The sequence below is a fragment of the Notechis scutatus genome, chromosome 4 (assembly GCF_049901735.1).
Source record: "Notechis scutatus isolate UNSWTSFEM ecotype Mainland chromosome 4, rNotScu1.2, whole genome shotgun sequence".
Classification (NCBI taxonomy): domain Eukaryota; kingdom Metazoa; phylum Chordata; class Lepidosauria; order Squamata; family Elapidae; genus Notechis; species Notechis scutatus.
The window spans coordinates 97,245,785-97,534,142 of NC_142012.1; the positions used below are offsets into that span (position 1 = coordinate 97,245,785).

The following is a 288,358-nucleotide window of genomic DNA, read 5'->3' on the forward strand; positions in this document are numbered from 1 at the left end:
TCCATCCATTGATTCATCCATTGACAAATGTTATGATATGGAGTTTCAATCCTTATTTTAAGGTATTGGGTGTATTTTTATGTACAAAGGTTGTACATTGGCTTTTTTTTTTTTTTTTTTTTTTTTTTTTTTTGTTTTTTTTGAATTAAAGTTTTGGTTTTCAGGAGGGGCGTTTTTGAGGTTTTGCTTTTTCCTATGGAGTTTCTTGTCGTGGAGGGGGGGGAATGGAAGGTTTATTTCTTGTAGTACGGTCATTTATTCTTTTAAAGTCTTAAGGCCTGGGTTTTTTGGTCTCTGTCACGGCAATGGTGAGCCTTCTGTTACAAAGGAACATAGATACAGTTGGGGGGGGATTCCCCAACCATCCTTGTCATGGTGATGTTAGTAAGGTGATATCACGTACAAGTCTGGGACTTTCCAACCCAGGACAGGGAGTGAGATCATGCAAAGAGGCCTCTGTATCAGACACAGCATGCGCCATCTACAGGATCTTTTTTGTTACTACAATTAAGGCCACTTGGAGTTTATCTGTGTCATCAGGATCACAGTGCAAATGGATGTGGAGCCTTCTTGGCTTTAGGATGTTTTCTGCCCTGTGACCCTTCACTGGTGAAGACAGGCACAGGCTTTTGGGGATGAGTCTGGGTTGCCTGCATCTCAAATTGAAGCACAAATGATTACTATAGTCTGCAATTTTTCTGGAAATCCGTTCATACTCCTGCACCATGCGAAGGGTGTTTCATCTCAAAGTACATGGCTAAATGTCTACGAAGCTTCTTGGATAAGAAGCAAAACGTCTTCAAAGAAAAACAAGTAAATCCAGTTGCCTCCTAAAAAAAGCACCTTTGGGACCACCATGATCTGAATGACTGAGAATTTCTAAAAACATTTTAAAAATTGACAGTTGCAACAGCACCATTCAAGTTCCCATCCCTCTTATGTTATATGCATCACATACATGATACCTGTAAAAAATAATAATAACACAGGACTTCAGTCATGGTCATGACCATCCTCTCATCTTTTTAGGATACTCCAGACACATTTGATGCAGAGTATGTTTATTTCTACCATGGATCTCAGTACTTATTGCCATCCATCTTTGAAAAGGATGGTTCAATCGACCTATATTATGTTGAAATTATATTGATTGAATTAGAGAGCTCATAAAAACAATGTCAATTTACTTATTTAATATAAACTGTCTATTATATTTTACAGTTTTGATGAAATGGCCAGATATGACCTCCCAGCCATGATTTCTTTTATTGTGAAAAAAACGAGAAATTCCAAGATACATTTAGTGGGCTACTCTCAAGGTGCCACTCAAGGTATATTATAGAAACCACTACTACACAAACTACACGTAGCTGTATAGTATGTATCCATGGCTTCCATACGGCAAAAGACAGAGATGGCAGAGATAGAGATTTTATAAAATTAGAATGACATTAATATATGTTTATTTCACACATGCTTTTAGATATATTGCCACAGAAAAACCAGGGTAGAAAAAGTTAATTTCTTTAAAACAGGATAAAGGCTTAACCAAGACTTCTGATTTGGATTTTTAAATAATCTGCTTATTAGTCTTCAGGAAGTCTCTTAAAAATGCTTAATGTTCTTTCAATGCAACTTTCAGAAATTAAGTAATATCATGCTACTAAAAACTAAATAAAGTTTAGTGAAATAAAGAAGTTGGTTATTGCAGAATAGTTCAGTGGATAGCAATATATTGCCCAGGTGAGCTACAACTTCCTCAAGTAGCATTAGCAGAACTCTATAACCAAATCATTTCAAAGTGGCCCAAATCTCATGAGATCACTCAGCTCAGCTCAGCCCTGAAGCCAGCTGTCTCTCCACCTGAGCATGAGTCGATAGATGGGCCCTGCTCTGCGTCTGGCTCTGAGACCTCCTGCTCCTCAAAGCCTTCCGCCGGCCCCGATGGTAACCCAGTCACTCCCTCCATCTCCTCTGACTCATCTGACTCAACTGCCATCTCCACTGGTAGTTGACGAACCACAACACTTAAGTATTTTTAATTTGAAAATCCTGCATATGAATATTAGTTTGGATAAGAATCTATTCCCCGCTCCCCAAATAAATCTGTCCTGGTTCTTTTACTTCTATTGATTGTGCTTAGAGTTTCACCAAAAATTTGGACTTTAGAAAAATATGGTTTTTTTAGGCTAATATTTTGGGCCTGTATTCTCAGGTTTGATTGCACTTTCATCTGTGCCATATGTGGCTGAAAAGATAAAAATGTTCCATGCCTTGTCTCCAGCAACCATAGTAAAGAATTCTCAAACTCCAATAATCAAATTACTAATCCTGCCAGATGCTGTATTAAAGGTATTTGACATATAATGTGATGGTAGTAGCAAAGATGAGGAGTTCAATTATTTAATTTTGTTCCCCTATAACACATAGATTCAACTTTGGGCACGTAACGTTTTGATTTTTGCTTTAATATCTGTTGCATGAGGAATCCCTGCTACATAAAATGGTTCCTATGATATGGGACCATTTATGATCCAATCTTTCTTCTAGATATAGTAAGCTTACTAGCCAAAAACTAAAATGTGAAGATGCATTTTAATTCACTCTGCTGTGCTTCTGCTGATCTGAACTTTCTTGAAATACAATATTGACATAGATGAGCCAGTATTAAGAGTTACAAACATCAAGAGTTAGCTACTAACATTAGAATGGCGACATATTTTTTAAGTTTACACCTGAATACACTTTTCTCTAATTTTGCATTTTCTGACTAATAGAAGAAAGAAAATTTACTTGTCATTCAGAATGACCACAGCTCCAGATTTTGCACTATAGCAAATTCACCATAAAAAAAAATATATTGGAGAAAGAGCTATAAAATGCTTTATGTGAGGGAACCTTACCTGCAAAAATGCCAGAGGCTTAAAATGCTTCTCTTTCAAGATGCACCTAAAGTCTCAAGGCTGAGGGACCAAATTTAGCAGATGTATAGAAATGAGAAACTGACAAAAACCAACACAATAATAACCCACAAACAAACCATAGATGCAAATAACTTTTGGCAGCCTATGCTCATATTGAAAGTGGATAGCTTTTTGTTATCCATGTTGCAAGTAGCTCTTACTCAAATAGGCTGGAAATCTGATTTGTTTATTTGGCCTAGATGGTGTTCTTCCTCCTCCTCTGAATTATCTGGTATTATGTGGTAGATCAGGTTGGCAGAATTATTCTGCTAATAAGATCATTACAACATCAGCCTTCCTGGAAGAGGAAGCTGGCAGCTCTTGTCTCTCAAACTGTGAATAAGTCCTCTCACTTGTCCTGTGGATGAGAAAAACAAGGCCAATGAGCAGTGAATAGCTGTTATGAAGAATGGGCAGTCCTTAAGTGGCCCAGAAAAGCCTTTGGCAGCAGCAGGTCAGCCTTATAAGATTGTCCAGACAGGAAATGCAACCAGATGGACTAACTCTACTTTATTTTAAGGTTAAATTAACAGAATCTTACAAGTTTGAAAGTACATTTCTCTCCCATCATCTTTACAAAAAAATAGATAAATTTAACTTCCGAGATGCTTGCCATGCCCACATTCCTTTTGTGAGACCTCTTATCTGCTCCCCTGGATGTGGCTCTTCCCTCATCTCCCATGGTCCTTCCCAGGTATCACTGCACAGAATGTCGACAGCCACTTCAGTCTGGGGCTGACTGTGTTGAACATATGTCCATCTGAAACAGCTCCCTTTCAGGAAAATGAAAGGAAAATGCACTTTTGGAAGATGCATTTCAAGTTCTCCAGGTGAAATCCTGAGCGATTAAGGTGCATTCACTTTATTTCTAAATAAGTAATTACAGTTATTTGCATGGTTAGAGTGAAACCAGGCATTCTCACACCCAGCTATTCCAAGCTATTTGCTTTGAAACAAAATCATCATGCTCCCATCCTAGGAGAAGCCAAACGCTAGAACACTGATAGATCCATTGATCCATATTTATGTAATTACATATAATATTAATATATTTACAGGGTTTAGTGGGCAGAAGGGATTTCTTCCTGAGAAATGAGATTTTGAGAGAAATTGTCATCCACACATGCAGCTCCATAATTTACAACAAACTCTGCTCCCGAATTATTTCATTTATTGGAGGTTATAATGAGAAGAATCTAAATTTGGTATGTATCAAGAAAAATGTATTTTAGCTGTCTGAAATTTCTTCTGAACACCTCACAGAGATTAAAAAACTGTTTCCATGAACTTCCATGTCTTAAATAATGGGAACTGCTTAATTAACAGGCAGCATAAACTTCATCACAGCTTTAGCAATTGTGCATATTTATAATGAATATATGGCTCCTTCTAGTTTGCTCCCTGCACAATTCATATAGGAGGAAGGAAGGAGGCTTTGCCATAAAATAAACTGATCTGAACTAAACCAGACTAAATAAAGGAAGCTGCAGCTCAGGAGGATTATTAGCAAAACTATCCCATGGTAGGCGCAGTGGTTAGAATGCAATACTGTAGAATTAACTCATTGCTCACTGCAGGAGTTCGATTCTGAGAGGCTCAAGGTTGCCTTAGCCTTCCATTCTTCTGAGGTCAGTAAAATGAGGACCCAGATTGTTGGGGGCAATAGGCTTACTCTGTAAAGCAATTAGAGAGGGCTGTAAAGCACTGTGAAGTGGTCTATAAGTCTAAGCGCTATTGCTAAGTGCTATTAAGAAAATTGGAAAGTTACTTCAATGATCAAAATATCTGTTGCAGAGCCGCATGGATGTTTACATGTCATACTTTCCAGATTCAACATCCGTTCAAAATATACTTCACTGGGGACAGGTAAAGTATCTGAAAATCCAATATTGTTTTTCAGGATTTCATATGATTATAAAAAGGAGCCGCAATGGCACAGTGGTTAGAATACTGTACTGCGGGCTACTTCTGCTGACTACCGACTGCCTTCAATTTGGCACTTCGAATCTCACCAGGCTCAAGGTTGACTCAGCCTTCCATCCTTCTGAGGATGGTAAAATGAGGACCCACATCATTGGGGGACAATATGACTCTGTAAACATTTAGAGAGGGCTATAAAGCACTGGGAAGCAGCATAAAAGTCTAAGAGTTATTGCTATTAAACTTTACAGGAACAGTACAGGCCTGAATTGAGGGAAGGAGAAACCAGTTTGTTTTGTGAGGTGCCAGGAGGTACCTAGGGTGTATACTGAGTGTTCTTCAGGTCCCAAGAACCAAGAATGACCCATGGAGTTACTGAATGACACATGGAGTTACTGAAGAGTAGTTTCCTTTATTGTTCTTCACCTACAGCAGGGGTGTCAAACTGTCACCACTGCATCACGTGATGAATCGGGACTTTTCCCCCCTTCACTAAACCAGGTGTGGGTGTGGCTAGCATGTGATGCATCTGATCCATGGGCTGGGAGTTCGACAGCCCTGACCTACAGGCAGAATCTTGCCAGACTAAAGCAACTATTTGCATAACTACATATATACTCTGGAAACAGCTAGAGAAAAGCCATTTTAATCCTCTTACTGCTGACCAAACTTTCCAAGATTTGCTGTCTCTTCACCTCTGGAAAGGAGCTCTCCCAACTGGGAGTCCAGACTACATACCACCATAGTTTTACAATGATAGAGAGAAGATGGTACAGTGCACAATATGCCTTGATTCCTTGATGGGCTGGGATTATTGTTGTGCATTGCATTACGACCATTACCATTCATTATTGGTGTCACTTGTAACAGAAAGTTCTACTGATCTTGGGTCTGCCTAAAGTCTTTGCTCAGTGTTTAAAGCTATACTTTCAGTCTTTAGTATAATAAAATACCAGAATTTGGAATAATTTAGAAATCACTTCTCCCTCTTTCCCTCCTTCCCTCCTTCCTTCCTTCCCTCCTTCCTTTTCTTTCTATCTATCTATCTATCTATCTATCTATCTATCTATCTATCTATCTATCTATCTATCTATCTATCTATCTATCTATCTATCTATCTATCTATCATCTCCCTCTCTTTTTCTCTCTCTCTCTCCCTCTCCCTCTAACCCTTCTTCCCTCCCCTCCCCTCTCTAAAATCTAGATCTACAAAACAGGACAATTTAGAGCTTTTGATTATGGGGATGGAAATAAGGAGAGATACAATCAGGTAAGATTTATGCACTACTTAAAGTTCACTTCTCTTCAGCAAGTACACAAGGTGCCCATAAATGACTGTATTGTTCTTGACTAGCTGCAACTGCTTTTGTGCATATTACCAAGGGAAAAAAATGAGGGAAACTCATGTACAATATAATATACAGGGTTCAATGCATAACTATTAAAACCCAACAATCATTGGGGAGCCAAGCATTCACAACCAAATGATAAATTTGTTTCCCTTTTTTGCTTAAAAACGTCTCAAGCTGCTTTCAACCTAATGAACTTCAGGCAAGTGTGTTATCTGCGCAAGTGAAAGTCTTGCTCTTCTATAACACATTTATATGATACCCCTTAACATTTATTTATATATGAATTTTATTCATCTGATTTGGTTGCCACCCAACTCCAATCGATTCTAGCAGCTCACACAGCATAATAACAAAATAACAAAAATGAAGTCAGAATGGAACACAAGCCAATAAACAGAATGGTGTTTCCAGTCAATAATACCAAGCATATCATACATCCAACAAGGGACACTAATCATCTTAGCCCAATGTTTGGAAGAAGGGCAGGTCTTTAAGGCCCTCTGGAAGATCACTAAAATGACTATTGTTTCATACCGATTTTATCAGGACACCTCACTCGCTGTGCAAGGATTTCTATCACTGAAAATATTTGTTCTAACTAAATTACCATGATCAAATATTAAAATATTCACCTCATCTTTTACCTCCTTTAAAAATTCATTCTAATTTTTCAATAGGCAGTTTGTATTTAGTATGCCATTTCGTGTGGGGAAAAACTTCCTCAGTTGGTTTATTTTTGTCTTTTTAGGATGAGCCGCCATCTTACAATGTAGAATGCATTACAGTACCAATAAGTATATGGTATGGAGAGAATGACCTGTTAGTGACACCTGATGTTGTCAAAGCATTAATTAACCAGCTCCGTAGTGTTGTCTACAAAAATAGCTTATCTGATTGGAATCACGTTGATTTGTTTGGGGCCTTGATGCTTCTAAGAGAGTTTACAGTCCTCTTATTAAATTGATATCCTTACATACGTAATGTTGTAAATCTGCATAAATTAAAAAACTACTTTTCCTTTAGGTTTGTAAGAAATTAGTGATATATAAATATAAATGTTATTGCTGCTAGTAATCACAAAAGGGATTTTGAAAATCATGGGAGATTGCTTACTTAATGTTGCTTTCAATAATATTTTGTTATGAGTCTGTGCTTATATCCCAAGCTGGCCAAATACTCATGCTCTAAAAGAATCAAAGTCTGAAAAACATCTGTACAATACATGGGAACCTTGGGGTTACAGTAGTTAACTGTACTGCTTTTAATCATAATGCAAAGATATTTTGCTACTTGATGGTCTCCTCATAAAGAAGCTAAGAAGAATTAATTTTTGGATCTTATTTCATTACTCTGTGTGACACAGTCCTATTTGAATGTAGTAGACTAGTCTAGAGAAAGCAGAGTTCTGTCATCCAACAATTTCTTGCCATTTCTCACCCTATTGCAGGGAGGTCAAACTCAAGGCCTGGGAGCCGGAGCAGGCCCTCGGGGTACTTGGGTCTAGCCTACGGGCTAGACAGCAAAGGATCAGCCCGCGGTGCTTCTGCTAGTAAGAATGGCCTCCCAAATTCCATTTTTGGCTGCCACAGTCTCCTGCAACCCTCTGCCAGTGAAAACGGAGCTTGGGAGGGCCATGTGCAGCCCTCCCAAGCTCCATCTTCACTGGCAGGGTCTTGCAGGAGGCTGTGGCAGTTGAAAACGGAGCTCGAGAGCCCGTTTTTGCTGGCAAAGTGCTCAGGCCACCACAGGCACAGCCGACACAAGTGATGTCAAGCTGGCCACGCCCACCCTGGTCAAACCCACCGCACCCCCCCACAAAGTCAAACACAACCTTGATGTGGCCCTCAATGAAATCGAATTTGACACCCCTGCCCTATTGCCTATTGATGGGACTACTTTCTTCAACAGGAGGATTGTTACTAGATAAAAGAAAGTTACCGTATTTGCCGGCGTATAAGACGACCCGGCGTATAAGACGACCCCCCACCACCACTGGAAACGCCCTCCAGAAATCCCCGGGGCTGCAGCGGCAGGGCAGAGTGCCAGGGGCCGTGGGAAGAGCAGTAAGGCTGCAGCCTCGGGCGGAGCGGGCGGCGGGATGAAGCGGAAGCGGCGCAGGGGATCCAGGAAGCCAGAGGCGCCTTCGCTGCGTCCAACAAGCCTCCAAAGCGGCAGTGGATATGCCGGCGTATAAGGCGACCCCCCACTTGGAGGCATGTTTTTCGGGGCAAAAAAGTCGTCTTATACGCCGGCAAATACGGTATTCTGATTTTTGAACTCCAGTTTTATTGTGAATTGGCTAAAGGATAGCAGAGAGTAGGCAGTTGGCTTTAATAAAATAGCTGTCCTTTTGCTTTTGAAGTATGTTTTTCATCTGAACCTTTGTATGGTAGAAACCACATTGGTGTAAATTTAGTACGTCACTTAAGCACTTAATAACATGACCTGTATCACGTTTTGCAATTACAGTAGGATGTGATAAATATCTCAGTCCTCTCTGTGTATCAGCATTTGCGTGCTATCACATGAAGGACATCAGAATTCATGTGCTATTACTTCTGATGCAGAGAAAAGTATTATTCCTCTTCATGCAGAGGCAAAACAATATTTTTTTAAAGAAAGGCATGGCAATAATAGCAAAAGAACCAAGAGACACATTGTGGAATTAGGATATTCTTTTCAAGATGTATGGCTCAATGATAAGGATTATGAAAAGTCTATTATAGAATCTGAAGTACCTCTGACGTTCTTGCTCTTCAGAGAAAAGAAGGGAATTTTTTTATCCCATCCTTTTAAGTGCAGTCTGATTAATAAACCAAGGAAACACTTGGAGTGTTTCAAAAATTCTTTCTCTTTCACCAAGGTAATCCCATTCCAAGCTTCAATAAAGGGCTTGTTCTATGCTTTTTTTATCTTTAGAAAATCGAAGAATTGGTCTCTGGGCTTTGAGGAAAGCATGTAATAGAGAAATTAATGTCAAGTAATGTTCTCTTCCTGTGTCACAAAGTTATCTTCCTATTGAGTCTCAAAAAGAAATTACCTTTTTGCTTATCTATGGGTCATGCGGACAAAGCCATAATTTTTGCAGAATCCACCCTGTGCTTGAATAGCAAAGTGTTATCTATGTTCAGAACTCTGTGTCCATATAAAGTCTTCACTCATGCTAAACTCCTGATAGACTGTTGGTAGCAGTATGGAAGCAGTTTCTTTCTTTCTTCCAGGATGATTTTAACCCTATCAATCTAGCCTATAGTTCTATAACTTCTGTTCATCCCCATCAAGTGACAATCAGATCTGATAGTTTTTAACTTTTCTGGAATTGAAGTCAGACAAGGGTTGTCACTTGCCAAAGTTCTTGAATTTAGACATGCTTATATTAGTCAGCAATACAATGGATATGAAGATAAGGATATGTTTATTTATTTATCTGTCTAGATATACACACAGAGCTTGTGAATATATATCTTGTACATTAAGGGGCAAGCAGGAAAAAGAATGAAAAGAGAAAGAGTTCACACAGAATCTTGGCCAAAGGTGAGAGCAATTTATTGTATAAACAATAACTGCTAAATACCTCAACAACTATGTGGACCAAAATGCAAAGAATTAAATAATTATGGTGAGAGGAAGAAATGGAAAATAATAGAAGAAAATTATCTCTACCATACTGTGTTTTAAATAGGGCAGAACTATTAAATTGAGAGATGAAACTGATCAGAAGAGACATTCTAAATTAGACAGCCCAAGTTCAACATCATAATAGAATCCCAAAATCTTTCTTTCTTGCCCCGCAAAGAGTGAAAGAAAAATGTATTGACTAGTGTGTTAAAAATATAACACATAGTTTAAAATTATGTACTGTGGAAAACTTTCTGTGAGAAAACAATGTATTTTGCCTGTGAATGTTGTTTACATACACAGGTGGCTAAACAAGCGGCTGCTGAATTCCTGTGATCCTGTGATAGATATGATGTCACTAACTAAATAAAAACAAAGAGAATACTTGTCTTCTGAGTAAAGATATTCTATTTGATGTTCTCTGCATGAATGTAGAATGAACCTATGATTTAAAAATCTATTGTTAAGCGCATGTCTCATACAATATATCACATGTCAATATGTAGGAATCACTAAGGACCTGTGGCCTAAAATTAAGGATTAATTTAAAGAGTTAATTATACCTAGGCACAACAAAAAAGCAAATTACTTTTAATGTAATTTAGCCACAAATTAGCTTCCATACTCTTAATTCTACTTTTTATAAACAATCATTAAATACAAAATCATTGATTTTTCCTTGGAAATGTAAAAAGAAGCAATGGAAAAATGGTTTTAAGACTGAGAAAAAAAGAGAAAAACTTCAGCATTACTATGACTAATATAAATAATCCATTATTTCAGAACAATTATGATAAGATATAGAATGAATGTCAACGTTTCATTTAACAAACTCCAACCCAATAATCACCGAGATAGGTTTTTTCCTCAAAGTTCAATTTTATTAGAGTTGTCTTACTGGCACATCTGGGAGAACCCAAATCTCAGAGTTCTGGGTTTTCTTTGCATAATTAAAAATCAAAACTCATCCCCTGCACCCACCAGTCCATCACATGGTCCAATCATCCATCGTCCCAACCAGAGACAGACCTCCAACCACTCTTTTCTAGGTGCAGGGTAATGTGTCCTTGACTTTATAAGAAGAATGTTGTTATGTCTAAACTTCTACATCTCTATGAAATCCCCCCTCCCAAATTCCCAGAACGTGGCAACGTGGAAGCTTCTAAGTAAAATATGGCTTCCAAAGTTGACAGGTTCCCCCCCCCCCACCTCAGGAAAAATCACATACCGGAAAGAAAATACAAAGTAAAAGAACAGGAGGTTAATCTATTATCTATCATACAAATTAACCACCTCTCCCACCTCCCAGGAGGACCTTTTGGCTTGTCAGGGAATTTATCATGAAATTAACCAGCCCTTTACCCAGGTAGTGCCAGCTTTAAAATTCAGCTGCCACATTTTTGTTAAGAGAGTTGGAGGAGTTGAAAAGTTCAAGGTTATTCTGTATGTCGTATTAAGAAATTCCAGTGGCAGTTAATTGGTTCTTGTGATTTTTGAAGTGTAGAAGTGGGAGGAAAGAAGGTGGATTCTGTGTAACGAGTGAAAAAAAATTCACTTGGGGAAATGCCTTTGACATGCCAGATCTGTTTCTAAATAAATCAATTGGAGAAAAATGTCTCGGAGTGATTGATATCATGGATACTTTCTGGATGCCTTACAAGTAGCTTCAGACAAAGAGTATCCCTTCCAGTGTACTAAATCCTCTATGCAGTCTAGAATCAAGGATTTTCTTAACTTCATAATGGGTTTCACCTTGCACTGCAACTGGTTTGGGGGGAGCAGATGCTTGAGGTCTCAATTGTGAACTGATAGCCAGTTTTAAGACAGGTTGTATTTTACCTAGTATTTGAGGAGGGAGGCTAAGTTGAACAGCTTACCGAGTTTATCACTTTTGCTATGGGGAAAGGTCCTAGAAATTTTGGTCCCAACTTTTTACTGGGCAGCCTTAACCTAAGGTAAGCTCAATCTCCCACCTGGAAAGGAGGCTGGAGATCGTTATGCTAAGGTGGGAGAAAACACAGTTGTCATTTTGGGGGAGAATTTCCATGATAAAAATGAATGTGTTGCCTCAAAAGATGTTTATGTTTCAAACAAATATTTATTCTGATGAGTCTTGTTCCATTTAAGTAGTAAAGAATGATATAATTAGGTTTGTATGACAAAGGAAAAAAACAAGGATTACATTTAAGTTCCCTTAAAATGCAAAGGAATGAAGAGGATTGGGTGTTTTTCATCCTGCTACCTGGTTTTGATGAAGGGATAATTCCTGCTGATGAGAAATAAAAGAATCTTAGAACTAGAAGAGCAAGACCTGAATTCTGGATGGCATGTCTTTCTTTTTTTTTAAATTTAATAAAGTTTTATTCAGTTTTAACAAAACAAATAAAACATCTTATTTGAGTACACCATTCTTCTGGGTTATCACATTTCCATACAGACACAATTTCATATGCATATTCATCTTATATATTCAACTTCATATCTTATTACTCTTTTTCCAACTTATCACTATTTCTCCCTTTACTTCTCTTAATTTTCTTTTATGATTATCTCATTTTCTTCTTATTTAATTGTATTTATTTCACCTAAATTTCTATATCTTTTTATTCATTATACTTATACTTTCATCTGTCTTGTTTACAATTTCATTATGTTATCTTCCAGCATTCTTAAAAAGCAAAATTCCTTCTATGATTGCCAATCGGAGTGCAACACCTTTAAGTCTTATTGTTATTATCATATGAAATTTCATTAAACATTAAATTTGTGCATTCTAAAATTATAACATTCAAATTTCTAATATCTATTTTATATCATGTAAATCTCAGACTGCTTTGTACTTCCCCTTAAAAATGTAAAAAGAAAAATTCTAAAAACATAGCAAAAACAATTTATATATAAATAATTTATATATATGGTATTCAGCTTTGTTCGGGTATTTTCCCACATCATTATAGTTGTGCTTTTAAAGTTGTAGCAATGTTTCAGCAGAATCTCATCTGCCATCATCAGGCTTCTGTATTGTGTTCGTCTGTGAGTCAGACTTTCACAGCTGTTTCAGTTTTAAATTTGGGGCTAGCTTACTGCTGTGCCAGAATGGTTTTTTTTTCTTCACCCTGATTGGTTGGGAGTCTTGGTCTGTGTTTATTGGTCTTGGAGTTTGCTGGTCTTGGAGTTTCTAATATCTTCTGTCTGTTTTGTGGCTTTTTTTGTCTTGATTGGCTGGCAACATTGTGTTCCTGTATTGGAGGTTTTTTGTGCAGCTTGGCTCCAAGTAAATGGATGGCTATCATCTATTAGGAAGCTAGGTTTCATCTGGGCCTGGTTGGGGTGTGTTTGAGCTGGAGGTATCAGGGGGGATCTGTTTGTGCCCAGGTGTTTGCCTGGCTTGTGGTATGAAGATTTTTTTTGTTTGAGAGTGCAGGCTTCTAGATAATTGACAGTCTGGTGGAATCATCTCTTCTATTCATGCTTTCAGGTCTTTTTTCAATCTCTATGGCTTCTCTGATAATTCTGATAAAATTCTGATAATTCTGATAAAAGAATTATCAGAGAAGCCATCGAGATTGAAAGTTTGATCTAAAACTTTTAACTCTTTTCCCCCTTTTCCCCCTTATTACCACACTTTGCATTATTTGATCATTGAAAATGGCTTCTTCTTTGTCCCGCTGTTCTTCTTGCTCTTGAAGCTTTTGCTTTTCATAGTTCAGGATCTCCATTTCAAAAAATTCAAATATGAAGCCAAAGGATCTTCCTCCCCTTTCTGAATCTTCTTTCTGTTTTTTAAGACTCATCTTCAATTCCTCCAGGAGTGATGCCATTTTAAACACTTTTGAACAACCACCTGATTGACTTTAAGTAAAAACAGAAAAAGAAAGAAAAAACCAATGCCAAAACCTTTTTTTATGTCACCAAATGATCCCAGACTGTTCCTTCTTGTTTCTTTCCTTTCCTTTTCCTTTCCATGGGTTACTGTATCTTTTAATAAGGTTTCACTTACAATGTATCCTCAGGAGTCTTTTCAAAGTTTTGCCGTTAATCCTCTTTATTTTTCCAGGTGGCACTCCATTTTTTCATTATTCCATGTTCCAACCTTTTGCCTCCTCTCTTCTCCTTTTTAGGGCTTTAAAATGACCAAAGAAAAAATCTTTATTCTCCTTTTGACACTTAAATTTTAGCTTAAAGTTGCCTATTAGTGTCAAAGTAGATTAATATATATTTCTTTCCATACCATTTGTAATTGTCAATATAAGGGTAAAAAAAGGGTTTTTAACCTCCTTTTCTCTCTCCTTCACTGCTTAAAAGTCTTCTTTCAGAAGTAACCCTCTAAGTACTTTTAGATTCAGGGTACCTTGCTTAGATGTTCTCTGTTGTTTAGCCCAGTCTATCCTGCTTTCCTCTTTGTCTTCCTCCTGCACAATCTTATCCAGTCGGGTTCTTCTTTGAGGTGGCCATTTCTGACCACTGCTGCAACCGCCTTCGGGAAAGGGAGTTTAGACCAGCCAAGGAGGAGAGATGCGGCTCCCCTCCACTCAGCTAGCAATCTCCCCCCTCTTCACCACCTCTACGGGGTGGCTTTAGCCCCAAATCCAAAGGATCGGAGCGCTCCAGTAGAGAGCACAGATCGAAACCGCGCACGATCGCGGATTTCGGTCTGTCACTGAAGAAACCCAAACCGGAAGCCGATGGCATGTCTTTCTATGGTACAGTAAAGTTAAGGCTAATGTGGCTTTTAAAAGTCACTATATTAAAAGTGCCATATTGAGAATATGGATATAAACCCAGAATTTAGCAACTTTCAGTTCAGTTGTTCAAGTCTGCTAAGGAAAAGAACCCAACTTCCATTTCAGGCCAATCTTCTTTTAATAAAAAAGTAAATATTTGTCAAATGTGTCAAGTGTGATAAAAAGAGCCACACATCAAGATGTGCAAAACTGTGTTGATGGCCTTGCCTGACAATAGAAACAATCATTCCAAATGTAGGATGTTGCTGGATCCCCACTCCAATATTCCTGAAGAAAAAACTTTAAACTTCACTTATGTAAATGTTGTTCTATGTAAGAGGGGGGAAAGTTAGAAAAACTAATTAGAAATAGTGAAAAGTCTATAATAAAAGCCTCCATAATAACAATCAGAAACTTTGCACCTGTTATTCTCCAGATCTAAGTCGGTTTGACCTTTGACATAGCTTTCTCTGAAGCTTTAATAGGGATTTGATTGAAATCAAATACTGAAAGGCCACAATAAAACAATTTGAGAAGGCTACATTACTTACCAAAAATGAAAGATCAATGAGATTGATTGAGGCAGGAATTCTCCCCAGAAAATTTGCTTCAAGCAAGGTTACTAATGATAAATTCTCATGAGGGCTTCTATGTAAACACAACTCAGTTCTATCTGAAGACAAACCCTTAAGCTCTTATATATTTTTGATTGGATTATTTCCATAACCATTACATCTGTGTAGGCACAAATTTGTGGCCTGTGTGGCCAGAGGAGCAGCACCCTCATGAGTCAATCACAAAAATTAAATCATGTTGACTTAAAGCATGAGATTCTCAATGTATAACAAGATGTACATCAAAACAGGATAAAAATTGTTCACTTTCCCCTGCCACAGAGTGTGTTCTTTGTGAATTATGAGATACAATATGAGAACTTCACAATATTATTTTTAGGTGCATCACCACAATCCATTTCTCTTCTTCCTGATTGAACCCAATATTTACTGGGTGTTACCAATGAAGCTCTTCATAAGAGTAGCATCTTTACCACCCACATCTAAAGAAACCACCCACAGTATTCCTTTGTAATACCGTGGTTTTAAATGTTTCACAGTGCGATGAAATGTGGCACAAGATACCTCTAGCAAAAAACTAAACGAGTATCAACTAAGAAGGTATTTGTTTGCAGTTGTTATTCTAAGGAGGTTCCAACTATTTATTTCATTTTTTTTCTCCTTCATAATGTGGCAGTACAATTTTGGATGGTAATATATTTATCTCTTCCGCATCTGGTTTGACTTTCCTGGTGAGGTTCATTTTGTTGGAGTGGATAGGCTTTATGAGAAAACCAGCTAGCCATTAGTTATTTCTCAGTGAAACTTTCTGTAATTGTAACAGCTAAGTAAATATTGTGAGGGAAATGTTTAAGCTTGCTAGGTGTTTCAGAATGCTGATGTTAAATGGAAAGATAGTAATTGGGTCAGGTCATAGCTTTTATGGCTGCCCTAATAGAGAGGTTCATAACCATCCATCCATAATCTTCAGTATCTTCAAAATTAGAGTCAGGATTTAAATGAATGCATGTATTTTGTCAACTGTACTGGTTGTTGTTGTTTTTTTTTTGGTTGTTTTTTTTTGAGATTCGTTTCTTCTGTTTCTCTTATCCTCTGGGGAAAAAAAGAAAAGAAAATGTGGAGTTTTATTGTATTAGCATATCTAATACGAGGATTAACTGGCTATGAAGAACTTTTTGGACATGTGAATCCTGAAGTTTATATGAATATTGTAAGTTATATGATTTATATTTTATAAATGATGAAGTTGAAGGCAGTCTGAAACATGCTCCTATATGTGACCACTTGTTTTCTCCCTTATAGCAAAATCAGCATCATTCTTTTCCAACCTCCAAATATATTGATACCAATTGATTGATTGCGTGCCATCAAATCAGTGTTGATATTTAGCAACCATATTTTCTCCATGATGATCTCTCCCTAACTGGTTCTTCAGGTCTTCCAATGATGCCACCCACTGCTATTGTAATTGAGTCCATCTACCCTATTGTTGTTGATCATCTCTTCTTTCCTTCCAGCTTTCCCACTATTTGAGTCTTCTCCAACTAAGTCTTTATATAATGTTGGTATCACACTGGTCAGAATTCCTAGTTAACACTGCAATCAAGGTTACTGATACAGGAAAACTTACATCACCATTAACACTACATCTACACACATATTTACATACTTATGGGTTAAGGGTCACTATTTCAGCATTCCTAATTTTAACAGAAAACAGCAGTAAGCCTTCCATAGTGAATACAAATCCAGATCTATTCTTGGTAGAGTCTGGACTTTTCCATCTCTTCGTCAGTGTGTGTGTGTGTGTGTGTAGAGAGAGAGAGAGAGAGAGACAGACAGACAGAGAGGGAGGGAGGGAGGGAGAGGTGATTTCTAAACAATTCCAAATTCTGGTATTTTATTATACTAAACACTGAATATATAGTTTGGGGGGGGGGGCTGGTAGAGGGAGCTTGTGTTGTACATGTTCCACTAGCTGATGCTTGGTTTTAGCTTTAGAAAAAAAATATTCAATCTTATGTGAGAGTTGTTATTTTTTTCTCTCAGAGTCAGATGATTTCCCACCATGGCTACCCAAGTGAAGAATATGAAGTTTTGACAGAGGATGGTTATTATCTGACAATAAACAGAATTCCCTGGGGAAGAAAAAACATTGCAGTCATAGGTATCCATTTTTAAAAAAAGTCAAAGTCAATGTTGGATCTATTAAGCTGATATCAAGCATTCGATAGCCATGCCAAAGCAGAAGGACAAATGTACATTTTCAATATTTAACATGCTAAAATGGAGTCAACTTCAGAAACCTCTAGGTCCCAAAACATATTATTATATGTGCCTCATGGGTAATATTAGAAAATAAGCCTCTCTTTCAATCAATGGCCAGACCCATGCATATTTGGTTCCATAATGTAGTCTAGAATTCAATAATATGTAAGCAAAACTTAATGAAGTTATTAATTATAAAAATACTACAATATTATGAATGTTTAAGAAGAATGGAAGATTTGTTTAAAATGTTTTGTTGCCATGGCTTGAACATTCTATTTGGAAACATTTTATTTTAAAAAAATATAATCCGCAGATCCTACAGAGCCAAAGCTTGTTGTCTTTTTGCAACATGGCATATTTGGAGAAGCCAGTCACTGGGTGGAGAACATGGCCAACAACAGCCTTGGTTTTATACTTGCGGACACAGGTTATGATGTTTGGCTGGGAAACAGCAGAGGAACAAGCATGTCTCAAAGGCACCAGACTTTCTCAGTGGATCAAGCGGAATTTTGGAATTTCAGGTCGTTTGAGTCACAGTTTGAAACTGTAATTCCCATATTGAGCTATATTAATAATATGCTAGCATCTTAGTTAATAACATGTCCTAATTTCTCCTGTGAGGTAAGTTGGGCCAGAGTTCCCAAACTTTTCAGCTTTGTGGACTGGGGGGGAGGGGGAGAGGGAATGGTCCTGTGCTCATTTGAACAAGCGCATATGCACAAGAAGCTCCATTTACATGAGTGGCAGGCATGCGCACCTGCCATCTTGCACAAATGGAGCATGCATGTCTGCTCGCCTGTCACTTCTGCGGCCTGGTTCTGAAAGACTCTAGGCTCGGTAATGATGGTTAGGGACCCCTGAGTTGGGCTAAGAGAGAGTGACTGGATCAAAGTCACTCAGCCACCTTTTATGCCTAAGGCAGGAATAAAATCCGCAGTCTTCTTGTTTCTAGCCTGGTACCTTAACCATTAGCTCAAACTGTCTCCCCAACTCAAAGATTATCCAATTCCACGTAACTGATGGAGCCAAAGGGCTTCCCGAGGAAGCTTAGAGTTTTTCTGGAGGGTCTGATGAGCTATTGCTGAATCCATGGTTGCAGCTTCTAATGGACACGTTACTGGGGCTTTAGCTCTGATTGTCTCTATGTGGTCTTTCTCCTTGTGCTGATCCAGTGGTGGGATTCAGCCAGTTCGTATCACTTTGGGAGAACTGGTTGTTATCTTTCTGAGCAGTTTGGTGAACTGGTTGTTGGAAGAAATCATTAGGGCAGAGAACCGGTTGTTAAATTATTTGAATCCCACCACTGTGCTGATCCTTTGCTTTTCTGAGGAACCCCTGAAAATTAAGTATGTGAAAAGATTCCTGAAGTGCTATTGGAAAAAAAAAAAAAGAGTGAATCCAACTGAGCACAAGTAATAATTCATATTAGGGACTGCATCATGGCAATAAGGCCAGTGAAATGCTCTTCTTTCTTGCCCTTTTTTGCATCTGCTGGTAGCTGCCTAATGATCCTATTTAGGGTGACCTGGTCTTTGCTAGGGCTGAAGGATAGGCAAAGCGTTGCATGATTGTCTGAAGTAAGTTTGATCCTGTAACTCACTAACAGGAGTCTGTTAGCTTGGCCACATGCCAGTTCGATCCAACTTCTTCCTGGATGGTGAAAGCTACCTGAGAGGTGACGTATGGTTGGGTCCATATGATGGTGTCAGCCTCTTTCAGTGAAGAAGTCAGAGGTGTTATTCAGCAGGTTCTGACCAGTTCTGAAGAACCGATAGCAGAAATTTTGAGTAGTTTGGGGAACCGGCAAATATACCACTTCTGACTTGAGATTTTACAGTATCCTTCCCCTGCCAGCCCACTAAGCCATGCCCACAGAACCAGTAGTAAAAAAATTTGAATCCCAATCCTGGAAAGGATGATTCAATTAGCCCTAAAAGAAGTGATGATGGACTTACGTCTCAAGAAGAGATCTCTGGATCCAGTGGTTGCCAGTTTTCCATTTTATGCAAGGTGGTGAAAACAATGATTGGTCTTCAGCATCAGAGGGCCCTGAAGAAAGCAAATTGTTTGGGGCCATTTTAATTGAATTTTAGGTTTAGTTTAAGTATGGGGATGGCATTTGTCATGCTTGTTGATAACCTGAGGCAGAGTTGGATCAGGATTATGCTCCTTAATCTCTCAGTGGCTTTTGACACTATCAATTATGGTATTCTTCTGGACTGGCTTGGAGAGTTGAAATATTTGAAATGATGTAAGTGAAATTTGCTTACTTATTTATTAACAATTACAGATTTTAATATTTCATTTCAGTTTCCATGAAATGGCCATGTATGATCTTCCTGCAACAATAAATTTTATTTTGAAGAAAACTAAGCAGAAACAATTATACTACATTGGTTATTCTCAAGGCGCTACTATTGGTATGATAACATGGAAAAGCTTTTCTCTTTCTCTCTTTTATTCCTCTGTTTCTCCTTCTCTCTTTCCCCCTCTTTCTCTCCCCCACCTCTCCCTCTCCATCTTGGTGCTAATGTAAAAGTTCTTTCATATTATCACAAGAAGCATAGGCTACACCTATGGTTTTGTTTTTTTCTGGTAATGTTTAAAAATAGCTTGGGGGAAAAATCCAGTTTCTGTCTCACTTTTGAAGCTACTTAGGACAAGGAAGGCAGTCAGGAGTTGAAGGAACCTGTAGACTGCATTACAATTCCACAGGGACCTTCCAAAACCTATTTATGAGGTATTCATTCAGATAGTTGACCAGGGTGATCTGTTGTTTTCCCGACAGGCTGTTAAATTAGGTTGTCAAGAAAGGATTAAAATAGAAACATTACAAAAGGGTTAACTGAAAGAGAATGCCAGCGTTATTGTGTGCTTCAGTCCCAATCACCATTACCACCATTGCAATCCCTCAACGGATTGTTTTGAAAGAAAACACAGCCCCTAATTTTTTTATAAGAGCTGCATTTCTATAGGAATAACATGTTCTGAATGACAATACTGGCTTTCCTCCCTCCTTCCCTTGCTCTCTTCCCCATTTTCTTTCTACCAGTATTCCTTTCCCTTTTATTTTTCTTCATACTAGACCATGTGGTTCTAGAGCAGGGCTGTCAAATTCCCAGACCGCAGACCGGATGTGTCATGCACCAGATTGTTGGGGGCAATATGCTGACTCTGTAAAACACTTAGAGAGGGCTGTACAGCACTGTGAAGCGGTATATAAGTCTAAGTGCTATTGCTAAGTGCTATACTATCTTGAAATCAGAGGTGGTATTCAGCAGGTTTGGACTAGTTCTGGAGAACTGGTAGCGGAAATTTTGAGTAGTTTGGAGAACCGGCAAATACGATCTGTGACTGGCCCCACCCCCATTTATTCTCTGCCTCCGAGTCCCCACTGATTGGCTGGTCTTCTTTTGTTGCCCTCCACAGGAGAACGGAGCTGGAAAGCAGGTTAGTGGGTGGGGAGGGAATAGGGATTTTGCAGTATCCTTCTCCTGGAGTGGGGTGGGGATGGAGATTTTACAATATCTTTGCCCTGCAATGCCCACCAAGCCACGCCCACCAAGCCATGCCCACAGAACCGGTAGTACAAAATTTTGAATCCCACCACTGCTTGGAATCAGACCCTTTTTCACAAGAGGATTGCAACCTGCAACTTCCAGAGACCTTTCAGAATAGGTCTGAGTACAACATGAAATTAGGTCAGTGGCTTACTAATAGATTCTACTTAATTCTAAATGGCTACTTTTTTTCTTAATTTTTTTTCCTCTTAGGCTTCATAGCATTTTCAGCCATGCCAGAACTGTCTAAAAAAATCAGAATGTTCCTTGCCTTAGCTCCTGTGATCTATGCTACATATGTCCCAAATAATCTATTGAAATCGTTGTCCTCATTTCCTCAATATTCATTCAAGGTATTATTAATTCATTGATCATTCTTTTATGACTCATGGAACTGAAAAAGGTAAGATGACAGAAAAACAATTAGGATGCCCAAATTTCTGTCACCACAATTCCAACAGTCACATACCAGTAAGAATTAGAGTAGGGACCTATCATTTTTATTATATTATTTTGCACAAAACACAAAGATGAATACAGCATTAACCCATGCTAGATGTAGGCTGATATTTTGTGAGCTCTGTATTTGTGTTCATTCAATTGATAGTACAACAAATAATTAGTCAAATAAAATGCTCCACAATCTAGACAACTGACACACTGTTTGTTTATTTATTCTGCACTGAGTAAAGATACATTTGAAATAGGAAGGGTGCCTTAAATTATCAGGGAAGTAGACAAGATGCTTGTTTGTTTGGTCTAAACTTCCTGTCTATGGAGTTTTATTCATATGCTAGATATAGGCTCAATTATTCAAGGTAAGAATAATTCTGAGCAATGCAAAAAAGCCAAATGGAAACCAGCCCACCTGCTCAAAAGCTGGAATTGTGTAGTCCTTTCTAAAAGATAGGAAGAAAAAGGAAAAGCAACAAAGTTGGAATCTTGTCTTTCTATAAATCATACTGATATCTGAAAAAGTGCAGTTGCTCAAATTTTTCTGGTTAGAGTTTTCTAACTTCTTCAATAAACATGACAGCTTCTAGGGTATTAGACATTTTAAAAAATGTTTAAAAATGGGATTATTAAAATGGGTTTGCAGTAACAGAGGAATAGGATCACATCAGAGGTGTTATTCAGCAGGTTCTGACCAGTTCTGGAGAACCAGTAGCGGAAATTTTGAGTAGTTTGGAGAATCGGCAAATACCACCTCTGACTGGAGATTTTACAGTATCCTTCCCCGTCACGCCTACCAAGCCACGCCCACGGAACCGGTAGTAAAAAAATTTGAATCCCACACACTGGATCACATGTAGTATTAGTACCACTTTATAAAGCTTTAGTAAGAATACACTTGGAAGACTGTATCCAGTTTTGGTCACCACAGTGTAAAAAAGGTGTTGAGACTCTGGAAAGAGTTCAGAAAAGTGCAACAAAAATTATTAGGGAGCTGGAGGCTACAATTTATGAAGAACAGTTGCAGGAATTGGGTTTGTCTAGTCTAGTGAAAAGGACTAGGGCTGACATTGATAGCAATGATCCAATATTTGAGGTGCTGCTACAAAAAAGAGGTCAAACTATTCTCCAAAGCACCAGAATGTAAGACAAGAAGGAAGGAAGGAAGGAAGGAAGGAAGGAAGGAAGGAAGGAAGGAAGGAAGGAAGGAAGGAAGGAAGGAAGGGAGGGAGGGAGGGAGGGAGGGAGGGAGGGAGGGAGGGAGGGTTGGAAATCTTCTTTCTTCCAGGATGTTTTCAACTTTTTATTCTATGGCTGAGAAAAAGCTGGCCTTCATGCTTCACAAAGGGCTAAAATTCAAGTCTGCTGTTTCCAGTCGAGGACCTTTAACTGCTACACTGACCTGGTTCTTGTTTGCAATTACATGTTGCAATAGTAGAATTGTTGCAATATATAATCAATGTAATTTTTGTGTAAGTCAAATGTTGCTGGCTCAAAATTCAGTAGGAGCCAGATAAGTTGAGCATACCTTAAATATCATTAACATCATCATAATCGACTGTTAATTTATTTCTTATTTTTACAGCAAATATTCGGTGACAAAAATACTATGAACCCTATAAAATACTTCGTGAAGAAATTATGCACAATTGCATTTATGCACAAATTATGTGCAAAGTTCGTTTTCTTTCCTGATACTTACAACACAACAAATCTAAACATGGTAAGTAAGTCTTCCTGTGAAATATATTTCTCTGAATATTGCATTGGTTGTGTTTCTCTAAATTTTACAAAGGTTTCATTATCAAGGTAAAAAGTTAGCTTCCAAAAGATGGAAGCATTAATTTGAAAAAAAGAGATTTTTTTTGAGAAAGAAAATATTTTAGGAAAAAAGCAATAGAAATAATTTCTGTAGTTTACTTTATTGTCATTGCACCTCGTACAACAAAATTAAATGCCATCTTCAGTGTACATTAGAACTTTAAAAATAAAACACAAACACACATCCTTTGCATTCTATGCAATTAAATTGACAACCCCTGATATTGTATTAATACTGCACTATGCAGTAGAATTCAATATAGTTACTGCTCCAGGATAGAAGCTGTTTTTCAGCCTATTTGTCCTTTTTTATTATCCTGTACCATCTCCCAGATGGTAATAGTTCAAAAAAAAAAAGGGTGCCCAGGATGAGATGGATCTTTAAGAATGTTTTGAACTTTCTTAAGGTAGCGGGAGCTATAAAGCTCTTCCAAAGAGGGGAGAGGGCAACCAATAATCTTCTGGGCAATGATGTTAACCCTCTGGAGTGCTTTCCTATCTGCCACTGTACAACTGGCAAACTATACAGAGGTGCAGTAAGTTAAAATACTCTCAATAGCGCAGAAGTAGAAGGTCACCAGCAGTTTTTCATTCAGTTGTTTCCTGAGAAGTAGGTAGTAGGCCCCACAGAAGTGCTCATCCATCCATGGATGTTTATTCACATTAATCAGATGGCTCATAGATTTCATATCAATAAAGCTGCCCCATAGAATATAATCCCCAAAGTAACATTACTATTTCAGTAGTTTGTCTACAATGTACAATTTGGGTACAATGAAAAGAGAGATGGGAATAGCCCATTCTTAAACTTCTCAATCTGGCTCAGTCCTTCATTCCTTAAAGGCTACTTAATTTCCTGTAAGACTAACTTTCCCAGTTTTTGACATTACTATAATATGGTGCTATTTTAGTTAACTAGCCCAGCTTTTGAACAGTTAGCTGAAATGGCTGAGAAGTGAGGTGTGTCACTTAAAAACCACCACAGTTTATAACAGCCAGGATATAACATTGTACTAGGTGCTCAAATCTTTGGAAAATAATAGTGAATAACTATTGTTCTTCTGTTGTTTTTTTTCTAATTTCATTGGAGAAGGAATCATGGAGACATTATAGATCAAGGATATGATAACAATTTAAATCCTCCCACCCTCTCCCGCAGTTATATGTTCTTGATAGTGATCTAACCAGGGATGGGCTGCTACCGGTTGTCCACGGTTTGGGTGAACTGGTAGCTAATGTTATCATTTTTAATGACCGGTTCGGTGAACTGGCAAATCTGACTCCTGGCTGGCCCTTCCCACCCCACCCCTCCCAGGAATCCCCACATGACCCATTTTGGATGCCACGTAAGTATAGGACCCACATGGAGGTTTGGGGAGGGTGAAAAACAGGCCTCCCATTTCTGGCCTCCAGAGGGCCTCAGGAGCCTGGGAAGCCTCCGGAGCCCGGGAAGGGCAAAAAATGGGCCTCCCGGAAGTTCTAGAAGGCTGGAAATGGGCCCATTTCTAGTGTCCAGAGGGCATTCGGAGCCCGGGGAGGCTGTTTTTGCCCTCTCAGAGGCTCAAGGAAAGCCTCTGGAGCCTGGGTAGGGTGAAGCCATGATGCAGGAGGCTGACTAGGCCACGCCTACCATGGCCACTCCCATCTAGCAACCGGGCAGAGAACCAGTTGCTAAAATTTTTGAAGCCCGCCCCTGGATCTAACCCCATAATAACAATACATAATAATGAAGTTCTTTGTGAATGATAAGCCAAATGAAGATACTGTACATTGGACTGGAAACATGATATTGGATTGCACTGTGCATTTTATAAATATTTCCCTACTTATGCGTTCAGCCAAGAAACGGTCATTTTATGAAGCAATCATGAAGCAAAGTGTCTCACAAAATCTTTTAGCAGAGTTGTAAATGAAATCTTTCTCATAAATGAAAATAGCAGCTGAAATTTTAGAATGTTGTATTCTTTATTTATTTATGTGCAACAAAATTTAGATATTTCTGGCCCTTGGAAAGCCACAAATAAATGTGATTAATTTCAAAGCTGAAACTATTTCAACCCAGGATCTTAGCATTATAGGTATGGTGGATCATAACCTGGAACCTTACCTAGCTTATGGGGGATTGACACACTTTCTTTGGACACCAAAACTGGTGGGTAATCTGGAGAAGTTTCATTGCAGGATGTGAGACAAAGATGATCTTTGACTGAGATTTACCCAATTCTAAAGTGAGCTGTATTTCTGTGGCACAATTGTATAATATCACTTTTAGTAACAGAGTTCTCAGTACAAATCGCCATCATAACACAAGGATTACCTAAGGCGCAGGTGTCAAACTCACCGTGTCATGTTGCCATCACATGACATTTTGTGATATTTTTCCCATTTGTGGAGCGAGGGTAGGCATGTGACCTACGCGTGAATGCATCTGGCCCACGGACTGCCAGTTTGACACCCCTGACCTAAAATGATTTCTCAGGTGATGAGAAAACCTATTTGCTCTGGTAGGATGCTACATCTTCTTTCAAAAATGAGCAATGCAAGTAAATGTTTCCTTTTACCATATTTTTTTTAAAAAATCTACTGACTTTTCAAATCTCTACAGAGCCGAATTGATGTATATGCAGCTCACTTTCCAGATATAACATCGGTTAAAACCATCTTACACTGGAAACAGGTATAATGTCTTTAATAACTTTGGTTAAATTATATGCTGCTTTAACCATCAAGGTCTCCCGAGACGTGATATTTGCTCTCATGCTGATAGCAATAATTTCCACGATTCTCTAGGTTGCCTGTCCCAACCTCTTATTTTCTGGATGTGCTAACCTACAAATATTATTCAGAGATTTATGAGATTTATGGTCCAATGTCCCGGAACAGCACCAGACTTTGAAAGTTTATCATATTAAAGAATATTAAGTCTGCATTATTCATTTAAATGTTATATTTGCCCTACAAGTGTTCTTCAACTAGAAGTATTTAAAATGTAGTTCTATTTATCAAGCCCAAAATGAGAATTCTTTTTCAAAAGAAGAAATATTTTTTTCTTACAACTGCTCAACAGCTTCTCTTGATGTATTGTTTTATATGAAGCGCATTTCCCTTTTCCTCTAAAGTTTCTCAGATCACAAATGAGAAATAAGAGTTATCTTGATTCTAATCCCAATATTAAAATATATATTATCGTATTTTTCTATTTCTTCCTTTTACCTGTTTTGTTCTTGTTCTTTGGACTTGCTGTGATTATAATCACAGAAATGGGGATATACTATATGTATATAGTATCTAATGCTTTATCTGATGCTTTTGATAGATGCTGGATACAGGATTGTTCCGCTATTTTGATTATGAGGACAAAAATCAGATGATATATAAACAGGTAACAGGGAAAGCTTTTGGAAAATAAATATGATGGTTTGAAATAATTAGAATATTATATCAAGAACCTGTGTTATAATAGACTTTGGGTTAAAAAAAACAACCAAATATATTAATTAAAAGCCCATATACCAACACCAAGGGTAAAAAATTTTTAACTTTGACATGGCTGTTCTGTCTTTTAATTGCTGGCTGAATATAAAGACAGACAGACATACTTTATAAAGGCTTCCATACAAAGTTTCTTTATTGGGTCACAAGGCATCCTCAAATATAACTCACGGTTATGTCGAGATCCATCTAATGTCCAATTCTTTGCATAGCTGACTTCATAGTGAAAAATTATAGTGATCTTCATCCCATAATGCTGGAGCAAAGGGTGAGACACCAGCATGGTGCTGGGGTCCAAGCAAGAGTAAAGGAAAATCCCCCAACCCAACCAAGGGTTAATTCAGTGACCAATCAGGATTACAGATGTGACCACATGACATGAACTACATTTCCCATGGTGCATTAAGTACATTTACCATGAGGCATTCCCTTAAGGGGACAGCTCCCAATTCTAACTTAACTATCCCAATTCCCAATTAACTATATACTGTCTGGACAGCACAATGACTATACACATTTTTTTTAAAAAAAAGATTATTTGATTATGTAAAGGTACTTTGTTTATATACAGGTGCTTTGTTTAGGTAAAGGCATTTTGATTATGACTTTGACTTACATTTTCCTTCTTGGGAAATATTTCCACTGTGTCCATTCCAATTATTGCTATTCCTCTATTAAAAAAGAATGCACACATACAGCTATGCATGCATATAACCAGCGGTGATAACTGTCATAGTTTTTTTTAAGAAGGAGATACTATGAACTCCTCCATTGGGCATGAAAGATAGCAATGACAAACAATGAAAATAACAGTGAAAGAGTAAATGAAAATAACCTTTTCAGTCTCATCTTCTTTCTCTCCTCTCCTCTCATTCCCATCCTGCCATTTAAATGACAATTAACATCCGATCCGTAGGAAAAACGTGACTATTTCCTGAAGCCTGCGATTGCAACTCGGTGTCAACACTGTATTATAATGATCGATATTATTATTCCCTTGTTTTACTTTCTAGAGCTCTCCTCCTTCGTATCAAATAAAAGATCTCTCGGTGCCAACAGCAGTGTGGTCTGGGGGACAAGACACAGTTGCAGACCCAAAAGATATAGAGCTCTTACTTTCTGGTATTGTTAACCTGGTTTACCATTGCTCATGGGCAGACTGGACCCACTGGGATTTAATCTGGGGACTCAATGCTCCCCAACGAATGTTCTTCAAAATAATTCAGTTGATGGAGAAGTCTGTGTAAATCAATACTTTGCTGTATATTTGCTGTATATTTGCGTATGCATCTGCAATACAGATTAATACAGAATAAAAAAGGTGCATTCTCTGGCACAGCAATTGCCTTTTTCCCTCACTCCCCTTCCCCAGATTTATTCAACCTCCAAAATGAGTGGGCTTAAAAGAATCTTGCACACTTGGCTTGTCTTTCTTTTGGTCAGAATCAGAGGTGGTATTCAGCAGGTTCTGATCAGTTCTGGAAAAACAGTAATGGAAATTTTAAGTAGTTCGGAGAAATGGCAAATGCCACCTCTGACTGGCCCCGCCCCCATTTATTCTCTGCCTCCCGAATCCCAGCTGATTGGCTGGGTCTTCTTTTGTTGCCCCGCACAGGAGAACGGAGCTGGAAAGCAGGTTGGTGGGGTGGATTGGGATTTCACAGTAACTGGGATGACCCAGGGTGTGGCACAAAAGCAACAAAGTCACAAAAATAGGTAAAGTCCCTTTAATTCCTCCAATTTGGCCTCCAATGGAGGAAAAACTCTCCCAAGAACAGTTTTTAAAGGGAAGAAATTCCATCCAAACTCAAAGTACATACATATAAATTATAAATAAAAACCAACACAAACCACACTGCAGCAATTAATGAGACAGGGCAGGATAAGGTATTGAACACATCAAAAGATAACAAAATACACACACGTGGGAGGATCCCAGAACTCAGATAAGACTTGACAAACCAGAATAATTTCACGCTTTGCTTCCAGCAATTTTGCCATGCGCAGTTTGCCCTTTTAAACAGTCTTCCCAGCTGCAGCCCATGAAAGAGATCAGGGCCTTTTCCTCCCCCCTAAACCATGCAACTCATGTTGCTCCTTTATCCGTTCCTCCCTGCATGCCCTAGGATGAAAAGAGGGTGGGCCTGGGTCTTCCTCTGACTGCCCAGCTGGCCTGTGCCCTTCCCCAGTTTCCTCCACAGCCACTGGAGCCACACTCCCACACCCTGTCAGCTGTTCCACCTCTCCCTCGGAATCAGATTCCAGCAGGAGCATGACAGTAACCTTCCCCCAGGAGTGGGGTGGGAATGGAGGTTTTAGAGCATCCTTCCCCTCCCACACCCACCAAGCCACACCCACAGAACCGGTAGTAAAAAAAAATTGAATCCCACCACTGATCAGAATGTTTATTCCTTCTGGATATCTGAGGTTTCCTGTTTGTATTCCCATCTCTATTTTACCAGTACAGGTAGTCCTCAACTTATGATCACAATTGACCCCTAAATTTCTGTTGCTGAACAAAACAGCTGCTAAATGAATTCTGCCCCATCTTGCTTGCTGTCATTGTTAAGTGAATAACTGGCATTGTTAAGTTGATAATACGCTTGTTAAGTGGAATCTGGCTTCGCCGTTGACTTTGCTGGTCAGAAGGTCACAAAAGATGATCATTTGACCCTGGGACACTGCAACCATCAAAAACATAAACCAATTGCCAAACATCTAAATTTTGATCATGTGACCATGGGGATGCTGCAACAATCGTGTGAAAAATAGTCATAAGTTACTTTTTCAGTGCCATTGTAATTTTGCTCCATAAACAAATGATTGTAAGTCAAGGACTACCTGTATTTTTAACTATACACCACCTAGAATATATATAATTTAATAGTGGTGACTGTGAGAGTGATCTTGGAGTCCTAGTGGCCAATCACTTAAATATGAGTGTGCTGCAACTGCCAAAAAAGCCAACACAGTTGTAGGCTGAATAAACAGAGGGATAGAATCAAGATTACGTGATGTGTTAATACCACTTTATAATGCCTAGGTTGCTGGAATTTGATATGTCTAATTTAATTAAAAGAAGGACTGGGGGCGATAGCAGTGTTCCAGTATCTCAGGGGCTGCCACAAAGAAGAGGGAGTCAATCTATTCTCCAAAGCACCTGAGGGCAGGACAAGAAGCAATGGGTGGAAACTAATCAAGAAGAGAACAAACCAAGAACTAAAGAAAAATTTCTTGACAGTTAGAAAATGTGCACCATCTAAAAAGCCAAGTTATGAAAAAAAAATTGTAAGGAGAAATTTCCTGACAGTTAAAACAACTAATCAGTAGAACAACGTACCTCCAGAATTTGTAAATGCTTCAATACTGGAAGTTTTAAAGAAGAGATTGGATAACTATTTGTCTGAAATGGTATAAGGCTTCCTGACTAAGCAGGGGGTTGGACTAGAAGACCTCCAAGGTTCCTTCCAATTCTGTTATTATATTGTTATGTTATGTTATGTTATGTTATGTTATGTTATGTTATGTTATGTTATGTTATGTTATGTTATGTTATGTTATGTTATGTTATGTTATGTTATGTTATGTTATGTTATGTTATTGTTCTGTTCTGTTCTATTCTAGAATTGTCTCCGAGTGGACAACTGTCAGAGTATATTCATGAACTGGAATAGAGCAGGGTAACAAGGTCAGCCAATGAATAGGTATGGCAACTAAATCAGCCAATGAGGACTGTTTTGGAAACTGAAACCAGAATTAGCCTAGGCTGGAAACTGAAACTAAAAGTAGCCTAGGTGTGGCTCTATATTAAGCTCTGCAACTCTGTAGCTATGTTAAGCTCTGAAGCTATGTTGAGCTCTGAGTCTGTCTATTGAAGATGAAACTTAGCTTGCTTGCTTGCTGAAGACTGGAGCTCTGCTCTGAACTTGCAATATGTTTCTGTTTGAGTTTGCTCCATGTTGGAGAAATCTACAGCTGGCTTGTAAAATTTACTTACGTTTATAAAGATGTTAAATGAAGCGTCAGCCATCTGTGTTTATTTTTCTGGCACTGGATAATCGCTGCAAAACTCTCAATAACAAGCTTATTACATTTAATGAATTAATTCAAATATATGACTACAGAGATCCCATGAAGACTCATTCGTTCTGCAAAGAGAGTAAAGCAAGCCTTTGTCTTCCACCCAATTTAGCATTCGATAAAGAAATGGTTGGATGTTCTGCTGAGTGGCAAACATTGCTGGGAGGCCCAGTCATGAACGAAAGCAGTATGACTTTTCAAAACCAGAAGTACAAGCGCTTCTTGTGATGATAAACAACAATTAGGGAATTGAACTGTCAGAAAGGTAGAAATACGGGGATACCTGTAGTGATTTAAAACAGAGGCCCTTAACCCCTGGCTCACAGTCCACTACTGGGCCTTGAGCTGTTCAGAACCAGGCCGCAGAAGCCTCAGGCAAGCACCCAGGTATGCATTTCCCCCTTGCATGGCAGTGGGCAAGCAGGTGTGCTCATACTCCATTTGTGTCCGCAAAGCTGGAAAAGTTTAAAATATTATTAAAATATTTAATAATATTTAAAATACTAAGCAAGTTATTTAAAAAAACAGTGCTATTATTAAACAATAGGAAGCAGGGTTACACGTGAAAGCACGTGCCTTGGTTATGAGTCAAATCTATTTCTAGCATACTGCCATGAGCTTTTATCATGTAGAAAGTAGGACTCCTACATTTCTTCTTCCTGTTTTTAAAATTGTTCCATAACATCTTTAGATATTTGTCATATTCCATCTTCCCACACTTCCTCTCTTATCACCCAAATAATTATGGGAAAATAACCTTTTCCTCAAGTGGTAATTTTTCTGTTATAATTGCAAAGTGTGTTCTGAGACAAAGAATCCATGAGATTAAATTGAGCCTATCTTATCACAATCTTCTGGTAGAATTCAACCATCACTTTAAAGTAACTGTTCTCAAGACTGGTTGCCTAGTATTATTCTGTATCGTGTATACAAATATATACAGTCTATAAAATGAATATATCATTATTGAAATTAACTGATTATCTTCCTACATGATATTGTCATGGTACTTTTATTGCTATTTTATTCTTAGCTATAGTCTGAAAAGGTAAAATTGAGTTGTTGAAAGGTTTCATTAATATATTTGAATTATTATATTTTTATTTCTTGAGGCACAGGGATCAGATACATATATACCTTAAATATATAAGATCATTTGGCAGATAGTTTATAAAGTGGTCATTATTATGCCCTTAATTAACAAATTCCCCTTTGTGTTGGAGGGTTCAACCTAGAGATTGCTGAAGTTTGAAATGTGAAGAGGCACTGTACTCTTGTTTCATTTATAAAGCAAACATTAGAAGTTATAATACAGTTGAGTAAGCCAGAAAAAGATGCATTGATTGGGCAAAGAGGAATTGTTTGGTTAAAATTTTTAAGGAAAGATGTCCTTGAGTTGATGCTCTAAAATGTATTTGGCGTTAGTTTCTTGGTTTGGCTTTAGGGAAAGACCTTCACATATTGGCAAACGTTATTTCAGTCCATGTTAATTCTCATTCATTATTTAGATATATTTCTTGGTTTGACTTAAGGGGGAAACTGTTTTTGTAGTGGCATTTCAGTTCTGTTGGAGTTATTTCTTTAGATTCTGAGAGTTGGTATGTGCACAAAGGGAGTAGAGTAAAAAATATATGTATGTAGGCCTTTTTAAATATCCTATTGCATTTTATCAGGAATGTTTAGAAATCAGATTTATATTTTTAGTGGAAAATGTGTGTTTTGGTTTACTTATGTATACTGAAAAGTCTATGTACACTGTTGCCTTAACATCACTGGAAGAATTCATATTTTAATAGAAGAACCCCAGAATTGCAATTTAAGATTATGATCATAACATGAAGAAATAATGACCTTGTCAACTGCGCTTAAGCTTTCTTAAATTGGGAAATAATTTTAAAAATTATTTTAAAAACCAAGAAACCCCACACCCACCCATTCTGACATTTTAGTTCAAATGGCTAACAGCCATGCCATTTTCTTAAGAAATAGGAATGTTTGCAGTTAACAGTGGTAAATTTTGTTTGCACTTACACAACCGTTGTCCCAATGTTCTGTGCTATGTTTAGCAAATGATATTGCCACACTTTCTGTGAGTGGTTTGACAGTGTCACTTTCACTGATGGACACTTTAATAGAGATCAGCCTTACATGTGTAATATCAAAAGCAACAGTCTCCAAATGTCCCACAGGATGCAGACTAGCTCAAATGTGTGATGTGCCCCCATGCTTTGAAGTCTTCAGTCTTCCCCCTCTCTAAATTAATTGTACCCTCAACATGAAAGGTTTATCTATGTTTGCACTAGCTAATTAACAATGGCAACTCTATTTGCTACTTTCTCTGTCACTGGCTAGGACAGTGGTGGCTAACCTTTTTGGGCTCCTGTGCCAAAAATTGTGCATGCCAGCACTCAGAAAGCAATGTGGGTGCCCCCTGCGCATGTGCTTGCAATCCCCCCACTGCCCCTTTACCTGCACTGCACTTCCCAGCTGATTTTTGCCTCGTTTGAGGCCTTTTTGGGCCTCCCAAATGCTTGAACGCTTCTGCAGGCTTTGCAGGCCGAAAAACGGGCCCGTTTCATCACTTCCGGTATTTCCAGAAATATAGGAAGTGATGAAACGGACCTATTTTTCGGCCTGCAAAGGCTTTCCTCAAGCCTCTAGGAGGCCGAAAATCAGCTGTGAGGCATGCGCAAGTGCACTGAGGTAAGTTTGCCTGCAGCTTGCAGGCCAGTGGAAATGGCTCTGCGTGCCACCTGTGGCATGCGTGCCATAGGTTTGCCATCATGGGGCTAGGAGAAGGGATTTTGCTCTGTGGGCATAGCCTCCCAATAGGCCTGGTTATGTCCCTTTAGCCAGAGGTGGTATTCAACCAGTTCTGACAGGTTCTGGAGAACTGGTAGCGGAAATTTTGAGTAGTTTGGAGAAGCGGTAAATACCACCTCTGGTTGGCCCCGCCCCGTCTATTCACTGCCTCCTGATTCCCAGCTGATCAGCTGGGTCTTCTTTTGTTGCCCTGCATAGGAGAACGGAGCTAGAAAGCAGGTTAGTGGGGTGGGGAGGGAATGGGGATTTTACAGTATCATTCCCCTGGGGTGGAAATGGAGATTTTGCAGTATATCCTTCCCCTGGAGTGGGGTGGAAATGGAGATTTTACAGTATCCTTCCGCTGTCACACCCACCAAGCCACACCACGCCCATAGAACCGGTAGTAAAAAAAATTGAATACCGACACTGCTTTTAGCTCCTAGAAAATTATACCTCAGGATCATCCATTGTGGGCCAATGCTCAACATCTCTCAATTAGAAATATCGATGGCCAGAGATCTTCCTCTCTTTTGAAGGAACTGAGTATTCTGTCCCAAACCAGCAACACACAAATAGTTGAAGGGCTTGCAAACACCTGCACTTACAGTATAGAGAGAAGTTTTCCCCAAAAGCTCAGGGTATTTGGCTTACAAGAGTTTGTGAGAAGTTTTACATCAACATATATTTTACTCCCTATACACTGTTTCCATCTTCTCTTAAAATATTAACAGAATCCACAATGCTCTGAGAATCAGTGTCTCTGCTAAATAATCGATGGTCAAGCTGGAACTAAATTAATCAAATAAAAGTAGCAAACAGGGAAAAATCTCTTCCTCAAACCCCCAAATAAGTTACCTAGACCTAATCCACATATGGAAGAATAAAGTCTGTAAACACAGTCAATTAAATTAGATCTTCCAGAGGAACTGTATGTTCAGAAGAATAAATGTATCTACACACACACACACACACACACACACACACACACATGCCTGTCAAGTGTCACCTTAGAATAAGCACCTAGACTGACACCTGTTCAAGCTCCCTCTATAAAAATCCGCTGCTGTACCCAATTTCTCTGCAGCCTGCCCCTAAATGCAAACTGTTTTGCTTTTAGCAATAAATATACCTTAGTTGCACTCAGAAGAACAAATTGTCTCGATCAAGTCCTCCCACACCTAACAAATAAATCAAAAGATCATCCCATCATCTCATCTCATCTCACTTCATTCATAACCTGCACAGTTCTGTGCTCAAGGGATTCCAGTTGTTGGAAAAGAGCCTGTTTCGTGGTTGTGTTGGGGGTCGTAGTGGCTCACGTTGGGCTTGCGCACTGTTAAGGTTTGCAGTTCGATGGTTTGATTCCCATGAGCAAATAAACTGCGCAGGAACAAGAAAGGAGCCTTCCCCGAATGCCTACCAGCATTCAGGCACACACACACACACACACACACACACACACACACACACACACACACATGGTATTCAGCTTTGTTCGGGTATTTTCCCATGTCATTATAGTTGTGCTTTTAAAGTTGTAGCAACGTTTCGGCAGAATCTCATCTGCGCATCATCAGGCTTCTGTATTGTGTTCGTCTGTGAGTCAGACTTTCACAGCCATTTCTGTTTTAAATTTGGTGCTAGCCTACTGCTGTACCAGAATGCTTTTTTCTTCATCCTGATTGGTTGGGAGTCTTGGTCTGTGTTTATTGGTCTTGGAGTTTGCTGTGTTCTGCTTGATTGGTGTTTCTAATATCTTCTGTCTGTTTTATAGCTTTTTTGGGGGGGGGTCTTGATTGGCTGGCAACATTGTGTTTCCTGTATTGGAGGCTTTTAGTGTGGCTTGGCTCCAAGTAAACACCTGAGCACAAACAGACACCCCCCCGATACCTCCAGCTCAAACACACCCCAACCAGGCACCCAGATGAAACCTAGCTTCCTAATAAATGATAGCCGCCCGTTTATTCGGAGCCAAGCCATATATTCATGCAGCATGAATAAACGAGATGACACCTCCCGCCTACCAGCCATTTGGAAACCCGCCCTCATGAACAGACAAGTACCTAACATGAAGACTGACACAAGACCCACACCCATGAGGGCCACACAAGATGCCACCGCCACACTTCCACGTAGAAAGCAGACTCACACCCACACAGAAGATGAGACACGACCACGGACCAGAAGCCGCACTGCAGCTGCATCACTACCCACTTCAAACCCTCCCCCAGCAACTAAGACTAACCTGAGCACAACCAAGCCCCCACCTGAACAGAACACACCCCCACCCAATCAGAACACAGCCAAGCCCCCACCCAATCAAGTCACACCCCCACTAGCAGTTAAAAGGAAGAAGCAGCTGCAAGCTCACATCACTCTGAGAAGCACAGAGCCGAAGACACAAGCCTGAAGATGATGAATGAGACTTCATCGAAACGTTGCCTAGATACTTCCAATCTTACGCGGGAGAAAACCCGAACAACCAAAGATCCACATACAAATACCCGCGAGAACCTCAGAAAATTATATATATATATATATATATATATATATATATATATATATATATATATATATATATATATATATAAAAATCTTTTTTTAAATTTTGTAAGCCTTCTAGGGTGTTGTATTTGAGATTGGTGGCCATATTTTGCAAGTATAAAAATATTCAAAAAGTGAATAATTCCATTTACAATTAACCATTTCATATTTTCTGAATCTTCATGGGATTTGGAATGTAACCCCATTCTATTTTTTTTCCTTTTCTAAATTTTATGGTTCAGATTGCATCTTCAAACATCTGCACAGTAGGAATTATTTGTATAAGTTGGAAGAAAATAGAAACATATTCATTACAATAAAAAATAATAATTTGCAAAAGAGGAACATTAGGAAAAGTGTTTAATAAAACTACATTTAGTAAGATAAATTAACATGAAATTTACATGGGAACAAAGAGATACAGTAAAAAAGCTGACTTGAAAAAAAATGGAAAATTCTACAGTTAACATTGATAGATACGCCTATCTTGGTCCATAAATGCATCAAATTTAAGAGAAAATAATTCAAAGGTTACCAATAGATAGTAACTTACAGGTAAAGGCAAAGGTTTCCCTCGCACATACGGTGCATATCGTTTCCAGCTCTAGGGGACAGTGCTCATCTCCGTTACAAAGCTGAAGAGCCAGCGCTGTCTGAAGACATCTCCATGGTCATGTGGCCGGCATGACTAAATGCCGAAGGTGCACAGAACGCACCATCTTTCAGGTCCTAGCATGCGCGTTCATGCTCCACCTCCCCAACAGGGTGGGTGAGACGGGATCCCACCTCAGCCGGTCTGCCCCACCCCTCACCTTCATTACACCACGGGGCTTTTGTCTTCAGCCTCTGACTCACTCCTTGGTCCGTGTTTCAAGACAGGTCGGGGGGAGGGGCAATGTCCCCGTGGACCCCATGCGCCTGGCACGCCCGATTCCACCCAGTGTTACTTATACAATAACTTATACAGTAACTTATACAATAACTTATACAACAACAACTTATACAACATATAAAATTATAAATGCGGACAGAGAATAGTAAAGATGACCAAAAGGGCCGAGACTTCAGGGCAAGGGATACATAACAGTGGTCACACAAATTATCTCTTTTCCTGTCAGACCTGGGACAATGTGATACAAAATTTAGGGAGGTCTTTGTGTCTCCCTGGTCATAATCAGATCATGTGTGTGGTACAACAGGATTCAGTGCATTATCCCATTCACCATCTACATGAAGCCACTGGGAGAGCTCATTTGTTGCCATGGAGTAAGGTATCAATCCTGATTTTTATTATTTTTTACATTTCTGAACTGCCCATCTCTCTCAAAGACAGATAGTTATACATCTCTGCCCCTGGCAAATTAAACCATGCTGTCGGTGTCTAGAAACTGTGAGGGCATTAAAGACCTAGTTATGCTATCAAGCCTGGAGTTTCCAGGGAGTGTGAGATTTCCTTAGATGACTCCATTGTTGAGGTGGCCATTCTTATCCTGTCTTCACCTAGGGGCTTGTACAATATATTTGTTTTTTTATACTATTTATTTCTCAAGGTAGATTTCTGTATTTTTTAATACCTATTGTTTTTATATTTGTGGTTTTTATCTAATTGTTGTCCAGAGTCGTTTTTGGTGAGACGGACAGCTATACAAATTTGATAAATGAATAAATAAAAATAGGGAACAACAGGCTTCAGCTAAACCCTGGCATGATTGCCTGGGTTTGGGTTTATGGCTACCAGTTCTGGGACTATGCCATTCTTGGTGGTGGATGGAGTTGCACAGCTGTAAACAGATGTTTGCAACTTGGAGATCTAATCTAATCTATTATAGATCAGTAAGTCTAACTGTAGTCCATTAAGATGTGGAGGGCATCAGATCATTATGGATTCAGCTGTTCAGTTGGTCCCACACAAATTGTCAACGACTCATAGGAATGTCCTTCCCTTTTTCTTCCCACAGTTGGCCTGAATGGAAGGGTCACACTATGAACTGAATCATGACTTTCTCTTCTTGAATTAAGAGTCAGATATAGTTCACTTCTCTCTTAGTCCAAATAAGTCAAGTTGGGAGAAGTAACAATGCTTCTTCTTCCTTCTTCCTTCCTTCAATTGTGGTAAGTATGAACCTATTCAACCAAAGGTCATTGTTGGAGAAGTGGTAGCAAGATCTCCCTTCCAACATTACTGGCTTTCTATCTGTCTCTGATTGTAAGATAGAGATCATTCCATCCTCTTCATCTTTTAAGGAACATATGCTGTATCTTGGAAAAGTAAAATGACCAAAAGTAATCGGGGGGGGGGGGGAGAGACGGACGAATAACCTAGAAGAACAGAAGAAGAGCTGCAACCAAAATAACAAGTCAGATAAAAGAAATCTGAGTTTGTGTCAGAATTGTAATTTGAAAAAAGGTTCCAGACTATGTCTTCATTTTTTATTTATTGATATTTATTTTCATGTTTTACCACAATAACCAGCCTGTGAAGTGAATTGGGATGAAAGAGAGTGACTGGCCCGAGGTCACTCAGCTGTCTTTCATGGCTAAGGTGGCACTAGAACCCAACAGCTCCCACTTTCTAGTTTGGTGCCTTAGCCACTAGACCAAACTGGTTGCAGTTCACCAGCAGATAAAGAGAAGATGACAAAAGCAAAGTTGCAAGATGATTACTGTAACCTTATAATAAAAGTAGTATTAGCAATCATGATTTTGGCTTTCTGGTTGAGTCTAGATCCATACATCAATATCATATATTCATTTAATTAAAATATCCCATATCAAATAAACTAACACTCTGATAAAAGTGCTGTTCAAACAAATGAATAGCATCGAACTGAATCAAATCAGGATAGGATGAGTTTTGATGCTTTGAGCTTTGGTGCTGGAGAACACGATTGAGAATTCTGTGGATGGTCAAGAAAACATACAGATGGATCACAAAACAAATCAAACCACAGTTCTTAGTCAAAGCACAAATGATCAGCCTCAAATTATCCTACTTTGGATATATAATGCAAAAACCCAGCTCTCTAGAGAAGGTGTTAATGAAAGCTGAAAGGAAAAAGAGGAGGACAATAAGCAGTTAAGTGGCAAAGAGTGCACCATAGGGAGACGTAAGACAACAGGTTAGAGAACAATTGTAATGGAGAAATCTTTCTATGTGATTACTAGCACTCAAAAATGATGTGAAGGCATATAATGAATCAGAATAGAGTGATAAGAGATTTTTCAGACTTGAAGGAAAGCAGATAGTACATACAGAAGTGATATACTGTATACTTTATCTGACAAAAATACAATCTGAGGCAACCAACCAGTTCAGACATTCACAACATATTATTACAATGTATTAAATCGATTGGAAGTATTCCAAAAGAAATTTTGTTAGGGTCATAAGAGAAAAATAGAAGAAGAAGAAATGTGATATCTATTAGATTGATTTTTCAAATAAAAAGAAAAGCAGCATAGGCCATAAAGAAATGCTGACCTGGATAACCTGGAAGGATATATCTAAACCATGGCCATCTTTCAGAAAATGTTTTCAAGATAGGGGAAATAAAACTTGTTTGGGTTTCCATCCATGTAGAAAAAACAAATATAATTCCAGGGATTCCACAGCTGTTTCCCAGCAGAGGGCGCTGTTGGTCAAAGCAATGATGCAGCAAAATTTAGGAAAGGCTGACAATAATATTAATTCTAGTTAGGGAGAAAAATACAACCTACAAAGCTAGGAGCCAGATGTAAACTGATTTAAAAATCAATGTCTCAAATACCATGCAGTATCCTTTATTTAACAATGTTCAGAAGTATCAGAAAAAATATAAAAGGTTGAACGTCATATATTGTAAATCATGACTAACTTTAGTTCATTTATTTATGGACGTAATTTACAAATTATTAAGTGAGACTCAAAGCTGTAAATCTATTACTAGTCAAATCTCATTATGCACACAATGGCTGCAATGTAGTTTGAACCCTTTGCTCTAAAGAATGATATTTTATTTATATCCCTCCTTCATTATTTTTATAATAACTCAAGTTGGTGAACACACACAGTAGTCCTTTCTGCTCTATTACAGATACAGATACAGATACAGATAATCAGAGTTGGAAGGGACCTTGTAGGTCATCTAGTCCAACCCCCCGCCCAAGCGGAAGACCCTACACCATTTCTGACAAATGGCAGTCCAATCTCTTCTTGAAAGTCTCAAGTGATGGCGCTCCCACAACTTCCGAGAGCAAGCTGTTCCATTGGTTGATTGTTCTCACTGTCAGAAAGTTTCTCCTTGTTTCCAGGTTAAATCTCTCCTTGTTCAGTTCCCATCTATTATTCCTTGTCTGGCCTACAGGCACTTTAGAAAATAGCTTGACCCCTTCCTCTCTGTGGCAGTCCCTCAAATATTGGAAGACTGCTATCATGTCTCCCCTGGTCCTTCTCTTTACTAGACTAGCCAAGCCCAGTTCCTGCAACTGTTCATTGTTTGTTTTAGCCTCCAGTCCCCTAATCATCCTGGTTGCTCTTATCTGCACTTTTTCTAGAGTCTCCACATCTTTTTTATAATGTGGTGACCAAAACTGGATGCAGTACTCTAGGTGTGGTCTTACTAAGGCTTTACAGAGTGGTATAAGTACTCCCCTTGACTGTATCCCTCTGTTAATACAATTTAGGATTGCATTAGCTTTTTTGGCTGCTGCTGCACACTGCTGGCTCATATTTAGCTGGTTGTCCACTAAGACTCCAAGATCCCTCTCACAGTTACTGCTATTGAGCCTGGTTTCACCCAGTCTATATGTGTACTTTTGGTTTTTCATGTCTAAGTGTAGGACTTTACTTTTCTCTATATTTAATTTCATTTTATTAGATATGGCCCAGTGTTCTAGTCTGTCAAGATCCATCTGGATCTTGAGCCTATCTTCCTGGGTGTTAGCTATACCTGCCAGCTTAGTATCATCTGCAAATTTGGTAAGTTCCCCTTCTATTCCCTCATCTAAGTCATTAAATGAAGATATTGAAGAGTACTGGGCCTAAGACGGAACCTTGTGGCACCCCACTGCTTCCTTCCTTCCTTCCATGTAGACTTAGACCCATTAAGGACTACTCGTTGAGTACAGTTTGCCAGCCAGTTGCGAGTCCATCTAGTGGTGGTGCTATCTATTCCACCTTTTTCTAGCTTACTAAGAAGTAGGTTGTGGTCTACTCTACTTTATCGAATGCCTTGCTGAAATCTAAATCTAAATCCTGTCATGCCTGTGTCATGCATACTATGAAACAGTATTCTTTTGTGTGTGTGATTTATAAAATGTACGTAAATGTAAAAGTGAAGGAAAAATGCAGTGGAAAATTTGTGGAGGGTATGTAATGAAAAAATACAGCATGGGACTTTTCTGAAACTACGAAGTCTTTATTTGCTTGGTGTATTTCTATGCATCTTTTAATGATGCATTCATTTAATGACAATGGCATATATCAGTCCTGGATAGATAACAAATCTAAATGGAGGTCATGGCCTCTGTAAGTCTTAATGCTCAGTGCTACAAGGCATTTCAGAGGGAAGAAGTATTTTTCCTTGGAAGAACCCGTGCAATTGTACTCCTGCAAATACTGAGGGATAAGATTGTTTATTCATGAAAACCAGATTTCGATACTTGGATGCATTTTTAAACAGATTCAGGGCAATGTGCTTAGATCCTTGCCACTTTGGGTCTGCACCTAAGAGATGGACCCGTTTAATTATAGGATAGAATCCAAATGTTTAAATTATAACATTTAAATAATTAAATTTAAATAAATAAATAAATAAATTATGTTTGACTTCAGAAACAGAGGATAATATGTTTTCCAAACCTGCCAGTAATAGAACAAACACACTGGCTCTATGTGATTAGATGTCAAGATATCAAGCAATAGCAAAGTGAATCATTGAGAGAGCCAGTTTGGCCTACTGGTTAAGGCTTCATCTCTCTCTCTCTCTCTCTCTTTCTCTCTCTCTCTCCCTGATGTCAGGCTGGGGCAACAAGCTGATCAGTCAATTCCTGTTGTGACCAATAGATCAACACTTGGTTGATCTGAAAAAAAAAAGTGGTCCTTGTGCTTGTGGGAAAATGCTTAGCCAAGGCGGGGAAGCAAAGTGGGGAAGGAAGCACAGTGAATCCCCAAAGTTTTATGGATAATATATTCTTTGAAATGCTCACAGAGAGTATGTATTGGAAAAACTGTAGAAACAAGCATATTTTTCTGATTAGAAGTCCATGGAATGATGCAAAATGTTTGCATTTGAAATCCCTTCCCTTCAATGTTCCAATTCTCTCGGAAGTCACTTGAACATCTCTACAGCTGTCTTAAAAATGTAAGGAGTGCCTAAGCAAGATCTGGTCTTCAGTGAATGCCTTTCAATATGACTTAACTGAAATAGCAGCTAAAGGGATAAGGGGAAGTGATGGAAAGTGATGTCACCACTAAATGTTTTCAAAGAAAGGGTTAAATGTTGTAACTTCTCTATCTTACATTTCTGGTATAAATATTGTGCCAGGAGTCACCATCTCAACATCTGAAACGTTTGGAGGAACAAGTGAATATTAAAACCAGTAAGTATAACAATAATCTCTTGTACTACAGAAAAAGGAATGTTGGTAGAGAAGCATAATCTAACTAATTTATTTCTCTCTCTCGCCCAATGAAGTTATCTGTGTCTTCATTAGAATTTTAAAGATAAAAGGACTACCACCATGTAAAGGGAATTACATGATTTTTCTGATGTTTTTTTAGTTATTTTTCAGATGATGAGAGAAAAGAATAAGGAGAGGAATTAGCAGAACACACACTGTAGATACATCTTTTAACATTTTTCCAGTTATTCAGAATAAATTGAGCATACAAGTTTAAGAAATGTATTGTTAGAGCAATATGACTGTTGAATATATATATGAAATTGTTCTGATGTTTCAGTATGTTTTTTGATCTGCAAAAGGCTTCTTCTTTTCTTCTTCTTCCTCCTCCTCCTCCTTTCTTCTCCTTTCTCCTTTCTTCTTGTTCTTCTTCCTTTATTCTTCTTCCTTTATTCTTACTTCTTTAAATAGAAGTTCATCCTGTAGGTTCATTCATATGAATGAACTAAATAGATATACATTATAATTTGTAATTGTTTCTAAAAAAAAAGATAAAGTATTTTCCAAACAGAAGTGGAGGGGGGTTAGTTCAGATTTTATTGTTCCATGTTTTTCCTTTGGATAGCAGAAATATTTTTTGTTCTATCTACAATTCTTCTTCTTATAAAACTAAACTGAAACAAAAATACTGGTGTCTTCTATAGATATCTAGGCTCAGACCTGCTGCAAAGAACTTTTTTTACATAAAATGCTTGTGGTCATATAGCTTTTTAACAAGAAGAATAATGTCATATGTTATATGTAGCACAGCCATTAAGAAATATATGTCTTTTGTTAAACAGGCACAGGATGCGGGCATTAATTATTACATTATGCCTGATTCACGGATTTGCTTACTCAAAGCTAATAAGAACAAAGAGAGCTACGAATTCAGAAGCCTTTATGAATGTTGTAAGTTTCCTTTCACTATTAATGGAAAATTAATATGATGCTTGACTTTAAATGTGCTACTCATGTTTTTAAAGTTAGACTCATTATCTCCTGGGTTTTTCAAATTAAATTATCTATCATCCATTTATCAACTTACATGATTGATTTTCTTTCCCTATTTTTAAAAGATGTACTGTATTTAATAAATGTTGCAATCTATCGAAGTGTGTTCTATTGTGATTGATTCATTCAGTGTACATTTCATACATCAGAACATCCAGAGGCTTAAGGAAAACTAGCAGAGTTATTCTATTTAGTTATCCAAAAGGTAAGGTAAGAGAGATGTGGTATTCATTTCCATCCTCTGTTGAAACCATGTTTAAAGGTCTTGGAAGTATATCAAATGCACATATCTTCAAGATCCTCATGCCCTTTTCTCCCACTTTATGAATATAAATCAAGGCAACCTTACACTAAACTAATCTAAAGCCAACTGAGCATTTCGCATGTGATGAAAGCTGAATAAATGATATCAAATTTTTACAAACATTCTTATGTTTGTAAAACATCACACTATATTTATCTGTTTATTCAAATGATCTTCTATGGATAATAGAGATTCAAGCCATTCTCATGTTTACTTTGATTTTCACCTAAGGCCAATTACTGCAGATTCAAGAAGTGTTTACGCTGTGGGACAAAATATGTCCCCATCAACTGGTCATCCATCTTCCCTCAGATCTTTCTGGTTAATATTTATTTTTAAAAAGATGCATAATATGGTGTTGTTTCAATCATTAGTTTTATGGCTCCTAGGGGGAAAAACACTACCTAGAAAATGAGGAGTAAACTAAAAGACACTATTATGACAGCAGCTTTAAAGAGAGTGAGACAACAGGAGAACTGTGTGACAAAAAAATTTATCCTTGCAACTTGCTATCAGTTACTTAAAATTCTATTTCTCTAATCATCCAGTGCTCAGCTGCAGATACATCAATTCCAGAAGATGAGATTAGGTAGTGCCACAAATTCTTAAAATATCTGTTGATTTGTTGGTTTGGTTTTATTATGTTGCAGAATGAACTTATCATCCACAAAGGCTACCTGAGTGAGGAGTACAAAGTGATAACAGCAGATGGCTATATTCTTAGCTTGAACAGAATTCCATCAGGCAGAAACTATCAAATGGATTTTGGTGAGATAAATTGTTATAACATAGGGTTAAGGTAGAAACATATAAGGAAAAAATGAAGCACATATCTAGGATTTATCTTTATAAGTGAATGGATAAAAATTGTCCAGATAAATTGAATCCTAGTCCAATCTAATAGATCCTACATAGATAAATCACATTTTTTCCCACAATTTAATCTTTTGACACATTTATTCCTAGTAAAACAAAATAATTTTAATATTAAGTAGAATATTTTTTCTTTCTTCAGATATGAAACCTGTAGTATTTCTCCAACATGGTTTGCTAGGAGATGCAAGTAACTGGGTTACCAACTTTGCCCACAACAGTTTGGGTTTCATCCTCGCAGATGCTGGATTTGATGTTTGGATGGGAAACAGCAGGGGAAATACTTGGTCCAGAAGTCACCAAAAGCTGTCTGTGAGTGAAGATGAATTTTGGGCTTTCAGGTATATTTAATTATTGCAATCTTGGTATTTTGCAGCAGGGAAGTGGAATGAAATGAGAAAATAATTTCGATATCATGCTATAAATTATTTAAGATCCAAAATAATTCAATGAGAGCTGGTATTTGCTTCTAGAGATGAATGCATATTTTGTAATCCATATTGTATATTCCATATTCTAACATTTGTACATGTCTACAAACTGTTTCTTCAGAATTGTGGAATATGTTTCCATATGAAGCTAATATGGAATAGGCATTTTTGATACACCATCTAGAGGATAACTATTGTATATACCATTCCCATTTTATTTCACTTACTGTTTTGCTTTCCTTCAGAATCCCAAATTTAAATTCATTCCTAAATTCAATTCTTTTGTCTTGTATCTTTCCCTAGCTTTGATGAAATGGCAAAGTATGATCTTCCAGCTGTCATCAATTTCATTCTAAAGAAAACTGGCCAACAACAGTTGTACTATGTTGGCTACTCACAGGGTGCTACAATAGGTATGTCAAAGAAGAAAAGCTGATATGTAGTGTGGCATAACCATTTGTGTTACAGCAGTCTAGCTATGGAGGAATTTCATACTATGAGGAAAGAGAAAAGAGGAGGAAGAAGATTAATAATAAAATAGTGTTACACTGGATTTGTGCCTTGTTCGAAAGTTTTGAGAGTTCTCATTTCATTCAGGTGAGGAACACGATTGCAAGCCCCACCAGTAGCATTCCTTTGAAGCTTTCATGAAAAGAACTGAAGCAGGGTACCCATACTTTTTTCCTCATTGTGATATTATCTTCATTTTGTGACTGTATTGCTCCATTACCCCTGCCTCCCTTGTCAAAGTTGGCCTGGGCTAGAGTTTCAAAGGCCTGTTGGGAAGAATACTGGCTGCTACTATTGATGCTAAAAACAAAAAAGGGCCAAGAAGCTGACGCCTCTAATCCTCAAGATAATTTGCATTCCCCTCCCTCCAAAAACATTGCTATCCCTTTCTCCAGTTCTGTCACTTTTATATCACCGAATAGCAAAACTACTGATAATGATGGCACCAAAAAAAGATTCTAGAAATTGCTAGAAGGGGGGGGAAAGGGTTATATAAACTATGAGGAAGCTAGGATAATATCTCTGAGATATTATCCACCAAAAGATAAGGTAATGAGGTAAATTTAGCTAGCCAATCAGAATTGCTGATGTAATGTATGAACTGTATTAATAATACCTCTTGGGAGGTGAAGTAGTGCGTTTGCTTTGATATGTTAGTCCCGAGTGCAAATTCTTTATCTCTGCTCATAAATAAAGTTTTTAAAATATTCCTACTATTGGCTAACTCACAACAAATGAAGCAAACTGAGCAACAGTAATTTTTACACTAAGAAAATTAGGCTTCTATGAACCCCCCAGATATAAAAGCTTTAAGGTATGATAAAACTGAGTCAAAAATGCTTTAGGTACAGAGAACCATTTTAAAGACTATTAATTTGAAAACGTTGCAATAAAGATAGTGTTTTGGTTTACTTTTTTTAGTATAAAACAGTCCATTATCAAAAGTGAATTCAAATGTTTCCTTTCACAGTATTGAATGAATGTGCACATGAATTACTCTTGTCCACCATTCAGTGCTATAAATGGTCATTACCTTTCCTGCTATTTGTCCATGTACAGATATATGTGGGAACAGCTCCTCCATATAAAAAGGGATCTAATCAGATCTCTTTTTATACGGATGAGGATAACTTGCCATTCACACCATGGCTGAGGGTAACTTACCTTAATAAATCTCAAATGCATATTTCTTAGGGCAACATGGGGCTGGTGTGATATAGTATAGTATGGAAGAACATGGATTGGTATCTAAAATGTATTGATCTAAAAAGGCAGGATGATGGTTACAGTCAGACAGTGGCACTCACCATCTTAATTTATTTTAATACTCACCTGTGGATGTCCTTAGCATTTGTTCAGCCTTGTGTTGAGTATTCTACAAGAGAATTTGTACATAGGATGTTTCAAAAGTTGTTTGAAAGTTAAAAGAAAATTTGTGTAGGAGATGAGCAGCCTGAGCTGAAAGGTCAGTTTGCAATTGTCCTAAAGGTGCTTTTTCAAGAGGCTACTGGATTTTCTGGTTTTTCTTTGAAGACATTTCCGTTCCCCACCTTCCAGTCAGAGCTGAAAAACTTCTTGGATGAGAAGCGAAACGTTTTCAGAGAAAAACTGGATAGTCCGGTTGCCTTCTTGAAAAAGCACCTTTGGGAAAAACCATGACCTGGATGTCTGAGAATCTCCATAGACAGTCAATTTGCAATCATTTGTAGCCACAAGAGACCCAAGTCTAGCTCCCTGTGAATTCGGTCGAACTTTATCTAGCACCCATTTAGTTTTGACCAGATTTAGTTGGCCAGATTCTTGCCTTATAAGAATAAAAAAACCTCTTCCCTGCTTTGAAAGTGTATGCTCCTTGTTCTTTGCACCTGACAGTTTGTATTGTATGTTAAGTTTGAGGCATGGGTTTAATGAATGGAGACCAGACTGTAAACCGTGAACTTCAGCTCTTTATTCACAAGCATAACAGAGACAAAAAAAACCCGGCTAGCAGTCACTCTTTTATAGAGTAAGCTGCTATCCGGATAACCAATGGATAGCGTTATAGCGTTTGAATCTTGGTGCGGCCCGCCAATAGCCAATCAGATTGCTCGGAATGAACCAATCATAACTTGCCATTATATGGGCCAATAGGAAGTGCAGGATTACGATCCTGCTATGCAAATGAATCTTTATTAAATACATTTCTTTAGTTCACAACATTGTATATAGAGTTTCTTTGTTCTGTCTCTCTCTCCATGTATATCTTTATTTCTGTGAGTGGGGCTGGGAACACCAGCACCCACCACTCATGTGGCCCGGTTGCAAATAGACCACAGCCTGGTGGTCAGAAAAATATAGTCATACAAAAGCGCATCCATAAAATCCTACTGTATTAAGATAGATATGCCCAATATATTGAAATGTTACTGTATAAACTAAATAGGGTGGGAAGGAAAGCTCCTGCTGAGTTTTATTCCTTTTAAAAAGAAAAATCTTTTTTTTTGTCTCTTCCTTAATTTTTCTCAGGATTTGTAGCATTTTCAGCCATGCCAGAATTGGCTCAGAAGATCAAGATGTTTTTTGCCTTAGGCCCTGTGGCTAGAATTAAGTATGCCAAAAGCCCTATAATAAAACTTCTTAATCTCCCAGAGACGTTCCTTTCGGTAAGTTCATATTTTATTCCAATTCCTGTTCATCCAAAAAGTCATTAAAGCACATGTCCTTAATTGGAAAATTTCACTAGGTTTTAGTAGTCTTATCTCTGTATGTGGAGGCATCACAGATGATGGTCAGCAAATTGAAAATAACAGTCACAATTTCACAATCAAAAGGATATCCTTTTATATGTGACACACAAACACTATCTTTGTCATCATTGCCACCTTTATTTTTCTCTATCAGAAGAGATGCCCCTGTCTTTGTGATATGTAACCACAGTGCCAGGTCTGGCTAAGAGGGCCTTTGCCAAATTTTAATTGGAGTGTCAATTCCACCAGTTCCTCCTCATAGTTATACAAGTGAGAGGTGGTATTCAGCAGGTTCTGACCAGTTCTGGGGAACTGGTAGCGGAAATTCAGAGAACTGGCAAATACCACCTCTGACTGGAGATTTTACAGTATCCTTCCCCTGCCACACCCACCAAGCCACTCCCACAGAATCAGTAGTAAAAAAAATTAAATTCCACCACTGATACAAGTCCTTATTCACCTCTGTGATGGATTGCTGCAATGAGCTGCACATGGACCTGATCTTGAACACCATCTGGATGCTACAGTTGCTCTAACATACAATGACATGCTTATGTAACACCACTACCTGGTGAACTCTGGCTTCCAGTAGGCTTCCTGGTACCATTCAAGAAACTGGTTATCACCTGTAAAGGTCTACATGACACAAGAATAGACTATTTATTAAAGATGTTCATCTCAAGCTTGATTTAGACTTGTGTGTAAATGTCAATGTATGCCTATGCTATGTTGTAAAGGGGTTGATGGATAAGCATAGATTGCAAATGGTTGGAGACAGGCTGACATGCACACTTCCCAAATCTCAATGACAGGTTGTGCGGAGATGCGCATCCTGCATGTTGATTGGTTGATCTGATTTCCTGTTGTTGTTTGAGTGCCCCCTAGCCAGAACATTAACGAGCCATGGTGGCGCAATGGTTAGAATGCAGTACTACTTCAGCTGACTGTTGGCTGCCAGCAGTTTGGCAGTTCGATTCCCACTGGCTCAAGGTTGACTGTCATGCCCCTGTTGGAATCTGATTCCAAGGGGGAGGTCGAAAAGCTGACAGGGAGTGGGAGTGTGGCTCTGGTGGCTGTGGAGGAAACTGGAGAAGGGCACAGTCCAGCTGGGCATTCAGAGGAAGACCCAGGCCCACCCCCCTCTTCATCCTAGGGCACGTAATGAGGAACGGATAAGGGAGCAACGTGGGTTATGAGGGAGAAAAGGGCCCCGATTCCCTTCATTAGCTGCAGCTGGGAAAACAGGATTTTAAAAGGGCATTTGTGCATAGCACCTTGCTGGAAGCAAAGCATGCATTATCTTTGTTTGTCACATCTTATCTGGGTTCTGGTGTCCTCCCAACTGTGTGTGTTTCGTTATCTTTTGGAAGTCTGCAATTCCTTATCCTGCCCTGTCTCGTTAATTGCTGCAGTGTGGTTTGTGTTGGTTTTATTTATAATTTAGATGTACTTTGGATTCAGACTGAATTTCTTCCCTTTAAAAACTGTTTTTGGGAGAGTTTTTTTTCCAGCCGATGATAACTGGACATTGGGGGCCAAGTTGGAGGAATTAAAGGGACTTTACCTACTTTTGTGACTTTGTTGCTTTTGTGCCACACCCCGGGTCATCACACTGACTCAGCTTTCCATCCTTCAGTGGTTGGTAAAATGAGGACCTCATATTCTTGATTAATCTAAATGCTCAAAATCACATATCCTGTGTATTATTTTCCTATGCCATTCCACATAGAGAGAAGCCTCCCTTTTCATCTAATGCCATTAAAGCTACTGTCTATTTACAGGTTCTACCCTTCGGTCTATATAATTCCTCTAATGTAACCATGTACTAATAACAGAAGTCATGAAGAACATTCAGACATGAGAAGAACTACATGATTACTTCAGCCTGGCAGATTTTTTTTTTAATTTATGTGTTTTGGTATTTTGTAGACTTTGTTTGGCAAAAGAGAATTCCTTCCCCAGAAGTGGCTAGTTAGAAAGGCTCTTGCTACTTTCTGCAGCCAGCGTCCTTTTGTTAATGTTTGTGGAAACGTCTTTTTTCATCTCAGTGGCTATAACATGAAAAATATAAATATGGTGAGTATTGACTGCTTACAGCCTTTGATCACAAAATACAATAGATGTGCATTTATTTAACCAAAACCACGTTAAAACAAACCTAAATATAAATAGAACCAGCTGCACTTCAACTTTGTTTTTTTATGGGTCACTATTAGCTGTATCCACCAGATGTAATGTAGACATAAACAAGATGAAGAAAGAATAATAAGTTATGCAAGGATAATAGAACTAAGTATATTTTGAATCATTTTAAAGGCTATTATATGCATTGGGTGGGGCCTAATCAGGTACTGGTTTTTATACTTCTAAAATATTTAATGTGGTTTTCAGCTAAAATTGAAAAACATTTATTTAGAAATGTGTTTTCAGTCAATGTTCATTTTGAGGAGACTAACATTTCCTTCCTTCTTTCCTCCCTTTAGAGCCGAATAAACACATATGTGGGCCAAACACCAGCTGGAACATCTGTACAAAATATATTGCACTGGAGCCAGGTATCTTTGCTTATTGTAATATTATTGCTTGTTAAGAAGTGATACTTTAGAACAGGGGTCCCCAACCTGTGGGCTGTGGCCCACTACCGGACATGGTCTATTTGCAACCATGCCACAAGAGTGGTGGGTACTGGCGCTCGCAGCCCCACTTACCCAAATAAAGCTGTACAGACCTGTTCCTCACACAAAACCATTTCCTCATCCCCCAACCGCACTGGGCCACCAACCCGGAAAGGTTGGGGAACGCTGTTTTACAATGGCATTATTCATTTGTGCAATTACGGCATCATCTATGGCAGGGATGTCAAACTCATGGCGTCATCATGTGATGTATTATGACTTTTTTCCCCTTTGCTAAACTGAGCATGGACGGGGCCAGCGCATGATGCATCTGGTCCATGGGCCACAAGTTTGGCAGTCCTATGGCAGTATTTTTTTAAATATAGCAACCTTAAAATGTGCAACTTTAAGATCCCAGAATTCCCCAGGCTAGCAGGGAGTTGAAGTCCACACATTTTGAAAGTTCTCAAGTTTGAAAAAACAGATCTATAGTAACGACAACAAAAGTACATAGACAAATATGATTTTTTATTTTAAATATGCTATCATTTATTTATTTATTTTTGAGTCTGGTTCTGGGTGGGGCTTAAACTTTAAAAGTAAGAAAAGTAAAATTATTTCAAGAGGGAAATCATTGCTTTTCCCTTTCACACAACCTATGAGCCAAGGCATCATATGCCTTCCTACGGAAATTCTCAGTCATCCAAGTCTTGGTTGTCCCAAAGATAGCTTTTCAAGAGGCAACTGGACTTTCTGGTTTTTCTTTGAAGAAATTTTTATACTGCAATAATATGTGTGTCTCCTCAAAAATAATAGAATGGTAGAATGAGATTACTAGGTAAATGTGAGTAGAGTTGTATTTCTCATGAACATAAAGTTTCTGTCAAGGGTTTAGAGGCATTACAACTTGAACATTCAATAGACAAAGGTACAGTACCTGTATGATTGTAATTAATCATTACTAATTCACTAATAGTGCATTTCATTTAATCCCTGCCTTATTACTAGAATTTTCGTTGTGGATTATTCAAGGGTTTTGACTGGGGTGATGAGAGGAAGAATAAAATAAAGCACAAACAGGTATGGCAATATTTGTTTATTTACAGGCAAAATTTTTGGAAAAAAAAATAAAGCAAAGAAAATGTATGTGGTGAGAAATAATTTATAGACACCATGTAATTTTGACTATCTCATCCAATCTGATTCAACCCATCCGAGGTGTCTTTCCCTGAGAAACTATTAGTAGAACCCCAATTCCAGGAAGGGAGAGGGAAGTGTTATTTCTCTCTGATGGCCATCGTCTTCTGAAATAGCTTCCTCATGAAGGCAAGACATTCTCCATTATTAATAGTCTTCAGATTGCTAGTTGAAGCCAATTTATTCCAGAGAACTTGGGGATAAATCATAACCACATCAGGAATGTTGTTTTTAATTGAGTTTTAATTTTCCATGAACACTTGTTAAATGTCTATTCATTGTTGTGAATCTAACTTTCTAGGTATAATCAGATAGTACTATCTGTAAGGGTAAGGTGGAAATGGAATCCTGATGGTCCCAGCAGCAATAAGAAACTCTTAGTGAAGCTCTGCTTCAAAATCAAAAATGGGCATGGGATTGACTTGACAGCTGAATTTCCTTACAGAGATACATCAAGCAGAATTTCTCCCTGCTCTTTTTCCCCCATCAATATGCCACCAAAATGTCCACATCAAGCTGGGCAGTCTAAGAGGCAATTATATTTCCTCTCTGACCCAATAATGTCCAAGATATACTTGCAGTTGAAAATATCAAGTACTCAGAACCAGAACTTTGTGAATAGCTCTGTTCTACTTCTTGAATTAGAACAATACCCACACAAATCTACAACCAGATTTACACAAAGAGTTCAAGAATATCCTTTACACACCAGTAATTATTCAACTTTGTAGGAATGAATTCCATTCATCCATAACTTCATACTCTGTTTGGCAAATGCAATTTCTTTCCCTCCCTCTCTTTTGCTCTGCCATCAACAAAAAAAAAGCCAAACATATTTTAAAGCCCAAAGATATCCACAGAATTCAATAACGTTACTTGAGTAGCCCAACTGAGTTGTTTATTCTCATTTTTAGGGTATTATTGATTTCTCCTATACTTCATCTGGGATGGCCACAATCCAAATTCACACTCTTGTGCATCCTTTCTAATCACAGTTTCTTCTCTCAGCTGTCAAACAGAGAATGCTCTTCTTACTAAGCATAATCCTCACTCGCTTGCTGTCAGTCTTCTCTCCAGCTAATACATGGGTGGTTTTCCTCCAAGGGTGGATTCACCTCTCTTGAACCCAAGCTGCAAGCAGGCATGCCCAAAAATTGGGGAAAGCTTTGTGCATTCTCTCTTTGACTCCAACATACAAACAAGTCAGCAATTTTTATTTATTTTTATTTTATTTTGTCAAATGCTTACAATATAAAATAAAAATAAATATAAGTTTAAATATAAGAAATAGGAACTAATAATTGGGGACAATAGGACAGGGACAATTGTGCGCTTATGAATGCCTTGTGTTTTGCCTTGTGTTCTGATAGAAAGCTTGTTTAGCTGCTCTTTATCATCTTTGTCTTCCTCTTACTTGAAAATTTCACCTTTTTTCTCCTCATCTCAAGTTATGTTCTTGTCTGACTTTAAATCTTTTACTTTTGTTGTTATTGTTTCCTCCCATTGCTACATTAGCCCAGCCACTTCCTCTTCTTCATCTAGGCCAGGGGTGTCAAATTCATGTTGTCATGGCGGTGTCACGTGACGTATCAGGACTTTCCCCCCCCCCCTTCGCTAAACCAGGCAGGGGCAAAGCCAGCACATGACACATCCGGCCCATGGGCCATGAGTTTGACACCCCTGGTCTAGACCATGCCTTCCAAATGTGTTTCCTCTCTGGGTCAAACTTCTCTACTGAGTGGAGTCCTCCAAAAATTCTCCAGCCAGCATCTAGCTGAGGAATTCTTGGAGCTGAAGTCCACATATCTTAAAACTGCCAAGTTTGAGAAACAGATAACAAATAATCAGAGTTGGAAGGGACCTTGTAGGTCATCTAGTCCAACCCCCCACCCAAGCGGGAGACCCTACACCATTTCTGACAAATGGCAGTCCAATCTCTTCTTGAAGGTCTCAAGTGATGAAGCTCCCACAACTTCCGAGGGCAAGCTGTTCCATTGGTTGATTGTTCTCACTGTCAGAAAGTTTCTCCTTATTTCCAGGTTAAATCTCTCCTTGTTCAGTTTCCATCCATTATTCCTTGTCTGGCCTACAGGCACTTTAGAAAATAGCTTGACCCCTTCCTCCCTGTGGCAGCCCTCAAATATTGGAAGACTGCTATCATGTCTCCCCTGGTCCTTCTCTTTACTAGACTAGCCAGGCCTAGTTCCTGTAACCATTCTTCATGTTTTTTAGTCTCCAGTCCCCTAATCATCCTGGTTGCTCTTCTCTGCACTTTTTCTAGAGTCTCCACATCTTTTTTATAATGTGGTAACCAAAACTGGATGCAGTACTCTGGGTGTGGTCTTGCTAAGGCTTTATAGAGTGGTATTACTACCTCACTTGATCTCGATTGTATCCCTCTGTTAATGCAATTTAGGATTGCATTAGCTTTTTTAGCTACTGCTGCACACTGCTGGCTCATATTTAGCTGGTTGTCCACTAAGACTCCAAGATTCCTCTCACAGTTACTGCTATTGAGCCTGGTTTCACCCAGTCTATATGTGTACTTTTTGTTTTTCTTGCCTAAGTGTAGGACTTTACTTTTCTCTACATTGAATTTCATTTTGTTAGATACGGCCCAGTGTTCTAGTCTGTCAAGATCCATCAGGATCTTGAGCGTATCTTCTTGGGTGTTAGCTATACCTGCCAGCTTAGTATCATCTGCAAATTTGGTAAGTTCCCCTTCTATTCCCTCATCTAAGTCGTTAATGAAAATATTGAAGAGTACTGGGCCTAAGATGGAACCTTGTGGTACCCCACTGCTTACTTCCCTCCTTGTAGACTTAGACCCATTAAGGACTACTCGTTGAGTGCGGTTTGCCAGCCAGTTGTGAGTCCATCTAGTGGTGGTGCTATCTATTCCACTTTTTTCTAGCTTGCTAAGAAGTAGGTTGTGGTCTACTTTGTCGAATGCCTTGCTGAAATCTAAATATATTACGTCCACAGTATTTTGCTGGTCTACTAATTTAGTCACTATGTTGAAGAATGAAATAAGATTGGTTTGGCATGATCTGTTCTTAACACTGCTCCAGAGGAGCCATTTTTCTTTCCTCAGGAGCCGTTTTTCTGTCCTGAGGAGCCCAATTCTATCCTTGCAGAATGCGTCTGTGTATGCTAAGAAACTCCTTATCTCAACTTTATTTCACTACATTATTTCACTATTGTTTACCTTTACATCTTCTTTACCATATCCTGCTAATTACAAAACCTGGCAGCCAGATTCCTATTCCTTGCATGCACAATATGCCATGATAAAATTATAATCAGGACACTTAGTTATGACATGACAACATGATTCCTCAGCACCTTGCTTGCAGTTGATTATTTTTGTTATTCTCAGATGACAATCAGAATGCCATATATGCTGAATAGAGAAAACAAACACATTCTATCAAGATTTTTTTATTGTATTCTGACCAAATCTGTAATTCTTGGAATGTACAAGAATGGAATTAGGATGGGCCTTCATGTGAGAACAGCCCATTTTGAGATCAGGACACTTTACATGCACTCCCTGTTACAAGCCATGCATGACTTAACACTCCCAATATTTAGTAAAGAATTAGTAAAAACTGAAAGTCTTATGAGGGGAAGGAGCAATGTAAGAGCCATGGTGGCACAGTGGTTAGAATGCAGTACTGCAGGCTACTTCTGCTGCCTGCCAGCTGCCTGCAATTTGGCAGATCAAATCTCACCAGCCTCAAGGTTGACTCAGCCTTCCATCCTTCCGAGGTCGATAAAATGAGGACCCAGATTGTTGGGGGCAATATGCTGACTTTGGAAACCACTTAGAGAGAGCTGTAAAGCACTGTGAAGTGGTATATAAGTCTAAGTGCTATTGCTATTGCTAAAAGGGAAAGCAGTAATAATAACAAATCCAAAAGGGCTTAAGCCCTTACTATCTGAATGAACAACTGTCCCACTGTGAATCTGATAACTGACTTAGATCAGCAAGGGAGGTTTTTGGATAATTCCTCTTGCTGCTTGGCTGTGATGGTTGCCCCTCCCTCTTTCCAATATTTAAGAAAATGGCATCTACCCCATCAAGCATTTAATTATTACTTACTTTAACAATGTTCCTTAAAATCATTTTAATGATTTTGATTTTAATTGCATTAATTTTATTGTTGTTTATGTGTTCTCATCATATGCTAAATAATAATAAAAATGTTTTATTTCTTAATGTTTGTAAGCCTTCCAAGAACTATAAAGAATTCATTTAAATACACTAACTCTTCTTCCATTTATATGTTTTTTTTTTTTTTTTTTTTTTAAAAAGCCACTGCTTTAACTATTTTTTGTATTGTTTTATTTATCTATATATTTTCTAGCCTACTCCTCCATTATATAAAGTGAACGATATGACAATTCCAACTGCGGTATGGACCGGAGGAAAAGATTTACTTTCTGACCCAAAAGATATTGCTATTTTATTGCCTCAAATCAAATACCTTGTTTCCCATAAATACATTCCAGACTGGGCACACCTCGATTTCATCTGGGGTCTGGACGCACCCCGACGCATGTATAATGAAATAATCGCTCTGATGAAGAAGCATGCATAATCTCTTCCAAAACAAAATGGACAACTTGAGCACCAGTGTAATGACCTTCACTGTAATTCTCCCTTATATTTGTCACCTATCACATCATCCTTTGATTTAATGTGCTACTTCCCCTCCCCCTTCTGGCCTTTATTCTATCATTTTCCTAGTCTTTGGGAAACTAAACATATCAATTTGAAGTGAAAAGGTCACAGAATTTGATTTAATGTGGAGGATTTTCAGAAGTGAGTTCAAGTGAAACAACATGGTTATTTCATTTAACTGTTCTAAATAATTTTATATGTGTGGTTAGCCAAATTTCATGCCCAAGTTATTAAATCCCACAAACAACATGTTGCAGATTTATATCTGCAGTAATAAAGAATAAAGGTAAAGAAAAAGGTTAAGGGTGAGTTATGTCACATGCTATGTCGTTAGAATTTTACATATGGTTTGAAATGCACTAAAGGCAAATCAAGATAGCAATTAGTGCCAATGTAATCACCAGGAATCCAGATGAACTTGGTAGCACCAAACTAAGTAATGCTTGGCAGACAGTTTTTTTAAACCTGTCTCTTCATATCTTCCTGCTGTTTGGGATTATTAAATTTGTAATGACTCATAAGAGTACCAAATTGCTCACAATCTTCAGATGAACTCAATTTCCTGAGCCGCCAACTATTTTATGAAGCACATCTACTTCATCAAGGCACGTGCAACTCATCTGAAATAAATCCCTGTATTTATTCTGCCAAGACTTTACTTCTAAAAGATCTACCCGTCAAATTAATGTGTTATTATACTTATTTATGCTATGCTATAATCCTGTTTTGATCTACCCAGTTGTTAGACATAATTGGAAACAATCCAATTTAATATGTAGGAGTTTCCATGAAATGTCAGCAAATTGGACTTGGTTTTCCTATAAACAGCTTCTTGGATGACAAATGAATGTGTCAGTTCTGCCTTCTTTGTCTTGGTGCTTTGCCAAGTATCCTGACATCAAAAGCTAAGATGGAGGGGACAAGACGGGACAAATGGGCAATAAACTTGTAGGAGGTTGTGATGGGAAATAGGGAGGGGGGATGACAGCTTGTTGAAGACCAGGGCAGCACAGAACCATTTTGTGCCAGCACTCAAGACCACGCACCCTGAGAACGAAATGTGGATCACCTTAAACATTTCAGCGATTCTAAAAACACCTAGATGACTTTCCTGAAGATGAACTAGTCAAAGGAAGGAGGGCTGGGACAAGGAGAAAAATGTGTAACCTTTTGCTTGGGAATCTTTCATTGGGCCCTGACTTTACTGCAACCAGCAATCTTTAGTAAAAGAGCCTATCACTTCACCCAAATGGAGTCAAGGGTCTTTCTTTCCTAAAGGATCTGACTCGGTCAGGTCTGACATTAGGCCAGAATTGCAATAACAGCTAACCCAGAGAGAAACCTCTACCATGGGAGCTGGGCAAAATATGTCAATCCACGAAAGTGATCAGGAGGAAGTTGAAGCCTGGGGTAAGTGGTATCCTTGAGAACCTATGGGAGAGCAGTCCTTTCTGAATGACTAGGTGAGGTGGAAAGAAAACCAGTGGGAGAACCTGATGGTCAACAGGATTGGAAGGAAGGAAGATTGGGAAGAAAAGCTCTCTGAGGTAACATTCACATGTGGGAGCCAGGGAAGCTGCCAGAGAGAGCTGTAAGAACTTGAGGAGGAGGTAAGCCAGGGCAAGACCATCCAGGAGGATGAGATGCTGGAGTGCATGATTGAGTACCCATGGGGGGCATTTGGCAACCTCAAAACATGTCAAGCCCTAGTGCAGATGACTCAGCTGGCAGCTCAACCAGTGCAAGCACTGCAAGAGATGGCGCAGCTGCAGCCACTGCTGCAGCTGCAGTGGTACCTGCCTCAGCAACTCAGGCAAGGCTCTGGCTCCACAACTAGTTGCCACCATAGCAGCTCAGCCAACAGCTCCAGCCTGGGCTGCGCAACTGAGAAGGAGAAGCCGCAAACCACCAGCCCTTGGAGTGAAGTACAATGGAGACCCTAAGCAGCTGGGGTTCTTCCTGGCTCAAGTCTGGACCTCTATGCAAGAGTATGGTCCAGACATAGCCAGTGAAGTGGCAAAGTTATGGTGTGTGACCATGGTGCTGAAGGACACTGCAGTGTGTGAATGGGCACCTTCCACAACAATGATGCCCCAGAGCTTTGACTGGTTCATAGAGGCACTCCAAAAATGCTGGCCTGGCTGACCACAAGGCCAGAACCAGGATCAAGACCGTAAACCAGAGTTGCTGTCCTGTAGCTGCCTACACCCAAGAATTCTGAGATCTGGCATGCTGACTGACCGACATTGCAAGGCATGCTGATTGAATGCTTCCAGGATGGGCTGAATGATGATGTCTACAATAGCTGCATCTCTAGGGGAGGACCTCCCCAGTGGCGGGATTTAAATATTTTAGCAACTGGTTTGCCCAAGGTCCGGTTGGTTGTAGTGGGAGGCATGGTCCATCCCCATGTCCCAGTTCTGCCACACATGTCGGTCGAGCCTCCTGCGATGGCCAACCCAATCCTACATGAACCGGTTGTTAAATTACACTTTCCATCAAAGTGGATCCTGAGCTGCAATGGAGAAACAGGAAACAGAATGGCTGACATGAGGGAAGGAGGAGGAGCAGGGAGAAATAAATCAATGAACGAGTAGTTACACCGGTCAGATCCCTCCCCTAGATTCACTCTTTTTAAAATGGCCATGGGGCAGGACTTTATATCTATCCCCTAACAGCCCCAGGCTACCTCCACCAACTTCCACCTTAAAAGAATGGATTTTGCAATTATAAAACATTTGACCAGTAGTTAGAAAAGCTTTGGAGGAGGCAAGGGAAGCATATAAAAAATAAACCAACAAAAGGCGTTCAAAGTCTAAGTACCTTAAAGTTTGGGACAAAGTCTATCTATCCACCAAATACCTGATGTCTAGAAAACCCTCCCAAAAACTGGGTCTAAAGTACGTTGGCCCTTTCCCCATAAAAGGGGGTATTAATCCTGGGCCTGTTGAACTTAGCAAAAACACTGCAGCCTCCTAAAACCAGAAATCACTTCATCCCTACCCCTAGAAACAAAACTTCCTCCCAGTCCCATCATGATCAAAGGAGAGCAACATTGTGAGGTCAAGGATATATTGGACTGTCCCATGCACTGAGGTATATCCTTCCCTTTGAAACTGAGTGCATGGATTCCAAACATATTAAAGCATCCAAGCTACTTAAGAAGTTCCACGAATAATACCCAGGTAAACCTCAGTGACTGTCAAATTAATTATGCCTTTGCATCTGTCTCTTCCCCTTCTCTTTGGTTTCCTCTACAGATTAACATCTCTGAGAAGGGGGACAGAATGTCAGTCTTGCCATCTTTGGCTTGGCACCTGGCCAGGATCCTGACATCAAGAGCTAGAGAGACAAATGGGCAATAAACATGTATGGGGATGAGATGGGAAATAGGGAGGGGAAAATGACAGCTTGACAAAAACCAGGGCAGCACAGAACCAATTTGTGCCGGCACTCAAGGCCAGGCACCCTGAGAATGGAATATGGATTGCTCCAAATGCCTCAATGATTCTCAAAACACCTAGATGACTTTCCATTGACTGAAGATGAACTTGTCAAAGGGGAAGAGGAGGGGGGGAAAAAATTATCTCCTTTTGCATGGGAAACTTCAGTTATGGCCTGACTTTACTGCAACGAGCAACCTTCAGTAAAAGAACCTATCACTTCACATAAATGCAGTTGAGGGTCTTTCTTTCCTAAGAGGTCTGACTGGGGCAGGTCTGACAAAAAGTCTTCAAGGAAAACCAAGTCCAGTTGCCTTTTGAAAAAGCTTCATAAGCAATTGTATTTTTGCTTCATTTCTATCAGCCCTCATTATCTGAACTGAATTTTAAGGGAAGCACTGTTGTACAAGCAATTCCTCCCTTGTTGATGCTGCTCAAAAGGATAAACCACTGAGAACATTCTCGCAGGCAATTCTATGTCTATGGACAGAGAAGTGGCTGTAAAGAAAACCTCATGAGCAAAGTTTTCTCCCTACAAATATAAACACCCAACTCATGGATATTCAGAGAGGGTGACCAATGTTGACTCTTCCTACATGTTCAGGATTTGAAAGAAATTCTTTCACCTTGAAAGTTGATTGAGTCTTCTAGAGAGATGATAGAAGAAGGGATTAAGAGAAACAACTGGATCGGTGACTGAAAGAATATTTTTAGGATCAGTGAGTACAAAATCTATGAAAATATTTTTTTTTAATCTCACAACCCTTATGTTTATTCCAAATTGCTTCTAGAATATATTACTGACTATGTAATGCCAAACAGGTGGTAGGAGGAGGATAGTTGAATAGACTGGGAAACTTTGGGCTAGGAAATTAATAAATCACTTACTAGTTAAATTCATTTATATGAATCAGCACACTGAATTTGTTTTCATATTTAAAAAGTACTGGTGCCTTCTTTCAATAAAATAGAGAATGAATACAGGAGCTTCAGTCACCTAGTTAAATTGCTACTCACCTCTCCCTGTATTAGCTCTGCTTTAAAACAATGCTTTTTAAGCCCTTCTTTCTGATCTAGGGATAGTTCTAATTCTGATCAACTATCACATGTCATGTCCTCTCCTTTGAACACCTGGTTGCTGCTTCGTGCAGCCATTTTTACCTGGGTTGATGGACTCATATGGTCTCCAGAAGATTGGAAGTTAAATTTCTGGTTTTTATCTGACAGTTATCTCAATGAACTATCCTTGCCCTGGGTTTTCCCACCCCTTCTAAAAATTTATAGTTCTGCTCAGTCCCTATATTTTCCAGTGGGCACTCTTTCAATTACTACCCAGGCTGGATGAAAATATTGGTCTCCTCACCCCCTCTCACAGTATTGCATAGGCTTCAGTACCTCTTTTTTCTATAATTTACAGTCTGCTTTTATGTTTAGATGGCGGGAGGTTGCTTAAAGACTTTGGATTTTGTGTGTCTCACTCCCTCTTTCTGAGCCGTGATGGAGCAGTGATTAAAGTGCAGGATTGCAGGCAACTTCTATAGCCTGCAGTTCGATCTTGCCAGGGCTTGAGACTGGGTCAACCTTCCATCCATCTAAGGTTGATAAAATGGGGACCCAGATTATTGGGGCAATATGCAAATAATGCTTCTACATTATAAACCACTCAGAGAATCCTGTAAAGGATGGGGAAGTAAATAAGCCTAAAGACTAATCCTATTGCAGTTTTTTCTTGAGGTTAAAAAGGAGGAAATATATTTTTCATAATACAGTTGCTTGAATACAGTTGCATAATACTTGACTATTCCAGATATGAAGAGACACCTTACCTCTCATCAATATTAACCTTCTTAGATTACCAGCCTTCCAGTGTAACCAGCACAACAAATAAAACAGCCTTACAAATTAAGAATAAGAAGAGCTGGCACAATCTAATTAATGACAGTGTTACAGATATTCACATCATATTTCTACCAACTAAACTCCATCTAAATTGCAACAAGGGTGATGGGACAGCCTCAATTTCAATAACATGTTTTTCCATAAATATGGAGTCAGCCAATAAAACCACACACTCCTCATCACCATTACCACTGCAATAGGGCTATCAAGCATGGATGCAATTGCCGGGCCATGGTTCTGATCTGTAAGGGGAAGGCAACTCCATCCAAAAAAGGTATATCTCTAATGGGAGGAATCTCCGTATGGAAACAGGGCATGGCAGCTACTTCAGAAACAAATATGCATAAAGATTTTAGCTGGTTTTACCAATCTGGTGTATCTTAGATGTGCTGTCTCACATAGCCAGTCGTAAACATACTGCTTGTGCAGTTCTTTGACTCCTGGCCACTTGATTTTTCAAGAAATAACTGTAGCTCTACTTGGTCTAGGTTTTTAATTTATTTATTTGCAACACACTTGGCTTTTACACAAAAAAAATCTTCCAGTTGGAACTGATCTAAGAGAATCCAACGTAATAGAATAGACAATTTCTTTTGCTGTTTGTGTCAAGATGAAAGAGTACTATCCTCCCATAAGACTTCCCATACCCAGGTTCAATGAGTAGAGAAGAGATCAAAGCGGCTTCTTGCCAAACAAGTAAATCCCCTGGTTAGGGATAGCTGACTGTAGCCTTATTTAAGAAACAGTTCTGATACATGCTGTCTTTCCTGGGTCTGGGATTTGACTGATTTCTACCTCTTATATGATACTTGTGTGTGGCTTCTATTTGTGTAAGAAACCTTGAATCTCTAATCTTTGGACTGGATGACAAACCTGACTTTATTCTTGGACCAGAGATTGGATTGGGTTCGCTGTTTATCTCTCACATCTTGAAGTGAAGTGTTAAATTCCATTGCAACTGTGTTTGTGTGTGATTAGAACCTGCAACAGGACAAATAGTATATACTAATAGCCTGGCTAAGAATTTTAAGTAAAATGTAATGGTATAGTGTCTTACAAATACTTTGAAACCCAGTGGTACTTGGTAACGAACTGCTTTAAAATCCATTTAATTTGGTACTCAATGCATATTGTCATAAACATTTTGACCTGATACTTATCATGTATTTGGTACTCAATGCACAAGTTAGAATTTGTCAATTTTGGCTGCCTTGAGACTCACTGTTAGATCGGGGTGGATCGGTTCCCAGAGAGACACGAGACCATAGTAACTTTCAGCTCTTTATTTTAGTTCAGCTCAGTACAAGGAAACTGGAGCCGCAGCAACCCTTCATATAGGGATTGCTCCCAGCTCGGCGGCCAATGGCAGCACTTTGAATCTCCCGCGATCAGCTCGGCCAATCGCAGTAGATTCCTAACGCTCCAATCACAGCCACTGAGTCAACCAATCCGGTTGCGGTCTGTGCGGACCAATCAGGTGTCAGGTTTTGGAGTATGCTAATATAGCACACCCCTCCCCTCTTGGTTTCGTCTGGCGGTGCGTAGTGATGTAGTCGCGTAGGTAGGCGGGGTTTCGTACCCACCTAGTTGACCTGCGCGGTTCAGTTCCAGCGAGGTCCTCGACCGGTTCAGACGGACTCCTTGTCACTCCAGTTCCCTGGGATGGAACCGCCTGGAAGGGTGAGCCGGGCCTTATTTGGTGGCTCCCTCCCGGTCTACTCGGGCTGGTTGAACTGGCTAGGCTGCTCCTTCCAGGTGAAGTCTCCTGAAGTTCCTGATCGGCTGGTCCAGCGTCTACTGTTGAGTAAGGTTGGTTTAATTTGGGTTGGTTTATTCTGGGTGGGGGGTGTTCTGTTTGCGTTTTAGCATTCTCTTCGCCTCTTTCTTTATTGTTTGATGTTCCCCCCTCTTGGTCGGGTGTTTGGTTGCTGTTAGCGGCTATTCTTGACCTTAGCTGGTCGATGTGCCGCTTCCAGCTTCTTCCGTCGGTGGTTTGCAGTCGGTAAGACCGGGGGCCCGTTATTTGGGTGATTGTTGCCGGTACCCAGATTGTGTCCCCTGTAAAGTTTTTAGCATAGACGGTATCTCCAATGTTAAATGTCCTGTATTTGCTGGAGGAGTCCGGGGGTTTTTCCGGGTTGTATGTGGGGTGCATTCTGTCTAATGTGGATCTTAGCTTTCTGCCCATCAATAATTCTGCTGGGCTTTTGTTTGTGGTTGAGCTGGGTGTGATGTGCTGGATAAGAAGCATTTTATTAATTTTGTCTTGTATGTTGCCGGTTTCGATTTTTTGAATTGTATTTTTTGTGTATTGAACCATGCGTTCCGCCCGCCCGTTCACCGCCGGATGAGTGGGCACGGTTAGTGCATGGCGTATGCCCTGACCTGCCAGGAATTGTTCGAATGCTAGTGCAGTAAACTGTGGCCCATTATCCGACACTAGCACATCTGGCAGGCCATGCGTGGCAAAGAGTTTGCTTAGTTTCTTGATGACGGCCTCTGTTGTCATTGATTCCATGGTGCTTACCTCCAACCAGTTGGAGTAAGCATCGACAGTGATGAGGTACATATGTCCCTTGGTTGGCCCCGCGAAGTCTATGTGGATTCTAGACCAGGGGCCTCTTGGAGTTTCCCACTCTCGGATCGGGGCGGTGGGGGGGCTTGGTCTAGTCTCCTGGCACCTTTTGCATGTGGCTACCCAGTTTTCAATTTGTTTGTCCATTCCTGGCCACCAGGCGTAACTCCTGGCCAGGCTTTTCATCTTAACCATCCCTGGGTGCCCCTCATGCAGCATTCCCAACACCCTTTCCTGCAAAGTCTCTGGAATAACAACTCTGTCCCCCCAAAGTATGCAGCCCTTTTGGGTAAAGAGTTCAGTTTGTCAGTTTCTGAAGGGTTTGAATTGTTCGTCTCTGTCCCCTTCAGGCCATCCTTTTCCCACCCAGCTCAAGACCCGCGTCAGCCGCTTGTCTTTATTGGTTTCTCTGGCAATGTCTGGCGCGGTCAGGAGTGGGTTGGGTAATGTTTCTATTTGCGGGGTTGTCGTTGTGGGTGCTGGGTCGTCTTCCAGGTCTGGTAGTGGGGAATGGCTCAATGCGTCCACGTGTGAGATGTCCTTGCCGGGTCGGTGTGTCAGCTGGTAATTGTAGGCGGCAAGGAATTCGGACCACCTTGTCATCCTCGGTGATAGGATGTTCGGGGTGGCCTTATTCCCTGCCAGGATCCCTAGCAGCGGCTTGTGGTCGATGACGATGGTAAAAGTCCTACCATAAAGGTACTCATGGAATCTTTTGATGCCGGCGACGACTGCTAGGGCTTCCTTGTCCAGCTGACTGTAATTCCTTTCCGGCTTGGACAGCGTCCTTGAAAAGAAAGCGATGGGTGCTTCCTTACCATCCGGCAGCGTGTGGCTGAGGATGGCTCCGACTCCGAATGATGAGGCATCGCATGTCACTGTCAACGGCAGGGTCTCGCTATATTGGATGAGGACCGCATTGGAGGTTAGTAGGTTTTTTGTGTTAGCAAAAGCGTTTTCCTCCCGCTTCCCCCAGGTCCAAATGGCTGTTTTATCCAACAGCCTGTGCAACGGTTCCACCACGGTTGCCTTCTGGGGCAGGAAAACATTGTAAAAGTTAATGAGCCCCAGGAAGGCTTGCAGTTCGGTTTTGTTTCTTGGTCTTGGGGCTTCCTTGATGGCTCTAAGTTTTTTTTCTGTGGGGTGGATCCCGTGTCTGTCTAGGAGGTACCCCAGAAATTCGACCCTTTCTGCCCTCAGTTGGCATTTCTCTTTCTTAACTTTAAGTCCCGAGTCTCTGAATTTCTTCAGTACCTCCCTTAGCCGGGCTTCCAATTGTTTCTCGTTTGTCGCGGCCACTAGTACATCATCAAAATAGGGCACCACCCCCTTTATGCCTTGAAGAAGCCTCTCCATTAGGCTCTGGAAGACCCCTGGCGCCACGCTGACTCCGAATTGGAGTCGGTTACAACGGAAGGCCCCTCGGTGGGTCACAATCGTCTGGGCTTCGGCAGTTGTGGCATCGACCGGCAGTTGTTGGTAGGCTTGTGCCAGGTCAAGTTTCGCGAAGACCCGGCCTCCCCCCAGTGAGTGCAGAAGGTGCTGTACTACTGGCACAGGGTATGCGCTCTGTTGGAGCGCATGGTTGAGGGTGGCCTTATAGTCCCCGCAGATTCTCACGGACCCATCTGGTTTGATGGGGGTGACTATGGGGGTCTCCCACCGGGCGTGATCGATTGGCTCCAGCACCCCTTGAACGATGAGCTTGTCTAGTTGCTCATCTATCTTGGGTTTGAGTGCAAATGGCACTCGTCGCAGCTTAAGGCGGATTGGGGCGATGCTTGGGTCTAGATTAAATGCAATTGGGGACCCCCGGTACTTGCCTAAGCTGTCGTCGAAGACTTCCTGGAAATCCCTCACAAGAGCCTCTTCCCAGTCCGCCTCGTCAATGTGGTGTATCCCGGTCACTTCGATGCCCAGGGATGCGAACCACTGCAGTCCCAGGAGGCTTGGGCAGTCTCGGTCGTCGATTGTCAGGGGCAACACTTCTGTACGCCCCTTGAATGAAATTTTAAAGTGTCCTATTCCAACTACAGGGATGCGGTTTCCCTGGTAGTCCTTGAGGGTTAGTTTCTGGTCTTCCAACTCGCGGTGGCGGATGGTGGGTGCCAGGCGCTTGATTGTGCACCAGGAAACCATGGAGAGGTAGGACCCGGAGTCCACCTCCATCTCGCATGGTTGGTCCTCGATACCCACTGTCACGTGTACCTTTCTGGCGTCGATGGTGGAGGAATGGCCGATGACGACCGTCTGGTGGGTCTCCTCCCTCTGCCTCGCCTCGCTAAGTCGCTTGCTCCGGCCCTCTCGGCTCCAGCGGCTTTCCGTGTGGCGGTCTCTGGGCTTGGTGGGGGTGCCATCTTGCCGTCGGGGGCTGTCATCTCGTCGTCGGGGGCTGTAGTTCCTTTTGTTCTGGCACACTCTGGTGATGTGCCCCCGCTTTTCGTAATGCCAGCAAATGGCCTCAAGGAAACGGCATTCCGAGCGGGGGTGATCGCCTCCGCAGCCGGCACATTAGAACCTCGACTTACGTCCCCTCGGTTCTCGCCGATCCCGTGCTGTCTGGAGCCGGTGGATCTCCTCCTCCTCGTCCGCAGTTTCCGAGAAGGAGTCAATGTTGCCGTGGTGGGTGGTGATGGTTTCTCGCTGGCTGGTCTCAACATGCTTCTCCGGTGTTGGGGTCGTCTGGATAGCCACCAGTCGGTCTGCTGTGCTCGTTTGCCGCATCCGGGCTGCCGATTTGGGGGTCGCCTTGGTGGCAGCGGCCTCAACAAGGGCATTGGCGAGGGAAATGTCGCCTTTTGCCATGAGCCGGCTTTGTAGGATGGGGTCCCTGAGTCCTAGGACGACGCGGTCTCGCAGGGCTTCGTCCAGGTCAGTGAAGTCACACAGGCCTCCAAGATCCCTCAGCGCCACCACAAAGTCACTGAGCCCCTCGCCCTCGCACTGGTCCTGCCGGTAGAATTCGTGCCACCGGATGAGGATGGGCACGGTGGGGGGCATAGTGATTTCATAGTTTGGGCTCGAGATCAGCCCAGTCCATCTCCTTGACGTCGGCTGGTTTGGCCAGGGCTTTGGCCATCTTGAACACTGCGGGCCCACAGTGTGTTAGGAATACAGCCCTTTTCTTTTGGCCGTTGGCATTCTTGAGGTTGCTGCATTCAAGGAACATTTGGAATCTATCGGTGTAAGATTCCCAATCCTCAGCAGCGGGGTTGAAGGGTGCGGGTGGCGAGGTACTGCCGGCCATGCTGTCTGTCACGCTGTGCCGCTTCGCCACGTGCTCAGTTGGTCTCTTGTCTCACGATCCCACCTTCGTCGCCAGTGTTAGATCGGGGTGGATCGGTTCCCAGAGAGACACGAGACCATAGTAACTTTCAGCTCTTTATTTTAGTTCAGCTCAGTACAAGGAAACTGGAGCCGCAGCAACCCTTCATATAGGGATTGCTCCCGGCTCGGCAGCCAATGGCAGCGCTTTGAATCTCCCACGATCGGCTCGGCCAATCACAGTAGATTCCTAATGCTCCAATCACAGCCGCTGAGTCAACCAATCCGGTTGCGGTCCGTGCGGACCAATCAGGTGTCAGGTTTTGGAGTATGCTAATATAGCACACTCACTATGTTATTCCTTATGAGAAAAATGTGTCTGGTATTCATTGTTTTTGGTACTCCGTGAGCCTCCTGGAACCAATTAACAATGAGTACGCCGGCACTACTATACAAAACCTATAGCAACATTCAGCATAACCTCTGGTTAAGATTATGGAATGCAGCTATCTTTGGCAAAAACTGAGCAGATGGCTTCAGCTATTTTTGATTGGTTGGAAAGTTTATCCTAGAGTCCTTTTTCCTATCATTTAATTCACATAGGAGGTAAATAGGTGAAAGAGGTAATGTGGAAACATGAGAGAAAGATATGTATGAAACCTAGCCAGTAGGTTTCTCTGTTGCTTAAACTTGATGTGGATCCTTGTTTGACATTTGTTTAGTCCACTGTTGAAGTGAGCTTAATGACTTTTCAGCACTCATTCAGATTGAAGCCATTTTCTAATTGGTATGGATTTGTGCCCGTTCTCTTTAGAAGTAAAATTCTGCTCAGGGGACTGTTTCTGGTTAAGGCAACAGATAGCAGAAGATATTTCAGGGCAACAGATGCTTTGCATCTTCAGGAAACGCATGTTTCTAAAAAGTTAATCAATAACTGAATTGCTTCGTATAGGATGAAGATGAGGAGTTTCATCATAATGGCTTATCTATGCCATGGAATGCTCAGCTTGGAAGGCCTGGAAACTTCAGAAAGACTTGACACTAACTATAAACTGGACCCGGAGTGTTTTATGAATATTGTATGTTAAATTCATTTTGACTGTTATATTTTGAAACCAGATACATAAAGGAAATGCCAAAGAGGCATCACTGCCAAATCTATAGCCCTCAAAGGGTTATTTAGTGCATTTACTCCAGTGTGATATAGAAATCTTTAATGCTAAATGCTATTTTATACAATATAAAAATCACCAAATAATGAAAGAAAAGTAAAGTCAAGAACATTTTTTAATTTTTTATTTAGTTTTTTATATCCAACCTATATATTTATAAATAACTCAAGGTGACAAATATACCTAGTATATATCCAACTGGCTTTCATCACGCTAAAGTACAGGTGTCAAGTACAGGTGAAACTCAAAAAATTAGAATATCATGCAAAAGTTCATTTATTTCAGTAATGCAACTTAATATATGAGATAGACTCATTACATGCAAAGCAAGTTAGTTCAAGCCATGATTTGTCATAATTGAGATGATTATGGCTTACAGCTCATGAAAACCCCGAATCCACAATCTCAGAAAATTAGAATATTATGAAAAGGTTCAATATTCTAGGCTCAAGTGTCCCACTCTAATCAGTGGATCCTCAACAAATAAATCTGATCTTGCTTATGGTCCATCTTTTGAAGGTCTATAATTTTGGCAACTTTCTTGATGTTGGAGGTCATGGAAGAGGAATATGCCTGAGGTTTCTACAGTATTCATCATCTTGTTTGCCCATTTATGTTCAGAAAATATAAATTCACACAAGTTTGCTCTGTTATCTTTTTTTCCTATGGACAGAGTGAAATTATCCATTTCCATAACTATCCAAGTGAGGAATATCATGTTGAAACAGAAGATGGATATATACTTCTCATTAACAGAATACCACATGGAAGGCATAATGGTGCATGTAAAGGTAAGACCATGGCCAAGTCAAATGGCATTCAATTGCAGTCTGGTTTAAGAAATGGCAAATGGACTTGCACTCCATACCTGGAAAGCACCTTTTTCTCTTCAGATCTGAAGGGCAGGACCATTCTACTCTTGACAAACCTATATGACCTCGTGCAAGAATTTTACAGAACATGGCTGAGAATACTTTTCAATAACTGAGGTGGAATGATCTATCTCATCAAAATGAAATGTGATGATTTCAGAATGAACATCGATATTTGTATTGGGTGTTACCAGGAATTGTACTGTAACCTTCTCCTTTCAATATCATAGAAAAGGAGATAGTCTTTTTCTAGCATATGAATATAGAGTTAAATAAGTTAAGAAGGGGATTGTTATATAATGTATGTAGTATGTAGAGTAGTTTAAAGTAAAATGTAGTCATTAACGTTACAGTAAAAAACTTGTATTAATTATAATTGTTATTGTACAAGATATTTGTACCCAGACAACACACTGTTTAAATGGAAGATGGACTGGTTGTAAAAATAAAATAAAAAAATTATATTAAAATAAAGAAAAAGAAAAGGATATAGTACAGAAAATAGAATAACACAGTTGGAAGGGATCAATCCAATCCTCTGCAAAAGTAGGAGAATCTATTTCCAATATTAGCCTATATATAGGATTGAACTCACAGCCTCCTGATTGTGAGAAAAGAACTCTACCTCTAGGCCACTAGAGCTGCTTAGTCAATGTTCCTTGAAGGACCTATAAATTTAAGTGACCAACTGACTGATTAATTGAGATTTTGAGAATCTTACACAACTCTTTTCAATTAAAACAAGTTTTAAAAACAAGAATGGCATTATAAAATGGCTATTGTGACAAGTACTGGCAACAGATGTCGCAAAAAAGAAACCACCAAGAACAAAAGCGCCCAATATACAAACTAGATTTAAAAAAAAAAAATACATTGAAAGGTGACTCCTGTTTTAGAAGAACTGGTAAAAAGTTTTAGCTATTAAATCTGCTTAGTAGTCCAATGCATAATTTAAATAGGTTGAGTCTTGAAAGATTAAGAGAAATATATACTCAATTTGAGCGTATACTGAGGCATCCGGAGGTATTTTAATTATAATACTTGTCAGCTCTGAGATTCAGCTGCCAAGATTGTTATAAGCAATGCAAAGGGGGTTGGAGGAGTTGGAAAGTTCAAGGTATGTCACATTTAAAAAGTCCAACTGTAGTTAATTGGTTCTCGTCATTAATGAAATATAAGAAGTGGGAGGAGAGAAGGTGGATTTTGTGAAACCCGCTGACAATAACTTTCAGTTTGGAAATTGAATAGAAGTACCAGAGCTGTTCCTAATAAATCAGTTGGAGGTTATACTTGTTTCGGAGTGATTGATTACCATGGACAATTCTGGATGCCTAACAATACTATTTCTAAGACAATTGGTAATCCAATAGGCAATTTCTTTTTTTTTAAAAAAGAAAAGTTCTACATCCTTTGCATATAAGGGTCTAGATTTGGATCAGTGGTGGGATTCAATTTTTTTTACTACCGGTTCTGTGGGCGTGGCTTGGTGGGCATGGTGTGGCTTGGTGGGCGTGGTGTGGCTTGGTGGGCGTGGCTTGGTGGGCATGGCAGGGGAAGGATACTGTAAATCTCCATTCCCAGCCCACTCCAGAGGAAGGATACTGTAAAATTCCTATTCTGTCCCCACCCCACCAACCTGCTTTCCAGCTCCATTCTCCTGTACAGTGTCCACAGGAGTAAGAAGATCCAGCTGATTAGCTGGGACTCGGGAGGTAGAGAATAGATTGGGGCGGGACTAGTCAGAGTGGTATTCCAAACTACTCAAAATTTCCACTACTGGTTCTCCAGAACTGGTCAGAACCTGCTGAATACCACCTCTGATTTGGATATTATATCATGATACTATTGAGAATATATTGTAATGTTAGAGACAAAGGAATGGAATTGGATATGCTTAGAGTAGATCCATTGAATCAGTAAAACCTCAGTTCCTAAACTCTATAGCTTTAGCCACATAATGATCATGCTTTCATTCCAGCCAGTGTAACATACACTATTTCTAATAATAGACTGTGACAATGCACCAGAAATGGTGATTCTTTGGAAGTTTTATTTGAAACCAATACATTTTTTTTTTTTTGCAGTCTTCAATGATCTGGCTCATTTAAAAAAGCATCTCTTTTTATTTTACAGTTGCACGGCCGGTTGTGTTTTTGCTACATAGTGTCCTTGGAGATGGTTCCCACTGGATTTCTAACCAGCCCCACAACAGTTTTGGTTTCATATTAGCAGATAATGGTTATGATGTTTGGCTTGGAAATAGCAGAGGAAACATCTGGTCTTCAAATCATAAGACACTGAAGCCGTGGCAGAAGGAATTCTGGAGCTTTAGGTAAGAATATTTAAAAGGGATAGCAGATAATTAATTATTATTGTTCTGCATTGCACATTAACATTCTTGTAAAACCCCATCCTGATTGGCCGAGATGTACAGCGCTCGGATTGGCTGAGCGAGCCGCACTGATTGGCCCGTTGCAAATCTCCCGCGATTGGAGGAAACCGATCACGGGGAATTCGAAACGGTGTCATTGGCTGCGGCTGGCCAGGCAAGTTCAATATAAGCCGCCACCGATCTGAAGAAGCCGAGCCGATCTCAGAGCGAAATAAAAGTCACTGAGTCTCGCGTCTCCTTTACGATCGGCGAGCATGACACTGGCGACAAGGGTGGGATCGCGGAACTGATAACCCCCAAGCACATGGCACCAAGACAATAGCAGCCGACAAGATGGCCAGCAACATCACGCCACCCGCACCCTTTAACCAGGCTACTGAGGACTGGGAATCATACATTGATCGATTCCTGAAAGTAGCAACCTCAAGGACGCGAATGGACAGAAAAAAAGGGCCGTATTCCTGACACACTGCGGGCCCGCAGTGTTCAAGATGGCGAAAGCCCTCGCGAAACCCGAAGATGTAAAGGCGATGGACTGGGCCAATCTCGAACCCTTGTTGCGAAGCCACTATGCCCCCGCTGTGCCCACCCTCATCAGATGGCACGACTTCTACCGAAGGGACCAGAAGGAGGGTGAGAGCATTAGTGATTTCGTGGCTGATCTACGAGATCCGGGAGGCATGTGCGGCTTCACAGACATAGATGAGGCCCTGCGAGACTGCGTCGTCCTGGGCCTCAAGGACCCTGTTCTAAAGAGCCGGTTGATGGCGAGGGGCGACATCTCCCTCACGGAAACCCTCGCCGAGGCAACCGCAGCCGAGGCAACCCAGAAGTCAGCGGCGTGAATGCGACGGATGGACACAGCAGAGCGGCCCGCAACCTCCGAAACAACACCGATGCCCAAAACACATTCGGAAATGAGCCGCCAAGTGACCACCACCACCCATCATGGTGACTTCGACTCCTTCTCCGACACTGCAGATGAAGAGGAGGACATCCACCGACTCCAAGCGGAATGAGACCGGCACGAGCGGTGGAGCCGTAAGTCAGGGCTTCAATGCGCCGGGTGCGGGGGCGACCATCCTCGGTCAGAATGCCGGTTTTTTGACGCGATCTGCCGACAATGCGACAAGAGGGGCCACATCGCCAGAATCTGCCGATTCAAGTGGACCTACAGCCCCCGGTGACAAAACAGCAGCAGCAGGAGATGGGACGGCACCCCCCCCCAAGGCAAGGGACCGACAAGCCGAGAGCCGGTGGAGCTGAGACGGACGGAGCCGATGCAACGGCAAGAACCGACAAAGGGAAGAGACCCATCAGACGGTCATCATCGGCCATTCATCAAGCTGGGATGCCCGCAAGGTACACGTGGAGGTGGGCATTGAGGGCCAGCCATGCAAAATGGAGGTGGACTCCGGATCCTACCTCTCCATGGTTGCATGGCGGGAAATCAAGCGCCTGGTGCCTACCATCCACAAGCGATGGGGATTCGAAACGGTGTCATTGGCCGCGGCTGGCCAGGCAAGTTCAATATAAGCCGCCACCGATCCGAAGAAGCCGAGCCGATCTCAGAGCGAAATAAAAGAGCTTAAAAAGTCACTGAGTCTCGCGTCTCCTTTACGATCGGCGAACATGACAATTATCTTAAAAAGATAGAAGCAGGGGATAGTTTGCTGTAGTGGTCAAGGCATACCTGATGGTGAAAGGAAAGTTCGATGCTGTAAAAATCTATACTCCATAGGAACCTGGATTGTAAGATCCATGAGTCAAGGCAAGCTGGATGTGGTCAAACAAGAGGTGATAAGACTGAACATCAACATCTTAGGGATCAGAGAACTAAAATGGACAGGAATGGATAAATTTAATTCAGATGACCATCAGGTATACTACTGCAGGCAAGAATCCCTCAGAAGAAATGGAGTAGCCCTCATAGTCAATAAAAGAGTAGGAAAAGTAGTACTGGGATACAATCCCCAAAATGACAGAATGATCTCAGTTTGAATCCAAAGCAAACCATTCAACATCAGAGTTGTCCAACCACTAACCACTGGTGCTGAAGAGGATGAAGTTGACCAGTACTATGAAGCCCTACAACACCTTCTAGAATTAACACCAAAAAATGATGTCCTTATCATCATGGGGGATTCGAATGCTAAAGCAGGAAGCCCAAAGATAACCAGAATAACAGGCAAGTTTGGCCTTGGAGTACAAAATGAAGCGGGGCCCAGGCTGGTAAAATTTTGTCAAAAGAATAACATTCTTTTCCAACAACCCAAGAGACGACTCTGCACATGGACATCACCAGGCAGTCAACACAGAAATCAGATTGACTATGTGCTCTGCAGCCAAAGATAGAGAAGCTCTATACAGTCAGTAAAACAAGACCAGAAGCTGACTGTGGCTCAGATCATGAGCTGCAAAATTTGCAAAATTTAGACTTAAATTGAAGAAAGTAGGGAAAAGCACTAGGCCACTAAGATATGAACTAAATTAAATCCCTGATGAATATACAGTAGAGGTGACATTTAAGGAATTAGATCTGATAGAGTGTCTGAAGAACTATGGACGGAAGTTCACAACATTGTACAAGAGGTAGCAACTAAAACCATCCCAAAGAAAAAGAAATAGAAGAAAGCAAAATGACTGTCTGACGAAGCTTTCAAATAGCTCAGGAAAAAAGGGAAGCGAAAAACAAAGGAGAAAGAGAAAGAAACACCCAATTGAATGCAGAATTCCAGAAAATAGCTAGAAGAGATAAGAATGCCTTCTTAAATGAACAGTGCAAAGAAATAGAAGAAAACAATAGAATAGGGAGTGTTAGGTATAACATTGATACCAAATATGGTTTGGGTGAATAAATATATAAAACTTAGATATCATGGTTTAAGTGCTTATCACTTTAAGCACAAAGCTGCAGGCAATTAGCCGATTAAGGGTGCGGTTAGAAGTTACAATATAAGGAAGCATTAGAAGCTGGAAAGCTTACTGTCTCTTACTGTGACTGTGACTGTGACTGTGACTGTGATTAACTGTGAGTACTGATTGTACTGTGCCTGTGACTGAGATGATCCTGTCTGCTACTGTTTGCTGATTTACTGCGGAATTCAACTGTTCTACTGTTTGAGCGTCTTGCTGAATATCCAGCGATTGTTCCTCTGGAGAGAGGCACCGGAGGAGGAGAAGATATCTTTATCGGCTGATAAAGATATTGTAAGGACTCTTAACTTGGACTGTAATAGTGAGTCTTACTGGATGGAAATATAGTGAATGACTAATGGACTGAATGACAATGCTTTAAACTCTAAATGGATTAAAAACTATTTAAACTACAAACAGTGTTTGTGTTCAGTGTGTGTATACTCTGGGGCCCTTCCACTCTCGTTTGGCTGCCTGGCTTGACTACTGCTGCAATACTCTGCTAGGGGTTAATCCCAATCACTAACATTGGTTATGGGCCCAGCAGCATAGTCTAACTAACCAGGATATAGCAGAGAGAGTTGGTGTGAGTTGCACATTACTGTAAAAACAAACTGTTTTAATTAGTTTAAAATAGTCAAAATATCTGAAGAGTAATGGCACAAGTAAATTTGTCACAACTGTCCATGATATCCAGGCTGGACGGAACAAACTATGTTTCATGGTCAATGAAATGTAGTTTACTTCTACGTAAAGAAGGTTTGTGGGACATTATAGCAAACCCACCAGATGTGAGTAGCTGGGATCCTGCTGATGATGATGATAACGAAAAGTTACAAGACTTTAAACTGAAGAATGAGCAGGCTTTATGCATCATAGGACTGACTCTCTGTGATCAGCAGCTTGTCCATATTCGTGGAGAAGAAAATGCTGCAAACTGCTGGGAGAACCTCAGGAAGATTTATGTTCGGGACAGTGTAGGAGCACATATAAATCTTACACGAAGCTTTTTCAACGCATCTTCAGAGGAATGGAGATATGTTAGTTCATTTAAACTGTATGAAGAGCATTTTTCAAGAATTGCAAGAAAAAGAGCTTATATTTAATGAACTGCAACAAGTCTACATAATATTATCTTCATTAGATCAAAGCTATGATGACTATGTGACTTCGTTGGAAGTATTGCCTAAGGATAGCCTCTCATTAACCGAGATTACAGGCAGGCTACTAGAAGAAGCCAGAAGAAGGCGTGAGCGTGACGAGCTGAGAGAAGATAAGAAAGAAGAGAAATTATCTTCAAAGCTTGAAAGAAACCAGCTTAGCAAAGTAAAGCACCCGGAAGAAGAGAATTTATCTTCGACGGCATACACAATTAAAAAGTGTTTTAATTGTGGAGGCAGAGGACATTTGGCAAGATTCTGCAAAAAGAGAAAAAGCCAGAATATAAAAAAGCCAAAGAAAGCGTTTGAACTAGCCACGTTTAGCAACTCTGATGTGAAGAATGATATATGGGTGGTTGACAGTGGCGCATCCCACTGCATCACAAGAGATAAGACAAAATTTATAAAAATGTCTAAAAGCTCTCAACATATATCTCTTGCTAACGGCTGGAATCTTAAAGCGAAAGGAGAAGGTCTTGCACATTGTCCGTGCATAAACCAGGATATAAAAATGTTGTATGTACCGCAACTAAAGTTTAATTTGCTTTCAGTAAGGGTATTAGATAAATTAGGTTATGTAATTACTTTTAAAGATAATAATTGCATAATTGAAAAAAGATAACAAAAGGGTAACTGCACCTTTAAATGGAACATTATATGTCTTAGATAATAGTAAGAAAGGGGAGGCACAGACTGTATTTAATAATATAAAGCCTCATAATGAATGTATCCATTTATTGCATAGGCGTTTGGGGCATGTAAATTTTAAAATGTTAAAACGTACAGTTGAGTTATCTGAAGGAATAAGGTTAAAACCTTGTGATAAATATTTGCGTTGTAATGTTTGCTGTGAAGATAAGAGCAAAGTATTGCCTGCAAATAGGCTAAATGGTTTCAAAACAAAAGAACCTTTAGAAGTGGTATTTGCAGACATCATAGGTCCAAAGAAACCCAGTATGGGGGTGCTAGATATATACTGAGCATTATGGACCATTATTCTAGATATGGGTTTGCTATTTAATGAAAAGCAAAACTGAAACATATCAACAATTTTTCAATTGGCTAAAGTTTGCTGAAAGAAAGTCTAAACGACATCTGATAACCCTGGTGACAGATAACGGTACGGAATTTATTAATAACAAATTCCAGAACAGACTTAAGGTAGCTGGAATAGAGCATAAGAAGTCTGCTCCATACAGGCCAGAACATAACGCTTTTATTGAAAGAAGAGGCCAAACACTACAGGCAATGGTTAGAACAATGTTAAATGATTCTGGGTTACCTGATACTTTGTGGGGGAGGCTACAATGTGTGCTAATAACATATTGAACAACGTTGTTAATACAACAACAGGTGAAATACCATTCACCAGGTGGCATGGCAGGAAACCTGACCTAAGTTACCTGCACACATTTGGTGCACCAGCATGGGTGCATATTCCTGCACAACTCAGAAAAAAAGGGCAACACAGAGCTAAAAGATTTTTCTTCGTTGGTTATCAGGCAAACCATAGGGCATATAGATTTTGGGAGAAAGGCACATCTAAAGTGTTATGTAGTGCTAGTGCCCAATTTCTAGAACATGAAGGATGGGAGAAATTAGAACAGGATGCCAATAAAGATGTAATTATTGAATCCTATAGAAATCCCATTAGTTATCCCTGTAACTTTAAAAATAAAGTAAAGAGACAAATACAGGATGAAATAGTGCCCATAAAGGAAGAAACAGATTCAATAGCTGAACAGGATGAGGAAGATGAACAGGTAGTAGTTCAACAAAGTCCTCCTGTAAGCCCTGTAATTCCCAGAAGAACTACACGTGTATCTAGACCGCCTGATAGGTACCAGGCTAACACAGTGTGCCAGATTAATCAAGTTCCTAATTCTGTTGAAGAAATTAAAAAGTATCCTACTAAGGAAAAAGAAAGTTGGTATGCAGCAATGAATAAGGAACTGAATTCATTAAGAGATATGAAAGTGTATGAGAATGCCAAATTACCTGTAGGTAAGAAATCCATTGGCTGCAAATGGATTTTTAAGGTAAAAACAGATAAAAATGGTAATTTAATCCATAAGGCAAGGTTAGTAGCCCAAGGTTTTAGGCAGAATGCCAATGACTACGATGAGGTGTTTGCACCTAGTCTTAAGGCAGCAACCTTGAGGGCAGCTTTAGTATGGGCAGCTAGTAAAAACTATATAGTTAACCATCTAGATGTGGAAACTGCTTACTTGCACGCCCATTAAAACATACTATTTATATGAAAAAACCTGTTGGTATTAAAAGTGAAAATAAGGATAAGAATGATTGTTGGTTGTTAAAGAAAAAGCCTCTATGGTCTTAAACAATCAGGCTATGAATGGAACCAGTATATTGTAAAGGAACTAGACAATATAGGATTTAAAGCTGGTTTAGCCGATCCATGTCTGTTTAAGAGGGAGACAAATGGCAAAGTATCATTATTATTATTGTTCACAGATGACATTGCATTGATAACTGAAACTAATGATGAAGCAAATAAAATAATAGCATCATTAGGAAAGAGAATAAAGATCAAGCAATTAGGGAGATAAAGAAGTATCTCGGTTTGAATATAAAGAAAACACGGAAAGGTTTTAAGATATCTCAGGAAGATAAGATAAGCAAATTGCTAAAAGATTACAAGATGGAGCTTTGTAAGCCGGCTAAGACTCCAATGAGTCAGGAGTTTAGCAACACTGATGAACAAAGCCCGGAGTTTGATAAGGTGATTTATCAATCTTTAATTGGTAGTTTGTCTTATATTAGCAATTGGTCTAGACCAGATATTTCGTACTGTGTGAATCAGTTGGCTAGATTCAATTCTGCACCATGTGAAAGACACTGGATTGCAGCTAAGAGGATATTAAGATATCTTAAAAAGACAATGAATTATTCATTGTATTTAGAACCAAAGGGTGATTTAATTCTGAGTGCTTATGCAGATGCTAGCTTTGCATCAGAAAGAGACACTAGAAAGTCGACTTCAGGAACAGCCATAATGCTGGGTAAGACATTAATAGGCTGGAAGTCAATAAGACAACAGCATATAAGTTTGTCTACTATGGAGGCAGAATTCTCCTGTTTATCTCTGTTATGTACAGAATTAATAATGTATAAACAAATGTTAATTGATATAGGTATAACTGTGGATTATCCTATAATTATACATGAAGATAATCAGGCAGCAATTCAAATGGCCACAAATATTGCAGTAAAAACAAGGAGCAAGCATACAGATCTAAGATACCTAAACGTGAGACAATCTGTAAGAAGTAAGATGATTCAGCTAGAGTACTGTATGTCGGAGGACAATTTAGCCGATAATTTTACTAAAGCCCAAGGTGCCAGTAAGCACCAGGAGAGTTGTGAAAAATATGGAGTTAGATTGTAAAGGTATTATATATTTATTTCACCCAAAAGGGGAGTATGTTAGGTATAACATTGATACCAAATATGGTTTGGGTGAATAAATATATAAAACTTAGATATCATGGTTTAAGTGCTTATCACTTTAAGCACAATGCTGCAGGCAATTAGCCGATTAAGGGTGCGGTTAGAAGTTACAATATAAGGAAGCATTAGAAGCTGGAAAGCTTACTGTCTCTTACTGTGACTGTGACTGTGACTGTGACTGTGATTAACTGTGAGTACTGATTGTACTGTGCCTGTGACTGAGATGATCCTGTCTGCTACTGTTTGCTGATTTACTGCGGAATTCAACTGTTCTACTGTTTGAGCGTCTTGCTGAATATCCAGCGATTGTTCCTCTGGAGAGAGGCACCGAGGAGGAGAAGATATCTTTATCGGCTGATAAAGATATTGTAAGGACTCTTAACTTGGACTGTAATAGTGAGTCTTACTGGATGGAAATATAGTGAATGACTAATGGACTGAATGACAATGCTTTAAACTCTAAATGGATTAAAAACTATTTAAACTACAAACAGTGTTTGTGTTCAGTGTGTGTATACTCTGGGGCCCTTCCGCTCTCGTTTGGCTGCCTGGCTTGACTACTGCTGCAATACTCTGCTAGGGGTTAATCCCCAAACACTAACAGGGAGGACCAGAGATCTCTCCAAGAAAATTGGAGATATGAAGAAAATGTTTCATGCAAAGATGATAAAGGACCAAAATGGCAGGGACCTACTGTAACAGAGGCAAAAGAGATTAAGAAGAGGTAGCAAAAGAACTATACAAGAATGAGCTTAACATCCCTGATAACCACAATGGGATGGTCACTGACCTCAAGCCAGACTTCCTGGAATATGAAGTCAAATGAGCCTTAGGAAGTCTGAGCAACAACAAAGCTACTGGAGGTGACAGTATTCCAGCTATTCAAACTCTTAAAAGATAATGCAGTAAAAGTGCTCCACTCAATTTGCCAGCAATAGTGGTCACAGGATTGGAAAAGGTCAGTTTACGTTCCAATTCCAAAGAAGGGCAATGCCAAAGAATGTTCAAACTACTGCACCATTGCACTCATTTCACATGCTAACAAAGTTATGCTCAAAACGCAACAAACTAGGCTCCAGCAGTATGTGGACCGAGAACTATCAGAAGTACAGGCAGGATTTTGAAGAGGCAGAGGAACTAGAGATCAAATTGCCAACGTATGCTGGATCATGGAGAAAGCTAGGGAATTCCAGAAAAACATCTACTTTTGCTCACATTGACTAAGCCTTTGATTGTGTGGATCACAACAAATTGTGGCAAGTTCTTAAAGAGATAGGAGTACCAGACCATCTTATTTGTCTCTTGAGAAACCTATATGCGGGTCAAGAAGCAACAGTGAGAACTGGACACAGAACCACTGATTGGTTCAGAAGTGAGAATGGAGTTCAGCAAGGCTGTATACTGTCACCCTGCCTATTTAACTTATATGCAGAGCACATCAGGGGTGGGATTCTATCAGTTCGCCCCGGTTTGGTTGAAAGGTATTTCCCTTTTCCCCCCACTGATCAGCTGTTTTTGTGCAATTTAGATTAGCTAGAAAGCAGGAAATAGTCGGATTTCTTGCTTTCTAGCTAATCTAAATCGTGCAGCACAGCTGATTTCCCCCCCCCCCCTTTGATGTTGTACTGCTTCGCCCAGGAGGCACAGCACCCCCAACCCCATTTTTGCTCCCAGGAGGCTTCCCTGAGGAAGCCCAGTAGGCAAAAAAAGACCCCCAGGCCCCCCAGTCACATGACCACCTAGCCACATCCACCTAGCCAAACCAGTAGATAAAAAAAATTGCATCCCACCCCTGGAGAACATCATGAGAAAGATGGGGCTAGATGAATCACAAGTTGGAATTAAGATTGCCAGGAGAAATTTTAACAACCTCAGATATGATACCACTAATGGCAGAAAGTGAAGAGGAACTAAAGAGCTTGATGCAAGTGAAGGAGGAGAGTGCAAATGTTGACTTGAAACTCAACATTAAAAACGTATCCAGCCCTCTCAATTTTTGGCAAATAGATGGGGAAGAAATGGAGGTAGTGACAGATTTTATTTACCTGGGCTCCAAGATCACCATAGATGGGGACTACAGCCAAGAAGTTAAAAAATGCTTGCTCCTGGGGAGGAAAGCTATGGCAAATCTAGACAGCAGAAACATCACTCTGCCAGCAAAAGTGCGTATAGTCAAGGCTATGGTTTTCCCACTTGCAATGTATGGCTGTGAAATTTGGACCATAAGGAAGGCTGAGTGCCAAAGAACTGAGGCCTTTACACTATAGTATTGGAGAAGACTCCTGCGAGTCCCTTGGACTGCAAGGTGATCAAACCGGTCAATCCTAGAGGAGATCAACCCTGACTGCTCTTTAGAAGACCAGATCCTGAAAATGAAACTCAAATAGTTTGGTCACCTAATGAGAAGAAATATATCATGCCCTTGGTGGAGACTGACTCTGAGGGACAGGAGGAACAGCCAACAGAGAGTGGAAGTGTGGCTCCAGAGGTTGTGTTGGAGGCTGGGGAAGGGCAGGGCTGAAGGGAAGGGCTGGCTGAGCAGTCAGGAGGACCCAGGCCCATCCCCTATCCATCCTAGGGCACGCAGGGAGGAGAGGATAAGGGAGAGACATGGTCTCCTCGGGAGGAGAGGGCCTTGATCCTCTTCACGGGCTGCAGCTGTGACAACTGAATAAAAGTATGGACCTGCGTACTGGCGAACGCTGGAAACAAAGTGTGTAAATATCTCTAGTTTATAGTTCCTCTCTGAGTTTGGCGTCCTTCCCAGTGTGTGCTATCTGTGGACATCCTCCATCCCTTATCTTGCCTGGTTTGTGTTGCTTTTTTGCCTTCTTCATGTAACTGTTTGTGTGGGAGCTTTTTGTTTTCCATCAAAGATATTTGGAACATGGAAGCAAAGTGAAGGAATAAGAGAGGCTTCACCTGTTTCCTGTGACTGTGTTTGTTTTTTATCCCACCCTGGGTCATCACAGAAGGACTTACTTGAGAAGAGCCTAATGCTGGGAATGATTGAGGGCAAAAGAAGAAGGGGATGACAGAGAATGAGGTGGCTGGATGGAGTCACTGAAGCAGTCAGTGTCAGCTTAAATGGACTCCAGATGAAGGTAGAGGACAGGAAGGCCTGGAGGAATGTTGTCCATGGGCTCACAATGGGTCAGACACAACTTCACAACTAACAACAATAAATGATTTATAATTCTATCTTTGGCATGAACCCAACCTGGTGAACTCAACCAGTCTCTTTTAGTCCTAGAATATAGGCAACAGCAAACTACTTCTAAAATCTTTCCAAGTAAACTTCAGGGACTTGTCTAGACAGTTGCTTGGAATTACTTGAAGGGACCAAAAAATAAAATAATGAGATAATTAAAATTAAAATTAAAAATATAGAACTAAGGGTGAAAGGGTTTAATTCTACTAAGGTTATTCCAATTCACTCCTTGAAATAATATATAATATATTTACAGCCCTCTCTAAGTGGTTTACAGCTGTAAATATTGAATTTTTTATTTAAAAAAAGAGCAACTTTTACCCAAAATCAGGCAAAGCAGGCAGATTGAATTGCTCACAGAATCATTCAGTGATCTATCTATCTGCCATCAACTAGCTCAGTCTCTCAAATTTACTTGCCATGAGTCTGCACTGAATTTGCTTGCAAGCAAACCTTCAGTCCTAAGGGAGGTTTGGCTGTACTTAAAAGTAGAGCCAAAGATCTAAAGACTAGCTAGAAAGCAAGAAATCAAACCATTTCCTGCTTCCTAGCTAATCTAAATTTCCCAGCACAGCAGAACAGCTGATGGTCGGAAAAAGGAAAAATAGCAACTTAACAGGCAAGTTTGCCAGGTAAGGAGTGAGGAGGGCGAGGAGAGTTCCCGTGGGCCATGTGGGTGGTGCAGCGTTGTGTTTCTGCACAGCCTGGATTTATTGCTTTGGGGGGGATGCTCTGGGGGTGAGATTTATTGCTTTGGGGGGGATGCTCTGGGGGTGAGATTTCTCTGCGGCCCACCAAAATTTTCTCGCGGCCCACCAGTTGGCGACCACTGGTTTACAGAGTCAGCCTATTGCCCCCAACAATCTGGGTCCTCATTTTTTTTTTTGAAACAAATTTTATTGATTTTAAAGACAAACAAACCATCGTTAATCTTTAAATACATAAAACCTCCATTATTAACTTTACAAGTCAAATAAAATATTATTTTATACAACATCATTCTGTTTTTCACCATTTCAATATCATCTTCATTCCTCTCTGTCTTGTTTAACATTATTCTCATCCAACATTCCTCTGAGGTTTTATTAATTCTCAAAGAAAACATAGACATACAAAACACAAAAACATAAAAACTTCTTTTAAGAAAGTAGTTTGGCCCCAGATTACCTCTCTTTGTATGGACTTCAGTTAAATTCGTGCTCATCTTATATACCATTACCTATCTTATTTACCATTCTATATCTTCTATATAACTTCTCCCTGCTTTTCACTCTTCTTATTTCTATTTTATTTAATTCATTTTAATTTAAATCATTATATTTATATTTTTTGTCCATTCTCCAAATTATCCATTTATCTCATTCCCTAGAGCAAATTAAAAAAAAAAAAAGAATTTCTCCTGAAATCGCTGATCAAGGTATGATGCCTTTCTATCCTCCCCCTAAAAATATTTAAAATTCCCAATCTGATTCTGCTTAGTACATTCAACCTACTAACCTCTAAAGAAAGAAAATAATAAATCCATAATAATTAATATAATTAAATAATAAATCTAAATTTTAAATCTTATAACATTCCAATTGTCTATTTCAAGAAACAAGTGCTACAATAATGAGTTTATAATAAGATCAAAACAACAGTAAATTAAACTTTTTAATTAAACTCAATATTTTAAACATTCCTTTTAATCTTTTATTAAATTTTAAAATCTATCATTACTAAACATTTCAATATTTTAATCTTTTGTTAATTCTTATAACATTCTAGTTTTCTATTTCTGATACAACTACTACAATACCATCTTATGTACCTTGCAGAATCTTCTTTTTTAAAGAAATTATACATTACCCTTTATCCCTAAACAAAATTCCTTTTTTCCCATCTTGTTTTATACCTTTGTGGCTTTTCCCTCCCTTTTCCCTTCCTTTCTTATCCCACCTAACCTTTTTTCCTCCCCCTTTAGCTTCCCCTCTCTGTTGTATTCCTTTCTCCTTTTGCTCAATAACATTAACATTGAGTTGGTTTTGCATCTTATTTTTTCCTTTCTTAAGTATTTTTTTTAAGTCTTAAGTCCTTCATTTTCCTTCCTTTCTTTCTCCTTTCTCTCTTAACTAAATTTTTAGATTCATTGAAGATGGCGTCTTCTTCTTCTCCTTCCATTTCTTCCATCTGTTGTTGTATTTGATAATTAACAAGCGCCATTTCTAAAAAGAGAAAGGCTTCTTTCACAGCGTCCTTTCTTTCTTCATATTCTCTAAGTTCATCAACAGATAAAGCCATTCTTTATTCTTCTTCTTAAAGCAACCAAAATGTTTCAAAAATTAGAGCAATTCCCCAAAGTTCCAGAGAGAGTCAATCAGTCCAAACAATACACAAAGTTCTCACTTTCTCTTCCTGGGGAGGTATCAAAGGGAAAGGAAAAAACCTCCAATCTATACTTTAAAGCCTTATTGCAATTAATTTCTGGTCTCAAAATCTTCAAGGCATCCCCTCCAACAAAATCTTAATTATATATATATATATATATATATATATATATATATATTTGTCCTCTTCCTTCCCACTTAAAACAAGAAGCCAAGTTTTTACCTTTTATAAAAAAATAACAGGTTTCTCAATGGCCATTTGTTCATTCCATAAGGAAGGAGAGTGAACTTTCCCTTTCAGCACTCAATTTTGCCGCTTATAATCCTCCTCTGGAAACAAAGTGTTGTTCAAAAAACCATAGTTCTCAGGATTAAATGCCTCTTAAAATCCTGGGTCAGCCAAAAAAACTTTCTCTTGACAACTTTCTCCTCTCTTCTTCCTGCTCAATCTTGCCCAGCTGCCGGCTTCTTTGAGGCGGCCATTACAGACCGCCGCTCGACCGTCTTGGGAAAAGGGGGTTTTGCCGGCTGGGAAGGGGGTCTGCAACACCCCCAAACCCCTCACCAGCTCCTCCTTATCTTCGGCTGCCTCTTCGTGGCAGCCCCAGCCTCCAGATCCGCGGATCGGAGACACCAAAGCGGCTAGCGCGGCAGGGATCGCGCAGGATCGCAAATCCCTGCCGCTAGCAAAGCCGACAAACCGGAAGCTCCAATCTGGGTCCTCATTTTATCCACCTCGGAAGGATGGAAGGCTGAGTCAACCTTGAGCCTGGTGAGATTCAAACTGCCAAATTGCAGGCAGCCACTAGTCAGCAGAAGTAGCTGGCAGTACTGCACTCTAACCACTGTGCCACTGCAGCTCTTTTTATCATTTTAACTTTTTACTATTTAACCTTATCTGGGAGAGATATAATGATGGAAGCCACTTTCAAAGGAACCAATGCTATTCATTTTCCAGTAGGCAGGAAGAACATTTGTCTTATGTTTGCTTTTCCTGGCTTTAAAAAGGAGTCTGAAATAATTGCCTTACTAAACTTGCTCTGGCTGCAAGGTCAGCCACGTGTGATTCTTAGAAGTTTTCAATCTTCTTAGCAAACATTTTAATTACATTCAATCTAGTGATATTCAGTGAACTAGCTATTTCCAATATTAATCTAAACCAGGACCTGGGCTGAGGGCATTAATCTGGTAATACTAGTTCAACAAGGTCTGTAGTCTTGCAGCCTATTATTTTCTCCTAAGATTTCCAACCAATTTATCTTGATTTCCCTCTTTTAAAATCTTTCTTACACTTGCACGAATATCTTTATGGCTTATTACCCTGTGATCCTTTCCATGTGATCAGCTGAGCTACTTTCTGAGCAAGATGACGTGGGCTGGCATTTATAAAGTAATGTGGTTGCTTTGTTTCTTCCTAGTTTCCATGAGATGGGATACTATGACATTCCAGCAGTCATAAACTTTATCCTGAACAAAACCAAACAGCAGCAGCTTTATTATGTGGGCCATTCAGAAGGCACAACTGCTGGTAAGTTGGCAAATCTATGAGCAGGGATGAATGGGGGAAATTACTACAGTCCATGGATTGCAATTGTGCATCTTGGAATATACAATTAGACGATGCATCTCTCCTGGCAAATAGTTTATGGAGGAGGCCAAGTCAGGAAGAATTGAACAAATCAACTTCTGAATTCCTATTTATCATGAGCCACTTTTAAATGCTTGGCTCATCTAACCCAGCCCTTCCTCTTAAGAATTTTCAGCAATTAGCCTTTCCAAAATCTACACAAAGATAAACTAGGACCAGGAGTGGGATATGACAGGGTTAAGTACCAGTTTGGGATTTATGAGCTTCCCTGCCTGCTGTGAGCCCAGCACCTGTTCATCGTAATTAGCACGCTGCTGTGCCAAGAAGCAGCCTTTGAAACATCTCTTTTTTCTTGTTTTTTTAACTGCAGTGTGCCTCATTTGGCAGCTGAAGTTGAAAAATCAGGAAATAAAGATCAGGTAAGAGCCTGGGTGGGCGGGTGGGCAAAAACATCAGAAGACATAGAACTGCTGCTCTTCAGAGCTACCGATTCTGCAGAGGTGGACAGAACCAGTAGAAACACACCCCTGCCTATGACTTTTGCATGTAAACAATGTGTTCTAGCATGAAGGGATATTCTTTTTTTTTTTTTTTTGGTAAATTTTATTGGTTTTTAAAAACAAACACAAACAAAACATAAAAACATCAAACTATCTTCCATAGATATACAAACAGTGTGCCGGTTGGTTTTACAAATTGTTTTGTGCATCCATTTCGTAGTCTTCAATTACAGTTACATTACATAAAAGCTCACACTATCAATCAAAAACTAAATACCCTAGTATCTTTATTAATCGGTCATTTGACCATAGTTTTATTCATTTGTATTTTACGAGATAACCATAATTTACTTAGTTTATTTTATAACAATTCATATTATCCTCCCAAATCTATCCTAAAAACATTTTGTAGATATAATAAAAAGGAAGTACATCTTTATATATTTATTATTTTCTAAAAATCTACATATTTCATTACTGTATTTTATTATCTAACCATTGATAGAAAAGGTCCCAAATTTTATAAAATTGTTTATCCTCTTGTTCTCTAATTTCAAATGTCAATCTACTCATTTCAGCACATTCCAATATTTTCTTAATGATTTCCTCCTGCGATGGTATTTTCTCATTTCTCCAGTTTTTAGCAAATACAATCCTAGCCACTGTTAATACATTTACAATCAGGTACCTCAAATCTTTGCTATATGTTTCAGGTAAAATTCCCAATAAAAATATCTCTGGTTTCAAATCTATATGTTTTTTTGTCATTTTTTCCAACCACATGTGGATTTTAGTCCAGTATTTTTTAGCATCCGCACAAGTCCACCACATATGGTAATATGAGCCAGATGTCTGATGACATTTCCAACATTTTTCGGATTTATTCTTGAACATTCTTGCTATTCTTGTCAGGGGAAATGCCACCTGTAAAACATCTTATACAAATTTTCTTTATAAGCTGTTGACATTGTCATCTTATAATTTTAGCATGAAGTGATATTCTTGTGTTTCCGCAATTTTCTTCTGGTTGATCAATGAAGGCACCTGAATCATGTAATGCATCTTCCCATTGTGAACATGAGAAGAGGAAACAGATATTTCTCACTCTTCTGCATCTCACTCTCATCACGCAGTCCAGCTGTTTGATGGCAAACCAAAGATGCAATCTCTTCCATGCATTGTGTATGGAATGCACAATTACTATATACCCTGCAGATATACAGGAGGAAGAAGAAAAACAATACAGTAGCTGTTTAACGTAAAACTTTACTTTCTTCAGGTTTCATCTCATTCTCTTCTTGGCCAGAACTGGCTGAAAAAATCAAAGTTTTTTTTGGAATGGGACCTATAGCCACACTAACATATGCTACAACTCCAGTATTAAAAATCTGGGTGTATCCTCCACTGTTTCGGGTAAGTACCTATGTTGATGTATAATCCAGTCAAGTGCCATATTCCAAAGAAAGGTACACTAAGTAATGAAAGCTATCAGTAGATGTAGCTTAAAAAGGAGGGCTCTTCTGATATTGATTTTTAAGAAAAGAAGGCATAAATAGCACCCCCTGCCAAAACCTGGCTGGGAGGGCTTTGCACAGATTTGTCTGATGCACCAATTGCAGCCTTTCCTGGTTCAGGAGGCATTGCTCATGGTCATCCTGGAGCCTAAGACATACGATGAGGAATGGTTGCAGGAATTGGGCATGGCCAATTACTACCAGTTCTGTGGGCATTGCTTGATGGGTGTGGCATGGCTTGTTGGGCGTGGCTTGTTGGGCATGGCAGGGGAAGGATACTGCAAAATCCCCATTCCTTCCCCACTCCTGAGGGAAAGTTACTGTAAAATCTCCCTTCCCTTCCCATCCCATCCCACTAACCTGCTTTCCAGCTCTGTTCTCCTGTACAGGGCAACAAAAGAAGACCCAGCCGATCAGCTGGGAGGCAGAGAATAGATGGAGAATAGTCAGAGGTGGCATTTGTCCGTTCTCCGAACTACTCAAAATTTCTGCTACCGGTTCTCCAGAACTGGTCAGAACCTGCTGAATACCACCTCTGTTATGCCATACATTTATGAAGTGGTTGTTTCATTCCACTTCATAACCACTTCATAAACCTACCTTCTGCCAGGTCACTTAGACTCCCTTCCTTTAAACACTATTAGAGGGGAGCTAGGAAGTGGGCAGTACCTGTCCTAGGAAATGCTTCACTGCCTAAAGTTCAAGGGTCACCCTTTTAGCCTTCCATAAGGCTGTAAAGTCCTGCCTCCACACCCCCACCCACCCCCGAGCTTTGAGAGAAGATTAGATAATGGGGCATTAACCTGAGTTGCACCAGTTTTTATATTTTCACTGGTTGTGTTTTATAGGTTTTAACAAGATTTTTTTTTAACCACTGGGAGCCACCAGAGTTGGCTGAAAGTTATAAAAATAAAATAAAAATAAGAAAATAAAATAATCATATAAAATAAAATCAGAAAATAAAGTAATAAAAACTTCATAACTGACCCCAGTTTGTTTTAAGGGGAAAAAAATCATTAAATTTATTATATGGTATGTGAAGATTATTAAATTAACTATATTTCATGGATATAGTTTTAATCAAAAATAGCCTAAATTAAACCAACTTTTGTGTTTTTTTTCTTATCCGCCTTTTGGAATTTCAACTCTCATGTACCGTGCAAAGAACCACTTTGTGTATTCCTGAACTAAGCAGTTTCTGTTTAAATTTATGGTAGGAGGGAAGGCTAGGGTTGACAGCAGAGGTGGGATTGGGGTGATATTTGATCAGTACCAGTTAATTAATGAATAAATTAATTAATATATTTCAGACCCTGTATTGCTGCAGAAGAATTTTGAACTCTCCTACTTTCATCAGAAAACTAACCGCTCTGTTTTGTCATTTCCAACCTAAATTCTGCGAACTAGTTATGTCTTTTATAGCTGGTTCTAATACTCCCAATTTCAACATGGTATGTATAAAAGAAAACTGGGTCAGGCTTGGTTTCTATTAAATATGTAATGCCAGTTGCAAAATGTTATATTCGGCGTTGCTAACGTCTTGGCACTTCTGGCACGTGGTTACCCAGGCTGCAATCTGCTTATCGATGCTCGGCCACCATACGTAGCTTCGTGCGAGCGCCTTCATGCGCACGATGCCCGGATGTCCCTCGTGTAATACTTTTAAAACAGTCTGTTGTAGCCTCTCTGGGACGACTACTCTATCCCCCCAGAGAACGCAACCTCTCTGGGAGAAAAGCTCTGTCTGCCAATTCTTGAATGGTGCGAAATCGTCGTGGATTTGGTCGGCTGGCCATCCGCGTTTGACCCAGCTGAGGACTCGTGCCAGGACAGGATCCCGTTTTGTCTCGATCGCGTTGTCTCTCGCTGTTAGTGGCAGCAAGTGCAGCGTTTCGATTTGGAGCGTCGTGAGGGTTGGAGCTGGGTCGTCGATGGCTTCCGGAAGTGGAGAACGACTCAACGCATCAGCATGGGGAATGGCTTTCCCTGGGCGATGTTGCAACACGTAATTGTAGGCAGCTAGGAACTCAGACCATCGAGTCATTCTTGGTGATAATATATAGGGGGTTGGCTTGTCTCCCGCTATAATACCAAGCAATGGTTTGTGATCTGTAACTATCGTAAATGCTCGTCCATACACATACTCGTGAAAACGCTTCACAGCGGACACAACAGCAAGGGCCTCCTTATCGAGTTGGCTATAGTTCCTTTTGGCCTTTGATAATGTTCGTGAGAAAAACGCAATAGGTGTTTCGTTTCCGTTTGGAAGTACATGGCTTAAGATTGCTCCCACTCCAAACGGTGAAGCGTCGCAAGTAATAGTTAAAGGTAAAGTCTCGTTGTACTGCATCAAAACAGCATCGGAGGTTAGCAAGTCTTTCACTTGTTGGAAGGCGCATTCCTCTCGAAGTCCCCAGACCCAGGTAGCTCTTTTATCAAGAAGTCTGTGTAAGGGCTCCGCTACAGTCGCCTTCTGGGGCAAGAAAATGTTGTAGAAGTTAATGAGCCCCAGAAAGGCTTGGAGGTCTGTTCTATTCTTGGGCGTTGGGGCGTTTTTAATCGCTTTTAGCTTGTTATCAGTGGGGTGGATTCCTTGACTATCGAGAAGGTATCCCAGGAACTCCACCCTCTCAGCACACAGTTGACATTTATTTTTTTTAACCTTCAGGCCGGCGTCTTTAAATTTCTTTAGAACCATTCTGAGATGCTTTTCTAAGATGTCTCTATTAGGGGCGGCGATTAAAACATCATCAAAATATGGTACGACCCCTTTTATGCCTTGTAAGAGTCTCTCCATTAAACTTTGAAAAATTCCCGGAGCTACGCTCACTCCGAATTGGAGTCTATTGCACTTAAAAGCGCCTCTATGCGTAACGATAGTTTGTGCTTCCGCAGTTTCCGCATCAACGGGCAACTGTTGGTACGCTTGTGCCAAATCCAATTTAGCGAATATCTTCCCATCACCCAGGGAGTGGAGAAGGTGTTGAACCACCGGCACCGGGTAAGCACTCTGCTGGAGTGCGTGGTTCAAAGTGGCCCGATAATCCCCACAAATTCTTAACGATCCATCTGGTTTAATGGGTGTTACAATTGGGGTTTCCCAACGGGCGTGGTCGGTTGGTTCTAAAACGCCCTGGGCTATTAATTTATCTAGTTGCTCGTCGATCTTTGGTTTTAGTGCAAAAGGCACCCGACGAGGCTTAAGGCGGATGGGAGCTACTTCAGGGTTGAGGTTAAACGATATTGGGGTCCCCTTGTACTTGCCTAGTCCGTCTGAAAAAACGTCCTGGAATTCTTGGACGAGAGACTCCTCCCAGTCGTTGCTCTCAGCTCGGTGGACGCTGGCTACCTCGATCCCGAGCGGGGCGAACCATTGTAGGCCTAATAAGCTAGGCCGGTCACGATCGACGACAGTCAGCGGTAGTGATGCGATTCGATTCTTGAAAGAGACTTGGACTTGGCTGGAACCGACGACCGGGATTCTGTTGCCCTGGTAATCCTTGAGTATGATCCTTTGGGGGCTGAGGTCCTGAGGACGGATGGCCGGGATTAGTTGCTTGAAGGTTTTCCAGGAAACCATTGAGAGGGACGACCCCGAGTCGACTTCCATCACGCAAGGTTGGTTCTCGATGGCGACCTTCACTCGGATCTTTCTTGCATCTAAGGATGTAGCGTGGCCGATGGTAATTGTTTGGTGTGCCTCTTCCCGTCTCGTTGAAGAGGCAGGTGCTTTATTTCTGTAGGAGTGGTTGTTCCATTGGTGGTTCGGGTGGTTCCGATTCGCGGGTGCGAATCCCGAAGACTGGCTGCAGTTATTCTCCCTGCGCTTGGGACTGGACCCTCGCTTGCTTCTGCAGACCTTTGCAATGTGGCCTCTTTTTCCACAGGAATGGCAGAGTGCGTCGAGGAATTTGCAATCGGATCATGGGTGGTTTGCCCCACAACCCGCGCATTGTTGCGGGAATCATTGGTTTTGTTGGTCTCGTTCAGACGGGAGTCAGTTGACCTCTTCCTCATTACTTTCTGATGGGGATTCCAGGTCTTCATGATGCGCCGTTGTTGAGTGCCTCTCGGGGCGAGGCGAGGTGTCATTCGCGAGTTGATGGAGCGGTGCGTTGGTGCGGCGCATTCGAGCGGCCGACTTCCTGGTTGCTTCTGCTGCAGTAGCGTCTGCGATGGCATCGGCAAGATCGATGTCCCCTTTGGCCATGAACTTGCTTTGCACCGTCTGGTCATCTAATCACAGAACTATGCGGTCTCGCAAAGCTTCTTCGAGTTTGGAAAACCCAGAGAGGCCTCCCAAATTCCGGAGGTCAGCGATGTAGTCTGCGAGACTTTCGCTTTTCCGTTGGTCCCTCTGGTAAAATTCATGTCTTCGGACCAGTGTGGGCACTGCGGGTGCACAGTGGGCCTTTAGGAGGGGAGCGAGGGCGTCCCAGTCCATTGATTTCACTTCAGCCGGTTTTGCAAGTGATTTTGCCATTTTAAATACGGCCGGCCCGCAATGGGTCAGGAATATTGCTCGTTTCTTGCCGGTTGTCGCGTCCTTTAAGTTATTGGTCTCCAAAAACATCTGGAACCGATCCATATATGAGTCCCAGTCTTCGTTTGCCGGGTCAAATGGAGCGGGTGGTATAGCACCGCTGGCCATGTTGCCGTTGTTGGTGCGTGTTCAGCCACGTGCTCTGTTTGGTGCTCTTTAGTGTTCAGTCAGCTCTATTGTCTCTTGCATCCCATCCTCGTCGCCAGTGTTATATTCTGGGCATGGGTGCAAGTAACTGAGACGAGTCAGTGACTTAGTGAACTTCAACTCTTTATTAAGGATCAGAACAGAGAGCCGAAAACCTTGGGCAGCAGTAGCCCTTTTATAGAGCTAGCTACTGACCTGTTAACCAATGACCTGTGTCCACATGCTTAACTTTTGCCCAATGAAAGATGTTAAACTAATAGCCAATCAGGTTGCTCCGTGAGGACCAATCCCAGTTCGCTATCCAAGGGCCAATCCAAAGTGCAGGATTTCAAGCCTGCTTAACATGAGGTTAATAAGTTTTATTAAATGGTTTTTGTTAGTTCATAACACAAAATAACACTTAAGGCAAAATATGGCCCACAAGCCAAACCTCACCTGCTTTTATATGGCTTTTGAGCTAACCATGGATGAGCGGGTGGGCAGCAGATCAGAAAGCCCAAGACTCAGGTGAGCTTCGAGAGTTTGGAGCAAAGCCAAGGGATATAAGAGTAGGAAATTCTGGGCAGCAGTGGCCTATCTGTTCAGCCCTTGCCAGGCCAACATTGTCCAATGCCTGATGTAACCTGCTAGCCACTAACATGGAGGCAAAGGGAAGGGGATAGAATCTGGCCATTTATAAAAAAAGGTTTGCTAACCTTTAGATTAAAGCCTTTTTAAAAAAAATTTTTAAAGAAGACAAAGTTGAGCTTTACTATTAACCTTTGCATTTCAAGATTTCCTAGAAGAAAGAACCAACTTTGTGCAAAAGTTTTAGGACACAAGGTGTAACTGTATTCATTATACTGGAACTGAGAACTTTCCAAGTTGCTTTTAGCAAATGCCATGCCAATAAAACTGAAGAATCAAGCACCATGATTGTTCCAAAAACTAATGGCTTCTACAAAAACTCAGCAAACTAAAATGACAATTGTTTGAAAACTAAAAATACAAAGCGCATAAATTGCATTCTGAGCTGGTCCTTTATCTTTCCGGTTAGTTGTAGGATAACAAATGGCTCTAGTCATGCAAAAAAAAATGATGTATGTGCACTCAACTTCAAAATGTACAAAGTAACTATATAGCAAAGGAATAAGTTAACTCCAGATGAATTATGAAAATTAAATCTACTGCACTGCACATTACTAGAAAGTATCCTGGATTGGGGATGTTCATCAATTGTGTTAGGTCTATTTGTGAATGTAAATAAACACACACATTTACAATCAGCCTTTACTGAATTTTTGTTACATGGTAGATGAAATTAATTTGGAAATTATAATGAATAATTGTTTTATTTCAGTCTCGTATGGACATGTATGCAGCACATTCTCCTGCTGGGACATCGGCACAAAATATTCTTCATTGGAAACAGGTAGGTTTTGTACCATAGATTCAGTTCAGTTCTAACCATACATAGAAGAGATCTGTTAATCATTATAGTATATATGGGTTTCTTCTTACTAATTCTGGATGCAGTAGAGCGATGTGTGAATTTATTAAACATTTCAAGCGCCAGTGACTATCGTAAAAATTCTGGCTAAGAAGAAGAGCACTAGAACAGAGAAGGCAACCTAGAATTGTAAGGTTTGTGACATTGCCCAAAACTGCCTCTTTGTGGGGTAAAAATCTGAGGCTTGTAATATCTAGAACTACATTGAGCTCATTCAGCATATGATGTTAGCATACAACTTTTCTGTTTATGCTGCAATCTTTATCATTTATATCAAAAGTCTCCAGGTTAAGACTGTCCTGGTTTAAAGAGGAACTGTAGTTAAGAACGGGGCTTGCTATATTGGTTGCTTACAATGGTTCAATTTCATTACACAATATTATTTATATAGTATTATAAAAGAAACCTGTTCTGGCTTACGTACAAATGAGAGCTAATGACATATATAGAAGTATGTCACTCACCCAGAACTTCAGTCTTAGACACCAAACCAAATTTTAAAGGTCTTGCAAAAGATCACCATGGATGGGACCAATCCAGCCCACAGCTCATGGTATCCAGAGCACAGTGGTGGGATTCAATTTTTTTTACTACCGGTTCTGTGGGTGTGGCTTGGTGGGTGTGGCTTGGTGGCAGTGGTGGGATTCAAATAATTTAACAACCGGTTCTCTGCCCTAATGATTTCTTTCAACAGCCAGTTCACCAAACTGCTCAGAAAGTTAACAATCGGTTCTCCCGAAGTGGTGCGAACTGGCTGAATCCCATCACTGCTTGGTGGGTGTGGCAGGGGAAGGATACTGTAAAATCTCCATTCCCACCCCATTCCTGGGGGAAGGATACTGCAAAATCCCCATTCTCTCCCCACCCCACTAACCTGCTTTCCAGCTCCGTTCTCCTGTGCAGGGCAACAAAAGAAAACCCAGCTAATCACCTGGGACTCGGGAGGCAGAGAATAGATGAGAGTGGGGCCAGTCAGAGGTGGTATTTGCCAGTTCTGTGAACTACTCAAAATTTCTGCTACCGGTTCTCCAGAACCGGTCAGAACCTGCTGAAGACCACTACTGCCAGAGCAGCCCTCCTGCTATATGGGATGAATAGAGACCACTGGGGAGAGAAGGTCCCATAAATAACTCAGTCCCAAGCCATGAAGAATTTTAAAGGAGACAACCAGCATCTTGAGTTGCATCCGGAAGCCAATGTACCTTGTATAGCAGTGGTGTCATGTTATCAAAATGACTGGTAATTCTTTTATTCAGTTCTGTAATTACTATTCATTTTAGCTCCATAATGAAAAGGTGTTTCAAGCATATGACTATGGCACTAAGAAAAAGAATATGGAGAAATATAACCAGGTATGAAAATAAAACAGTTTTCCTGTGAAATACTCATTTGCTGTTCCTCATTTGTAGCTTTTAGATCAGGATGCTTTCCCTCTTGGATGTGTTGTAGCGGGGTAGAATTTTGTTGTGTACCTTGTTTCAAATTTTTCAGGCTGAGGTTGAGCAAAGTAAGAAAAGTGTCATCAAAGTGATTGTAAGTGTAGAAAAATATTTCTTGCCCTTCCTGATCTGAAGACAGTCCACACCTAAATTTAACACTGTCTAGCCAAGCCATTTAGCAATGGAAATAGAAATAGCTGTCAGCTTTGGAAGCCATACTGAGATTTGATGCTTCCACGCCGCTACAAGCCTGAGAAAGTGGGAGGGGGGTAGATTCAATTGAGTAGCTCTAAGTAGACAAAATAAAATTCTTGTGTTAGCTCAAGATCATTGAATATGGCGCAGGATGAAATAAGGATCTTACTTTTGGACAGATCATGATTGGGCCATGTGATGTGATGACGGCCAAGGGGGGATGGATTTGTAGTTTGGGAAATTGTAGGAAGCCTGGAAACTTTCAGATTTGGGATTCCACAGATGTGCCAGTTACTATCCTAATAAAGGTATTTTTGAGATATGGTTGTCTCAGAGTTATTGAATAGAATGGAGGTTTGCTGGAACACTGACAATAGCATTTATTTATTTAATTTATATTGCCATCTATTTGCCCATGGCGACACGAGGCAGCTTACAGAATGTAAAACCATATTTAAATTAAAAAAAAAAACAATAAAACTAACAAAAAGAATCAAATAAATTAATAAAGTACAATAGAACAAAATCTGAAAATAAATTAAAAAAAAAATCATCCCCCAACTCAGCCCCAATGACAGCAGATCACACAAGCTGTTTAATGGGCTCCATCCCACTCTGGGTTCCCCAGGCCCGCTAGCAGAACCAGGTCTTCAGTGCCTTCTGGAAGAGAGGGGGCCGTTTTAATCTCTGGGGGAATGATATTCCAGAGAGAGGGAGCCACCATGGAGAAGGCCCTTTTTCTGGGTCCCACCAGGTGTATCTCCCTCAGGGGTGGGACCTGCAACATTCCCTGCTTCCTCACTCTAATGGGTTGGGGAGATGTAACCAGCAAGAGACGGTCCCTCAGATAACTTGGTCCCAAGTCATGAAGGGCTTTAAAGGTGACAACCAGCACCTTGAATTGCACCCAGAAGCAAATTGGCAACCAATGCAGCTCCCGCAGGAGAGGTGAAACATGTGCACACCAGGGTCTGCACAAAACCATGCAAGCCACTGCATTTTGCACCAAGTGAATCTACCGGATGTTCTTCAAAGGCAGCCCCATGGAGAGCACATTGCAATAATCAAGATGGGAAGTGACTAGGGCATGAGTAACTGTGAGTAGGGACCATTGGTCCAGGAAAGGTGCACAACCTGATGCACAACTTGCAGTTGCACAAAGGCCCTTCTGGCCATGACAATTTAGATTTATATACCACTCTAAAGGGCTTTACAGACTCTCTGGGTGGTTGAAAACATGGAAGCATTATTTGCACATTGCCCACAACAATCTGGGTCTTTGTTTTACCAACTTCAGAAAGATGGAAATCTGAGTCATCCTTGAGCCCCATCAGGTTCAAACTTCAGGCTGTGGGCAGAGTTTGCCTGCAATTCTGCACTTTAACCACTGTACCATCAAAGTTCCTTTGCATCTGCAATTGCATCAAATGACTAATTTAAGCTAGTATGTGTTGAGGTAATTCCCCGTTAGGAGAATGAGCGCATACAGGGAGACGTATTTGAGAGAAGTGTTTGAATAATACACACACAGTACACAGATACACTGTACAGTAAATGTAGGTTTTTACTTCCAGAAAGTTTAAGCAAAGTCCAAAATAGGCAGTCCAAAGTCATTCACAGGTAAAATCAGTCAGTTTTCAATCCAGGGATAATCCAAATATCAAATTCCAGTGTCAAAAACACTTCAGTATCAGACTTACATTAATATCAGTCAATTAGTAATATCAGTCAATTAGAAGAAATGGAGCAACGGCAATACTTTCCAACAGAAGGAAACAGAGATACACTTACACTCTCTTCTGAGACTCAGACTAAACAAACCAGGTTTCTGGCTCCATCTTATAGCCGTTTGAGAAACCACACCCAATTGCATTTTTTGCAATCTCTTAAAGACATAGTACTAAAATGTTTATCCTGGTTTATATATTTCTAACCCAAATACCTGTTAGGTGACTTATATTCCTAACATTCTCCTCTTTTGGGTAAGATAATATATACAACCTTACATTCTAAGTCCATAATCTTCACAGCTAGCCTTATGCTTTATAGAGCCTTGGGCCTTTGTAAAATGATCTGCTATATTGTTTTCTGACATACAGTATTCTAGCTTAATCATCTTACTTTGCACACATTGTCTCACATTTAAATATCTTAAATCTGTGTGTTTCGTTCTTGTTTTAACAGCAATATTTGAAGCCATCTGTATTGCTGATTGGTTATCTTCGTAAACAATAGAATCTGTTACATTAATTCCCATATCAATTAATAATTGTTTATACAAAACTAAATCTTTACATAATAAAGACAAACATGAGAATTCAGCCTCCATTGTTGACAAACTTAGATGTTTCTGTCTAATAGATCTCCATCCAATCAATGCTTTTCCCAATAATACAGCAGTACCCGATGTAGATTTTCCTGTATTTATGTCTGTAGCAAAACTTGCATCAGCATATGCAGTCAAATTCAGTTCATCTTTTGGCTCCAAATACAATGCATAATGCATTGTTTGTTTTAGATATCTTAACACACGTTTAGCAGCTTGCCAGTGCCTTTCAGTTGGCTCAGCATTAAATCTCGCTAATTGATTAACACAGTATGCAATATCTGGCCTTGACCAATTACTGAGATAAGATAAACTACCAATTAAAGACTGATAAATGTTCTTATCAAAAATAGGACTTTGTACATCAGTATGGCTAAACTCCTGGCTCATCGGTGTTTTAGCCGGCTTACAAAGTTCCATTTTAAAACTTTTTAGTAATTGGTTAATTTTATCTGCCTGTGAGATCTTGTATCCTCCCCTAATTCTATCTATCTTTAAACCAAGATATTGTTTGATTTCTCCTAATTGTTTTATCTTAAATTTCTTTTCCAATAGTGAAATTATCTCAGTAGCTTCTTGTTCAGTTTTGGTGATTAATGCTATGTCATCAGTAAACAATAGCAATAATGACATTACACCATTACTTTCTCTTTTAAACAAACATGGATCAGCCATGCCAGCTACAAAACCTATTTTAGTTAATTCTTTGACTATACATTGGTTCCACTCATATCCTGATTGCTTCAAACCATAAAGACTCTTTTTGAATTTCCAGCAATCATTATTATCAGTATTATCATTTTTGAGACCTAAAGGTTTCTTTAAATATATAGTGTGTTGCAATGGTGCATGCAGATATGCTGTCTCTACATCCAAAAGATTTACAATGTATTTCTCTTTAGCTGCCCACACTAATGCTGCCCTTAATGTAATAGCCTTCAGCCTGCAAACACCTCATCATAGTCATTTGCTGTCTGATTGAACCCTTGTGCTACTAACCTGGCTTTATGGGTAACAGTCCCATCTACACCTGTCTTTAGCTTATATATCCATTTACATCCTATAGCATGTTTACCTGGTGGTAACTTAACGTTTTCACATACCTCCAGTCTTTTTAATGATTCCAGTTCCTTATCCATTGCTTTCTGCCAAGCAGCCTGATCCTTAGCAGGATACATTTTGAGTTCACTATAATTACTTGGAACTGTATTCACTTGGCATACAACACTAGCCTGATATCTATCAGGTGGTCGTGTTACTCGGGTTGAACATCTTGGTAATACAGGGCTTACTGGTGGACTTTCCTGTGCCACCTGCTCCTGTTCTTCTACCTCCTCCTGTGCCTGTTCTCCTACTTCTTCCTGTTCTTCCTCTTTAATGGCTATTTGTTGTTTACTGATATCATCTTTAGGGACTATTTGGGTGTCAATAATAATATCATTGCTGGATTCCTGTTCCAGTTTATCCCACCCAACGTGCTTGAGAAATTTTGCACTAGCACTACAATAAACATGAGCTGTGCCTTGATCCCAGAATCTAAATGATCTATGGTTGGCCTCATAACCCACAAAAAATAACTTCTTAGCTCTATGTTGCCCTTTCAGTCTTACTTGTGAGGGAATATGCACCCATGCTGGAGCTCCAAATGTGTGTAGGTAACTTAAATTTGGTTTTCTGCCATGCCAACGAGTGAATGGCAATTCACCAGTTGTTGTATTAACTACATTGTTTAAAACATGGTTACTACACATTATGGCTTCACCCCACAGTGTTTCAGGTAAACCTGAATCAGATAACATAGTGCGAGCCATGGCTTGTAATGTTTGCCCTCTTCGTTCTATAAACAAGTTATGTTGTAGTCTGTAAGGTGCAGAACGTTTATGCTCAACACCAGCCAATTTCAGCATAGTTTGGAATCTTTTGTTAACAAACTCAGTCCCATTATCAGTAACTAAAGTAATTACTTTACTTTTCATTTTTCTCTCAGCAAACCTTAGCCAATTAAAGAAATGTTGGAATGTTTCTGTTTTGTTTTTCATAAGATAGCAGAAACCATATCGTGAGTAATGGTCCATTATACTCAAAATATAACAGGCACCTCCTAAACTTGGTTTTTTAGGACCAATTATGTCAGCAAACACAACCTCTAAAGGTTCTTTGGTCTTAAACCCATTAAGTCTGTTTGCTGGAGTAACCTTACTTTTTTCTTGACTACAAGCATTACAGTGTAAATACTTGCTACAGGGTTTCAATTTTATTCCCTCTGACAATTCAACAGTTTGTTTGAGCATTTTGAAATTAATGTGCCCTAGACGTCTATGCAGTAAATGTATACATTCATCATGTGGCTTAACATTGTTATAAACTGAGTTAGCCATCTTCAACTGGTCATCATGTATTACATATAAATCATTCTTTAAAGTAGCAGTGACACTTTTACCCTCTTTCTCTATTATACAGTTATCTCCCCTAAAGGTTACTACATAACCAAGATTAATTAAATCCCTTACTGATAGCAAATTAAATTTCAGTTTAGGTACATATAACATAGTTAAATGTTTGTTTATACAAGAACAATATGCAGTATCTTCACCTGATGCTTTAATCTTCCATCCATTTGCCAATGATACATGTTGTTTACTCGTGGACATCTTTATAAACCTTTTTCTATCTTTAGTAATGCACTGTGATGCTCCACTATCAACAACCCACAAATCATGGTTTACAGTTGAATTGCTAGACATAGCTAAACTAACATTCTTCTTAGCCTTCTGGTGTTTACTAGTATTCTGTTGTTTTCCTTTCTTACAGAATTTAGCTATATGTCCCCTAGCCCCACAAGAAAAACATTTCCTAACAGTATAGGCAGTTGAAGATAAATCCTCTTCTTGTGGTTGTTCCTTCCTCAGTCGGTCCCTATCCAGCCGTCTTCTTGCTTCTTCTAACAACCTTCCAGTTATGTCAGTCAATGTCAGTTTATCTCTGGGCAGTACTTCCAGTGAAGATACATAATCATCATAACTTTCATCCAATGAGGAAAGAATGATGTAAACTTGATGCAGCTCTGAAAATATCAGTTCTTTTTCATGTAGCTCTTGAAAAGTTCTTTTCATGAAGTTTAAATGAGCTAACATATCTCCACCTTTTAGAAGACGTGTTCTAAACAGTTTACGTGTAAGATGTATGTGTGCACCTACACTGTCACGAACATAAATCCTCTTCAGATTCTCCCAACACCTAGCAGCAGACTCTTCTCCACGAATATGGACTAGCTGCTGGTCACTCAGTGTTAGTCCAATTATACAAAGAGCTTGTTCGTTGTTCTGTTTAAAGTCAGCAAGCTTCTTGGCATCGTCCTCATTTTCTGGATCCCAAGCATTTACATCTGGTGGGTCTTGAACTATATTACATAAACCTTCTTTACGCAGAAGTAGACTGCATTTCATAGACCAGGAAACATAGTTTGTTCCATCCAACTGGGTTATCAGTGATAGACATATTGAAGTGACTTGTGCCATCTTTACCAGGATAGTAAACCACAATTAAACAGTAAACAGCTGTCTGTATACAGTACTGTGCATTCACACTAACTCTCAGTTATCTGAGCCTGGTATGGTCTGGGCCCATAACCAGTGTTGAGGTAATTCCCTGTTAGGAGAATGAGCGCATACAGGGAGACGTATTTGAGAGAAGTGTTTGAATAATACACACACAGTACACAGATGTAGGTTACACTGTACAGTAAATGTAGGTTTTTACTTCCAGAAAGTTTAAGCAAAGTCCAAAATAGGCAGTCCAAAGTCATTCATAGGTAAAATCAGTCAGTTTTCAATCCAGGGATAATCCAAATATCAAATTCCAGTGTCAAAAACAGTTCAGTATCAGACTTACATTAAATCCAGTAATATCAGTCAATTAGAAGAAATGGAGCAATATTTCCAACAGAAGGAAACACTCTCTTCTGAGACTCAGACTAAACAAACCAGGTTTCTGGCTCCATCTTATGGCCGTTTGAGAAACCACACCCAATTGCATTTTTTGCAATCTCTTAAAGACATAGTACTAAAATGTTTATCCTGGTTTATATAATTCTAACCCAAATACCTGTTAGGTGACTTATATTCCTAACAGTATGTTCTCTTTTGGACCAATGGCAGAATGTTCTTCCTTTCTGGGCCGCTGAACTAATCAGCTATGTATTGAAGAGAAACATCAGAATTAAAAAAAAACATATAAACCACACACACCCATACCCTTCAGTTTCATCACAGGTTTAGTGTTTGCACTGAATTCCTATTAGTCTGCTTGCTCACCAACTTTTTTTAAAGTGGTAATTTGCAATGTCTTCCTTCAGTTTTTGACTAATTATTCAGATTTGTTGCTTTTCTTCCCAGATGACTCCTCCTGTATACAAGATAGAAGATATAAAAATACCTGTTGCACTCTGGTCTGGTGGAAATGACTTATTTGTGAACATAAAAGATGTCAAGGCATTAATAGCACGGCTTAGTAACGTCATATATCACCAACATGTTCCTGAATGGCAACATCTAGATTACATTTGGGGACTTGATGCAACTGAGGTTATGTACATGCGTATCATTGAGATAATGAAAAGATATCCATGATTCCTCAGCAGTGATGTACATAGAAAGCATGTTGTATGATGACAATTTAAAAACACACCTTGAAGTCTTAATGCAGCTGAATTGATTAATTAGTTGAATAAATATTTGCAACTTGACTTAACACTATTTCTCCAAATAGTATTTACATTAACAAATCAGTTCTTCAAACTGTTCCCATCTCCTCTGAATTCTTTATCTTATTACTCTACAATTGAGAAACAAATTAAATTCTCATACACAATCAGTATAGATACTATACTATTGAGTAGTGAAGCTTTCTATAGAAATTGTGTCTATTATTACATGCCTTGCTTGGTTGTATATAAAATATTGCACTCTTAATATTTAAAGATTAGTATGTCTAATGCAAAGACTATGCTAAACCCAGATTGCATTTTTAATTAGATTTTTTTGGGATGTTGTTCGGATTTAACAACTTCAATGATTCACTTAACAACTGTGGCAAGAAAGTTCATAAAATGGAGCAAACTTCGCTTAACAAATAACTCACTTAACAACAGAAATTTTGGGCTCAATTGCAGTTGTAAGTCAAGGACACTAAACACTATTGTACAAAGTGGTAATGTAACTATTACAATATATACCTTGGACAGTTCAGTTAATTCAAGATGCAGCAGCGAGATTGGTTGTTGATCTGTTAAAGGAGACTGTGTTATGTTTGTTCTTAAGTATACCAGCTTAAGAACTTATCATAGTTGGCTGATATGCTTCTGGGTAAAATATAAAATACTGAGGTGATTTTTTTTCCTGTTCATTAAAAGAATCAGAAGAGTTCCCAGACATCTGTCAACAACCTCTAATGAGCCTTCTAATTTTGTTACCCTAAATTCAGGAAGGGATTTCTTGTAGCTTTCATTGATTGACTGGTGAGAATTAGAAGACCCTGATTCCAAAATTACTCTGGGCAAGCTATATTAGAAAGAGAAACCACCAGAAAATCAAAGTCTAGCCTCTTAGAGGTCTTTGAAAGAATTATAAAGGCTCATGTTGTTAGACTGGCTTTTAGTCATTGTATTTATTAGTTTTGGGTGGTTTTAATTCTGAGTTTTACTATGGTTTTCACAGTTTTGTTTAATACTTAAAGGATTTCCATTTTTAATGCATACCACCCTGTACAGAAATGAAGACAGAGATGGAGCTGCAGATGGAGATAGTGATACATCGGCAAAAAAAATGTTGCGGTGCAACCTCACTGCCTAACACAAATACTTTTTGGATCTCTCCCTGTCTTAATAGAATGTGTCCATTTCTTTATTAATGTCCACAACCAGAAAGTCGTAGAAAAGCAGTCTGTAAAATGAGAAGAATAAAAAACTAACAACGAGGAAATGAAATAGGAGATAAATTGGCAATAAAGAGTAGAACTAAGACAAGCAGGAAAATCTCAACAAGGTTTATTTGAATGCCTTTGAGTATTCTTCAACATTTAAATCAGGGGTGTCCAACCTTGGCAACTTTAAGACTTGTGGACTTCAACTCCCAGAATTCCTCAGCCAGCAAAGCTGGCTGAGGAATTCTGGGAGTTGAAGTCCACAAGTCTTAAAGTTGCCAAGGTTGGACACCCCTGATTTAAAGAGATTGTGTCATTCTGCTCAAAAAATAAATAACAAAGGTAAAAGGAATTAGTGGGGTGTGGCTGTTCTGTCTCCATTCCCATGTGAAGTTGGCAACTCCCAGGAGTGAAAGCGCATTGTCTCCTTGTTCTATTACTATTCTATATATTCAAAACAAAATAGACACATACCTTCTGGCAGACCAAAAGTCAATTTACAACAGATCTTTATTGCTAAATCTGTTTTGGATTACAACACATATAAATAGCACAATGTAATACCAATGAAATCAATAATATGACCTAATAATATGTCTCAATGATTTTCAAATTCATAACCACTGTGCAGATTTCAACTAGCTGGGGAATTCTGGGAATTGAAGTCCACACATCTTAAAGTTGGCAGGTTTGAAAAAACACTGACTTATACTCTTGCAAACTTTGCACTTTAGCAAGAAAATGATCATGAAAATAAAAATAATATTTGGATGCTTACAAAATTAACCGCTATCATTTTGAATTCATCACCCATGATACCCATGGTTTTCTTTTGCATAAGCTTATTGGCTGCTTGATGTCACTTGAAATTGTAAAAGGAGTTACATTTATCACAATGAATTGGCCCCATGGGTTGAAGCTTTTCTGACAATGTCTGATGCAGCGATCTAGGAATCCTTCTTTAATATATGTTCTATGTTGAGGAACTTTAATCTTCTTGCCATGTCCAATGGAGTCTCTCCATCCTGAAATAAAGAGATAAAATCAACAAAAGTGAAAATAGTAAATGAAGAAAGCATCAATATATATAAAATCTAACTTGGCCAATCCAAAGGTGCTTTCTCAAGAAGCAACCGGATTTTCTTGTTTTTCTTTGGAGAAGTTTCTCTTCTCATCCAAGAAGCTTCCTCAGCTCTGACTGGATTCCATTCCCCACCATCCAGCCAGAGCTGAAGAAGCTTCTTAGATGAAAAGCAAACATCCTCAAAGAAAAAAAAGAAAGTCCAGTTGCCAAAGCACCTTTGGGACAACCATGACTGAGAATCTCCATAGATAGTTAACTTGACCAACTTTAGATATTTGCAAGAGTACTATTGCCAAGAAGACAGTTATTTCATTGTAACTTATGCAGAATAGTTTCATTTTTGATAGAATCCAATAATGACTCTTGAAGCAAATATTACAAGTTCTGGGAGGCAGTAATAATCTTTCTTTTTTTTCTTTCTCTTTCTTTGGCCACCTTTCTAACCACAAGGTAATTCTGGGTGGCTCATAATCATGAATGATAAATATAAATATAACAAAACATAAATAAGTTAAAACAAGCCAAATACTACAATCCAATTAAAGATGGGGAGGACAGGGGCAGGTTGAGGGGGAAGGAAGTGGGATCTGATGTTAATCGAATGACCACCTCCATTGTGGTTACATAATTGTGTTAATCTACTATTAGAACTTTCCTCTATTTGCTTCAAAATTTTGATGAATCTTTTCAGTGCAAATTTTAGAAGCTTGTGGAAAGCTTTATTTGAGAAATGTTGGAAATTGTCCAGATAGTCTGAAACCAGTAGCTAATGGTAATACAGGTAAGATTATCACTTGAAGCCAATCTCTTCAATGTTAGGTCAAACTAAAAGAATTTTGATCAAAAGGTAAGTGATGCTTCCTACCTATATGACAAAAAGTGACTTGCGCCTTATCAGTGAGAAATAAAACTCCTTGTATAGTGATTGACTTTCACACAGAGGAAACATTTGAATAGTATTTTATGATATTATTTTATTAGGGTGGGGGCATACAGGTACACGTCTAAAATATCACTTACTTCTGCTAAGCTATTGCTAAACAATATTATTTTCAAATCATGGCCATAAAATGCCTCTTCTGCTACCACAAGACATGACTAGCTACGGGTCACCAGGTTGATCCAAATATCGCATTCAGAGTTTATTGCATTATAGGAACTCTCATTTTCTGTGGTTCACTGAAGCGGTTGCCATCAATTGAGTGAAGCCTCTCTTGAATATGCAGAAACAACCGTATGTTAATCTGTGCCTTCTGTGGGCGTAAGGTTTCATCACTAATCGGTGTTCACACATGTTATACATGTAATTGAATGCTTTCGCTGGACTTTATGTTCCATGTTAATTTTTAACTGTGTTATTGGAAGTTTGGTATGGATGAGTCAATATGAAGTGCTTGCATCTACCGCTGTTCATTTTTTAACTGCCTTATTAAAATTGTTAAAGGGGTCTAACTGCTTTAAATATTATTCTCCCTATGGGAAACTTAAAATTATCTACGACCAGCATAGGTAGCTAGGATTGCTAATTTTAATCTTCATAGCAAATGATTCTGAATGTTCTCATCAAAAAGCTACAAGGGGAGTGCTGGTTTGCTTACACATGATCGATAGTAAGTGGATTAATTTTTAAAATATTGATGAATGTTGCATAACTAGTTTTAATTCCTTTTTATCATTTCTTTCCCCCTTTTTGCTATTTTTTCTTGCTACTTTTCTTGCTTGTTGGCATTTTCCATGTGGTTTTGAACATCAGCCATTTCTGGCCAACATAACCTGGATCAAAATCTCCAAATGTAATTGCTTGTAATACATTAATTCGTAATACAAATATTCACATTTTCCTCAATTAGCAAACTAGAAGAGGAAAATCTTGGAAAATGGTAGAAAAGAAGGTTTAAAGGTTCTCCTGTTCAGTTGTGACTGACTCAAGGTGTCAATGCTCATCTCCAATTCTCAGCTAGGGATCCTGCATTGTCTGAGAGATGCTTCTGCCATCATGTGGCCCGTGTGGAAGTACAGAACACAGAAACCTTTCCCATCAAAGTGGTACCTATTTATCTACTTGCATTTGCATGGTTAAGAACTGCTAAGTTGGCAGGAGCTGAGGTGATGATAATGAAAGCTCACCCTGTCACACAGCATTTGGGTCTTCTACCCTGGCTGTCAACTTTCCAGCTGAGAAGCCCAGCATCTTAACCACTGGGTCACTGTACTGCCCCTGGTAGAAAAGAGACCCACTTATTTTTTTTCTTTTCTAAAATAGCAACAGTAATAGTGCTTAGACTTATATACCACTTTACAGTGCTTTACAGCCCTCTCTAAGTGGTTTACAGAGTCAGCATATTGCTCCCAACAAACTGAGTCCTCATTTTACCCACCTTGGAAGGATGGAAGGATAAGTCAACCTTGAGCCTGGTGAGATTCAATCTGCAAATTGTAGGCAACTGGCAGTCAGTAGAAGTAGCCTGCAGTACTGCACTCTAACCACTGCATCACCATGGTTCATAAATAGATTCCTCTTTCTTAGTAGAGGAATAGTCCAAATCACAGAGGATGAGCTAGAGATCAAAATCATAATAAGACTAGTTTACCATACCTTGTCCTTTATGGAAAGGTCAGCACCTGCTTCAACTAATAATGGAATGATGGATTGATTCTTCATTTCACAAGCATAGTGGAGGGCAGTCCGTCCTGACTAGAGGGGGAAAAACATAATACATATTGTTCAGGAATAAGTTGTACCTTTACCCTAAAATACTTCTCAGTAAGTATAAAATTAAAAAAGGAATTATTTCTTGCAAGCTCTTGAATTATCATATATTTATACTTTTGCTCTATTGTTTCATTCATTTATACATTGGCCATTGATGTATGACTCTACTGCAAAATGGCTCCATAAATAAAATAAGTTAACTTAAAAAATTAAAACTAAATTAAATTAAAAATATCAAAACAAAACCATCATAATTCATAAACTCAGTCTACATTGGGTTGCAACAGTAAAAATAAAATTTAGCAACTTCTTCAAATGTTGCTTTAAATTGCAACCAAGGATGAATTTACATAGCCTATTAATTGTTTTTGAATTAGTTCAAGAATTAGGATTTTTTTTCTGTAAGTATTCACCTGTATTCTTTAATTGCATTAAAATGATTTGAAAAACCATATTATTCCATCATAATCCTGAAGCTGAGTACAATATTGTACCAGGACAGATTCAAAAGTCTAGTCCTATATTATTCCCAACAAACAAACTGAAATAAAAATAAGGTTTTACCCCTACTATGCAATATTGTGTGGTTTTTAATTAGAGAGTTGGAGCAGGTGAAACCACAACGTTCTAACAGAAGTAAACCATAATTGCTCAGGAGACACAATTCTTTTATAAAGGTCTTCGTGGACTCTTCTGTTTGAAGTCTTCGTGGACTCTTCTGTTTGTTTTGCTTTGGGGTTTTAACGAAAAAGAAGCTATTTCACCTTCTTTTTTTAAGAACAGTACCTGCAACCTAACTACATGGCTAGGTAGTAGACCTCTGCAGTATTTGGAAGGCGTCCTCATTCTGTATAATAACCCTTGAGAAAACATGTTAAATTATCCTATTGCATGTAAAACTGTTAAAATATAAATCTAATAGCACTTTCACACAACTACAAGCCTCACACTTCAAACCCTCTGTGGTAATTTTGTCATGCGGCACAAGCATCCTGATTGATGTACTTCTCCAACACTGAACCACTCAGTTGATAAGTGGAAAGGCACAACTAGCAGCCAGCCAACTGCATCTAATAGGATCCTATTTTCCCTGGTTGCTTTGCTGCTTTTTTTTTTGTGAAGAAAAACAACCCCCCCCAAAAAAAAAAACAGCTGAACAATTTGCCTAGGAAATGGCAAAGTTGGAGACAGTCTGAAAGGGTAGTAAGGTGTAATATTTTAGTCTACTTGACCCTGATTGATCTCATCTAAGCTGGCTGACTTTGGTTCCAAACAAAAAGAAGGAAGCAATTCCTTCCATTTTTTTCTCCATATAGGGCATGTGAGGTATCACAACGTTGTTGTTTTTTGGTTTTGTGGAGCCGGGGTGGGCCTGGTCTACACGTGATGCATCCACCACCACCCAGGCCTCCGGTTTGACAGGCCTGATCTAGGGGAAATCATAAGTGGGGAAAATGATTTTGCCTCATCCTTAGGAAAATGAAAAGATTTTTATGGGTCACATCCAGCTACCACCCAAACTGTCATCTAGATTACATGAATAGATGCACTTACATCATCTTGAGCATTGACATATGCACCAGCTCTAAGTAGCATCTTGATGAGGTGTTCATTCTGCTTACTTTTAGAAATCTGTTTAGTAGATTTTAGGGGAGAGAAAGGAAAAAAAATGGAACATTATTGGAACTCAGCAAGGCATTTTGGGCTCTAGGGGGACCATCATTCTCTTTCCTGATTCAAAGAGGTAACTCTGATTCATCTTGATGAAGCACTTTGTATCGTTTCAATGTGAAAATTAGTTCTTGCACAATACAGAGCCAACCACAGAACCACAGAAAAGGGAGTTCCTATGAAGCAATGTTTGTGGGATCACGGGGTGAATAATGGAATCGCTCACCCTGACTATGAATTGGGAAATTGCAATTAGGGGCATAGGATTAGATGCATCCTGTGATCCCGCAAACATTATGAAAAGATCTGAACAGACTTTGCATAATCCATAGTTTCTTAGGGCAGAACTTGGCAGCTAATCAGATTTCCTAATTATTTTTTGAGAACGTTTAATATGGGGAAGTTTAAAAGAACATAGATGTTCTCAGCCAATAAATGTATAAGAGAAGGTCTTTTATTAGCTAACTCTTTCCTTCTCTTATACATTTATCAGGATGCATCTAATCCTATGCCCCTAATTGCAATTTCCCAATTCATAGTCAGGGTGAGCGATTCCATTATTCACCCTGTGATCCCACAAACATTAGCTTCACCGAACTCCCTTTTCTGTGGTTCTGTGGTTGGCTCTGTATTGTGCAAGAACTAATTTTCACATTGAAACAATACGAAGTGGTTCATCAAGATGAATCAGAGTTACCTCTTTGAATCAGGAAAGAGAATGATGGTCCCCTAGAGCCCAAAACGCCTTGCTGAGTTGAATCTAAACTTAAGGTTCTCCTGTTCAGTTGTGACTGACTCAAGGTGTCAATGCTCATCTCCAATTCTCAGCTAGGGATCCTGCATTGTCTGAGAGATGCTTCTGCCATCATGTGGCCCATGTGGAAGTACAGAACACAGAAACCTTTCCCATCAAAGTGGTACCTATTTATCTACTTGCATTTGCATGGTTAAGCACTGCTAAGTTGGCAGGAGCTGAGGTGATGATAATGAAAGCTCACCCTGTCACACAGCATTTGGGTCTTCTACCCTGGCTGTCAACTTTCCAGCTGAGAAGCCCAGCATCTTAGTCACTGTACTGCCCCTGGTAGAAAAGAGCCCCACTTATTTTTTTTCTTTTCTAAGATAGCAACAGTAATAGTGCTTAGACTTATATACCACTTTACAGTGCTTTACAGCCCTCTCTAAGTGGTTTACAGAGTCAGCATATTGCTCCCAACAAACTGAGTCCTCATTTTACCCACCTTGGAAGGATGGAAGGATAAGTCAACCTTGAGCCTGGTGAGATTCAATCTGCAAATTGTAGGCAACTGGCAGTCAGTAGAAGTAGCCTGCAGTACTGCACTCTAACCACTGCATCACCATGGTTCATAAATAGATTCCTCTTTCTTAGTAGAGGAATAGTCCAAATCACAGAGGATGAGCTAGAGATCAAAATCATAATAAGACTAGTTTACCATACCTTGTCCTTTATGGAAAGGTCAGCACCTGCTTCAACTAATAATGGAATGATGGATTGATTCTTCATTTCACAAGCATAGTGGAGGGCAGTCCGTCCTGACTAGAGGGGGAAAAACATAATACATATTGTTCAGGAATAAGTTGTACCTTTACCTAAAATACTTCTCAGTAAGTATAAAATTAAAAAAGGAATTATTTCTTGCAAGCTCTTGAATTATCATATATTTATACTTTTGCTCTGTTGTTTCATTCATTTATACATTGGCCATTGATGTATGACTCTACTGCAAAATGGCTCCATAAATAAAATAAGTTAACTTAAAAAATTAAAAATAAATTAAATTAAAAATATCAAAACAAAACCATCATAATTCATAAACTCAGTCTACATTGGGTTGCAACAGTAAAAATAAAATTTAGCAACTTCTTCAAATGTTGCATTAAATTGCAACCAAGGATGAATTTACATAGCCTATTAATTGTTTTTGAATTAGTTCAAGAATTAGGATTTTTTTCTGTAAGTATTCACCTGTATTCTTTAATTGCATTAAAATGATTTGAAAAACCATATTATTCCATCATAATCCTGAAGCTGAGTACAATATTGTACCAGGACAGATTCAAAAGTCTAGTCCTATATTATTCCCAACATACAAACTGAAATAAAAATAAGGTTTTACCCCACTATGCAATATTGTGTGGTTTTAATTAGAGAGTTGGAGCAGGTGAAACCACAACGTTCTAACAGAAGTAAACCATAATTGTTCAGGAGACACAATTCTTTTATAAAGGTCTTTGTGGACTCTTCTGTTTGAAGTCTTCGTGGACTCTTCTGTTTGTTTTGCTTTGGGGTTTTAACGAAAAAGAAGCTATTTCACCTTCTTTTTTTAAGAACAGTACCTGCAACCTAACTACATGGCTAGGTAGTAGACCTCTGCAGTATTTGGAAGGCATCCTCATTCTGTATAATAACCCTTGAGAAAACATGTTAAATTATCCTATTGCATGTAAAACTGTTACAATATAAATCTAATAGCACTTTCACACAACTACAAGCCTCACACTTCAAACCCTCTGTGGTAATTTTGTCATGCGGCACAAGCATCCTGATTGATGTACTTCTCCAACACTGAACCACTCAGTTGATAAGTGGAAAGGCACAACTGGCAGCCAGCCAACTGCATCTAATAGGATCCTATTTTCCCTGGTTGCTTTGCTGCTTTTTTTTTTGTGAAGAAAAACACCACCCCCCCCCCAAAAAAAAACAACAACAGCTGAACAATTTGCCTAGGAAATGGCAAAGTTGGAGACAGTCTGAAAGGGTGGTAAGGTGTAATATTTTAGTCTACTTGACCCTGATTGATCTCATCTAAGCTGGCTGACTTTGGTTCCAAACAAAAAGAAGGAAGCAATTCCTTCCATTTTTTTTCTCCATATAGGGCATGTGAGGTATCACAACGTGTTTTTTTTTTGGCTTTGTGGAGCCGGGGTGGGCCTGGTCTACACGTGATGCATCCATCACCACCCAGGCCTCCGGTTTGACAGGCCTGATCTAGGGGAAATCATAAGTGGGGAAAATGATTCTGCCTCATCCTTAGGAAAATGAAAAGATTTTTATGGGTCACATCCAGCTACCACCCAAACTGTCATCTAGATTACATGAATAGATGCACTTACATCATCTTGAGCATTGACACATGCACCAGCTCTAAGTAGCATCTTGATGAGGTGTTCATTCTGCTTACTTTTAGAAATCTGTTTAGTAGATTTTAGGGGAGAGAAAGGAAAAAAAATGGAACATTATTGGAACTCAGCAAGGCATTTTGGGCTCTAGGGGGACCATCATTCTCTTTCCTGATTCAAAGAGGTAACTCTGATTCATCTCGATGAAGCACTTTGTATCGTTTCAATGTGAAAATTAGTTCTTGCACAATACAGAGCCAACCACAGAACCACAGAAAAGAGAGTCCCGATGAAGCAATGTTTGTGGGATCACAGGGTGAATAATGGAATCGCTCACCCTGACTATGAATTGGGAAATTGCAATTAGGGGCATAGGATTAGATGCATCCTGTGATCCCGCAAACATTATGAAAAGATCTGAACAGACTTAGCATAATCCATAGTTTCTTAGGACAGAACTTGGCAGCTAATCAGATTTCCTAATTATTTTTTGAGAACGTTTAATATGGGGAAGTTTAAGAGAACATAGATGTTCTCAGCCAATAAATGTATAAGAGAAGGTCTTTTATTAGCTGACTCTCTCCTTCTCTTATACATTTATCAGGATGCATCTAATCCTATGCCCCCCTAATTGCAATTTCCCAATTCGTAGTCAGGGTGAGCGATTCCATTATTCACCCTGTGATCCCACAAACATTGCTTCACCGGAACTCCCTTTTCTGTGGTTCTGTGGTTGGCTCTGTATTGTGCAAGAACTAATTTTCACATTGAAACAATACGAAGTGGTTCATCAAGATGAATCAGAGTTACCTCTTTGAATCAGGAAAGAGAATGATGGTCCCCCTAGAGCCCAAAACGCCTTGCTGAGTTGAATCTAAACTTAAAACATGTAACTACGACAAACATAATTAGATGGTAGAAAGAACAGAGCATATTTTTCTTTTTTTTTCTTTTTTTGTGTGTTTTTCCCAAATTTTGTTCTGTTGTACTTTATTAATTTATTTGATTCTTTTTGTTAGTTTTTATTGCTTTTTTATTTTTATTTTTTTAAATATGGTTTTACATTGTGTAAGCCGCCTCGAGTCGCCATGGGCAAATAGGCGGCAATATAAATTAAATAAATAGATAGATAGATAAATCGATAAATCGATAGATAGATAGATAGATAGATAGATAGATAGATAGATAGATAGATAGATAGATAGATAAATAAATAAATAAATAAATAAATAAATAAATAAATAAATAAATAAATAAATATGGATATAACTGTAGGCATCATTTGATACTTGTCTGATCTGGAACTTACCATTAGAAGATATCCTAATAGCATAACGGGCATTAAAAGTATGATGAGCAAATAATCAAGGAAACCAAATCGTTTTTTGACAGCGTAGTGCAAACAGGTTCTTTCTTTCTAGAGAGAAAGGAAAAAGTTTTAAGGCAGTTTCTCATTCCACCTCCCCCAAATTATTTGCAATTTGTTTGGTGTCAGTTTGGAAAGGTTTTTGGTGCTTTCCCACAGCGGAAATTACCCTGGGGATATTCTCGGTTTCAGGAAAGTTACCCTCAGTTAAAAGGAAAAAAAGAAGCACCTGGTTGAGACAATAATAACAAGGAGTAAGGAAAGACTAGAAGCTACCTGAATTGTTATCAGCTTGCAGTGGGAATGGGACAACTTGCCACAGCCAATTTGTTACGGCCAACTCACCATGGCCAACTTGTTGTGGGACAATTCGCCATGGCCAACTTGCTGCAGCCAACTAATCATGGCCAACTCATCATGGCCAACTCATTGTGGGTCAACTTGCCACAGCCAACTCGCTGCAGCCAACTCATTATGGCCAACTCACTGCGGGACAACTCGTCATGGCCAACTCGCCATGGGCCAACTGGCTGCAGGACAATTTAACAATTCTATTTAATTATTTAAAATAAATAAAATTTAATTTAATTTTTGCAATTTACATTTTGGAGTATCCTTTCCCTGCCATGCCCACCAAGCCACACCATGCCCACCAAGCCACGTCCACAGAACCAATAGTAAAAAAAAATTGAATCCCACCACTGAGTAATACATTGACAGATAACATCCAAGTTTTATTTCTCTACTATGTTCTACATAGGGCTGCCCTTACATGTTTTTGGAATTTCAGCTGGTACACAGTGTTGCAGCAGATTGGTCTCCATAGAAACCATGTTGCAGCCATTTTGATTTCTTTATCTATAAAGCCTCAAACGATTTGAATCAAGGACTGCTGAAAAAAAATGCCTTCTCCTTGCTGATTAGCACCAGCCACTCAGATCCTACAAAGCTTAGCTCCAACATGTCAGCAGAGCCAAGATTTCCCCATGGTTACTCCACAACCATGGAATTTACTTCTCAACATACAAATATTACCTCAACTTTTATGGGGGCTTTATAAATGCATCTCTTTCACATTTTTAATCATTTCCTATCTTTGTGATCTATCTTAATGTACAACTCCTTAAATAATTCTTAAAAGCAAAAGCCCCCTGCCAATTCTTGGAATTTTACTAAAACATTTTGATTCCATAACCAAAGGGAGTTCTGAAGGCTACAAATTTATTTATAAACCTATCTTACCATTGGGTAACTCTGGCTGGGTTACAATCAAAGTATATATATTTAATGTGTACATTATATGTGATCATATTAAGAGCAACTGCATTCTTTTCGCTGTAAAGCTATTCAACACCACAGACAATACTGCTACCCTTCAAAAAGACCTCGACTATGTGTCAGAATGGCAACTTCAAATCTCAACAAATAAATGCTCTGTCTTACATATTGGCAAAAAAAATCAGAAATTAAAATACAAGCTGAATAGTCAAGATCTTGTTGATGACACAGACTTTGTCAAGGACCTTGGAGTACTCATCTCAAATGATCTAAGTGCTAGAGCCCACTGTAACTACATAGGCAAAAAGGCATTAAGAGTTGTAAACCTAATCCTGCGTAATTCTCCGGTAATATCACACTACTAACTAGAGCATACAAAACATTTCCTAGACCAATACTTGAATACAGCTCATCAGTCTGGAACCTGCATTACATATCTGATATTAATACAATTGAGAAAGTCCAGAAATATTTTACGAGAAGAGTCCTCCACTCCTCTACTCGTAGCAGAATACCTTATGCCACCAGACTTGAAAATTTAGACCTATACAACCTAGAACTACGCCGCCTTCGGTTCGGTCTAAGTATGGCACATCAAATTATATATTGCAATGTCCTACCTGTCAATGAATACTTCAGCTTCAACCAAAACAATACAAGAGCACACAATAGATACAAACTAAAGATAAACTGCACCAAACTTGATTGCAGGAAATACGACTTCAGCAACAGAGTAGTCAATGTCTGGAATACTCTACCTGACTCTGTGGTTTCTTCCCCAAACCCCAAAAACTTTAACCTTAGATTGTCTACTGTTGACCTCACCCCTTTCCTAAGAGGTTTGTAGGGGGCGTGCATAAGCGCACCAACGTGCCTACTGCCCCTGTCCTATTGTTTCTTTTTTCTTGTTTGTATCCATTTCATGTGTTTATTATCATGTTTATACTTATACCTGTTGTCTAATAATTGTTTGACTAGACACACACACACATTAAAACATAAGTAAATTAAAATCAAACATTAAAATATAACGACATGTGGGAAGAGCAGGAGTAGATTGAGGGGAGGTGGGATCTATTGTTATTCAAACACTATGCTGTTCTCCATTGGGGTCTCAAGCCACCTGGCAGAGTCATGTCCTTAGGTCCTTACAAAAGAATAGGGGGGGTCGGGGCCAACATCACATCGGGGACGGGGCAAGATATTCTAGAGGGCAGGAGAAGGCCCTCCTCCTGGACCCATCAGCTGAACCTATCAGGCTGATGGGACCCACAGAATGCCTCCTCTGCCAGCAGGAGTGAGATGGGCCAATTCCAGTGAGATTAGATGGTTCCTCAAGTAACCTGGCCCAATGCCATGAAGACATTTGAAGACATTCACCACCACCTTGAATTGCACCCGGAAGCAGACTGGCAACAAATGCAGCCCATGGAGGAGTGGTATTACAGGGGCCATTCTTGAGGTCCCAAAAATTGCCTCCGCTGCCACACTCTGCACACTTTTCGCTGGCAGAGGGTTGCAGGAAGCCATCACAGCCAAAAATGGAGCTCAGGAAGCCGTTTCACTGGCAGAGCGCTCCGGCTGCCACAGGCACCCGACATGAGTGATGTTGAGCTGGCCACACCCACCCTGGCCACGCCTCTCCTGAGGTCAAACACAACCCTGATGTGGAATGAAATGAAATCGAGTTTGACACCCCAGCAATAGTCCAACAAATAAGGTGCTATGGATTCTATCTGGAGCACAAAGTCATTAATATCCAAAAGACAGGTAATGTAAGAAATGAAATAAATAAAACAAAAATAAATAGTTTCAGGTGCCGCTTCCAGACAAGACATCAAAATAACCTGCATGGAAGTGCAACATTTACTAGCACTGGTTATGATATTTTATCCCCAAATTCAAACATACAAGCACCTTCCACAAAACATCCAAGACTTCACAACTTTGTTCTAAGAAGGACAAAATCTGGTTAGTTAATGTTGTGGTACTTGGAGAGAGAGAAGAGAAAGAACTGGGAAAAATCACAAAATACAAAGATTTGCAAATAGAAATAAAATGACTGTAGCAAACAAAGCAAAAATAGTCCAAATAGTCACCTGAGGCACAATTCTAAAACATCTGGAGCACCTCTGCTTGAGCAACATCTTGAACACTGCTGACATTGACAAAATCACCATCAGTCAATACCAAAAGTCAGCTATAATTGGAACAGTTCATAATCCTGCGATAATATCTTTCACATCATCAAACAATATCACCCTATCCTAGATCCCTAGGAAGAACCCAATATGTTATAAAAATGCCATATCCAGTCTGAACACCTAGCTAACTGTGCAACCATCATCACCACCATCAACAACAACAATAATAATAATACCGTTTCCCTAAAAATACGGCCTACCCTGAAAGTAAGTCCTAGCTTGATTTTTACACATGCGCCCAATATAAGCCCTACCCCCAAAATAAGCCCTGATTAAGATCCCACCCACTCCAGAGTGCACAGGTAAAAATTAAGCTAGGGTGGGGATGGCGGGATGGAGCTGCCCTACTACTTACCTTTGGACAGTTGTAGCCAGGCCTCGCACACCCTGACACCTGCCTTGCTGGCCCATTTCTTCTGCAGCCAGCAAGGCTGGCAAGGCTTTCCTGAAGGCCTCTGTAGCTAGATCCAGAGCTCTGTTATTGGCTGCAGAGACCTTCAGGAAAGACTTGCTGGCTGCAGAAGAAGTTCATGAAGGCCCCTGACAGCGAAAAGGAGGCCGGGGGGCGGTGCACACAAGTGAGGTTAGTCAGTGAATGACATCCTCCCAAAATAAGACCTGGTGCCTTTTTTGGTAGCAAAAATATATAAGACAGGGTCTTATTTTTTGGGAATAATAATAATAATAATAATAATAATAATAATAATAATAATAATAATAATACCGTGTTTCTCACAAAATAAGACCGATTCTTTTTCTTTTTTTTTTTGGCCCCGAAAAAAACGGCTAGTCCGTCTTTTCGGGGGTGGCTTAATTGCCCCCCTTGCATCCTCGGGCAGGTGGGCGGCGACAGCTTGGTTGTTGACCTCGGTGTTGGTGGGGCACTCCGTATCTGCCACCATTGCTTTCCCTTCTCCCCGTGCTGCCGCAGCATTTAGAGCAACGCTGCAGGGCTCCTCCCTGCAACCGGAGGCCAGCAGAGACACTCGGCTTCAGGCGCTCCTATCGCCACCTTCCCTTCACCTTCGAAGGCAAAGCCAATTCTTTTAAAAATGATGCCCTACTACCAGTACGAGAAAGCCTCCCCTGCCCAAGAGGGTAGCCCAACCCCATGTGGGGAGGCGAATCTCCCGGGGTTGCAGCGCAAGATCAGCCCACCCCAGGAGAAGCGCCCAGCCGCCATCCCTGCCTGGTGCCGGGCACAGCATGAAGAGCTTCGCCTGGGGTGCCTAGCACAGCTGACAGGCAGGCCCTCCTGCCCAGTGGTGGAGCTCTCGCCAAGGCAGCAAGTGCCTCCCCGCCGGGCCCTCCACTCATCCCACCAGGGCCGCACCAGAGCTGGGCAGGCTGGGCAGAGCCGGGAAAGCGAGCCGCAGGTGTGCACCCACCTGCCAAGCGAAAGAGCTGGGCCGACCCGAGCTTGGCTTCCTTTCCAAGTCCCTCCAGCCCGAACCCGAAAGGGCCACCGGGAGAGGCTGCCTGAGGCAGTGATAGCACCCACCCATCCGTGGACAGGGAGGCAAGGCGATGGCCTGTGCCACGTCGTCCTCCCAGCTGAGCCCCACCAAATGAGTGCCTCTGCCCGATGCCCATGCCGCTGCAGTGTTTGGAGCTGCCGGTGCATTTGGAGATGCGTGGGGATGGGCTGGGCGAGGGGTGGAAAGGACGGGCGGCTTCAGGCTCTCTCTGCTGGAGAGAGAATTGGCTTTGCTTTCAAAGGTGAAGGGAAGGCGGCGACAGGAGCACCTGAAGCAGAGTGTCTCCGCCGGGCTCCGGTTGCAGTGAGGAGCCCTGGCTGGCCGCACGTGGCTGCGCCAAACACATTGCTCTAAACACCGCGGCAGCACGGAGAGAAGGGAAAGCAACGGTGGCGGAAGGTCTCCCGATACGAAGTGCCCCACCAACGCCAAAGTCAATGCAGGCAGCACCATATCGGGGTATGCAACAAAAGTACTTCCTAACGGCAAGCCCCCCCCATTCCCCCCCATTTTGCATGTTTAATATAGGCCTTAATTTGGGGGGAGGGGCTTAATTTGATTTTATGCCTATAAAACATGCTGGTACTTCCTATTGGGTGAGGCCGTATTGTTGGAGAAACATGGTGGTAGTAGTAGTAGTAGTAGTAGTAGTAGTAGTAGTAGAAGAAGAAGAAGAAGAAGAATATAAGAAAGAAAAAGAAAAGAAATGACTTTCTCCTTCCTCACAACATGTAAAGAATTTTAGCAGCCTTCTCTTAAAATACAACAAATGATATCTTCTTCTCATATCTTATCTATAAACAAAGATATAGGTTACAAAAACATTAGTTACATCTCCTCAATTTGCTTCTATGTCTGGATTTCCTGCCTCACCCTTCAGAACTCAGAAAGTAAACCTACATGCCCCCACAACTTTTCAAGCAGTGTTTTTCAAACCTGCCAATTATAAGAGGTGTGAACTTCAACTTCCAGAATTCCTCAGCTGGCACATCTTTCCTCTATTCTCTTTCTTCATGAGTCCTGGTTTTAGCAACCTAAGAAGAGGCCCTATTGCCATCGCTGCTCTCACCTTATTTTTTATGTTCACATCAGCATTCATTTTCAGAAGGTAACTGACGATTCTGTTGTGCCCTTTTTTGCATGCACAGATTAACGGCGTGTCTCCACCAAAATAGTCCTGGATATTCAGATTATTTCTATCTTCTTCCAAGAGGAGCTGAAGTTCATTGAAATCATTATTATAAGCTGCCTGGCAAATGGGCTGAGGGGGAGAAAGAGAGAAGTAGGTCGTTTCAACAGATTTTAAGACAAAATGATAAGCGTATTGTGGGCTGTTACTTCATCACATTCATCCACCTTTTGGGATTATAGCGCACACACTTTTTTCAACATACAGGTAGTTCTCGACTTCCAACCATTTGTTTAGTGACTGCTCAAAGAGCAGTGGGATCCTACCTGTTCTATTACCGGTTTGGTGATCACATGCGTGCACCTAATGAGTACGCAGCTTTCCACGCACCAGCTGAGGCCTGCAGCACCAAACAGCTGAGAGGATAAAGAAAAGCACAGGGGTGCGTGGGAGGGCCGATCCTGTGCTTTCCTCTCTCCACCTATCAAGAGGACCTTTTCTCTTCCTCTCAGCTGATCATCAGAGGCATTTTTTACTACCAGTTCAGCTGAACCGGGCCGAACTGGTAGCATATCACCACAAGCTCAAAGTTACAACAGCGCTTAGGGCAGAGGTGGGCAACTATGGCCCCTTTATGACTTGTGGACTTCAACTCCCAAAATTCCTGAGCTAGCATGGCTTGCTCAGGAATTCTGGGAGTTGAAGTCCATAATTCATAAAAGGGCCATAGTTGCCCATCCCTGGCTTAGGGCCATTTTTCACACTACAGTTGCTGCATTCCTGTGACCACTTGATCAGAATTCAAATTCTTGGCAACTGGCATGTATGTACAATGGTTGCAATGCCCAGGTCATGTGATCCCTTTTTCTGATAAGCAAAGTCAAATGGGGATTCACTTAACAACTCTTTTATTAACAACTGTAGTGGTTCATTTAACAACGGTGGCAAAAAAAAATCCCTAAATGTCTTGCAGAAAGTCAAAATAGGGAACTTGCTGTCTAATCCTGCATCAGTTCACAGTGGTGTATTGCAAGGCATCATCTTAGGTCCCACGTTTTTCTTGCTCTATATCAGGGGTCCCCAAACCTGGCAACTTGAAGACTTGTGGACTTCAACTCCCAGAATTCTTCAGCCAGCGAAGCTGGAGTCCACAAGTCTTAAAGTTGCCAAGTTTGGAGACCTCTGCTCAATTTGTGTGATCAACTTAAAAGCAATTGTGTCCTTTCTGCCGATGACATAAGATTATCCAATGCTACAGACAATTCTGTTGTTTTGCAAAGTGATCTCGACTATGTGTCTGAATGGTCATCTATTTGGCAACTTCAAATTTCGATCAATAAATGCTCTGCCTTACATATTGGCAAATGTAATCAGAATGTCAAGTATAATAAGCTGGGTGGCATTGAACTAGCTGATGACCCTCCCTTTGCCAAGGACCTAGGTGTGCTTATCTCTGATGATTTATGCTCCAAAGTTCACTGTAACAGCATTGCTAAAAAAGCATTAAGAGTTGTAAATCTGATTTTGCAGAGTTTTTTTTCCCCTGGAAACATTGTATTGCTAATTAGAGCTTATAAAACTTATGCTAGACCAATCTTAGAGTATTGTTCAACTGTTTGGAATCCGTACCATATATTTGACATCAGTACAATTGAGCAGGTTCAGAAGTATTTCACGAGAAAAGTCTTGCACATTTCTGTACACCGTAGAATTCCCTAGGCTACTAAGCTCGAAATTCTCCGTTTGGATAACTTAGAACTGCATCAGTTGTGGTCAGACTTAGGTATTGCATACAAAATTATACGTAGTAATGTTTTACCTGTAAATGACTTTTTTTCTTTCAATTGCAATAATACACGTGCTGACAACTGTTTCAAACTCAGCGTAAATCATTCTAAACTTGACTGTAAAAATATGATTTCTGGAATAGAGCTGTCAAAGTCTGCAATGATCTGCCTGATTCAGTTGTTTCAGCAACAAATTTTCACAGTTTCAGTCACAAATTGACTTCTGACATCACAAACTGACATCGTACTTAAGTGGTTAGTAGAGGGGGCGTGCATAAGTGCACTACCGTGTCTATCGTTCCTGTCATTGTATTTTTATTCTTTTTATTTTATTCTAATAAATAAATAAATGGGACAAAGCTCCCTTAACAACTGTCTTGTTTAACAACAGAAATTTTGGGCTCAACCATGGTCGTAAGTTGAGGATTACCTGTAATTCTAATGCAGGCTAGGTAAATTTACTTTCACCAACAGATGACTATTGTAAGTTGAAAGCAGCCTGAGATCTCTTCTATGAAGAACAAATTGGTGTCTCTGGTTCTATACATTAATACCCATGGGTCTTATTGTGCATATATAACTTGTTCTTCAGAAAGTTTTTTACTTTCAAAGCCCCGATACCAACATTTCCCTCTAAAATGCCTCTTTCTTAGGGCTGAGAGAAAGTGATTGGCCACCCAGCTAACTTTGCACCTAAGGCAGGACTAGAAATCACAGTGTCCCAAATTTTTAGCCTCATGCCTTAACAATTACCGCCAAACTGACTTTTCACCGAGTAGGATCATCCTAGTTTTGGAGGTAGATAAAGAAACCAAGGAGAGGAGAAAAGGGATTGCGGCTTTCCCCAAATTCTTTGTGAAACCAAGAAAATAATTAAAAAAAAACCCTGCCAACATCCCTGATTTTTATTTCCAAAGAATGGCTCTGGGGTCCATATCATCGTTTTGTTTTATTTTTAAATCAAATTAAATCAGGTGGAGCACAGCACTTGATGAGCACTCTTAGTGATCCTCCTGTGATTAAGGCATCACACTGGATACAAATGTGTAATGAATCAAATTCATATAGATGTTAAAATAAAGTAAAATGGTTTTTAAAAGTTTGGGATAACTTGAATAAGTGTTGCATTAAGACTGCAGTTCCAGATTAAATCCACAAAGTGGTGCTAATAGATCACAATTATGTTAATCTAAAACTACTGGTGTGACAGCTTCAAAGACTGCTGAGTTAGGAATCCCTGTGTCGTCCCCCCCCCAATCTTTTTCCCCAGCTGTATGCAGAATACAACGAGATCTCCATGCTTTAACATCCATTCTCCAAATAAGAATTCTTGAGTCATTTGGGGAATAATTGCTATTGCAAACTGTAAAATTGATCATAATATGAAGTCCATCACAGTTCACTAGTGCAAATGGCAGCACCTAAGATGAGTTTGAAAAGAAAAGATACCTAAGCAGGGTTAGAGGTGGTTAGTATTTGGAGGAGAGACCATCAAGAAATAATCAAGAATGTACCCTTGATTGGGAGGGGATAGATACATCCTGGGAAAAGCAATGGCAAATGGTTCTTTGAAAGTATGCAGCAAGTTTGGCATGGCTGCCATTCCCACAAGGCATAATCTGACCAATGCATGACATAAAAGATATTGTAGTCTCCAATTCATACACACAGACTGGGTTGCTTCAAAAACCTCTAAGTCTAATCGGCTGTGTAATACAAAGAGCACTGACTTCTATTGTTAAAGAATGCAAACTGGCATCCCTCTGTCTAAGGAATGTAAACTGTCTAACAAAAGGCTAATGAAAAAGGCTGTAGGTTAGGTGAGAACTGTTGTTATTTTATCATAACCAATCAAAAGGTAAAAGTCCATAACTCCTTCCCCTCTCCAAGCCTATAATACTTAGGTTTCAAAAATTACATAATTTCAGTCCGAAATGGACTATCCATCTGCGTGAAAAAAAGAAAAGAGGAAACTACATAAAAGGCAACTATAGAGACCAGAATTCATTGATTCTATGAGTTATTTCAACCCAATTTAATTGTCGTAATAACTTTCAGTGCAGCCATAGTGTGGGCAATTATAGGATCTCATCAAGTGTTAAGAATCTGTGCCTCAGTTTTCCCATTTTCCTTCTCCATCCTCTCAGGGTAGGGTTACCCCATTTTGAACTGTACAGATAGCCCTTGACTTACAACAGTTCATTTAGTGATGGTTCAAAGTTATAACAGCACTGAAAACAGTGACTTATGACCATTTTTTACACTTGCAACCATTGCAAGGATCATCATGGTCACATGATCAAATTTAGACTCTTGGTAACTGATTCATATTTATGACGGTTGCAGTGTCCTGGGGGTCATGTGATCATCTTTTGCAAACTTTAGACAAGCAAAGTCAATGGGGAAGCCAGATTCCCTTAACAACCGTGTTACTAACTTAACAACTGCCATGATTTACTTAACAATTGTGCTAAGAAAGGCCATAAAATGGGGCAAGTTTAACTTAATGTCTCGCTTAGCAATAGACATTTTGGGCTCAGTTGTAGTTTTAAGTCGAGGGCCACCTGAAAATCTAAAGGGAGCTAACTTTTCCGAAGGATCAGCTGTAAATATTCTAAATGAATTGATGACACTGCTTAGGGGCAGCATTTTTTGATAGTGTGTTCTTACAGAAAGCAAAATAAAAGTAACATTTATCCTGGCTATTTTTTATATACCATGATATAAAGATATATTGGTGGCACAGGAATCGGGAGAATGGGAGAGAAGGGCAAAGCCCCAAAGGAATGGAATGGAATGGAATGGAATAGAATAGAATAGAATAGAATAGAATAGAATAGAATAGAATAGAATAGAATAGAATGGAATGGAATGGAATGGAATGGAATGGAATGGAATGGAATGGAATGGAATGGAATGGAATAGAATAGAATAGTTGGAAGGGACCTTGGAGGTCTTCTAGTCCAACCTCCTGCTCAAGAAGGAAAACCCTATAACATTTCAGACAAAAGGTTGTTCAATCTCTTCTTTAAAACTTCCACTGTTGGGATATCCTAATGATGCAAAATAAACTCCATTCTTTATGTATTAATGTGCCTTGTCATGACGCTAATATGAAATGGTGGAGCTTGCATTATGATGACACAAGCCATGTGTGGGTCCCTCTAATTTAGAGGGCACGTATATCATCCTGATTTTCTCTTTTGCCTGGGAATGTGTGATATAAAGGAGTTTCAGAAGCATGTTTTGTGCTTCGGTATCACCGCACGTCTTCATTTTGCATTTCAAGACAGTGGATGAGCAAAAGCCACAATAACCCAGGTGAAGAATTCAGAAATCCAAATTATTTCAGAAATGGAATGCAGTTCAACTGGATGTGCTTATACTACAAACCCCTGTATTTATAGATAGGTGGGTTTGGAATCCAAATTGCATTTTCTCTATTTACTTTTAACGAAGAGTTATCTTCTCCCCTAGATACAGAGTTTTGATAAGAAGTTTTAAAATGTAATATTCATTTTTCTTGAACAATGACGGAAAGTTGTATCCATTAGCCTTGTGAGGTAATCCAGGTAAGAAGCACAGCCAGGAATTTTAACTTAAACTTTAATGTAAAATTGCATTAGCAGAATCTTGCTAATCTGAAAGTACTTCTTCCATCCTTCATTTTTACTTTCCTAAATACCACAGATGGTTCCTTCTGATATTATTTTACCATCCCTCCTCTTTTAGACTAAAATTTAATTTATCAGGCAGGGGGTCTCCCTCTTATCTCCCAAGATCATTGCCATACACTGTACCATTACAAAATCCCAAACTACACGTACTGATTTACTCTTCTGTAAGCAAGTTCGATGTAATCAGAAAAGGCTCTGTGGAAGTGAAAGTTGGATTTTGAAGAGGAAGGATACTTTTGAACTGTATTATTGCAGAAGACTCCTGGGAATATCAGGGATAGCCAAATATAGCTATAGCAAGTATATCATGGATAATCAGAGTCCTCACCTAAAGCACAAATGACCAGGCACAAATTATACAAATATATATTAATATACAACATATTGTGCAAAGACGTAGCTCCGGACAAGTCTATAATTCTGGGAAAGGTAGAAAGAAAGTAGAGGACAACAAGGAGATAAGAAAAGACTCAATTAAAGCAATAATGTTTGCACCATTGAAAGACTTGAAGGATCAGGAAGAAAATAAATCATTGTGGTTGATAAGAGTGAACACATACTTGATGGCACATAATCAAGTTTGGAATTAAATGTAGACACAGGAATTTAGAAGAGGTTTTGGCAATATACTTATAATCACTGAAGAAAGTTTCTGTTTTAGATACTGCTCATACTTTCTAATGTAAACGGAACCTTTTAGTTAGGGTGATGAAGCAAGATATTTCATTATGGTGTTTACACATTTTTCTTTGCTAACTCAAATTCAACATGCCGTTCCTGGTAGAGTGCTTTGAACATGTTCTGTCTTTATTGGACTGTTTTTAGGGACTGGCATATGTTTTAAATATCTAGCTCTATTTTAATTCCCTTTCTTATACTTAAAAAAAACTAGATTTGTTGCTAGAACATTCACCAATTTATACAGATACTGAAGAGGTAAATCTGTTTTTTTTTTCCTTAGTGGTAACAAGCAAGCACTTGATAGAACATTCATTGCTGTATCTCCAACCACCAACTTTAACCAACAGCTCCAAACTTGATCAAGGGATTAAGAGGTCACACTTTTTCTGATTTCCATAAGCCACACAACCCTGTTTCAAATATTTCCCTTATCACTTCAATTCAACAGTTTAATGGAAAACTGTTGATTATTTCATTAGCAACTGATTCCCCATAAAGATGCGATTTCTCAGACTTGATAGAATTGCTTGAATTTGATAAAAGCAAAACCAACCCCTCTGAATACATATCAAACTGGCTGTGGTGCATAATAGCTACCGTTGAAGCCCATTTAAATAGTGGTAAGTGGCTACAGGGTACTTACCTGTGAATATAGTATCCCCATGTTTTTCCTTTTGCTGCCACTTGAAATCCTTTCATTAAATGTCTTTAAAATGTGATCCACAAAGCCTTTTTTTAGCTGAATATGGTGAAGAGCAAACTATCCCAAAGACTGTACATTTTCTTTAAGTTCCCTATGTTCTTCCCACGCTTGCTTTCTTAATCAGACACAGAATGAGAGGCTCCACCCAGTGAAGTAGAGGGGTGTGTTCACTTCCTGCAAGCTCTCACAACTCTGTACAAGTTACAACAGAGAAGGTATTGGCACACTCTGTCAGTGAAGCAGTAAAAAAAAGTGGTTGGCTTAAGGAGGTTTGCAAACAACCACAAAGATAAAACTAACAACCATACAGTTTAACTATATTGCTAAGGAGAGTGGAATGAAACTTCAGATATGCTGAAAGACAAAAACATGCAGGTAGGGAACTTTAAAAAGCTTTCACTTCCTATATAATAACGCCATAATCATTCTCTATATGAGTCCCATGTTTAATCTGCCTAGTTTTATGGAGAGATGAAATGAAGTTCGTACATGTTAACAGCAGGTCAAAGGCCTGATGGCAGTTGGAACACTAGTTCAATATGGAAGAGAAAGAGAGGAGGGAGGGAAGGAGGGAGAGAGGGAGAGAGAGAGAGAGAGAGAGAGAGAGAGAGAGAGAGAGAGAGAGAACAAATACATTATTCAAATGTTCCATCTTTAAGGTATCCCAATGACATATCTTAAAGGTAAGTCCACCTAAAGCATTATTTTTACCAAGTTACCTTGGTCAAAATAGTTGGGATTACAGCTCTCCACCCACCTATGCCATCTATATTCAATTATATTTTTTAGATAGGTTTTAGACTAGGTTTTTAATTATTATTTTAATTATTTTAATTTTTAAATATTCTGTAGTGTGATTGTGATGTGGTGTTTGGTACACTGTGCTGGAGTAGCTTTCAAATTTCATTGTATTTGTAGAATGCAATGACAATAAAGGTATTCTATTCTATTCTCTAGTTGTCTGCATTTCAGTGTGGGAGAAAATTTTTTTAAAAAAACTTGTTTAGTGCACCTAATCAACTTTGGCTGATCTCAAAAGGCCTAGCTGGGAATTTGAAAAAAAAAAAAAAACCATACAGGAGAAAAGAAATATCTATATTGTTGTTGTTGTTTTAGGAAAAGAAAAAGAAATAATAATCAGGAGTTGACCCTAACTCAAAATCTTACTTCCTGATGCTAATTAACTGCACATCGGAGCTTTTGGGACCAATTGGAGAATGTATTTAAGCAATGTCTGGGGAACAAGCATAGACTCTCCACTCCAGATATGTCAAACTTGATTTCATTGAGGGTGTATCAGGGTTGTGTTTGACCTTAGGGGGCCCGGGTGGGCATGGCCTGGGTGGACATGGCCAGCTCGATGTCATTTGTGTCAGGGGTACCAGTGGCAGCCCGAGCCCTCTGCCAATGAAAACAGGCTCCCAAGCTCCATTTTAAGATGCAATGACCTCCTGCAACCCTCTGCTAGCGAAAACGGAGCTCAGAAGGGCCATATGTGACCCTCCTGAGCTCCATTTTCACTGGCAGGGCCAGTCCTTCTCTGTTTCCGCAGGCCAAATCTAAGCACCCCATGGGCCGCATCTGATCCCCAGGCCTTGAGTTTGACACCCCTGATCCACTCCTACCCCAAGCACTACTGAGTAATAGTGTATAGCCAGATAAGTATTGAATGTAGAAGTAAATAAGCAAGTACAGGCACAGTTTGCTTTAAGAATACATTAGGAATAGCTAGTCATAAATCAAAAATAGACACAATGCTACTTATGAGTCAAGTTGCCTACTCTCATAACTGGATGTTCCAGATTAAATACCTAACATACTTGGAGTTGTTACTTTGGTCGAAGAATTAACTATTTCCAATAGTTCCATCTAATGCAGTTTCAATAATCACATTTATTATAGCAGAAGCTGAGTTGTTGTTTTTTTTTTACAGGATTGTACCACACACATATAGGAAAAATAACTTTGTTTTGGTTCCTTGAGCTCTAAGTTAAATACTGAAAATGGAAAATTATTAAATCAAGTTGCAAACAAGTTTCTATAAGGTGGTGAGAAAAATCATGATTTTGTTTTTGTTGTTTTTTAAAAGCATGCTATTATGGGAATTCATCTGTCTTATTGGCTTCTTTAGTTAATTAACATAATTAAATGTCATCATGCTTTCATTGCACTGACCACAAATTATTCCACACACCTAACTAAGTGGACTTTCATTTAAGTTCTGAACAGTTATATTTGATTAATTTTCTTTCTAAATATGCACTTAAGTTGCTCTGATTGCATCAGTCTACTTTAAAATTGTTTATGATTTGGAGGTACGCTTTTCAATGGAAAGGGGCTCAGTGACATGCTTAATAAATACAGCTAACTCTCTCTCTCTCCCCCCCCCCAAGTTAGTTAATTTAATTAAAATTTCAATAATTTAGAAATTCCATTATTTAATTTGGGGAATTTAACATGGAAGAATGTAATTGTCTAACTGTTGATAGACGAATTCTGCCAAGGATGATCCTTTAGGAAAAGTTCTGGCTTCTTTTGCTAACAACATTCATTTTAAGTGGGAGTTAGAAATGATTTTATTGTTGGCCTTTGGCAATAATGTTTTTTTTTTTTTTAATTTCAAAAGGCACAAAAAGATTTGCTATCCTTGACTGAACATTAACCACTAAGAGGAAGAAAGAGAAGATGGCTCATATGTGATTGCCAAAAAGCTTTATGACTATCCAAAACAAAAAACAAAAATAATAATAATAAAAAAAGGACACAGGTAGCAGGTGGAGGGAGACTACTAGATCTTCAAGGAAGAATGTAAAGAGCAGAGATTCAGCAGATTCTGACCAGTTCTGGATAACTGGTAGCGGAAAATTTGAGTAGTTCAAAGAACTAGCAAATACCACCTCTGCAGTAGTGGGGTTTAATTTTTTTTTTACTGCCAATTCTGTGGGTGTGGCTTGGTGGGCGTGGCAGGGGAAGGATACTATAAAATCTCCAGTCACAGGTGGTATTTTCCAGTTCTCCGAACTACTCAAAATTTCCGCTACCGGTTCTCCAGAACTGGTCAGAACCTGCTGAATACCAGCTCTGCACCTCTGACTGGTCCCGCCCCCATCTATTCTCTGCCTCCCGAGTCCCAGCTGATTGGCTGGGTCTTCTTTTGTTGCCCTGCACAGGAGAACGGAGCTGAAAAGGGGTGGGGAGGGAATGGGATTTTGCAAAAAACTTCCCCTGGAGTGGGAAGGGAATGGGAATTTTACAGTATCCTTCTCCTGTCATGCTCACCAAGCCATGCCATACCCGCCAAGCCACACCCACCAAAACTGGTAGTAAAAAAAAATTGAACCCCACCACTGGTAAAGAGGTAATCTAGAACTTATAGAGTGATTCCCAGGAAAGCTCAAATTGAGCTGAGATTGGCAAGGATGTTAAGAATAACAAAGAAGTCTTCATTAGATATATAGGAAGAAGGTCAATATAACATCTGCTTGGGTAACAGTGCTAACAAGTGACAGAGGAAAAAACCAGAATCACTCATCTTCTCTTTTGCCTCAGTGTTCTCTACAAGAAAGTAAATATTTATCCAGGGAACTGGGAATAGAAGACTGAAGGGTCAGCAATGAAGCAGGACATTGATAGGAATATGATCAGGGAGTATCTTCTTACTTTGAATGAATTTAAATTCCAGGTCCAAATGAATGGATAAGCAGCTAGACACTATATCTTAAGAAAATAGTTTGAAGGAACTGGGAATGTTTAGGCTTGAAAGCTTAAACTTCATCTTATTATGTCATTCTTCAAATAACTATAAGAATGCCACATAGAAGGTCAAGTCCAAAATGTCTACTCCTCCAGTGTGCAGGATAAAAAAATAATGGATTTAAGTTACAGGAGGAAAGTTTCTAATTCACTGTTAGAGGAAAGAAAAGCCTTTCTGACTGGCAGTACCACTTGGCAGTGGAACCAATTATTTGGGGAAACAATAACTTATTCTTAAGTTGTGTGTATTCAACTTACTGGATGTATTCAGACGAAAACATCATCTATCAGAAATGCTTTAATTTAGATTCCTGCCCAGAGCAAGAAGGTAAACTCAGCATTTCTTTCCCTTTCCATTTCTCTGATTTTGATGAACTTTCTTTAATTGCTATTAATCAATTAGAACCCTTTTTTTTTTTTACAGAATTGGATAAAAATTTCAGGCCCAGAAACTCCTTCTGAGGGAATGAAATATGACACACTTCAGACCAGTAAGCGTGTCATAGTAAGGGCAACTTCTACTCAAGTGACTTTTATTATTCAATTTTTCTGTGAATGGACTAATGTGTTTTTTTACAACTTGTCAGAAGAATTGGATGTTAACATAGTAGTTGTTTTTCATAAATCTGCTTAGGAGGAAAAACTCTTTAAAAGGAAATGTTAGGATTCTATGTATAGAGAGAGATTAAAAAGGATTTGCTTTCTTCCATTACTGTACATATTTCTATGTATATAGCATGGACTGACCCCACATACCATTTAAAAAGAGTAATTGCAGGAAACAAGGATTGTTTTGGATCAAGAATTCTCAGCCTAACTTAACTGACAGTATAAAATAAGAGGCAACTGGACTTTGTTTTTCTTTGAAGACATTTCACTTCTCATCCAAGAAACTTCTTCTATCAGAACTGAAGAAGCTTCTTGGATGAGAAGCAAAATGTCTTCAAGGAAAAACGAAGAAGTCCAGTTGCCTCTTGAAAAAACACCGTTGGGACACCTTTGACCTGGATAACTAAGAATCTCCATAGACATAAAGTAAGATCATATGCACTGTTATGTACTTGAAGGTACCGATTATTAAAATAATAAAATATTTTGTTTCTCTGACTTTCTCCTTATTCCTTCTCAAAACATCTATGGGAAATAATCTCTGAGGAAACAGGGAAGAAGAAAAATATCTAAGAATCTATACACTTGAGTTTCTCCTTTCTTACCTCTAGGGTCAATCCTATCCATCCAACTGAACTCAGTTCAGAAACAACCTTTGTTAAAAACTTTTGAAGTCTGGAATTTTCATTGTTTGATGTATTGTTTGGCAATATCAGAAATAATTCAACATGCACAAGTGAAATAGCAATAGCAATAGCCCTTAGACTTATATACCGCTTTATAGTGCTTTACAGCCCTCTCTAAACTGTTTACAAAGTCAACATATTGCCCCCAACAATCTAGGTCCTCATTTTACCAACTTTGGAAGGATAGGCTGAATCAACCTTGAGCCAGTCAGTATCAAACTTTTGACAGTGGGCAGAGTCAATCTGCAATACTGCATTCTAAACACTGCCACCACAACTCTTATCTGTGCCACTACATAGCCACTCATCTTGTTTTCAAAATTAAAAAAACCACATCTAATGATATTTACAGTTTATAAAACACAGAATCTGTGATATATGCATCAAACTATCTCAGGACTTGTTTCGATGCAACTATAATATAGCATTAGCATAACAGAACATGATTTAGTTACATTGTATAACAGGAGTACCACTGCAAACTTGCATATAATAATAATATACATTGTCACGACTCAACTGATAGTAGTTCCACTTACTACAAATGTGTGGAATAACTAGTCTAAAATACAGTGGAGTTACTCTTCTTTGGAGATATAGGTGCGAAGTGCATCCTTTTTTATATTGGTACATCAAATTGTGTGTGTGTGTGTGTACATATACATACATACATATATATATGTGTGTGTGTGTTTGTGTGTGTATGTATATATGGATGTGTGTGTATACATACAAACACATATATGCAGTACACACACATGCATGTATGGTGACATGAAAATGTAGATGGAAGGAGATGAGAAGGTACAAAAAAAATAAGCTGTCAGAAACCCACAAATGAATGGGATTGGTGTTTGGTGAGTATTAATTTGAACGCAAAAGTGAATAGTCTGCCCCCCAAAAAAAAAATCCTCATTGAAGTGGGATTATTTAGAGTGCAGAAAAGTTAAACATCACCACCTGGTGCGAAGCTATGAAATAACAAGCTATCATTTGAGAATCATTTGTATCAATCATTGAATAACAGAAGGTCTATGGATTTAAATAAAGTCAATATTTGAACTCAAATAGAGGAGGAGAACTGAATTACAAAACAAGGATTTGAAGCAAGAGTAACTGGTTTGAGTAAGAAGAGAGGAAGGGTGAGAAACCTGTGGTTGGATGGAGCTGATAAGTTCTTCAAAAAGAGGTGAGAAGCTTGAAGAAAAGGGGCAATGCATGGAGTTGGGAGAAACAGCAATGGATTGCAAAGGCGGAAAAGGTTGGAGAGATGCAATGAATGGTGTTGGTAAATTCACCCAAGTTTCCTTAATTTATCTGCTCTTTCCTTTTCTGCACTTTGCCACTATTTATTTCAAAAAGGGTATTAAAAAATCTGTTGGGCGTTTCTGTATGATAACTAGTCAAGCTCAACTTTGGCAAGTCTTTATTTTTCTAGTAGCATTGCAAAACTGCAATGATCTGATTGCACATCACAAAAGTAGAATTATTATACTATGCTTTTTGCTAAATCTATGTACTGGTAGCACCCAGTATATGCTTTACCATCCCTAAGTTAACTAATTGATTATAGACCCTAGAAATGTATGTAAGGTTACTTTTAAAAATACCATTATATTCTAAAGAAGTTTGGAAGAAAAAAAATGGATCAAACTGGGTTGGACTTTGACTGTAAAAATAATAATTCAAAATTGGTAACATTTACCAAACGTTCTTGGTCATGCTGGGCTTTGTTCTGTGACAAAAAATGTCAAATTCTCCTCCTTCTCCTCTTCCTCCTCTTTTGTAGAGTGCAAAATCCAGCCTTACCTAGGGGTAAGGGATAAGACCTTTGCTCTTTGCAAAGGGGCTTTTTTGGCCCCTTTGGGGTATTTTTTTGCTTTTAGTAGGCAGTATCTTAGCTGTATGGGTGTGAATGGTGTGTGTGCATGATTGAGAATTCAGCAAAGATCTAACAATTGGAACAGCAAATAAGTACTTTCTTACATCGGCTGTCTTCCAGCAGAAAAACTGCACTGCAGATAACAAGGGGGAAAAACCCCATATATTCTGCCCTTCTTCCCCACTCCCTGCCCTGCCCAAGATGATGAATGGTTTCCTCCAATGTGAAAAAGAAAAGAAGTGGGTGGAGAAAGTGCATTTATTACAGAGTCAGGGAGGAAACCTCAGCAGCAGATAGCATTTAATGTCTTTCCGAGTACAAACTCTTATGGGCAGGGAAACAGGTATTGCAAGAAAAGGGTATAAGGAGAAATGAAATTCTTTGCAAAAAATAGCAGGTAGGAATGCTACCTAATCTAAAATGTGCAAGTGACAAGTAAAAAAATCTTCTCTCACTGCGATGACTTCTGGTTTGAAGGGCTTCGGCGACAGGCAGGAATCCGTGATCATGCACGGTTTCTGTCTGGGCTCGCCGCTGGAGCACCCCGAGCCGGCTGGTTTCGGGGCTAAGCCACCCCGTAGAGGTGGTGAAGAGGGGGGAGACCACCAGCAGGGTCGAGGAGAGCCGCATCTCTCCTCCTCAGCTGGCCATTACTCTCTTTCCCGAAGGCGGTTGTAGCGGTGGTCAGAAATGGCCACCACAAAGAAGAACTCGACCGGAAAAGAATGTGCAGGAGGAAGATAAGAAGTGAAAGTTTTGGCTGACCGGGTTAAATTGTAAAAGCAACAACCAAGGTACCCTGGAATTTAAACTTATAAAAAATAACATCGCTCCCAAAGAAGAGTCGGAAGCAGCGAAGGAAAGTGAAAAGGGAAAGGTTTGGCGCTTTTTTTCCCTTCTCTCTCCTTCCCTATACTGACAATTAAGAGACTTAAGTAAGAAATCAGAAAAATCTGCTTTGACATCAATAGGCAATTAAGCTGAAAATAAAACAAAATGTCAAAGGGATAATAAAGATTTCTGGACATTAAAAACTTTCTTTTTCATAAGCAGGAAGGGAGAGAAAAAGAATAAGGGCAGGATCTGGAAGAGGGAGGAGACTGCCTGGAATTAAAAAGAATCTACAGTAAAACTTCAACAAGACTTCTAAAAGATACATTTTAACTGAAACTTTGCAACTAAATAGTAACCCCAGGAAGAGAAAGTGGGAAAAAAAAGAGCAAAAAAGAAACAGCTTGCGTGTATTTGGATTATTTGGTGATCTTTGGATTTTTGGTTATTATATTTGAATGACTAAAATCAATCGGGTGGTTGTTTAAAAATTTATACAATGGCACCACTTCTGGATGAATTGAAAATGGAATTTAAAAAGTACAAAGAAGATGCACAAGAAGGGAAGGGTTCTTTTGGCTTTTGATTTTGAAATGGGTGCTGCCAGTGGCAAACAAGCCATTCTTCCATAACCACTAAGCGATACCATTCATGGCAAATCTGACCACTTGAACTAATCTGAACTAAGGCTAAAAGTTGGAAAAGATGCCTAGTTGGTCATAGGAGGGATATAGGTGTGGCACCGTGCATTCGCTTTTTCGTAAATAACTGTTTTTCTCTAGTTCCTGTATGATCCAGAACAGTGTGGCGAACCTTTTCGGCACCAAGTGCCGAAATGGGAGCGTGTGCACACAGGGGAACACTGGAAACCGGAAGAGCAGTTTCCTGTCATGCGAATGTGTGGGAGCACTGGAAACTGGAAGAGCAGTTTCCCAGCCTGCATGCATGTACTAGGAAGCTGAGCTTCCAGTTTCCGGCATGCACATGCATGATATCCACCTGGTCTTGCAGTTTCTGGTGTGCATGCACACACAAAGACTAGCTGGCTGATGCGTGCCAGAACCCAGAAGAGCAACAGGCAATGGCTGGCATGCCCGGAGAGATGGCTCTGCATGCTACTTCCTGCACGCGTGCCATAAGTTTGCCATCACAGATCTAGAAGGAAGTTAAATAGCTCCCAAGTATGCCTTCAGCTACTTTGCACCAAGCTTTCCACATATGAATTATACCCATATCATGTTAAGTGTTTTGTTGCTTTTAATCTCCATGTCATTTGTGTTCTCAACTCTCATATTTTAATACTGATTTTAATATAAGGAAATTAGGGTGCATACACAAATTTATAGAGGAAAGTCAAGATAAGCATGTGTGTGTGTGTGAGGAGAGAGACAGACAGACAGACATATAACAGCATAGATTCACAGGAATATTTCTTGGCCTGGAAAAGTTAATGAGATGAGCCCATGTAATGGAGCATGAGAATAACCTTGGGAGCTTTAGCCAGGGCAAGATAACAGACATCTCAGCCCACAGAAGGAACAGGAACATGGAAAGCATCTCAGCATTCTCTGGAAAGTAAAGGCAAGGGACAGAAACGTGCTTTCAGGCTTACAAGACATTTATTTTTATTTATTTTATTTCTATTATCAGATTTAGAGGCTACCCACATCTCACCCACATATTAACTCTGAGCAGTGTACAATTAAAACGTACATAAAATAAAAACGTACATAAAAACTATGCAAATATTTTGTTAAAACAGGGTCGGAATAATTAAAGTTAAAAAAAAAAGGTGGGAAGGGCCTTCGAGGTGATAACATCCTCAAAGTTGGCTAAGCCCAAGCAAGTTAAGCAAGAGACAGGTCTTCGACTCTCCATTCCCTTCCAAAGGTGCTTTTGCAAGAGGAAACTGGACTTTCTGGTTTTTCTTTGAAGACATTTCGCTTCTCATCCAAGAAGCTTCTTCAGCTCTGACAGGACAGTGGGGAATGGAAGGATTTATATTCCTTGCTGGTAATTTGCATCGTTTTAGTTTGCAATTTTTCTTCTGGAAATGCATTCCCTTTAAAAAAAAAAAAAAAAAAAAAAGGAAGTCCAGTTGCCTCCTGAAAAAGCACCTTTGGGACAACCATGACCTGGATGTCTGAGAATCTCCACAGACATCTCCATTTCCTTCCAATAAAGGTTTCCATGTTTTTGGTGCCTTCTTTGGTGTACACTGAAGAGCTGACCTCACCCTGCCTCTGGTCCCCTCCTTTGGCACCGCTGCTTCTCCTCTCGTCCACCTGATCGCCGTATTTTTTGGGGGGGGTGATTTGAGCGGTTACCCCAAAGTTTCGCTCCCACCAATTACAATAACCCCAACACCAGCCTGGGTCCCCTGTGGCTTGAGAGGGGAATGAAAACAAAACCAAAAAAAACCCCAACGCAGAAGCGGACATGCGACTGTCTCCGCTGCCGAGTCCGCCGTTGGATCCCTTTCCTCAGTCTGAGGTGTCCGCCTTTTGCCCCACCCCGTCCCCGTTAGCTCGGTGTAACTATAAGCCCGCGCGCGGCGCCACCCCTTCGCCCCGCCAGGGGAAGAAATGGGAGCCTCTTCTTCCTCAGCGAGACCCTGCCGGGACGGGAGGCCTCTCGCGTGAGAGGAATCGGCGCCCGCTGTCCCCGGCGGCTTGGCACCGCCGCTCACAGGGGAGGAAGCGAGGCCAGGGTGCAGCTGCTGGGCCGGCCTCGGGCTTCTCATTGTTGAGAGATTGTGGCGGGGCGGCAGCCGCGAAAGGAGGCGAGCGCCAGGCGGCCAACCTCCCCGCTTCGAGGAGAATCTAGCCACCCTGCGCAACGACGGTGGCGTCAGGGTAAGCGAGCCTCAAGGGCGCCGCCCGCCTCCTTTGTGTATCTTTCTTGAGCGCGTGGGAAGGGGTGGCCGCGTAAGGAAGACTGGGCTGGCTTCGAAGGCAAGGGAAGGAGAGCGGGAACGGCGGGGGAAACGCCGGCGTGTGGCGTGTTTTTAGCAGCGGCAGCGGCGGTGGTCTCCATGGCTCGTCGCCTCGCTCGGAGCTTGCGGTGGCTTTGGGTTGGCTGCTTTTCGCCTCACCTAGCAGAGAGGACCGACCGGCTTCTCGTGTTTTGTAGCACTGCGCTGCCAGGACTTATGAGTGTGGCCTTTATGGAGGGTTGGGTGGGTGGGGGAGATAGTGGGCTTCTACGGCAGAACTGCTATTCCCCCCTCTTCCTCAACTGCGGAAAATTGGTGCAGCGACTAGGGCATGGAGAGAGACCAGTTGTGGTGTTGCCTTAACATCTCTCCCCTCCTTCTACCCGTCAGCCCACAACGGGACTGACGCTGGCTTTAGTTGTTGTCCCGCGGGGCATATCCAAGCCCTCCTGGGAATAGCAATTATGGTTTTTTTTGTTTGCTTGTTTGTTCTAGCAAGCAGGTGCTGCAACTCAAGTGTTAACGCATCTCTTCTTTCGAGCTCGTTCTACGCTTCCAGGACTGCGGCTTTCTCTTTGCTTACCCTCAGCAGTTTAGCGTGTATTGATCGCGAGGAGTGTGTGTGTGTATATATGTGTATGTTTTAACCATGCTCTGCAATCGGATACCTGTCGGACCAAAAGCATATCGGGGGTAATGTGTAAAGCAACGTTGAGAAGATCCAGGACCAATAATTGATTTGGAAGGCCATGTTGGAAGCGGATAATCATAAATTGCATAAATATATATGTGGGAGAACACTTCCCAATTCAAGGTGACTTGACATTTTGGCAGAATGAAAACCATATTCTATTTCCAATCAGGTTCAACATACTAAAGACGCAATTCTGGCTTAGCAATTATTCTTGTCCTGTTTTTATCATAGGTGATTCAAAATGATACCCAGAAATCACATTATAAAGATATATTATTTTGTGCAAAACAGAAGTGTCAGGCAGTTATGTTGGCTTGAATGGTGTCCTTCTTCCTTGTAAATCCTCCAGTTGTATTGGAAGTTAGGCTGCTGGAATGCTTTGAAAGACATCTGGATGGTTCCTGGTTGGAAAATGCTGGTTTCCTAAGCTGGCCTAGTTTTGCCATCCTGAGATTTTGAACAAACCCAGTGGTGTATTAACTATTAAGCAGACTAATATGGCTTCGTTTGCACAGGAGGAGGGCACCAAGATTTGTCAGTGCTTAGGCCACCACTGAACAGACCATATTTTCTCTTGAAATAATATATTTTAAAAGACCAATGAAATAGAAATGTTACTATATCACATTACATAAAGAAAGGTTTGCCATTTCTATACTTGGATCCACCAAAAAAGATGCATTATATCATATAATCTCTAACATGACTGATATGACTAGGACTGGATTAAATCTGAAGGGAGACAATCATCTTGAACAATTCAGCAATTCAGGATCATAAGATCACAGTACAGAGGATAATGCCAGGCATATGCTTTTAATAAACAAGCAGAGCTCAATTTTAATCATAAAAGTGGTACATTTTAGATACGCATGTTTGCATTAGATGCATAAAGTCAATTTTACCCTGTGCATTACCTTCAGCTATTCCTTTTAAAAATAAACTGGCTGGTGTATCTCTAAATTTCCTTTCCATTTTATACCGGATGGAGATGAAATCCAGGCAACATCAGGGTAAGAGGCTGGCTTATCATTTATTTGGTTCATCATCAAGCAGCCTTGTAGCCATTTTTACCTACTGTAGCACTTTCATTGATGAGGACAGCAATGGCTGTGTCAACTGAGGAGTTCAGTGAATTGGAAATCCCATCTGGAAGTTGTCAGGTTGAAGAAATACTATAAAGAAAGTCTGATTTGTTTATTTTAAATTTATCTCTTGATTTTTGGGGGCTTATAAACTACTTCAGTCATGAATGACTCTGAGTCATTCCCAACCTTCCGAGATCAGGCAAAAACACATACAGTACTCATAAAATAATATCCACACGAAGAGCCTGTATGGTGTAGTGCAGTGGTGGCTAACCTTTACGGTGCCGGAAACCGGAACAGCAGCTCCCCAACCGGAAGAGCAACTGGCGACAGCTGGTGTGCCCAGAGAGATGGCTCTGCATGCCACTTCCAGGATGCGTGGCATAGGTTTGCCATCACGGGTGTAGTGGTTAAGGCATCTGGCTAGAAACCTGGAGAATTCTAGTTCCTCTTCCATCTGGAATAACCTTGGGCCAGTCACTCACTAGGAAGGAGGAAATGGTACATCACTTACAAGAAAACTTCAGGGACTAGTCAGGAGTCAAAACTGCCAGGAATCAAAACTGACTCAAATGTCAAAAAGAAAAACTGCATATTGCTTTGATGATTATGTGCCGTCAACTCAATACAGAATCTTAGTAACCATACAGATAGATTTTCATTAGTAGGATTTCTTCCCATTGTGATGTTTCAGGTCTACCAATGGTGCACCTCTTGCAACGATAACAGAGGCAATCTTCTTTTTCCTGCTATCTTTTCCACCGTTACAAGCTTCTCCAGAGAGCTAGGTTTGCAATATTAGGACTGAAATAAGATAATTTTGAGTCTGATGTGTCTCCAGTGAGAATTCTGGTTGATTTGTTCAATGATCTGTTTAAGTTCAAAAACACCTCGACCTACAATCATTTGTTTAGTAACCATTCAAAGTTACAACAGCACTGAAAAAAAGTGACTTATGAGCAGTTTTCACACATCCTACCAGTGCAGCATCCCCATGCTGACATGATCAGCAAAATTCAGGGCTAGGCAACTGGCGTGTATATGATCACCATTTGTAAGCTTGCTAGCTGGCTTCTGACAAGCAAAGTCGGATTCTCCCAAAGGTGCTTTTTTTTTTTTTTTTCAAGAGGCAACTGGACTTCCTGCACATTTCACTTCTCATCCAAGAAGTTTTCAGCTCTGGCTGGATGGTGGGGAATGGAAGGATTTATACTCCTTGAGTATAAATCCTTCCAACCTTCCATTCCCCGCCATCCTGTCAGAGCTGAAGAAGCTTCTTCGATGAGGAGTGAAACGTCTTCAAAGAAAAACCAGAAAGTCCAGTTGCCTCTTGAAAAAGCATCTTTGGGACAACCATGACTTGGATGACTGAGAATAACTGCATGATTTATTTAACAATTACAATGATTTGCTTAATTGGCAAAAATGTCGCATAATGGGATGCAACTCATTTAATAATTGCCTTGCTTAGCAATGGAAATTTGGACTTGATTGTGGTCCTAAGTCCAAATAACAGAATTGGAAGCAACCTTAGAGGTCTTCTAGTCCAATACCCTGCACAAGCAGGAGACCCTATACCAGGGTCTGCAACCTTAAACACTCAAAGAGCCATTTGGACCCATTTCCCACAGAAAAGAAAACACTGGGAGCCAATAATTTAACAACCGGTGTGACTAGGTGGGTGTGGCCAACTCGACTTCACTCCCTCTCACCCAGTCGTCACCTTCTCCGGAATATGGAGTGAGTCTCCATCCCCTGTCATCACCGTTACTTTCTCAGGCCAGGCGAGGAGTGATGGGGAGGGGAAGGGCCAGCCAGTGGTGGGATCAGCCGACGGAGCCACAGCAGAGGGCCAAAAGAGCTGCATGTGGCTCCAGAGCTGCAGGTTGCAGAGCCCTGCCCTATATTTCAGACAAATAGCTGTCCAATTTCTTCTTAAAAACCTCCAGTGATGGAGCATCCACAACTTTAAGCTGTTCCACTGGTTAACTGTTCTCACTATCAGAAAGTTTCTCCTTAGGACTAGGCTGCTTCTCTTCTTGATTAGTTTCCATTCATTGTTTCTTGTCTGATGTTTTAGTAATTAGTTTGTTCCCCTCCCCCTCTTCTTTGTGCCAGCCCTTCAAATATTGGAACATTGCTATCAAGTCTCCTCTAGTCCTTCTTTCCACTACACTAGACATACCCAATTCCTGTAACCCAGAGGTGTCAAACTCGATTTCATCAGGGTTGTGTTTGAACTCGGGGCGCCGGGGTGAGCATGGCCAGGGTGGGCATGGCCAACTTGACATCACTCATGTTGGGGGTGCCTGTGGTGGCCGGAACGCTCTGCCAGCAAAGACGGGCTCGTGAGCTCATTTTCAGATGCGATGGCCTCCTGCAACCCACTGCCAGAGAAAACTGAGCTCAGGAGGGTCAAGCACACCACTTGCAAGCTCTGTTTTCGGCCGGGATGGCCTCCTACAACTCTCTGCCAATGAAAGCAGAGCTTGGGAGGGCCACAGGCTGGCAGAGGCACCACAGGCTGTTCCTTCGCTGTTTCCAGGGTGGCCCCATGGAAATGGAGATCTGGCCCGCAGGCTTTGAGTTTGACACTGCTGCTGTAACATTTCTTTGTATGTTTTATCCTCCAACCGCCTAATCATCTTTGTTGCTCTTCTCTGTACTCTTCCCAGAGTCTCAATATCTTCTTTATGTTGTGGTGACCAAAACTGGATAAAATATTTCAAATGTGGTCTTAAAATGGTACTAATGCTTCATGAGATCTTGATTCTATTCGTCTGTTAATGAGCCTGGGATGCAACACAGTGCTGGCTCATATTTAAGTGATTGTCCACTAGGACTCCAAGATCCCTTTCGCAGTTATTGCTGTTGGGTCCATTACCATCTGACTCAACATTTTTTAAAAATCTGTACTTGTACCTTTGGCTTTTCCTGCCCAGGTGTAAAACTTTACTTTTCTCAGTATTGAATTTCATTTTGTTGATAAGGCCCAGTGTTCAAGTCTGTCAAGATCCTTTTGGAACTTGAACCTGTCTTCTGGGATGTTGGCTATTCCTGCCACCTTAGTGTTATCTGCAAATCTGATGAGTTCCCCTATATCCTCATCTAAATTGTTTATAGTTGAGGACTACCTGTAATCTTTCTATCCCATTTTTTCAAAGTCCAGCATTATTTTCCATAGAGTGTCACAGAGAAAACTACTGCTGTGCAGTTTGAACCTTTGCAGTTATAGATACATACTGGCATCTGAATGTCTTTCCTAATTCCTTCACTCCAAGTTCTAGTATTTAGTTTATTTCTTGACTGCTAGTTCTTTTACTATTGATAGTTAATTCTAAAAGGCAAGAGGTATACATCACTTCATTATCATTCACTTCATTATCTTTATTGTCAATTCTAACACTGGTTTCTGTGCCTGTTGTCATTAGTTTGGCCTTCTTTATATATAGCAATATCAATAGCACTTAGACTTATATACCACTTTACAGCTCTCTCTAAATGGTTTCCAGAGTCAGCCTATTGCCCCAATTTGGGTCCTCATTTTACCCACCTCAGAAGGATGGAAGGCTGAATCAACTTGAGCCTGATGAGATTCGATTTCAAACTGCTGGCAGCCGGCAATCAGCAGAAGTAGCCTGCAATACTGCATTCTAACCACTGTGCCACCCTGGCACAGTATTTAATCTTACTCCCATTTTTTATTGTGCTCCTTAGTTGTCATTACTGGAGCTTATGGATCATTTGCATCATATCAGGCTCACATCATCACTATAGCACAGCAAGTTATTGATGTGTGTTCTTCCAGTTTTAAAGCCACACTCATCTTCCAATCCAACTTCCATCAAAATATATATTCCACACAAAGATTGAGTAAGAGGAGACTATATATACACTGTGTAGCATACAGTTTCATCTCACTCCTATGACAACGTGAAATAAGTTATATTATCTGAACTGTGGCTTCCTGAAATATGTAAAAGGTTTATATGAGGACAGCAAAGTGTTCTGAGATACCCATTTTGCTAACCACAGTCCATAGTTTGACATGATGGACAACTCAGGCTTTTTGACAATCAATGAAGCACATGCTGTCATTTTCAAAGAAATTAGAAGAAACAAGCAGTTATTCAACCTACATCAGCAATAATGCTTTATATTCCTTGGCCTTTTCTAAAGCCAGCTTGAACATCTGGCATCTCTCCGTATAGGGTTTAATCTTTGTGCATGATCCTAAGTATTATTTTGCTAGCATGTGAAATTAAAGATATGATAAAATAATCCATCCATTCTGTTTGGTATTGTTATGTAAATTGACCTTTTCTAATTTTTTGGCCACCGTGTCTTTTTCCAGATTTGATGGCATATCTTAGACATGCTTCAGTTATTTTACTGATTCTTCTGTTGCTAGCCATATTCCTGTTGCTATTTCCATCAGTTCTCGTAGCCTGCCAGCTTGGCAATGACCAGACTGCTGATCTAATTTCACCTTTAAATTTTAAGTAGGAAATACTTTTAAAAATACCTTAGATGTTGACATTTTTACTGTACAGAATTTCAATATCATCCTTCCATCTTTGTTTGACCTTTGAATCAACTGTTATCTATCAATTGGCATTAGTTAGCTTACCAATTTGACATTGGAACCACATTCTGAGTTCAGACATTGGTCTGAAAGAATGTCTTTGATTTTCTATTGTCTGTTTCCCTCTTTAATGTCTTTGCAGATTTTGCTGTAATATTGCTTCTTGTTTCTTCTAATTTCTTTGAAATTCTTTATTTGTTCCTGAGATCTTTGTCTTTCTTGGTTTTGACTTCTCTTCTTAGCAATAACCACAGTTTGTTCTGACCTCCAGTTTATTTTCCTCTGTTTCTTGGTTATTGGTAGTAGTCTCTTTTCACATGCATCCTTAACATCCTTAAGTTTATTCCACTTTCTCTGGTTCCTGATGAATAAGGTTCAGGACTTCAAAGCAATTCCCGATGTTCTGTTTGAAAGTAGCATTATATGTGCTCAAGATCATATTGTTGAAATTAGTTGGTTTTCTATTTTCTGTTTTTCTCCCTTAATTTGGAATTTCCACATGAGCAATTCATACATCTCCCTATACTGTAAACCCATGGACACATGTTTGCTATTATAACTAATCCCTTACATCTTCTACCAATAATTTAGTCCAGAGGTGTTACAAAAGTGCTGAAAAAACCCAACATATGACCAGTCCTCACACTTATAATTATTCCAGTATCCCCATAGTCATGTGATCAAAATTCAGGGACATAGTGACTGGGAGGTATTCATGATAGTTGCAGCATCCCAGGTTCACATTATCACCATTTGCAACTTCCAACAAACAAGATCAATGGGGATATCCAGTTTCACTTAATAACTGCAGCAAAAAAAATAAATAGTAAAATCAAGTGCAATTCATTTCATAACTGCATTGCTTAGCAATGGAAGTTCCTGTTCCAAATATGTTTGTAAGTTGAGGATTAATTGTGCTCCATCTGGTGATGTCCATGCTTATAGAACATCACTTTGGTTGTTTAAAGCCAGTGCTAGCTCTAAAGAAATCAGTGGATTGACAGATATTAATAAGTTGTTCCCCTTCATTTCAGTTCCTAAGCCAATCAGTCCCAACAGCCTTTTCCTCCTTGACATTTCCAATTTTGGTATTCCAATCTCCAGCTACAAGCAGCATTTATTGCTTTCATGTTCTGTCAGTTTCAAACTGATTATAAAACTCATCTTCTGAATCACTGATTGGAACATTAATTTGGTAATCATAATAGAGTTGTGCATGAAATGCACAACTGACAGTGAGAACAATCAACCAATGGAACAGCTTGCCCTCGGAAGTTGTGGGAGCGCCATCAGTTGAGACTTTCAAGAAGAGATTGGACTGCCATTTTTCAGAAATGGTGTCAGGTCTCCCACTTGGGTGGGGGATTGGACTAGATGACCTACAAGGTCCCTTCCAACTCTGATTATTTGTAAATCCTATATTATATATTATTCAGTCATTAATTGAACTGCAGCCAAGTAATGCTCTTGCTTCTTCCTAATTATAAAAGCAACTATAAAGCAAAAGGCAGATATTTTTTTCTCCTGCATAGCAGTATTGGAAACTAGATATCTCAAACACTTTAATCTAGTTATGTCATAAATATTGTTAGTAACCTAAATCTCTATTTTTCTTCTTCTGTACTGTAGCACATTGAGTGCCATCTTGACCTGAGGGGCCCATTATCCCTCATTACATCAATCATCATTTTATATACTATATAGCAATACATTTGCATCATGCTCACTCTAAAACTTAGTATAGTTGAGCCTAATTTTCATATATTTAGATTTCTTATGTGCAGGGACCAGACCATGCCTGGACTTTTTGACTTCAGCACCATAAACAGTATTTTTTCTTCTGTTGTTTTTCTCTTCTGACTGGAAATTTACCTGGAAGTCTTGAAAACAAGCATATTTTAAAGTGATCTTTGAGAGGGGTTTATATAATATATCCCCCAATACAGATTTTATAATATATAAAATGTTTGAAGCTTTCTAACATTCTTGCTTGTAGCCGTATTGCAGTTCTTTTCCTAAAACAAATAAACAAAGCATATCCAAGACTGCTAGGCAGTCAATATATTTTAATTCTAGTTTACTTTTTAAATGTGGTATTAATTTGTAAAATTAATTAATTTGGAATTAATTTGTAAAAAAAATATTTTTGGAAGAATATGAAGTGTTTTTGATGATTTTTTATAAAGCCTCCAGTAAAATAGTCAGTTTGTAATAAACTGGTTGGGGAAAAGAATATGGAACTTATATTTCCATGTGCTAAGTTCAGAGCTGATAGTCATGGATGTTACTAATAGTTGAAGCAGTTGCTGATACTTGTAATATTACTAATAGTGTTTACACACCTGTGACAATCACACAGTATCTTCCTCAACTCTCTCTGGCACAAAGAGTTGCATCTTCAATTATCTTTGCCTGGATTGAATCCACTTTCTAATTGAAAGTAGAAATTAATCCCTCCAGAAATTCATACAACTGTACAAAACACTAATTGTTCCTTTGGGGGACTAAAAATCTTCTACTTTCTGTTTTTCACTGCTTAGAGGAAGTGGAATTGTGCTTCTCAGCCTGCCTGAACAAACAGTTCTAAAATCAACTGTGATTGGCTAAGTATATGCAGAAATGAACAGCAATGCATGAATAGCTTGCTGCTGTATATCCTGTATATTAGGCACTTCCACATTTTAAATATGGCTCATCAAATTGCCTGTAGCGTCAGAAACAAATGAAGTCTAATTGATTCATAAAAGTAATTGTTAATTGAAAAAGAAAATAATACTAACTTTTGGGCAGAAATTACTTCCTGGGAGTCATAAAGGTAAGTTAAATCAGCATTGAATATTGGATGAAATTAATTTTTGATCAGGCCATTCAGTCTTCGGATTCTTGTTCTGCCATGAAATATAGTCTTTGGTGTTAAATTAGTTGTGTGCTCACTAATTTAATTTACAAGATTGCAACCGTGAAAACAGAACAGAATAATTTTCATATGTTACCCGGTAGTAGAATATATTTGCTCTTTGCATATGGAATAAAATCAGATAAGTTATATGGGTTTTTAATGTATTGTGTCATGTGATGGAAATGCTATGTTTAAGCACTGTGCATTTTAAAATGGGAAATGTATTATCTAGAAACCTTTGTTTTGAACAGAAGTTATGTTGGTTTTGAGTTGGGATAGATAAGGATCTTAGCCAAGTTACGTTGATTTTAAGTTGGGATGGATAAATATCTATCCCAACTTAAAACCAACATAACTTCTGTTCAAAAGAAAAATTTCTAGATCATAATTTCTCTATTTTAAAATGCACAGTGCTTAATCATAGTATTTCTAACACATGACACATTAAAAACCCATATAATTTATCTGCAGTTCTTCCAGGTTTGATGCTGAACCCAAAGGTGAAATCTGTTATGATGTCACTGGAAGCTAGATGAACCCCAACCCTATTTTTTTAAAAAATAATGTTGCTTGTTTTCTGTAATGATGGAGTAAATACTGATTTATTTTTTTCATGAGAGATATGCAAGCCAAACTTGGTCTTCTCCCCCCTTCCCCAATCTTAAATTATTTGGTTACTGTATGTTTCATACTTGTACTGTTTTTGGAGGAAGATGGTACATGGTGACAGGATTTAATAGAATGTTAGCTTTGTGAGGGCAGAATGACTCTAATTGTTACTTGTTTTTTAAAAAATAATGTGATGATTTATACAGCTGCCTAATGATTAAGAGAAAGATTATGTAAATAGCACTGAAACCTTTTGGAGGAAGGATGATAAAAAATAATAATAATTAAATCATATTGGTACAGAAGTGGCCTCTACCTTGCCTTAGTTTTTGAAAGCTCTTCATTGTCAGTTTAATGAAATCAAAAGGGCTTGGTTTCCAGATTAAATGAAGTATTATATTTAGATTCTGTGGAAAATGATAAAAATCCATTTTCCACTATAATGTTTCCAAAATGTTGTGGATTGTGTTAGTGGCCAAGTACCATTAGCTAATTAGAACATAGGCATATGTTCCTTGTAGTTAAGGTTTTGAATTAGGATGGAAGTCCACCCTCACCAATATAAATTCATTGACTGACTGGGCTGATCATTCTTGACAGTCCAACTTATCTCACAGGGCTGTTAAGAGGAAATCATAAAGAAAGAGAATGTGACATATGCCATCTTGAATTTCTGGAGAAAAGGATGGGATGTAAATCTAATGACTTCATAATGTCTCCACAGAAGTATAAAACAACAACACAGAGACACTGTATTGAAACATTATTTCAGATGAAAATACATGACTTAATACTGTACAGTAATGCAATACATTTTTTTTTATTTTAATACCTCCCACTCAACCTCAGTACCCTCCAAAAACCTTGGAAGGTCATTAACAAACAAAAACCTTGGAAGGTCATTCCAACAATTAATTTGTTCAACCTGAATCTGCCATTCCTTGAAAGAGATGGACAATCTAGAAACACGAGAAATAAATAAATTTGAAGTATTCCAGTACTGGTGAATATTATTATAAACCAGAATGGTTGAAAAATGTTTTCTTAATAGGAAATAACTGTGAAAGTCCCATGAGTTTCAGCATGAAGGAGCTTTTAGAATTAGAATTTAGGGAAGTTTTAATAGTAGCTAAGTTCTAGTCCCTCTTGAGGAAGAGATTGTTGGTGTGTTTCTGAAAGAAAAAAAAGAACCACTTTTTAAAAAACAAATGCAGGTAGTCTTCAACTTACAACAATTGGGACCAGAATTTCTGTTGCTAAGCAAAGCAGTTTTCGTGCTCGATTTTAGTGCCTTTTCTTCCATAGTTGTTAAGTGAATTGCTACAATTGTTAAGTGAATGTTGACTTTGGCTGTAAGAAACCAGCTTGTTAGAAGGTTATAAATAGTAATCACATAGTCTAATATATTGCAACTATTGTAAATGGATGCCAGTTGCCAAGCATCCAAATTTAGATCATGCGACCATGGGGATGCTGTGATAGCAATAGCACTTAGACTTATATACCACTTTACAGTGCTTTACAGCCCTCTCTAAATGGTTTACAAAGTCAGCATATTGCCCCCGAGAATCTGGGTCCTCATTTTACCGACCTTGGAAGGATGGAAGGATGAGTCAACCTTGAGCCTGGTGAGATTTTAACTGCCAAATGGCAGTCAGCCAGCAGTCAGCAGAAGTAGCCTGCTGTACTACACTCTAACCACTGTTCCACTGTGGCTCATGATGGTTTTATGTGGGAGAACCAGTCATAACTAACTTTTTTTCATTGTAAACTTCAAATGGTTGCTAATTGAAAGGCTGTATAAAAAATGATGGAATCAATGAGATTCTGACTCAAGGTTTGCTCCTGTTTTTTCAGGCTTATTTAGCAAAACAGCTGTTTTCTGAAAAGTAAATATTGGATAGTGTATTGTTTATTTTCTTATTTATTTCGAAACAAAAATACACAATTGCTATTGGAAAAAAAATGTCTCCACAGGAAGAAAAATACGGTTGGCACCACTAAGCTAATATTGGAAATGGGAATAATGGGTTTGGGAAAATGTTCTGGTCACTGAGATTCGTTGTTGTTTTACAGGATGTAGGTTTATTAGTTTTTATTTTCCCATAGTCAAGTTCTGCAATCATCCTGGTCTACATGAAAATAAAAATCAAACTAATTTCTGATGAGTTTAAGTAGTGAATATCAAATAAGAATTTTGTACTCCAATATTATACTGCAAATGGTACCCACTTGTGGTTAGGATTTTATGCTCCTCCACATATTACTAAAATATAATTTCTAACATCCTTCCCCAGACCAAATTTAGTTTAACAACAACTGGAGAGCCATAGTTTCCCCATCTGTGCCCAAGAAGTAGAAACAGTGATCATATATATATGGGCCACAGGCCACAATAGGCAAGTTATTGGTAGTAGTTTCACCACATGTGCTAGAGACCAGTTTGCTTTCTCACTATGGGAATGGCAGTAGATCTGAAATACACTATGACTCACACACCATTATATTAGATCCCACCTGTTGTGAATCAATAAAAGTGAATAACCTAAATGCAAATTAGGGGTTGAAAACCTGCACACTTGATTGGTCCTTATACAACAACTTGGGATTAGGCCAGAACCAGTCCCTGATTGGCCACTTTTGGGACTGTCCTTATTGGTCAGTAGTTTGAACTTGTTGCACATTTTCTTTTTCTTTTTTTTTGGAAAAATACTTTATTAGTTTTACCTTTAAAAGAACAACATAACTACAAATTATGTACAACAAAAAGACAAATAGGCCTTGGCATAGGCCAAGAGGGAGAGAGAGGAAAGCCTAAGAGAGGGGAAAGGGAAGAGTAAGGGAGGAGAAGGATAGAGTAGGGAAAACAGTTAAAATAAAACCATATTTTGTGACTGTCTGTAAGATCCTTTCTTCTTCAACAGTATCATCGGCGGTGCTTTTCTTTATCTCTGCTTGGAGGCCCTCGCCATAATTTTCCTAGAGGTGATCTATCTTTGGTTTAGCCAATTATACAAAGGATTCCAATTGTTGTAATAGGATGAGGATTCTTTATTTTTAGTGCTTGAGTTAGTTTGTCCATTTCGGTAGCATTGTAAAATTGTCTGAATAACCATATATTCAGTGGGAATGGAAGATAATTTCCAGCACTGGGCAAATGCCAGTCTGGCTGCGGTTAAGATATGAATTACAATATACTTGATTTTTTGGGTATTTGTTTATCGAAAATTCCTAGAAGGAAGGACTCTGGTTTGTACTCTATTTGTTCCTTGGTTATTTCCTCTAGCCAGCGCCTAATTTTTGCCAGTACTTCTGGGTTTCCTTGCACGACCACCACAAATGGAAGAAGGTACTTTCTATGCTTTGGCATTTCCAACAATTGGGGCTCGTGTTGGGGTGCATCTTCGCCAATCTCGAAGGGGGCAGGTGCCATCTATAAAACATTTTATATGCGTTTTCTTTATAAGCTGCTGATTTCGTGATCTTAATGTTCCTGTTCCAGATCCTTTCCCATTCTGCTAGAGTAATGCTCCGTCCCACGTTTCTGCTCACGCAATCATATTTCCTTTGACAATTTCTTGTTCTAATTCAGTTTCTAATAAATGTTTGTAAAATTTAGATATATTTTTTTGCTCGGTCCTAATAGAATTTTGTCTAAAGTCTGTAATTTATTGTAGATTCCAAATTCCTTAATATCTTGTTTATATCTACTATGAATTTGAAGGTACACCCACTGATCAATTTTAAATCCTCGCTCTTGTAATTCTTGTCGGGTTTTCAGTTTTCCTTGTGGGTCTAATAAATTTTCGTACTTAATCATTTTAGTTATATCCAAATTATTAGGGTGTACTATCGCTTCCATTGGAGATAGCCAAATCGGTATTTTTAGATAAAGTTTTTACGTACTTTTTTCCAATTGGTTAATAAAGAGTCCCTGATAAGATGCCTATGGAAATATGATTGCCTGGGTTTCCCAGTTTCCCACAGAAAGGCATGCCATCCTTTCTGCATATCGTGGCCTTCTAATATTAGTGTTCTTTTGTTAGTTAAATTCACCCATTCCTTTATCCATAGTAGGGTGGCTGCCTTGTAATATACTTCCCAGTTTGGCAGGCCTAACCCTCCTTTGCTTTTCAAATCTTGTAGGGCTTTTACATTAATCCTAGCTTTTTTCCCCTGCCAAATAAATTTCAATGTTATCTTGTTTAAGTCCATAAAAAATTTTTTTATTTAATTTGATTGGAATTGTCTGGAATAGATATAGAAATTTTGGCAGAATATTCATCTTAATCAGAGCAATCCTGCCCAATAAGGAAAGTTGTAATGTACTCCAGGAATCTAAATCTTTCTTGGATTGTTGGAGAAGTTTGTCATAGTTGTTTTCTTTTAATGATTTGCTTTGTGGAGTAAGCCAAATTCCTAAGTATTTAATTTTTTTTGTCACCTGTATTCCCATTATTGTCTCTAGTTCTTTATTCTGGTCTCCTGTTAAATTTTTAGACATTAATTTTGTTTTACCCTATTAATTTTAAATCCTGCGACTTCTCCAAATCGTTCTAGTTCTTCTAATAAGTTATGTCCTTTTTCTATAGGCTCCTCCAGAAAAAAAACCAAATCATCAGCGAAGGCTTGTACTTTGTACTCTTCTGATTTAATCCTCAATCCTCTAATTCTCGAATTTTGCCTAATATACGTCAAAAGAGATTCTAGGGCAAATATGAAAAGCAGAGGAGAGAGAGGGCAACCCTGTCTAACCCCTTTTTCTATTTTTATCTGATCAGTTTGTTCCCCATTTATTAGAATATTTGCCTGTTGAGTATGGTAAATTGTAGTGACGACGTTTTCGAATCTAGTGCCGAGGTTCATATTGTATATTTTTTGAATTAAAAAATGCCAATTTAAATTGTCGAATGCTTTTTCAGCGTCCAAAAACATAAATGCAAATTGTTTTTCCGGATGGGCTTCATAGTATTCTGAAATGTCTATCACTGTTCTTAGATTATTCTTAATTTGTCGAAATGGGAGAAATCCATTTTGATCTTCATGGATATGTGTGTTTAGAACCTGTTTTAGTCTATTAGCTATTATAGAAGAGAATAGTTTGTAATCTGCATTCAGGAGCGAGATTGGTCTATAATTGTTAATAAGTCTATGGTCTAGGTCCTCCTTCGGGATCAGCGAAATTAAGGCTCCCCTCCACAAGTCCGGCATCTTGGCTGCTAGGAGTACCTCGTTGAATACTTCCAGCATCAGTGGTCCAATTTGTTCTATGATTGTTTTGTAAAGTTCTACAGGTATCCCGTCCGGTCCTGGCGCTTTATTGTTAATTTGCTTCTCTATTGCTGACTTCAGTTCGGACCATGTTATATTTTTGTTTAATAATTCTATCTCTTCCTCTCCAATTGCTTTTTCGTTCGCTTCCTCTAGATATTTCATTATTTTGTCCTCACAAACGTCTTCCTTTTGTATAATTTCCTGAAGTATTTAAAAGTGATCTCTTTTTCTTCTCTATCTCCTCTTGCAAATTGCCCCTCTCGTCCATTAATTGGTGTATCATTCTTTTTCTTTCATTTTCTTAAGTTTGTGGGCTAACCAACTCCCTGGCTTGTTTGCGTGCTCAAAATAAATTTGTTTAGTCATTTTCAGACTACTCTCCAATTTTTCTTGTTCCAATAAATTTAGATTGTGTTTAGTTGTTATTAACTGATTCTGTATTCTTTGATTTTTGGGGTTCTTTTGTAGTTGGGTTTCTAAATCCTTAATTTCTTGTTGTAAGTTACTTTGTTGGGCATACTTTCTTTTATTTCTCATAGCATTGTAAGAGATAGTTGTTCCTCTTATAAATGCCTTCATTGTGTCCCATATATTTTGTTTCGAAGTTAGTTCATTATTATTTTCTTTTAAGAAGAAGTTCAGTTCTTCTTTCAATTTATTAGTGTATTCTTCTTCTTTTATTAAGTGAGTGTTAAGAGTCCATCTTCTTTTTGGTTTTCTTCTACCTCTCCAGGTTATTTGAATTGGGTTGTGGTCAGCCCAGTCGTTTGGTAAGATTTCGCTATCTTTGATTTCATTAATTAATTCACCATTTATCCAAGCCATATCTATTCTTGTCCAAATTTTGTGTGGGTTAGAGTAATAGGTAAACTGTTCTTTTTTTGGGTTTAGTTTTCTCCAAATATCTACCAGATTCAGTTCGTACATCATATCCTTACATGGCTTCGAAAATTCTCTTTTTTCCTTTTTTATTCTTACTCATGTTACTATGATCCTTCCGGTAGTCAGCAATAGAGTTAAAATCGCCAATCAGAAAAATATTGCCTTTTTCGAAATCTATTATTTTTTGGTGAAGATGTTTGAAAAATTTACCTTGATCATCATTTGGGGCATAGATTACTACCAGTAAAAATGTAATGCCATTAATCGAAGTTTGTACCACCAGGGTTCTTCGTTCAGGATCCGCCCAGATTAACTCCGCTTTTAAATCATCTCTCACATATATTGCAATACCTTTCTTTTTGTGCTCATCTGCTGGTGCTGTGAATAATTTTCCCAGTTTCGGACAGTCTAGAAATTTCTCCTCACTTTTCCTAATGTGTGTTTCTTGTATGCAAATTATATCAACGTTTTGTTTTATTAGTTTAGTTAGAATATTATACTGCAAATGGTATCCACTTGTGGTTAGGATTCTATGCTCCTCCACATATTACTAAAATATAATTTCTAACATCCTTCCCCAGCCCAAATTTAGTTTAACATCAACTGGAGAGCCATAGTTTCCCCATCTGTGCCCAAGAAGTAGAAACAGTGATCATATATATATGGGCCACAGGCCACAATAGGCAAGTTATTGGTAATAGTTTCACCACATGTGCTAGAGACCAGTTTGCTTTCTCACTATGGGAATGGCAGTAGATCTGAAATACACTATGACTCACACACCATTATATTAGATCCCACCTGTTGTGAATCAATAAAAGTGAATAACCTAAATGCAAATTAGGGGTTGAAAACCTGCACACTTGATTGGTCCTTATACAACAACTTGGGATTGGGCCAGAACCAGTCCCTGATTGGCCACTTTTGGAACTGTCCTTATTGGTCAGTAGTTTGAACTTGTTGCACATTTTCATTGGTTAATAAGGCAGCAGCTAACCCTATAAAAGGGTTACTGCTGCCCATAACGTTGCTCTGTTATGTTCTATTACTTTATTAAAGAGTTGAAGTCACTGGTCAGATGTCTGGTCTCCGTTATTCTCCATACTTAACACTGGCGACGAGGTGGGATCCGGAGACCGAAGAGCTGACTAACCTACAGAGCAACTAACAGAGCACGTGGTCGAACACGCACCATCAACGGCAACATGGCCAGCGGTGCCGTACCACCCGCTCCATTCAACCCAGAAACCGAAGACTGGGAGGCCTACATGGATCGGTTCCAGATGTTTCTGAAACCAACAATTTGAAAGATGCGACAACCGGCAAAAAAAGAGCTATCTTTCTAACTCATTGTGGACCAACTGTGTTTAAAATGGCAAAGTCGCTTGCCAAGCCAGCAGAGGTAAAAGAAATGGACTGGGACGTCCTCGAGCCGTTACTACGGGCTCACTACGCGCCCACCGTGCCAACCTAGTAAGAAGACACGAATATTACCAGAGGGACCAACGGAAGGGCGAAAGCCTTGCCAATTACATCGCGGACCTCCGGAACCTAGGAGGCCTCTGCGGGTTCGCAGACTTAGAAGAAGCCCTCCGGGACCGCCTGGTTCTGGGCCTAGAAGACGGCGCTATCCAGAGCAAAATTATGGCTAAGGGGGACATCAGCCTCACCGATGCCCTTAAAGAAGCCTCGGCAGCGGAGGCGACAAAGAAGTCGGCAGCCCAAATGCGCCGCACCAACGCACTGCTACGTAAACCGCCACTGATACCTCGCCTCGCTCAGAGAGACACCCGTATCAACTCACCACGAAGACCTAGAGTCCCCGTCCGACAGCGATGAGGAAGAGGTCAACCGACTTCGAACGGAGAGAGACCAGTCCACACAACACTCATTTCGACCGTATGCCGGCTGTGGAGCAAATCACCCACGATCCGGCTGCAAATTCCTCGACGCACTTTGCCGCCATTGCGGAGATGCGGTCACATCGCAAAGGTTTGCAGAAGCAAACAGAACTCCAAACCCCGACAGGCGAATTCCAGTCTTCCGGATTCTTCGGCACACACCGAGAAAATTGAACCACTCCTACAGAAACAAGCCGTCCACCACTTCCACCAGGCGTGAAGAAACCAGGCGGGAAGAGACCCACCAAACAATCACCATAGGCCACGCTACATCCCTTGATGCCGGGAAAATCCGTAAATGAGGCCCTGAGGCCCAGGAGGCCAAAATAATGGTGGGGTGCTGAAAAAAAAAAAGAAGCCACACCCACCCAGTCACATGGCCATGCCCATCTAGCCATGCCCACAGAACCAGTTGTTAAAAAGTTTGAATCCCATCCCTGATCAGGTTACTTATGAACACCGGCCTGTAGAGATGCCTCACATTGCCAAAGACAAATATTGCTTTGTCAGACTTGATGACAAAATGGTTATTCTTAGTGACTGCTTTTACCTCTTACATTCAAGATGTTCCGTCTGAATAATTGCCACCAACTCCCAAAGTGCCACTTACTGCCTGCAACACTGCAGCATGGTACTCTAAATGGACCAAAATCTGCTGTCAGGGTTCCAAGCAATACTCCCAATGGAATCAAAACTGAGGCAAACGTCTTCCTCAAAGCACAGATTTATTAGGCATGTCATATTGGCACATCTGGGGAAACCCGAATCTAAAATCCCCCTGGGTTTTCCCCCTAGTAAAAAGTTATATTTCTCCTCCTGCTGCCCTTTCAGACCATCACATGGCCCAATCAGGTCACAGTCCAAAGTTCATGTAGACTCACTCCCCGTCTTCACACCTGGTGGGGACGTCCTTGGCTTACAGAGGAAAGAACGTTATTTTGGTTACAAAGCCCTCGATATCTCTATCTCCCCATCTCGTTCTCAAAACTCTCCCAGCCACTCCTGTGGCAGCCCTGAAGACGCTAAAGAAAATGGCTCCAGGGCTGACATCTACATTCATGGCTTTTCTATATCAGTTAGAAACCCGTTTCTTCAAAGATACTTGACCATCAGATCTTCAAAGTTATCTCTTTCCTCACAGCTAGACCCAGGCTGGAAGAAGGTTGTGCTTATAGGGATATAAGCATCTTTATGTGTGCACAATTACACGCAGACATCTCACTGGCTTTACCATGAATTGTAGCTATAGAGAGTTACAGTGTTCTACTAAAACCTCACATTCCAAACCTTGGTTTGATAAGAATTATGTTCAAACCAAGACTATGGTAATTTCGTCCTGTAAAAACACCCAGTTTGATCATAATTCTCCCTCTTGTAAAATTGTTCATTTACTAAAAAAAAAAAAATTAAAAAAAAGGTTCTGGGAGAAAAAAAAGAATAAAATGATCCACTAGTGAAATGACTAATGAAATGACAGGGCTCCCACAAAGCTGAAGGCCAGGCAAGGATAGAAACTGAACAAGAGACAAGATTCCAACCTGAATAACATGGAAAAACTGAACAACTCCATGGACATGTGCAACAAGTTCAAACTTATAACCAATGAGAAGTGTCAAAATATTGGCCAATCAGGGACTAGCTATGGACCAATCCCTAGTTGTTGTATAAGGGCCAATCAGGTGTGCGGGTTTCCAAACCCTGATTTGCATTTATGCTAGTAACTTTTATTGATTCACAACAGAAGTTGCCTTCAGAATTTGTGGGAGCTTTATTACTGGAAGCTTTCAAGAAGAGACTGGACTGCCATCTATCGGAAATGGTATAGGGACTCCTGCTAGGGTGGGGTGGGGTGAAGTAGATGACCTAACAAGGTCCCTTCCAACTCTGTTAATCTTTATCTAAATAGTAACAAATTAAGTTGATCATCTATTCTGGCATCTTATTTCTTGCATTTGGATAAACCTGGTTCCAGTGTGAATGACTTAATCTGTTTGGAATCCTGGGTGAGATATTTTGGCAATTTAGTGTTCCTTTGGTCGTGATTCTATTGGGCCTCCTTTATCTGATCCTTATCCTATTTGGCCCCTGGTTTGACAATCAGAAATCCAAAAACCAATTTATCAGTTGTAAAGTGACAAAACTCCAAGTAAAGATATGATTTTGCCAGTGTCACTGAAAATAACTGATTGGCCTCTGTGTTAGTCCCCATGTTAGTCTCCAAAGGGAGACCTAATTCTGTCATTCTTCCTATATACTAGAAAGGCAACACAGGAGGCCAAAATCTTGCTAATTATTACCCAGTCATAATGTCATTAATTGGTAAACTTTATCCTTGATTTTTATACCAATAAATGTTTAGATTAGAATATTTTAGTTTAGGAACAAGCAGGTTTTAGTTCAGAATATTCCTCCGTGGATTAGTGTGCAATTTTGCACAATTTAGCTGGAAAAAAACCCTCCAGCCCTACCAAAGGCACCCTTGATGTTGCCTTTATTGATTTAAGGGCGGCCTTCAATTCAATTGCTCGTGAGGTACTGTGGAGGAAATTCGCTATAACCTCAAATAACAGTTGCTTTCTCAGGTTGATGGTTTTATTAAATTAAAATATTACGATATAGATTAGAGGCAAATGTGTACAGAGTGTCTGCACAGATACAGTAGTTGAGTCAGTATCTGTGTATCATTGTACCACCTCTGACATCTGGCATTCACAAACCTGATTATCAGAAAGTTGTTATCTCTATGATCAAGGTATTACAGTCTTCCTTCTGCAAGATGTAACCTAGATAGGCGCTATAAAGGTTGCCAGGTTTCTAGCAGTAGCTATAGCTTGCAGAAGCTGGTTAGTATCCATTTTTCATTATTAATTGTTTCGGGGTGATTTTTCTGTATTTTAAAATTTATATTTATGCTTTATTGTTGTACTAGGAACAAATGATAGGATTTGATTGCATTTGCTTATGTTTCTTTGGAATTTCTCCATTATCTACTAATTTGTGCAGTTTGCTCTTTGTACTGAGTGCCATACATTTTCCCATTCTCTCTTGTGACTAGATGGCATGATTGGAAAGAAGAAGAAAAAAATAAGCTGGGTTGCTGACACAACATGGAAGAACCATTCACTGTGAGTTCCTTGGTAAGGATGAATGCTTTATAATATAGGGAAAACTGCTGATCAGGCAACACATCTGCTGGTCTTTTGTAGAACAAGCATTCTATTCAAATTCAAATATGTCCCGGGATGCACTGATTCCCCAAATCTAGTAAAGATGCATCTAAGTTAGTCCCAGTTTGTGGTTCAGAATATTGTCCTTAAATGCTATTACTATGAAGATGCTGTTTTCAATAACAGTTTCTTAACTTTAAGCTTTTCAGCATGAATCATGGTGGGGGTTTTTTAAAATCTCTCTCCGTCATCTCCATTAGAGAATAATAGAACACTAATTCACATTGATTTTAAAAATAGGGACCAAAAGGTTCATGTTTAAAATGCATTTGCATAAATATATACGAAAGGAAAGAACAGGAAAATGCAACACAATGGGCCTTTCTCTGATTGCATGTCAGTTGCAATAAGTGTCAAGGTAATTGTGCTTTTGATGAATGTGTATGTGTGTGTGCATGCATAAAATGCAGTGGAAATGTTTGTTTTAGCATAATCATTTATTTTGCAGGGATTTTGTGGAAACATAATGAAAAGCTTCTTCTTAAAAGCATAGAGTGTACCTAGTCCATAATTTCATTTGCCTATCATAAATATTGAACATACATGAATTAAAGTCACCTGTCAAATTAAAAATCACATTGATTTTAAAAGTAGAGACCGAAAGGTTCATGGTTAAAATGTGTTTGCATAAGTGTACCCAAAAGAAAAAAAAACCTGGGGAAATGCAACACAATGGGCCTTATTTTGGTTGCATGTCAGTTGCAATAAGTGTCAAGGTAATTACGCTTTTGGTAAGTGTGTTTTTTTAATAACAGTTTCTTAACTTTGGGCTTTTCAGCATGAATCATGGTGGGTTTTTTTTTTAATCTCTTACAGTCATCTCCATTAGAGAATAATAGAACACTGGTTCACATTTATTTTAAAAATAGGGACCAAAAGGTTCATGTTTAAAATGCATTTGCATAAATGTACACGAAGCTCATAATTTCATTTACCTATCAGAAATAGGCAACATATACTGAACATACATGAATCGAAGTCACCTGTCAAAATAAAATGCAATATGTGACCTCTGTTTTAACAGAAAAAGCTTGCAGCTTTTCCTGACCACACAGATATCTCCTTGAGCCCAGAGGAGCGTGTCCGTGCCTTAAGCAAGCTTGGCTGTAACATCACAATAAATGAAGACATTACACCCCGACGCTACTTCAGATCTGGAGTGGAGATGGAGCGCATGGCTTCTGTCTACCTGCAAGAGGGAAATCTTGAAAATGCCTTCGTCCTCTACAATAAATTTATAACGTAAGGATCAGTTTGTAAATATATACTTTAAAATTTAGAAATTATACGAATTGCATTTCCTTGGAACAGGACTAGCAAAACATAATGATTAGGACTGTGCAGTCCTTTGGATTCAATTTCAGAAAGGTTTTGGGACATGTGAGAGAGATGAGAGAAAGCACTGATTTGCAACTGTCTACAAGCAATCACATCCCATTAGTCCATGGCTGTTGCAGAGAGCAGCAGAATAACCCCATGAAAAGATGCAACTGTTCCCAAAACGTGCAAACGGATGCTGCACTTTGTATGTTCAGAAACTGAATATGAAACTTGGCATAGTCTTAACACTAACAAGCTTAAATCTGGTAACTCCTAAATGATCATGAGTTAAATATTACCATAAACTGGAGATCATCATTAAAACTGTTTTGGATATGTTTGTTCTGTCTACAATTATACATACATACACACAAGATCCCTGGAAAAAGTTCTTTGTTCAAATTCAGTTTTATTAGTTGACTGTTCTGGAGGTGTGGAAAGTCAAGTGTGCTACTATGCCTGACTATCTGACAGTGTTGGTATTTGAGGAAAAAAAATATTAGGGTGCATGCTGTACTTGAGTAGGAGAGAGGAGTGTGGTGAAAAGAAAGATTATTTTTTGGTAAATGCAGACATGCAAAAAATACCTTCTAAAAGTGGCATTGAGTAAAGTTTACAAGCCATTTCTTTCGGAAGAATTCCATTAAAAATAGTGACACTGCACCATAATAAATAATACGATTCCAAACAATTGTACGTTTTCCCCTGCCCAGTGGTGTCCAACTCCCGGGGGCAGTGCTGACCTTCATTTGCTAGCCAAGGGAGCCAGCATTGCCCAAATATTTATTCTGTGGTCATGTAACCAGCATGATTATATGCTGAGGCGTGCTGAACACTGTCACCTTCCCAACAAAGTAGTCTCTGTTTATTTACTTGCATTTGTATGCATTCGAACTGCTAGGTTAGCAAGAGCTAGGGCAAGAATGGCACTGTCCCCCATTATGCAGCGTTTGGGTCTTGAACTATCAACTTTCTGGTTGACTATCACAAGACTCTTGACTTCTGCCTTCAAGGGAGCTGTACTTTGTATTGGTGAGGCCCTTCATAATTTGTGTCATCAAATGAGGGGGAACCACAGTGTGCATCTCACATGGAAATGAATCTTCCCATTCATTTAAGGCCTCTTCTGGTACTTCCAGTTATTGTCTGGTCAAGATGGAAGAGCCTTCTGCCCATTCATCATTTCCAGCTGTTCAGATGGCCAAGTGAAGCTTTGGTGTGACCATGTTGTGTTTAGAAGGGGGTTGGATAGGGGAGAGATCCCTTTCCTGAGTAGTTTCAGAGGGCCACGTGTTATAGACTTTCATAAAATATCCCTTCAAAGCTCTGGATATTCTGTTGTGGTCTTCTGGCCTGAAGGACCCAACAATAGAACAGCTGTGCTACTAATTTAAACTTCAAAGATACAGAAAGCTTCTGTGAATGAAAGAAAACAAAAACTAATGTTCCCCCTAACCTCCTGTATCTATTTTGCAGTTGTCTCCATGGAAAAGCATTAGTATTGTTCTTCAGGCTTGCAAAAGGGATAAATGTGTGTGTGTTTTCCAGTTTGTTTGTAGAGAAGCTGCCATGTCACCGAGACTACCAGCAATGTGCAGTTCCAGAGAAACAGGATATTATGAAGGTAGAGTGTCTTTTTCAAAAGAAAAGGCCATCTAGGGAATTCCTCTTCTTCAAGAATGATTAATGAAAGAAAAAACCTGACAGTGGCCTGAGGAGGTTGAATGCTCTTATTCAGCCTGTTAAGGCTCAAATTTACAAATCATAATCAGTGTTTGATTTTTTGATGCTAGATTCAAGCTTGAGTTTTTTTTTAAAAAAAGAGCATTAGTGCCAAATCCTGAAAGTTAGCAATCTATAATTTGAGGTGTTACCCAAAGGTGCAATGCAGTAGTCTTCAACTTATGACCACAATTGAGCCCAAAATATCTTGTTGCTAAGCGAGACTTTTGTTAAGTGAATTTTGCTCCACTTTATGACCTTGCATTCCACAGCTACTAAGTGAATCACTGCAGTTAAGTTAGTGACACGGTTGTTAAATGAATCTGGCTTCCCCATTGACCTTGCTTGTCAGAAGGTCAGAAAAGGTGTTCACATGACCTCGGGACATTGCAACTGTCATACTTATGAATCAGTTCCCAAATGTCTGAATTTTGATCCTGTGATCATGGGAATGATTTAACGGTTGTAAGTGTGAAAAATGATCACGTCACTTTTTTCAGTGCCATTGTAACTTCAAACAGACACTAAACGAATGGTTGTAAGTCAAGGACTACCTGTTGTTGCATATTCCTTGTGTTAATAGCAGAGAAAGGATTAACCTGCCACTGAATTTCAACCTTATTTATAAATACTCTGCAGCTGAAGCTGTTTCATGGCATTAAATATACATGCGCACACATGCGCACACACTCACACATATATGTATGTATATGTGTGTGTGTGTGTGTGTGTGTGTTTCCACTGTCTCCCAGTTTCTAGCCTATATATAATTTAATACTATACCAGTAAACTTACCTATTATAATATACCTAAATTCTACCTGTAGGATTAAGCTGACTATTTGGCACATGGAGCAGCAGAAGTATTTGTGTGTGTGTGTATGTGTGTGTGTGTGTATAAAGTTGCATTTTATTTCTCTTATTTTTCTCTCTAACGAAGAAATTGAAGGATGTAGCATTTCCAAGGACTGATGAATTGAAGAAAGAGTTGTTAAAGAAATACAATGCAGAATACCAGGAATATATGCAAGATAAGGTACCTTTTACTTTTTAGCTATATAGATAAGTGTAAACTCTCTAATACATTTTTTGAATAGCAGTGCCAAAGCAAAATTATAAATTCATGCGGTGAAAGCTACGAGAAACTAAATTGCAATTTTAAAACTGTTTTTATTCATTTTGGTTTAGGCAGAGTGACTGCTTTTGCTTTTAAATGTCCAGGTGATAAAGAAAGTTGATATGGCTTTATAATCACCCTGCTGAAAACTGTAATTAGATCTTAAAGTACCAACATCTTCCATTGAGTGATGCTATATCGGGCCAAGCTCAGAGACAAAACAGTGAAATCCAATTGAGTCCAATTCTTTATTTGCTTACACCTAAGAGACCAAATCTTGCCAGACTAAAGCCATATCTTCTAACCTAATAGATATATCTTAAAGATTCTAGGGTGGCTATCCTGAACCTCTTTCTATCTCCCCCACACACCTTGAAACTGAACAGTCTCTTAATTAGGTTTATCTCCTGAATGTACAGCCTCCTCCCCGGGAAACCATGGTGCTCCTCAAAATCCCCCCCCCCTCTTTTCAGTCCACCACATGCTAGTCCTTTTCTGTAATGTGAGTGAATATGAATTTGGCAGATGGAAAGAATTTCCACAGAGGAGACAACAGTGAGATAAGAAGCATCTGAATTTGCAGAAGGATTGTGGGTCTGGCTATTACCTTAGAAGGGGCCCCTCTCTAGTTTCTTGGATTGTAAAAGCAAGGGGAAGGGGAAAGATATACTTTCAGACTTGCCAGATTCTGTTAATATAACTTTACAATCAAGGTGGAACTGGAATTCCTGAGTGAGGTCCTTGTCTGGACTAACTTGCAATTTTTCTTCTTTTACATGGGGGTATCCACTGAGGGAAGGGGGACCAAACGCCGAGGTGGTAGGTACAACTATGTGATTCAAGCCCTTCCTCTTCATACGTGCATGTAATATCACATACATGCGTAAAGGGCTTTAATTGTTCAAGTATACTCCAACTTGGTTTGTTATCACTCCCCATCTATGGACATCCCTGCTTACCCAACTAAGCTGATGAATGTCCCATGGCCAGCATCAGAGAATCAGTTTTGTCTAGTGGTTAAGGCACCCTGCAGGTAGTTCTTGACATACAACAGTTCCTTTAGTGAATGTTTGAAGTTACAACGGCAAAAAAAAGTGACTTATGATGATTTTTCACACTTATGACCGCTGCAGCATCCTTGTGGTCTCATGATTTACTGACTCACATTTATGAGGGTTGCGATATCATAAATGTGTCACGCGATCCCCTTTTGCGACCTTCGGACAAGCAAAGTCCATGGAGAAGCCAGATTCACTTAACAACCATCTTACTAATTTAACAACTGCAGTGATGCGCTTAAAAAATGTGCCAAGAAAAGTCGTAAAATGAGGCAAAACTCAGTTAACAATTTTTTTTCACTTAGCAACTTAAATTTTGGTCTCACCTGTGGTCGGAAGTTGAGGACTACCTGTATTAGAAATTGGGAGACCGTGAGTTGGAGTTTGGCCTTAGCCGTGAAAGCCAGCTGGGTGACTTTGGACCAGAGGTGGTATTCAGCAGGTTCTGGCCAGTTCTGGAGAACCGGTAACGGAAATTTTGAGTAATTCGGAGAACCGGCAAATACCACCTCTGGCTGGTCCCATCTATTCTCTGCCTCCCAACTGATCGGCTGGGTCTTCTTTTGTTGCCCTGCACAGGAGAACGGAGTTGGAAAGCAGGTTAGTGGGGTGGGGAAGGAATGGAGATTTTGCAGTATCCTTCCCCTGCCATGCCCACCAAGCCATGCCCACAGAACTGGTAGTAAAAAAATAATGGAATCCCACCACAGCTTTGTACCAGTCACTCTCTCTGTCTCTCTGAGCCCAACTCATCTCACAGGGTTGTTGTTGTGGGGGAAATTTTTTTTTTTCCAATCTTTGCTGCTCTATTCCAGACAAAAGAACCAGATATATAATTTTCTTAAATACGTTTTTTTATCCTTAGGTGTTTTTATCGCTGCTTGAAAATTACAGTTGTTCTCCTTTAGAGAAGCTGCTTAAAACCTTTGAAAATAATTAGATTTTTAAGTTGAGGCCTAATGGTCCCATTACTTACTTACAATTTAAAAATTTGTGCTACCCTTTAGAACTAAGTTTTTCCACTGCAATTTACAATCCATTAAGTTAACATTAGTATTTCAATAATCATTAAGACAGACAGTAAAATAAACAAAAGCAGCAGCCAGAGCAGTTAAAAGTTTCTGTGCACCATAAATATTAATAATTAACATATTGATATAAATGAAAAGGCCTGAGAAAATAAAAAAAAATATTTCCTTGGGACTGAAAACAAAGTCAGTGCCAAGAATATTTCTTTGCTGAAATATTGCAGAGATGGAGAGTTATTGTTGATATTTACTAGAAGTAATTATATATGGCTTTGTAGCCTAACATTATATTGTTGGTGAGACTGTATTTGTTTTTTGTATATGGAGTCTTCTTCCAATCCTAAAACATTATAAGTTAAGATATGTAATTAGTATGAAATGTGTACCAAGAAACAATTTCTTCTGGATGCATGTGTAAATTGTAAAATATATTTTCTTGTGGCACTTTTTGTTTAAATAACTTTCTAAAATGCCATGTAACTCTCCATATTTATTTCACATGAGCCTAATGATTTAGTTAAGATTAAAGTCAGCGGTATTCAATTTTTTTTACTACCGGTTCTGTGACTTGGTGGGTGTGGCATGGCGGGCGTAGTGTGACTTGGTGGGCTTGGCTTGGTGGGTGTGGCAGGGGAAGGATGCTGTAAAATCTCCATTCCCTCCCCACTCCTGGCGGAAGGTTACTGCAAAATCCCCATTCCTCCACACCCCACTAACCTGCTTTCCAGCTCCATTCTCCTATGCAGGGCAACAAAAGAAGACCCAGCCAATCAGCTGGGACTCGGGAGGCAGCAAATCCATGGGGGTGGGGCCAACCAGAGATGAAATTTACCAGTTCTCCGAACTACTCAAAATTTCCGCTACCGGTTCTCCAGAAGCTGTCAGAACTGGTTGAATATCACCTCTGGTTACAGTTCTTTCCTGATATACCTGTCTAATGTATATTTGTGATATAGATTTTTGTTTTCATTTCCCAGTTTCAAACTAAACATGATGGCAAACATTTGAATAAATATGAACTAATTAAACTTGCAAAATGCGGGCAGAGGGGAGCAAATAATTATTCATGCATTAGAACGGCATTGAATTCTAGCAGTCTATTATTGGGGCTTCAATAATCAGAATAAATTGAGCTGGAGAAAATCTCTAGTCAGAAGAATTAATCATCTTCCAGATCCCTATTCTTTGCTTTTAAAATCTATTTTAAGCATAGAAACTTGACCCTTTAGTCTTCCAGATGTTCCTGATTTGCAGCTGTTAGCAGCCCTCATCTGAGCCATGCTGGCTAGGGCTGCTGGAGTTAACATCTGGAGAATGATGTTGCATGACTTCAGATGTAGATAACATCTGGAAATGTTCCTGGTAGATGCAGGGGATATTAAAGTATTCAGATCTGTTAACGCTTCGTGTTGTTTAAATGCATTGTACCTTCTCACTTGGATTAACCCTATTTTTACCTGATAACATGTTCTTTTAATGTATTCTATTTTCCAGAACAAAGGCAAAGCTGAGTTATTGAAGAAACTGGAGCAAGAGAAATTAATTGAGGCGGAAAAGAAGCGGATTGCACAGATCCGTCAACAGCAGCTGGAAACAGAACAGTTTCAATTCTTTGAAGATCAGTTAAAAAAACAAGAAATAGCTCGTGTTCAGAAAACTAAGAATAATTTGATTACATCAGAGCCAGCTGATGGGAACACATTGTCGTCTGTTGCACACCTGAACAATACTTTCCCCAAAATAATAGCAAACAAGAGTGATGCCTCTGCTAGTCAATCTCCTCCAATCAGTCGGGCCTTAAAGCCAGCTGCTACCTTAAGTGCCGTTCAGAGTAAGAAAGTACATTTGTTGTTGTTTACCTTTCTAAATTATTAGATGGATAGCTTTTATAGATAGTTCTATAGCAATAGCGACAGCACTTTAGACTTATATACCGCTTCATAGTGCTTTATAGTCCTCACTAAGCGGTTTACAGAATCAGCATATTGCCGCCAACAATCTGGGTCCTTATTTTACCGACCTCAGAAAAAAATCAACTTCAGGCTGGTTAGGGTCGAACTCTTGTCAGTGAGCAGTGAGTTAGCCTGTAATACTGCATTGAAACCATAGTGCCACCACGGCTCTTATAATTTCTTATTATGTTTGGTTTGCAATAAAGAAAGAAAAGGTGCATCAGGCCCAAAAAGTCTGTTTTGATCAGGATAAGTCAGGTGTAGGGTCTTTAGATCTGCTGTAGTGCTGAACACTTAAACACCCACTCTAAAACAGTACACTGCCTGCTGAGTGCTTTTCAGATTATGTGGTATGAGAACAGTTCATACTGTAGACTGCTGTGTAAGTGTCACTCTCACTTCTCTTTGTTAGACCATGCTGCTGAAGGACTGCGAAGTGTGGTTCTACCCAGTGATCTGTGTCACAAGTTTTTGCTGCTTGCAGACGCAAACACCGCAAGAGGAATAGAGACGTGTGGCATTCTCTGTGGAAAACTGGTAACCTTCACATTTGTATGGCAAAGGCACTTTGAATGGTACTTTGACTGGAATGAGTTTTTATTATGACAACATAAGAACAGGAGATCTGAAACATCAGTGTACTGATGTGATAAATGAGGATTTTTTGTTCTCTGTGAGGGCCTTTTCAATAAATCTTTTCCTGCTGCTTGCTACTTTTGTGGCAATAATTCCAGATCTTAAAAGACTGGAAAGGCTATATCTATTGAGCTATTTTCCTGCTGTGTGTGCAGCTTCCTTTTTGTGATCCTGCATTGCATTTCTTGGTTTTTGTGAAATTTTTATTCGAAGCAAAGTGATATTAAACACAGTGGTTGGTAGGTTATGCCAGATTTTTGGGAGGGAAGGAAGAAAACCTACTACCAAATATCACTTGGATATTTTCTTTTCTTTTTTTTTTCTTTTTCTTTTGCTGTTGAATAATGTTTCTCTCATTAGCAGTGAAGATGTTTCTAAACCATGAGTTTCATGTGAAATGCTGAGCCCAGGACTTAAGGACATATATGTACCTGCATTAAAATAATTATAAACCAAACTAAAACGAGTTTTTAAAATCCAGTCTGTAGCAGATCAAATCCTGTATACATTAATATGGAATGGAGTTATCTGAGTTTAATAAGATTTCTCAAGTAAAACATTTAAGATTTATTTTTTATTTATATTGATATTTATAAACTAGCCTCAAAAATATTAAGATAGTCGGGGGAAATCAGCCATAAAGTTAGTACAAAGCCAGGCCAATGATTCTGTCCACACTTTTAGAAACTACTGGATTTTGAGGGGAAATTTGCAGCTAATCAATGTGCTGTAGTTGAGACCTTTCTAGCATTTTTCCCAAGATCAGATCAGCAGCAAACCTACTGGCATTCAGGAAGGCCACCTGATCAGAAAGGCTGTGAAGATTAGTAACACGATGAGGGCCCTACCCGTAGGAAGTGATTGTTGCTATGAAGAATGATTTTCCATGGTGTGATGGGGAATGGGAAGATTTTGTTATTGTTCTTGGCTATCAGATTTGTGTTACAATTTCTGTGATACTGGAGAAATGGAGTTGATAGTTTTGATACTATACAAGCCTTTTGGATGTTTGCAGACTATATACATTCCGTAAGGATATATATTATAAAATGTCAGGTTGTAAGGATTTATTTAGAAGTTCTATAGAATATGCAGAACTAAATCGTTTGACTCATCATTTGCGTTTGGAAATATTAGTCAATACCTCGGTGAGTCTTTGCCACTTAGCAAAGAGACCAATTATTTGTTATTCTTAGTAATGATTTTGTAAAACTTTCAAGCTGGTATAAACCAATCCTTCACAGAAATGATGTAAAAGGAAGAACAGCTTAGAGAACTTGAGCAATTCAATATATTTTACTTGTTGGTTAAAGAACCATTTGGGTCTCTAAGACTTTGGGATATTGGGCTGTAGTGCTTTAGAATGTGGTGTGGAAAAGTATCCCATTAGGAATCAATCTATTTTAAAATTAATTTTATTTTCAGTATTTCTTTACCACAATTACATATTCCTAGAAGATTTACAGATAGTGGAAACAATTAAAGCTATAAATATAATCATAACTCTCAAAAAATAAATAATATATAAAATAGTCCACTGCAAACTGGGCATGAAGGAAAGCATAGCTATTAGTGGAGACATCTGTTGAAAAAGATATGTTTCTATCAGTTTATGTCCAAAGTAGAGGCTAGTTGCATCTTGGAAATAGGGAGAATGTTCCAGAGATTAAGAATGGAATAATATCCAAAATCCATACAGACACTTTTCTAAGAAGCTGTTAGAACGCAGCATTGCAGGCTGATTCTGCTCACAGTCCAGAATTTGATTCTGATGGGCTCAAGGTTGACTCAGCCTTTCATCCTTCCAAGGTCGGTAAAATGAATTCCCAGATTGTTAGGGGCAATATGCTGACATTGTAAACTGCCCAGAGAGTGCTGTGCAGCACTATGAAGTGGTATATAAAACAAAGTGCTATTGTTATTAATTGCAATGCAAATCATGGTCTGAAGTCAAAGACTTAATTGCCTTCCCTCAAGATGGATCCATTTGAACCCTCCAGGGTTTTGAGGCATGAAAAAACTTCCATATGTGCAAACTTGTTTAATTGTTCCCATTCTTTGTCATATATGTTTGTGTTGAGCTTTTCTCTTCACAAAGATCATAAATGTGGCTTTTACGTATAGCCAATAACCTTATCCTTATCTGACCAGAAGGAGGCAGCAGTTCTAAATTATTCCTTAGTCCAGGAAGACAGTATTCCTGCTGCTTCAGATTACAGAAGTACTAAAACAGCTCTACTGTGTGAATTCTGTAATATAAAAAAACTAAACAGTAGCACAGACCAAAAACCATATTTTGCATAACTTTAAATTCAATTCAAACCATTTTAAATTGAAATGCATCATTGTGAAATGTGAAGTGCCCTAATTTGAATGAAAAAATAGCTGTTAAAACCGTATTTTTATGTGTTTTGAACAAGTTGTGCTTTACACTCAGAATAGAAATATTAATACTAAAAAAAACCTTCTATGATAGACAAAATGGTCCATATTTTGGGGGCCAGTTGCTTTGCATTTGAAACAGGGTTTTCTGAATTCAAAAGTATTCACCTCAAAAGACTTTGTGCACTTCTACTTTGAACTATTGAGCTGCTTTTATGAGACTTACGTATTCTGGGCAAGAAGCTTATACATTCTGGGCAACAAAATGGAATTTAAATAAGAGTAAGAAAATAATAGTGTTTATTTAAAAAAAATAACATCTCCCATCTTTATAAGAAAATAAATGTATAAATAAATATCCTTTAAGAGACTTCAGCAACTATATAAATAAATAAGAAAGAAAGTTATATGGTAGGCCACAAGATTTATTCTTGGAATTTCCAGGTAGGAATGGTAAACTTTTGTGTTATCAATCCGTACTGAATTAGAGAGTCCAATTACATTTTCCCCCCTTTGGACATTTTTGTATGTAGAACACAGAGCCTACCTAGTACAGGAACCTCCAGGGCCCCTGTTCTGCATTTTGTCTTGATGATTCTTTGGTATTGATTGGTGTAAATGAGCACAGCTCTTGTGAAATAAATAGTTAAAAATTTGGTTGATGCCAGTGCTGGTCTTGGGATTGAAGTCCTGAAGCTATTTTCTTTGGCTTGTGTCTTACAGACTCATAATGAATTCACTATTACTCATGTAATCGTACCAAAACAGTCTGCAGGACCAGACTATTGTGACATGGAGAATGTGGAAGAGCTATTCGGTGTTCAGGACCAACATGATCTTCTCACGCTGGGATGGATCCATGTACGTAGAGATAAGTATGCTGGGATAGATACAGAGGTGGGATTCAGCTGGTTTGCACTGGTTCAGTCGAACCGGTTATTAACTTTTTGCCCAGTTCAGAGAACCAGCTAACCCCACCTCTGGCCAACCCCGCCCCTCCAAAGAGGCCCCCATGTTCCCCTTTTGGCTTCCAGGTTGGTGCAGGAGGCTGTCCAGCCCAAAAAGGGGTCTGGGGGGGTCATGCTGCCCCCCACACCATGTTTTGGCTTCCAGGTTGGTGCAAGAGGCCTTCCAGGTCCTAAACCCCTGCTCTAGGGTGAGTTGGGAATGGGGATTTTGCATGATCATTACTGTGGGGTGAGTTGGGAATAGGGATTTTGCATTATAATTTGCTCATAAGTAAGTAGGAACCAGTAAAAGAGGAATGGAAAAATCCCTACCTGTAGATCAGCATTTTTCAGTCTTGGCAAGTTTAAGATGGGCGAACTTCATGCTACCTGGGGAATTCTGGAAATTGAAGTCCATGCACCTTAAAGTTGCCAAATTTGAAAAGCATGGGTCTACACAAGAGCTTAGGAATTTCTATTCCTGTTTTATTTAGAGTTGGGTGCAATTAAATTAATCAGTTGTGGTTTCATTAACAAATAGTGATTAAAGCAATATGAACCATTGCTGGAGTTTTTGGGAGAAACTGAAATTAAAAGTTGATCTGGGCTTTGATGATTAAATAAGGGATTATGGAAATAATGTAGACAAATGTTAATCTTAGAGCAAGAGTTTGATATTTTTTTACTTATATCTGTACCAAAGAAAGTTGGAAGTCATTCTTTTTCAGTTTTCCTTCTTTTCCTCTTTCTTTCTTACACTTTAACTCTTTTTCTTTCCTCAGCCTTTTCTTTTTTCAAATCTGTTTTTTATTTGTTTATCCCTTAGCTTTGTATTTTTTTGATGTATGAATAGACTAGAATAGAATACTTCGTTGTCCAAGTGTGCTTAGACACACAAGGAATTTGTCTTGGTGTGAATAATCTCAGTATACATAAAAGAAAAGATACATTTGTCAGGAGTTGAGAATCATAAGGTACGCCACTTAATGATAGTCATAGGGTACAATAATCAATCAATCATACTAGGAAACAGTCAATATAAATCGTAAATATACAAGCGACAAAGTTACAGTCATACAGTCACAAGTGGGAGGGGAAGGATCAAATACTCAGCCATTATAATTCTACATTCCTTATTTACAGAAATCATACCAAAATTTAGAATGAAATCCACTGGGAGCCATCTCATATAATGCAGGCTCTGAGTCCCTTGAACCAAAAAGTGTTTATCGATAGTATTTGTAGCTCTGGGTTGAACTGTGGGTTCCTTAGTACTCTCTGAGCTTGATGGTTTTCTTGCAGATGTTTCATTACCAAACTAGGTGACATCATCAGTACTAGAAGGGAGTGGAGTTTGCTCTTATTTTCATATACTAGTGGCTTACACTATCAGTGTTGATCAGTTGCTTCACAAAAAGTGTTTTGATTGGTGCCGGGTCTCTACAGCCTCAGGCAGAGAAGAGCTATTCTGCACCCCTCCCTCAAATGTTCTTTAAAATACAGAGTTTCACAGCATTCCTTTAGGAACCTCCAACATGGAAACTGTGGTTACTCATCCTAAAATGAATCCTCTTTACCTGGAGCTTCAACATTTGCTGTTTGCTGGGGAGATGTGTAGCTAAGTCAGATATTTCTTCATAGCCAAACAAAAGTGTATTTTCTGTGCAGTTCACACCCCTTGCTTGCTGGATCTGGATGTCACAAAGCAAAGCCCACATTTTGTAATTAACCTCCACACCCCATTTTGGCTGGCAGAGTGCTGCTGCCATGCCCCCTGCCCACACCCACATCATCCCCATGGAAATTAGATTATCACAGCTCTATTGGCCTTTCTTAAGGCCTTGGAGACATCTCTATGTCACCACGGATGGTGGCTGGGCTGTATAGCAGAGCCTGTGAGGCGGTTATTTAAACGTTGACTTGATAGTGTTTTGGTTTTATCTCAGCTGCCAATTATGTATTATGTTTGTGTGTGTGTCATTTTTAACTTTTGGTAGCTACCTGGAGCCATGTTTTGATATTGTGAGAGGATAGGATGCCTACAAAATGGCCACCCCCTGTGACCACTGTCTCTTTAAGACTTCTTTGTAGCCAGCATAGCAATTGCAAGCTATAAAAGTTGAGCAGAGAGACAGCTGGGTGTGGTGGTGTTTCTGTGTGGGAAAGAGAGAGGTAGGTAGGTAGGTAGGTATATGTTTGTAAAGCAGCCTGAAGCTGATAGAAAGAGATACTATTCTCCAGCAGTAGGACTCACACTGACCCACTGACTTGGGTACACTTAAAAAAAACCTGTGACAGAGAGGATGTAATAAATCTCATTTCTTTATTATTTAGTAAATAATAGATGGGGACAGCTAATTCTGACTTCTTTCTTTTGTGTTTATAAAATAGAACAAAAGTCACATGCTATATAAAATGTTGCCTCTCTCTGCAGTCCCATCCAACCCAGACTGCGTTCTTATCCAGTGTTGATCTTCATACGCATTGTTCTTATCAGCTGATGCTGCCAGAGGCCATTGCAATTGTTTGTTCACCAAAACATAATGAGTGAGTCTGAGCTTCCTTTTCCATCCTCAAATAACTACGTTCATATAATGTGTTTGTGTTCTATGCTGTGTGATCTTAGTTTATTGTGTTCTATCTATGTCACCTGTAAAATGTTCAAGAAGGCAAGGGAAAAAAGGGAAAATACATATTGTATGAGTTTCAATCTTTACAGATAAGGGTATACTTTTTAGAATCAAATTTAATTCCTGAATATTCTTTGTTATGTTATGCCTTCTGTTATGCCTTCCCATACTGCATTCTCTCTGCTTTATTAAACCTGAATGAACAGAGTTTTATTATTGAAACTCAGGTTATCAAATCACCTATCTCACTTTTTAGTGTTTTGAAAAAAAAATATTAGGAGTAGGTGCATAGACATAGAGGTTTAATAGAAGTCTTCTCCTCCATGGACCACAGAAAGAAAGAAACCTCTGTGAATCCTGGTCTGTGCTCCAATCCATGTTACTATAGTCCAGAAATATCTCATTAAATGGTAGTGACTCTTCTATGTTTGTGGTCTTCTCAAGTATTTTTTATATTTATATTCTTTACATTAAAAATACCAGGGATTTACCTTTTTCATGTAACATGCAATGTGTTTAGGCTTGATTAAATCATTAAGCTAAAATTCATATGATAAAATTATTTTGGCTCGTTTTTTCAGTTGTGGATTTTTCAAAAGTAAGATATTATTTTACTTGTCATTTTAACATTTTTGCTGGGGCAATCAAAATACTGTAGACCTCTGGCCCATCATTTCAGAGCTCACTTAAATAATTTGTGATGCAATTATGCTATAGGGGAAAGATTTATCTTTGCAAGGAAGCATCTCAGCAATAGAAGGAAAATTATTCTAAGCATTAGGTAATTCTTGGTTGTTGTAGTATTGTAGCGACAGGTTTCTCAACAAGATGACTCTTCATTAATGTAATATTCAAAAAGTAATTTGAATTGTTGAGTAAATGGCTTCTCTCAGTACTGTATGTTGTGTCTCCATTAGTAGCCAACTACAAATTCAATTTGCAGGCAGATTCCATAAAGCTTTTGTATTCTTTGTGCAACTGAGATCAGCATTATCTGCTATAGATAATTGTTGAGTTAGTGCTGCTTTCTTAGATATAATATTTCTTTTGTTTTCTAGGGTGGGAATCTTCAGACTTACTAATGCTGGCATGTTGGAAGTTTCTGCTTGTAAGAAGAAGAGTTTTCACCCTCATACCAAGGATCCTAGGCTATTTAATGTAAGGGCAGCATATTAATTTTTAACATTCTGTACATTCACTGATCCACTATTCAAACATGCAGGAATGTGAACGTAGTATAAATCAAAATCTGACTTTTCCAATATAATGCATCCAGATGGTCCAATTCATATCACCAGCCAGCTTGGAGAAATCTCAGATTTATATTTTGGTAGGAAGATTGAAAAGAATGGCACCAGGACTGAGATTAGTCCAACAATACTTAGATACGTGTTGCAAGCTGTTCATTTCATACATCAGTATATTTGTTCATTTGGATAAGAAGTGGAAATTGCATACTGGTGCAAATTCAAACATGCCTGCAGTGAAGATACAGACATTCTGCAAAACTGCTAAAGGCAAATATTACCTTGCAGACGCATTGAGAGACTCTTGCAGAGGGTCAGATGTAGGATGTGGAAATTAAAGTGGGTCATACTCATTTTCCTTCCAGATGTTTTGCACTGCAGTCTGTAGAATTCAGAGTTTGCTAACAAGATAGTCTTGAGAGCCTTTTCTTCACTATTCCTATCTTGTTCATACTCTAAACCTCTGTAAAGGTTTAGTATATACTGCTCTGTGAGTGAGATGGATACGCTCTCAACGAGGATGCTTACCACAAGCGGGTAGCAAGTTTAGTGAACTGGTGTAACAAAAATAGCCTCATTTTAAACATAGGAAAAGCTAAAGAGGTTATTATCGATTTTGGAAAAGGCAGGCAGAGCCATGCACCTCTCCGTATTAATGATTCACCTGTGGAGGTGGTTAGCAACATCAAGTTTCTGAGTGTGCTGCTTGGTCGCTCAACAGTGAGATACTGGTGAAGCAGACTTAGCAGCACCTGCATTTTCTGTGTTGCATGAGAAAACAACTCATGTCCTTACCACTTTCTGTAGAGGGACGATCAAGAGCATCCTGTCATATTGCATTACAGTCTGGTTTGGAAGCATTATTGCTTCAGACAGGAAAGCTGTGCAGAGTGTGGTGAGGATGGCAGAAAAGATCATTAATAGTTCACTTCCTTCTATCCAGGACATGGCAGTTAAGCGATGCTTGAGCAGGGTCTGCAGTATTGTCTGGGACACCACGCATCCTCTTCATGACCTGTTTTGCTTGTTTTACCTCCTGGGAGGAGGCTTCATGGTATCCAAAGCAGAACATCTAGATCCGGGGTGTGAAACTGGCGGTGGCCCATGGGCCGGATGCATCATGCACAGGCCACACCCACCCTGGCTCTGCAAAGGCAAAAAAGGTCATGATGCATCACAATATGTCACATGACACGATCGAGTTTGACACCCATGGTCTAGATTCAGTCAATTTTGTTGCACATAGCATCAACATTGTGAACTCTCAAGTTTCTTCTTTCCATTACGTATTCAAAATGGACAGAGATTATATTAATATATATTAATGTGTGTGTGTGTGTGTGTGAATATATGGCACAGGTATATATGTATATAGCATGCATATATGTATGTGATGTATGGTTTTGGGTAGATACATGCTTTCTCTTGAGAGCAGGCAACAGAATTTCATTTTTAATTTAATTAAAAATGAAATTCCCGTGTGCTTGCAGCAAAAAAATGACAAGTTATCTCCAAATTTGATAAATGTCAAATCATTTGTTCAGAATTGAAATGTAAGAATGCCTCTGGAAAAAGATATATTGTATTAAAAACTAACATAGTTCCCAAGCTTGTTCGATATATCTGTGGAGAGAATGGTTTGTCTGTTTCCATATAACAAAGATATAGAGTTAATAGATATTTATCCATTTTCAAAATGAAATTACTTCTCTTCCTACTGTAGAAACCAAGATTAGATGATAGCCATTTGTCCCATGGAACTGTTTATATTGTCCTACAAAAAAAGTAAATTACCTTTCTTAAAGATGATAAACCTTCCTATATCCCAGCATCTTCATGGTTTGTTATGGAGAAAGTTAGATAATCAGAAGAACTAGTTCTGTTAAATCATGTATACCACCAAACAAGACGAGCAATATGGTTAGGTTTACGCTGACCAGTAATCTTGGAAGTAGGTAGCAGTACCTGAATAATGTTGGTTTTTAATATCTCAAGAACTAAACCAAGTTAGACATTGAACAGAAAATCTTCAGGAAACTTCAGTTTATCAAGTTGCGTTTAAAAAAGCAATCCCAGAAGCTGAACAAGACAATTATATAGACGTGTGAATGAAATCACTAGGAGTCCAGCTTAACTCAAGGAAATCTTTATCTTCTACAAAAGAAGAAAGAACGGAACATGGTTGTCTGAAAATGCACCTTTCAGTGTTGCAATTGGATCGCAGCCTTAGGGAACCTTCGTCCTCAGATGAATATCCCAATGAAATAAATCCACATTTCCCTTAAATTGTTGCAGATTTAAATTATTTAATTTTGCAGCAGCTGCCTAATGACAGATAATCTAAGATTAATCTGGTGTTTTCTTTTGCAGATCTGCAAACATGTCATTGAAAAAGAGATAAAAATAACTGTGCTGGACCTGAGGTGATACAGAGAGAAGAATGCCTTTGGTAAAACATATGGCCAAAGGAAAACAAGGCTGCCAGGTTTTCCTAGTGTTTTCCAAGTTACTGACATTTTATATTTGTATGTTCTGAATTTAACAATTTGATATTTATTGCCCTTTTCTCATTTTGAAGTTATTTCATTGTACAGTCAAAATGAAGCTCACGGTGGCATTCAGTCCGGGTATGTTATTTTATTGGAATAATATGACAATAAAGTGAACTTGACACAATGACAGTCTTGACCCCTTTGCATTTTTTTTCCTCCCCCCTCCTCTGGAGTATATATGATTGTTTTCCTGCCCTATAAGTATTCTAAGGGGTGTCTAAGTGTGACGTGTGAATGTTTGCAGCATGTTTAAAAATACACTAGCTATAAAATAGAATAGGAAATATGGGGGGAAAAAAACAGACTCACTAACAGGAGCAAAGCAGATTCTGCTGAGAAACACACAGAAAAACTGCTCAAATAATAAAGTGAACTTTGAATGTGTGAGCTCACAAACACCAGTTCCTTCTATTCAATTAGCTTCAGTCCCAAACACCTGCTGCAGCATTACTAAAGGGCCAGTGTTGCCTCCCTATAAATTCACTGTAGAAGCAAGAACCTCAAAATAATACTGATTTTTTTCTGAGTCAAAGCAGGTAGAAGTCAGAGGGCATGGAGAACTGAAAACTAGATATAACCAGAGGACTTAGGGAGGAATGGCAAACAATTCTACTTATACATAAATTACAATGTGTCTAAGTCTTAAATGTAAAAAATAGCTGCTATCTTTATGTGTTCTCCAGTGGATGATTAAAATAAGGACAAACTTCCTTTAATCAAGGTTCAGGTTTTTCACTATTGATAGACCTTTAATGCAAATATCGACTAGTATAATGTTGATCTGCCATGTCTCACTCTTTTTCCAGAGGAGAAGGAATGCTATTTACTCCAAGTAGAGTATGAAAAAGTTGAGATTTATTAATAGAAATTCAAAGCACCTGAAAAGCATGTTTACAATTCTTTCCTCCTCTGCCCCCTAAAAACCTCAAATACATCTTATTGGAAACCCAGCTAATTGTACGGAAGGTACTTGGGGTAGGTAGGCTAATTAGAATATTTTTCACAGAAGGGGAAGCAACTCAAAAGCATTTGCGGTGAACAATGGATGGGCCAGCTTCATCGTACTCTGGTTTGCTGATCCACATCTGTTGGAAGGTAGAAAGAGAAGCAAGAATGGATCCTCCAATCCAGACCGAATACTTGCGCTCAGGTGGAGCAATAATCTGAAGAAAAAGGATTGAACAGATGTTACAAATTATGCAGGCATCATTTTTCACAGAAAGCATTGCAAAACTGGTAACAGAGACTTCATATCTGTAGGTAGTTATGTATCTAACCCAAGCAAATGTGTTTATTCTTGATATTGTTGTACATCTAAGGGTGAGATTACACAAATCATTTTGGACAGAAAAATGAGCTATACTCAGTTCCTTTAGACTCTTACGGAAGTTATCTACTCTGGTTGCATTGCTAATCTATTGTAGTCTATGAAGATTCTGCGAAAACAGGAACCTTTTTCATGAGATTCACTGTGATAAAGAAACATGATATGTACTGAAAAAATGATACTGGCAAGTTAAATCCAATCACTACTGATGTGATGAATCTCCTTATGGGAACTTTCTTTCAACATCTACATGTTCAACTAAGGAATTTAATTTATCCCAATGAAATGGTTAAAAACAAAATATCATCGATAATTCATTTTGATTTTAAAATATGAAGTTAAATCAAAATTTGCTTATTTCAATTTATAATTTTCATTTCATTTTTATTCAAGATTCCTTTTGCTGGAATGTTAGTGCTTTGCACTGCATTTTGTTCGTGTTTTTATTGACTTGTATCTGAGTGCATATTGCTGCATCCCCTTGTGTGGCTACTGTAAGATGAAATCCATTTCATACTGAAGATCCAATTTTCTCAAGGCAAAATAAAAGTGTCCGAGCCGAAGGAAAGTAAAAATAATTTTAAATTATAAAATCAAATCAAACAAAAAATACATTTTCAATAACCATTCCCAGTTCAGGGGCAGAACTGAGAAAATGATTGGTTTAGGATTTTTTTGTGCCATCAGCTCACTGATGACTCCCAAATATTGCTGAACTACAATTCCCAGCAGTCCTAGCATGGCTAGTGATGGGGATGCTCACAGCTGCATTTCACCAACATCTGGAACATAGCAGATTCCTCATCTCTAAAAGTCCTGACATATCATGTAAACATAGCTATCTCTGGCACTGTGAATTATGCAGTGATCAATCAAACTATACCTTTATTTTCATAGTGCTAGGAGCCAGGGCAGTGATCTCCTTTTGCATACGATCTGCAATGCCAGGATACATGGTGGTTCCACCAGATAGGACATTGTTTGCATAAAGGTCCTTTCTGATATCTATATCACACTTCATGATGCTGTTGTAGGTAGTTTCATGAATGCCGGCAGATTCCATACCTGAGGAGGATTTCAAAAGGAAACCCTTGTTAAATATTCTTAAATAACAAATTAAACTTGTTAAATCTTTTGATTTGTCACTTCAGAATGATTTACGATCATATGTTGAAAGTATTTATAACCTTTTACAAATAGAGAAAACAGAATCTGAAATAAAATTGCATGAAAACTTTATACAGGTAGATTTATGCATTTTAAGATTGCTGAATACCAGAAATCTGGATGGACAAATTGACTTTTTTATAGATGTCAAAGGGTAGTCCTGTCAAATGATATGGTATGATGATAGGTGATGGGTGGGTGGGTGATAGATTAGATAGATATTGGATGGATAGATATGATAGATTAGATGGATGATAGATACGATGGATGGATGGATGGATGGATGGATGGATGGATGGATGATAGATATGGATGGATGCTAGATATATTAGATATGATAGATTGAGATAGATAGATAGATAGATAGATAGATAGATAGATAGATAGATAGATAGATAGATATTGTGTAGATCAAGACTAGAGCCAATATGGTGTAGTGGTTAAGACACCAGGCTAGAAACAAAGAGATTGTGAATTCCACTCCTGCCTTATTCCCAGGAGCCAGCTGGATAACATTGGGCCAGGTATTTTCTCTCAGTACTAGAAACCACTTCCAAAAAGCCTTGGCAAGAAAACTTCAGGAACTAGTCTAGGCAGTCACCAGGAACCAAAACTGACCTGGAGCACACAAAAATATAACATTATGTGTATATATCAACATACCAATGAAAGAGGGTTGAAAGAGGGTCTCTGGGCAGCGGAATCGCTCATTCCCTATAGTGATCACCTGACCATCAGGTAACTCATAGCTTTTCTCTAGGGATGATGAAGAAGCAGCAGTGGCCATCTCATTTTCAAAATCCAGGGCAACATAACAGAGTTTCTCCTTAATGTCACGGACAATTTCACGCTCAGCTGTGGATGAAATTTGAAGAAGAGATGCCTGCATGAACTCCTGTTCCATCAGATACAAGAAAAAAATGCAGACTTGTGGTGTTTGCTTTAGCTGTAGTTTAATATTTATGCTGACTGAAACTAAATAAACCAATTCAGCATTCAGCATTTTTATCATAAATGTATTATCCTGAAAATACTCTGAATTGCCAAACATTTTTAATTTTGTTTTTCTTTAATTTGTCAAAATTAATCATTCTAGATGGGCTTGTCTAAGTTCAGGAACTAGAGGTTTGGAAAATAAAACCTACTATTTGGTTGCTACTATTTGGTTGCTATTATATTGCAAAGTGTCAGATTCAGGCCTGAAAGATCCATTTCAACTGATTTATTCAACTCGATTGAATTGATTTATTGCTAAACAACTTAGGCATAGAAACCTGCTTGGAGTTAAATAAGGGTCCACAGAATTCAAGGGGAGGGGGAATAGAACTTGTGGCCACATAAGAATTCTATGCTGATTCCTTTCTTTAAACTCCACCTCCAGATTCTCCATTCCTCCTACAAAGTGTTTCAATTTCAATATTTAAATTTCAATATTAAAAAAGAAAAACCCTATCCAATTTTAAATATTTGAATTTAAATTTAAGCAGTATATTTCCATGAGCTTTTTTGGCTGGGGGATATATATATATATATATATCCCCCAGTTATATATATATCCCCCAATTATATATATATAATTGCACATTCTATTCTATGCCCTAAAGAAGACTTCCTGATTGCAGGGCTAGTAGATACATGTAAAATGACAGCGTGAAATGAGAGCAACATCCCTGTGTGATAAAATTCCCCTTCTTCCCCTTCTTGTTCTTTCTCTTTCTCCAGTCCCCTGAAGCACCAAACTGCTTGATGAGGTTCTCCAAAGCCCTGGAACTGGTATGCAGTAATAAGATAATAAGGATAAAAGAAATCTATCCTACGCTAGGATAGACACTGTTGATTACAATCCTCTATGAACAAGGATCCCTAGTTCAAAGCCTGTAAGATGCAGCAGGGATTGTCTTTAGTATACAATTCTGATTTTATGTCCACAAAGGCCATAGGTTAGCAGACAATGATTCAGATGTAAAGAAACGTGGCAATGCAATTTCTCATCCTGTGCCAAACTACGGTATAATTAAAATTACTCTTTGCATAAAATAATTTATTGCATCTGGATAAGTGCCAATTTCTGCTCCATTTTTTTCAAAATGTAAGTAGGGGTTTTTTTTCTTGAGGTTTCCGAGAAACAAGCTGTGGGTTTGTCAGGAAAACAGTATAAAAGGCAACACATTTTCCTCTAAAGAGAATTTGGCACCAGCTTATGCAAGGAACAAGTTCAGTGATCTGTCTGTATTCTGACTGCCAACAACAGTCCGTTTGAATCCAGTCTCTAGGCCACTCTTTTGAAATATGGATAATATGTACCAAATTTTACATCAGGAAATATATAAATTGGATTCCTTATGAGAATGTTTGAAAAATAATTTGTTTTATAAAACACAGTAGGAGCATATAAAGCTCTATGTCAGGGAAGATCATATGTAATTTCCTTACCAGTAGTAACAAATGAGTAGCCACGTTCTGTCAAGATTTTCATGAGGTAGTCAGTAAGATCACGGCCAGCCAGGTCCAGGCGCATGATAGCATGGGGCAGAGCATAGCCTTCATAGATTGGCACATTGTGGGTGACACCATCACCAGAGTCGAGCACAATCCCTTGAGGTAACACAAAACAGGTTTTGATTGCCTTCAAGTCAACTCACTCTCATTCATGTTATAAAGACCAAAGCAGTTTCTCATTCTTACCTGTTGTACGTCCAGAGGCATAGAGAGACAGAACAGCCTGAATAGCAACATACATGGCTGGGACATTGAATGTCTCAAACATAATCTGAAAATGATAGGGAAAAAAATGAATAAATCCTTCCCTTGGCTTATTTTAATTTGAACACCCATAGGCCATTTTTCTAAACCAGGCATTGGGCTTGCAATGTTATAAAATATTTTGTGACTATATTTAATAGTCATTGACAGTAGATGCTTATTAGAGGTATAGAACTACATGTCCCACAATTCTGCAGTTCTATGCAATTACATAGCAATAACAGGCAATATAACATGGCAATAACAGCCATGTTTGGCAGTTCATCAATTTTTCCATTTTTGTTTGACTATTTTACTTTTAAAGGAGTTTTTTTTTTTAATTTTCTGCTGGAAAATCACAGCAGATTTTCTTGAAAGCCCTGTGGGCCACATGGAGCTAACTGATTGTCCATTGATGAGGCTGATTGGCATTCTTTGACTTACTGGGTCACAATTGTGCGGACTGATAAAATTACCATTTAAAACATTGGAAAGCTTATTCACAAGCAGCAAGGATGACATCCGAACTATATGTACTGATTAAGAGCCAAACATAGCATCTGAATTTTATCTGAATCTAGTTTGTGAGAAATTTGCTTGCCTGAACAAAGATCAAAAATTAGAAATAGAAGAAATGGTCTCTTGTTATATCTGCTTCATGAACAAGTAATTCCAAACTCAAAGACAATTTCAGAAGGAATACAGGATTTTGTAAAAAGGAAGGAAGGAAGGAAGGAAGGAAGGAAGGAAGGAAGGAAGGAAGGAAGGAAGGAAGGAAGGAAGGAAGGAAGGAAAGAAAGAAGGAGGGAGGGAGTTATCAATGAGACATTAGTATTATCTGAATATCTTGGCTCCATTCTTTTCCTCAAAAACATAAATATGGATCACATTCCACAGGTGTATAGGGTAGAAACACCACTTTGGCAGGTTTTATTTATTTTTATTTTATTTATTTTGTCAATTTTATTTTATTTATTTTGTCAATTTATTTTGTCAATACAAGATAATAGGTATAAGTAAAAACATAGTTATGAATACATGGATACTGTTGAGGTAATTCCCCATTAGGAGAATGAGCGCATACAGGGAGATGTATAGAGAGTAGTATTGGAATAATACACACAGAGCACACAGATACACTGTACAGTAAATGTAGGTTTTTACTTCCAGAAAGGTTTAAGCAAAGTCCAAAATAAGCAGTCCAGAGTCATTCACAAGTTAAATCAGTCAGTTTTCAATCCAGGGATAATCCAAATATCAAATTCCAGTGTCAAAAACAGTTCAGTATCAGACTTACATTAAATCCAGGAATATCAGTCAATTAGGAAAAATGGAGGAACAGCAATACTTTCCAACAGAAGGAAACAGAGATACACTCACACTCTCTTCTGAGACTCAGACCAAGACAAACCAGGTTTCTGGCTCCATCTTATGGCCGTTTGAGTAACCACACCCAATTGCAGTTTTTAGCATGCTCTTAAAGAGACAGTTTTAAAATGTCTATCCTGGTTTATATATTTCTAACCCAAATAACTGTTAGGTGACTCATATTCCTAACAGATACATATAGGAAAAATAAAAAATAAAAGAAACAATAGGACAGGGACGGTAGGCACGTTGGTGTGCTTATGCAAAACATGATACTATATACCATTTACCTGTGTCATTTTTTCTCGGTTAGCCTTTGGATTCAAAGGTGCCTCTGTAAGCAAGGTTGGATGTTCTTCGGGAGCCACACGGAGCTCATTGTAGAATGAATGATGCCAAATCTGGAATAAATGGCAAAATGAATAGAATAGAATAGAATAGAATAGAATAGAATAGAATAGAATAGAATAGAATAGAATAGAATAGAATAGAATAGAATAGAATAGAGTAGAGTAGAGTAGAGTAGAGTAGAGTAGAGTAGAGTAGAGTAGAGTAGAGTAGAGTAGAATAGACCAAGTGTGATTGGACACACAAGGAATTTGTCTTGGTGTAAATACTCTCAGTATACATAAAAGAAAAGATACATTCGTCAAGAGTCAAGAATCATAAGGTACAGCACTTAATGATAGTCATAGGGTACAATCAACAATCAAATCATACTAGGAAACAGTTAATATAAATCGTAAGGATACACCAACAAAGTTACAGTCCTACAATCACAAGTGGGAGGGGATGGGTGATAAGGAGTAATGAGAAGATTAACAGTAATAATAGTGTACACTTTGTAAGTAGTTGAACAGTGTTGAGGGAATTATTTGTTTAGCAGAATGATGGCTTTCGGGGAAAAACTGTTCTTGTGTCTAGTTGTTCTGGTGTGCAGTGCTCTATAGCATGGGGGGTTTTTTTTTTTTTTGGGGGGGGTTTTGGGTTTTTTTTTTGGGTTTGTGTGTTTTTTTTGGGTGTTTTTTTTGGTGGGTTTTTTGGGGGAATTTTTTTCGGGGGCTGGGGCGTTTTGGGTGGTGTGTTTTGGTGGGGGGGTTGGTGGGGGGTTTGTTCTCGGAGGGGAGTCGGCTTTTTTTTTTTTTTGCGGGGGTGGGGGTTGGTTATTTTTCCGGAAAGCTCGTTTTACCAATGGAGGAAATTGGGGGGGGGGGGGGGGGGGCCCCCCCCCCGGTTTTTTTGAGTTGAAACAGTTTATATCCGGGATGTGAGGGGTCTGTAAATATTTTCACAGCCCTCTTTTTGACTCGTGAAGGCAGGTGGGTAGTAATTGTTTTTTCTGCAGTCCTAATTAGTAGCATTATGAGAAACATCTCTAACTCAGCCCTACCCCCTGGACAATTTACCAGAAATCCAAGAAAAGCGTATAACGCATTTTGAGTTTCCAGAAAATGGGAAAAGAACCCTTCAACAAAGATATGTAAATAGAACTGAAAACATTAGAAACATTTTTGCCATAATAAAATTGTAAAAGTGAAGACATAATATGAAGCCATCTCTGATAGACATTGTTAAATCTTAGACAGATAGATTAAATCTATCACAATGGCAATTTAAATACCTTCTCCATATCATCCCAGTTTGTGATGATACCATGTTCGATGGGATATTTCAGGGTCAGGATCCCTCTCTTGCTTTGAGCTTCATCTCCTACATAGCTGTCTTTTTGTCCCATGCCTACCATCACACCCTAAAAATTAAAAAAAAGAAGAAGAAAGATACATGACCACATCTGTCTTAGAAGCAAACTGGGACAGAAAGCAAAGTTATCATCATCTCATAGCGTTACTTTTCTCCAGAGTGTAGCTATGATCCAGTATTCACCCACATTAAGCCATGGTTCGTGATTCCTTGACTGACATAATTATTGAGGTGCACATAACAACCAAACCAAAACCAAGTATGCCACATAAGCACAAGAGCAATTAGCAGAATAACCAAACACAGCATTGAGAAACATAATTATATATCATATAAGAGCCGAGGTGGAGCAATAGTTAGAATGCAATACTGCAGAAGGCTACTTCTGCTGACTGCCGGCTGCGGGAAGTTCCAGGCTCAAGGTTGACTCAGCCTTCCATCTTTCCAAGGTCAGTAAAATGAGGACCCAGATTGTTCGGGGAAATATGCTGACTCTGTAAACCACTTAGAGAGGGATGTAAAGCACTGTGAAGCGGTATATAAGTCTAAGCTATTGCTAAGTGCTATTATATATATTATATATTATTATATATAAATAATATAATGTAATATAATGATATGATACGATACGATACAATATGATGAGATGAGATGTAATGGTGATATGGTATAATATGACATGATGTATGATATTATGATATGATATGGTATGGCATGATATCTAATTATATTTATATATATATATATATATATATATATATATATATATATATATATATATATATACACACACACACACACACACACACACACACACACACACACACACACTGTCCTGGATCACAACAGCACTGAACCATTTAGCCTAATGTAACCTGAGATATTTTCAGTAATAGCTTTCTTGAATAAATGCTTTTCCTATTCCATTTACAGGAAACAAGAAGTGCTCTTTAGATTCTTCTGGGCCTTGCAACGTGAAATCCAATATTGATTACTCATCATTATTTTACAATCAATTCAATTTACATTCAGCCAATCAGGGTCCTAAATAGAGAACAAAAGGGCCAGTCAACCAGGCCAGTTGAATAAGTATCTGCATAGAGTTTCTCTTCTGAACTGCATCCAGCAAATTATTCTGAAATAATTAGAAGTAAAGCTTTCCTCTTTTTTATTTTTTTATATTTTTCCCTATTTTCATTCCTCCTATAATATGTCCTTGAGATAATCAATCTGTAGACAAACATCAATGTTCTCACCATCTGTAATATAAATTACTCTGGCACTCCCTTTTGACCAAAGAAGAGAATAAAAACAATTCACTGAGGTAAAATGTGCAGAGAGCCATCTGATGTAAACTTTGAACAGTCTTCAAGATTGTTCACTTTGTATTTGTATTTGCCCCGGATCATGTGTGTTTATATAGAAGTCAACCCATGTACCTCATATTAGATTTATTTCCAAATTATTGTATTTAAAATTGTAGCTTTTGGTAGAAAAAAAGAGAGGGTAATATTGAATCATCATCATCATCATCATCATCATCATCATCATCATCATCATCATCATCATCAATAGACTACAGTATAAGTACTCTTCATTTTACCACAAGAATTCATTAGACCATTTTATTGTCAGAATATTGGTGTGGGTGATTTCTGGTTTAGTTTGTAACCTGTACAGTCCTGATCAATTCCTACATCCAGATTTGAGCAAGTATATTCTCCACTCTGTTCAGCTGATAAACAAATATAGCTTGATGTTTATTAATAATTAGTAAATTTGAAAATCAGCTAATGGCACAGAGGGGAGACAAAAGCAGGGAAAGAGAGAAATGTAAACAAGGAAGAATGTAAAGTAGCTATAAATCAAAAGGCACAGAACTTTTCAAAGCCAATAGAAACCATACAGTAGGCAATTAACATGGTTAATCCCAAAGGAAAGGGCCCTTGATTATTCCAGCTTTGAGCCATTTATGTATATAATGCCAGCTGAATAGGAAAACAGCAAATGGCCCTTCCTCTATTTTACCACATGAAGGAAACAATTTGGTGGACAGGGATGGTTTATTGAACATATGTCTCATATACTTCATTAAAAATTTCAGCAGCTTCAGATTTTTCATAAGCAATGACTCTGAAATGTAATATCCATGACTATTTAGAAAGGGGGAGTAAGTAATTTTATCAGATTTGTTGTTATTTTATATTTCATTTCCTGGCAATCCTAAGATACATCTTTACCATCATTTGTGTGTATCCCACCTCCCTTCATACTACTTAAAATATATTTGTTTTTTGTAATGAAAAGCAGCAACAATCTTCTCTGAAGAAGAAATGAAAAGAAGTTGCCAATTTCCTCTGAAAAATTATTAATTTCTAAGATTGTCTATGGAGATTCTCAGTCATCCAGCTCATGGTTGTCCCAAATGTGCTTTTTTAGGAAGCAACTGGACTTTTTTGTTTTGAAGATGTTTCGCTTCTCATCCAAGAAGCTTCTTCAGCTCTGACAGGATAGTGGGGAATGGAAGGATTTATATTCCTTGCAGACAGCTGCTCATTTGCATCCTTTTAGAGGGTCGTTGAAGCACTTGGAGGTTTATCTGTGTCCTCAGAATATAAATCCTTCCATTCCCCACTATCCTGTCAGAGTTGAAGAAGCTTCTTGGATGAGAAGCAAAATGTCTTCAAAAGAAAAAACGAAGTCCAGTTGCCTCCTAAAAAAGCACCTTTGGGACAATTTCTAAGACATCTGTTCAAGAATCTGACTGAAAAGTCCTCTTTATATCAACTGCAGTAATCTAAGATAAATGGCATGAGGGTGGTGTCATGGAGTTGAGCATGTCTACAAGTTTCCCATAGTTTCATTTCAAATGACTCCTTTGATTTCTTTGCTAAGCCACTGAATCATTTACCTGATGCCTTGGACGTCCTACGATGGAAGGGAAGACAGCCCTGGGAGCATCGTCACCAGCAAATCCTGCTTTACATAGGCCAGAGCCATTATCGCAAACCAGAGCCGTGCTGTCCTCTTCCTCACACATCTTCTAGAGTCACTTACTAAGACTTTCCACACAGGTATTGTCCTACAAAGAGAAGGGAGAAGATCCAATGCAAATATCCAGTCAATAAAAGACAGCAGAAGATGCATTAAAATATATAGCTTCACTTTCTGTTTGAATAGGCACAGGGAAATCAAAGAGCAATAAAGGAATTGTTTAAACTCTTAACTTAAACTTTCTAACTTAAAGGAGAAGAGAGGCACTTGGCACAATACTCCTAAAAGCAACCTGATTAATTCTAGATGGGAGAGCTAGATGTTGGGAGATGCAGCTCAGCAAACTCTGGGAGTTTCATCTGCCTAACTTAAAACTAGTTTTACTTTTTAACTTAATGAATGAGTTTGAGCTCCTTTGAGCTGTACCTGGCCTGCAGAAACCAAAATGAGCACAAGATGGCAGCAAGGAGATTAAGACTAGCTCTTTGGCTAATCTTCTTGATTTTTGCAACCTAGATAAGGTAACCTGAGCAAAAATTGATTATCCTTATGATAAAGCTGCAGGTTTTGCACAGTTTGGTCTAGTGGTTAAGGCACCAGGCTAGAAACCAGGACTGTCTGAACTCTAGTTCTGCTTAGGCAAGAAAGTCAACAGGATGGCTTTAGGCCAGCCTCTCTCTCTCATCCCAATCCAATTCTTAAGGTTGCTGTTGTGGAGGAATATTAGGTATATTCATTGCTTTGAGTTATTTATAAAAATAAGTAATTAAAAGGCAGTAATTAAAAAAAAATAGGTAGTAATGGTTAAAATGTATTAAGATAGCATATAAAAAAGGATTAAAGCTTCCCCTACAGTTTGTTAGTCCTTTAATTTAAAGCAGGTTTCCTTTATTTTAAGAAGCAGAATGAATAAAGTGCATCTTTAAGGCATGGTTTTCAAAACTTGCAGAAAAAGAACACAACGTGGTTTCTGAGTGCAGAAAATTTATCCATCCTGATCATTTTCAACTTTCGTTCTAAAATATATAAATTTCTCATTTGATGAGGAAGAAAAAGATATAATTTCTTCCAGGTAGCTGATGGCTTTATATCTAATTATCCCCTCTCCCCATTTCATCCCTACAAAAATTAGCTTACTACCTCTTACATGTTTCCTACGTTATCTCAAAAGAGAATAATGGATGGACATGTATTTAAAAAACTGAGAAAAGTAGATTATCAGATCATAGCCAACATATTTTAATGAGCTTGAGTTGAGGTCAAATCTCAGACCTTCTCCAACATAACAGGCAGGATATCTCACAGTCTTTTTGTTGTGATTCAAAATATGTGAATAACACCGAGAGAGAAAAGTAACACACCCCAAAAGTCAGAGATGTAGGCAATTAAGTTTTTTGCTTTATTGATTGCTTAACATTTAAAAGAAATAACTAAAAATAGCCAAAAAGGCATGGGATAGGTTGATCACCAGATAATTGTCTATCAATAATTGTCTATCAGATAATTGTCTATCACCAGATAATTATCTATCAAGTGTAGATAAGTTGATTATCAAGGCTGGGTTTCCCACATTATATGTGATGTGGAGATTCAAAGAGAAGAGGATTTTATTGAATTGTATCTGAAGAAAAGGACATGGGGGCACACGGAAAGATAGAAGATAGAAAGATAGAAAATGGGGGCACACGGAAAGGTTGGTGGTACCTCCCCCACATGTACCCATTCTCTGTGGTTTTTATTGCATTTTCTTCCCTCAAAGATTCGTGGTGATGAGATTCCAATGTGTTTCCCATCACAACAAATTTGCTATATTATAACAGTTTGTCCTCATATGGCTTTAGACCAGTGGTGGGATTCAAATTATTTTACTACCGGCTCTGTGAGCGTGGCTTGGTGAGCTAGACGTGGTAGGCATGGCAGGGGAAGGATACTGCAAAATCTCTATTCCCATCCCACTCCAGTGGAAGGTTACTGCAAAATTCCATTCCCTACCCAGTCCCCACTCCATTAACCTGGTTTCCAGCTCCGTTCTCCTGTACAGGGCAACAAAAGAAGACCCAGCCAATCAGCTGGGACTCGGGAGGCAGAGAATAGATGGGGGTGGGGCCAGTCAGAGGTGTTCGCTGGTTCTCTGAACTATTCAACCGCTACCAGTTCTCCAGAACTGGTCAGAACCTGCTGAATACCACCTCTGCTTTAGATCCTGAAATGTGTTGAATGTGTTACTGTGGTTGTGTGAGAGAACCTGATACAAATGTTTTCTCAGCCAGAAGATTAAAAATACACATTTATGAATGGAAAATAAAAATTGAAAGCTCTTTTTAACAGCTTACAATAGGACAAGTGAATTAGTGTGAGTTCAGTTTATGGATACAGTAGTGGAAAATCTCACATTTGCAAATAATGATTTGTCTTATTTGCAGGGGACACCATCTCAAAAATGTAATGTTGAACAAATCCTGTGTTGAATATTCTGTAGTAAAATTGCTTTTTATTCGCCATTACTTTTTTGAAAGGGTAAAATGTATACTGGAAAGAAAGAAAGAAAGAAAGAAAGAAAGAAAGAAAGAAAGAAAGAAAGAAAGAAAGAAAGAAAGAAAGAAAGAAAGAAAGAAAGAAAGAAAGAAAGAAAGAAAGAAAGAAAGAAAGAAAGAAAGAAAGAAAGAAAGAAAGAAAGAATTTTCCAGAGAAATGCTGGAAAAAATGCATTTTATGAAGATTATTCACTTACAGATAAACATTTACTAAAAACCCAGAATCTGCACCTATGCTGAAAACATCTGGCTGATTGGGAACAAACTATTTCCTAATTAGGAAACAAAGCCTTTTAAAAGCCTGTTTTTGGAAGAGAGTAGAAAAGGTCAAGGGTTCCTTGCCTCAAACTCTACTCAACTGAGCCAAAAAGGGAAATAATATTCTTAAAGGGAGGGGGAAGAGGGGGATGCTGCATTTCTGTTAGAGCATGGGGAACTCCAAATAAAAACCATATTTAGTAACTTCCCAAGCTCAGGGAAAATCAGGGAAACCAAACATTTAAGGCAAGACTTTTAACATTTAAGGCAAACATTTAAGGCAAGTCATTTTCAGCTCTAGGAAAATCACAGTAACTGGCAGAGCCCAGAACTCAGCACTAAACCTGCAAACATACATTGTGAGTTATAAGCTCTGCAAGTAATTGTTGTATTTATATACACAAAGTTAAGCACAATCCCAGCATTCCCGCAGTCATGGTATACAACAACAAACACAAACTCTATTATAAAGTCATTGATTGTCATCAATAGGATTACCAGATCTGAGCTGCAAACTTCTGAACTACTAAAAGCCAGAAAGTAATTAGAATTTTCTGTGCTTTTTAATTCCATCTTGTGGTTTCCTGATTTTTGGAACTCACATCTAGTAATCTTAAGGCATTGCTTGCTGGGACTAATTACAACAATAACAACAGCAACAATGCCACTTTCCAGCCAAGCAAGCTACATATGTCAGAACAAAATATGTGCTATATGATAGCAATATAATTGAAAATCTACAGTGAAGCAATTGAAAAACACACCAAGCAAATCAGTTCAAGAATAAGGGGAATAATTCAAATTCCACTTTAATATCTGAAATAGTTTCCCTTTAAACAGATTAGTCTCCACTGGCCAAGAATTCTGCAAAAATGTGTAACCACGGGAAAGGTTCTGGGTTTTGTGTTACACTGACTTAAATTGTGTTCATACAGTTTTCTAGACAATCAATCAATCAAAGTCATAGACCAACAGACTGCTAGACAATAAAACAACTTGTTTGCAGTGATGGTAAATCCAGGGTTATTATTTGTAAACCATGGCTCATTACTAACAATCCATTATTATCAAAAATACGACTTATCACAGCTTACAGATCTCAGGAGTGGAGTTCATGTGTTAAGCAAACCTGAAGCATACAAGCCAGGTTATGGCTTTACATTTTACCATGTGTGAAGTCAGTCTTTAAGAAATCAAAGTGGCAATGAACCCAAAGACAATGAAGAAAAGACTGTGTACAATGAACATCTGAATGCGCATAAATACCACCACTCTCTTGCTTTACTGAATCCTAATATTAGCTATTATTATGTATAATAATTTAATTAAAGTTAAAATAATGATGCTGAAAATAAAAATAGTATGCAACAGATATGCATAATTTACCAAAAACATGCAAATTAAAATAGTAGGAAGTTTGATGAAATATAATAATAAATATTGTATTACTGAGACAGATGGCATTTCTGTTCTTCATATATATTTGTGTCTGGATTAATAAGATATAGAGGAACAGAGTTCCATAGACCTCCACTGCAAATTCCTCTCTCTCTCTCTCTCTCTCTCTCTCTCTCTCTCTCTCTCTCTCTCTCTCTCTCTCTTCCCTTCTCTCTCCCTTTCTTCCTCTGTTTCCAGTTTGAGGGAAATTACCTTTGAATATCTACTAAAAGTAAATAGGAAAAGTGTCTGTCCTGAATCATGCCACACAAGAGACAGATAACAGATAATCAGAGTTGGAAGGGAGCTTGTAGGTTATCTAGTCCAACCCCCGCCCCACCCAAGCGGGAGACCCTGCACCATTTTTGACAAATGGCAGAAATGGCAAACTTTTGGACTCATTACAAGCCTATATTTGGTTGACACTTATAAACATTCCCTTCAATTATTTTTTGCAGCATTTACTGCTCAGAATTAATCTTAGCTGTCATTGAAGTATTAATAGGGGGGGATGGTATGTTTACTTCTAGTGAACTCTCACCTAAGAATAGCCTCTATTCTTGTACTTAAAGAGCACAGCAGGCATTTCCATGCAAAATAAACATCAAGCAAACACAGGTTGTTACTTACGTAGGCCTTTGAGGCAACTGAAGTCAAAGTTAGCCATTGCCTTTTTGGTAATGCAACTGTCAACTACTACATTTATTTATTTATTTATTTTATTTTGTCAAGCAATTATAAGATAACAGGTATAACTTTAAACATAGTTATGGATACATGAAATGGATACATATAAGACAAATAAAAAAAATAAAAATAAAAATTAACAATAGGACAGAGACGGTAGGCACGTTGGTGCGCTTATGCACATCCCCTACAGACCTCTTATATATCCTTAGATCCCAGGCTTCTGGTTTGTCTGAGATGTGAGAATTCAAATGAAGGTTTGAAAAAGAATGTACCAAAAATGAAAAACCTTTCTCAGCTCCGCAATGAAAAACTGACTTCATGGTTTGTAGTTACAGCTTCCAAAATGAAGCCTTGTATTATGGATCAGTTTGAACTGCATCAAGTCAAGAGCAGGGAACTGTCCATCAGGATGACCCACACAAAGATCATAGTACAGAAAATCATAAAACAAAAGAGCATAGTACAGAAACAGATGGAAAGCTGTACAGCAAATTCAGTTGTGCAAAACCTGTTAACCCTACTACTATTTTATCCCTGCAATTTTAAGGATGGAAAGAAAATATGAAAACGAGACAAATGCAGAAATCAAATGCAGTAAATCTTCTTTCAACCTCACTGATTTCAGCAGGAGAAAACCGTTTGCAAGGTACTTAAATCTTTAAAGGAGTTAAAAATGCTTAACTAAGTGGTGCCAATCCACACAATCCTATGTAGCTTCCATATTCACTCAGACATGAGTTTCCCTGTATTAGATGCTTCACCCCCACAAAACGTCTAATGCAGGGGAATCATTTCTATGGAGTTCAGTTATAGTGTTACTTCCTGGTAAATCTGCAGAGCCTAGGGTTGTGGAGAAACTGTGCTTCTTTCTTCTGAACCCGAGAGCAAACTCCTATTAACTGTATTATGCAGCTGAGACAGAGACTGAAGAGCCTCCCCAGTTCTTAACTCAGAAGACAGTTTCCACGTTCTTCACTCTATCCTGGGTTTAATGCCACTTACCCTTCTCAGCTCAGGGCCTGTCGTTCTGGGATGGTGCACTGAGAAATGGCATATTCTCTGACTATATAGCCTGTCTCCTCCCACCAGCTCACCAAACAAGGAGCAAACCCAGTCTCCATTTCCATCTCTCTGTCAAACAGAACCATATAGGGGCTTCTCCGCAAATCCTTCAGTTCTGGGTGGCTGCTGGTTGCTTGGTCTCTTCCCCTCGGCATTCCTTTCTGCCGTTCACAAAGCAAGGAGAGAGAAGGTTTTGGCTGCCTGCTATATAAACACAACGAGAATCCAGGCTGGCTGCTACTGAGAGTTTCCTGGGGTGTTTGGTGCATCAAGGACAGTTTCTGGCATGGAGCAGATGCTTTGGCGAGATCCACGTGTACTATATGTACATCGTAACTGTCAATGGAGCACAAGAGGAATCATTAATCCTGCCTTGGCTCCATACTGGAAAGATCTCATTCACAGAGAAGGGGGGGCGGGGAGGGTTGGATCAAACATTAGATCTGCCAGAAAGATTAATGTCTCCCGTTGTGCACAACAGGAAAGCAAAGCTGTGATTTGATTTTAGTACTATGTGGCCTCCGAGAAAAGCAGTAATGCAGAGCAAATGCCTTATCAAACATATGACTAAGAGATATTCTGGGTTATAATAGTCAAAACAAAAGGAAAACTATGCTCATGATGTACCATATTAAAAAACATGGATTATTGCCATCCCAAAAGGGCTGCTTCCGAAAGGCAAATTTATTTTCTTGGTTTTTTTTTTCCTTTGAAAATGTTTTACTTCTCACCCGAGAAGCTTCTCCAGTTCAAAAGCATCTTTAGGAGAACCATAACCTGAATGATTGAGAATCTCCATAGGCATGGATTATTGTCTGTTTTATAGATTAAAAACCAGGAGAATTTTAGATTTACTCTGAAGTAAATCCCAGTGTTTGCCACTAAATTTAATTGAAATAAGCAACCCAACATCTCCATCAATGACATCTGTCATTGGTTTATAAGTTGTGGCCAAACTCTGTTCCTTTTTGAGCTGTGAGCAGTGTGGCTGCTGGTATCTTAATATCTTTCCTCACACCCCTTAAAATCCAAGAGCCTCTTTAAAAATTTACTAAAGGTTTATAGCCAAATTTGCTGAACTGAATGGAATTTTCCCAGGCTCTCATATTAATTGTGGGATTAGTGTGTTCTTTACTTCAATTTAGCAAGTGATATAGAAATAAACAAACTTGGATGTGAAATACATGTTGTAGTAGCTCAAGTTACTAAAATTAATATTGTTGTGAATCAGGGATACATTATATAAACTGCCTCCAGTTCTTTGTGTAGTTACCAAGGAATAACAAACGTGTTTCAATCTAGAGCACTGTCCCTTCACACACAACTGGTTTTTTCCCCCCATCAGCAGTTGTTACCTACAATTGCTTTTAGCAAGACTAGAGGTCAGGATGAGGGGACTTATAATCCAAACTATCTGGAAGGACCCAAATAAGCTGAAAAATGTGTAGAAGTCTGAATTCTTCAGCTCATTTCCTCAGAATTATCCGTTATTAAAGATCACATTTCACACGGATCTCATTAGAATAAAAAGCCTTCATAATAAATTTGAAATACTGTCTGATTTAGCTTCCTTACAAAGCTGGATCCAAAACATTCCACTAGAAAAGGGCGGGTGGGGGAAAACCTAACACATGCTTTTGCTTTATAAGGCAAAGGAGTTGACTCGGGGCCTCCCGAGAACTACCTCCTAAAACTTGAGCGATCCTGCTAAAAAGTCTTTATCCTTTTTATTTAAAAATCATGTTTCTCTCTGCAGGCACACCAGTTTCTGACCGTGCAAGTACCATTCCTAAAAATCAACAGGAACCGACATCATTCACAGAAGAGAAAGAAAAGAATGATAAGAGAAAAAAGAAATATTTGAATTTGTTGCAGCAATTACCTATATTCTTTAAGAATATAGGTCCAATTTTAAATGGAATTTTATGACTCTGTGAGGAGGCCTCTGAAGAAAAGACCCCATAGTAGATGTTACCAATATAAAGCATCCTTCTGAGATGATAACCACTCAACTGAACACTTGTCCTTTTTTTTTTTTTTACACGGGTTGCACATATAAAGTAAGTGAGAATTTAACTGAATGAGTGCAGCCCCTATTTTGATTATTTAGGCATTCCTCGGAGAAGTCCTTGAAGACATCACTTGAAGACATGCAAAATACTGACACTAAGAAGACATGATAGCAATTCTTTAATTTCCCAACATATAGACAGATTTAATCATAGTTTCAATTGAGAAAATGTGATGATCCTAGACCATGAATATCAAACTCGCCACGTCACGTCGCCATCACATGATGTACTGTGATGTTTTTTCCCTTCATGGAGCTGGGGTGGGCATGGCCTGCGTGTGTCACATCCAGCCCAAGGGCCACCAGTTTGACACCCCTGTCCTAGACCAAGCCAAGTCTCATCACTAATGATCTAATGACCTAATGACCTAAGTGCTAGAGCCCACTGTAACTACGTAGCCAAAAGGGCGTTAAGAGTTGTTGACCTAATCTTACGTAGCTTTTTTTCAGGTAATATCACACTACTAACTAGAGCATACAAAACATTTGCTAGACCAATACTTGAATACAGCTCATCAGTCTGGAACCCACATTACGTATCTGATATTAACACAGTTGAGAAAGTCCAGAAATATTTCACAAGAAGAGTTCTTCACTCCTCTACTCGTTGCAGAATACCTTATGCTGCCAGACTTGAAATTGCAGACCTAGAAAACCTAGAACTATGCCGCCTTCTGTCCAATCTAAGTATAGTATATAAAATCATACATTGCAATGTCCTACCTGTCAATGAATACTTCAGCTTCAACCATAACAACACAAGAGCAAACAATAGATAAAAACTCAAGGTTTTTATGCACCCAACTTGATTGCAGGAAATACTACTTCAGCAACAGAGTGGTCAATGTCTGAAATACTCTACCTGACTCTGTGGTTTCTTCCCCAAACCCCAAAAACTTTAACCTTAGACTGTCTACTATTGACCTCACCCCTTTCCTAAGAGGTCTGTAGGGGGCGTGCATAAGCGCACCAACATGCCTACCATCCCTGTCCTATTGTTTCTTTTATTTTTTTTTATTTTTCTTATATGTATCCATGTATTCATAACTATGTTTTTACTTGTACCTATTATCTTGCAAGCAATTGACAAAAATAAAAAATAAAAAGTCCAAAAACACCAGGGAATTTCTAGAAGTCTGGCATTCTGACAATTTAGCCATCAATAGACACAAGACATTAACAACATATATAGACTATACAAAAGAGACAATCAGCCAAAAGGAAACAAAAAGAGACAAGCACCTGTTCACCAGCAATCAGCCTCCAAGGTTATCATCAGACCAACAATCAAATAAACAATCCCCCAATCAAGAAACTGCCAAAAAAGCCAACAGCAAACACCCCAACCAAAGAATCTCTAAGGCCACTCCCAACAACACTAACAAGGTAAGTCACCAGAATATAAACTCTCAGCAAACCCCACTCCCTAAGAGCACTGAAGATGTTACCTAGTTTGGGTAATGAAATGTCTTCAAGAAAACAAGCAAGCTCAGAGTGGATTAAGGGCCTCTCAGGCAAAACACTAGAATGGGCTATCTCCCACTTTATTAAGGAGACCCTGGAAGCACGCCTAGAAGTACAGATGCCTTGAAGTTGGTCTCTTGCTTGATTGCCTGCTGATTTCCCATTTATTTGTTTTTGCAATTAAGGGCAAGAAACTTGGCACACTTCAAGGAAGGATCAATAAGCACATTATTGGGGAGGAGTTCTAGCTTGTAAAGGATAACATAATTTCTAATGTAGCCCTCTGACTGACTGAAGGAAAGGGAGAAAGCAGGAAGTGGAAATAAAAGGATTCACATCAGCCAACCAAAAACATTAGGTGAGCTGAATAAGTAACAAACTGAATACAATTTTGGTCTTTCAGTGGAACAAGGGATGGTCTCTGTTAAGCAAATATTTCTAGTTTATAATGGTGTACCCAGGGGTGGGATTCTACCAGTTCGCACTTATTCGCTAGAACTGTTTGTTAACATTCTAAGCAGTTCAGAGAACCAGTTGTTAGAAGAAATTACTGGCCTAATCCTGTAAGGAAGACAGGAAGGAAACATTCTGGTGTTGCTTGCAGAAACTGCCTCTCCGTTAACCCTTATTACATTCTTGGCAGGACTAGACTTCCTGTCTCAGGAACATCTCTGGAGTTTTTTCCCCTCCTTTGCTGGTACTTTGCTTGTGTGGAGTGACCATTCAAAGTTACAATGGCACTGAAAAAGTGACTTATGACCATTTTTCACACTTACGACTGTTGCAGCATCCCCACAGTCATAAGAGGCCAGGCGAGGAGATGTGTGCCTCGATGTGAGTGATGTTGAGTTGGCCACCCCCATCCAGTCACATGACCACCAAGCCATGCCCACCAACTAAGCTTTATATTTTATTGGGGGGAAAGGGGAGGGGAAAAATTTGGAGAGGGGGAGGGGGTGAGTTTGGGAAGAAGGGGGGGGGGGGGGGGGGGGGGGGGAGGGGGGGGGGGGGGGGGGGGGGGGGGGGGGGGGGGGGGGGGGGGTTGTGGGGGGGGGGGGGGGGGGGGGGGGGGGGGGGGGAAAATTTTGTTTTTTTTTTTTTTTTTTTGGCATAGTTTAAATTTCTTTAATTTGCATAGTTTTGGAATTTTAATTGCTTTTCTATTTATCTTTTTATGGATCGTGAAGCTACCCAGAATTGCCTTATCAGGTAGATTGCCAGCATATCAATGTAATAAATAAATTCACTTCGAAGATCACAATTTCTTGTGCTTATGTGAAACGGAGACAAAGCTAGGAGAAGATACAATGGATTAATAAGCAGGAACAGGATATGCTTTCTGTTGGTACAATTCATGGTCTCAAAATATATGTGAGTAGATACTTGGTTCATACTCATAGTCGTAAGTATGATCTTATGCAATTCTAGTTTACATTTCCATATATTAAAACTCCATCATAATTTTAAGCATTAATAATTCAATAAATCTTAATTGTGGAACTATGGAATAAGACAGGAATATTAAGTGGGGGACTCAAATTACCATTTTGATACTGAGTCTCCAAACTGATCTTAAAGTATTTTTATCACACCAGATATCTCATCTGATTATGTAATATATAGTACTGTTTCTAACAGGAATCATTTGTTTCTGAAAATAGATGAGATTGGAACTGTTTTTTTTTTCCTTCTAAGGATTATTATGATACCAGATATAGAACTTAATGAAATAGATATGGAAATGGGAATTTATTATAAGAATATTAATTGATAATCAGCAATGTATAAAATTATGAGAATCATAATGGAAAGATTAATATCAGTTTTTATAATTAATTGACTAAATTAATATTTTTGCAATATACAGATGATTTATAAGGTGATTGAGAAAAGAATACTATGCGGAATCTGACTTAAAATAAATGTATATCTGATATTTAGTAGATAGGAAAATATTGTTATTAATGTAGAATGAAGGTGGTAAGCTCAAATTGACAACTAAAGGGGATAATTTCTAGAATTAATAGAACAAGGATTGATAAAATTGCAAATGTGACAGACAAAGCAATATGTGTAATGAATATAGAAATGAAATAAGAATTCTAGATAATATTGTAAAGTAAGATATAAGAATATCCTAAGAAAAATGAAATAAGTTAAGATGAAATTGGATAAAATAAGTTTAATGAATTTAATATTAATAAGTAATAATGAAACTGAACAAGAAAGACAAATATGTAACTATGGTCATGTTTGTTTTGAAATGGAAAAAACCTGGAACCACACTGCTTGTCAAAAGAGAGGGGTTTTTTCTTTTTTAAAAAATAAAAAAAAGAAGAAATTGAATAATGAAATTATCATTTATGTTTAAATAATATGGTGATTGCCATAAGAAGAATGTATTGGAATATTGAATAATTAAATAATGAAGGATTATAATTTAATACAAATATGTGCATTAATATTAGAGATATGATTAATGTTAGTATTTTTGTTTGCACCAAAATATATGATGCTTAGGTGCCACACTGTTTATATATTGATGTATATATGTAGAATAAAATAAAAAAAACTTTATTAAAAAAGGAATCATCTGTTTCATTATATTGACGTTTTTAATATGCTCTTGTTCTTTTTAATATGTTCTTGTTCTTTTCATACTGTTCCTCCCACATACACTGTGGGATGGATGGATGGATGGATGGATGGATAGACATTTTCTCCAGATACTAGAGTACCTGCCAGAGCTACTCCATCTTTGCTCTTTATTGAACCATGCCTATTGCTATATAGGAAACAGTAGATCTGTCAGATAATCAAAGGCTGCAAGTGATATTTTATCTACCAAGCCCCAGATCAACTGATAAGCTACTAACAACTTGAACCCATACCTTTCCTCACCCTTCATGGCATCCAGCTGAACTGTTGAAAATAATACAACTTCTACTGACTTAGAGTTTACTTTTCTGTTGTTGAAACTTTCTTGTTGAAATAAATAAAAGTATAGACACCAATGCAATATGTGTGTTGATTTTGGAAAATTATTCCGTTGCACCCTTATTTACACAAATAAAGCACTTTCATTGTCTCTTCCAGTGTGCTTTTTGGATCCTGCATTTCAGAATCAACAAGCCCATCTTTTCTTGGAATAACAATACTTCTAGGTATGTTTTAAATATATTAGAAAGCTATTTCAAATATAATGTCCTTTCATTTGTTTTTCTCAGTACAGCTTTGCTATAAAAAGAATACTTTTTGTCTATATGTGTGTGTGTGTATGTGTGTGTGTGTGTATGTGTGTGTGTATATATAATTTACCCCTTAGTTATAAAAACAAAAGGCATAGGAGAAGGGGAGGAAGGAATAAGTCTGTAGACATTCCCAGTCATCCAGGTCATGGTTGTCCCAAAGGTGCTTTTTCTGGAGGCAACTGGACTTTCTTGTTTTCTCAGCCATCCATGACCTGGGATGACTGAGAATCTCTACAGACTTTTAGCTATACAATTTGGGATGAACACCCTTTGAATGGCGTGGGAGTAGGAATGGATTTCCAGAGGAAAAATTGCACATTCCAGGAACCAGGAGCACCACTCTGCTGATCCTGAGGACACAGATAAACCTCCAAGTGCTTCAAGGACCCTCTAAAAGGATGCAAATGACCAGCTGTCTGCAAGGAATATCAATCCTTCCATTCCCCACCATTCAGTCAGAGCTTGGATGAGAAGCGAAACGTCTTCAAAAGAAAAAAAAAACAAGAAAATCCAAATGCCTCCATAAAAAGCACCTTTGGGAGGAAGGAATATAGACAATCACTAATGAAACGGTGCTTCTTAGCCATTACCCTTGTATTGTGTAATCATATTAATACTTGCGCAGTTTTATGAATCCATAATGTATCATGTTTAACCTTACATCTAGAGTTTTAAAATGTAACATAAATATATTTGATTTCACTTCCTTTCAACTATATTTGACTTTCCACCTAGGGCTTTAAAATGTAGCATAAAGGGACCCATATAAAGGACCATTTCATACATATTTGTGTCTATTTCTATGTATGTGGGACCAACGTCAAGGCTCAGGAGTGCAGGTGTTACCATTTTAAAGGCTGAATTTTGGTAGGATTCCCAGAAGATCAGATAAAGCACTCTACTCTGTTCTTGCTGATCACTGAAAATAAGGAAATGAAAAAAAATTATGTGATCATTAAAGCCTCAGCAGCTGTAATATAACCGCTAAGCCAGTTGCAGTTCCTTAATGTAGTTAAACTGTACTCCTCATGTTAATAAGCAGAAATAAATATAAATAAATAAGGAGCCGTCCATCTGTATTTGAAATGATGAAAAGAGGCATATATTCTAAATGACTAATTTTTAGTATTTTGGTGCCAGGCTTCTTTTGAAAGTCTAGGAAAAAACGAATCAGAATGAATAAATCATAGACCCTAAACTACAAAGTGGCATTTGAGTAATAGCACTCCAGTTTTGATTGTGCATAACGACTTGGGCCACTCTGTGGTTTAAGAGGACCAACTTTTTACTTTCTCTCCCCACTCTGTCACGCATCCTGTCATGAATTTAGCAGATCAAAGTGCAGTTGAAATCCAAGCCTCACCACACTTGAGTCATTTGTAGAATGGCAGTTGGATTTTTTTTTCCAATGAAAAGCCATTAGTTGGGGGCCTTTTTTTTTCTTCCTCAAAGCAAATTAGGGTAGAGGGGTGTCTCTGCTGAGCCTCGAAATATGACCTTTTCAGTCCCGCCATCAACATCAAGAACAGCCTCCTCTGAAATGAGTTGCAAAGAGACTCATTATCACCAATGGGTTAACCGCTTGTGGTTCTGTCCTTTTAAGAATATTATTTAAGATGATTTTGCCTTCTGTGACTGTTTGGAGTAGTTGGGTGGCTGCATGTTTATTATTATAATGATGGACATTTTAATTGTCTACTGTGTCTTTTTGTTGCTCTAGACAGTCGGGAGTCTGTAAGGATTTGGCAGCATACCAGTTCAATGAATGAAATACTGTCATCTTGTAAGTACCCGGTTATCATTTTCCAAAAATGGTCCGGGGGGCCAAATTCACAGAAGGGATAAAAAGCTACATCTTGAAAGTTGGTTGGGTTTCATTGGGCCACTCTCTCTCTCTCTCTCTCTCTCTCCCTCCCTCCCTCCCTCCCTCCCTCTCTCTCTCTCTCTCTCTCTTCCTCCCTCCCTCCCTCTCTCTCTCTCTCCCTCCCTCCCTCCCTCTCTCTCTCTCTCCCTCCCTCCCTCCCCTCTCTCTCTCTCTCTCCCTCCTCCCTCCCTCCCTCCCCTCTCTCTCTCCCTCTCTCTCTCTCTCCCCACCACACCACACAGGATTGTAGTTATGGGGGGGAAAGAGGAGGGAGAAAAACAATTATTGTTCATTACCTTGTGTAATTTATAAAATTTAAAAAGGGAATAAATAAAAATACAGGTATAATAGATAGAGATGACAGAGATGACAGACACAGAGAAATATGGGAGCGGGAGGGGGAGGGAGGTAAGGAGGGAGGGAGGGAGAGAGAGAGATTTGATATATTCCAAAGGAGGTTAGTGAACTAAAAGATTTCCTTCTATATAGGAGCCCTTTCTTCCTTTCTTCCTCCCTTCCTCCCTGACTATTCCTTCCTTTATCTCTTCTTCCCTCTTCCTTCCTTCCTTCCTTCCTTCCTTCCTTCCTTCCTTCCTTCCTTCCTTCCTTCCTTCCTTCCTTCCTTCCTTCCTTCCTTCCTTCCTTCCTTCCTTCCTTCCTTCGTTCATGCAATCTATCTTGTCAGCAACAAGCTAGTTTATCTATCCTGTGGACTACCAAGCTAACTTTTTACATAAAACTGCCATTTGCTGCTTTGAAAGTCAAGGCTAAAGAATCATTTGAAATGGGCAGGGGTGGGGGAGATCACATTTCTATTAAGAGATTAACAAAAGTATTGGGGTGCACTGTACAGCTCACGCCAAGTGGAAAAGCCTCAAGAATGAAATCCTGTGGCTTCAGCTAAAATTATAGGCAGCCCTTCTTCAAATGGCTGGCTAGGAATTAGGGAAAGGACCAGTTTGAGGGAAGTTACTCTACTCAGTGCATTCTACATTAGAAATGCATTTACATTTATGGTTAACATTGCAGTGATTGGCTGTGAGTTCATTCAGGCATCGAGCCAAATTACTATTCCATTTGGAAGGGAATGCTTAAGCTATGTGTGGAGGAAAGTTGGTTCCCCTTTAGACAATCAAGCTGATTTTAATATATGGCTATAAATGAAAGAGGATAGGGAGAGATTTAAATAATAAGTTGTGCAAGAGACAGCCTTTGCAAATTCTCTCCAGCGGTACAGTAACTTGCTTTGAGTCTAAGCACCTCACTTGACCCAAAAACACCAAATAAGGACAAAATTGTTCTTCAAGGTTTTTTAGCCACATTAATTTTATGCAGTGTTGGATAGATTGATTTATGGATCCACAAGGTATGGTTGTGGATTACAAGGACAGACTAAAACAGTTGTATGCATAAGCTTAGTGTATAGGTGGAACAGCCTGCCCTTGGAAGTTGTGGGAACGCCATCACTTGAGACTTTCAAGAAGAGATTGGACTGCCATTTGTCAGAAATGGTGTAGGGTCTCCCGCTTGGGCAGGGTGTTGGACTAGATGACCTATAAGGTCCCTTCCAACTCTGATTATCTGTTATCTGTTAGATAGTCCTTGACTTACAACCACAACTGAGTCCAACATTTCTCTTAAGTGAGACACGTGAATTTTGCCCCATTTTATGACCGCTCCTTCCACAATTGTTAAGTGAATCACTGTAGTAACATGGTTGTAAAGTGAATCTGGCTTCCCCATGAACTTTGCTTGCCAGAAGATCGCAAAAGGGGATCACATGAGCTTGGGACGTGATTGTAACTGTCATAAGTACACGCCAGTTGCTAAGCATCCGAATTTTGATCACATGACAGTGGGAAGGCTGCAACGGCCATAAGTGTAAAAAATGGTCATAAGTTACTTTTTCCAGTGCTGTTGCAACAGTCGCTAAACAAATGATTGTAAGTCAAGGACTAAGTACGGTAAAAGTTTCCCTCGCACATACGTGCTAGTCGTTCCCGACTCTAGGGGGCGGTGCTCATCTCCGTTACAAAGCTGAAGAGCCGGCGCTGTCTGAAGACATCTCTGTGGTCATGTGGCCAGCATGACTAAACACCAAAGGCGCACAGAACACTGTTGCCATCAAAATGGTCCCTATTTTTCGATTTGCATTTTTTACTTGCTTTCGAACTGCTAGGTTGGCAGAAGCTGGGACAAGTAACAGAAGCTCACTCTGTTACACGGTGCTAAGGATTAAACACCAAAGGCGCACAGAACACTGTTGCCATCAAAATGGTCCCTATTTTTCGATTTGCATTTTTTACTTGCTTTCGAACTGCTAGGTTGGCAGAAGCTGGGACAAGTAACAGAAGCTCACTCTGTTACACGGTGCTAAGGATTCAAACCACCAAACTGTCGACCTTTCTGATTGACAAGTTCAGCTTCTTAGCCACTGAGCCACTGCGTTAAGGACTACCTATATTTTAAACATTTGCATTTGTTCAGGCACGAATAATCATATAAGATGAAAAAGAGGCTATACCCTCACTGTAGCCATGCCCTATTGCCAGGTTATTCCTTCCACTAATTCACATGGTAAAGGGAAGTACCAGGACTGGTCCATCACATTAAATCTCTATGATCCGGGATTTAGTCCTATGGTTGTTTTTTTCAAGTCTTCCATCTTCCGATTCATCCCCGTTTGCATGAACACTGAAATGAGAGGAATAAGATCATTAGAGCTCCCCGATTCTTGGAAATGCACACCACAGAACAAGCAGATAACAGATAATCAGAGTTGGAAGAGACCTTGTAGGTCATCTAGTCCAATCCCCCCCACCCAAGCGGAAGACCCTACACCATTTCTGACAAATGGCAGTCCAATCTCTTCTTGAAAGTCTCAAGTGATGGCGTTCCCACAACTTCCGAGGGCAGGCTTTATAGAGTGGTATTAGTACCTCCCTTGATCTTGATTGTATCCCTCTGTTAATACAACTAATACAAGCACTAGCAGCTCATCCTTAATATCCCTCTAAAACAGAGGTGTCAAACTCAATTTCATTGAGGGCTGCATCAGGGTTGTATTTGACCTCGGGGGGGGGGCTGGGGGTGTGGCCAGGGGTCGTGGCCAGCTCGATGTCACTCATTGAGACTCAGTTTTCAGCCACAACAGCCTCCTGCAGCCCTTTGCCAGCAAAAACAGAGCTCAGGAGGCTGCATGCAGCCCAGGTTCTGTTTGTACTGGCAGAGGCACTGCGGGCTGATCTTTCTCTGTTTCCAGGGCAGGCTCGTGGGCCAGATCTAAGCACCCCGCAGGCCGGATGCAGCCTGCGGGCCTTGAGTTTGACACCCCTGCTCTCAAAACAACACAAAGATGTGTCACAAACCATTTTGAAAAGACAGGTCTTCAAGGCATTTCCTTTACTTCATGCTCACCTCTATGGAGTTAGCTTCAATTTTATGCCAGTTGTTCCACTTTTGAATGGCTGTTTTCCTTCCTCTCCTGATGAGAGTCTTCTCTTGCACACAAGCCGTCACCTTTCATAGAAGATGCTAATGATTATGTGGCCAGGCCAAGGTTCTGTCCAATTCCCACCGGCCATTCTTGTAAAGGTAAAGATTTCCTCTTTCCAGTCATGTGCAACTCTAGGAGGCGGTGCTTAACTCCGTTTCTTAACCAAAGGAGCCAGCGTTGTCCAAAGAAGTTTCTGTGGTCATGTGGCCAGCATGGCTATACGCTGAGATGCACAGAATGCCTTCCCACCAAAGTGGTACCTATTTATCTACTCGCAGTTGCATGCTTTCAAACTGCTAGGTAGGCAAAAGCCAGGACAACAATGGGAGCTTGCCACAGTCACATGATACTCTGTCCCAAACCCAGGTTGTCACCTTTCCAGCTGACAAGCTCAGCATCTTTAACCTCTGAGCCATTGCACCATCCTAAGAAGCTGAAATTATGCTTCTTTCCATTCTGTTGCTGAGTGCCTGGATATCAAGAGAAATCAAACACCTGGTTCAATAGATGGCACCTCCATGAACCCTGACCAGTGTTTTTGAAATTGGACTCTCCCAGAAAATATTAAGTTCATGTTCAGAAATATCCTGATTCACACATTGGGGGCATGGAGGAGAAGAGTGCAAGCATTCTTCTCCTGTATCATTCCTCCACTAGGCTCTTCTTTGCAGGGGCTTTATCAGTCAGGCAGCACAGCCCAAGACAGGTTTCCAGAATGAAAATATTCTGCATTGCCGGCCTATGTGGGTATACGCTTAATGGTTATCTTTTGAGAGCTGGATGCAATGAAATTTCATATTAACGGGAGAACAGTAGAACGTGTCACCAGCTTCAAGTTCCTGGGGATCCACCTCTCTGAGGACTTGTCTTGGCAGATTACACCACTAGTCTGATTAAGAAAGCTCACCAGCGCCTCTTCTTTCTGAAATTACTGAGGAAGAATCACCCCTCCTCAGCTATTCTGACTAATTTCTACTGCTGCACAATTGAGAGCATCTATCTGTATCTCAGTTTGGTATGGAAATTGCACTATAAAAGAAAATAAGGCATTACAGAGGGTGGTGAAAACCGCCCAACACATTATAGAGATTCCACTTCCTGCCATTGTGGACATTCAGTGGAAACGATATCTGCATAAAGCTCACAGCATCGTTAAGGACCCCTTCCATCCAGCCCACAAACTGTTTACTCTTCTTCCATCTGGGAGGAGGTTCGGGTGCCTGCAGTCTAAGACCAGCAGGCTAGGGAACAGCTTTTACCATATAGCGGTTTCCTTGCTGAACTCCTCAGTTCGTTTGTCCCCACACATATGCTGATGCTTCCCTTGATAATATATGATGTATTTTGTATAATTCTCTGCGCATCTGTATTTATATTCAATGTGTCCATAAACATTTTGTACAGTTGTATATGTTCATATATGTACAGTCACACTTATCTTTGTGTGCTCATGTAGATACATTTTGTTGTGTTTTCCATTGACATATTCATAGATGCCTTGCATATTTGTATACATATATTTATATTTTATTGTTGCTTTGCACTTCTGGTTGGATGCTAACTGCATTTTGTTGCCTGTATCCATGGCAATGACAATAAAGTTGAATCTAATCTAATCTAATATTAATGCATGCTGATTAGTGTACATTTAAAGCAGGGGTGTCAAACTCGATTTCATTGAGGTCCTCATCAGGGTTGCATTTGACCTTGGGGGCGGGATGAGGTGTGTGGCCAGGGTGGGCATGGCCAGCTTGACATCACTCATGTTGGGGGACTGAGGACTCTGCCAGTGAAAATGGGCTCCCGAGCTCCGATTTTGGTTACGACAGCTTTCTGCAACTCTCTGCTAGCAAAAATAGAACTCAGGAGGCTGCCCGCAGCTCTTGCAAGCTCCATTTTTGGCTGCAACAGCCTCCTGGGGCCCTCCCGAGCTCCGTTTTCGCTGGCAGAGGCACCGCAGGCCACCTTTGCTATTTCCAGGGCAGCCTCATGAGCCATATCTAAGCACCCCACAGGCCAGATACAGCTCCCGGGGCTTGAATTTGACACCCCTGATTTAAAGTGACAATAATATTCTATTCTATTCTATTCTATTCCATTCCATTCCATTCTATTCCTTTCCATTCTATTCTATTTTATTCTATTCTATTCTACCATGTCTGTATGAAAGACAACCAAACCCTCTTCCTAGACACCCAACCATAATCATCCAATCACATCTAACCATACATTAAGGAGAATGATTAATAGTTTTTCCCACTGGCAGGTGAAACTGGGTGGGAGGGGGAAATTCAACTACTGTCCAGGAACTTCAATTACTGTCCTGAGGTTGAATTAAAACAGTGTCATTTGCCAACCCCTGTCACTGAGGCAGAACAGAGCTTGGCATCAGGAAAGATACAGCCGTAAGGAAGAGTTCTTGGCCTTCTTTTCATCTATATTACAATGTTTAAAACAAAAATGTTGACTTACAATACATCCCCAGTGCAATAAAAATCCAGCAAATAAAGACTGGACACCAGTTTATTTTTTTAAGCTAATAAAAGCAAGATATGCCATTTACAAACTCAATAAAAATAACCTATATATATAACTATAAAATCACTACCACTTAACTTCACTAATTTGTATCAGAGTTTGTTGCAGAAAATCAAATCCAGAAAGCATACACAGATAACTGATTCAGTAGGATTCATTAACTTCTTTATACACATAATAACACACGAAGTAAATTTACAATACCAACAGCAGATTCTTCCAATGTGGTAGCAGTTACAGGCAAAACACAAGCAGAGGAGAGAACAACAGAGAACAGTTTCAGTTTTGATTCATAGTTGCAGACTATTTTGCAGCTTCAGAGTTCAGAGCTTAATAAGAGCCATGCCCAGGCTCCTTCCAACTTCAGTTTCCAAACAGTCCTCATTGGCTGACTTAGTTGCTAGGCTTATTCATTGGCTGACCTTGTTACCATGTCTCTTCCAGTTCATGAATATTCTGACAATTTGATACCGCAAAATAGCCTTGCAGGAGATGACTAGACTGAGCCTGAGGGAGGGATCAAATGCATCATCAGTCTGGAGTCTCTTTGCACCTACAAGAGATCTAAATCCAATCCACCTTGAATTCTATTGATTCTTATCTACTGCCAATTTGCTTTGACTGTTAGTAGTTCAGGTTCTTTATACTTATTTGTTTTTTTATCATTAAAAATAAACTTTATTAAAGATTAAAAAGAAAATATGTACAATACATAGAATACAACCTTTCTTTACAAACAAAATCAATATACAATTACATAACAAACAAACATAAACATGAAATGTATATGTTTCTAATCAACTAAGACAGCGTGATCTTTTATTGAAAACAATTTTACTAATATTCAATTCCTATTTTTGATAAATGTTCTTAATTTAACCACTTCATTTTTCAAATTCTTATCTTTTAATTCCCTGGTTTTTTTATCCTTAATCCACTTGTGCCATTTTTCCCAAGCCGTACTATGTCTTGAGTCTTCTTTATCCCTAAGTTTTTGTGTAAGTCAGTCTATTTCAGAGCAGTCAAGAACTTTCTGAATAATCAAATTATTTGTTGGCATTTGGTCACCCTTCTAGCATTATGCCAACGCAATTCTTGCTGCCGTAATTATATGGAGAATTAAATATTTCATTTCTTTTGCGTAGTCCCCTTTAACATTCCCAACAAAAATATTTCGGCCTTAAGTTCTAGTTGGATACTTGTAATTTCTTTTATCCAAATTCTAATTTTTTCCCAATTTTTTTACTTTTTGGGCAAAGCCACTAAGTGTGAAAGAAGGTACCCCTTGTTTGCTTACATTTCCAGCAAGTCAGACTTAAGTTTGGGTACATATTCGCTAATCTTGAGGGTGCCACCGGTAACACATTTAATATTGATTTTCTTTATAGACAGCCAATTTTGTTATTTTGTAATTTTGTTTCCAAATTTTTTCCCAGTCTTCCAGATTAATGTTGTGCCCTACATTCCTTGCCCATGCAATCATTGGGCCTTTGACTAATTATTCTTTATACTTATTTGAACTGTCTGGGTTTTCTGATTTCTCTGGTGCTTGAGATTCCTTCTGTTATTCTCAGAATGTGCTCACAACCCATCTCACCAATCAGTCTCTTTTATTAAATATATTTTCAAACTCTTCTTAACCTTAACAGTGGCTTATCAGATGTCCTCTTCTGATTCGGATTATTCTTGTTTGTGATCCAGAATGAACTTCCTGGTGAACAGACAAAAATGTTTTAGAAAGTAAATTTCAAGACCCACAAAAGGGAGAATGAAGCTTTAGCTATAGGTCATAGTTTTGACCCTATTTGAGGGACACAGCTTGAGTCATTTAAATTCATACTGTATCTCTTTGCTGACAGAAGCAAAGGAGAAGTATGTTTTGTAAGAAGACTAAAGTCCATCCTCTCTGGCATTATCTGAATGAGATCATTGATCTTGACCTTAGCCTGAGTTTTACAAACTGAAAATATGGTGAGCCTGATTTAATAGCATTATCATTGTCGGCACAGAGATGTTTCTGAAACATGCCAGTGTCCGTCTTTTAATTTCTTTCTTTTTTTCTTTTTTCTTTCCTTTCTTCCTTTCTTTTTTCCTTCCTTCCCCTTCTATCTTTCTCTTTCTTTCTGTCTTTATTTTTCTCTCTCTTTCTTTCTGACTTGCTTTCTCCCTTAGTTTCTCTTTCTCTCTTTCACTCTTTTTCTTTCTCTTTCTCTCTTTCTCTCTCCTTTATTCCTTCATTCCTTCCTTCTTTCCCTTCAAGCCAGTTTTTGACCCTTGGCAACTGACCAGACTAGTCCCTGAAGTTTTCTTGGCAACATTTATCAGAAGTGATTTATTGTTTTCTCCCTTCCCAGGGTTGGGAGAGAGTGACTGGGCCAAGGTCACCCAGCTGGGGTTACGCTCAAGGCAGGACTAGAGCTTATGGCTCTGTATTTTCAGCCTGGTACCTTAACCACACTACAAACTGGGTCTCTTTCTATGGAATGTTTAAAATATATCTGTCCATTGGATGCTAATAATGACAAGCTGAGAATGATTCTTCACACCAGAGGTAGAATTTCGTATTTGTCCCATTCTTAAGATATTTTTACTGAAATATAGGCTCTCAAGCCTCCCTTAGTCCTGTGAAAATTGGAAAACCTACCCTCATTCAATTATAAACAAATCCCCAAAAGACACATTCTGTTAACAACAACTAAGGCTGGGTCTAAATCTAGCTTTAAGTAATGAAACCATAAACATTGGGGTTGTGTTCACAAAAGTTGCTAAGCCAAAACTAAGTCAATAATAATTCGGAGAACAGATTCCAAATCTGCTGGTTTTCTGTCAAACTATTCAATTTAAAAGGCCGTTTTATTTTTTTATTTTATTTTTTGTTACATATTCATTTTGTGCAGTGATGTATATGGGCCTCTAGTGGCGTGATGCAGAACTGTAAAAATATCTCCCTTGTCTTGCATTTGTACTGTAAATCCCCTATTCGTCACCCACATCGTTCAGCTAAGCATGTCGCACAGTTCTCAGCCTTGCTGCTGAGTTTGCTAGTCTTTAGGTTGGAGGTTTATTCCCCGCTTCTCTGCCATCTTCCTAGCTCAACTTCTTTTTTGCCACACTCACCCACAAGATTGATGGGACCAGTGGTGGGATTCAAATTTTTTTACTACCGTTTCTGCGGGCGTGGCTTGGTGTGCGTGGCTTGGCGAGCTTGGCAGGGGAAGGATACTGCAAAATCCCCATTCCTTCCCCACTCCTGGAGGAAGGTTACTGCCAAATCCCCATTCCCTCCTTATACCACTAACCTGCTTTCCAGCTCCGTTCTCCTGTGCAGGGCAACAAAAGAAGACCCAGCTGATCAGCTGGGACTTGGGAGGCAGAGAATAGATGGGGGTGGGGCCAGTCAGAGGTGGTGTTTGCCGGTTCTCCACACTACTCAAAATTTCCGCTACCGGTTCTCCAGAACTGGTCAGAACTTGCTGAATTCCACCTCTGGATGGGACACGTTCTCCTGTTAAGTGAGAGGGAATCTCAGAGTCCTAGTGGACAACCATTTAAATATGAGCCAGCAATGTGCAGCAGCAGCCAAAAAAACCAACACAGTTCTAGGCTGCATAAACAGAGAGATAGAATCAAGATCACGTAAAGTGTTAATACCACTTTATAATGACTTGGTAAGGCCACACCTGGAATACTGCATTCAGTTTTGGTCATCACAATGTAAAAAAGATGTTAAGACTCTAGAAAGAGTGCAGAGAAGAGCAACAAAAATGATTAGGGGACTGGAGGCTAAAACATATGAAGAACGGTTGCAGGAATTGGGTATGTCTAGTTTAATGAAAAGAAGGACTAAGGGAGACATGATGGCAGTATTCCAGTATCTCAGGGGCTGCCACAAGGAAGAGGCAGTCAAGCTATTCTCCAAAGCACCTGAGGGCAGGACAAGAAGCAATGGGTGGAAACTAATCAAGAAGAGAACAAACCAAGAACTAAAGAGAAATTTCTTGACAGTTAGAACAATTAATCAGTGGGATGACTTGCCTCCAGAAGTTGTGAATGCTCCAACACTGGAAGTTTTTTAAAAAAGATGTTAGATAACCATTTCTCTGAAGTGGTGTAGGGTTTCCTGCTTAGGCAGGGGGTTGGACTAGAAGACCTCCAAGGTCCCTTCTAACTCTGTTATTCTATTCTATTCTATTCTATTCTATTCTATTCTATTCTATTCTATTTTTATTGCAACAAGTGTAATAACAGAAACTTGCAAGTCTGAATGTGCTTATCTCCATGTGAATTAGGGAGGGGTCTGTCTGAGACCTTTATTCATTTTTTTTTTTTGTAAGCTGCCCAGAATTACTGATGTGAGTGAATGGGCAGCTATAAATATTTTATTAAATAAATAATTCTTCTTTCTTGGAATAAGTTCAAGATCTTCTCATCTGATTATTGCCTTAGTGGTACCTTTTTCTCTTGTCTTGTCAAGTCCATTTCTTATGCCCTCTACAATATATTACAGGTAGTTTTCCACTTATGGCCACAAATGTATGTTGCTAAGTGAAACATTTTAAAGTTAATTTTACGATGTTTGCCTCATTTTCTTCCCACAATTGTTAAGTGAGTAACATAGTTGTTAAGTGAATCTGGTTTCCCCACTGTCTTTGCTTGTCAGAAGGTCGCAAAACGAAATCACTTGACCCCAGGACACTGCCACCATCATAAATATGAATCAGTTGTCAAGTGTCTGAATTTTGATCATGTGACCATGGGGATGCTACAGCAGTCCTAAATATGAAAAACGGTCTTAAGTCACTTTTTTCAGTGCCATTTTAACTTCGGTCACTAAATGAACTGTTGTAAGTGTGAGGACTAACAGTAATTATGTGTCTGGAAACCTCTTTTTTGCCATAATATATCTTTATTAAGTTATAAAGTAATATAAAATGCAAAATATAAAAGTAAATAAAAGAGCAGTGAAAAGTGAGGGGAAAGGGGAGAGAGAAGTGAGGGAAGATAGGGAAAAGAAGAAGAAAGACTGACTTCCGATTCTCTCTGTTATAGTAGAATAGGACATTAACACCAAATCACCCCTTTTTGTTTTTCCATAATAATATAAACAAGTCATTTCTATCAGTGGTGGGATTCATTTTTTTTTACTAATGGTTCTGTGGGCGTGGCTTGGTTGGTGGCACGGCTTGGTGGGCGTGGCAGGGGAAGATTACTATAAAATCTCCATTCCCTCCCCACTCCAGGGGGAAGGTTACTGCAAAATCCCATTCCCTCCTCACCCCACTAACCTGCTTTCCAGCTCTGTTCTTCTGTGCAGGGCAACAAAAGAAGACCCAGCCAATCAGCTGGAACTCGGGAGGCAGAGAATAGATGGGGGCGGGGCCAGTCAGAGGTGGGATTTGCCGGTTCTCCGAACTACTCTAACTTTCCGCTACCGGTTCTCCAGAACTGGTCAGAACCTGCTGAATACCATCTCTGATTTCTATTAAGATCTATCAATCTAATCTATAAAACCCCAAGTCCAAGCTACATTCTTTCCCACATCAAGCACGAAATTCAGAAACAATTTCCATGTGAAAACGAAAGTCAGAACAGTCAATTTTGCCATTTCAGCCAACAGAACAAAGGAATTCACCCATGTACCTAGCAAAGAAACCTGTTTCTGCTTAGGTACATGGGTGAATTCCTTTGTTTGCATTGATAGTACTGTTGGCCAGAATGGAATTTCCCTCCCCTAGAAGCACCGAAAAAAAGGAAGGTGTTGTCTTGTTGGTCTTCTACACCAATAACAACAAATGTTTCATTCTGGTAACACAGTTCCTCGTTTTGCTTTCACTTTAGCTTAAGAGCTATCCTGAAGACATGTTCCAGCTACTGCTTTTCATCTCCCCGGTAAGTATTTATCCATATGTAGAGCTTTTCTACCCAAAAGAGTTCACCTGAGGGGTATTATTTTGGTAGCAGAAATTCAGTTGCTCCTTTTGACATATCTGTCTGTGGAATTTCTCTCAGGCACCCCGGGTCACTGTTGTCTCAAAGGTGCTTTCCCTCCCCCCTTCTTCTTCAAACGGCAACCTGACTATTCATTTGTTTTTTTCTTGAGGGAGAAGAAGGAAATGTTTTGCTTCTCATCCAAGAAGCTTCATCAGTTCTGATCGCAGGAGTGGGGGGATAGGTACGGAAGGTTGAGACTGATTGATTGATTGATTGACTGGATGGTGGGGGCATGGAAGGATAGGTTCTGACTGAATGGAGGGCGAGTTTACAATCTTTCCATTCCAGTCATAACTGTGAGTTATGTGCCATCCCCTGTGCCATCACCACTGACGAAGCTTCTCAGATGAGAAGTAAAACATTTTCTTTTTCTACCTCAATGAACAAACAAACAAACAAACCCAGTCCAGTTGCTTTTTGAAGGGGGGGGAAAAAAAGCATCTTTGAGATTTTGACCTATCATGTAGTTGAAATTATTCTATCTGTTGCTTTTAACAAGAGTGGTAACTTTGTACACAAAAAAACATGTTGCATTTTTAAGTAGAAAAGAAAGGCACTAAGAAGTCTCTGTGTAGTTCAGTTCAGGAAGAGGTAATTAAAGCTTTTTCTCTTTCAATTGTAGAAGTAGAAATTTACAGAGTGTCAGATATAGGCAATATATCAAATTGCCTTTATTACCTCAATTGCCAGCAAACTAAAATCATTTGACGATTTTTGATCCACCAGGAGGTTAAAACCTTAAAATATTTCAACTGCAATAACTTAAGATGCCATTCTAAGTTCATTCTCATACACAGAAACTTTTTAAATTATCCTGCATCTTGGCAAAATATCTTTCAGAGGCATGACAATACTGAAGGTTCCTGTTTAAGGTGCTGCACATTCTGTCTGCATAGGATATTCAAAGCTATAAAATTTTGAAGGTCTTTTTAATTGCTTACCATGCTAATTTCCTTTTTTTTTAAATTAATTCTTTGGATAGGAAAGATATAAAAAAATATCACTACCAGTTCTGAGGATGTGCCGTTAAATTCAAGTTGACAAGAAAGTACCTTTTAATCTTTTTTGGTTCAGTGGTTCCCATTCTTCACCTTATTTTAGCTGTTTCTGGTCAACCAATTCTAATTTCAAATGTGAAACTTTTAACTGATCTTTCATGTGAAAAAGTCCCTGCAGTTTTAAACAAAGTAGCACACCTGGGAAGCTTTTTTGGATGAACTAGATTTTTATGAGAAAGGAGGTTTCTATTCAGAGGAGCAGTGTAGTATTCAGAAATGCATTTCTATCTAACCAACTTCTCCCTACTTTGAAATAATGTAGCCCCATCCTAACAAATTACCTGACATTCTGTGGGAAGGAAAGCTCTTATACCTGAACAGTTCTCAGCTTAACTTCACCTTACATGAGAAAATAAAAGAGATCGTGTTTAAATGAATGAAAGAAAGAAAGAAAGAAAGAAAGAAAGAAAGAAAGAAAGAAAGAAAGAAAGAAAGAAAGAAAGAAAGAAAGAAAGAATTTTGTGTTAGCCTGTTGACTGAGGAATGCAGGGCTCAAAATGATGTCCATGATGGTGCTAGGAATAGGGGAAAAAATGAGTGAGCTTCATCGCACTGCTATGGCCATTGTCTTCATACTTTAATCATATCCCTCAGGCCCAGACATCCCAGAAGGATGAATTTGTACAGAATGTGCTGTGTACACTTACCTACCTCCAATACTGCTAGAATAAACACACAAAGATCTGAAAGGAGAATACATGGGGGAATAAATACATGGCCAAAGGACACAGAATTTATGAAGAAGGACTATGCAAGCCCTTGGGAAGAAATGTTTGGCATTTCTTTTCAAATAATTAAAACAGCCAGATTTTTTTTTCCAGGCTGTTGCTACTGAAAAACTGTTTCTGGGTGGAGTTGCATGCATGTGAATGCAAAACCACTTCCTTTATATTCCTCCCCCGAGTAATCTTTCAAAAGTCCAGAAATATTTCACAAGAAGAGTTCTCTACTCCTCTACTCGTTGCAGAATACCTTATGCCACCAGACTTGAAATTCTAGATCTAGAAAACTTAGAACTACGCCGCCTTTGGTCAGATCTAAGTATAGTATATAAAATCATACATTGCAATGTCCTACCTGTCAATGAATACTTCAGCTTCAACCATAACAATACAAGAGCACACGATAGATACAAACTCAAGGTTAACCGCACCAAACTTGATTGCAGGAAATACGACTTCAGCAACAGAGTGGTCAATGTCTGGAATACTCTACCTGACTCTGTGGTTTCTTCCCCAAATCCCAAAAATTTTAACCTTAGACTGTCTACTATTGACCTCACCCCTTTCCTAAGAGGTCTGTAGGGGGCATGCACCAACGTGCCTACCATCCCTGTCCTATTGGTTTTTTTTCTCTTATATGTATCCATTTCATGTATTCATAACTATGTTTATACATACCTGTTATCTTAAAATCGCTTGACAAATAAAAATAATATGGAGATAGTGGAAGACTGTTTTCAAAGCCATATTATCCTGGGAAAAGATGCAGCTACTTTAATGATCCAGAAACCAATTTTTCATATGTGCTCTACATATGTTGAAGCACTTTTTTGTAAGGATATGCACAGCATACTACTTAAGGACTAAAACTTGTCCTTGTTTATTATAAGGTTCATTATTGGTCTCCACAGTGAGCCATCTCAGAATATCCTAGAGCAGTGGTTGTCAACCAGTGGGCCAGGGACCACTGGTGGTCTGCGAGAAAATGTTGGTGGTCTGCAGAAAAATGTCACCCCCAAAGCACCCCCCAATTAAGAAAGACTTCTGCTGCTTTCCTTGCATGAAGCCAGAAGTCTCTCTCTCTCTCTCTCTCTCTCTCTCTCTCACCCACCCACCCACCCACCCACCCTGAGAATGGAGCTGGAGACAGTATCCTGCAATCCCAAATAAAGAATGATCGATAGGTAGGAAAACAGGGTGGGGAATTTTTCTGCAGACTTTTTTGGGGATTTTCCCAGGGTCTCTGCTGCTTTCTGCAGAGACCCTGGGAAAACATCAGCAAGCCACCATCAGTCAAAATTCATATTAATGGTCTGTGGGATTTAAAATTATGAGTTTGGTGGCCCCTGAGCTCCAAAAGGTTGGCGACCCCTGTCCTAGAGACTGACTACCCTCATGTCAGGAGCTACCAGCCTATCTGTTCCTTGGGCATTGATATACCAGATGACCACACTGGACCCAAGGGAGGGATCAAATGAATGAGTCTCAAGTCCCTCATGCGAACAGATCTAAGTCCAGCCCAGCTTGAATTCCACTGACTCTTATCAATTGCCAATTGGCTTTGACCATTAGTAGTTCAGATTTTTGTAGAAGGCATTAGCACACAATAAACCTATATCCATTTGAACCGCCTGGACTCCTGATTTCCTGAGTTTGACACTTTTTGGGTACAATGTGTATGGCAAACCATGAAATGGCAAAGCCAAATGCTGAAATCCACACACACACACACACCCCCGGTGCTATTATCTCACAAGGCAGGAAATTACAACCTGTTTATTCTTTACAGCAAAAAAGAGGTGTGCTCTCAGGATTACATCAGAAATTGAAAGATCCCCCCAATACACAAATCAGCATAGCTTTTATGTATATTTGTATGTATTTTTTAACCTGGGAGTTCCCATTAACCTGGAAAATGGTATTGAAGCATGTTTCTGTTCTTGGGATAGTTGTTATCTTATATCATGTTCTTTTAACTTGTGAAAGTGCCCAGAGCCATTTTGGAGTTGAGTAGCCTGAAATTAATAAATGAAATAATGCCATCAGAATCATTGTAGCCATCATCCTATTTATATCAGTGTTCTTATCATCTGCTCATATCACTCATTTTTCTGTTTCTTATTAACTCTGCTAAGGAACTCCAAAATAACTTTAGAGATAGTTGACACAGAGTACAATTAGTAACACAGCACTAATCATCTCTAATAGTCTCTAAAACCAAAAACTACAATGCAATAATACTTTGTTTTCCTCTCCGTTACAGATTCTTGATTTAACCGCTGCCAGATCCTTACACAATAGTGGTTCTAACCAGAACTGTCACAGTGGGCAATATGAATTCAATGGTATCTGTTGTGACTTTTGTAAGCCTGGTAAGTATGATCAAAGAGAAATAGAAAAAAAAAAGATTAATGTCACTATGGAAAGGTGAGATGAAATCTGGATTTTGTGATTATTTTGCTATTAAGATGTGCTCTTTTTAGGATGACTCGGAGGTGCTTTTGAGAATGCATGAAATTAGTTGGAAGGCAGAGGTCACCAACAGCAATAGGTCTCCACTGCAAAGATGAGCAGGCCAGTCTCTGATTCATTGATGCACCATTGTCCAGTTTGGTGTTCCTCAATATTGGCTCCATATTGTAGAAGTTGAAACCCAACATTTTCAAGTTGCCAGGTTTAAAGCTCGGGTCCTAGTGATGGGTTGCAAAATAACATGATGCATTCCACTTTCTGTGATTGCAGAAACTCTCCAGTTTTCGAGGCTGGTTGCAGAATTCGGGGGAGTTGAAATTTGTTGAGGTAATTCCCCGTTAGGAGAATGAGCGCATACAGGGAGACGTATTTGAGAGAAGTGTTTGAATAATACACACATAGCACACAGATACACTATACAGTGGGTTTTTACTTCCAGAAAGGTTTAAGCAAAGTTCAAAATACAGTCCAAAGTCATTCTCAGGTAAATCAGTCAGTTTTCAATCCAGGGATAATCCAATAACAAAGTCCTGCGTCAAAAGCAGTTCTGTATCAGACTTACATCAAATCCATGAATATCAGTCAATTAGGAAAAATGGAGGAATGGCAATACTTTCCAACAGAAGGAAACAGAGATACACTCACACTCTCTTCTGAGACTAAAGCTAAGACAACCCAGGTTTCTGGCTCCATCTTGTGACCGTGTGAGAAACCACACCTAATTGCTCTTAAAGAGACAGTATTAAAATGTCTATCCTGGTTTATATATTTCTAACCCAAATACCTGTTAGGTGACTTATATTCCTAACAAAATCCACACTTCTTCAGGCAGCCAAGGTTGAGAAAAAACCAGTCTAGCTAAAGCAAAATCCTAATGAAACTATATTCCAATAGCATGCAGACCTCATCCATATCCTCTATTTATTCCATTGGACTATAAAAGTCTTCTGAACATATTTTTCACCAAGTGCAAGAGTTAAATAGAAAAAAAAACACAGGGCGACTCCATATGGGCTGCTCATATGCATCCTCTGTGTACTTCTGCCTTGCTTTCTTAGTTTCAGATCTTGCCAGGATGGGTCTCAACAGTTGAAATGCATTTCTGTTTAGTAGAATGGGAGTTAAAATTCCCTCCATGGTCCATAATTACAAGGAATCTTCTATTTTCAGTCAACTAATGGAGTAGTGATTCCTTTTGCTGTTGTTTTCCTACCAGCAAATAATATCTGGAGGCTCCACTCATCACTTTCCTCAAGTTAATCCCTATTACTTCTGTAAGAGCAACACCCATTACCGACTTAGTCACTGAGGCAGGATAAGGTTTGGTCTAGCGAGCACAGCACAAAGTGTGTTGCAATATTTTTATATTGCTTCAGGGATTGGAAGAAAGTACTTATTGACACAGCAATAAGGAAGCTGTGCTTTTTGACTTTTCTATAGTTTCAGGCAGCTCACACAAAAAGAAACCTTTTAAAATAATAACATAGCCTAAGTTACTTTAAGGACAAAAACTTGGAAATTCAATTTAGCCATAGCCAAGTTTCTAGCGAAGATCCTGGAGAGCATTTAGTGGCGATGAGACGGCCTGAAAGCTGAACAGTACCACAATGGTGTACTTTGCACAATCAAAAGTCTGCCATGTGGTTTTGATTATATTAACTAGAAGACTGGCCTTCTTTATAAAAAGAGCTATTTATTGCCGCTCTATCTTCTCATTCTTTCTCTTCATAGCACCAGAAGAGAAGCATCCCCTGCCAGCATTATCCTTGTTTATTTAATGACTATCAAGGTGTTTCCTCAGAGCATCAGAACATTTAACCATTCCAGAGAACTGCAGCAGCTCCATATCTGTCTTTCTCATGAGCTTTGACTGATATACTACAGGGGAAATGTGTCTCAAAATATTTAATATTTACTCAGGGCTCTAATGCCACAACTTCCATCTTTATTGTCTACCCCACCCCTCCCTCAGTGCTCATTTATGCTATTCATGCACACATGCAATCTCTCATTCTGACTGAAGACAGTGTGGCATTGCTTCAACCTGATCACCTATGTTTGGTTTTTCTTGAAGCAAACGTTTTGAGGAATCGCTCCTTAAGACAGTTCAAAGCTTTTCTCAAAACACTGAAACATTAACACACAACATAAATATGTAGTGCTGTGAATGGAATGTAAAGATGGAGAGAGAAGCATGCTGGTGGCCGCATTTTTTTTCTCTTCTGTTCTCCTGACAGGTCTATGACCATTTGCTGCAGCCAACTTGCCATGGCCAACTCACTACGGGGCAACTTAGAGCAGGACAAGAATTATGCTAATATCAAAGAAATGGTGGAATAGAATAATTAAAGAAAGGATGCAAAAGGAGGGACAGAATGAAATGTGAATGACAAAAATTAAAATAATTTTTATTTATTTTAAATAATTAAATTCAATTATTAAATTGTCCTATGGCACATTGTCCCATGGTGACTTGGCCATGGCAAGTTGTCTGTGTTGAGTTGGCCATGGTGAGTTGTCTGTGTTGAGTTAGCCATGGTGAGTTGGCCACAAAGAGTGGTTGCAACAAGTTGTCACATGTTGTCTCCTGACAAGGAAATGGGAATAGGAAGTAAATGAGAAGACCGTCATACTCACTTTTCATCCTAGTGGATAAAGTGTCATTCCCACAATCCTCTTAAAAGAAAATATATAAGTAAATCTTCTTTTGCAAACTTAGTTTAAGTCATGTGGTCAAATAAGATACTAACAAGTAAGCTGTTTAAGCCCCATGTATTTAATAAGCCTTCTTCCAACAATGTATTCCATTAGATGATTGTGCATAGATCCAAGTGAGTCAGGAAATCCAAAATGGTCAAGAAGGGGACATTCTCAGACTTGTACTCTCACTTGAGGCTTGCAAAACTCCATTTTTCTACAGATGTTGTTTCTTTCAAATGCATATTCTTAAAATAATAAATGGGAAGCAAGCACTAAACAATGTATTAGTTTGAAGTATCATTTTCATTTCTCAGAATGCCTCTGTGTCTTAGATTAAGCCCCAGTAGAGGCATGTTTAGAAAAGGAAAAACATGGATATTTTTTTCTAAACAGAGCAGACCAGGAAATGAATGAATGAATTAATGAATGTTAACAGCCTGAATTCAGGGGTGGGATTCTACTGGTTCTGTCCACCTCTGTAGAACCGGTTGCTCTGAAGAGCAGCAGACAGAGAGCATACATCAAACCGGTTCTATGTCTGCTGCTGTTTTGGCCTGCCCACCCGCCTGGCCTCTTACCTGACCTTTATTTCCTGCTTTTTCAACCACAGCTGCTTTGCGCGACACAGCTACAGTTGAAAAAGCAGGAAAAAAGGGCTTTTTCAACCACTGCGCACCTGCGCGCAGCGCTGCTTATCTGTCCAGGTAGCTAGCTGATGACTATATACATGATATACGTGAAGCACGCATGCACATGCAAAATGTAAAATCACCGAACCGGTAGTTACACTGGTCGGATCCCACCCCTGCTTGAATTGCAAGATGAAGGCCACTGAAGGACTCAGTGATCATAGTCTACCATAGTCTACCATCCTAGTCCATTGCAAGTTGGTAGACATATGTTTTTCAACTTTTGTCAATCTTTTGAGGTAGTCCAGATAGGGAACCAATACCATGAGTACTAATACTACCTTTCTTTAAGGTTACTGTTAGGAATGATAGTCACCTAACAGTTGGGTTGGAAATAAATAAACCAGGATAGTAATTTAATGTTGTATCTTTAAGAGAATGCTGTAATTGTGATTGGCTGAGGTTCCTCCAACGGCCATAAGATGGAGCCAGAAACCTGGTTTCTTTCTTCTTGCATTTCCTGTTTTGCCGTATTGCCTGATCGTCGTTCTACTTGGATTGCTGTGAGTCTTGCAACTGGTAGCAAACTCCATTTACTGAACTTTGTTTATGATACTTGACTTTGTTTTTGGATTATCCCTGGACTGATACTAACTGCTTTGACCGTGTATGATTTGGACTGTTTGTTAGACTTTGTTTACCTGTTTACTGGAAGTAAAATTTACATTTTACTATTTAGTGTATCTGTATGCTGGTTGTGTGTTATTCAACATCACTCTCACTACATTTCCCTGAGTGCACTCATTCTCCTAAAGGGGAATACCTCAACAGTTACAGTAGCAGAATCTTGCAAATCTAAAAACGTATCTCTCACCTTGCCTTTACTTTCCAGAGAACTAGGGAAAGTCCCTTCTGAGGTGTTTTCCACGCCTTCATTCCTTCCATGGGATGAGGTATTTCTAATTTAAGGATTGCCTTAATTGCAGCTGTTCCTCCCCATCTTTTGAAAATATACCCAAGGGCCATTGTAGCTTCTCAGTCCAAGGGTAAGAGAGGATGACTGTGCCAAACTCACTTAGATAGTTTCTGTGCCTAAGGTCTTTCCACACCTAGCTCTGCACCATTATACCTACACCATGGTGATTCAGACTGACTACTGCCCCAACTCCTTGGGTCATAAGGCAGAAGGCAGGGAAAACATAGGCAGAACTTACAAGACTCTGTAACCATAACCTATCTTGATAAAGAATAATGTACCCAAAGCTATTATATCAGTCATTTTGCTCATCTAATTTTACTCATAGGGCTGAGACACATAATATGTAAGCTGATAGTACAGAAGTCCTGTTGATAGACTAGTAGACGGAACAGTCGCATCAATAATAGTACCATTTGTAGTTACCTATGGATTTCACAGTGACTAATCTATGAAAATTCTTACAGGATGTTCTCCATGTTTCAAATGCCTCCCCTGGCCAAAATTTGCCATGTTCCTAATCAGAAGGATTTTACTGGCCTTTTCTGAAGCATTTTCTTTTACAGGTTCTGTTGCCAAATCATTAGATTGCACAAGGAATCCTAAAAAAAATTGCAAACTTTGCACTGAGGGTAAAGATTATATGGATAAAGACAATTATATAACTACTTGCCTACGATGTAATTACTGTGATGCAGAACACGGTATGTATGATCAACAATATGTTATTTCGATCTCAATGTATTTCACACAGGAGAAAATGATATTTAGTTCATTTGGCCCTCACAAGCTGCCAATATCTGTGAACACCAACAGCAAAATAGATTGTTCTGAATACAACTTAAAAACCTGTAAGCATGTTTGTGTCAGTGGTGGGATTCAAATTTTTTTACCACCGGTTCTGTAGGCGTGGCAGGGGAAGGATACTGCAAAATCCCCATTCCCTCCCCACTCCTGGGGGAAGGTTACTGCAAAATCCCCATTCCCTCCCTACCCCACTAACCTGCTTTCCAGCTCCATTCTCCTGTCCAGGGCAACAAAAGAAGACCCAGCCAATCAGCTGGGACTCGGGAGGCAGAGAATAGATGGGGGCGGGGTCAGTCAGAGGTGGTATTTGCCGGTTCTCCGAACTATTCAAAATTTCCACTACCGGTTCTCCAGAACTGGTCAGAACCTGCTGAATACCACCTCTGGTTTGTGTAGTGATGTATGATAGCTGGAAAGAAATACAGTCTGGAGTCACTGATGTTTGGTGCAGACTTTAGCATTTTTAAAAAACCTGACAATCCCAGAATTGGAAACCAATTTGAAAACCACTTTGTTCAAGCCCTGGTTTGATGCAGGAAGTACAGAGTTAAAGAACCTTCATGAGATATTTTTCCAACCACACAGGCATGTTTTCAAGTAGACATTGGCTTTGTGGGTGGCGTGTTTCGGATTTAAGAGTTTCTCTGAATGTTCAGTCAAACATCTATTACATTTTACACAGCCAGTGGCTGTGCAAAGAATAACCTTATGTCTTTTGTTTGAAATTCTTTCATGAATTTGAAGAAGAGTATTATTTTCCTCGAGAGGGTGCATAGTCTTCAAAGCTTGGCAGGCATTTAAAAATGATGTTGTTTTTTTTTTAAAAAAATTTGAATAACAAAATATTTCCGTTTATTTTAGGGATGGAAACTGAACAAAACTGTACCATCACCCAGAATGTAAAATGTAGGTGTAGGATTGGTTTCTTTTGCAATTCTCCTAAGCCGTGCCACCACTGTGAGAAATGTGATCAGTAAGTACACCTACGAAGAGTGACAAAACTAGATACTCATATATTTCAGTGCAGATGTGACAATTTATCTCTGTTCAATCTACCTGAAGGTTCACCTCTTGTATTGCTTATTGCGAACAAGAAGTCCTAGAAAGATTTCTTATTGCAGAACTCAGAAATCAATCTGATAGATCACGGGTGTCAAACTCACCACGTCACGTATGATGACTTTTTTTCCCCCTCTGGCAGAGCTGGGGTGGGTGTGGCATGTGTGTGATACATCTGGCCTGTGGGCCACCAATTTGACACCCCGTGATAAATAGACATGTCACATCCACATAACACTCACACATATTCCATAATTGTGTGTCTCCCCTAGGATTTAATATCTAAACCATTTCTTTTCCCCTTTCTGAGTCAATGGAAATTTGGCTATTCTCTATCAGGCTTTGATATTGGGAAGAATCTGTTCAATCAGGTGAGGATAGTAAGGATCTTATTCAATCAGGAAGAGGTAGGTAGGAATACCAGAGGAAATATATAAGCTTCCGAAGAGATGGAGGTCTTCTTCATCCCTTGCATTTCTCAGGCTGAAGGAGGGAGGGCTAAGAAACCTGAAAATATTTGGGAGAGAGGGGCAGGAAGCACCAGTAGACAAGGAAATGGAAATGTGGAGGATGACCTCCAGCTGCCTATAATCATTAGAGGAAGAAAAGGGAAATAGTAAGGAAACTCAAGCAGATGCCTCAAAGATGCTTTTTCAAAAGGCACTGGGCTGGTTTTTTTTTTCCTTTAGGAAGAAGATGTTTCGCTTCTCACCCAAGAAGCTTCATTGGTTCTGGCAAGATGGTGGGGGAAGGATTAGTTGGAATCTTCTTGGAACTGCTGAAAGGACTGTGTGGTAGACAGGAGATAGGTAGTGTTTTATGCCTTCCCCTGTTGAGAGAGGGCTGCTTCCAGTCCTTCCAGCAGTTTCAAAAGATTCCACCCCCATTTGCACTCTGATATAGGTGACCTTGAGTGCACCTTGATAAATCCCCAAGTGGCCTCAAGAGCTCTCAGCTAATGTATCAGTATTCCAGAAAAACTGGACTCCAACAGATAACTCCGAACCAGACATGTTCTCAAAGTTCCCTTTTATTAGAGTAATAAACTGGCACATCTGGGAAATCCCGAATCTGAAAGTCCCGGGTTTCCCTCCAATAAGTAAAATATTACAAATCCACCCCCTGCATTCCTCATTGCATTCACATGCCCCAATCACCATCCATCCCAACTTGAGACGTCCCTTCTACTACTCCTCAGCCAGGTGCAGGAACTACATGACCTTGATTCTAAAGAAGAATGCTATTGTGTCTAACCACATACGTTCCATGAAATTCCCCACTCCCATCTTCCCACGCTCAAGAAGATGGCAGCGTGGAAGCTTCTGGTGCTAATATGCCTTCCAAAGCTGACATAATGACCAGATGACTGCAAAGAAACATGATCCTTCCAACCCCACCCCATCCAGTCAGAATCCATCCTTCCATCACCCCCACCATTGCGCCAGAACTGATGAAGTTTCTTGGATGAGAAGCAAAACATTTTATTTTTCCTCAAGGAAAAACACAGTCCAGTTGCCTTTTGAAAAAAGCATCTTTGAGACAACTATGACCTGGATGACTGAGAATCTCCACAGACTGAAGCAGATGGGTTAGGAACTTTGATATCCACACATTTAGCACAATTATTCAGACTTCCCAAAAAGCTGAACAAGTATTTGCAGAACCAGGCCCCACACTTATGGCTTTTGCAGTATTTCAACAGTCATATGATAAAAAAAAAATTCTATCAAGAAATCAGAACTTGAACAAAATTAAATGTTTGAAGCATTAAGATGTACTTGCAAGTCATGAAAATTGAGCCATAGCCATATAAAAGTAACTTTCTATAATAATTATACTCTCAGATATATGTATTATCCACATGGGAAGATTGTAAGATAGGTAGATGGCCCTAGGTACTTTTTCTGACTAAGACCTTCTACTTCTATAGGCATTTCTGATAAGGTGAATAACTAGGTTTTCCTTCAGCATCTTCTATTATATTAGACTAGTGTACATGATATAAAATAATCATCTAATACTCTCCGTATTGTAATTCTTCAACTCCACTGTATAACACTAGTGCCTCTCTCTCTCTCTCTCTCTCTCTATCTATCTATCTATCTATCTATCTATCTATCTCTATCTCTCTATCTCTCTCTCTATCTCTCATAACTACTGCTTTACTTTCTCTAAATCTTAAATGTTAATGTCTTTTCTAAATCCCCAAGAACAGTAGACTTTATGAGATTCTGCGAGATGCCTCCTTCAATCTGTCATTACCTCTGGGACAGAAGATGCACAATAACTTATCAAACACCAGGAGGCGCATTATGGTTGAGAATTAATCTCACTTTTGTGTCATGTGTTTTACTATTTTAGGCGAGTCTGTGGTTTTGGGTTGTTGAATTGTTGTTTGAAAAAAGGTTATTTGGGTAGTTCTCACATATGGCCACAAATATGACTGAAACTTCTATTTCTAAGCACTCACATTCAGCGAGTCATGCCTAGCTTATGACTTTTTTTGCTGAAATCCTTAAGCAAATCACAAAATTGTTAAGCAAATCCAGCTTCCCCCATTGACTTTGTCTGTTAGAAGCTTTCTGGGAAGATTGTAAATAGAATTCATGTGACCTCAGGACATTGCAAATGCCCTAAATGCATGCTGGTTGCCAAATTTTGATTACATGACCATGGGGCACTGAACAGTCAAATTCAAGGACCAATCATAAACCAGTTTTTTCAGCACCTTTATAACTTCCAAGGGATCGTAAGTCAAGGACTACCCATATCTACAGCTGTGCAAATAGTTATGATGGAGATTAAAGTGAAAGACAACTTCATTAAAATGAACCAGGTGATTGAACTGGACAAAATTTATTCTAATTGATGGATTGAGTGAGATACCTCTGCACACACACAAAGGCATATTTTCCTACACCAAATCAGCAGTCGGAATCAAATCAAACCAATGTCATGCTTCAGTTTGAAGTTTTAAATCAAATTGGAATCAGTTTTCTGATTCATATTATTCAATGTACAAATTCAACTGTATCATTGTAAAATCTGACAAGATTTCCCATTGGCATAATCTGAATTTTCCTCTTTTCTTTTGTCATGTGAAACCTGGAATGGTTCCATTTTGGGAAATTCCAGATATGTCACCTGATCTTATCCGTGACATAAAATCTGACTCTGGATTGAGGAGAAGGTGCTCATCTCCATTTCTTAGCCAAAGGAGCCAGCATTGTTTGAAGAATGTCAGTGATCCTGTGACCAGCATGATTATATGCTGATGGACATAGAATGTTGTTACTTTCCTACCAAAGTGATACCTATTTATCTACTTGCACTTCCATTCTTTCAAACCCACTAGGTGAGCAGAAGCTGGAGCAAGAAATGGGAATTCACCTCCATTTCTTACGCAGCACTCGGGTCTCAAACCTGGACTGTCAGCTTTCCAGCTGACAAGCTCAGTATCTTTAATAGTCATGGGTTATCACATGCCTCTTCTCTGAGCGTTGCAAGTTCCTTCTTGTAAATTTAAATGTAACATATTTTATGGCAAAGGCTCTGATGTAACTTTTATAAATAAACATTACTTATCTATTTATTGAATTTATACACCACCAAATCTCTTGACTCATATCAGCAACTGACAGGATAAGCCAAATCCTAAGGTTGATTCTAGATGCCCAGAACTTTTTTTTTAAGCTGAGAAGGCAAACACAAGCAGAGTGTACAGTCTTCACTTTCTTTTCTTCATATATATCTCTCTCCACACATTGTGGGAGATTGCGGGAACCTTCCTTGTCAGCAAGCATTTCATTGTACCTCTCACCAATTCGATCCATCAAGACTGCAAAATTCACCAAAATTCAAGAAGAAAGCATTTGATTAGATGAAAAGCTTTCTCTGATTGGACCTCTTCATTATTATTCACTTTTTTATTTGAAGGTGTGAAAATGGGATCATTGAAAAAGACTGCACCCCAACACAAAACACGGTTTGTGGGAAAAAAGATAGCGCAAAAGGTAACTTGATTTGATTAATGAACAATGTTTAATTAATGCTCCAGAAAGGAAGGGGTAATTGAGGAGGTTGTGGCAGCACAACTACATGATGGAAACCTGTGGGATCTATGATTCTTTGTTCTTTGTGTACGTGCTAGGACAACGGAGCCTTGCGGAGGTTGGCTGGAACACGGAGCAAGGAGCAAGGACAAATTGTTGCCATTTCTAAACCAGAACTGTAACAAGCTTAACTTTGCAGCCTTGTACGCTTTATGCGAATGATCAGTGCATGTTGTGTGATGTAATGCGTTTGTGATAGGACGTTAACAAAAATTGCTTCTAATAAAAGAGGGTTTCGGAGTTCACTCTGGGCTCTCATCCCGGGACAACCTTGCGTTGTGTCTTTTTTCCATGAGAGACCACCACAGAAACCTCACCTCTTTTTGTGATTCATGTAAAGGGTCTTTGATTAATGATTGTAACTTTCATCTTGAGTTTGTTTGATACTCCTCCCTGTTGAAGCCCATGGGAAAGAACCTGATTTGAACGTATGCAAGGCCATGTTTCAGCTCATTGAAACTCTAACAGCTAGTCTGCCCAAAACACTTTCTCTGCTGTTACTTCCTTTCAGTTCATCTACTTAGCAAGCAAAGGGGACCAGGAAAGTAATGGAGTCCAAAATCAGTTTGTCTCTAAAATTGAATAATATGGTTGGATCTAATCTTGTGCTGGATTAAATCTGGTGTTGGATAGACTTCTGCCAGTCTGAAGACAGGGGTGCCTTCCAACATGGCTTCCCACTAAAGACCACTGGAATGACCAAGCAGTGAGGAGAAGGCAGAATTGATCAATTGTTGTGCTGCCTCTTCTCTTTGGATGGAAGCCTGGGTCCTTTATCAATCTTTCCCAGAAGGCATCAAACCCACTCTTCAATATCAGTAAGCATTGAATAACACTTTGCATAAATAAATATTTATTGAGGTTCAACCTCCATCTCACCTCCCTTTGATTCCTCTTCTGATCATTGACAATTGCAGAAATCTGGCCCCTCGTTATTTTTGCTGAATATTCAGCCCGGGTGAATCGAATGGAAGCAAACAGTTTTGACCTAGTACTCATTTTTGAAACAATTTAAAATCTATTAAGAGTTAAATGACTCTTTCCATGACTCTTTCCATGGTTGTAAGTATGAGGGCTGGTCATAACTCACCTTTTTCAGTGCTATTGTAAGTTCGAACAGTCGCTTGTCAAGGTGAACACCCACATGGTGAACGCCCAAATTTGGATTTCACTAAGTATCTGGATTTTGCAGATACTTGGCCAATCGTCAGAAGAATCACTGTCAAACTTGCTTCATCTTCCAAAGAGTTTGAGTATGTCTATAGAGTCTGAGCAACGTTATAACTGTCTAGGATATGCCCATGAAATCATCAAAAATTAGTTCAAGTCAAAAGAGATCTTACCTATAGAACAGGAGTGTCAAAATCAAGGCCCGGGGGCTGGAACCAGCTCTTGGGTTGCTTAGGTCTGGCCTGCAAGCAGTGAAGGATTGGCCCACGGTGCCTGTGCCAATGAAAATGGAGCTCGGAAGGGTCACTGTTGCAGCCAAAAACGGAGCTTGGGAGCCCATTTTCTCTGGAAGAGCACTCAGGCCACCACAAGCGCCCCCAACATAAGTGACGTCGAGCTGGCCATGCCCGCCCTGGCCATGCCCACCCCAGCTCCCCGAGGTCAAACACAACCCTAGATGAAATCGAGTTTGACACCCCTGCTATAGAATGTATACTATCACTACTATATGTCTGTTCAGCACATAATTGGACATCAGCATGGGATTAGCAAAAGCTCATGGTTTGAAATGGTAGTATAAATGGGTAATTAATTATACCATCAGTCCTTGACTTAGAACCTTGACAAGTGGCTGTTCGAACTTACAATAGCACTGAAAAAGGTGAGTTATGACCAGTCCTCGTACTTACAACCAGCATAACATGCCCACATGATCAAAATTTGGGCACTGGCAGCAGCCTCTCAGATTCATATGATTGCCATTGGTGACCCTCCCAGATTGACAAGCAAAGTCAATGGGGGAAACCAGATTTGCTTAACGACTACATGATTCCTTTAACAACTTCAGTGTTTTGCTTAATGCAAAACTGAGCAATTCACTTTACAACCCCCTTGCTTAGCAACAGAAATTCTGGCCCCAAATTCTGTCTGTATAAGTCAAGGGCTACCTGTATTCTGTTTCATTCTGTTTCATTCAAAGGAATGTTTACAATTCTGCCAGGTGTGGTTTCTGTTTCCATTTTTAGCACGGCATTTGTTGCTTTGTTTAACAGAACAGATTCAAAAACCTGCAAATTGACCCATATGGATTGGAAAATGTGATGTTATTCTTCTTCACAGACAATTTGCGATGGCTTTGGTTAATTCTGCTTCTTGCAGTGATTGTGGGACTGATTTTATGGTGGCGCTGTTGTAAGTTGATATCACTTTCCTTTAAAAAAATGCAGTATAAACTTTATTATTATTTTTAAGTCAGCAAATATGCAGAGGAACAACTATCCCCCAAAGCTTTCATCCTACATTTAAAATAAAGTTTATTGGATTTTTTTTTAAGTCAGCAAGTATGCAGAGGAACAACTATCTCCCAAAGCTTTCATCCTACATTTAAAATCCAATTGTTTCAACAATTTTGGAAGTCACGGTTCTTCTTTAAGGTAGAGAAAAAATTCTTATCTTGGACAGCAAATTGAAGGGGATCCAAGAATATTGTCTACTCGCTTTATCCTAACCTTTGGCATCACCTGATTTAAAAGTATGGTCCCTTATGGAATGAATAGAAGATTTATCATGGCAGCATTTGAATCAACTGTCAGATCTGCCTGCACTTTATCCTCTAAATAGAAATGATCCTTGGCTCCATTTGTTGAGAAAGATTTTAATTTTATTAGTAGTCAAGTGTATTGCAGTAATGCCAGAACTGCGAATTGCATGCCAAAATCCTGAAGTTCAACATTAGATACAGACTTAACTGCCTCCCATCGCTGATCCCCCCATAACCAATCAGGTTCAACCAAGATGTTTTCAGAATGGTCACTTCAAGCGTAAGTTGCTTTGAAGCAGTGTCTCAGGCAGATACAGCAGTTACTTTCTCTTTCCCTCAAGCATTCTCCTTCCCATCCACCCTCGCCAAAGTTCATGGCAGACTGTCACTGCCTGGTAACAAAGTACACCAGCACCCATATGTGGCAGCAGATATTTGCTTGAAGACAAAATTTGGGTCAGATACTTGTTGCTCCTATTCTACCAGCTGTCATGTTTGTATACCTTTATTGTGTCAAGACTACACCAACCAGATTTTGTAGCTTGTACATTAAATAAAAGATGGAATTAGATACAGACAATATCCCTAAAAAATAGGAGTCAGCCACAGGCTCTTTGTCAGGCACTGGCAACTTGAAATCCCAGTGCCATACACACCATCTCAGTTCCATGTTTGGGTGCCTCTTCCAACATCCTTTTTGAGCATCCGGCCATTTTAAGGTGTCAAATAGAAGTAAATTAAAAGTAAGTTTAAGAAATCCAGTCATCATAAATTCCAGAAATTTCACATGAAATTACTGCATTTCATACTTAATATAAGCACATTCCTAATATGCAATTTCTGGTTATTTGAGGACTGTCTAGAAAATAATTCTTTGTGTTCCTTTGTAGGTCCAGGGTGCAGAATTCAAAGGAAGCCAAATCAAAAGGGCCCTAACGATGAATCATATGTGAGTCTCCTTTTTTGAAGTAATCCAGAGAACTAAGAAGGGTGATAGAGACTAACCCAAGGCATTGAACCAATAAGTACATAATAGTTTCTGTCCGAGCTCCTAATGATAGTGTTTTTCCACTGCTAATGCTTCCTTGTGGTTCTTATCTTTAAATTGCCCAGTGGTTTGGGGAGGAGGTTTCCTCCAGATATCCTTTCTAATCCTTGAGGTAAGGTGTGAGACCCACTTAGTAGAGATGATCATCTGTGCAGGGACATCTACTGAAGGGTCAAAAAGTCAAAATCATTGCTATGACCATGCTATCTAAGTGCCCCATAAAAATAACATGGGTCTCCATACACATCCCAAAACTGTAATACCCTTTTCTTTGTCAAGAAAAAAATGGGTTCTGTCAGACATTGAGAAAATTTTGAACTACATACTGTACCTACTATGCCTGTATGCCTGTATGTATGTATGTATGCCTGTATGTATGTATGTATATATTTATGTATGTATGTATGTATTTATTTATTTTTTATTTATGTGTTTATTTATTTATGTATTTAGGCAATGAGTTTGTTTTTTTAACTTTGCTGCTTGTTTTGTTCAATGATGTGACATTTTAAGGCCATAGTTATTATTTTGAACTTTGTTTCTCATTTACTTGTGCATTAGTAACCTCATTCACTTACGGGTAAGAGATGTGTGCATGCATAAAATAGGATGCCAGAAAACGAAATAGAGACGTTAACTTCAGACATTTTGTCTCTGCTGGGACAGTCCTGACTTAAAATTATTCCTGAATGTAAACTAGTACTTGTTTCAATAAACTGTTCCAGTCTGTAGAGATTCTTGTTGCTTATTTACTTTCCTCACCACAAATTGAAAATTAATTTGATTAAAAAGAGAAGTCATCAGTTGAACATCATGGGTACAGGCCAATAAACACACATGTGGAAATCCGATGAAATGGATGGGAATGAAGTATAATTGTTAAATGTTTTCAATTTCCTGTGAATTCAAAGCCACCCCTTATTTGATAATGTTTGGTTACATCAGGACCCATCTCCTTTATTACAAAGAATAAAATCAAATTCAATCCATATATGCTGCTTTTGCTGAAGTGTTCTTTAGATATGATAAGAAGCTTCACCGTTTGGGAGCAAAAGGTATATTTTGCCTCGTGTTAATAAAAAGTGCCATCTGCTTTACAGAATTTGCACTAAGAATATTGGAAGACACTTCTTCATATTCTTTCTTGTCTGTTTTTCTTTAACCTTTTTCCTTTTCTTGCACCTTTCCCCTTTTCTTTGATTTCTTCTTTCTTCTTCCTGACTTTCTATTAATTTATGTTAGCTTCAATTTTCTGGTTTAAAAGTTTTAATAAAAATTAAATATTGAAAAAAAAAGAAAACAAAGCTTGGTGGTGTGAATTTGGTTCATCTTTTTTTAATTGTTTCCTTTTAGGAACTTAAGAAAATTGAGTATCCAGGTGCGTAAAAAACTAAAACACAATCATTGCATTATATTTATTTATTTATATATATCTATATCTATATGTATGTATGTATGTATGTATGTATGTATGTATGTATGTATGTATGTATATGTATATGTATATGTATATGTATATGTATATGTATATGTATATGTATATGTATATACACGCTTTTTTGCTTGGGCTTTATTGGGCTATAGTAACAGCTCAGTTATGTCATTCTACCTGTTGTTTTGCATGCACAGTGAGAGCTTCTACACAAGAGACAAATCCTTGTGTGTCCAATCACACTTAGGCAAATAAAGTATTGTATTGTATCATATTGTATTGTACTGTACGGAGTGGTATTCTACTCTACTTCTATTCTATTCTATTAACATTTGCTCTGTACTGAATGGTCTTTCATTGATGCAAAATGTAGTAATTGGGTTGTTCGTCTCACTTAACTTGGCTAGGGCTACAGGTCTAGTAATGCTTTGCTAGAATCTCATGATTCTATTGATTTTTTCCAATCCAAGTTTGCTATTCTAGCTTGATAGAGGCAAATAACTCTAGCATTGAATTGGTTTCCACTTTCTTTCTAAGTTCAATTAATACATGGCTTGTGGTGACCTTCTAATATAATTTACAACTTGGGACCAGATGAACTCAAGGGAGAAGTCCTTCCGAGCCCTAAATGAATTGGCTCGCTTGCTAAATTTGACATTGCAGTTCTTCCGTGGACATGGCTACTATTCTTGGTATTCTTAATGTTCTAGGCTCTAGAATTTGCTCCAGATAAAGCATTTGCTTCCTCTCAACTATCCCACTGAGCAAAGTATGAACCACATGCAGCATCTAATACCCATTTTGCAGCTCAGCAAAGATTATCATAATTTTCTCTCCTTTCACTGACATTGTCTTGCTAAATGCCATTCTCATTTCCAGATCAGATCTAGAAAGAAAGCTGCACAGAAAGTCCCAACCAATATAGCTTTCAAGTTTGTAATCTGGCACAATGTTATTTATTGAACACATGGGAATGCTATATCTAGGCCTTTGCTGCAAATATTCTATTATTCAGTTGCCTCTGATACTTCATTAGCTGATAAACATTATTTCAAAAGTATTTCTGTCAGAGACTGCTTTGAATTCTTTTAAGCTCATTCTTCAGCCATCAGTGACAGTATCTAGCTACTGTCCTTTGTTGGGCATTTTAAAAACTGCTGTTGGGTCTTCTCTAATAATTCTTAGCTTTGCATTAGGTTTTTGGAAAATATTTAAGTTTTTGTTTTATAGCTTTATTAGGCATTTTCTCCAGCGTTAGCTTTGTTGCTGCTACTATTGTTCGTCTTTCCTCATGGTCTAGTTTCAACAGCTATATGTTACATTTGCAAAAAACGTGGCCTTAACAATACATTCTTCTTCCCTGCCCCAAAAGTGTTTGTTATCTATACAAGTTTTAATATTAATTAATGTTAACATCTCCACCATATTTATACTCTATGTCACAGGTGTCAAACTCCTGGTGTCACATGAGGTATCACAACATTTTTTTCCCTCTGCAGAGCTGGGGTGGACGCTGCCTGCATGTGAAACATCTGGCCTGCAGCCTGCCAGTTTGACACCCGTGCTTATGTTCTCTCTCTCTCTCTCTCTCTCCCCCTCTCTCCCTCTCCCTCTCCCTCTCCCTCCCTCCCCCCCACTCTCTCTCTCTGTTTGTGTACTACATGATAATAAAAAGAAAAATAGACTAATGGAGCAAATTTAACAAGGATTAAAATACCACAAGTAGAGAAAGAGAAAAGAAGAACATTAAAAAAAACTGAATAGGTTTCTAACTTCTCCTTTTTCTATTTTAGAACCCCTTAGAAACTAAACTGTAAGAGATTATATTGTCTATGCTGTGTGATACATTCTATGTTTGGGAACCATTTTTGTTTAAATTTAGCTAAATATATAGCCATATATACCTTGGTTGTTAGAGTGATGTCTTTTCACTTCCTTATGTCTATGGATTACACTTAATATTGATTGAAGACAATGTTTTTACCCATTTGTACATAATTGATTATCATAATTGCATGCCGTTCTTATTTTCCTTTGCAGATATTAACTGGAAGCCTCACATTCCTGAAATTGTATGTGATATGGAAGTGAACCAAGTCAGAAAGCTTGTTCGGAAATTGGGTATTTGTACAGCTCAAATCGATGAGATCTCCCATGACAATGTACACGATTCTTCTGAACAAAAAATAAAATTACTGGAACGTTGGCACGAAATGCATGGGATAAAAGGTTCTCTTCAGACTTTAACCACCTGTCTGAAAGAACTTAAATATTATGATGCAGTTGATAAAATTAATGAACTAATTGAGAGAAAATTGAGCCATCCAGAAGATTAAAAGAGGTAATCTTTAAAATACTTATCAAAATGTAAGACTTTTCTGATAAAAGCCACAGTTGTGTTTTTATTTTAATTATTAAATTTATATGCCACCCATTTCATAACCAAGCAACTCTGCTACTCTTATGTAGTAGGACTGATTCAACAGATGGTTCTTTGGGGAATGGACCTCACATTCCCATTTTTTTCAGCCCTCTATCTGAAAAGAACAACTTTTGTTTTGTTTTCCAGATGTCACTATGTGATCAGATTGGACTGTTTATGTTGACATGGCATATTTCGGCATGCATAACATCAGCAACAGGACTAGTTGATACAGCAATGTTGCCAGACAAACATCCTTCAAAAATTACACTTTGCTACCTCAGGCGTTCTTTGTCAATTGCAATATCACTGCTTTACAAGAACAGAAGGCATTACACAATTCACAAAGGACTTCTTCTAACTGAAGTATGATGATGTGGTGTGTAGGCAAACAAAATAACCTCCACAAAACTTTTGCCGGTGGCACATTGATCATGTTTCAGCAGGGGGCAGCATCTGATTACAGGATCGTGTCTGGGCTCAGAATCTATGTACAAAGATAGAAGATCTCCAATGATGTAGACCAGGGGTCAGCAATCTTAAATACTCAAAGAGTCATTTGGACCTGTTTCCCACAGAAAACACCGGGAGCCACAAAACCCTTCCCATGCTTGACTATTTCCTGAGTGGCCACAAAACTAGCATCTGTACTTGAATTAAACATTCTGTTTTCTTCTGAAACTTTTATTTTCTTGGATTTATCCATGGTTGGCCTACTGGGGTCAAAAAGCTCAATAAATCATGTGCCGGCAGGTGTCATACATTGGCAGTTGTGACACACATTTTGAGTGATGGAGCTGCAGCTGAGGGATGAAAGAGCCACATGTGGCTCCAGAGCTGCGGGTTGCTGACCCCTGATGTAGACCATGGTTGTCAACCATTTCTTCATCACAGAGCCCCTTTAAATATCTTTTGTGGCCATGGACCATGGCCAGGACCCCAAAACTTAACTCAAGATTTAAATCATAATATTTCCTCAAGCCTTCGCAGACCCCCTGCGATGACATCAAGAGAGGTCCATGGTCTACAACTTAAGAACCACTGATGTAAACTAAACTAGGAAGTTTTTAAAATCCAGCAAAAGGGCAATTGTAAACTGCTTTTGTACTGTTGCTAAGCATATGCTACATGGTTATGTTCATGAATTCAACAACAGTTGAGCTAACTTGAAAAGGCCTTGCTTATTTTAACCCTTATAAAATGCTTTCTCTGCAGATAGTACCATTTCTGGAATTATCCATATACTTCATGAATTTTAAATATCTGGTTTTAAAAAAGAAAATCATCTTTAGTTCCAGTTCCTGCTGTTGAAATGTTTATTTTTGTATAGTTTTGTTTGGTGTCATGGTAGGCTTTGCACTGAAAGGATTCTATAACTGAGTAGATATTAACAAAAATGAATGAATGTAGAGCTGTAGTGGCACAGTGGTTAGAATGCATTATTGCAGGCTAATTCTGCCAACTGTCAGAATTTCGATTCTCACCAGCTCAAGGCTGACTCAGCCATGCAAGAGTCTAAACTCACAAGTCTTTTCACTTCTCTCTTCACCGTAGCTGGAGATTCCATAATACTTTAGGATTAATTTATCTGTGGAAAATAAATTTTGGTGCATATATTATTGGCGTATAAAATTAAATATTTCTCATAGGATGTCAGCACTTCAAAATAGTCCAGATAGAAGCCAAATTTATGAGTACTAATGCAATTTTATCATAAGTTGTACTATGTACAACTAAGTTGTACTATGTACAACTATGTACAATATACATAGTTACAATAACAGAATACTGCAAGTCTGGGTTTAAGTGTTTTATTAGTTTATCAAAATCAAAATGTAAAATACAGAAATACAAAGAAAAATGAAAATAATGGGAAAATAGGAGGAATGGGGAGAAAGGAAGCAATGTAGGATACAGGGGAAAAGGAAAAAGAAAAGCTTCGACTTCCAACTCCCTTTGTGCAATAGAATAAGGTAATAACATAAGTTTATATTCTGTGGTGCAGTGGTTAGAATGCAGTATTGCAGGTTAATTCCGCTGGCTGTGAGCAGTTCGATCCTCACTGGCTCAAGGTTGACTCATCCTTCTGAGGCCGGTAAAATGAGCCAATTGTTGGGGGCAATATGCTGACTCTATAAACCGCTTAGAGAGGGCTGTGAAGCACTGTGAAGTGGTATATAAGTCTAAGTGCTGTTGCTATCAGTATATCTTGAAATATATACCTCTGCAGCTGGGATCACATTATGGTTGGACTGACACAACATGCTTAATTTGATTTCACAAGTAGACCATTTTTTAGGTTGCACAATATATTGAAGCATAAACTAGCCTGGGTTAAAATAACCAAGGCTTGCACCCCACATGAAACCACACAAAAAAATCTACCACACATTAAAACTAACCACATTTAGTATGTGGAGCAAATATAGCCATTATGTTAGTTAATGACTTGGTTAAGCATGTTGAACAAATACATACCAAGCAAATGTTGTATTAGACCTATGTATAAAATCTTCACGGCTATATAAGTGCTCAGAAAGGCATTCTGAAAATTAAAAAGAGTTAAAGTCCCTCTCATAGCAGCTACTGAAATTCAATTGCCAGCAATTTGATTCTCACCACTCAAGGATAACTCAGCCTTCCCTCCTTCCGAAGTCAGTAAAATGAGGACCCAGATTGTTGGGCGCAATATGCTGACTCTGTAAAACCTCTTAGAGAGGGCTGTAAAGAACTGTGAAGCAGTCTATAAGTCTAAGTGCTATTGCTATATACTAGCCATTTCTGTAACAACAAAGCTATCTGATCAGCAAAACCCAAAATCAAAGTTTCATTTTTTCCCCTCCAGTTCAAGCACAAAGTCCAAAAGAGGTTTCCAAGTGGAAACAAACTTAATTGTATTCTTTTCTTTAATCAAAACAGTCAACAGAATCTTGCAAGTCTGGAAGCACATTCTGTCCCCTTACCTTTATTTTCCAGGGAATCCCTTCTAAGATGCTTCTATTACTTCTGTGGGCTGAGGTGCCTCTTATCTGATTGTTGCCCTAGCTTCAGCTCTTCCTCCTCCTTTTTCTCAGGGATATTCCCACAGAAAATTACAGAGGACAAAGAGCCGCTACCTCTTTCTGGATGATTGTGATAATGGGCACTGATTAAGTCTTTCGTAAAACAGAGTTCTAGCACAGTTGATTTTTCTTATGTCTTATGTCAATATTTCTTTAGACAACCACAAAATAAAAATGCCCTTCTTTACTCTCCCCTTCCTTTCATAAAAACTGAACTCTGCTTGTATTTGCCTTGTGCAGTGAACTACATTCCCCAGGAGTGGGGAATTATGAGCCCTCTGTGTATCATGATAGATTCATGGCCTGGCCTGAAATAGATTCAGAGCTGTGTGCTGTAATTTCTACATGGAATTTCCCTATCAATTAACTGGTCTTAAAATATTTTGTTCAAAAAAAAAAAAAAAAGAGCTTTGATGTATGACTCATGCCATCTGATCTCACAAGAGCCATTTCAGGTAGAAGAAATAAGTTTTCTATACTTAATAAACATTCACAGAGGGGAAAGTTGTGAGAATCACATAGATATTGTGTCTATCAATGATTTCTTATAAAACTGGAGCTTCAATTTGGCGCCACAAAGATCAATCCTCAATCTCATCGTATTTTTTTTTTTCTGTTGGCCTAAACCAGGAGTGGGGAATTATGAGACCTTTACAACGTGTTGACCAGCTCCCAGAATTCCATGCTGGCTCAGGAATTCTGGGAGTTGAAGTCTACAAGTCACAAAAGGGTCATAGTTCCCCACCTGTGGTCTAGACAAAGAGGTGGAAGAAATGTTTATATATATATATAATATATACTAAACTGCAGACTGATGTGGCTACTGGGAAAATGCAATTATGGACCAAATTGTCTACAGTGTAGTTTCCAAATCTCAGGAAATAATTGTTTCACTTTATTCTGTGTCAGTCAAGGTCTACTTTGTGTCTTGTATTCATTTTTACCGTGCTTTAAGAAGATTTCAGAGAAAAAAGGAACAGGTTTAGAGAAAAGTCATAAGAAGGAATGATCAGGAAAAGGAAGTCCTCTCGTGAATTTCTGAGTTCCATTCTTGTTGGTTGTAATAAAACTTCCTTGGCTATGAAGTCAGATGGGAAGACTTGAGAATGATTAAGTCTTGAAAAATGAAAATGAAGGAGCGGAGTTTGGACACCTGAAAAGGATTGAACAAGATTGAGAACTTTCTGCAGGGCAGGTCATTTAAATTATAGAAATGGAGTTTCCAAATGTACTTTAAAAAAATCTTTCTGAACTAACTGTGCAGAGAGGTTTTGGATGCATAGCTCAACAGATAGCATTAGACAAAGAATGTAATAATAAGTGCTAACACATCATGGTGATCAATCTTACTTTTACAAGGAAACGTTTATTAGAATAAAAGAAAAACTGACACTTCCTGTTCTAAGTAAGAAGCATAGAAGTCTTCAACGGAGAAAATGATTCACTAGGAAAAACAAACAAAAACCCGGAACTATGTTGCAACATACCAGCAATTCAGCATTCCTTTAGGAGAGCGAAGCTGCTGGTGATGAAAACACAAAAATGGAAAAAGCATTAAGAATTCCCCTCACCCCGCCTCACATGGAATTGGACTCAGATTCCACCCAGAGAGTTACAGATGCTGACAAAAGGAAACATGTCCATGAAGATTATCAGTCATCCATATGTAGAGTTACCTGGAAGTTGAGTCATGTCAACTGGATTACTTTCCTTTTTGGTTTGAAACGTTTTGCTGCTTGTCCAAGCAGCTTCTTCAGCCTGCACAAGTTGGTCAGGGGGACACCATAGATGTCCTCCAGAATGGTTTCATTCCTCACCTTCCCAATCTTTTCTCCTAGGTTGGATTGTAACGGGAACCTGTGAACTGGTCTTGATCTTCCTGGAGACTGATGCAAGAGCAGCATAAAAAAATGGGGGAGAGGTTGTGTCTGATGTCTTCATCACCACCACCACCACCAACACCACCACGACTACTACTTCTCCTCCTCCTCCTCCTCCTCCTCCACATATTCCTGCAAATGCAAAGTCCACTTTTCAGATCATCGAACAGCACATTGTACAGTCAGCTGCATCTCTGGGGTGCAGGCTTGCATGTCTTTGTTGATAGTGTCTCACCATCTCTGTTTTGGATGCCCGTAAGGTCACTGGCATTGACTTCTAGCTGGTAGGCTGTCTTGGCAAAGGTCCCTGTTGTTGCTGCCCAGCATTCAGTGCCATACAGTGCAACAGGACAGATGGTTGTCTTGTAAATCTTAGATTTAAGATGAGTTCGCATTCGTCTGTCACATAACACACCATGAGTTCTCACCAACACATCCAGGCTGCGTTTACACTTGCTCGCACCTCGCCATTGCCTTGGAGATGGGATCCCAGATACCAAAAAAATGTCCACCTTCTTTAGGTTTTCTCTACTGATTTGAAGTGTTCCAGGGTAGTAACAGTCTCTAAGTACTCAGACCTTCACTTCTATTGAGAAAAGGATTTTCCACTTTGGCATAAATGGATGCCTTCATTCCTCTCTCAAACCATCTATCATCCCTGTCCCAAATGTGAATATTATTGTTCTCAAAAGAAAATCTTTTTTTTTAAATGAAGGAATGTCACTGATTCTGGTCCTGTGGTGTCATTTCTCCTATGCTGGGCCAACCTGTCATGTAAAGGTGGCTTGGTTTCTCGAGTGTAGCGGTAGTGGGCTGCATATACCACATTACTTTTCTTTCATTTTGGGAAAAGTACAATGCATTAAGGACATGACAGCCACATTCAACCTGGATGAGGATCAGAAACGAAAAGACGGTGTGAGGTCTGTGGTTCCAATGGCTAATTAAGTTAGTAGGTCTGTGTGGTTTAGGTTGGAACAATGAGACTGGGAGACAAGAATTGATCTGTCCCAAATGACTTTTTTCTAGTTATACCGTTCAACTGAAATGCTCTCCAGCTCCAATGTCTACTGTTTACCCCCATAAAGTAAGGGACTGAGTGGTTTTTTTTTCTGTAGGGTTTAGTTGGGAACAGGACATTTCAGCAAGAAAAGTTTGATGGGAAAGGAAGTACTAAATCATAATTATACTTGCTTTTTTTAGAACAACTTCCTTCCTTCCTTCCTTCCTTCCTTCCTTCTATCCAGTCATCCAACCAACCATCCATCCTTAGATTTTCTTACTCATTTTTTTTATTATGAACAACTATTGCTTCTGTACCCTTTTTTTTTGTGTCAGTGTTTTTGGAATTCACATAAAGGCAAAAAAGGAGAAGTAACTGAGTAGCTTTGTCTTTTTAACTCTGCTTTTTAATTTTTTAATTTTATTTATTTGATTTGTCAATTGTTTACAAGATAATAAGTACAAGTGTATACATAGTTGTGAATATATGAAATGGGTACATATAAGAAAAATAATAGAATAAGAGAAACAATAGGACAGGGACGGTAGGCACGTTGGTGCGCTTATGCACGCCCCCTACAGACCTCTTAGGAAAGGGGTGAGGTCAATAGTAGACAGTCTAAGGTTAAAGTTTTTGGGGTTTGGGGAAGAGACTACAGAGTCGGGTAGAGTATTCCAGACATTGACCACTCTGTTGCTGAAGTCGTATTTCCTGCAATCAAGTTTGGTGCGGTTTACTTTGAGTTTGTATCTGTTGTGTGCTCTTGTGTTGTTATGGTTAAAGCTGAAGTATTCATTGACAGGTAGGACATTGCAATGTATGATTTTATATACCATGCTTAAGTCGGACCGAAGACGGCGTAATTCAAGGTTTTCTAGTTTTAGAATTTCGAGTCTGGTGGCATAAGATATTCTACAACGAGTAGAAGAGTGGAGAACTCTTCTTGTGAAATACTTCTGGACTTTCTCAATTGTGCTAATATCACATACGTAATAAGGATTCCAGACTGATGAACTGTATTCGAGTATTGGTCTAGCAAATGTTTTGTATGGTCTGGTTAGTAGTGAGATATTACCAGAGAAAAAGCAACGTAGGATTAGGTTAACAACTCTTAATGCCTTTTTGGCTATGTAGTTGCAGTGGGCTCTAGCACTTAGATCATTAGAGGTGAGTATTTCCAGGTCCTTTACAGAGCTTGGGTCATCAACAAGATCTTGACTATTCAGCTTGTATTTTATTTTCTGATTTTTTTTACCAATATGTAAGACAGAGCATTTATTTGTTGAGATTTGAAGTTGCCATATGTTAGACCATTCAGATACATAGTCTAGGTCTTTTTGTAGGGTAGTAGTATTGTCTGTGGTATTGAACAGCTTTACATCATCAGCGAAGAGAACGCAATTGCTCTTGATATGATCACAAAGGTCGTTTATGTAGATTATGAAGAGAGTTGGTCCTAGAACACTGCCTTGGGGAACACCACTATTGACAGGTACTGGATTTGATAGGGCGTTCCCGATTTTGACCATTTGTTGTCTGTTTGACAGGAATGCTTCTATCCAGTTATTCAGTTGTCCAGAGATACCATAGGATTTTATTTTTAGGAGTAGTTTGTCGTGTACCACTGAATCAAAGGCTTTACAGAAGTCTATGTAGATTGCGTCTATTGCTTTGCCCTGGTCGAGTTGTGTAGTCCATATGTTTTTGCAGTGTAAGAGTTGCAGATTACAGGATAGTTTTTTCTGAAACCAAATTGTTTATTGGAGAGTAGGTTGTTTGTCTCTAAATGGAGGATGATGGATTGGTTAATAATTGATTCCATGACTTTACAGGTGACGCAGCATAAGGAGATTGGTCTGTAATTTTCAACTAGGCTTGGGTCTCCCTTTTTGAAGATAGGGATGACTGTGGCTTGTAACCATAGGTTAGGCAAGGAGCTGGTCCTGAAAGATTTTTCAAAGATTATGCTTAGAGGTTTGGCTATGGCAGTGGATAGCCTTCTTAAGAAGTAGGCACATATTCCATCCGGTCCAATAGATAGAGATGGTTTTAGATTGCGTAGTGCTTTTTCAACGTTGTCTACTGTAAAATCGATATGTATTAGATCATTGTTGTTATCTGTGGTACGGCTAGGAAACATTGGGCATGATCCATTACTGTTTACAAACACTGAGCCGAAGAATGTGTTAAAGATGTTGGCTTTAATGGTGTCGTCGCTGCAGTCTTTACCATCAGATCCTATCAAGGGAGGGATGGACCTTGAGTCTTTTAGTTTGTTGTTTACAAAATTGTAGAAAGCATGGGTGGAATTGGTGCTTAGAAGGTTTTCCTCTTGTTTAATGTGATAATTGGTGCATTCGGTCTTTATCTGGTGGCATAAATTTTTGTATCGGTTTTTGAAATTAGCAACGTGACCAGATTTGTTTTTCCGCCAGAGTGATCTCTTTTTGGATTGAAGTTTCCTTATTGTTATGGGTAATCTGCTTTTTTGTTTTGTTTTTGGAGTTGTTGTTGGAACATATAGTTTGATGACTCTTTTGACTTCAAGTAAAAAAATGTTGTAATGGTCTTCAACAGTATTGCATCCAGTGAATAGAGATTGCCAATCGAGGGATGAGAGATCGTTATCTATAAGATCATAGTTGCCTTTTTTGAAGTTACAATTAGGGATGACATCATTGTGGTGATTTTTGTGTGGACGTATGTTGAGGCAAAAGTCAATCATATTGTGGTCACTACTGGAAAAGGGTTCTTTGGTTTGTATTCCGTAAATTAAATTCAAACTATTGCAGAAGATGAGATCGAGGCAGTTGTTTAGTCTAGTGTTGTTGGTTACTAGTTGTTCAAGACCTAGATTTGTAATAGCATTGTAGAAGGTTGTGTGTATGATTTCAGTTGTACAATTATTTAGGGTCCAGTCGATATGAGGTAGATTGAAATCTCCAAGAAAGATAAAAGGGTATGGGCAGGATGTAGCCCATGTTAGTAGTGTATTTAGCTTGTTTACATGTTCGATGTCATAATCAGGTGCTCTGTAACATAGTAAGAATCGAATTGTGATATTTAAGGATAGTTCACAGATGATGGTTTCAGGAAGGGCAAGCTCCTGGGTAACTTGGATATTTTTAGATGTAAGGATTTTTATAGAATATAGCAACACCACCTCCTCGACGATTTTCACGATCTGATCGGTAAACATGATAGTCTCTTACTGTGGTAATGGAGTCGGGGAGAGATGCATTGAGCCATGTTTCACAGACAAATATAATGTCGAAGTTAGCCATATTTAAGAGGATGAGAAATTCAGGTATTTTATTCACGAGGCTTCTTGCATTGAGTAGTTTGCATTTAAGTCCGGCAGCAGTTGGGATTGAGGTAGTTGGGGGCGTGCGTGCCTAGTCTTGGGTGATGGTGGGTGGTGGGTAGTTTTGGGTGATGGTGGGTGGTGGTAGGTGGTTGAGGTAGGGTGGTGGTTGAGGGTAAAAGTTGGGTATTGGGTTGCGTGTCTTACTTTTGATACAGTCAGCATGGTAGTCAATGTACAGGTCCTTCTCTCCATTGTCTAGACGGGTTTTGAGTTCGTTGCGGAGTGCACGGGAGCGGGCACGTTGCTGTATGGTTAAGTCAGGGCGGCAACGGAGGTTTTTGTGGTTGGTGTTGGTTTTGGCGAGTGAGTTTATAGTGTAAATGAGTTTATGTTTGCTTGATTCATTTTTGCAAATGATCCTGCACAAGCGTGGGGCCACAGAGCCGTCTCTATTTTTGAGCTCTCGGTCAATGCGGGAAATGTCAAGTATTTCATCACCGGAGATGGTTGATGCTTGGTAATCTCTGATGATGTTTCGGACAGTTGTGATGTCATCATTGACAATGCTGTCTTCTAGTCCAAATAAGATGGCGTTTGGACGTTTCCGTTCACGCTCAACAGCTTCTCTGATGAGGATTGGGATATCAATATTTGTCTGTATTTTGTATCTTTTTGTATCTTTTTATGGATTTTGTATCTTTTTATGGATTTTATTTAATATTAATTTTTTGTATTTTAATATTTTGTATCTTTTTATGGATTTTATTGTTTTTTAACTGAAAACTGCCCAAAGTCATTTCAATAGTGAGATGAGCTATGTACTATATAAATGTGATAGATAATGATGGGAGGGAGGGAGGGAGGGAGGGAGGAGGGAGGAGAGAGAGAGAGAGAGAGAGAGAGACTTTGAGGGCAGCAGTACTATGAAAGTGTTTAAAGAAATTCATGCTGGCACCAGCAACTCTTGATAGAGTTCTTAACAATTACAGAGAGGAGCAATTGGCCTGCAATTCCTAAAATTTTGAGAATTAACTGGGAATGCTAAGATTTACATTTGGAGGATCCCTGACTGGAAAAGACTGGTGTTACATCTCACCAGTCATTTGGGCATCATTCACAGAGTCATTCATCATTCACAGAAATAGGTTTCAAATTCCAATGCATACTAAATGTTGGGACTCTTAAGGATTAGATCATTTGCATAAAATACTGTACAATGGGCAGTGAAATCCAAACTTCCTGTTCCAAATCATTTTTGCTGTCAATTCAACTGAGCAATACATCACACCGTGTGTAGCTGACCCTCTGCTTTCTCTAACGAAAGTGCACACATGCGAGAGCTCTTGTCTAAGTGATGACAGCATTAAAACTTTCCTGGGCTGCTTTATGAAAATACCATTCGCAAGCACATACATAATGTGCCAAGTGAGATTATTTTTTTTAATCTATGTATAGAAGAAGGATGATGACAGGAATTTTGCAGAGCAAGTGGCTACAGGAACATTGGCATTTCTCTCTCAAAAATGTTTTGCATATACCTTCCAGACGTTTGTTTTTGTATTTCAGAAAATATGAAGTAGATTTTGCTTCCGTTGCAGAAAGCCTATTTCAGACAATTTCAGCTAGACACCAACTCTCTCAAAAGTTAAAACAGGAATTGTGCTTAATGCTCAGAAAAGGTCTACAGGTTAGGAAAAGCTGGCTGTAGATACTCTTTGAATAAAACCCCGCATGGAGACCAAACATCCTGCAATAAGATCCTTGATCCTGTTCTATTGAGTGCCCAAGAGACATCCTTGCATTATATAAAGAGGTTTCGAAGTATGGGTTATTATTAATTTTAAAAAACAGCATTGATCTGGAAGCTCTTATTTCAAGTTTCAATCTCTCACAATTAGAACCTTCAGTTTGAAAACTGTATAATTTGGAATTAAACCTTCATGTTGTTCAAAATCTGGAACATTTTTTAAAAAGTTTTATCATTAAATAGTTTATCTTTTTATACCACCTTAGGGGAATGTGCTCCTTTGAAGATTCATGAAACAGATCCATGTATATTTATTGCTTAGGCATGCCAAAGATGGTTTTTCAGGAGGCAACTGGACCTTCTTATTTTTCCTTTTGAAGACATTTTGCTTCTCATTCAAGAAGCTTCTTCAGCTCTGACAGTGGGGAATGGAATCCTGAAAAAGCAACTTTAGGCCCACCATGACTTAGATGACTGAGAATCTCTACAGACTATTGCTTAGGCATTTTCCACAATTAAATGAAGATGGCTATTGCTATGTGTGCTCACACTCAGCCATCTCTGAGACAATATAAAGCTTCGGTATTTTTATTTCAGTGCAACAGTGGTTGGATGATCATGCCCACATTGATGTAGACTAAAAGACCCACCGAAATCAAATATTAAATGGGTACTAAATAAACTGTGCCCTGTTGGGTGACTGTTTCAGAGACATTTCCTTACCTCAACAGAGAAACAGAATGAACACAGGTGTATTGGAAGCAATATCCTTCTGGGTTTAGTTCCAAGTGGGGGAAAAGACACTGAAAACATGGAGGCTGTTTGGGAAGATGGTTTAATGGGGGACAGGACCACATGGCTTGGAGCTCCTGGGCAAAAAGGGTAGAGATGCTGAGAATCCCTTGGTTTTACACCCTCTGTTGGGCCCCACCTTAGTGTTTCCTGTTCCTGTGTAAGAAATGTATCCCATTGGCTGTCAGACTCCCAGGGGCGGGGGGGGTTCTTAGCTAACTTTGTAGACTTTGTCTGGACCACATGGCTTCACCTGAGTGCTGGCTGATGCAATCTTCCCAGGTGCCATGTGGTGAGATGGGTAATCCTATCATTTCCTGAGGGCCATGTCTTAATCCCATCACCCTGGAGCTGTGAGGAGGGCAGGGAGCTGCTTTGTCTTTAAAACATGTTTCTCCTTTTCTCATCCAGGGAAATATAATAGGAGAAGGGTGGGTGCTAACTTTCTACAGGTGATTAAAAAAGAGGTGGAACAGAAGTGACTTCCTACAGACTTCCCCACTGAGCTTCTTTATGTGAAGATGGCAAGAAATATCTGAAATCTTCCTTCCTTCTTTCCTTCCTTCCTTCCTTCCTCCGTCCCTTCCTTCCTCCCATTTCTTCCAGCTTCTGCATTTACTTTGCTTGTGGGGAGCATTTTGTAAATTAGTCCAATTGAGTTACCTTAGATCAAAAATGGTTGCCCTGTGATACATTGTTTCAGCCAGTTAAAAGTCATGACAAGAAAAGTTCTAGTTATTATGTAGGTAAGATTGATGTTACTGAATCTTTTTCTTCCCATTCACAGAAATAGCCAATAGATGGCAGGCAATCTACTAGATTTGCAGTAATCAGGCTGCAAATGAGGACATCTGTATCAGAGAGGTCAACTCAAATACTTGGTATAAACTTCTTAATCGTCAGGAACATTATGAGCTCCTCTTGTGCAATCAGTTAATGATGTAAGGCCTACCACCTGATTGAGAGGCAAATTTCCCAGCCAGTAGCTAAGAAGATGGCTCCATTTCCACATGACTTCAACTTTAATCAACATTTTGAAAGAAGCAAAGTTCTTGCTTTGCTTTTTCAGGGGACTGGACTAGAAGACCTCCAGCTCTGTTCTTATTCTGATTCCATAAAAAAAGGGATATGAAATGCCTCATGAAAGGCCAATTTCCCATAATTCGAAGGCTGTAGGTGGCTAAAGCCTTATCTGGCATCCTTACAATTTTGCCCTGAAATGTAATTTTTAAAATATTAGAGAAATTATTTAAAATGATGGAATCTGTGGAGACGGACTATACTAACTGCATTAAGTCAACTGAAGTTTGGAGAATTGTTGCTGGCACGTGACTCAAAAGCTATGGCCGCCTCAGAAAGAAGCTGCAGTTTTAACCAATTGAGTGGCCTGATAGGATGGAGATATTTTCATCCACATGTTTCCTCAATTAAGTGAATAGCAGATTTAAAGGAAAGGTATTTTAATCAAAGGAACAATGAGAGCTGGGTTGTTTTGATATGGATTTCCTGCCTTGGCTGCGATACAGGAAGGACTACCTGTGGTAATAAGAAAGATTTTTCAAATGCTTACTTATTCATTTACACTATAAATTCACTCACCAAAACCAACACCAGCCATAAGAACCTCCGTTGTCGCCCTGACCTAACCATACAGCAACGTGCCCGCTCCCGTGTACTCCGCACTGAACTCAAAAAACGTCTAGACAATGGAGAGAAGGACCTGTACATTGACTACCATGCTGACTGTATCAAAAGTAAGTCACACAACCCGCAACTCAGCTTTAACCTTCAACCACAACCCTACCTCAACCAATCCACCATCACCCAAGACTAGGCATGCACGCCCCTAACTACCTCAATTCCAACTACTGCTGTCCTTAAATGCAAGCTACTCAATGCAAGAAGCCTTGCAAATAAAATATCTGAATTTCTCCTCTTACTAAATATGGCTAAATTCGACATCATATTTGTCTGTGAAACATGGCTCAATGCATCTCTCCCTGACTCCATTACCACAGTAAGAGACTATCATGTTTACCGATGAGATCATGAAATTCGTAGAGGAGGTGGTGTTGCTATCTTCTATAAAAAGTCCTTACATCTAAAAAACATCCAAGTTACCCAAGAGTTTACTCTTCCTGAGACCATCATCTGTGAACTATCCTTAAAAATCACATTTCAATTCTTAGTATGTTACAGAGCACCTGATTATGACATAGAACATGTAAACAAGCTAAATACACTACTAACATGGGCAGCATCCTGCCCACACGCTTTTATCTTTTTTGGTGACTTCAATCTACCTCATATTGACTGGACCCTAAATGAATGTACAACTGAACCCATACACACAACCTTCTACAACACTGTTACAAATCTGGGACTGGAACAGCTAGTAACCAACAACACTAGACTAAATAACTGCCTCGATCTCATCTTCTGCAATAGTTTGAATTTAATTTACGGAATACAAATTAAAGAACCCTTTTCCAGCAGTGACCACAATATGATTGACTTTTGTATTAACATACGCCCACACAAAAATCATCACAATGACGTAATCCCCAATTATAACTTCAAAAAAGGCAACTATGATCTTATAGACAACGATCTCTCATCCCTTGATTGGCAATCTCTATTCACTGGATGCAATACTGTTGAAGATCATTACAACATATTTTTACTTGAAGTCAAAAGAGTCATCAAACTATATGTACCAACAACAACTCCCAAAACAAAACAAAAAACATATTACCCATAACAATAAGGAAACTTCAATCCAAAAAGAGATCACTCTGGCAGAAAAACAAATCTGGTCACGTTGCCAATTTCAAAAGCCGATACAAAAATGTATGCCACCAGATAAAGACTGAATGCACCAATTATCACATTAAACAAGAAGAAAACCTTCTATGCACCAATTCCACCCGCACTTTTTACAATTTTGTAAACAACAAGCTAAAAGACTCAAGGTCCATCCCATCCCTGATAGAACCTAATGGTAAAGACTGCAACGATGACACCATTAAAGCCAACATCTTTAACACATTCTTCGGCTCAGTATTTGTAAACAGCAGTGGATCATGCCCAGTATTTCCTAGCCAAACCACAGATAACTACAATAATCTGATACATATCGATTTTATAGAAGACAATGTTGAAAAAGCACTACGCAATCTAAAACCATCTCTATCTATTGGACCGGATGGAATATGTGCCTACTTCTTAAAAAAGCTATCCACTGCCATAGCCGAACCTCTAAGCATAATCTTTGAAAAATCTTTCAGGACCAGCTCCTTGCCTAACCTATGGTCACAAGCCACGGTCATCCCCATCTTCAAAAAGGGAGACCCCAGCCTAGTTGAAAATTACAGACCAATCTCCTTATGCTGCGTCACCTGTAAAGTCATGGAATCAATTATTAACCAATCCATTATCCTCCACTTAGAGACAAACAACCTACTCTCTAATAAACAATTTGGTTTCAGAAAAAAACTATCCTGCAATCTGCAACTCTTACACTGCAAAAACATATGGATTACACAACTCAATCAGGGCAAAGCAATAGACTACATAGACTTCTGTAAAGCCTTTGATTCAGTGGTACACGACAAACTACTCCTAAAACTAAAATCTTATGGTATCTCTGGACACCTGCATAACTGGATAAAAGCATTCCTGTCAAACAGATAACAAATGATCAAAATTGGGAGTGTCCTATCAAATTCTGTACCTCTCAACAGTGGTGTCCCCCAAGGCAGTGTTCTAGGACCAACTCTCTTCATACTCTACATAAATGACCTCTGTGATCATATTAAGAGCAACTGCGTTCTTTTCGCTGATGATGTAAAGCTGTTCAATACCACAGACAATACTGCTACCCTTCAAAAAGATCTTGACTATGTATCAGAATGGTCAAACAAATGGCAACTTCAAATCTCAACAAATAAATGCTCTGTCTTACATATTGGCAAAAAAAAATCAGAAAATAAAATACAAGCTGAATAGTCAAGATCTTGTTGATGATCCAAGCTCTGTAAAGGACCTTGGAATACTCATCTCTAATGATCTAAGTGCTAGAGCCCACTGTAACTACATAGCCAAAAAGGCATTAAGAGTTGTTAACCTAATCCTACGTAGCTTTTTCTCTGGTAATATCACACTACTAACTAGAGCATACAAAACATTTGCTAGACCAATACTCGAATACAGCTCATCAGTCTGGAACCCACATTACGTATCTGATATTAACACAGTTTGAGAAAGTCCAGAAATATTTCACTCCTCTACTAGTTGTAGAATATCTTATGCCACCAGACTTGAAATTCTAGACCTAGAAAACCTTGAATTACGCTGTCTTTGGTCTGATCTAAGTATGGTATATAAAATCAATTTGAACTTTCCCCCATTACAGGAGACTGAGACATGTCCAGCTAATATGGGGGGAGGGAGGATTTTTTATACTCCAAATTAGTGACAGCAAGCAAGTCAAGCAAAACCATGATATTTTCTCATCTCTTACTATCAGCATTGGCTTGGGATTCATTGGGAAGGGTCAGACATGACTTAGCGACTGAACTACCAAACAACAATAGTTTGCCATGAAAATAAATTGAAATGAGGTGGAGGAGGACTATTTCAGAAAGAAGATTGTGGTCTCTTATTTTCCTTATTATTTTTAAAAATCCCATTACAGTAGGGCAAGAGGCCAGTTGACCAGACTCAGTGTGTCCATGCCATCTGCATCCCTGCAATGCATTTGCAGTTATTATTCAGGACAGTTTGGTATATCGCCCCCAGATGATTGTTGTTGTTTTGTTCTTCAGTCACCAAGTCAGATCTGACTCTTCACAACACCATGGGCCACAGCACACCAGCCGGGGATCCCACAGTTTGCTCAAATTCGTCTTCATTGTATGGATGACTCTGTCAAACCGTCTCATCCTCCGCCATCAAAAGTAGCCCAAATCAGCCCCCCTAAAAATGCAACCCACAAACCCCCCAAATTTCTCATCAGTGATCTCTAAAACTAGCGCAACTGGATGAGAAAACAAAGAGGAATGCCTTTTTTTCAAAAAGAAAACCAGTATTCAATGTTGGAATAGGATAAACATAATCTTCTGCAATCTGTTGCCTTTGCACTGTTTTCAGGACTTCTTTTTAAAAAAACCAAAACCAATTTACAAAAAGGTGTGGCTTTGGAGGCATTTGTGGGATTGTGGGATAGTAGGGGGTAGCCACAAACAGAGACCAAGAGGTGCCAGTGGTTCTTCTTAATCTAAGGGTAAATTGTTCTCCTGATTAAAAGCAGCTGTGTGTGGTTTTTCCTTTCTCAGTTTAACTGCTGCTTGAGGGGACATAACAACTTTGACGGCTCTGAGGTAGGATTGGCTTCAGGCTTCGTAAATAATACTTTCATTACCACAGACTTATTTCTACTAAAACTCAAAGATCCAACTTTTCTCCAAACTGGCACGTTGTTCCTACAGCCTACGTGACATAAAACACCATACTGAAATTGTGTCACTACTCCATAAGTAGCTGAGACTTTTCTCACCTCACCTGGAGGAGGTGTTAGTACTATTACTGCTACATTATGCTTCTATATTTTGTTTAAATATAAAAATGTGTGGCCCTTATACATTTTAAAGGACAGGTATTGTAGGCTGAGTTGGAAGGTGGGATTCAATATGTTATCAGTTTGGAGTCATTGCATTGCCACAAGAGACCCAAGTCCAGCCCTTAGTGAATTCAATTGACCCTTATCTAGCACCAGTTTAGCTTTGACCATTGATTGACCAAATTCTTGCATATAGGTAGCAATAAGGAAGTCTTTGAAATCAATGTATATTCCTGGTTATTTGCACCTGAAGGGCATTTGACATATAGCAGTGGCCCCCAACCTTTTTCGAACCAGGGACTGGTTTCACGATTATTTATTCTTCTACGGACCGGTACCTGAGTAACGTAAGACTCCACTGCCATCGGGATGGCTCTTCGTTCGAAGCCGCCCCCCCCCTTCGATGAAACTAAGGTGCGAGCACCCAAACGCTGCTTTCCACCTGAAAAACCGGAAGCACTTTCCAACCAAAAATCCGGAAGCAACCGAAAACCCAGAAGCGCTGTCGAAACAAGATGGCGGTGCCCAAGCTTTGCGGCCTGGTAAAAAATGATCCATGGACCGGTACCCATCCGGGGACCGGTGGTTGGGGACCCCTGACATATAGGGTTCATATGTTTGAGGAGGGATAATGCATTACTTTAAACAAAGTAAAATACTTGGGCTTTTGTAAAGATTTTCCAGGTAACTAACATTTCTTTACAAATAAAAGCCACTGTGGAAGATTGTAGCAAAATTAACAAAAGGAACTACAGGCCAAGCTCCAGTTCTTGGAGTTGAATTACCTGAATTATCTGGAACTGGCTGATTATGTAATTTGGCTCTAACATGACTAGCTCTCCTGACTGACATAAATTGATATTTAATTGGCCCTTTCACTAGTTGCTTTCAGTATACAGATTGAATCTCGTTCTTGTGTCAAATACCTATATTGATTACATTGAGATCAATGGGGGGACAACTGTGAGAAAACAAGTTCTCAGACAGGTGGGAGTGTGTTAACAAAATATGTGCTAATTAGAGCAACATTGAAGTACATACTTATAGAAGTTTCTATGGCAGTGTTACTGATATTCTACAGTATTAATGTCTATCTAATCTTTCTATTAGGACAAAACTTTCTTGAAGACAATAACAGTAGAAGGGTGAGAAAATAAACTGAGGTAAATTTTAAGTATCTATTATGTTACGTAAGCATATTAGAGTATGTCTGTATCATTTTCTCTTCCTTTCCTAAAATATATAATATTCTTTTGCCTGTAGTAGTCCCACCCATTATTTTCTGTAAGGAATTCCTCCAGTACACACTGTTAAATAAATAAATACTGCAGTGAGCCTTGGCTGTTGATTTCAGGAGTCCTGCATTCGATTTCACAATTTCATGTAATGAACTTGCAAATCCAGGAATGGTGCTTGAAAATTTTATGCACAGGTAGTCCACAACTTACGACCACAATTGAGTCCAAAATTTCTGTTCCTATGTGAGACAGTTGTTAAGTGAGTTTAGTGCCATTTTACCACCTTTCTTGAGTCAGGCATTAAATGAATCACTGCAGTTGTTAAGTTAGTGACATGGTTGTTAAGTGAATCTGGCTTCCCCTTTGACTATGCTTGTCAGAAGGTGGCAAAAGGGGATCACGTGACCCAGGGCATTGCAGCCATCATAAGTATGAACCAGTTGCTCAGCATCTGAATTGCAATCATGTGACTATGGGGATATTGCAACAGTTGTAAGTGTGAAAAACAATCATAAGTCACTTTTTCAGCGCTACTGTAACTTTGAAAAGTCATTAAAACCACTAGTTGTAAGTTAAGGACTATAAGCATAACATATCATCATCTTTTAACGACCCCATAATCCCTTGTGGGGTGGAGTCTGAGCAACTGAATGGAGCAAATAGAGTGTTCAATGGCCAGATGCCCTTCCTGTCGCCAATGGAGTTTTGTGCAGCAGATATATTCTCATTATGCCCAGAGAGAGAAATATCTGTCTCTACCTAGATATACAATCAAGGCGGATAAGACCTTGTTGATGACCCTCACTTTGTCAAGGACCTTGGAGTTCTCATATCGAGTGACCTAAGCGCCAACGCTCACTGCAACAAAAAGGCTGTAAGAGTTTTAAATTTAATTTTATGAAGCGTCTCCTCTGGTAATATTGTTTTGCAAACTAGGGCATTCAAAACCTTTGCTAGACCAATACATGAATTCAGCTCCACTGTCTGGAATCCGCACTGTATATCAGACATGAATACAATTGAGCGAGTCCAGAAGTATTTTACCAGAAGAGTACTACATTCCTCTGTTCTCAACAGAATACCCTACAGCACCAGACTTGAGATTCTTGGCTTAGGCAACCTTGAACTACGCCAACTAAGATTGCACTTAAGCTTAGTACATGAAATCATATGTTACAATGTCTTATTAGTTAATGAATATTTCAGCTTTAACAACAACAACACAAGAGCACACAACAAATATAAACTAAATGTAAACCACTCCAAACTCGATTGCAGGGAGTATGATTTCAGCAACAATGTCTGGAATTCACTACCTGATTCTGTTGTCATCTGCTCAAACCCCCACTCCTTTACCCTCAAACTAACCTCTATTGATCTCACCCCATTCCTAAGAGGTCTGTAAGGGGCGTTCATAAGTGCACAATCATGCCTACCATCCCTGTCCTATTGTCCCCAATTATTAGTTCCTATTTCTTGTATTTAACTTATGTTTATTCTTGTTTTTGTTATATAGCAAGCTTTTGACAAATAAATAAACAAACAAACACCTAGGACTTACAGCCTGCTGATTGTGAGGTGAGAGTTCCACCTCTAGGCCACCACACTATTCCTGTATGAGCATAACATATGAGCCCAGGAAATTGTAATTTATTCTTTAAAAATGATTAAGCATATCTGTTGTGTAGAGTCTTTCCATAGTGCTGCATTGAAATGCTTTCCACCCTTGTTGAACGAGCAGAAATCTCTACTGGTATAAAATTTCCCCATTTGCTGATCTCTATCGTGTCTCTTTTACACATATTTCCAGTTAACTGGCTAAATTATGTTTGACAGTGCATTACAGATGTTCGTTTAAGGCTGTTCTTGGACAATATGGCAATAAGAAGGAAAATACCAGGCCACAATAGGAAGGCCAGTTGGGCATAAAGCCCTCCTCCATTTAGGCCTATTTAAAAGCAAAATAAGGGGAAGGCGGAGACTCATTAGAGGCGCCGGGCGGTCCGCCCCGCCGCTCCTACGGGTCTGGCCGAGGTCCCTCCCCACCGCGCGACCCTTGGCGTCCGGCCTTATTATGTGAGAAACACAGTACTATTTTGTACAGCTAAGAATTGCTTTAAAGTCTCTCAGTCGTGAGCTGGGGATGGAATAAAAGCAACATCTGGTAGACATGACAGGGGAAAAAAATTATGCCACACACATTTGGGCTGGATTTAAGTGCAAGGAATTCAACTGAATTTGCAGTTCCTCGTTAGTGATCACATCCCAAATACCTTAAGGCAGGGGTGTCAAACTCATGGCCTGCAGGCCAGATGTGTCACGCACTGGCCATGCCCATGCCCGATTTAGCAAAGGGTGGGGGGAATTGTGATATGACAACATTGTGATAATGAGAGTTTGACACCCCTGGCTTAAGGCTACTAGCTCTCAGGAGCACTGAAGAAGCTGCCTTAGGGGTCTTCTGCTGACCCATTGGGACCAGATGTGGTATTCAGCTCTGGAGTAGAGGAAATTTTGAGTAGTTTGGAGAACCAGTGGTAACCTTCCCCCAGGAGTGTGGAGGGAATGGGGATTTTACAGTATCCTTCCCCTGCCACGCCCACCAAGCCACGCCCACAGAACCGGTAGTGAAAAAAAAATTGAATTCCACCACTGAGTGGGTCCCTGGTGCCAGGTCATTTTCCTACTTCTTACCAGAGAGTAGAAAACCTGTAATCTCATGGTTTCATGAAATCTGTCAACTCCATTTCTCCTGCTTTTGAAAATAGGCTCCAACTGAAATGGACAATAAGGAAGGTCATAGTTTTGTGTCATTTTTAGATAGGGAACCCAAAATATTTTAATCCCTAAGATATTCTTAACATCAAGACTACAAGTTCTGAGCTGTAAAAATGCAGGCCATTCGATGGAAACATTCAAAGAATTTGAGTTTTCAATATCTCTTAGCTGCCATTCAGGGCTTATATAGCTCTAGGCAGGTCACCACTGTTAGCTACTTAACATTGGCCTTTGAACTTCTAACTCCAAAACTCATTGGGAAAAAACCCACAACAAAATTCTGGCCCCCATCCCCATGTGTCGTGCATGGTCTCACCTTCTTTCCTTATTGCCCCGCTCATTGTAGGCCTCACCTTTAGTATGAAAATTATCTGTGCCTCTATTGTAGCAACAGTAGTAAAAGTGGAAGTTAATTATTTATTTAGCACTCGTAGCCAAGTGCATTAAAGCTGCACACCAAAAAAATAAAACACCTTTAAATTATGCTTCAATACGTCAATCATCTTAGTTCCACAAACTAAAATTTAGATGACGTATGTCTTATATAGATACAATCAGCTACGGTTTAACTGACATATGCATCCCATTGATATGATACTCATGCAATCTTTTTTTTAAAAAAACCACTAACCAACAGAATGCATATAACCTATTTTTAAAAATGTCAACCTCCACCAGCTTCCACAAAACAAAATGGCACCTAATATTATGAGACCACTGTAAAAAAAATGGCAGTTGGGTAACCCCATTTTTAACTTTTTCTTAAATGTTATTAGTTTGACACCTTAAGAATCGAGCTGCCATTTTTAGAATGGCAGACTTCAAGAAGATAGTGCTCCAGACCAGTGGGCCCCAAATTTTTGAAGCAAAAGGGACTGGAGGGGCACAGTTTTGTGCACTACCTGGATCTCACACATGCACAGATGAAGCCTTGCTTGCTTACTTGCTTGCTTGCTTTTGCTTGCTTGCTTGCTTGCTTGCTTGCGTGGCCTGGTTCCTTACAGGTCATGGACTAGTGCTGGTTCACAGCTCAGGGATTGGGGGACACCTGCTCCAGACAATACTCCAGGTTATCTTCTATATAACAAGCTTAGCCTTTTGTTGTGCCTTACTAGCAATGTGATTAACCAAACTCATCCAAGAGATTCTCTCCTTCGTATTGGGGAAAAGGCAAGAAGTTATAATATGAAAAAGTGTTATAACGTGAAAAAGTGCAAAAAAAAAATGGTACTGAGGTTTACATGTATATACAATTGTGTTTTTTCCCCCGGCGTCAGAAAGAAGTGGTTTTTCAATTGCAGGAAGTTGTTCTAGTTAGTTAGGAGGCAAAAGCCTTCTGGGTGTAATTGATTAAAATCTTGTCAATTTCAGGCAACAGCACAAGCCGCCCAGAGGGTACCTGTCAACTAATTGAGGTCTCGAGGCATATCTTTTTAACCTGAAGTTAGCACATATTAGCAAAGCACTATGTATAAAGAAAAGTTGCTTGGATGCCTTGTTAGATACTCAAAAAGCCTGAAAATAATCTGATTTTAAAGCTATGCCTGCTGGACAGAAAGCATGAAGACAAAAAGCGAGACATGTTCTCCTTTTGCCAGATGTCTGACAACCCTGTTTGGAGAATACTTAACTGGATTAATTCTAAAACAATAGCCTTCTTAGAAGTGATAAATATTCAGTTCATTCCCCAAATTCATCAGTCTATTGGGGAAGTTTTATCTTAGGAAAGTATCTTTTTTTTTCCCCTTGCAAAATATTTTGATTTCTGGAAAACCTAAATATAGTCTAGGATTCCTGTAGGCTTTTGAAGTAGAAAGAGGAAGGAAGGAAGGAAAGGCAGCTATCATATATTATTATGTCAAACATTCTGTTGAAATATGCCCTGTTTTCCTTTGCTAGGTTGGTGAGAAGAACATTAACATCCAAGCAGGGGGGTGGGAATCATAAATTCTGTGTCGGCCTTGATATTTTTTACGGGTATATTTTACCGCCCAATAACCATACTAATATTTTACTGAGCATCAAGTCCTGAGTGACCCTACACAAAAATGATCTGAGCTCAAACCTTCAGCTATTCTAATGCCTAGATAGGTGACTGTGCCTCTAATGTTCCTGTTAGTTTAGTATGACACAAAAATATGGGCACAAATCAACATGTCTTACCACAGTCTCCAGGCTAATGGGAAGTAGTGCACCACACTTCCCCTGTGTTCACGCAGACAATTTTATGAGAATCTGACATTTCTTTGTGGTTTAAAAGGTCACATTAAAAAGAATTACTCTCTACATATAACCACTTGATTGTCAGATGACTGCCTGGGTAGTAAGAGGGCTTGATTAAGGAGAATCTTTCTACATTAGTCAAGTGAATAAGAAACCTAAATCTGGCTTTCATAATATGATGACTTGAAGATTAGCATCATTTCATTGGCGATTGTTCTACAGAACTCCTGAAGTGGCTAGTATCAAAGCAATGTTTTTCTCATGTGTCCATTTTAGGAGGCTCATGTTGAACTTTCTAAGTTAATTTGGAGTCTTGGTAACACTATCAAGAGAAGCCTAAATAAATATGCAGCTCTAATGTGTTAAATGAAATAGGACACCAATAAGGCAGATGGGGTAGGATGAGCTAAAGTAAGCAGCTTAGCAAAAATGACCCAAGTACATTTCGTTTAATGATCGTTCGAACTTACAATGGCACTGAAAAAGGGACTTATGACCGTTGCTCACACTTATGGCCATTGCAGCATCCCCATGGTCACGTGATCAGATGTTTTAAGTACAATGTTTTAAGCAGGGCCTTCCAGTTTTTATACTTCAATCACTCGGTCCATTATGTTTGTCATCTGAAAATGTTATATTCGTTCATTCACAGAAACAAAGACCCAATCCACTTGTAGTTGGAATGATCGCCAGTTTCAGAGCTGCCTACAATAGCTCTCTCCTTCTGTGTTGATCTTCAGTTTTAGCCCTGCCTCTTCATTCTGTTTTTCACAGATTCACGTCACCTTCTACTCAAGAAGATGAGACAGAGTAGGGATCAAATAGTTCTGCCATGGTCTTTGTGATGATCCGAAGTGTAACACAAATGTAACAAAATCCAAAATGTAAATAAATGTCCTTTAATGCCTCCAACTTGGCCCCACTGTTCAATAATTCTCAGTTGGAGATAAAACTTATTCAAAAATAGTCTTCAAAAGAAAGCAATACAGTCCAAACTTAATGAGAAGATAGAGGTGAAATAAAAAAAAACCAAACAAACTACAATGAAGGAAATTCCACAATGGACTAGGATAAGTAATTACCAACCTCAAGGAGATAACAAGGCACAGTCTGTTGGAAGGACGCCAACCAAGATAACGTCAGCCCAAAATAAAACACGCTTTGCTTCTGGCAATGCTGTGTTTTAACTGTCTCTTTTATATACTATTCTCCCCAGCTGCAACCAATGAGGGGGATCATGGCCGCTTCCTCTCTCATAAGCCAAGTTGTTTCCTTCTCCATTCCTCCCTGTCTGTCCTAGGATGAAGAGGGGATGGGCCTGACTGCCCAGCTGGCATCTGCCCTTCCCCAGCCTCCTCCACAAGTGGAGCCACACCTCCACTCCCTGTTGGCTGTTCCTCCTCTCCTTCAGAGTCTGATTCTAACAAGGGCATGACAGCCTTACTTGTTAGCATTTCACCATCTTCAATGAATAATGGTATAGTAGGTCTTTTTTTCAAAAGTTGTAATATGGCTGATTGCCCTGAAGCTCTGGATGAAGATAAGCCTCTATCAAGCACGGGAAATCAGGGATCCAGGCAGTTCGAATGAATATAGGTTTATTGAAAGCTAACGCTCGCTACAAGAATCTGAACTCCCAAAGGTCCAAGCAAATTGGCAACAGATAAGAGTCTTAGATCTCTTGTAGGTTTGAAGAGACTCAAAACCAATGACACATTTGACCCCTCCCTCAGGCTCAGCCTGGTCATCTTCTACAGCTTCTTTTGAACAGCACCAGGGTTATTGTCTCTGCAGATGTCCACATCCCAGAAGCCTCTACTAGCTCTCTGAGTTCACTGTCTTGGGATATCGCCTGTTTTTCTTGGGCAGATATGATTCCACAGTCTCACTAATAAAGCAAAGAGGATGACGTACATATTTGTTTATAGTTGCTCATTCAGCTAATTTGGTATGTTATGTGGGAGGAAAAATCTATTCAAACAGCTACCCATCTTACTGGTCGCTGTAATTAATCATTTGCCTTGTCTTGGGCAAAACTGAACACACTTCTTCATGCATAGGCTGTCAATCATATGGAACACATTCCTCTATACAGCATATTTTTTATTCATTTCCTCTCTGTTTTAGGCTAAACATTAATTGAAAATTATCATTAGAACGAGGGGAAATGTGATGATAAAAATAATTTTTTATTCAAGAGTATTTGTTCTAGATTATTACAAGGGTTGTTTTTTTCTTCTATTCAATTGTGTCCAATTCTTGGAGTCTGTTTGGACAATTCCCTGCAGTTTTCTTGGCAAGGTTTTTCAGAAACGATTTGCCATTGGCTCCTTGCTACGGCAGAGAGAAAGTGACTGTCTTTAGTCACTGGTTTTGTACCTCAGATGAGCGTAGAACTCACATAACCTTGTTTTGTAGTATGATGCCTTAACCACTAGACCAAACTGTCTCCCTCGTTGCAATTATAGTTATTTACTATAACTTACTATAAGAACTGTGGTAACACAGTGGTTAGAATGCAGCATTGCAGGCTAATTCTGTTGACTGCTGGCTGCCAGCAGTTGAGCAGTTCGATTCTCACCGCCTCAAGGTTGACTCAGGTTTCCATCCTTCTGAGATGGTAAAATGAGGAGCCAGATTATCGAGGGCAATATGCAGATGGAGAGGGCACTGTAAAGTGGCATATAAGTGCTATTGCTACTATATTATTGTTACTTGAAGCTATATCGCTTGTTCTGCGTATCTGTTCTGATCTAGTTTACTAAATGCATTAAAATATGTTGTTATTGTTTACTGAATCTTTTCCTTTTATTTTAAATTGACATGATTCAGCCCTTTTATCTTAGCATTACAAATATTCCATATAGTTGCCCCTGGCACAACATTTCAAGGTCAGGTGATCAGCGGACAGCTAAGATTATGGCAGAGAACAAAGCTGTATCTTTAGGCAATTAATTTGATATAGATCACAAGGAGAACATCTCTAATCAGTAACCCTCATGCAGAAAGCTTAATTCAGAAAGTAAGTGACTGTTATTTGATTTGCAATTATTGTAGGAACTGTTACAGGTGATTCTCAACTTAAAATCATTCATTTACTGACCGTTTGAAGTTACAAAGGCACTGGAAAAAAGTGATTTATATGACCATTTTTCACACTTATGACTGTTGCAACACCCCCACGGTCATGTGATCAAAACTCAAACTTTGGGCAACTGGCTCATCTTCATGCCAGTATCCCAAGTCATATGATCACTTTTTGTTACCTACACAAGCAACGTCGATGGGAAAGCCAGATTACCTTAACAACTGTTTCACTAACTTAACAACTGTAGTGATGATGCTTAACAAGTGTGGCGAGATAAGTCATAAAACGTGGCAAAATTTACTGAGGAATTGTTTTGCAAACAACAAAAGTCAGGGGCTCCATTGTAGTCACAGGTCGAGGATTACCTGTATGTACTTTTGCATAACATCAGATAATTGTGTAATTGTATGTTTTTCTTTATTTTTTCTTCTTCTGTAGACTGGGAAAAATACGGGGAAAATGGGTGTGTTGAACAGTGGAACTCTACAGCCTCTGCCTCTTTTCCCATCATCCTTGCCATGCTTCTATTTAGCTTATTATCTAATAGATGGGTTTGATTTTTAATTGATTCGCTGTTATTTTTTTTTAAAAAAGGTTTAATCTACTATATTCTCTCTGTGCAACAGTCAGAAAGGAAACAAGCAAACACAGGGTGCACAGATAGCTTATCACTCAGAGGTACCCAAACCTCAAGTATTTAACAACAGACTTAAATCAGACGCAGTTAGACTCGCAGCTAGACTCAGGATAGAAGGAAGGGAAGTGGCTTACGCAATATTGAAACAAGACACAAACACTACAAAGAATAAATAAGCATTTGAATGCTAACAATTGGATTCCAGGAAGGCTTTTATCTTGGCTGAAATAAAGGGATCACACAAGTACAGCCAAAAATAATTCATTCAACATTGCTCCTTCTATGAAAATCAACGTCATCGAGTGATTACAATTCACATCATGTAATTTCTGATACCTTATTCCATCCTTTCCCAAAATATCTGCACTTGGTAATTTCAGGTAAGATCAATCATAGACTGTCACTCCTTTCAAAAGCCACAAACCCATAATTTGTTCAAAAAGAGCTAGTTTGATATGGTGGTTAAGGTGCTGGCATTGATTGATTGATTAAGCAGCTGGAGAAAAAATATATGGATCTTTATTTTTATATGTGATGACTGCAAAGAGACCCTTATAGTTGTGGATTTCAAGATTCAACTTTACTCACAATGGAGGAACAGAAAGTGAAGACATTGGAACTTGTTGACTTGGTCAAATTGTCAGCTTTAATTAGAGTTAGCACATTGTCTAAATTTAATTATTTCAATTGTGGTGGTGCAGAGGTTAGAATGCAGTACTGCAGATTACTTCTGCTGAGTGCAGTTCAATTCCCACCAGCTCAAGGTTGACTCAGCCTTCCATCCTTCTGAGGTTGGTAAAATGAGGACCCAGATTGTTGGGGGCAATATGCTGACTCTGTAAACCACTTAGAGAGGGCTGTAAAGCACTGTGAAGTGGTATATAAGTCTAAGTGCTATTAGAATAGAATAGAATTCTTTATTGGCCAAGTGTGATTGGACACACAAGGAATTTGTCTTGGTGCATATGCTCTCAGTGTACATAAAAGAAAAGATACATTCATCAAGAATCATAAGGTACAGCACTTAATGATAGTCATAGGGTACAATAAGCAATCAAATCATACTAGGAAACAGTCAATAAAAATTGTTAGGATACAAGCAACAAGGTTACAGTCATACAGTCATACAGTCATAAGTGGGAGGAGATGGATGAAAAGAAGGATGAGAGGATTAATAGTAATAGTAATGCAGACTTAGTAAATAGTTTGACAGTGTTGAGAGAATTATTTGTTTAGCAGAGTGATGGCGTTTGGGGAAAAACTGTCCTTGTGTCTAGTTGTTCTGGTGTGCAGTGTTATAGCAGGTCTCACCTTGGTACTTTAAGACTTTGGACTTCAACTCCCAGAATTCCTCAGCCAGCAAAAATTCTGGGAGTTGAAGTCCACAAGTCTTAAAGTTGCCAAGGTTGGAGACCCCTGCTCTATAGCATCGTTTTGAGGGTAGGAGTTGAAACAGTTTATGTCCGGTATGTGAGGGGTGTGTAACTATTTTCACAGCCCTATTTTTGACTTGTGCAGTATACAAGTCCTCAATGGAAGGCAGGTTGGTAGTAATTGTTTTTTCTATTGCTATTGCAGTCAAACTCCTGCTCACTCTCAGGATTTTGATCTTGACCAATTCAAGATTGACTCAGCTAATTGCTAAAGATGAATGAACCTTATTGACTTGGGGGGTGGAGAAAGAAAAATGAACTCATGATATATAGGGTTTGATGATTAGAATACAAAGAACAAATCATAGAGAAAATGTAAAGAATGCCATAATTCTAAAGTAGGATGTCATTTTATATTTGTACTCATAAAAGAAAACCCAAAGTCATTGTTCTGTATTTCCTTTTTTTTCCCCTTTTCTTTGACTTCTTCAGTTTTGTCTTTGTTCATTTTTCTTCTTTTTCCTCTTTTTTGTTCCAAGTATTCTTAGTTTTTCATTTTCTAAGTATTCTTGTTAGTTTTTAGTCTGTATTTAAAACTTTAATAAACAAAAATAGGAAACTGAATAAGGAACTCGTAATGAGATTTTCAAGAATTCTTTTTGGATTGTTTCTAAACAAGGAAATTATTTTAAAATACATAGCTCAGCACCATGCAGCAGCAATCCTAGAATCTTGGCTTTATATTAGTTTAATTGCTGCTGAAGCATAATTATTACCAAACTCATCTGCAAATTTAGTAATTGAAAGGGAAGCCATTTGGATTTTTACTAAAAGCGATCTTGTTGAATAGACCAGCAGGTAGAATATTGAAAATAGACTCCCAAAATAATTTTCCAATCGAGAAACTAGATTTTGAACTTTTAGGGATGAAACAGGATCCTGTTCAGGGAGAAGTTAATCAAATAGATAGGTAGGAAATTCACTAGCTTCAGATACAGTGTATAAAATACAGAAATATCCACTTAAAGATTTAAGGCAAATTAGACTAATTGTCATCATTTATCTTGCGTAAAAATCAAAAGACAAGTTGCCAGAATAAGCAACTGTTTTTATTTTATTTATTTTTTAAAAAGTCCAATCTGCTTCAATAATTCTCAACAGCATAATCATGCTTTGTTTTCCTTGAAGTTTCTTATAGTCCTTTTTTAGGAAGCAAAAGATTTCATATGAGGGAGAGTCATTATTACAGAACAAAACAGAGTTGGAGGGGACTTCGGAGGTCTTCTAGTCCAACAACTGCCCAAGCAGGAGGCCGTCCTGTCACTAATGCACACAAGCAGATTGATCCTCTAGAATAAAGATTCCTCTTCCTGGGAGTTCAATACAGTTTAATTTGCCCTCCATATTCCATTTCCTCAGTCATGTCTCAACTGTTTTCAGTTCCTTGCCTCTGATGGGGAAACAGAAGGAGCTTCACTGACTCGACTATGTATCAGAATGGTCAAACAAATGGCAACTTCAAATCTCAACAAATAAATGCTCTGTCCTACATATTGGCAAAAAAAATCAGAAAATAAAATACAAGCTGAATAGTCAAGACCTTGTTGATGATCTGTTTGGGTCTCATCTCTAATGATCTAAGGACTCATCTCTAATGATCTAAGTGCTAGAGCCCACTGTAATTACATAGCCAAAAAAGCATTAAGAGTTGTTAACCTAATCTTATGTAGCTTTTTCTCTGGTAATATCACACTACTAACTAGAGCATACAAAACATTTGCTAGACCAATACTCGAATACAGCTCATCAGTCTGGAACCCATATTACGTATCTGATATTAACACAGTTGAGAAAGTCCAGAAATATTTCACTCCTCTACTCATTGCAGAATACCTTATGCCACCAGACTCAAAATTCTAGACCTAGAAAACCTAGAATTACACTGCCTTTGGTCTGATCTAAGTATAGTATATAAAATCATACATTGCAATGTCCTACCTGTCAATGAATACTTCAGCTTCAACCATAACAATACAAGAGCAAACAATAGATACAAACTCAAGGTTAATCGCACCAAACTTGATTGCAGGAAATACGACTTCAGCAACAGAGTGGTCAATGTCTGGAATACTCTACCCGACTCTGTGGTTTTTTCCCCCAAACCCCAAAAACTTTAACCTTAGACTGTCTACTATTGACCTCATCCCTTTCCTAAGAGGTCTGTAGGGGGCGTGCATAAGCGCACCAACGTGCCTACCGTCCCTGTCCTATTGTTCCTTTTTATTTTTCTTATATGTATCCATTTCATGTATTCATAACTATGTTTATGTTTATACCTATTATCTTGTAAGCAATTGACAAATCAAATAAATAAAACACAAATAAATAAGGCAAGGTGACAGAGACATGATAGTGGAAGACAGTGGGAAAAGAAAGTAATAAATTTAAATGATTTTTTTTTTCTCTTTCTCAATCAGAAAACAATGCAGAACATATACTGCAATCAGTCTAAATGTGACAGGCTGAATAGTTTTTGTTTAAAATTTATTGGTCTTTCCAGACCACTGTCTGGATTCATAATATGTCAAAGTTGTGCCACTAAAATCAGTGAAATCTGGTTAGATTCAGTCCTGTTGGACAAGGGGACAAATCTCTTTCAAGGTCTATCCTAAACACAGCCAAGTCTGCTTCCACCCCTGGATTTAAAAAACAGACAGGAGACTGTTTAGTCACTCAGCACTCAGCTGAAGCCACTAGTGGAGCTTCTACAACAAGAGGCAATCCACATCTAAAGAGCTATGGATGCCGTGCAAAAAATGACAAGCGATTGGCTTGGTAGCTTCCTAGAGACCTTTGTGTGGCATGGGTGTAGATCACAAACGTGGAGGAGCAGGTGAACGTTGATAGGAAGATAAGAGAGGAGGAAGGTTCGGAATTCTAATGGCTTTATGACTTCCTCCCTGAAGGCTGAAGGGTCAGTTATTGTCAGTTATCGGTTATTAGAGTGAAGATGCCTTCCTAGAGTTACATTGCTCTTCAGTGGGGCTCTTGGACTCTGGGGAAGCTTCCCTCTTTTTGTAGCCAATTTTCAGAGGGGTAAGTGAGGGTGAGAGTTTGGGTGAGTTTAGGGTGGGGGGGGTAAGAGACAGAAGGTTAGGGGGAGGATGAAGGTGAGGGTGAAAGTTGAGGGACTGGCTGAGAGGGAGGGAGAGGTTGAGTCAGGGAAGGGAAGGGAAGGGAGCAAGAGAAGGGGCACAGGGAGGGGAATGAGTATGGGGAAGAAGGGGAGAGAAGAAAAAAACTAGAAAAGCAGGGGAGGGTCAGGGGAGGGTGAAGGAAGATGGGGTACAAAGACATTTTTTTTAAAAAAAAAGCTTTTCTGGAAAAATCAGTTAGGCTTTCCAGAAGCTGGCCTTCCTTAGACCCATGCTTAAATTTACCTCCCCCATTTCAGAGGCTGTAGTATTTTCATATGGCTAGAATAGAATAGAATAGAATAGAATAGAATAGAGTAGAGTAGAGTAGAGTAGAGTAGAGTAGAGTAGAGTAGAGTAGAGTAGAGTAGAGTAGAATAGAATAGAATAGAATAGAATAGAACAGAACAGAACAGAACAGAACAGAACAGAATAGAATAGAATAGAATAGAATAGAATAGAATAGAATAGAATAGAATAGAATAGAATAGAATAGAATAAACAGAGTTTATGAAGGAACCTTCAACGTCTTCTAGTCCAACTCCCTGAGAATGGCTGATGTCCAAACTGGGGTTAACAAAACATTCTTGCTGTGCACCACAAACCAGGCCTACGTTGTGGTTTCTGGGAAACTCCCTCTCCGCCTCACCCACCTAATGATTGATTCTCTGATACAACTTTTTTAAAAAATGACTTCCTTAACTGGAATTAACCTCATTGTTCCTAGTTGGTGAATTTGCTGGCATGTACAGAATGCCAGTATCCTGTCTCGAACAGCAATATGGAACTCTTTGATGAAAATACAGTATATTACTATATTGTATTAAATGTATTATTTTAAGGACTATTTACAGAACACATGACTATAGGTCAAGAACACACTCATTGAAAAAAACCGTGAACCTTGGCTTAATTCTTAGAAAATGATAAGGGGATAATGAATCACAGCTTCTTTTACAATATAAGTCTAGAAAAAGAAAGCCAGGAAATTGGGTATCTTATGTCTTGTACTCTGTTAAAAAAAACCCAAAGAACTCTTTGTTGGAGGGGAGGGGGAGAGCAGTGGTGGCATTCAAATTTTTTTACCACTGGTTCTGTGGGTGTGACTTGGTGGGCATGGTGTGGCTTGGTGGGCATGGCTTGGTGGGCATGGCAGGGGAAGGTTGTACTGCAAAATCTCCATTTCCACCCCACTCCAAGGGAAGGATATACTGTAAAATCCCCATTCCCTACCCACCCCACTAACCTGCTTTCCAGCTCTGTTCTCCTGTGCAGGGCAACAAAAGAAAACCCAGCCGATCAGCTGAGATTCGGGAGGCAGAGAATAGATGGGGTTGGCGGGGCCAGTCAGAGGTGATATTTGCTGTACTATATTAGCATACTCCAAACCCTCGAATCTGATTGGTCCAGACGGACCGCAACCGGATTGGTCGAAACCCCGGCCGTGATTGGAGCGCTAAGAATCTACCGCGATTGGCTGTGCCGATCGTGGGAGATTCAAAGCGCTGCCATTGGCCGCCGAGCCGCAGCGAGCCCTATATGAAGGGCTACCGCGGCTTGACTTCTCCAGACTGTCTTTATTCTAAATAAAGAGCTGAAATCACTAAGATGGTCTCGCGTCTCCTTCGAACCGATCTGCACCCGATCTAACATTTGCCGGTTGTCCAAACTACTCAAAATTTTTGCTACCGGTTCTCCAGAACCTGTCAGAACTGGCTGAATACCACCTCTGGGGGAGAGTGAGAAAAAGGGGGGGGGGGGGGAGGGGAAGGAGGCATTTCTCCCACATTTTGCCACAACTGTTTCACTGCTAATAGGTTCTAAGGTGCACACCCACCCCCCAAGGTTGTTGTATGCAAAACAGAGAAGTTTGGAGCATTACATAATCCACTTAAGCTCCTGAAGAAAACCCAAAAGTTTTCAAAAGGCAACTGGACTTTGTTTTTCCTTGAAGATGTTTCGCTTCTCATCCAAGAAGCTTCTTCAGTTCTGAACCATTGCTGTGGTTTCAAGGACTCGCATGGGTGCAAGGGGTAGAGAACATGTAATTGTTTCCTGTGCTGTAGTTGCATCAATCTGTCACTTTTGTTTCTGTTGCACAACTATTCTTTTAATATGTCAGTGAACTTTAACGTTCTAGGTAGGGAGAAGTTCTATAGAACAGGAAGTCGGACCAGCCAGTCAGCACACATGAGGCACACCTCTCTAAAAGGCAAGGTTGAGATTTGGGAGGTATGCACATTGACCTGGCTGCAGTCATCTGGAACTTGCACTTGCCCACCCACCCTTGTGACGAAGCTACGGACAGTTGCGAGCAACACTAAATCAACCTTAATAGAAAAAGGGAAAGACATTTTCCTGGTGCGGAGGGTGGGATATATTCCTTCGGGCAGAAAACATTCTGGCAAATCTTCTGGAAAATATTCTGATTTGCAGTGCTGACACTCTGATCTTCAGAATCCCAAACTAATATACACTTTTCCAGATGCCTACTAAACCTAACTTGGATGAGACAAACCGTACTCAGTGAGTAGTCTTTAACAGTACTGCATCTACATAAAGGAGGGAAGTAAGCAGTGGGGTACCACAAGGTTCCATTTTAGGCCCAGTACTCTTCAATATTGTCATGACTTAGACGAGGGAATAGAAGGGGAACTCATCAAATTTGAAGATGACACTAAGCTAGCAGGAATAGCCAATACCCCAGAAGACGAGCTCAGGATCCAAAAAGACCTTGATCGACTTGAACAATGGTCTCTATCCAACAAAATGAAATTTAATGTGAAGAAAAACAACTGGGAAGGAAAAGCCAACAGTACCAGTACAGAATAGGTGAAACCCAGCTCAAAATCAATAACTGTTGTGGTTAGCCAGCAGCAGGTGCAGACGGCTGAGGAGAGCGAGGACTCAGATGAGGGGCCAGGACCATAGGGAGTGGACTGCTGCCTTCAGAGATTGTGAGGCTGGCAGCAGTGATGAGGAGGTTCCCGAGGAGCCTGTGCGTGCAGGGTTGTTCACTGGAAAGAGCAGCTGCAGCAGCACAGGTGACTCGGGAGTAAGGCTGCAAGGTAATGGCCCCTTCTTCAAGAAGATAAAAGCCAACTGGGAATCAGACGTTCTTTGTAGGAAGCAAAAACGTTTTGAAACTCCAGCCTCATGGACATTGCAGTATCTTAAGTTGGTATTTGAAGACTCTTGTGTTGTCTTGGCAGCCTTACAAAAACTTGGCAAGGCTCTTTCTTGTTGGAGCTAATTAGTTGGAAGCAGCCTTTTATCTGTGAAGAAACAGAATTCTTAGCTGAAACATTAAAAGATTGTGCTGCTGCCTTGGTCTTGTGTTTGCTCTCTTGGAACCAGGTTTGGGTCAGAACAATAACTGTGAGAGGGACCTTGAAGTCCTAGTGGACAATCACTTGAATATGGGCCTGTAGTGTGTGGCAGCAGCCAAAAAGACTAAAGCAATCCTTGGTTGTATAAACAGAGGCATAGAATCAAAATCACGTGAAGTACTAAAACGAATTTATAAAGCCTTAGTGAGGCCACACCTGGAATACTGCATCCAGTTTTGGTCACCACATTACAAAAACAATGTTGAGACTTTGGAAAAAGTGCAAACAAGGGCAACTAAGATGATTAAAGGCCAGGAGACTAAAACATATGAAGAACTGTTACAGGATTTGGGTTTGGCTAGTCTAGAGAAAAGATGGACTAGGTGGGACATGACAGCAGTATTCCTGTATTTGAGGAATACTCCTGCCGTAAAGAAGCCGTAACAGCAGTATTCCTGTATTTGAGGAATACTCCTGCCGTAAAGAACTCCTGCCGTAAAGAAGAGACGGTCAAATTCAGTGGTGGGATTCAATTTTTTTTACTACTGGTTCTGTGGGTGGGGCTTGGTGGGCGTGGCTTGGTTGATGTGGCAGGGGATGGTTACTGCAAAATCCCCATTCCCTCCCCACCCCACTAACCTGCTTTCCAGCCTCCTTCTCCTCTGCAGGGCAACCAAAGAAGACCCAGCCGATGAACTGGGACCCGGGAGGCAGAGCATAGAGGGGGGCAGGGGCCAGTCAGAGGTGGTATTTGCCGGTTCTCTGAACTACTCAAAATTTCCACTACTGGTTCTCCAGAACTGGTCAGAACCTGCTGAATACCACCTCTGGTATGAGTGGTCTCAAAGGTGCTTTTTCAAAAGCCAACTGGACTATCCCCTCCCCCCCTTTTTTTCTTCTTCTTTTTTCACTTGAAGAAGAAGAAGTTTTGCTTCTCCTCCCAGAACCTTCATCAGTTCTGGCTGGATGGTACAGGAGGGGAAGGAGATGGAAGAATTAGTTCTGATAGGATGTTGGAGGTGGTAGAACAGGGGTGTCAAACTCGTGGCATCACATTGGCGTCACTTGATGTATCATGACTTTTTCCCCCCCTTTTGCTAAACCAGGGGTGGGCATGGCCAGTGTGTGATGCATCCTGGCCTGCGGGCCACAAGTTTGACAGCCCTGTGGTAGAAGAATTGTATTTCTTTGCAGTCATCTGGTTGTTAGCATTCTCTCTGAGAGGCATTGAGACTACTTGGAGGTTTATCTGTGCCCTCAGGGTTACCTGAATCAGAGTGCAAATAGGTGTGGAATCTTCTTGGATTTGCTGAAAGTACTGCGTTGTAGACAGGAGATAGCTGATGTCTTATCTCTCACTAAATGGGCCCATAAGATGCCCAGATCTGCTCTAGTCTGAAGAATTTCTCCAAGCAACCACCCAGAGTTACTGGGGGTTAAGACATATATGAATTTAATTACATTATTTGTATTAAGATTTTTTCTCTTGAATTTATCTGAGAAGGCATACCACAGAATTAAGCATATATACAGCACATTCTTATTACTTTTTTTCTCTAGTCCATTACATTTGTGCTAACATTTTAACTATAAACAAACTGACATTATTCCTTTTTACCAAGTGCTTCCAAATAGTACTCAGAAAATAACTTCTTCATTCTCAAGAAAGTGCCTTCCCTCCTCAGATGCTTTATAATAAACAGCTTGCCTCTCTGTTTGTCACATTTTCCCAAGAATTGGGGGGAATTTTACAAAACACTGGAATCGTAAAATAAGCATAGAAAACACATCAGGAAACATATCTATATTTTTAAAAGAGGAAATCAAATAAACTTTGAAATAAAATTTGGAATACACTTTTTTTTTCATTTACTCTCTTTGCAAACAGGGTACCTTACAGGTATGATTTGGGAAGTTTAAACTACATCCAACTGGGATAGGAAAAGACAGCACAGAAAATAGTGTGATACGGTGAAAACAGAGCTGGTTTTAAAAGAATCGCAAGCAAGTGTGTACAGCATCAAAAATATTTAGTAATGTAGTTGAAGACTCCATTCTAGGTCCTAAATAAATAGGTGATGGATGGATAGATTGGTGTGTGTGTGTGTGTGAGAGAGAGAGAGAGAGAGAGGGAGGGGAGGGAGGGAGGGAGGGAGGGATGGAGAGAGAGGGAGAATAGATTATAGATAGACAGACAGACAGGGATGGATGGATGGATTGATGGATGATAGATGATAAGAGAGACATAGAGAGAGAGTCACTTCAATAGTGAAATGGGCCATGTATTAAGATGAGAGAGAGAGGGGGGGGGAGGGAGGGGAGGGAGGGAGGGATAGATAGATAGATGATATATAGATGATAGATGAGATAGAGAGATAGATAGATAGATAGATAGATAGATAGATAGATAGATGATAGATAGATAGAGAAAGAGATAGATAGATAGAGAGATAGAGAGATAGAGAGATAGATGAGATAGATTGATAGATAGATAGATAGATAGATAGATATAGATAGATAGATAGATAGATAGATAGATAGATAGATAGATAGATAGATAGATAGATGATAGATAGATAGGAAGATAGACAGAGATAGATAGATAGATAGATAGATAATTAGATGATAGATAGATAGGCAGTCAGGTAGAGATAGATAGATAGATGATAGATAGATAGATAGATAGATAGATAGATAGATAGATAGATAGATAGATAGATAGATAGATAGATAGATAGATAGATAGATGAGAAAGAGTCACTTCAATAGTGAGATGGGCAATGTATAAATATGATAGATGATGAGAGAGATAGGAGAGAGAGGGGGGAATAGATGGATGGATGGATGGATGGATGGATGGATGGATGGATAGATAGATGATAGATAGGTAGATAGTAGATGATGAGAGATGGTTTGTAAGAAATAAAAAATGCACATTATCTTTGTGCAGATGGTACAAAGATAATGAGGATTTTCACAAGGTGGAATTATAAGTTAATATTAAAGTGATTACTCAAGATCTAAGCAATATTGGAGTGGCAATATTGTGTATATGCTGCATAGGGTGAGGGTTTAGGAAACCTAAACATAGTAGCAAGTTTGAAGTATTAGAGAGGATTAGTGTTAGTGTTGAAGGAAACATGAATTCCTCCCTCTAGTCAAGAGAATGGATTTGGAAAGACATCTTCTTGTCCTTCAACCCAGAAGGCAAAATTTTGGTTGTGGTCTAGATTGGTTTTCATGCTGTGGACACCATGGAAGCATTTGGGTTGCTGTGATTAAAAAAAAAAACAGGATGCTAAATCTTCAAATTTCCTGCATTCTGGAAATGTGAAGGTCTAGCATCCTGTTTTTTATATATAAATTTATGTTGCTCTTAAAGTCGTTTAATCTTTTTAAATTTAAATTAATAACCTTCCCTTTTCTAGTTCCTGCATATTTGACACTAGACCAGATGAAACCTTTACAAGGTCCAACCTTCTTCCTTCCTTCCTTCCTTCCTTCCTTCCTTCCTTCCTTCCTTCCTTCCTTCTTTCCTTCCTTCCTTCCTTCCTTCCTTCCTTCCTTCCTTCCTTCCTTCCTTCCTTCCTACCTACCTACCTACCTACCTACCTACCTACCTACCAGCCACTCTGTGTTTGAGTGTGGGTGGATGGATGGGTGTATGGAGGGGGAAATCTTCCAAAGAGTGAGGAAGGAAATGACGTCTACGTCAGGCCTTTTCTTCCCCATCTCACTTCTACCAACATCTTCATTGTTTAAGAACAATACATTCAATACTTGAAGACTATCAGAAAACGTGTGTCAGTGATCGTCCACACATACATATGCTGTATGTAGCAATGGGCTTCAACAATCATTCCTGAAGACAGAAAGTTTCACTGACTTCTTTTTTAAATTGTGATTAATTAGGCTTGATGCCTCTTGTAAGCTTCTTTGTAAGATTTGTAGCTTGGAAGAATGGATGGTAAGAAAAATATGTTTCCTTTTCTTAAGGCAAACCTTTTCTTTAAGATTACTTTGAGGTTGTCGGAAAGAAATGGACCTCTTGATTGCTTAATTGCAGGTACAGCACATAAGAGAACTGGTTTGGTGCAGTGGTTATAGAATAGAATAGAATTCTTTATTGGCCATGAGTGATTGGACACACAAGGAATTTGTCTTGGTGCAAATACTCTCAGTGTACATAAAAGAAAAGATACATTTGTCAAGAATCAAGAATCATCAGGTACAACGCTTAATGATAGACATAGGGTAGAATAAGCAATCAAATAATACTAGGAAACAGTCAATATAAACCCTAAGGATACAAGCGACAAAGTTATAGTCATACAGTCACAAGTGGGAGGAGATGGGTGATAAGGAGTGATGAGAAGATTAACAGTAATAGTAGTACAGACTTTGTAAATAGTTGGACAGTGTTGAGGGAATTATTTGTTCAGCAGAGAGATGGCATTCAAGAAAAAACTGTCCTTGTATCGAGTTGTTCTGGTGTGCAGTGCTCTATAGCATGAAGGTAGGAGTTGAAACAGTTTATGCCCAGGATGTGAGGGGTCACTTTTTGACTCGTGCGATATACAGGTCCTTGATGGAAGGCAGGCTGGTAGTAATGGTTTTTTCTGCAGTCCTAATTACTCTCTGAAGTCTGTGCCTGTCTTGTTGGATTGCAGAATCAAATCAGACACTTATAGAGGTGCAGATGACAGACTCAATAATTCCTGTGTAGAACTGAATCAGCAGCTCCTTGGGCAGTTTGAGCTTTCTGAGTGGGTTCAGGCTAGAAACACTGAGACTGTGAGTTCTACTTCCCCGTTAGTCCCAACCCAGCAGGGTAATCTTGGGTCAATCACTCTCTTTCAGCCCTTTGAAGAAAAAAGAAAGCAGAAATAAATCACTTCTGAAAAAAATATTTCCAAGAAAACTAGTCCAGTCAGATTCTAGGCATCAAATTTGACTTATAAGTACACACACACACACGAAGTCTAAGTAATTTACTAAGTAAATTGCAAAGTAACATGAAATGTTGCTCCAATATCCTTCATTGTAGGAGGATTTATTCTAGAGAAATGAAGAACATTTCATTTTTCTACATGCTATTCCCACTTATGTTAAAAGTTCAACAACTATGATCTCTTTTTAACTTTTAAATTTTTTTCTTAGACCAGTTGACATCACATGACACAATCAAGTTTGACAACCCATGTCTTAGGGCAGGGCTGCCAAACTCACAGCCCGCGGGGCAGATGCGTTATGCACTGGCCATGCCCCAGCCCAGTTTAACAAAGGTGGTAAGTCCTGATATGTCACATAACACTGCCATGATGACGCGAGTTTGATACCTCTGTCTTAGGGGAATTGTTTTTTGAGGATGTGCAGGAGGAATTTATCGGTCTAAGATATTACTTTGAACTAAAGATATTACTTTGGAAAGTTTAATCCTTGTGTCATTCTTTTAATCTTTTCTTAAGTTTTTTTTTTTTTTTTGTAAATTTTATTGGTTTTTAAAGACAAACATAAACAAACAAAACATAAAAACATCAAACTTTCTTCCATAAGTATACAAGCAGTGTGTCGGTTGGTTTACAAAAAAAATTTTGTGCATCTATTTCATAGTCTTCAGTTACAGTTACATTGCATAATAACTCATATTATCAATCAAAAATTGAATACCCTAATATCATTATTAATCAATCATTTGACAATAATTTTATTCCTTCATATTTTGTGAGATAACCATAGTTTACTTAGTTTATTTTATAACCATTCATATAATCCTCCCAAATCTATCCTAAAAAACATTTTGTAGATATAATAAAAAAAAGAAAAAATACATCTTTATATATTTATTATTTTCTAAAGTTCTACTTATTTCATTATTGTATTTTATTATCTAACCATTGATAGAAAAGGTCCCAAATTTTATAAAATTGTTTACCCTCTTGTTCTCTAATTTCAAATGTCAATCTACTCATTTCAGCACATTCCAATATTTTCTTAATGATTTCCTCCTGCGGTGGTACCCAGATGAAACACCAGATGAAACCCAGGCACCCAGATGAAACCTAGCTTCCTAATAAATGATAGCCGTCCGTTTACTCGGAGCCAAGCTGCACTAAAAGCCTCCAATACAGGAAACACAATGTTGCCAGCCAATCAAGACAAAAAAAGCTACAAAACAGACAGAAGATATTAGAAACACCAATCAAGCAGAACACAGCAAACTCCAAGACCAATAAACACAGACCAAGACTCCCAACCAATCAGGATGAAGAAAAAAACATTCTGGTACAGCAGTAGGCTAGCCCCAAATTTAAAACAGAAACGGCTGTGAAAGTCTGACTCACAGACGAACACAATACAGAAGCCTGACGATGGCAGATGAGATTCTGCCAAAATGTTGCTACAACTTTAAAAGCACAACTATAATGACGTGGGAAAATACCCAAACAAAGCTGATATATATATATATGCAGGTCTTGGCGTGTTTGGGTCTTTTCCCATGTAAGATTGAGAGCAACTTGGTAATGTTTCAACAAGGTCCCACTCGCCATCTTCAGGCTGGTGCTTTCGGCTTCCTGCTTGTGCGAGCAAAGCGTGATCGGAGCTGCCGTCTCCCTATATATACATCTGCATCATCAACTGCCACACAACCCAACCCCCAAACCAAGCAAACAGACACACGCCATGAACACATATCCAGGCCTCAAACTCGGTGTCAAACCAAAACCTGGAACGTCACATCACAGCCACCCGCTCAGAATATCACATCACAGAACTCAGGAGGTTACACCACAAAATCTCAGGATGTTTCAACACAGCCAACGACCAAGGAGATTACCACACAAGACCCAGGATGCCACAACAATAGAACTCAGAAGGTCATCACATAGCCCATGACCCAGGTCATTACGACCCAGGAAATTAACAGCACAAGACCCAGGATGTCAAAACAATAGAACTCAGAAGGTCATCACACAGGCCATTACCCAGGTCGTTACAACACAGGAGGCTGATAGACATACAGCCAATACCTCAGCCACACATGTTCTTATGAAAAAGCCAGCCAATCTGCAAACATAAACTCCATCAACCAATCCAGAAATGACAACACAGCCAACCTCCCCACCAGTATATATAGGGAGATGGCAGCTCCGATCACGCTTTGCTTGCACAAGCACGAAGCCGAAAGCACCAGCCTGAAGATGGCAAGTGGGACCTCATCGAAACGTTGCCAAGATGCTCTCAATCTTACACAGGAAAAGACCCGAACATGCCAAGACCTGCATACCTGTACCCGTGAAAATCTACTAATATATATATATATATATATATATATATATATATATATATATATATGTGTGTGTGTGTGTGTGTGTGTTTTCTTAAGTTTTCGCGGGTACTTACATGTATGGTATTCAGCTTTGTTCGGGTATTTTCCCATGTCATTATAATTGTTGTAGCAATGTTTCGGCAGAATCTCATCTGCCATCATCAGGCTTCTATATAATGTTCGTCTGTGAGTCAGACTTTCACAGCCGTTTCTGTTTTAAATTTGGGGCTAGCCTACGCTGTGCCAGAATGTTTTTTTCTTCATCCTGATTGGTTGGGAGTCTTGGTCTGTGTTTATTGGTCTTGGAGTTTGCTGTGTTCTGCTTGATTGGTGTTTCTAATATCTTCTGTGTTTTGTAGCTTTTTTTGTCTTGATTGGCTGGCAACATTGTGTTTCCTGTATTGGAGGCTTTTAGTGCAGCTTGGCTCCGAGTAAACGGATGGCTATCATTTATCAGGAAGCTAGGTTTCATCTGGGTGCCTGGTTGGGGTGTGTTTGAGCTGGAGGTATCAGGGGGAGTCTGTTTGTGCCCAGGTGTTTGCCTGGCTTGTGGTGTGGAGATTTTTTTGTTTGAGAGTACAGGCTTCCAGATAATTGACAGTCTGGTGGAGTCAACTCTTCTATTCATGCTTTCAGGTCTTTTCTCAATCTCTATGGCTTCTCTGATAATTCTGTGGCTGGAGTTTTCTATAGTGGCTGGGGTTTTGGTGCCATTGAAGTCAATGCTATGACCTGTGGCTTTCATATGTTGGACTAGTGAGGAAGTGTGTTCCAGCTTTTTTATTGCATTTTTGTGTTCATCTAGGCGGGTACTTATTCTTCTATTGGTCTGTCCAATGTATGTGGCAGGGCATGATGCACAGGGGACTTCATATATGCCTTGGTTTTCCAAGTCAATTTTATCTTTGGGGTTTCTTAGGATGGCTGCTATTTTTCTGTCTGTTTTGAAGGCAGTCTTGATGTGATGCCTGTGTAGTATCTTACTGATTTTGTCTGTAGTACCTCTTACATAGCACCTCTTCCTGCCCTACATAAGAGTAAGATACTCTTAATCTTACATGGGAAAAGACCCGAACAAACCTAGACCTACCTACCTGCCTGCCTACCTACCTACCTACCTACCTACCTACCTACCTACATACATACATATATATATATATATATATATATATATATATATATATATAGAGAGAGAGAGAGAGAGAGAGAGAGAGAGAGAAAGAGAGAGAGAGAGAGAGAGAGAGAGTAATTTTCTGCAATCTTGTGTCTTTCAGATCCAAGTGGACTGCAGCCACATCCACCAAGTATTTTTTTTCACATTTTTAAAAATCTTTTTTAATATTGTTAACTTACCATGTATTGAGAAAGGTGGCCATTTAAATCTCATCGATGTCAGTCATTCAATTGTGTCCAACCTTCAGCCACTCTATGGATCAGCAATCTCAAGCCCGTCTGTCTCGCACCGCCTCCTTCAAATCCGCCATGATCATCCTGGTTTCTTTTTTTTATAGTGTCCAGTCAATGGGTGGACCCTTCTCCTTTTTCCGCTGATCACTCCAAGCATGATTGACTTTTTGAGTGAGTCAGCTCACCTGACATGAAGTATGACAGCCAGCCTCTTTTTGGTGATCTTGGCTTCAAGTGACATTTTTGATGATGTTTGGTGAATTACTTTTGAAGTCCGTGGGATGTGTAGCAGTCACTTCCAGCACCACAGTTCAAAGCAGGGGTCGGATTCTACCAGTTTGCACCTATTCTCTAGAACCGGCTGTTAACATTCTAAGCAGTTTGGAGAACTGGTTGTTAGAAGAAATTACTGGCCTAATCCTGTAAGGAAGGCAGGAAGGAAACATTCTGGTGTTGCTTACAGAAACTGCCTCTTTGTTAACCCTTATTACATTATTGGCAGGACTAGACTTCCTGTCTCAGGAACTTCTCTGGGTTGTTTTTTTTCTTTGCTGGAACTTTGCTTGTGTGGAGTCACCATTCAAAGTTACAATGGCACTGAAAAAAGTGACTTATGACCATTTTTCACACTTATGACTGTTGCAGCATCACCACAGTCATGAGAGGCCAGGCGAGGAGATGCGTGCCTCGATGTGAGTGATATTGAGTTGGCCACACCCAGCCAATAACATAACCCCCAAGCCGTGCCCACCAACTAAGCCATGCCCACAGAACCAGTTGTTAAAAATTTGAATCCCACCCCTGGTTCAAAGGCACCCACCCTTTTCCTCTCTGCCTTTTTCAGAGTTCACGTTTCGCAGCCATACGTTCCAGTTGCAAAAATTATTGTGTTAACTAATCTGCATTTGGTTGTGAGGCTAATGCCTTTACGCTTCCAGGTGTTTATCCAGACTTTGAAGTTCTTCCAAGTGCTATACACCTTCTGATCCTAAGACTGCAGGCACCACTTTGGTCAATTTTAGAACCCAGGAAGATGAATTCCTTTACTGTTTCGATGGTCTCATTGTCAATCTGCACTCTGAACCACGGGTCCTCTGCAATTGTCGTTATCTTTCTTTTCTTGATGTTAAGCTGCAGTCCAAATTTTTCACATTTATCTTTGACTCTCAAGATTAACCACCAAGATCCTCCTTGCTTTCCCCAGCAATGTCATATCATCTGCATATAGGAGGTTGTTGATAAGCCCATCGCTCGCAGAAAGCCAATTTGGCATATTTTTTATGTTTTGAGTTTCAAAACAACAAATCAGTTCTGCTAACTGTTAGTATTACAGGCACAGATTCTAGATTATTTCCAAACCTTGCTGCTTATTTTTATCATGAAGGGCAAAACCAAGCATCTTATGTTAAGGCTGCCTGAAGCCAGAAGGAAAGAATATTTTGTTACTTCCATCTGGAATGGCTTCAGCTAGCTTCTTTGCAAAAAAACAAAAAAACAGAAACAGAAAAAAATGGGGGGGGAAGCATGGGAAGACAGAAAGAACAAGAAGTTACAAGTTCCTGGCTGATTTAATGACATAATTGTTTGCTTTATTTTTTTCCTTAAAAAAGAGAATCATATGCTTTTGCAAATAAAAATTATTTAAGCTAACTGTTATGCCAGGATGAAAAAAAACTTGTCTTTGTGTGTGTGTGTGTGTGTGTGTGTGTGTGTGTGTGTGTGTGTAGCATGCAGAAAACATATGAGTAAACAAGTATATAGGATTTTTTAAAAGTTGCATTAGTAGTATAATTGCTGATTAAGAGAAGTAATTGTTCCTGTTTGTAGCATGATATGTTTGAGTTCTGAGTCTCATTCTAAGCAAATTACAAAGAAATTGAAATGAGTTCGGAGGACAGAATTATGCAACTATTGGAAAAATGTATATGCTTAATCTTGAAAAGAGAAGATAAGGAGGAACTTTCCCAGAATTATTTGTGTTAGCCAGTGAAATCCATCAGAGTTTTGGATTATCCCTTCTTCTTTTAAACACCCACATAAAGAGAATAGAAAAGATCACATCATTATTTTGTGGCCTTGTTTCTATGTATTCTAGCAATTACCTTTTGATACTTAGCCTTGGAAATTCTGAAGAGTTATCCAAGTGAGCTATCAGCTGACAGTTGTAGGTGGATTCTAACAAGATAAAGTTGATGTGGCCAGGTGACACCCTTTTAGAGATTTTAACACATCTTGCTCTGCGTATCAAACCTTCAGTTTGATAAAGCAGGAACATGGAGTTTATGACTTAATTCTCTTCCTTGATGCTTAAGTGGAAGATGTATCAAGTTCTCCCAACTTCCACTGCAATTGCCTGCCAACTGAATATCATAATTATCACAATCTCATTCTTTAGGCTTAGCTGCTTCCTGCAGAATACAGAATAACACACCAGTTCTGCAACATATTATTCAGAACACCAGTTCTGAAACATATTATCTAGAACACTCATAGCAATATGAGTAAGCCCTTTGACTGCTGCACTTTGGTTGGTGGTAGAAACTTGCATATCAACCAGGAACCATTCCCTTGGGTGGGGGATGCAACATTGAAAATAATATTGTGTTCTTTTCTTTTGATTTCTTTTCTGTTCTTCAGTTTCCTTTCTTCCAGAGTTTGTAGAAGGGATAGGTCAGTTTTCTAATTAATCTGAACTGACAGCTTACAAAAGTTTTTAAAATCAAACTGAGAACTGTGCGAAATTAGGTTGAAGGATACCAAGCTTGACTTCTTTGGAAATTCACTCTGTACTTTTAGGGTCGTTCTTACAAGGCTGAATGTAGTTTGCTTCTTCAGTTCTTTTTCTGGGTGACCCAGCCTGTAGGGTAATTGAGGACTGTCAGATCTTGGGGTCCCTATCTTGCATTGTCTAATCTATCACCAGTAGGCTCACTGTTGTTGTTCATCAGAGATCTTCAGACCAAAATGAGACAAGTGTTTTGGGCTGGGTATGCTCTAAATCTGGATTTCCACTATCAAGAGGAGGACCATAGGATTCGATGAACCACAGAAAACCTACAATGATACGATTTTAAGATAATATTATGGATCACTATTTAGTGGGCCTATGTGAGTTGGCTATGCTTTGCATCAGTAATGAACGTTCTGCAGGAACAATACAGGTAGGATACAGGTCTTCTCATCAAACCCCCTTGAGCAAGGGTTTGGACTAAAACACCTCCTAGGTCCTTTGCAACTCTGTTATTCTGTATTCTGTAGGCCTCCTTATTGAGGTTAGACTGCACTTTATAGTAATATGATTCTTTGGACCGTGGCAGTTTGTAGTTCCATTATTAGTAATAGGTTTCTTTGTATGGTGACTTGATATTGATATTGATCAACACAAAATGAAGCACCATGACCTTCATTTTAGAAGTAAAGAGAGGCTTGTTTTAGCAAGTACCTTCAAGGATTTTGCATGAAGCTTCATTGACACGAAGCATACCTTCAACCTTTGTACAATCGAGCACTCTTCCTCTGAACCTTCAGGGATCTCTTCAGGAGGCTCTATAGCAATAGCACTTAGACTTATATACCACTTTATAGTGCTTTACAGCATTCTTAGGAGGCAGATTAAACTTGTCTTCCAACCCCTTGAAGTTAGTTCTCTGCACGGTAAGTGCCAAAACATCAGCAAAGAGGAAAGACAATGTATCTGGACCAACAGGTTAACCAATTTTAATACATCAAGGGCAAATTAAATTAGCCATGTAAGGTTTTCTTCAATAATTGTCTCACAATTATTGGAAACTCATTACCCTTTGAAATTTATCCATGTCAAAGTCTGCTTACTTCCAGTAAGATCAGTGTTTGGGCTTCATTTTCTGGATTGGCATTAATGAGAACACAATGAAGGAACTTTAATTTGACATGGTTTTTGAAAAACAAAAACCAGGATATGAATGACTTTTTAACACGTTCTATTGCGTATTTAAACTTTATTTTTCCCAACATTCTGATGCCTGTGGTGGGAGTTGGGGTTCCTGAACACTTTAACAATGAAAAACATCTGCATAAAATGGAAACATGGGAATACTTTAAAATGAATTACCAGCCGTACTTGTCCAGATATGCAAATCACACTTTAATATAAATTGGTCACAGGAGGCAAAAAAGCCCTCACACATCATTCTGTTTCCTTAGGAAGCATGTCATTACAATAGTATGAGTTACTGGAAAGGACAACAAAATAAATGTTTTCATATTGCCCAACCACATATTTAAACTGAGATGGGATAGGAGAGGAATAGTCTGACAATATTCCTAAAGGCAAGTTTTAGACCAATAACCATTTCCAGTGTAAGCATGACGCAGATATGGAACACGACACGGTAAAATTGATACCTGTGTAAGTATATACTTCTGACAAAAACCATTTACAAATGTATACAGTTCCAAATGACTACAATTTGTTGCCATTTAAGAATAAAATTTAGAATAATAGCTTACTTAGTGTAGATGATAGAAAGAGCAGAGGTGACAAATTTTATTAGAGAAAGACCAAGAAGAATATTTATCAATGACTGGAAACCCCTTATGGAATTTTTGTTTTATTTATTTTTTATAATGTTTATTGAAAGTTTCCAAAAAAAATTTTTTTTAAAAAAGAGAAACATGTTCTCACATTTTTGCAACGTTTTCATAGCAATGTACATTTCTATTAGTGTCAATTAAAGTCATTTGCTACAAGTAAATCTATAACTGATTTCCTAAATCCTTACTTTTGTATGTTATTATTGCAATTATAATACAATATTTATTTAATTATATTACTTTACATATATACATAGCTATATATACATTTATCCTTATTTCCATTTTCCCTTGTTGTTTGTTTAATCAATTTCACTAGACATCTTTACTTCCTTTTTATACAACCATTTGTATCATATATTCCAAATTGTAAAAAACTCTCCCTCTTCCTTGTTTTTTAGTAACATGGTTAGCCTAACCGTTTCTGCACATTGGTGGATTTTATTAGTTATTGCCAGGTCCATGGGTATCATTGTTGATTTCCAATTTTGGGCAAAGACTATCCTTGCCGCTGAGATGATATGTGATATCAGATGCTGATGTTTTTTGCTCCATGTCGGTTCTTTTTTGATGATGTTTTTGATGTTAGGTGTCCATTTGAGGTCATGTGATACAGTAGAACCTAGAAATTTGAAGGTCTCTACTGCTGATACTGTGTTGTCTAGTATTGTAAGAGTTTGTAGTGTGGGTTTCTTCTAAAGTCTACCACTATTTCTATGGTTTTAAATGTGTTCAGTTCCAGAT

General features: G+C 39.3%; 8 protein-coding genes across 15 annotated transcripts in view; 6 read left to right on the forward strand and 2 right to left on the reverse strand.

The window, feature by feature from the left end:
* The window catches only part of LOC148130836 (lipase member M-like), a 14,774-nt gene extending 7,558 nt beyond the window's left edge, over positions 1 to 7,216 (forward strand). The window contains 7 exon segments of the mRNA XM_087965674.1: positions 1,222 to 1,331; positions 2,216 to 2,352; positions 4,022 to 4,168; positions 4,758 to 4,829; positions 6,088 to 6,153; positions 6,984 to 7,140; positions 7,143 to 7,216. Coding sequence (XP_087821800.1) covers positions 1,222 to 1,331; positions 2,216 to 2,352; positions 4,022 to 4,168; positions 4,758 to 4,829; positions 6,088 to 6,153; positions 6,984 to 7,140; positions 7,143 to 7,216 — 763 coding nt within the window.
* Positions 7,217 to 16,223: 9,007 nt separating this feature from the next.
* On the forward strand, positions 16,224 to 28,079 carry LOC113425153 (lysosomal acid lipase/cholesteryl ester hydrolase-like). Its single transcript, XM_087964158.1, has 9 exons — positions 16,224 to 16,362; positions 17,202 to 17,319; positions 17,737 to 17,944; positions 19,734 to 19,843; positions 21,197 to 21,336; positions 23,022 to 23,159; positions 25,863 to 25,934; positions 26,574 to 26,639; positions 27,763 to 28,079. Exons 1-9 carry the CDS (start codon positions 16,267 to 16,269, stop codon positions 27,994 to 27,996), a joined length of 1,182 nt encoding a protein of 393 aa, XP_087820284.1. The 5' UTR covers positions 16,224 to 16,266; the 3' UTR covers positions 27,997 to 28,079.
* A 14,608-nt stretch (positions 28,080 to 42,687) lies between these two features.
* On the forward strand, positions 42,688 to 58,018 carry LOC113425155 (lipase member M-like). Its single transcript, XM_026687155.2, has 10 exons — positions 42,688 to 42,757; positions 43,621 to 43,729; positions 44,786 to 44,903; positions 45,151 to 45,349; positions 45,743 to 45,852; positions 48,455 to 48,591; positions 50,605 to 50,751; positions 51,159 to 51,230; positions 52,299 to 52,370; positions 56,858 to 58,018. The coding sequence occupies exons 2-10, from the start codon at positions 43,628 to 43,630 to the stop codon at positions 57,089 to 57,091; spliced, it is 1,191 nt and encodes a 396-aa protein (XP_026542940.1). The 5' UTR covers positions 42,688 to 42,757; positions 43,621 to 43,627; the 3' UTR covers positions 57,092 to 58,018.
* Positions 58,019 to 69,332: 11,314 nt separating this feature from the next.
* LOC113425158 (lysosomal acid lipase/cholesteryl ester hydrolase-like) lies at positions 69,333 to 104,284 on the forward strand. Its single transcript, XM_087965675.1, has 9 exons — positions 69,333 to 69,434; positions 70,201 to 70,318; positions 72,533 to 72,731; positions 87,334 to 87,443; positions 89,283 to 89,416; positions 90,828 to 90,968; positions 95,547 to 95,618; positions 96,977 to 97,048; positions 104,051 to 104,284. Exons 1-9 carry the CDS (start codon positions 69,333 to 69,335, stop codon positions 104,282 to 104,284), a joined length of 1,182 nt encoding a protein of 393 aa, XP_087821801.1.
* Positions 104,285 to 106,067: 1,783 nt separating this feature from the next.
* On the reverse strand, positions 106,068 to 128,998 carry ANKRD22 (ankyrin repeat domain 22). Of its 3 annotated transcripts, none has more exons than XM_087964180.1 (6): positions 128,428 to 128,998; positions 121,580 to 121,771; positions 115,494 to 115,601; positions 110,927 to 111,004; positions 109,256 to 109,354; positions 106,068 to 106,600 (listed from the first exon to the last, which is right to left on the reverse strand). In XM_087964180.1, exons 1-6 carry the CDS (start codon positions 128,446 to 128,448, stop codon positions 106,523 to 106,525), a joined length of 576 nt encoding a protein of 191 aa, XP_087820306.1. In that variant the 5' UTR covers positions 128,449 to 128,998; the 3' UTR covers positions 106,068 to 106,522. The 3 variants fall into 3 exon arrangements, with proteins under 3 accessions (XP_087820306.1, XP_087820308.1, XP_087820307.1); XM_087964182.1 differs by lacking the exons at positions 109,256 to 109,354; positions 110,927 to 111,004 and adding exons at positions 112,503 to 112,601; positions 114,179 to 114,256 and having other exon boundaries at positions 106,389 to 106,600; positions 128,428 to 128,627; XM_087964181.1 differs by lacking the exons at positions 106,068 to 106,600; positions 109,256 to 109,354; positions 110,927 to 111,004 and adding exons at positions 112,472 to 112,601; positions 114,179 to 114,256 and having other exon boundaries at positions 128,428 to 128,627.
* A 5,651-nt stretch (positions 128,999 to 134,649) lies between these two features.
* On the forward strand, positions 134,650 to 179,061 carry STAMBPL1 (STAM binding protein like 1). 6 transcript variants are annotated; one of them, XM_087964179.1, is made up of 11 exons: positions 134,650 to 134,724; positions 160,171 to 160,240; positions 161,367 to 161,584; positions 163,211 to 163,286; positions 164,324 to 164,419; positions 168,081 to 168,417; positions 168,951 to 169,075; positions 172,280 to 172,417; positions 174,938 to 175,050; positions 176,192 to 176,291; positions 178,751 to 179,061. In XM_087964179.1, the coding sequence occupies exons 2-11, from the start codon at positions 160,223 to 160,225 to the stop codon at positions 178,805 to 178,807; spliced, it is 1,278 nt and encodes a 425-aa protein (XP_087820305.1). In that variant the 5' UTR covers positions 134,650 to 134,724; positions 160,171 to 160,222; the 3' UTR covers positions 178,808 to 179,061. The 6 variants fall into 6 exon arrangements, with proteins under 6 accessions (XP_087820305.1, XP_087820302.1, XP_026542948.2 ...); XM_087964176.1 differs by having other exon boundaries at positions 134,652 to 134,724; positions 160,171 to 160,252; XM_026687163.2 differs by lacking the exon at positions 134,650 to 134,724 and adding an exon at positions 138,760 to 139,103 and having other exon boundaries at positions 160,171 to 160,252.
* ACTA2 (actin alpha 2, smooth muscle) lies at positions 179,003 to 196,189 on the reverse strand. Its single transcript, XM_026687165.2, has 9 exons — positions 196,153 to 196,189; positions 190,149 to 190,319; positions 187,158 to 187,286; positions 185,827 to 185,937; positions 184,112 to 184,196; positions 183,860 to 184,021; positions 182,090 to 182,281; positions 181,143 to 181,324; positions 179,003 to 180,095 (listed from the first exon to the last, which is right to left on the reverse strand). Exons 2-9 carry the CDS (start codon positions 190,275 to 190,277, stop codon positions 179,952 to 179,954), a joined length of 1,134 nt encoding a protein of 377 aa, XP_026542950.1. The 5' UTR covers positions 190,278 to 190,319; positions 196,153 to 196,189; the 3' UTR covers positions 179,003 to 179,951.
* A 20,566-nt stretch (positions 196,190 to 216,755) lies between these two features.
* Positions 216,756 to 239,715, forward strand: FAS (Fas cell surface death receptor). Its single transcript, XM_087965676.1, has 10 exons — positions 216,756 to 216,785; positions 220,931 to 221,039; positions 226,011 to 226,148; positions 227,113 to 227,224; positions 231,247 to 231,323; positions 233,712 to 233,783; positions 235,023 to 235,081; positions 236,534 to 236,558; positions 238,653 to 238,953; positions 239,182 to 239,715. The coding sequence occupies exons 1-9, from the start codon at positions 216,756 to 216,758 to the stop codon at positions 238,946 to 238,948; spliced, it is 918 nt and encodes a 305-aa protein (XP_087821802.1). The 3' UTR covers positions 238,949 to 238,953; positions 239,182 to 239,715.
* The last annotated feature ends 48,643 nt before the right edge of the window (positions 239,716 to 288,358 follow it).

Coding starts and splice junctions, on each gene's coding strand:
- LOC113425153 (XM_087964158.1), top strand. CDS start 16,267: ATGTGGAGTTTTATTGTATTAGCATATCTAATACGAGGATTAACTGGC. Junction 16,363..17,201: donor CTGAAGTTTATATGAATATT/GTAAGTTATATG, acceptor TTTTTCTCTCAG/AGTCAGATGATTTCCCACCA. Junction 19,844..21,196: donor TTCTCAAGGCGCTACTATTG/GTATGATAACAT, acceptor TTTTCCTCTTAG/GCTTCATAGCATTTTCAGCC.
- LOC113425155 (XM_026687155.2), top strand. CDS start 43,628: ATGCGGGCATTAATTATTACATTATGCCTGATTCACGGATTTGCTTAC. Junction 48,592..50,604: donor TCCCAGAGACGTTCCTTTCG/GTAAGTTCATAT, acceptor GGTATTTTGTAG/ACTTTGTTTGGCAAAAGAGA. Junction 51,231..52,298: donor ATATATTGCACTGGAGCCAG/GTATCTTTGCTT, acceptor CCTTATTACTAG/AATTTTCGTTGTGGATTATT.
- LOC113425158 (XM_087965675.1), top strand. CDS start 69,333: ATGGCTTATCTATGCCATGGAATGCTCAGCTTGGAAGGCCTGGAAACT. Junction 72,732..87,333: donor AAGGAATTCTGGAGCTTTAG/GTAAGAATATTT, acceptor GTTTCTTCCTAG/TTTCCATGAGATGGGATACT. Junction 89,417..90,827: donor TGTATCCTCCACTGTTTCGG/GTAAGTACCTAT, acceptor AATATATTTCAG/ACCCTGTATTGCTGCAGAAG.
- ANKRD22 (XM_087964180.1), bottom strand. CDS start 128,448: ATGGGGATACTATATTCACAG. Junction 115,602..121,579: donor ATGTGAACATAAAAAATAAG/GTGAGAGCAGCG, acceptor CTTTCTCTCTAG/AAAGAAAGAACCTGTTTGCA. Junction 106,601..109,255: donor ACCTTTCCATAAAGGACAAG/GTATGGTAAACT, acceptor TCTTTATTTCAG/GATGGAGAGACTCCATTGGA.
- STAMBPL1 (XM_087964176.1), top strand. CDS start 160,223: ATGGAAGAACCATTCACTGTGAGTTCCTTG. Junction 163,287..164,323: donor AGAAACAGGATATTATGAAG/GTAGAGTGTCTT, acceptor TCTCTAACGAAG/AAATTGAAGGATGTAGCATT. Junction 164,420..168,080: donor AGGAATATATGCAAGATAAG/GTACCTTTTACT, acceptor TCTATTTTCCAG/AACAAAGGCAAAGCTGAGTT.
- ACTA2 (XM_026687165.2), bottom strand. CDS start 190,277: ATGTGTGAGGAAGAGGACAGCACGGCTCTGGTTTGCGATAATGGCTCT. Junction 184,022..184,111: donor TGCCTCTGGACGTACAACAG/GTAAGAATGAGA, acceptor TGTTACCTCAAG/GGATTGTGCTCGACTCTGGT. Junction 180,096..181,142: donor CTAGCACTATGAAAATAAAG/GTATAGTTTGAT, acceptor CTTTTTCTTCAG/ATTATTGCTCCACCTGAGCG.
- FAS (XM_087965676.1), top strand. CDS start 216,756: ATGTTCCAGCTACTGCTTTTCATCTCCCCG. Junction 227,225..231,246: donor CACTGTGAGAAATGTGATCA/GTAAGTACACCT, acceptor TTTTATTTGAAG/GTGTGAAAATGGGATCATTG. Junction 236,559..238,652: donor TAAGAAAATTGAGTATCCAG/GTGCGTAAAAAA, acceptor TTTCCTTTGCAG/ATATTAACTGGAAGCCTCAC.